At 50.2% G+C, this 282,009-nt stretch overlaps 7 protein-coding genes and 3 non-coding genes across 34 annotated transcripts in view; 6 read left to right on the forward strand and 4 right to left on the reverse strand.

Moving 5' to 3' along the window:
- Nucleotides 1-23,761, forward strand: part of WDR20 (WD repeat domain 20) — a 67,378-nt gene extending 43,617 nt beyond the window's left edge. For 2 of the 13 annotated variants that reach the window (XM_036842988.1, XM_036842990.1), the window contains exons 2-3: nucleotides 327-509; nucleotides 12,541-14,461. In XM_036842988.1, coding sequence (XP_036698883.1) covers nucleotides 327-509; nucleotides 12,541-13,818 — 1,461 coding nt within the window. In that variant the 3' untranslated portion in view covers nucleotides 13,819-14,461. The other 11 variants (XM_036842995.1, XM_036842991.1, XM_036842996.1 and 8 more) reach the window with 10 other exon arrangements.
- A 3,646-nt stretch (nucleotides 23,762-27,407) lies between these two features.
- On the reverse strand, nucleotides 27,408-76,697 carry MOK (MOK protein kinase). 3 transcript variants are annotated; one of them, XM_036841135.1, is made up of 12 exons: nucleotides 76,543-76,697; nucleotides 50,846-50,960; nucleotides 40,650-40,739; nucleotides 39,155-39,225; nucleotides 35,213-35,291; nucleotides 35,035-35,083; nucleotides 32,891-33,069; nucleotides 31,296-31,397; nucleotides 30,348-30,521; nucleotides 29,650-29,773; nucleotides 28,004-28,204; nucleotides 27,408-27,922 (listed from the first exon to the last, which is right to left on the reverse strand). In XM_036841135.1, the coding sequence occupies exons 1-12, from the start codon at nucleotides 76,550-76,552 to the stop codon at nucleotides 27,842-27,844; spliced, it is 1,275 nt and encodes a 424-aa protein (XP_036697030.1). In that variant the 5' UTR covers nucleotides 76,553-76,697; the 3' UTR covers nucleotides 27,408-27,841. The 3 variants fall into 3 exon arrangements, with proteins under 3 accessions (XP_036697030.1, XP_036697039.1, XP_036697047.1); XM_036841144.1 differs by lacking the exons at nucleotides 35,035-35,083; nucleotides 35,213-35,291; nucleotides 39,155-39,225; nucleotides 40,650-40,739; nucleotides 76,543-76,697 and having other exon boundaries at nucleotides 50,846-50,929; XM_036841152.1 differs by lacking the exons at nucleotides 35,035-35,083; nucleotides 35,213-35,291; nucleotides 40,650-40,739; nucleotides 50,846-50,960; nucleotides 76,543-76,697 and having other exon boundaries at nucleotides 39,155-39,219.
- A 9,506-nt stretch (nucleotides 76,698-86,203) lies between these two features.
- Nucleotides 86,204-86,277, forward strand: TRNAI-AAU. Its single transcript has one exon. It is a non-coding gene; the product is annotated as a tRNA-Ile (tRNA).
- Nucleotides 86,278-86,706: 429 nt separating this feature from the next.
- On the reverse strand, nucleotides 86,707-86,813 carry LOC118891388. The gene has a single exon (XR_005018971.1). It is a non-coding gene; the product is annotated as a U6 spliceosomal RNA (small nuclear RNA).
- A 4,579-nt stretch (nucleotides 86,814-91,392) lies between these two features.
- ZNF839 (zinc finger protein 839) lies at nucleotides 91,393-107,085 on the forward strand. Of its 3 annotated transcripts, none has more exons than XM_036843945.1 (8): nucleotides 91,393-91,725; nucleotides 96,178-97,062; nucleotides 99,552-99,785; nucleotides 101,941-102,033; nucleotides 102,732-102,872; nucleotides 104,839-104,979; nucleotides 105,137-105,266; nucleotides 106,096-107,085. In XM_036843945.1, exons 1-8 carry the CDS (start codon nucleotides 91,435-91,437, stop codon nucleotides 106,950-106,952), a joined length of 2,772 nt encoding a protein of 923 aa, XP_036699840.1. In that variant the 5' UTR covers nucleotides 91,393-91,434; the 3' UTR covers nucleotides 106,953-107,085. The 3 variants fall into 3 exon arrangements, with proteins under 3 accessions (XP_036699840.1, XP_036699838.1, XP_036699839.1); XM_036843943.1 differs by having other exon boundaries at nucleotides 91,396-91,725; nucleotides 99,552-99,725; XM_036843944.1 differs by lacking the exon at nucleotides 99,552-99,785 and having other exon boundaries at nucleotides 91,397-91,725.
- A 3,569-nt stretch (nucleotides 107,086-110,654) lies between these two features.
- On the reverse strand, nucleotides 110,655-124,931 carry LOC118891339 (cyclin dependent kinase 2 interacting protein). Of its 2 annotated transcripts, none has more exons than XM_036845196.1 (5): nucleotides 124,024-124,789; nucleotides 121,377-121,545; nucleotides 118,910-119,039; nucleotides 112,613-112,742; nucleotides 110,655-111,683 (listed from the first exon to the last, which is right to left on the reverse strand). In XM_036845196.1, exons 1-5 carry the CDS (start codon nucleotides 124,058-124,060, stop codon nucleotides 111,481-111,483), a joined length of 669 nt encoding a protein of 222 aa, XP_036701091.1. In that variant the 5' UTR covers nucleotides 124,061-124,789; the 3' UTR covers nucleotides 110,655-111,480. The 2 variants fall into 2 exon arrangements, with proteins under 2 accessions (XP_036701091.1, XP_036701092.1); XM_036845197.1 differs by lacking the exon at nucleotides 124,024-124,789 and adding an exon at nucleotides 124,859-124,931 and having other exon boundaries at nucleotides 111,151-111,683.
- On the forward strand, nucleotides 119,795-119,910 carry LOC118891583. Its single transcript, XR_005019137.1, has one exon. It is a non-coding gene; the product is annotated as a U5 spliceosomal RNA (small nuclear RNA).
- Nucleotides 124,932-125,008: 77 nt separating the features above from the next.
- Nucleotides 125,009-228,445, forward strand: TECPR2 (tectonin beta-propeller repeat containing 2). Of its 5 annotated transcripts, none has more exons than XM_036841539.1 (20): nucleotides 125,009-125,121; nucleotides 141,311-141,600; nucleotides 150,669-150,797; nucleotides 151,179-151,310; nucleotides 155,399-155,556; nucleotides 163,881-164,193; nucleotides 166,673-166,805; nucleotides 169,754-170,071; nucleotides 171,318-172,291; nucleotides 174,317-174,500; nucleotides 176,671-176,844; nucleotides 180,181-180,361; nucleotides 181,572-181,713; nucleotides 185,292-185,556; nucleotides 186,233-186,322; nucleotides 187,891-188,124; nucleotides 198,661-198,809; nucleotides 223,160-223,301; nucleotides 223,663-223,812; nucleotides 224,133-228,445. In XM_036841539.1, the coding sequence occupies exons 2-20, from the start codon at nucleotides 141,382-141,384 to the stop codon at nucleotides 224,282-224,284; spliced, it is 4,239 nt and encodes a 1,412-aa protein (XP_036697434.1). In that variant the 5' UTR covers nucleotides 125,009-125,121; nucleotides 141,311-141,381; the 3' UTR covers nucleotides 224,285-228,445. The 5 variants fall into 5 exon arrangements, with proteins under 5 accessions (XP_036697434.1, XP_036697438.1, XP_036697439.1 ...); XM_036841543.1 differs by having other exon boundaries at nucleotides 185,316-185,556; XM_036841540.1 differs by lacking the exon at nucleotides 125,009-125,121 and adding an exon at nucleotides 125,515-125,620.
- On the forward strand, nucleotides 161,796-163,017 carry LOC118891182 (mitochondrial import inner membrane translocase subunit TIM14-like). Its single transcript, XM_036844852.1, has 2 exons — nucleotides 161,796-161,852; nucleotides 162,633-163,017. The coding sequence occupies exons 1-2, from the start codon at nucleotides 161,796-161,798 to the stop codon at nucleotides 163,008-163,010; spliced, it is 435 nt and encodes a 144-aa protein (XP_036700747.1). The 3' UTR covers nucleotides 163,011-163,017.
- Nucleotides 228,446-231,506: 3,061 nt separating the features above from the next.
- On the reverse strand, nucleotides 231,507-243,397 carry ANKRD9 (ankyrin repeat domain 9). Of its 4 annotated transcripts, none has more exons than XM_036841545.1 (3): nucleotides 234,212-234,383; nucleotides 233,166-233,240; nucleotides 231,507-232,595 (listed from the first exon to the last, which is right to left on the reverse strand). In XM_036841545.1, the coding sequence occupies exon 3, from the start codon at nucleotides 232,546-232,548 to the stop codon at nucleotides 231,604-231,606; it is 945 nt and encodes a 314-aa protein (XP_036697440.1). In that variant the 5' UTR covers nucleotides 232,549-232,595; nucleotides 233,166-233,240; nucleotides 234,212-234,383; the 3' UTR covers nucleotides 231,507-231,603. The 4 variants fall into 4 exon arrangements, with proteins under 4 accessions (XP_036697440.1, XP_036697442.1, XP_036697443.1 ...); XM_036841547.1 differs by having other exon boundaries at nucleotides 233,192-233,240; nucleotides 234,212-234,345; XM_036841548.1 differs by lacking the exons at nucleotides 233,166-233,240; nucleotides 234,212-234,383 and adding an exon at nucleotides 243,284-243,397.
- Between the last annotated feature and the right edge of the window lie 38,612 nt (nucleotides 243,398-282,009).

Here is a 282,009-nt window from a genome sequence, read left to right on the forward strand (position 1 = left end):
CTTTGTTAGAAAGTGTTTGGAATGCATTTTGCAAATACTGAATTTGGTATCTCAAGGATTTTTCCTCCTGCAGTCCAGGAGTCTTTGTTAAATATACTTGAAGAAGAATAAGTTACGAGAGTAACAGTTACAAACATATTATGGATAGTCTAACAATATCAGATTGGCTGAGGTATGTGAAAGTGCTTTTATAAAATGCTAAAAACCGCAAAAATATTTTAATACTTTTTAAGATTGAACATCATAATGGAGTATAAAATAGTGTGACTTAGATTTCTCATCTCAATGTGCTGTTTACCGTGTGTATTTCTCTCTTTCTCCTCCAGGCTGCTGACCTGAGTAAACCGATAGATAAAAGGATATACAAAGGAACACAGCCTACTTGTCATGACTTCAGCCACCTGACAGCCACAGCAGAAAGTGTCTCTCTCCTAGTGGGCTTTTCCGCAGGCCAAGTCCAGCTTATAGACCCAATCAAAAAAGAAACTAGCAAACTATTTAATGAGGAAGTAAGTAGCACCCTGTCTTAGCTGTTAAGAATCCCTTTAAGAATGTATACGTTCTTACTGAGGGTAGTGGGCCTTATTTTACACCGTGAGCGAAGCCCATTTTCCATTCTCAGATGTCCTACCTAGTTTACCCAAGTTTAAATGTGGTGCGTTAACTTGTTGACTTTTACCTGTTCTTCCTTGGGCTAACTGTTCTGTGCATTTTTTATGGAGATGCTCAGGTGTCTATAGCAGGTGCTTTAAAAATTTTTTTATAATGGAGATAGGGATGAGACTTGTAGCTTGATATTTATAATTTAAATAAGAAAATAAAGAATTTATTTTATTCACATCACCAGAAAATTTCATGCAGATCAAAGAACTTGATAATATTTCCTTAGGTTGCTTAAATTGTAGCTAAAATTTGGTGTGTATGTTTGACAGGCGTTTGACTTGAGAATTTGTTCTCTTGCTCTTGTAAATGTTTGCTATTAAATCACCTTTGACATGGTTAGAAATCCTGGCACTTAAAATTGGATCCTATGACATAGCTTTTGCCAGTGTTGTAGCATGTGCTGGGGTTTCTAGTGTCTTCAGTTTCATTCTGGCAGGAGCCTGAGATATCTGAGCTGTCCGTTCAGGAACATGTCAACCATTAAACATAGTAGATGTAAGTTGGCAAATAGATTATATTTTTATAAGCGATTGGAGTGGCTTTTCAGCCCCAAGTATTGCCATTACATATTTGACGTACTTCCTCCTCTGTGTCAGTATGACTTTCCTAGTAAATGGAAAAGATGAGGCAGTCTTGCTGAGTTAGAAGCCCTGGGTTGCAGTCTGCTTGTGACCTCAACCCTGGTGTGACAAGGGCCAGGTCACTTGGATTCCTCTCAGGAAGGGCAAGTGGTTTTGATTGTTGCATGGTTTTAAAGTCATTAACTTGGAACAGAAGTGCATTATAAATTCTGATTTTTAAGAAATAATTTTGTTTGGGGAAGAACACTCCACTCCACAAATTGCAGTTAAGATCCTGACTCCTTTTGCAGTCCCCATGGTATATGTTGTCCATGCATTTCCAGTGTCCATCCGCGGCGCTCCTGGTTGACATTGCCAGTGGATTTGGTGAAATCTTTTGAGCCGTACCATCTCCTCTTCTAGTTTCATCTGGGTTGACTGGAAACAAAACTTGCCGTCTGGATTGACAAAAGTATTTAAACCCATTTTCTGTTTAAAAAAAAAAAAATCTTAAGCAGAAGGTTATTCTATTTACCTAAACATTTTATTAACATCATTTGAGGGAGTGATTTCTAAGTAGCTGGATGATCTTTTTGGGGGGTGGCGGTGGGGAGAGTGAGGGCACAAAACTAGACTTCTCTGCATTCTTAATAGAAATTGTGAATTTGGCGTCATTGTGGGGTTTTATTTGTGTTTAGGTAGGGGACGTGTTTTTGAGGGGGAAGGGAGTGGAGCCATGTAAAGGGCTGTTGGTACACAAGGTCGGGAGGCTGCTCGGCCGAGGATGGCACAGAGTGCCACTTAGAGAACAAGAGGGTGTGTGTGTCATCGCTGGGGGAGGGTGGGGCAGAGATCACAGGGCCCTGAGAGCGCTCGGACGCGTCAGCTAGACCCATTCCTCACTCAGGACAGCTGGGGGTCGCAGGCTGGAAAGCACCTCCTCACTCCTAATGAGTGACGCATGAGCTACCTCCTACTCCTTTTACATTTTATTTGAAAAATGGCTGTTCAGAGTGCTAGGATTGTGTGTGGTTGAATGCCAACTTGGCACTGACAGCTGGAGGCAGAAATTGGTCGCCCTTCACAGTAAGGACATTCTTCGGCTTGTGTGGGTAACCTTCTCGTCAGATTTGGGTCAGGATGTCTAAGAGAAAGGGCCATCAGGGGTGTGTTTCTCAGAGAGTGCCAGGGATGGTGGTCGAAGCTGTCATTAGGCTGTGATTTGCATTGGTATGAGACGTGGAGGTTTCAGAGTGTTTTGTCTGTTTCCTCGGCTTGGGAGGGTGGGCTGCTGTCTCCATCGTGCGCAGATGAGGAAATAGTCAAAGAGAAGGTAAGTGAATTGTCCACATCAGGTAGCAATTTGATGATGGAGCTGGATCCAGAAATTAATTCCACGAGCTCTTATTGGTCATAGATTGTAAGCTCCACCATGTGTGGTTGCCAGATGGGCTCTTGTCTCCCCAGGAGCTCACAGTTTAGTGAGATGGACCGAAAGGGTACTGGAACGTGTGTTTATCCCAGTGTTATGAACAAAGTGCCAAGGGATAATGTATTAATCGCATTCCTCAGTATGTATCAGATATCGTAAGATAAAAACAAAAGTTCAGTGGGGGCAGTTCGAGAAAGCTTCCAGAAGGTGACATTTGACCTGGGTTTGAAAGATGCATAGGAGTTGGAGGAGGATGAGAAAGGCCTTCAAAGCTGGAGAAAACAGCTTAGCATGTGGAGGCCAAGGGTGGCCAAACCACAGCACGTGGGCCTTGGAGTGGCAGAAGTTAAAGCCGGACAGATGAGCTGGAACCAGATTGTAAAAGCCCTTTGATGACATGCTGGGAAATTTGGATCTGACACTGGAGGCTGTGGGGGACCTTTGGGCTTTTATTTAATCAAGGGAGTGACAGGATCAAATGTGTTTTTTTAGAACTCTTGTCAGCACTTGTGGAAGGTGGATTGGAATGAAGAAAGAGAGAATGAAGGTAGCAAGACCAGTGAGGAGGCTCTAGTACCTGTCCAGGTGAGAGCTGAGGACTTGAACTAGAGTTGTGGCCATTTTCTCATCCATTCGACAGACCTTGATAGCCTACCACGTGCCCGGCACTGGGTCTGCAGCGGCAGATAACAGCCGCCCTGTGCCTCCCCTCCAGAGAGAGGGGAGAGAAGTGTGAACAGCACCACACACACATACACACAATTACGGCAAATGGTGGTGACTTGTTGTGATGTCAGAGGAGATAGGGGGCCTGAAGGAGAGACAGACATGGAGGCCTGCTTTACGGGGACGTGGGGAGCGTCCGTCTCTCGGAGGAAGTGAAGTGCTTTGAGCTGAGCCTCGCCTGAGGAGGCCCCCAGGTAAGGAGCTGTAGATAGAGCGCCCCTGCAGAGGGAGAGCCGGTGAAGGCCCCTGGAGGAACGAGCTTGGGACCAAGAGACCTGAGAGAGGACGGTGGACCTGGGAGGGTGTTGTGAAGTGAGAGGGCATAAGTTTGGAGGCCCCGCCACTCAGGGCCTGACCCGGCTTTGCTTCTTTGAGCTGTGGGATCTCACAGAAGGGAACAAGACGAAGAGGTGGTCAGATAGATGTTTTTGAAAGTAACCCTGGCTGCTTCTTGGAGATGAAATTGGAGAGGCGAGGGAAAAAATCTTGGGTTTCTGGCTCACTTACTGCACTGGGTAAGGGGGGGAAGGAGCAGGTGCTGGGAACAGAGGTAAAGATCAGAGTTCCGTTCTGTACTTGGTAAGCTTGAGAGGCCCGTAGGTGGTTGGATACGTGGATATGGAGCACAAAACTAGAGGTGAATTTTGGGAGTTGTCAGCATATAAATAGTAATCATGTCCCTGAGATTAGATGGCAGGTCTGTGGACAAGGCACAGTAAGAGCAAAGACGAGTCTTTGCTAAGTCCTAGACGTGTCTGGGGCCGAGCCCTGTTTATACTCCAAGATTCTGGTCATCTGTTCATGGTCTGCAAAGGAGCACTTACAACAGTCAGTGTATTACCATGAAATTTACAGACTCACAGCCCAGTGGCTAAGAACATAGACCCTTGAACCCGAATGCCTAGAGCTCAAGACACCCTCTGCCGCTTACTGCCTGCAGGATGTGGGTCTTTACTTCATCTCTTCTCCTCAGCCGGAAAGTGGGTAAGAGCGGTCCCCACCTGGAGGCGTGGTGAGGATGAGATGTTAGCAGAGGGCCTGGAGAGCAAGCCCTGGGGAGAAAAGTTCCAGGTGGAGGGGAAACTCAGAGGGTTTCTTTCACTAGGGGTTGGAGGAAAGGCTTCTTGGGAGGTGAGATACCAGCAGTTTTGAAGGAGAAGCACAAATGATTTTCCAGGACAAGAAGGTAAGAGCAGGGCAACCCAGACAGAGAAGCAACACGAGTGAGGCAGACGATGGGGACTGTTTCTCAGGACTGTCGGGTGTCTGTCTGTCTTACTCACCAGAGAGCCCCTCAGCCCCCCATTATACACATGCACACGTGCGCACACACGCTCCAGTATCGATTACTCTGACCTTTGCTCCTTTCCGGAGGTGTCTGGTACATGAAAGTGTAGTAAACGTTTGGATGGATGTATAGGTGGGTGGTTGAATGGAAAAGAACTTACAAGTTCCAGAAATCCACACTAGACCAAAGATAGGTGAAAATTTCTATCTGGGAATAGAGTGGAAATTTTCTATCTGGGAATAGAGTGTATCTTAAAAGGTGATTTTTTTCCCCCATTGATTAAAAAACTTAAAATACTTGTTTATAGAAAAAATTGGGACATAGAGAAGTACAAAGAAGATGGGAAAACATCACCTAGAAATCCCATTGCTCACTGTTAACTTTATTGTCTTTGTAATTTTTAATGTTTTTAATGAGGCAGAACTGTCAGATTCGCAGCTTCCATTAGAGCTGCTGGCAACCTTCACCTCCTGGTCTGGCCCTCAGTCCATCCAGTTATGTCAGATAGCAGAGGCGAGCCCTGCTCCCCGGGCCGTCCCAGTCATGCTGAGACCCTGGCCGCTGTACCAGTTCAGCCCAGGAGGAAGGCTGGTCCTTTCTAGCCTCCCTTGGGGAATAATAGCCTAGGTCCCCTGAGACACTGCTTTCTCTCAAGCCTTAGAGTAGACTTTAGGTTTCTGTGTGTAGTGTTCTGTATGTTTTATGCCCTTGACGGTATCTAATGGCACATCTGATGAGCTCCCAGACCGTGGAGCCTACCTTCATGGTGAGGGTCACCAGGGAAGGAGAGGTGCCCTGGTCAGCGCCCGGAAGGGGGGAGGAGTCCACTTTTCATTACTAACCGTTACGATGTATTGGGGACAAAGAGTCATAAAGGGGCAGTTTCTGTGTGGTAATGAACTCAGCCTTGTTTGCCTTTGTAAAAATTCTGATTATATCTGGGTTGTATCCATAGAACAGTAACTTCAAAGGATTTTTAAGTATGTTTGGTTATTGGGTGGATGTAAAATCTAGAAAGAACGTGTCATTTCGGCTTCTTTGATCCCTGGCATGTGATGAGACCTCCTGTTCTTGACTTTCTCCTCTCTCGCAGGTTGTGCGGCCGGCAGCGCGCTGGGTGGGCCATAGGCTCCCTGTGGACGCCTGGCCCTGCCGCCCCCTGAGGCTGTGTCTGCGCTTTCACCCCAGGCTGCGGCCTCCCTCCGCACCCGGCGCCCCCAGGGGCGGGGAGGAGAGGAGGCCCAGCTTGGCAATGTTCTGTCTAGTCCTCTAACAAGAGAGGGGTTCTGGGCATTTTGTTAGTTTTGTTTTTGCTTTTGCTTTTTTTAATCAAAGGAAGGAAATGAGCGCTTACTGATCTACTCCTTAAAGTTTTGACATTGATAAAAATGACATCTGATCCTCTTTCACAGGGCTTTGAAATACCCTTTCCTAATACTTCCTGAGGGAAGAAGCAGCTGTCTTTAAATGCCTTTACGGAACCAAAGCCCTTAGTCACCGTTTTTGCTTGTGGCTACATTATGGCTTTTCCAGCAGCTGCTGTGGTTTTGGAATTGTTTGTTTTTAGTACTTCTGTTATAAATTAATATCTGCATTGTAAAATGCATGCCCAGCAACACCCCAAGAATTTTTTCCTGCTTATCATGTTGATAGCAGTGAAAAAAAGAAAATTAAAAAGTATGTGCTTGGAAAGCTTCATTTTAGCAGTGGTGCTTTAATGTGGTTACAGATTTATTTTTATTCTTGCTTCCTCTAAACTAGTTTAGTAAAGTTAGAAAATCTTGTTTGTGAATGCCATTAAGGACGGTAGTTTTGGTGTTTGTTGGACTTTCACTGGATTGATGTGAGAAATGAGGCAGTGTCTTCCGCATTCAGAATGGGGAATGTGGGAGCCGTGGGTGATTACCAGGGAGAGAAGTGGGTGTGGGAGCCCGCTTCCTGGGTAGGTGGCTTGACGTACAGACCTGGCATAGTAATACCCAGATTTTGGTTTTGGTTTTTATGGAAGTGATTTTAAAAGTAGGCCTTTGAGCGTTGTGGAATTTCCCTCTTTAATGGAGAGCTCAGTGGTCATGCCAGATGACCTGAGCACCGGTCTTTCCCTGAGACCCGCCCCGCTCTCCTCTCCTTGCCCTTCCTGCCGGGGCGGCCTCACCTCAGCCTCGGAGCAGGGGGCTTTCTTCTCCTGGACCCCCGCCCAGCTCCCCCTCCAGCCTCGCTTCCTGGCCTGTAGCACAGAGCCGCCCCCAGAGACCCTGTGACGGGATGGAGGGAAGCGTGATGCAGGGAGCAGAGCCCCTGGCCTGTCGGACATTCACTCGGCGTCAGCTCCTTCCTCTCCTCATGGGACTTCTGGCTGGTTTTCTCGGCTTTCCTTCTGCTTTCCTGACTTTTGTCCTGCTCCCTATAAGTAGTCTTTCTCCAGAGTTTCACACTCTCCTCCTCTTCCTTGTACACCTTCTGCCTTGGAGAGCTCAGGATGTCACAGACCCGGCTCTTACTGTTCGCAGCCCATTTCCTCGTCTTCCACAGTCATGTGCATCAGCTGCCTACTCGATGAGGACCCTTGAACTTCTCCCCAGCATAGTCACCCCTCCTCTCTTTTCTGTCACCCCCCTTCCCAGTCACTCAAACTCAAAACCTAGGAGTCTGTTCACGCGCCTCCTTCACCCCCACCCCACCTCCTACTCCATCCAGCCTAGCCCACTGTTAAACAGTCCATCCTACCACACCACCGCTGGTCAAGTTTAAGACCTGTTTGTCCACGGACAATTGTCATAGCTTCCTAACCAGTCTCTCTTCACCCACACCATTCTGTACCTACTGACGGGAGACTTCACTTCATTCTGTCGCTTCCCTTTTCAGAAATCTTCGGTGCCCCTACTGTCTGCAGCAGTACAGCCAGTAGAAATACAGTGTGAGCCACAAATTCAATTTAAAATGTCTAATAGCCACATTACATCAATTTAAAAATAGATGAAGTTAAGATACTTTATCTTGGGACTTCCCTGGTGGCGCAGTGGTTAAGAATCCGCCTGCCAGTGCAGGGGACACGGGTTCAATCCCTGGTCCAGGAAGATCCCACATGCCGCGGAGTAACTAAGCCCGTGCGCCACAACTACTGAGCCCTCGTGCCACAACTACTGAAGCCCACGCGCCGCAACTACTGAGCCCATGCGCTGTAACTGCTGAAGCCCGCGTGCCTAGAGCCGATGCTCCGCAGCAAGAGAAACCACCGCAATGAGAAGCCCGCGCACTGCAACGAAGAGTAGCCCCCGCTCGCCGCATCTAGACAGAGCCCGCGCGCAGCAACGAAGACCCAACGCAGCCAAAAAAAAAAAAGTTTTACTTTGTCTAATACATCCAAACATTATTTCAACGTATAATCAATATAAAATTATGAACGAGATACTTTCCATAATTTTTCAGGTCTTCAGGATCTAGTGTGTAATTTACACTCACAGTATGTCTCACTTTGGACCAGCCACTTTCAAGTGCTCGGGGCTGTGGGATTGGTCAGCACAGGGATTCAGGGTCACAGCCCAGGCCCCTTAGCCTGGGGCTCCATGTCCTCGAGTCCCAGCTCACGATTCCAGACCTGATTTCCTGCCGCTGCTCAGGTGCTCCAGCCAAAACGGTTAGCATGCACATCCGCAGACCCACCTGCAGTGTGCTGAGCCTGGATTAGGCTGCCCGCCCCCCAGCACAGGCCCCTGCCTCTCCCAGCCCCTGCCCCACCTGTACTCAGGAGCTCCTCAGGGGACCTGGGGTTTGGCCAAGGGTGTTTTTTCAGCATACTCAAACGTATGCTCATCGAGATCAAGGCCCCACTGAAACTGGAGAATTCAAGCCCAGCAGGGAAATCCTGTTAGTTAACACTGAGAAGTGACGAAGATTCCTTTTTTTATTAGACATTTTCTGGAACAAAAATATACCCTTATGGTGCAGAAAGTGGGCTGCATTCTTTACATTTATTGAATAAGATGTTCTAGATATTTGTTTTTTAATTTCTGTTCTCTAACTTTTTTGCTAAACCCAAACCAAGTGATAGCCCAGGGCAGTTTACTTCAGTGACTCCGAGCTAGCCCTGGAGTCATGCCTCCCACTGCCCGGGGTCTGCGGGAGGGGCGCCCTGGTTTATTGACGTTTGTCGGTGGCACAGAAGGCGCCAGCCCCACTTTGGGGCTGACGGGCCTGTGCTGGGTGTCGTCTTGCCCGGTCCATCCCGCTTGCTCCAGCGCCTTCCGTGTCTCTGGGATGAAGAGTGCTTGGTTTGCTCCCCCATCAGCGCCCCGACGGTTGTCCCGTGTGTGAGGACGCGCTGCCCAGCCCGCTTCTTCTGCTGCCCCTTTACCTCTTTCCTCAGAGCGCCCTCATCCCAGAGACAGAGGCCTTTCTAGGCCTTCCTGCTTGAGATTGGAATCCCTTTACTCCTCCTGCCCTTTGTCTTCTTTCCCTGGTTGGTTTTTGCTCACAGCACAGCGCTCCTTACCGTCAGATCCTGTCAGTTTCACTGTCTTTTCATCCCACTTGAACATCACTTCCACTCAGGAAGGGAGGTCTGTCTGTTGGTGCTGTCAGTGCCTGGCATATAGTGTACATTCGGTAAAGGATGGAAGAAGGAATGAATGAAACGTGAGTGAGTGGTGAGCGGGAGGGACCGCAGGCGAGTTTGCGGACCTCTCTGATCCTGTTTCTTGATGGGTAACACGGCAATAACACCTACCTTCCTATGGGGAAATGGGCAGTCATACTTACACTGCTGGTGGGAATTTAAATTGTTACATTCTCTATGGGAGGTAATTTGGCAATATCTATAAAAAATTATAAATGTATGTACCTCCTGACCCAGCTATTCCAGTGGGAATTTATCCTGCAGGTATATTTATACATGTGAAAATTGCCATATGTGCAGGTTATTCTTTGCTATACAAATGTCCTTCAGTGGGGGACTTTTCAAGTAAACCACAGTATATCCATATAATTGAGTACTCTGCTGCTGTAGAAAAGAATGAGGAAGCTGTCTTCGTACCAGTACAGAGAGACGCACGTGTGTGACTGCATGAGAAAGCAGAGGTGCAGACAGTGAAAAAAAGGAGTGTGGATAAACTTGTATCTGTGTGTGCCGTGTCCACACAGGAAGACACTCGCAGAGATAAACAAGAAGCTAATGACAGTAATTCTGGGGGCAAGGGATCTGGGATGGAGGAAAGGGGTGTGAGTGAGGCTTTCTACTGGATACTTTTATTAATATATATGAATTATGACTGTATTACCTATTAAAAAAATGAAAGCTTACGTTGCGGGGTTATTTTGAGGATGAAACAGCGTGTGTGCAGAGCCACTGCTCAGTGCCTGGCCGCAGAGTAGATCCTCAGGTTGGAAGTTAGCACGGCTGTCCTGATATGCCTGCCACGTACCCCAAGACGAAGCAGACGTTTTCCCTGCGTTTGAGCACACAATCTGGTAGGGAAAACTGAAGGTGTAGAACAACTGAGAAACCCTTCCCACATTAGAGTTGGATCTGTGGTCTATTAATTTTTTTGGTTTGCAGTTGCTTAAGCTGCTGTGCCTGCTTCCCAAGTGCTGAGGTGTGACATGTCTACGTGGGTGCCCCAGCAGGGGCACAGAAGGTGGGCTCAGGTTTTTGTCCATAAGTTACATCCACGTGTCTACTTACAGCAATCTCAGTGCACCTTTTTAACATGGAGTGAAGTCTTTAAATGTATCTCGTCACCCCAGTAACATGTATTTTAATAATGGTGCTATGATTATTTATCTCCATTCCTCACAGTTGCAGGGAAATACTGTTTTTACTTGACAGTATTCCAGTTTTGAGTTCTAATGGAATTAATTTCGTTGTGCCTTTTTAAGCCAAAAATAAAATTTTTCTCCTAACCATAGTGCTAGAAGTTTTTATGTCCATCCTTAAAATTTTCCACACGTGATAGAGTAACAGTGGAGAGCTGTTGGGAAAACTGAGATTAGATTTGGTTGTGGTGAAATGCGAGGTGCAGGAGTTGAGAGCCACACACAGTGCCGGGCACGGCCCGCAGCCTGGCTCCTCAGCCTGAGGTCGCTCTGTAGCCGCCCAGCGAGGCCACCCATGGCGGTGAACCGGCACCACCCTTGGACACTAGGCCAGCAGACCAGTCACGGTTAAGGGATCAGGAGTGCCGGGGCAGCCTGAGCCCAGTGGGTACAGCAAGGTCTGGTGGGTGGGGGGAGGCTCCCCCAAGACCAAAGCCCTGACGTGGCCTCGTAAGGTGCCTCTGACCTCTGTGGAAGAAATGGTGAAGGTCTCGTGGAAACCCTGACAGAGCAGCACTGGGCTTCCAGGTTGTTGGCGTTAGCATAGGTCAGCTGCCTTATACAGGAGGGTCACCGGGCAGGAGAGGAAAGAGGCAGGGGGTGACAGTGCGGCTGTGACACTGCAGAGCGACAGCAGTGACACCTGCTGCTCAGTAACCCTTGCCCGGCCCGCTAGCCCTGGGCCCTCGTGCCGGGCAGGGTCACGCCTCTCCACTCCTCCCTGGCTGGAACCATTGTTGGCCACCTCCCTTCCAGGGCCTGATTTTCTGCAGCAGTTTGCATGGTTCATTAGTTTCTTTGAAGAAACCAAGTGTTTTCATTTTCTGTGACTTTCTGGAAAGATGCAGCACACACAGCAGACACACAGCACAAGGCCGACTAGGCAGGAGGCCCCGTGTCCCGGTGGGCTTCCCGTCCCTGTGGCTCGTGGCCCTCTGAGGCTCGAGTCGGGGAATCCCAAGCACGTGAGGGAAGTGGGAGCGTGTAGCTCACCCGAAGCCCGCCGGGCTCCCGAGGCACCCGGTTACCGGGCTGGCAGTGGAGAGCGTCTGGCTGCAGGACTTGCTGAGAACTCAGGGGTCTTGGGAACTCCCAGATGGTTTCTGGTGCTGTGATTTGGGGACCAGGCAGCCTCGTGGAAGCCGCTGTGCCAGTGAGCCCCACAAAAGGTCTGCAAGCAGGGAAGTGTACTCGGGGGGTGGTCGTCCCTTTTCGGGGTTTCTACTTTTGCCTTTTGTTCTTTTGGTGTTAAAGGCAGGACTCCTGACCTGTGCCTGTTAAAGAAACAGTTGGTCAGTGGATCAAAAATAAACGTGGAGTAGAGTGGCAGTGATTAGGCACATACTCCTGAGTGTTAATCATCTGTTTATTTTTTTAAACACCACCTTGTTTCAAAGAAGATGGAGGAATGGCTTCTAAAGATACACACATGACAGCGGCTATGAGTGAGGAAGTTGCAGTGAACCAGGGCCGAGGCAGAGCCCAGGGAGGTGGCGGTGCTGCCCTGGGTGCTGCCGGCTGCACGTGGACTACCCCCCCCCCGCCCCCACCCTGCCCCAGCCGCCGGAAGAGGCAGCGGTAGTCAGCACGGGGCGCGCGGGGCGATGCAGTGCAGAGAGCCCCCGGGGGCCCAGGGCTCCCGGCCGTGGGGACTGCGAGACTTTGCCGGGGGCCTCGTAGTGAGGACCCTGTGCAGGTGCAGGAGTCACAGGCCCAGCCGCTCCTGGCGTGAGACGTGCGAAGTGCCCGGGGCTGTCCCTTTCCCCGGTGGGTCCCGGCGCCTGGTATAGTATCTGTCGGGCACATACTAGGCTCTCAACAGTGTTTGCTGAATGATTGACTCTCTCCGTGAAACCCAGTGGCCTGACACCCAGGTGCAGTTCTAGAAGGTAATTCCACAAGGGGCCAAAATGCCTTCGCTGGCCTGACCGCGGGATAGGGCGTGGAGTGCCTGGATGGAAGCGTCCCTTCTCACCGAGAAGCAGACAAGCTTTCTTGCTGGAAAAGTCGACCTTTAAAACTTCTCCATTGTGATAACTTGTTCTCCTTTGTCTTCACAGAGACTAATAGACAAGTCACGAGTAACCTGTGTCAAATGGGTTCCTGGTTCGGAAAGCCTTTTCCTAGTAGCCCATTCAAGTGGGAACATGTACTTGTATAATGTGGAGCACGCTTGTGGCACCACAGCCCCCCACTACCAGCTTCTGAAGCAGGGAGAGAGCTTTGCCGTGCACACTTGCAAGAGCAAATCCACGAGGAACCCTCTCCTCAAGTGGACGGTGGGCGAGGGGGCCCTCAACGAGTTTGCTTTCTCCCCAGATGGCAAGTTCTTGGCGTGCGTGAGCCAGGACGGCTTCCTGCGGGTGTTCAACTTTGACTCGGTGGAGCTGCACGGCACCATGAAAAGCTACTTTGGAGGCTTGCTGTGCGTGTGCTGGAGCCCGGATGGCAAGTACATCGTGACGGGCGGAGAGGACGACCTTGTGACCGTCTGGTCCTTTGGAGACTGCCGCGTGATCGCGCGGGGCCACGGGCACAAATCCTGGGTCAGCGTGGTGGCGTTTGACCCCTACACCACTAGCGTGGAAGAGAGCGACCCTATGGAGTTCAGTGGCAGCGATGAGGACTTCCAGGACCTTCTTCACTTTGGGAGAGACCGAGCAAACAGTACCCAGTCCCGGCTGTCCAAGCGGAACTCGACCGAGAGCCGCCCCGTCAGTGTCACGTATCGGTTCGGCTCCGTGGGCCAGGACACACAGCTCTGCTTATGGGACCTCACGGAAGACATCCTTTTCCCCCACCAGCCCCTCTCCAGAGCAAGGACGCACACGAACGTCATGAACGCCACGAGTCCTCCTGCCGGAAGCACTGGCAACAGCATCACGACCCCTGGCAACTCGGCGCCCCCTCCCCTGCCGCGGTCCAACAGCCTCCCGCACTCCGCCGTCTCCAGCACCGGCAGCAAGGGCAGCATCGCGGACGGGGCCATCGCTTCCGGGGTCAGCAAATTCGCGACGCTCTCACTACACGACCGGAAGGACAGGCACCATGAGAAAGATCACAAGCGAAACCATAGCATGGGACACATCTCTAGCAAGAGCAGCGACAAACTGAACCTAGTTACTAAAACCAAAACGGACCCAGCTAAAACTTTGGGGACGCCCCTGTGTCCTCGGATGGAAGACGTTCCCTTGTTAGAGCCGCTCATCTGTAAAAAGATAGCACATGAAAGACTGACTGTATTAATTTTTCTTGAAGACTGTATAGTCACTGCTTGTCAGGAGGGATTTATTTGCACATGGGGAAGGCCTGGTAAAGTGGTAAGTTTTAATCCTTAATGCTGCACCAGATCTAGAACTTGAATAGGTAGTGATTTTTTTCTTGCGGGAGGGGCGGGGTGTACAATGAATGTGAATGACACTTCTTATTCTTAATGTAAATCTAAATGCATCAGAGCCATAATTTTGGATACTGCATGCCATGTAATTCTGAATCATTTGATAATTCACCTTAGAACGTTTAAAAAATATAATCAAACTAATTGCCAGCCAAGTCAGTCACCCTCCTGGGAGTATATAGAGTCCCAAGGTTAGCGTTCCTGTATTAGACTCTTTCGATTTTAGGAAAATCATGACAGTGTGGGGAAACAATGACTTTAAAATGCTAAAATTAAAATTTCTGCTTTAACTGGAATATTTTTGCTTAACTACTCTATTAGAATATTGTACACCTGATCAGAGTGTGTGTTCAATACGAACGGCCATTAATTGTCATTTATAGTCCAACTTTTTATCTTAATCATAAAATGTTTAGGAATCTATGAAATTTAACTTTAGGAACAAAGCGTTCAGCAGGGTTGATTGATATTATTTTTACATTGTTCTGGCAATCCACAGAAAGAGAAGAGCCTTAATTTTTAAAACCCATTTTAGTCATTTTATGACAATTAAAATTGTTTAATAAACATCTTTTTTCAAAGAAGCAGTTTGTAGCACTTTGATTGAGACTCTGTGCACTAAATAAAATACCCACGTTTCTCAGAGCCTGGACAGTTACCGCGAACTGCGGGCTGAGGGCGCCAGCAGTGTTGTCAGAAGTGCCTCTTGCCACACAAGCCGAGATCTTTTATGGTGGATGTGATTTGCTTACGTTTTATCCAACAAGGGGAAGGAGCTTTTCTTTTCTTTTCTTTTTTTTTTTTTTTTTTTTTTGGTGTGGGTTTTGGTTTTTTGTTTTTTGGTCAAAAAGGCACATGACCGTAGGCCCTAGGCAGACTCCTCAGCTTTGTTTTGAGAAGACTGATAGGCCCCCAAGGTTCAGAGAACTTGAAACTTTTCCCTCGTTTGGGTTTTGTGTTCCCACCAGAGGGGAAGGGCAGGTGCAGGTTGCTCCTCTTCTCCTTGGAGGGCAGTCGTGGTCCCGGATCTTCCGGATCATTCTCGGGATGCCCTTGGCCTCTGTCTCAGGGACCCCACCCCCTGCCCCAGCGCCTGCCCCGGGGGGCCTGTGGCTGCTGGGGGCAGGGCTGGCTCTCTGCCCAGACGGCTGCTTCCACTTCCAGGGGAAGCTGCTGTGCTCGACTCTTAATTCCTTCAGATCCTTATCCGCTGTGGGAGGAGTTGCTTTTCAAATTCTGGTTTTCACAGTGGATGAGAGGGCTCTTTGACCCGTATGTTTCGTGTCAAGATGATAATGATCTCATCTGTTAACTTACTTTGGTCACTTAGGTTTGTTTTTCTGTTGTGCACGCCTTTGTAATTAAATATAGAGATACTGATAATTTATACTGGTTTGAGTAGTGAATGCGATTCAGCAAAGTGCCGACCTGGAGACTTCAGTTTCTCTGCGGCGCGAGCCTCTGGCTGGTGCAACAGTAGCTCTGCGCTCTTACAGCCGCCGCCCCCCCCCACCCCGGAAGGCCAGGCCGGCGCCCCGCCGGCTCCGCGCTCCACGCGTGTCAGGGCCGGAGCCGTTCACTCTGTGTGCCCCGGGCTCCTTCGTGTGCTGGTTTCTGTGACCGGTGACAGCGGTGGCAGTGTTCTCCACGTGAGAGCCTCGGTGGCCTTCCCCGTTCATGCACCACGGCCCGTGGGAATGTTAATGTCCTGTCTGCCTTTAAGATGTGGTCCTTTGTTCCTAAATGTTAACTGATCTGAGGTGGCAAAGACAGCCATCCTTGTGGACTGTTTCCGCTTCGGAGGCTGTCAGGTGGAGAGCAGGAACCGACACCCCCTGTGCAATTGTATGTACCTGAATAGTTTTAGAAACTATGTCGGTTTCAAATGCTTCTGAGGCATTGAGTATGCAGTTTCAAAATTAAGGACTTTGTCTTTGGCCCAAGTGGCCGAATCCCAGGTAAGCAGCCTTTACGGGGCAGCGGGCCGCCGTGACCTTCCCGTTCTGAGCGCCGTGCTCCTCGCAGCGCGGGCAGGAGAGCCGTGGGCGGGCCATGCGGCTGATGCTCCGCGACGGGGGCTCTTCCTGGCCCTTCTGTCCTTCAGCGTCTGCTGGGGCAGCTCACCCAGGGGGGCGGTCTGTGGATGGGAGCGGGGCCAGGAGAGGCGAGAGGGGGACGTTACTGGCCCCTTAAGAGCAAGCTCTGAAGGTGCTCATGGAAGCCGGGCCCCACCTCCTCCGCCCCGCCCGCGATGGAACAGCCGCGGTCCCTGCGCAGTTTGGGGTTTGGGGCTCGGTCACAGTCTGTCTTCCAGCTTCTGCTGGTCGGTGTATCCTTGATGTCTGGCTGGGGCCCCTGGCTGGGTGTCAGGTGCCGGGGAGGGGCCGCTTGGCCCTGCTTCCGCCCACTCTGCCGCTCTGGTGCCTCCGCCTTTCTGCGACGGCCGGCGGCGCCCTTCTCCTGCCGTCAGGAGGTCAGAGTGCGAGGTGCTCTCCAAGACCAGGACTAAAGTTGCCGGCAGCTTGAGGAGGGGGCACAGGAGAGGGAGGGGGGCGGGCGGGCTCCTCCTCTCCTCCCTCGGATTTGTTTCGGGGCCGCCACGGCTGCTGCAGACCCGGGTCAGGAGGGGGGTTGCTTCGAGGGGTTCCAGTCGCAGGTATATAAAGCACCGTGGCCACTAAGGGAAATCTGGGGAGTGTTTTTTTGTAGTTTTCTCCCCAAATTTTGAGCTTCCTCATTGAAACTTTTCAGTTTTTTAGCTTAAACATTATCCTGAGCGAGAATATCTTTTCTAACCTAACCTCTGGCATAAAACAGCTTTTGGCCAGAAGAGGTTATTCCTACTCGCCCAGCACGATTTTTCCACCGTGCACTGAGACGCGTCGATGAAAAGCAGAGAAATAAAGTGCTCAGGGTAGCACGTGAGCCGAGCTGCTCCCCCCACAACAAGAGGTGGCTCTGCCCGCCTGCGGCGACAGGACCCCTCGGACGGCACTAGCCAGGCTGTGGGGTCTTCCCTGCCTGCCCTGCCCTGGCTCGCCCCTTAAAGCTTCTGGGAATTCCAGAGCTGGGTGTGTGTTGTGACCTGGGCGATGCAGGCTGAACCCACCGGCCGCCCCAGCCCCAGCCCTTCTCTGTTTCTCCTCTGCTGGGAGAGCTGGGGTGGGAAACCTTTGGAAAACCTGGCCTTCTTTTAAAGGCAAATGTGTAAGAGGGAGTAGGCAGACTCTTTAAAAATAACCAGTAGCTTTGGGTTCTAAATTGATTTAAATAGTGGTAAAGAATCTGAATTTTGTTTTTTGTGCTGACTGGACCTTCTCACATTTTTGAAGGGTTCTCCTGTGAGCCGTTGACTTGGGACTAAGGATAAATGCCTTAATGAAAGAAAAAGAGAGGAGTGGAAATACAGGGATAAGCTATGACAGTGATTATTGTCTCAGACATCCAGAAACGATGAGGGACAAAAGGCCCTGAGGCTTTCTCAGTTTTTACGGGCGTGTGACACGCGTCCCCCCAGTATTCTCTTCCACCGCCGGGCTCCACAGCGAAGTCCAGGCTGGCAGGTGGCCCGGCAGCCGTTTCTCCCCGATTCCTCCACTCCCTGTGGTACATCCTGAATTTTTAAGAAATTGTCCAGTATTGAACTTGCGCTGAAGTTGGTGAAGCAGCTTTATCGGTGTCCGCACCCGTGTACGAGGTTCTCGTTACCTCCTGCTTGGGAGGGAGAGCTTTGATTTCTTGGTTGAGGAAGCCCAAAGTGTGAGGCGAGAGCCAAAGGGCCGGGGAGCCCCGCGGAAGGAATCCTTTGAAAACCCTAAGGCCACATCTGTGGACCTGTCTGTCCGAGGAGGAACTAGAAGCAGAGGTCGACCATGGGTTTCCCAGGAAAAACGCATGGCGCGCCACGTCCCGTTCCGTGCGGGAAGGCTTGGCCCAGGGAGACCGGCCGTGGCCCCCGCGCGCGTAGGAGAACGAGGGGGGGCAGTTGGCCTCCTGTGCGGGTCGTCCCGCTGTGCCAGGCGTGTCCACTCCTGGGGTTTCCTTCCTCCGCATTCGCGTGTAGGCCTGATAAGTGACCCGGAGGAGATGTCCGCCTCGGGCACCACAGCAGGGAACAATCGGCAAAGGCCCCCTCCTTGTCCTGGCACACCTGTCGCGCTGGGCTGCTTGGGACCGTCACCTGTTCAGGTAGTCAGGGGGCTCAGCCCCACCACCCCAGTGCTGGCCAGTGAGAGGGGCGGTCTGGGAGGGTGGAGTCCAGGGCTCTGCTTGCAAGGCACTTGTATCCAGCTGTTCCCTTTGAAACTCAGAGCCAAGTTCAAACCTGTATGTAGAAGCCCCTCCGGGAGAGGGAAGCTGTTCCACTGGTACTGACTTTTTATTCGTTGCTGCGTCTGTTACGTGGACTTTGTGTCATGGTCACATCGCTGTCGCTCGAGTTAAATATGTAAAAGAAAACTTTTCTGCATTTTTGATTTCTGTATACCTAAGTTTATTAAAGGTTACTGTATTAGGTGACACTGTATAAAATTGTATGAATATTTACCTTTAGTGAAAATCAAAACTCATATGTATTTCCTTTTTTACATTCTCATCTAATTTCTTGAAAACTTGAATAAATTTCATAAAGAGCCTTCCTAACATGAAATGTTGGTAAATTAAGTTCTTAACTGTTGCAATAATTAATGAAGCTTTAATATCAGTATTGTTACTTTATAATTTTAAGAAAATCGTGTTTCTGTTTCACTGCCTTGGTTTTTAGCTGTTCCCTTGTCACTGTCACAGCTAGAGACTTACTACATACTTGATATTCTGAAGAACTTTGGGGTTGTCCTCTGTATAATGACATTAAATAAACGTGTGAATGAATTGTAAATGTAGATAAATTTTCAGTAGTCACTTTCACATCTGAGCTTTAAAAAAATCTCAGTGAACCAAAAAAGAAAAGCTTCTAAATGCTGTAAAATTAAGGGCCTTGTTAATGTTTATAGAGGCAATAGCCCCAGGAATTGCTACCTCTTATTTCTGATTCTGAGTTTTTCCAAATTAGAAGCTTTCTAAGGGAGATGTTTGTTCTGAGCATGGGAGGTATTCACTGTTTTCTGTGACCTTCGTCTGAGGCAGGTCCCATGTGGGCAAGGACCGTGGGTTGGCTTTGCGGCCGAACTGGTGCCGGTTCTGTGCGGAGCGCGCGCGGATGCTTTGCGGTGGCCGGGCGGGGGCTGCGCTGAGTTCCCAGGTGGCAGGCAGGCGACGCTGTAGCAGCTTTTCTCCTGGGGAGGGTTTGTCATTTTCTGTTTGCCAGAGGCGTTGTCATCGCCGTGGAGGTGGTCCTGCCCCGCGCCCGGGCCCCGAGGCTCCGGTGCAGAACAAGCCCCGCAAGCGGGGCAGTGGGAGCCGGTCCTCCAGGGGCCGGAAGCAGGAGCGATGTGCGCTGTCCTGCTCTGGACCGCCCCTTGCTCTCGGCAGCACCGGGCGCCTCCGGCTCCGAAAGAACCTTCACGGCAAGAGTTCCAGGCCTGGGCCTGCACGCTCTGCCCGGGGATCATGGGGGCAGCGGCGAGCTGCCCGGGACGGAGGCCTCGTCAGGCCCCGGGGCTCCCGCTCAGCCGCCGCGTCCCTGCTGTTTCGTGAGACGCCTGGGCCTGGAGCTCGGGGCTGGCAAAGCCTCTGGAAGCCCCTCCTGGCCGCCTGTCCTTCTCGGTGGACTCCAGAATCTTCCTGGCCGCGCTGTCCTCCTGAGCCGCCCGTGCTGCAGGGTGTGTGGGCTCTTGCCTTTGACTCGAAGCTGCCAGAGCAGAAGAGCCGCTCAGATACTCCGCCCTCAGAGGGACCTACTTGGACTTTACTACCACAGAAGCTGCACGTTTCCTCCTTAGCGCTCGAGGGGATTTTAAGCCCTGAATGCTAGTAGGTTGACAGGAAGTCTAAAAAGACACACACATGCACAGCATTTTGATCTTTTAAAGATAACTAGTTTGTACACCTTGAAAACATAAGTCCATTCTCCCACGTGTGGCTGCCTTTTGAAACAGTCGATTCTGGACCAGCAGATCTCTTGAAAGGGACGGAACATCTAGGGGTGCTCAGCCCCACCCCCTCTAGTGTCGGTAGCCTTCACATGGATACCCTGTGACGGGACGCAAGCTAGGAGACACTCGAGGTCCCGGCCTCCTGCAGAGAGGATGGCAGAGCCACAGCGGGTCACCCGGGCGGGAGGGCCTGCAGGCCGTGGGCGAGGCTCTCTTCCCCAGCACGGTTCTTGCAGGAGCCCCTGACTGGTTGTGCCCTAGGAAAGCCTTTTCGCAGATGTCTGAGAACACCACGATCATTTTCCCTGGGTGACTTTTCCCAGGTTGAATGGCCTCTTTGGGGAAATGTGTCACCACCAGTGTGGCCAGTCACCGGGCAGGTCAGGGCTGGCAAAGGGGCAGCTGCCCAGTGGAGCCAAGGTCCCAGGCCACGGTGAACAGTGGGTCTGGGGCAGGGAGGGGTCCAGATGCTGAGAGAAGGGCCCAGAGGACGCGCCGGTGGAGTGGGCCCCTCCCAGCCCGCACCCACTTCCTAAACCTGGCTCACTGAGTCCGGGCCTCACGCGCCTTGGAATGAAATGGGAGCTCCTCTGCCCAGCTTTTCTGTGGTTCTTTTACGCAGCGGCCTGGGCAGCGTGGGTGGCGGGATGCTGGTGGATGAAATAAGGAGAATGTATCCACGGCTAGAAGCGGCCCTGAGGAAGTCAGCCGGGTGACGGCGCTCATCGTTGGTGTACCATCTCTAAAAGGGCCTCACTTCGCAAAGATTGATTGACCTCTTCGTCTCCGAGGGAAGTGAGAGAATCCGGGGGAGCTCCTGGCAGGTTGCCTAGAAGCGGAGCCGCAAGGGTTCGGTGCTCTGTGGCAGGCGCAGGGCCACCCCTGCAGGTGAGGCGGACCCTGCTGACCTGTCCGGCCCTCGGCCCTGCAGCAGCGCTGAGCTCCTCCTGTAGCACTTCTCTGCCGTCTCGAGAGGCTGCTAGTCTGCAGCAAGACCTGTCCCGGGGCCAGCGTGCACGTCACTTTCGTCTGGGGTGAGGAGGGCGATCCTGAGAGTCGACTGGCCAGGCTTTGAACAGCGCCGGACGCCCATCCCACGACCACTCCCTCGAGGGTCTGCGGTCTCACGCGTTTACAGACGAGCCCATGGCAGCCGGGGTCGGATGGGGGAGGCCTGCCGTGGGCCCAGCGGGACTTCAGGACGAGGCGGTTCTCTGACGAGGGCCTCTGAGACCCTCACGGTCTTTTCTTGATGTCAGGGTCTCTGATCTCGGCAGCATCCATGAACAAAGACATGTTCCTTTGCTGTGAATTGTTTTTTAGCCGAAATATTACTTTTTCTATATATACGTTTTTATGAAACAAGGTTTAATTCTGTTAGCTTAGTATTATAAATTATAATCAAACCCAAACTAAGAGCTGGGGTATTTTATCAATTTTCACATGAAATCTCTAGCAGGAATAAAATGGCAACTCTGGTGAGAACAGAACAACCTATTAAATATTAGATTCAAGAGCTGCCACTATTTCTGTAATAGGCTTCCTTCCTGGGGGTGGGTAATAGGACATTAAGCAGGTTCTTGTCTGGAGAAATCTTTTGCTTGAGTGATGTATGTAAAGCCCTCGTTTGCCAGCTGTCCGGCATCACGTGGAGAGACCAGCAGCTACCACGCTGCCCGGACAGCTGGAAGCCAGCAGGGCCTCTGAGGCCAGGCGCTTGATCCTCCCCGAGAAAGTCATCAGGGAGGACGCAGTCAGAGGGCAGGCCGCCCTCACGAGCAGCCAGAACGGGGCAGAGGGCGGCGGGTCCTCCTCGCTGAAAAGCCTGCCCCAAACTGTGCCCTTAGGTTAACACGTCCAGCCAGGCTTCCCCCTAAGAGTGTTCTGGAGTCTTCGATGGAGGCCCGCAAGTGTGTCTTCCATCTTTCTCATCATCACCCAGCAACTTCTAAACTAAAGCACAGGCTTACAGAAATAAGGTTACTTTTCACATTTTCTTGTGAATAGTGGTGTTTCCCCCGATGCCTCCACGGTGTGTCTGTCCTGCAGAACAATTCCATCTCTGGGACGAGGACAGGGGTCAGGCCTCCCCCCGACAGGCTCCTGGCCTGCGTGCTGGGCACCGAGCAGATCCTGAGGCCTTGCTCTGCTCACCCCGGGGAGCTTAGTCCCGGGCCGCCCTCTCCTTGCCGGTGGCTGACCCGCGAAGGTCAGAGTCCCCTTGCTTCAGACACCTTAGACCAGATGCGGTCATCTGTGATGTCACAGGCTTCTTCCCCCCAGACTGTCCGCGATGGACAGGGATTCGGGCCCGGCGGCCTCACTGCAGCTCAGTTCAGACTCGGGGGGAGCGTTTCTCCTCACTTGGCCAAAGGTTCCCTTCATCACCGAGGCAGTAAACCAGCCGTCCTCCCCTCTGTGGACTGGGCTGGGCTGGGCAGTGTCCAAAAGAGCTCCTCTCTCCCGTCGGGCCGGCCAGAGCTTTACCTCCTCTGTCAGGCTCCATCCACACCGTCTTGAGGGGTTTGAGTGAGAAGCTGCCCATCGCCGTGGAGATCAGACAGGGCTGTGTGCCTTTCCAGCAGTAACTCTGAGGTCAAGGAAAAGCGCTCCTGTAGATTCTGAGCAGGGGTGAGTTGCTAAGTTCCATTCGCCCCTGCTTCCTGATCTTGCCTAGATGAACGGATTTCGGGTTTAAGGTGAGAAACTGGAGATAAAGTGACTTGGAGCGGGACCGCGTGCTTCCCAGCTTCCCTCCAACAGGGCGTGGGCGAAGCTGAGGGTCAGTTTCAGATCGTCACCCCTCATCTGCGTCAGCCCAAGGCCAGGTGTGAAAACGCAGCCATGTTTGCGTAAAGGTGTGTCCTGTGTGCAGCATTTTGGGGGACAGCTTAAGGATCTTTGTGTTCACAGAACTGAAAATTTGTAGCTTCAGTGTGGCAATATTGTAACCTTAAAATTATTCTTAATAAACGAATGCCAAACTGTGCTGGAACTACGGGCATCCCAGCAAATGCAGGGAAATGTAAGTGCTCTTTGCTGTACAAGAGGTAAACCCTTTCAGGGTTACCTAAGCTCACGCCTGTATTGCAAGAAATCCGTGCCAGCCTCCTGCCTCTCCGTAGGAGCCAGCCCGAAGGGACAGACACCACCCCTCACTGGTGCGGAGAGTCCCCAGACCCACCGCAGCCAAGTGGCAGCCTTGGTCCTGAGCCTCCCCACCCCCATGACTAGATCCTGCTTTCTCGACCTGCTGGGCCCTGTGGGCTGGTGCTAATGCCAGAGGGGCACCACCATCACGCCACCCATCAGAGAGAGCAAAGGAAACGCCTTTTCAAAAATGCCACTAGACTCTGTCCTTGGCGGCCACCCCGGCCCTTGGGGGACTGGACGTGCGGCTCTCTGGCCTCACTGGGCGAGCTGGCCTCGGAGCCGGGGGGACCCGTCTGTGGCCCAGAGCTGCAGCCCTTGGGGAGGGCAGTGAACAGCCCCCCTGGGAGGTGCCCCTCGCCTTTGGGCGGCGATGCTCCAAAGAACCCTGGCCCTGAGAGACCACTCTCTCCCCAAGGCCGGCCCTGCCCAAAGCGTGACACCCGAGGCGGGGGTGGGGGGCCAGGCTCAGGATTCTGATGAGTTAGGAATTAAGTAGATGGACACGGAGGGGCTGTTAAAACCCTGGCTTCCAGACCAACAGAAAGCTAATAGTGCTCCTGTGAAACTGCTGGAAAGGATGAGTGACTGTGACTTTCTTCGCAGCCCCATGTTTTGCTGGATTAATGTAAACTGCTTTGTTTGCAGGGTTTAATGTCAGCCCCCAACCAGGCCAGTTCTCCAGGTGGGACTGTAGTGTAGCGAGCCCGCTCCCGCTCGGAGGTTCTCACCCCAGACTGGGTCTTGCGGGAGCGACGACGGAGCCCAGGGCCGCACATGAGCCGCGTGGACATCAGGCCCCGGCCGCAGGCAGGCGTCGCCCACGTGGAGGGCAGCGCGGAAGAGGAACACGGGGCTCGGCGCCGCTCACCCAAAGAAGCTGGTTCCATTTTTAAATCGTTCTCTTGGGGCTGCAGTAAAAAGTAAGAAATGAGATTTTCTTGCTTTTTACTCTAAAACTCAATGTAATAAAAATGTTATATATATTTATGTAATATATACATATATACATAGTGTGAAATAAAATGTTTCTTGGACAAGAAATCCCCTTAAATCCAACTGTTAAAAATAGTACTTCCCTCTGTTTTTGCGCTGATTTTCTTTTTAACACCTTAGGTGTCAGAAGACAACCTGGAATGCACTCATCCAGAAAGTTGTTACTTTCTGGCTTAAATATGTAATTCAGGAAGACGGATGCTGCGCACATAGGTTTTTAAAAATTGTTTGCACTTGAAATAGTTTAATGCTGTTAAAAAATAACTTTGAGTATGGGTGTAATGGGCCTCCAAGGTGTGGCGTGAAGATGCCCTTTTTAATCTGTTAACATTTAACACTCTTGTTCCAATGCAATCGGCTCTGTATTATATGTATAAATAATGTCATTCTGCAATTGGGGAAATGGTCGCTTCAGGAGTACTTTTCATCTTCTAAGAGTGATATTTCTAATTCACAAAAAAGTTAATATTAAAACTTTCTTGAATATACCATTTGTTAATCTTCTGTTAAATTGGCTCAACTTTCACTGTATTGTTTTTGCTGAATTAAATGTTTACACCACGTCCCTTGCAGCCCTGACGTGAGGCAGGCTCTTCAAGACCGTGGCTCATCCGGAGAGCCCTTCGGTTCTCTGGTCCCTTCTTGCCGTCTCCCCATCTTTGGCCTTTGTGGGCAGCTGCCCATGCGTGCGGACTGCGGTCTCAGGGAACAGCTTTCTCCTTACAGCTTCAAGTCCACGACTACAGCTTCAAGTCCACGAGTCCACCTTCTGTTGCTGGAAGATCACACACGACTCTGTACGGTGAGTGTGAAAGTGCTTTGTTAAGGATGCAGAGAAAAGGCTGATGACAATTACATGGGATTTTTATTTGGCTGAAGCCAGCTGGTGAGCAGCTTGGTCATGCCCACGCCTACTTGTAGACGCTACAGGGAACTAGAATCATTACAGTGTAGCTGCCAAGTACAGGAACTTTTCTCAATTGAAAAAAATCATACACAGTTGAACCCTTTGAAGGCCTTTTTATGTGGTCAGATTCTAAACCATGAAGTGCCTAAAACACATTTCTCTTAAGTGATCCCATTAAACTGGGGGCGCGTCTAAGTGATTTTAGGCTAGAAAAGATGTGTCCACGCTCCATTTCCATCACTTCTGTGAACGTAGCGACAGGATAACGTTACTGTTGCAGAAAACTCCTCATCAGCCTGGGTCTCGGCTTCCTTCTCAGAGGAGAGGAGGAGGGTCAGGCAGCCAGTTCTTCACCGGCCGCCGGGCCCGGGGGGGCTGCTCCACGGGGACCTCCGCCACCGCCGAGCCTCCATCACACGGCAGGGGAGCCTTCGCGAAAGGTGGAAACCACCGCACACCAGGACACCCTCTCGCTGTAAGTGAAAGAATCAGGATTTATATGCTGTACACATTCAGAATGCCCTTCCTATGAAAACATCAGCACATTTTAGATAGTTTGGTATTCGTCATCTTAGTCAAAGCACTGGTCTCTAAGTACTGTCCGTCACACAGGAGACCTACGAGGAAGCCGCGCGTTATTTCCGGAGATCAGAAAAGGCCGCCTCGGAACTCGAGTCCAGAATCCTGAGCCTTGCGGTCCTCCTGGGTCGACTCCTTTTCCTGTGAACTTCCCGCGTGTTTGTAGGAAGTGACGGGTGGGTACCTGGTGGCCCCAGGACAACAGCAGTGTGGAAAGTCCGAGGCCCCAGGGTGCGGCCCAGCTCTCAGCGCCCCGAGGCTGACGTCGCTCAGGGCGGTCAGCCCTACTAGCTCCGCCCACCGCCCTCCGTCCGACTCTGCGCTGCAGTTTGCGAGATGCATCCGTGCTGGGAACGCATCTTTCTTTGTTTGGCTGGTCCCCGGCCAAGTGGTCCAAGATGGCTTCCAAAATCGGCCGGCCTCCTACCCGCCCCCGCCGGCCCCGGCGGCACGCGCCCCGCGGCCGCAGGCCCAGGGCAGAGGGTCCCCAGGCCGGCCCCCACCCCTCCTCTCGGAAGCCACGGAGGGTCGGTTGGGCGCACCTGGTACACTTCGTCGGCCCTTACTGCTCGCCTGGCGCGCTCTCATCCCTCGGCAGCGTCGCCCCTGTTCTGTCTCCTCGGGAGCAGGTTTACCTCGACAGCCGGCAGGGCCGGGCCCCTTGGACTGGCGTGTCCGCCCGCGGCCTCTGCCCCCAACCTCGGCCCCAGCCGCATCTCAAACGTGGACGAGGGAGTTGGTCGGGGTGGTGATGAGGGAGCTCCCTTGCTCGGGTCTGCGGAGACGGGCCCTCCAGTGGCCCCGGGGAGGCTGAGCTGGCCCAGCCGCCCGGCCTCGCAACCGGTCAGGTTTGGGGTGCATGGAGACCCACCAGCGCTCCGGCAGCAGGGCCTGGCGGCCTCCTGTGCCACCAAAGCCTGGCCAGCGCCTGCCCGTCGCCAGGCCCATGGAGCACAGAGACCTGGTGGACGCAGGGGCCCCCCGGGGAAAGCGGACCCGCCCCCTGCAGCCGAGGCGGAGCCCCACGAGGCCCAGGGCACCGCGCCCGCAGGGAGGAGGGTTCCTTCTCAAAAAGGTACAGCGCCGAAGAACTGTAGAGAGGCCCTTCGCGTTTATATACTTAAAGGGGGTGACGATTTCCCTAAATTGTGCCCTCACCCGGAGCCGGGCTCAGAGCGCGGGCCGTCCCTGGCCTCTTCCGACTCCGCCGATCCCGCAGCGCCCCTGGCCTTCTGCCCGCCCCGCCCCGACGTCACTTCCACCCGTGGCGTCCCCAAAGCCCCCCAGGTCTCCCCACGTGCACCGGATCTGCCCGCCCTGGGCCCGCCCGCGCCCGTGCCCCTGGCTCCCCCTCCCCCGGGCACCGGGAAATGCTGGCCACGGCCTGGTCCCCCCCCCACCACGGGGGCCACGTCCACCTCCCCCAGCCCTGCTTCCCGTCCCTCCTGGCCCCTTGCCCTGCCCCTTCCGGCGCCACCGCTGCTCTGCCACCTCCCCTCCCTCCCCCACGGGAAACAGGTTTCTTCTTGTGCCCGCTTATTGCTGGCACCCCAGAAACGAAGCTGGGCACGCCCGCAGGCCATTGGGAAGCAGCGGCCTCTACTCACGGAGGAAGCTGGGCCTTGGGAGCTGGACCGGCGACCTGCCCGCGGCCCGCACCCGGGGGCTCCGAGGGCTGAGCGCCAGCCTGTGTCGTTCCTCAGTGGACGGTCAAGTGAAACAGTGAAGCTGCACCGAAGTCTCCCCAACAAAATCAATGCCCCTGATACGCTCACAAAAGTCAAAATAAAGGAATGGATAATCAGGACACATGTTTAACTCAAAATATATTAAGATGCAACACTGTAATGATAGCTTATTGTTTAATAAAAATCAGGGGTCTCCAGTGGTATAATCTGGAAGCCAAACGTGCTACGACACTACTGGTGATGGATGGACTAAAGAAGGCACCGTGTGCAGAGCCCTCGGCGGAACCAGGCCTAAATAATCCATAACAAAGCATAATTTCTGTTTTGATTCATACAAAAAATTACAAAATATTCCCTGCCCCAAATTCTTATGTTACGGAAATGAAATGAAACCCTAGAATGAGGTGATTTTACAAAGGTATTAGACCGGAACATACAGTACAGCCGCCTTTAGGATGCAAGCAGCCTCGGGCCGGCGGGCTGCAGGCCGAGGTGCTGGTGCTGGTCTGGGGGCAGCTCTCCCGGGCCGCCGGGCCGCCCCCGGAGCCCCCGCCCCGCTCGCTGGTGCCCGGCCGGGTGGAGCCGCCCCGCGCAGGGCAGCCGCAGCGCCGCTCAGCAGCCGCCTCCTCTCCGCGCTACCGTGGGCAGGCGGTGCTGTTTCAGGCTAGGCTTGACGTCCTTCTGTGTGTCTGTCTGTTAAAGAAAGTGACAGACACTCAGCAGAGGCCGGGATGGGCGCGAGCACGGCGCCAGGGGAACCAGTGGGACGCCCACCTTCTGGTTTGGGCCAACACACTTCAGGGGTCTCAGCACCGGGACCTTCCGGGTCGCTCCGGGGGCAAACACGGGCTGCAGCGCTGGGCTGGAGTACGAGGACAGCTTGGTCACTCCCGACAGCTTGAGCTCGGGCAGTTCCGTCACGCAGGCTGGTCCGTGTCTCCTGCGATGGTCCTCCTCTTGCTTTAGGGGCTGTTTCTAGAAACAAAGCAAAGGTCAGATGAACATACGATGCTTTCCCCTTTGTGGGAATAGGAAAAGCAAAAGGGGCTCTTTTGTACTGCTTTTGCCTCATACAATTCCTTGACCGTGAGGCGTGACAGTGTGGTGACTGGACAACACGCACCGCGTCCCAGCCCCCCGGGAGTGCGGTGGCCGCTCCCTGGGCCGGGGCTGGGGCCACGGTGACGCTTCCCGCTCGGACTCCCTGAGGTCGGCCAAAGCGGCCTGCAGCCTGCTTCTGTGTGGCCAGTGCGCTAAGAACGGATTTCACATCTTCTAATAGTTGGAGAAAATTTCACGGCATGTGATTATGAGACTCCAGTTTCAGGGTCCACAGTTTTATTGAAATCCATCCCCACCATTCGTTTACGTATGGTCCGCAGTGCCACCAGCCAGAAGAGTGGGCAGTCGCGCCAGACGTGATGGCCGGCACAGCCTGAACCCTCACTCGGGGGCCCCGGCAGAGAGCGTGCGCCTCGGCTCTGCCACAGGGTGCCCGCGGCGGGTGCCAGCAGGAGAGACCCCAACAGCTGACCAAGAGGGAGAGGAGGCCCGGCAGGGAGGGCAGTTAGGGGCAAAGGGAGGGAGGCTCAGCCGGGGGGCGCGGGTGGGCTTCGTCCCCGGTTGGCGGCCTGAGCAGCTGAAAGGGAGCTGCCTTCATCCGCCGTTGGAGGGAAGGCACGGGGAGAGAGGCAGGTCTGGGCGGGAGACAGGAGATCGGGTCTGAGCAAGCCTGCCTTTTGGACATGCAGCCGGAGCCATCAAGCAGGTGGCTGGACACGGGGTCCGGATTTCTGGAAAGCAGCCCGGCTGCAGGTACACCTGCGTCCTCGGCTCCCAGCGCAGAGTGACACTCAACAGATGCTGGGCTGAGTGGGAAACGATGGAAGGCCACGGCTACCACAGGGCTTGGTGCCAGCCCACAACTGTAGAACTGGAGGAGCCGAGCAAAGGGGGGCCCCGCGGCACGTGAGAGAAAGGCGAAGCTATCGCGGGATGCAGCTATGGTTTCTACACCAAAAAGCGTGCGAGACCACCTCTGTGCCAGGCGGAGCGCTCCTCTGGGGCCTGCGGCTCTCGCAGGGGCTCCGTGGCCGAGTGGGGACGGTCACCAGGGCCAGTGCTGGCTTCCCGGTGCCCCGGCTAGGGTCCTCTGCGGGCACAACGCGGTGACGTCTGCCCGGTGCTTGGGCACCAGCCTGGCCCTGCGGCTGGGAGGATCCCAGCCCGCGACGCCGTGGACCTTAGCTGGTGGCGCAGAAAGGCCAGGAGCGCAGAGGTGCCGTCTGGCGCGGCAGCAGGTCGCTGACGGGCGCCCTTTCCAGGCAGATGTGGCACCTCCACAGGTGGCATCTGTGTCAGAGAGACACGGGACCCTGTGGGCATCCAGTCCCAGCTCGGACGGCCTGATCGCTCAGTACCTGCTTGCTGCCCTCCTGTGCCGGCTGCCAGTTGTTACTGAGTAGTTCCGGTGCCACCGGCCGCTTGGGGCAGAGAGCGGAGGCCTTCCTCCTGGGCCTGGCCGGAGCCTGCTTCTCAGCTGCCCTACAGGACGGAAGGGACAAGGGGCGCCTCTGCTGCGAACACGGCCGCCACAGGCCTCCTCTGTCTCCAGCGTGGGCTTGTGCCTGTCGCCCCTCCTCTCATCCACATGAGCCATATCCCGAGGAGCTTTTCCTTTCCTGTCTCAGCCTGACAGCCTCTGGGCTCCGGAGCCGTGGGCCCACCCCTGCCCAGTGACTCGAGGTTCGGGTCAAACGTCACCCATGTCACACACGCACGAGGGGACAGAGGGGTGGAGTCCGAAGCCCTCAGGGCAGGTACTTCCAATGGCAGGTGTCGCCCAACGCACGCACCCTGGAACCTCACAGCGAGCGAGCTCAGCCCGCTCCCCCTGCCGTGCGCCACGTGACCCTCCGGGGCTTAACACCACAGCCTTGGCATCAACCGCAAAGCAGCCACAGACCCTCCTTCCACCCTGCCGTGAAGCCACTAATCGCCTCCTTCTGGGAGAGGATACCAGGAAGGAGCGAGGTGCGGGTTCCCAGAGGGACCGGCACCGTTCCCGGGGACCAGCCACCCATCCGCGTGCCCGACGGGAACCCGGCAGGGCGCCTACCTCTGCTCTTGGAAGTAGGGATGCTGCAGGGCCTGGTGGGCGGTGATTCTCTCATCGGGGTCATAGGCCACCATTGCGTGCAGGAGGGAGAGGCATTGCGGGGACAAACTGGCTGTCAGGAGAGGTATTCCCGATCCCTTTTTAAAAGTAAAATCAAAACTCATAGCTCTCGACCTGTATTAAAAGCCCAATGATAATAAACGATCACGCCGTCATTTAGAGCACGTGGCCGGTCCAGCATCACGACCCTACAGGGACCTGCACTGAAGGTAACAGTTTACAATCTAAAAAGGGCAGGGGGCAGGGGGGCATAAAGCCCATAGAATACAAGATCCTCGTGGAGACCGTGGACTTTGGGTGAGAATGACGTGTCGGTGTAGGTTCGATGATAGCAGACATGCCACCCCGGGGCCGGTGCTGGTGGCCGGGAGGCTGTGCGCTGCGTGGGGCCAGGCGGTAGATGGGAAATCTTTGTACCTTCCGCTCAGTTCTTCTGTGAACCTAAAACCGCTCTAAAAAAATTAAGTCTGTTTTTTTTAAAAAGGGTGGGAGGTCGTGAAATCTGTTATGCTCTAAGTGTAAGAAAACTTTTTCTTGAGAAGACTAATACCACATTCCCACCAGAAAAGAATGAAATAAAGTTTTAAAAAAGAAGGAGAATCCAGCATGGTTGGCATCCCCTTACCTCCCTAGGGTTCTGGGAGCTGCTGGGTGCTGCCCCCCACCGAGTCCCCACCCCCGGGCTCAGCGTGGCCAGGGTGCCGGGCGGCGGCTCCCCACGGTCCGTGCGTGCAGCCTGTGCTGGGGGGCCTTTCCCACCCAAAGACCTCTGTGGCCGGAGTGAACATTCCGGGGACAAAACCCGACTGCCGGGCTCGCGGGGCTGTGAGGAGGCCCCTGGGGGCGACAGAGGCAGGGTGGTGGGGCGGCCTGGGGGGCTGCACTTACCGTTTGAACTTGGTGAGGGTCTTCCCAGCGGGCGTGCCAATGACGTCGTGGATCCTCGCGATCTGGTCCAGCTCGTTGGCTCCGGGGAAGAGGGGCTGCAGGCTGGGCGGGCGGCCAGGGCTGTGGTCAGGGCGGCGGCCTCCCAGCAGAGGGACCTCCAGCCCCCCGCCCGTGCTTGGGCCTTTCTCCTCCTACTGTCCCTACGGTTCGGTGTCTTTCTAAGGGACAGAGCCACACTCCCGTATCTGCACAGCAGGTGTCTCTGCCGGCTGAGAGATGAAAGCCCCCAGAGCCTCCTCACAGGCCCGGGGAGTTTTGTTGACAAAAATTCAGGCTGGGTCAGGTCGGGTTGTGTAGACAAATGAGGTCCGAGGAGCGTTTTGGTTTTGGAGCAGTCACGGATTTGGGAATTGTGGATAAAAGATTTTAGGCCCATAACACATTACAGGCCACAAAGAAGAGTTTAAAAACGTAGCTCTGACGGTAAGATGACTTCTATTCAGGGAAAACGGCAGGAGCTCAGGCCGCAGGGGAGAAGAGGAAACGCAGGGGAGCTGGACGGCTCTGAGGTGGGGCAGGCCAGGCACAGAGTGCAGTGAGCGAGGCTCAGCGTGGGCTGCCCCAGGCCCTGAGTGGATGCCGCCGGCACCAGCGCCTCTGACATCCCTCCAAACTGACTCAGGGACTTTAGCACGGGAGAAAAGATCATTTGTTGGTACTTTAGCATCACTGAAGTCACCACTCTCCTTTCCAAAAATAGCAGTCACTTATCAATACGAATGATCTAGAATCAGAAGGCGTGTCCCGAAGGGCCCAACGTCTGTATTTATCAAGGGGTCAGTTGAGCAGGCGGGACTGGATGACCCAGGTCCTGCCTGCACTGGGCTGTACCACCCTGATGTGCGTCACCCCGACGTTAAATCCACCCACCCATCCTGCGTGACCCACTACCAGCAGGTGCCGCCCCACCTCCTCCTGGGGCTTCTTCCACCCGGTGCCCCCGCCGCCGGTGGACGGGACAGGCCCTCCGCCCTTCCCGGGCCTCTGCCCTGGCCCTGCTGCGCCCAGCGGTGAAGCCCAAAGGCTGGGGGAGGGGAGGACGGTTAGGGCTGGGGCTTCCTGGCCTCCATCCAGCTCGCCCTCACTCCCGGGGCCAGAGCACCCCACCCGAAGGACTGCGCTCTGAGGGTAGACGGGGGGCACCGCTCGCACGCCGCCCCCACGGCAGGCCCCACGGGGCGGCAGGAAGCCCGCCTCGACTCTGTTCCTTCACCTGGCGTCATCAGCCCTATCGCTGGTGAGGCCAAATGGAGAGGCCCACCGACCCAGGGCCGGGCCGGGCCAGTGGGAAAGAAGTAACTGATGGTGTTCTTTCCTCCATACCCAGAAAGCAAGGAAAAGCGTTTGACACATTTCCTGTCGAGTTAAAAAACCACCACGACACCAGAAGGACTGTAAACTCTGCACCGTAGAGGGAGGGACTGGCGCGAAGCCACTGGACGGCCGAGCCCCGTGTGGACCGGCCTCAGGACCCTGACACAGCCCCCCCCCCCCCCCCCCCGCTAGCCCAGCAGCAGCTGCGACTCTGGCGCCACCTGGCCATCTCGTAGAGCACGCAGCCCGCGCTCCACAGGTCCATCTTGTAGGTGTAGAAGCCATCAGTGAGGAGACACTCTGGGGCTCGGTACCAGCGGGTGGAGATGTATTCCGTGTACGGCTGCCTAGAATAGATACTCCGGCAGGACCCGAAGTCCCCTAATTTCAGGACATCCTGCTGCAAGGGGGGAGAGAAGCAGGGACAAATAACATCTCATCAGGCAGCGATTGTAATACAAACCATTTCAAATATTTATGCACCAACGGGAAAATTCCTAGCACCTAAACTAGCTTGTAGAACGTAAAGTACTGCCTTTATAAGCACCTGAAATTGCCTCTAGCAGGTGAGGAAGCGGTATTTCTCTTCAGTGGAACACATTTACGAATATTCTGGCTATGTTTAACAGACATTTCAAAATGTCTACAGGTTCTGGAAATTTTTAAGTCGCAGCGTAAGTCTACAGATGAACTATACACCCTGGTCACATGCCCTGTTATGCCTCAAACTCCCCACCGCGTCCAGCGCTTCTGGCAGCTTGGTTCCCATTCGGGGGAGGCTGGGGGCCTGGCCTACACCACATGGGATCCTTGAAGGAAGTCAGACAGCCCAGGGAAACAGGTTTCAAAGTGTTCCTTCCATCTTCTCTACCTCTCACATTCAAGTAATAAAATTCATGCTGTCAATAAATTTGAAGCCTCTGGCACCTACAGCTAGAGCAAACACTAAACAGCAGTCCTCTTAGCCAGATTATCAAGAAACCTACGCTGACAGCCTTTTACCTCTGTTCCCATTCCCCAATACATTCAACAAAAATTACAAGGCATATTAAAAGGCAAGAAAAAATAGTCTGAAGAGACAAAGCATGCATCAAAACCAGACTCAGATATGGCGCGGGTTTTAGAATTTTAGAATTCCCAGACAGGAAATTTAAAATAACTATGATTAATTTGTTAAGGGCTCTAATGGAAAAAGAAGACAGCATGCAAGTTCAGATGGGAAACGTAAGCAGAGAGATGGAAACCCTAAGAAAAGCTCAAAAGGAAACACTAGAAATAAAAAACACAGTAACAGGGACTTGCCTGGTGGGACAGCGGTTAAGAATCCACCTGCCAACGCAGGGGACATGGGTTCAAGCCCTGGTCCAGGAAGATCTCATATGCCGCGGAGCAACTAAGCCCGTGCGCCACAACTACTGAGCCTGTGAGCCACAACTACTGAGCCCATGCGCGCCTAGAGCCCGGGCTCCGCAACAAGAGAAGCCACCGCAATGAGAAGCCCGTGCACCACACGAAGAGTAGCCCCCGCTCGCCACAACTGGAAAAAGCCGGCAGGCAGCAACAAAGACCCAATGCAGCCAAAAATAAAAAAAATTAAAAACAAACAAACAAAAAGCACCGTAACAAAAATTTTAAAAGACTTTGATAGACTCAACACAGCCAAGGAAAGAATCAGTGAGCTTGAAGATATGCCAATAGAAACTTCCCAAACTGAAATGCAAAGCAATAGAAGAACGTCAGAAACAAAACCGAACATCCAAGAACTGTGGGACAATTTCGAAAGGCGTGGTACACACACTACAATGTGGATGAACCTCAAAATAACGACGCTGAGTGAAAGCCAGACCAAAAAAGAGTACATGCTATGTAATTCCATTTATAGAACATTCTAGCTCGTCTTTGCCTGGGGACAAGGGACAGGGAGCAAGGACTACCAAAGGGCAAGAGGAGGCTTTCGGGGGTTTGGATTTGTTTGTGAAGTTGATTGCGATGATGGTTTCATGGGTGTACACATATGCCCAAACTGAGCAAATTGTACACTTTACACAGGTATAGTTTAAGGGCTTTCAAGTGAGACATATCAGAGCTCAAATCCTGCCTCTTCCACTTTTATATTTAGAGTGTTTAGAATGATAATTTAAATAGAGTTTATTTTTTGTATATAGTATAAGAAGGGTGCCTTTTTCCAGATGTACAGTTATGTTGATGGCATTTATTAAATTAACCACTTTTTTCCAAACTGGAAGGAAAAAAACAAACATGTTATAACAAACATGGTATCCATTGGGATTGAAAACATATCCAGTGAAAAGTTTTTATATTCTACCTTTATTCTGATATCAATTTTTCATATAAAAGATCTTACCTTTAGTAATATATTTTCTGGTTTTACATCTCTGTGAAATATTCCATTTCTGCATTCAATATAAAAGGAAGGATAGAATTAATTGTACCTCATTCATTCAAATTCTCTTATACTATATTCTTAATGAACGGTAATACATTTTATGAATTTGAAAGCTGCCAGGTCTCCAAGTGCCTACCTGTGCATGTGATCAAGGGATTTACACAACTGGTACATATAGTGCATAATCTTTTTTTCTGATAATGGGTGTCTTCTCCCTGTGCCATCAAGGAAATAGGCAAATATGGTTACCAATGAATGGTCCATATCCCCGTTTTTGAAACAAAAGATGGAATCCATTTTTATTTAGCAATGTGTGAAAATCTAACTTCCTCAGTGAAAAATAACCTGGAGTAGTTCTAGGAAATATGGAGTCTATCTACAAAATATGCCATTTAAAATTCTACATACTGGCATGATTTCGTTTAAAATCACAGAGCGCAAGGCCTTCGGATTGCAGTCAGAACAGTGCTGAGCGATCACCGCAAGGGCAGCTCGGGCCGGAGGTCCTAACACAGCCTCGGGTGGGCCTCCAGGGCACCCTCCTTCACGCTGATTATGAGCTCAAATCTAGGATTTTCCTCGGCTTCCTGGCTACACAGAGATCTCCGTCTTTAAGGGGATGGATCACGTTTTCTTAACCCAAGAAGACCAATGGCTGCTCTCACTTGCACAGCCACACGTTCCTCTGTCACAGAAGGAAGCAGTCACTGGGCGCCGGCTGACAGCGCCCTGCAGCAGCCTGTAATCTACACCTTCTCCCCTCCTGCAGCTTTCAGGATGCTCCGAAACTCTTAATACTACACTCCAGCATCAGAGCTGCCCTTGCTCTCGAAGGTGTCACATTTTACTTGATTTTAATATCAGAGGTATGTGTTTTTAAGTCATTAGGTTTTAAATCTGCAAAATACCCACTCTCACCTAACAACTCAAAAAACCACTTTCCCCTCCGTGAGCACATATCCCACTAGACATTTTTCATCCTAAGTTTGCAATTTCTGTCGAAAAATTAATGTATTCTTTTTCTCGCGTAACAAGACTGTTTATGTTAATAATAGAAAGTAATTTAAATTACAAAATGTCTATGTGCAATGAATTTTTTCCATGGCATACTATAATCTTTTTATTCTGTTTCACATAATTTATCATCAGTTTTCCAGAATTTAAACTGAAAGAATTAAAACTAAGACTTTGTCAGCTTCCCCCCGCTTGAGGAATTTTATCAATTATTATCTATACAAAGGTGAAAAGAAAGTAAGATTTCTATTCTCTGTCACACGCGAGGCTGGACGAAGCTTCGTGAGGCTCGGTCCTCATCGGGCAGGGGGTCTCACTGCCCACTGACTAGCCCGGCTCTCCAGACCCCCCTCGGCAGACTCCCTCCCAGCACAGGGCTCTCAGGACCCAGGAGCACCGAGTCCCCTGGGGGCTTGTGAAGATACAGAATGCTCCCCATCCTCACCCCCGGCATTCCTGGTTCAGTAGGTCTGCGGCGGGGCCCCAAAAGCTGCCTTTCCAGCAAGTTCTCAGAATGGGCCGCCAGGCCTGGTCCCTCACCTTGGGAACTGCGCCCCATCATATCCCGCTTGTTTATCGAAGGCTCCAGCCACATTCACTTGGGGACGTTTCTGCACGCGCCCCCAAAGCTCTCCTGCTGCATGTTGTACTCATGCTGCTCTGTTCCTAGACGCACCCTTCCCAGCCATGTCCACACGTCCACATCTCATAGCATAAAACTGCCATTACAGTCATCTGAACTTGAACTCAGAAAAGGTGGACTCTTTTAGGAAAAGTCTAATCCATCCAATCTTCATAAGCACCTAGGGATCTTTTAAAAAGTAGACTCCAAGGCCCAAACCTAGACCCAGTGAACCACAAATCCAGGCGGGTGGGCCAGGAATCTGCATTTACGGCTGCCTTCAGTCCCCAGTGGCGGAGGGCTCTTTGGATGCCTGCCCTTCCTTTCCTCCTGGGCCTCCCCCGCTCCACCCGTTCACAGCCGTGGGGCAAGGCCATGACGCCCTCCCCTGTCCTCCGTGAGAGTCCTGCCTGCACACGGGGGCTCCTAGTGGACAGAGGTGCCCTCATGAACCACGTGGGCCACTGGTCAGAACAACAGGAGTCCACACCCTTGACAAGGAGGGGACTGACCACTGACTTTCACACTATTTTCCCAAAACAAGATCCTAACTCGCCAGGCCCAAGACTGCAGCTGGTTCCCACCAGATTCTTGTTCACAAACATCTTGAAACAAATACACATAGTACAATTAATAAACCACTCTGAAGTTCCTTGTATGACCCTTTACTGAATGCCAGCAGACTGCAAACAGTATTTATCTCTTTTGGCTCTCCCGACCAAATTAATTTTCCCAAGTTAATTTTTACCCAATATTCTCATTAAGAAGGTACTAAAAAACGTCATATACAATACCAGCAATGTAAAAAATCTGAAGTGAACACAATGATTAACTATGGCATTGGCTGTCAGTACTAACAGAAGGAAAAGGGCCTCCTGTGTAGCCGGCATTGTAATAGAATATCCAGCACACTGCCTTCCCACAAGAGACCCTGTACCCAGGCCTGTGCCTGGCTTTCCTAGTCAGGCTTGGGGGTGCATTCTGGGTCCACCATGGCACAGCCAAATGCCCACAGTCTACACTTGGGCCCGGAGGCTATGCCCGGCGGCACCGTGTGAGCACGTGTCTGCCATCGGTGTTTTCCAAAGGAGAGCCTTGCCTGATGGCACCCTGTTCTGAGAGGAGTTACAGGGAGCAGGTGGGGTGTCAGACTCAGCATGGAGCTGGAGCCACCGCCAGCACCCCTCTCGCAACAAGACACAATTCAAGGAGGGGTCCTCCCAGCTCTGCTCTTTGAAGCTGGCTCGTCTCAGGCAAGGGCTCTAACTTCTTGGAAGTTCAACTGCCTCACCTCTGTAATGGAGTTGAGCTCACAGAACCAGGAAGAGCAAATGCAGGAACACAGAGCAAGCACACTATAAACTGTAAAGTAATAATGATGATGATGGTGATGACAGCAGTTGACCTCGACTGAAGGCCACGCAAGCCAGCACTGCTCCAAACACCTCACACATATTATTACTCCTCACAACAACCCTAAGAGTCAGACACTATGATTATCCCCATTTTCTAGACAAGGACTAAGGCTCAAAGAGCCTAACCAGGACCTACCATCATGAAATGCACACGGCACTGGGCACGCTCTACCCAGTGTGTTGACGTGGGACATCCAAGCTGCGTCAACACAGCCAAACTGGAACGGCGCTTCCCAGAAGCACCAGCATGAAAAGTAACAGGATGGGCTTCCCTGGTGGTGCAGCGGTTAAGAATCCGCCTGCCAATGCAGGGGACACGGGTTCGAGCCCTGGTCCAGGAAGATCCCACATGCCGCGGAGCAACTAAGCCCGTGAGCCACAACTACTGAGCCTGTGCGTTGCAACTACTGAAGCCCGCACGCCTAGAGCTCGTGCTCCGCAACAAGAGAAGCCACCGCAATGAGAAGCCCACACACTGCAACGAAGAGTAGCCCCCGCTCGCCGCAACTAGAGAAAGCCCGCGCGCAGCAACGAAGACCCAACGCAGCCAAAAATAAATAAATAAAATAAATTTATTAAAAAAAGAAAGGAAATGAATGAGCATTCTGCAATACAGGGGGCTTCATAAGAATGCAAACAGGAGGAGGTTCCCTCTCAGAGGGATTATCTGAGCAGCGAGCCCTGCCTCATGCTGAAGCATAGCGTAGAATGTCCAGCAGCAGCAGAGCCGGGAAAGGCGCTAGAAGGGGACAGGCTTGAGGAAGGGCTGAGCTGCCGCCGCCCTCTGCGCCCTCCTCACCGCGTCACCCAGCCGGCCTGAACGCCTCGTGGCTCTGCTCGTTCGCAGCTGAGTTCTGAGCAGACAAGACTGCCAGAGAAACACCTCCCGTGAGTACTGTACGTTTACAGCCCAGTACCATATATTTAGATGCAACTACTGCACGAATGATTTTGAGAACTAAAACAAATATATGGGAACTACAAGCTTTAAAAGATCTTAGATTAGCTTTGAAATTATTCTACGTACCTCGTATTAGTTCATAAATATTCATGTCCATAAGTTCACATATTAGTGCAAGAGAACCAGATTTTCTGTCACTGAAGAAGAAAGCAGGTTTTTAAAATGTTTTTTTTTCTTGTCTTCATCAGAAAAAATAATCAAATATTTAATTCATTTGTAAACACTTCTGATAAACACAAAGCACTCCTACATCAGACAAAGTCCAAAGTGTAATGATTGAAACAGCAGAAGTTTTGATTTTTAATCAACGTTTCAGGCAAAAGTAATTTTAAATAATAGTAAAACCCTACTTCAGGCAAAAATTCTAAAAGCCCCCCTCCCCACAATTTTTAAAGAGAAGAGTCTTGAAAATAGAAAAGTAACTATCAGCAGAAAGAAGAAATGAGGTTTGAGGAGCTGCAGAAGCAAAACAAAGTAGGATTTGATTCACGCTCTGTGGCTGCAAGTTTAGTTTTAATTTACCTAAATGACTTCCATGTGATTGGGATACATCAGTGCAGGGAGCAAAACCCAAAATCCAGCCGAGACAAAAGGGAGGAAGGTGAGTCACATCATGCCCCTGCAGTGTCACCCCCGGGCCCTGCTCCAGGCGCCCCTGGTGGGGCTGGAACGGGTCCCCGCTGTCACTCAGGACTGTCAGGAGGCCCACGTGCAACCGTGCACAGAAGTGCTTTGCAGAGTGCACATAAAGCACCCTCAGCACAGGCAGGGCTGTGAGCGTCACACGCAGACTGCGGTCTCTGGACCTGGCCCCAACTAATGGCTCAGAGCACGCGGGCCAGGACGCCACACAGCCATGACAAGACATTGCATTTTGAGTTTAGAACTGTTCAGCCTCCTGATTAAAATCTCCTGCACTTTAACGGTCAGAGGCTGCGGTTTCTCAGCTGGTTGTACAGGCCAGGCTTCCTGCTGAGGGGTGCAGTCTCAGAGGTCCAGGCCAGGACCCCAGCCCCAGCCCCTGGCAGACAAGCCCCTCCAGACAAGCTGTGCTCTGCCTTCTTCATCAACAGGTAAACCTTACGGAAGTTACTCTATAATTAGAACAGAAATTAAAAATCCCCCGATTTTGTCATAATCCCCAATTATGTCAATTGTAGTAAGAAAGACTGCATGAGACCACACAGAGATGGCAAGTGGCAGCAATAAAGTGCAGTCCCTGAAAGAGGACAACAGGGGCTTTCCCAGTAGGTCACAACTCACACTCGGATGCCCAGGGCCACCATCGTCTACACAGAAGCCCAATTGCTACAGGAGAGGAACCGTTTGAATGTTGTTTGCTTTTATGAGGTGGAGTCACTGAAATGAAGGCCTTTCCACATTAGGACTCAGATACAGACACTGGTCCAAATAAGTAAGTGACTTAAGATAAAACAAAAATTATTATTCTCTGAGCTACAAAGCAAATATTTAAAATGTCTCCCATGGTTTTCTTTCTTAAAAAGAGATTTAATAATTATCATCAAATTTAGATAATGTTTAAAGCCCCGAATATACTTACAAAACCACTTCGTGCAACGTAAGAATGTTTGGGTGAGGATTCAGGTGCCTCAGTGCTTGTATCTCTCGTAGATTGTTCACTTGCTCAATACTATTGTGTAGGTAAAAATAAATAACTAATTTATAATTCAGGTCAACTTTAAAATCAGGGTTATCAAATCATTATTTATTGTCTACAATCACAACTGAAAAACTCACAAATATTTCAAGCAAGTTAATCAGATTTTATTTCTCCCATTAGCAGCTGATCTTAAGCATATCTCATTTCTACATTATCTTATAAAAATCAAGGTTCTTATAGCTTTGGACATATATTCAAACTTTTCCCATCTAAGTTCCTGAAAGAATACCTTGGTAGTTTCTCTTACAATTAATAAATATAGAAACAGATACTGAAATTTCCTATTAATCAGTTTATAGGAACTAACTGAGCAATGTAAATACCACCGGAAAATAAACATTTCACGTTCAGACCCAGTCTTTTATTTTTTTTTTTGAGATAAATATTTTAACTCAATATTTTTTTTAATTACTTTTTTAACATCTTTATTGGAGTATAATTGCTTTACAATGTTGTGTTAGTTTCTGCTGTATAACAAAGTGAATCAGCTATACATATACATACATCCCCATAACTCCTCCCTCTTGTGTCTCCCTCCCACCCTCCCTATCCCACCCCTCTAGGTGGACACAAAGCACCGAGCTAATCTCCCTGTGCTATGCGGCTGCTTCCCACTAGCTAACTATTTTACATTTGGTAGTGTATATATGTCCATGCCACTCTCTCACTTCGTCCCAGTTTACCCTTCCCCCTCCCCGTGTCCTCAAGTCCATTCTCTGGTAGGTCTGTGTCTTTATTCCTGTCCTGCCCCTAGGTTCTTCAGAACATTTTTTTTTTTTTTTTTAGATTCCATATATATGTGTTAGCATACAGTATTTGTTTTTCTCTTTCTGACTTACTTCACTCTGTATGACAGTCTCTAGGTCCATCCACCTCACTACAAATAACTCAATTTCGTTCCTTTTTATGGCTGAGTAATATTCCATTGTGTATATGTGCCACATCTTCTTTATCCATTCATCTGTCGATGGACACTTAGGTTGCTTCCATGTCCTGGCTATTGTAAATAGAGCTGCAATGAACATTGTGGTACATGACTCTTTGAATTATGGTTTTCTCAGGGTATATGCCCAGTAGTGGGATTGTTGGGTCGTATGGTAGTTCTATTTTTAGTTTTTTGAGGAACCTCCATACTGTTCTCCATAGTGGCTGTATCAATTTACATTCCCACCAAGAGTGCAAGAGGGTTCCCTTTTCTCCACACCCTCTCCAGCATTTATTGTTTGTAGATTTTCTGATGATGGTCATTCTGACCGGTGTGAGGTGATACCTCATTGTAGCTTTGATTTGCATTTCTCTAATGATTAGTGATGTTGAGCATCCTTTCATGTGTTTGTTGGCAATCTGTATATCTTCTTCGGAGAAATGTCTATTTAGGTCTTATGCCCATTTTTGTACTGGGTTGTTTGTTTTTTTGATATTGAACTGCATGAGCTGCTTGTATACTTTGGAGATTAATCCTTTGTCAGTTGCTTCGTTTGCAAATATTTTCTCCCATTCTGAGGGTTGTCTTTTCGTCTTGTTTATGGTTTCCTTTGCTGTGCAAAAGCTTTTAAGTTTCATTAGGTCCCATTTGTTTATTTTTGTTTTTATTTCCATTTCTCTAGGAGGTGGCAGACCCAGTCTTCTTTCTTATCTTTAATGAAGGCTGTACATTTTTTCAATGTCATTCACCTGGGGAGAGGTGTTCTCTTGGCAGGTGTGTCTTACTGCGGGCTTTGCTTTATGAAGACTGCTCTGCCTGCCACCACGTTCACATCCCAAATTACAATACAAGTAATAGAGGCTGACGGCCTGAGGCTGGCTGTCACCACCCTCCAGACTGACTCTTACAAGAGACCCCCTTCCCCACGGCTGGGCCCATGGGGTCATACCCAGTCGAATGACTCCATCCACCAGAGACTTAGTTCCCTGACCAGGGATCGAACCCGGGCCCACAGCAATGAAAGCACCGAGTCCTAACCACTGGACCACTGGGGAATTCTTAGAAAGTAAGTTTTTCTAACCAATCGAATCTGTAGGAAGAAAGTCCTCAAGGTAAAGGGGGAAAGGAAGTGGTTTTATTCCTATTAGATAAAATAGATTTCACAATAAGGATTGTTACCAGGTATGATTTCAAGATGATATAAAGGGCAGTACATCAGGAAGACATGACAATTATAAATGTGTATTTCTAAATAATAGAGGTTCAATATACAAGATGTAAAACTGACAGAACTAAAGTAAGAGAGTTGGAGATTTCAACACCCCTCTACCATAACTGATAGAATAATCATTCAAAAAATCAGTAAAGATACAGAAGATCCTGACAGCATTATTAACCACCCTGACCTAACTAACATTTATATAACAGTATATTCAACACCTACAGATAAAATATGTTTTTCAAGTATATATGGAACACTCACTCAGAGGAACAAGATGCTGGACCAAAAGATAAATCTCAATAAATTTCAAAATGCTGAAGACTTATGGAACATGTTCTCTGACCACAATGGAATTAAATTAGAAATCACGAACAGTAAGCAATCTAGAAAATTCCTAAATATTTGCAAATTACATAACACACTTGTAAATAACCCATGGGTAAAGAAGAAATCACAAGGGAAATTAGAAAACATTTCCAAGCAAGTAGTAAAGAAAGCACTTTTCAAAATGTATAGGAGGCAGGTAAAACAACACTTAGAAGAATACTTATGGCTTTAAACACTTATGTTAGAAAGGAAGAAATGGTTAAAATCAATGGTCTAAGTTTTTGCCTTAAGAAGGCAGAATAAGAAGAGCAAATTAAATCCAAAGTAAGTTGAAGAAAAGCAATTATAGGGCTTCCCTGGCAGCGCAGTGGTTGGGAATTTGCCTGCCACCGCAGGGGACACGGGTTGGAGCCCTGGTCCAGGAAGATCCCACATGCCGCGGAGCAACTAAGCCCATGCGCCACAACTACTGAGCCTGCACTCTAGAGCTCGTGAGCCACAACTACTGAGCCTGAGTGCCACAACTACTGAAGCCCATGCGCCTAGAGCCCGTGCTCCGCAACAAGAGAAGCCACCACAACAAGAAGCCCGGGCACCGCAATGAAGAGCAGCCTCCGCTCGCCGCAACTAGAGAAAGCTTGCGCACAGCAACGAAGACCCAACACAGCCAAAAATAAATCAGTTAATTTGAAAAAAGAAAAGCAATAATAAAGAGCAGAAATCAATGAAATACAAAACAGACAAACAATAGAGAAAATTGACAAAGCTCAAAGTTGGTTCTTTGAAAAGATTAGTAAAACTGATAAACTTCCAGCAAGACCAATGGAGGAAAAAAAGACAAAAAACACAATACAACCAACTGATATCAGGAATGAAAGAGGGGATATCGCAACAGATAAATATTGAAAAGAGAAGGGAGTATTATGAACTGTATGCCAATAAATAGGACAATTTAGGTTAAATGGACAAATTCCTTGAAAAACATAATTACCAAATCTGACATGAAATAAAATTGAAAATCAAAATAGCCCTATGTTTATCAAAGAAGCTGAATTTGTTATTGAAAGTCTCTGCACAGGTGATAGAAGTGTTCGAAAATGGTATTATGGTGATAGTTGCACAAATGCACAAATTTCCTAAAATTCACAATGGGTGGATTTTATGATATGCAAATTATATCTCAATAAAGCTTTAAAAAATCTTACAAAAATCCAAATTATTTGGCGTTGTTCTATTTGATTGTTGACTGTTCCATGGTGCGATGTACCATGTTATCACCCATTCCACTACTTCATTTTGTTTCCAGCTTACTGTAACAAACACTGTAGGGGGATGGGAGTGAAAGCTCCCCACAAAGAAAACTTCTAGGCCCGGTGAATTATTTTAAACATTTAAGAAAGAAACACTCGGGCTTCCCTGGTGGCGCAGTGGTTAGGAATCCACCTGTCAATGCAAGGGACACGGGTTCGAGCCCTGGTCCGGGAAGATCCCACATGCCGTGGAGCAACTAAGTCCATGTGCCACAACTACTGAGCCTGCGCTCTAGAGCCTGTGTGCCACAACTACTGAAGCCACGCGCCTAGAGCCCGTGCTCCACAACGAGAAGGCACCGCAATGAGAAGCCCGCGCACCACAATGAAGAGCAGCCCCCACTCGCCACAACTAGAGAAAGCCTGTGCACAGCAACAAAGACCCAATGCAGCCAAAAATAAATAAAATTAATTAATTAATTTTAAAAAAATGAAAACATATAACCACAAGAAGTCTTGTATAAAGTTTTATAGCAGTTTTATTCAGAGCAGTCCAAAACCAGAAACAACCCAAAAGTTCCTCAAGAGGAGACCAGATAAACAAGTTGTTTTGTAGTCATAGATTGGAACGAATACTACTCAGCAGTAAAAAGGTATGAACTACTGGTACGACAGTATGGATGAATCTCAAGGACTTTGTGCTGTGCTAAAGGAGCTGGACATGAGAGCACGGACTGTGAGATTCCATTTAATATGAATTTCTAGGGACTTCCCTGGTGGTACAGTGGGTAAGACCCCGCGCTCCCAATGCAAGTGGCCTGGGTTCGATCCTGGTCAGGGAACTAGATCCCGCATGCATGCAGCAACTAAGAGTCTGCATGTTGCAATGAAGATCCCGTGTGCCGCAACAAAGACCCGGTGCAGCCAAATACATAAATAAATATTAAAAAACAAAGAACTGTATAATAATAACCAAGTGGGGAAGGAGACTGGGTGGAGGTATAGATTAAATAAAAATCACAGGGGCTGGGCTTCCCTGGTGGAGCAGTGGTTGGGAGTCCGCCTGCCAATGCAGGGGACACGGGTTTGAGCCCTGGTCTGGGAGGATCCCACATGCCGTGGAGCGGCTAGGCCCGTGGGCCACAACTACTGAGCCTGCGTGTCTGGAGCCTGTGCTCCGCAATGGGAGAGGCCGCGACAGTGAGAGGCCCGCGCACCGCGATGAAGAGTGGCCCCCGCTCTCCACAACCGGAGAAAGCCCTCGCACGGAAACAAAGACCCAACACAGCCAAAATAAATAAATAAATAAATAAATAAATAAATTTATATAAAAAAAAAAAATCACAGGGGCTTCCCTGGCGGTGCAGTGGTTAAGATTCCGCCTGCCAATGCAGGGGACACAGGCTCGATCCCTGGTCCAGGAAGATCCCACCTGCCGCGGAGCAACTAAGCCCGTGCGCCACAACTACTGAGCCTGCGCTCTAGAGCCCGCAAGCCACAGCTACTGAGCCCACATGCCACAACTACTGAAGCCCATGTGCCTAGAGTCCGTGCTCCATAACAAGAGAAGCCACCGCAATGAGAAGCCTGCGCACCGCAACGAAGAGGAGCCCCCGCTCACCGCAACTAGAGAAAGCCTGCACATAGCAATGAAGACCCAACGCAGCAAAAAATAAAGAAAAAAAGAAATTTATTTAAAAAAAAAAACAACTTGGTCATGTTGCGGGCCTTACACAAGTAACTAACTTCGTTATCTCCAAACTGAGACTTTGAGCCACTGAGGAAAACGATCCTCGGGAGCCGAAAGCACCCCTCCTGACACAGTACTAACGAACTGGCGTATTATACCTTACCCGGACTTCCTATGAGCAAAGGTTACTGCAAAAGCCGTCAACTTCTGGGAGGAGGTGGGGTCAGAGGCCCCAAAACCAAGCTCCTCCTGCCTGTGTGACTCAGCGTGCTTTTCCTCTGTTGCTGACTCTCGTTCCTCACATCACCCACACAACTGGGCGAGGTGACTGTGAGGGTTCCGTTAGGCAACGATAAGCAGGGCAGAAATGGATTTTTAAAGGAACCTAAAATCATTCTTCAAGTGAATAAGATTAAACTGTTTTATAATGATGATAGATATTCCGGAACTCTATAAGCTAAAGAGATTATTTTCAAAGTTGAAAAACAAAAATAAAACCAAAGAACAGCATAAAACTTGTGGATCAAGGATCAGTGACACTGGACCATCCAATAAATTATTAGCAATAATATTCCTAGAAATGACACCAAAAGCAGTTGTCTTTCTTCTAGAACTTTCTTCCAGAAACTATAAAGTCATTTCTTCCTGTAAATCAGAAATAATAGCAATACCCTATTCATGTTAGAAGCTATGTGCAATATGACTCATTCCAGATCCTCTATGGTCATCTTCTGTTTGTTTTGATTTTTTTTATGTAAGTTTATTTATTTATTTATTTGTTTGTTTTTGGCTGCGTTGGGTCTTCGTTGCTGTGCGCAGGCTTTCTCTAGTTGTGGCGAGCAGGGGCTACTCTTCGTTGCGGTGCGCGGGCTTGTCATTGTGGTGGCTTCTCTTGTTGCAGAGCACGGGCTCCAGGCGTGCGGGCTCAGCAGTTGTGGCTCACAGGCTCAAGAGCGCAGGCTCAGTAGTTGTGGCGCACGGGCTTAGTTGCTCCACGGCATGTGGGATCTTCCCAGACCAGGGCTCGTACCCGTGTCCCCTGAATTAGCAGGCGGATTCTTAACCACTGTGCCACCAGGGAAGTCCTGTTTTGATTTGTTTTTTACTTTTAATTCTGAAATTATTTTAGACTAACAGAAGAGTTGCAACGATAGTAAAGAAAGTCCCCTTCACCTGGCTTCCCCTAATGTTAACATCTTACATAACATTTATCAAAACTAAAAATTAACATTGGTACAAATCTATTAACTACACTAGACACTTTATTTGGATTTCCCGGTTCTTCCACTAATGTCTTTTTCTCTTCCAGGATCCAGGAGACCACACTGCAATTAAGATGTCATGTCCCCTCAGTCACCTCCACTCTGTGACAGCTCCACAGTCTGTCTTTGTTTTTCCTTATCTTCACAGTTTTGAGGAGTACTGGGCATGTATTTTGTAGAATGCCCCTCAATTTGGTCTCTTCTGATGTATTCTCATAATTCAACTGAGATTATAGATCTTTGGGAAAGAATACCATGGAGGTGACATGCTCTTCCCATGCCACTTTATCAGAAGGTACATGATATCAGTATGTCTTATTACTGATGATGTTAATCTTAATCATTTAGTTAAGCTGGTATCTACCAGGTTTCTCATTGTAAAGTTACTATCTTTCCCTTTCTATTTTCTATTCTTTATCAGCAAGTCAGCAAGTCCAGCCCACAGTCAAACGGAAGGAAAATAAGCCCCACCTCCTGGAGGAAGGAATATCAAACAATTTGTGGATATAAGTTAAAACCACCACAGTAATTAATAAATATTTGGGAGGCGATCACTTGAGGCTGTGCAGAAATTCTGTTCCATTTATTTATTTATTTATTTAAACTCTTTTTGGCCACACCACAGGGCATGCAGGATCTCAGCTCCCCAACCAGGGATCGAACCCGTGGCCCCTGCAGTGGAAGCTCAGAGTCTTAGCCACTGGACCACCAGGGAAGTCCCAGAAATTCTGTTCTCTTTAAAGTTTCACCTTACTAATTTTAGCATTCATCAGTTTATCTTGCCTGCAGAAATTATTACTATGTATTCTAATGATGATTTTCCATTCCCTCATTCCTCTGTATTTATGAATTAGAATTCTTCTATAAGGAAGAATTTTCCCCTCATCCCAATTTGTTTATTCATTCGGCCATTTATTTACATCAGTACACACACTTGGTTATTTGAATGAAGAGGGAGAGAGAGACGTGCACACATGGGTTAGTATACATACACACTAGCTCCGTCTGTTCAGAGGACCCAGAAGTGCTGACATCCCAGGAGCAATGAGCACACCTGATGCCAAGGTCTTATTTTCTAAATACCTTTCTCCAATAAAAGGGACCAAAACTCCTTTGATAAACGGAAGATTCTAGGGGCAGGGAAAATACAAGATGAGCTTAGAGAATCTTGTAGTACCAAAAAGTAAAGAAGTGTTAAAAAAAAAAAAAGAAAATGATGGGTGATTTCAAAGGAACATAGGAGCCAACTTGAAAGTGCTCCCCATGGCCAGAGCGGGCTCAATTTTAGCTGGAACAATTACCAAATAAATAATGATAGCACTGGATTATAATCGCCTATAGTTTTGGACATATGTATCAAGAGCAAATGAGAACTCACAAGAGAAAACCCAAAATCCAACTCCCCGTGGGTTTAGATTACACAGGCTAGCAGACACCTATCAGAACTAAGCTGGAGACTCTGTCACTCATTCTGGGCATCAAAGGGCCACAAAACACCACCAGATCAAAGTGCATTTCCTTTTAAGTAAAGGAAATATGTGACAATGGCTGACAATAACTCCCCCCCTCCATCAGTGGTATTTTATTTTAAAATATCTTTACTTATTATGGGATTTTAAAAGAAAAATATGTGTTCTAATCAACCACTTTTAAAGTTAAGACAATGAATTGTTTCTGAAATGTGACAGTCACACGTCCTATAATGCAGGCCACCATCTAGTGAGTGTCTATCACGCGCCCCGCGTCGCCAGCTCCTGTCTCCTCGCTGCCTTGGTCAGTCCTCCAGCGCCTCACGACAGGAAGCCAAGGCTCGGGGGGACGAGGCACTTCCAGCATCGGGGGCCTGATGGATCCAGGACAGGCTTCACTGCTAGGAAACCACGGCCCTCAGGTAACTCCACATTCTCCCCAGGGACTGAGGTTACCCGAAGGTACTTTTCCAGATAAATGGAGTGTTTCCGCCTCCCCAGGGGATTGCCCTCAAAGCATTCTACTCTTCTTTCATGGGAATATTTCTAAAATGTTACAGATCCCTCTACCTTCCTGAAGGCACATCGGTGACCCAGTATGACCTCTCCTTGACGGCTGGCTCAACAGAGCGAACTCGACTGTGCATCGTTCTGACACAGCAACAACCCCAGGAGCACCTAAAGTCTGCAGGCTGTTTGTCCGGTCCACTTTTGTATTTATCTCTTCACTAAAATAACACCTGGCAGGGCTTCTCTGGTGGCGCAGTGGTTGAGAATCTGCCTGCTAATGCAGGAGACACGGGTTCGAGCCCTGGTCTGAGAAGATCCCACATGCCGCGGAGCAACTAGGCCCGTGAGCCACAACTACTGAGCCTGCGCGTCTGGAGCCTGTGCTCCGCAACAAGAGAGGCCACGACAGTGAAAGGCCCGCGCACCGCGATGAAGAGTGGCCCCCACTTGCCACAAGTAGAGAAAGCCCTCGCACAGAAATGAAGAACCAACACAGCCATAAATAAATAAATTTAAAAATAAAAAAAATTTAAAAAAATAAAGGCAGAAAAAAAATTTTTTTTAAATAAAATAAAATAACACCTGGCAAGTCCTGCTGTCTGCAAGTACATCTACCCCTGAACCCGACAGAGTTCCCTCTCCACAAACTGCAACTGATCACTCCCAGGGAATATATTTCTCTAATCCTATCTGAAACTCATTTTTCAATATATTCAATAGTAACTGATTTACAACTAATTAAATCACAAGGACCTCTAATGTCTTTTTTTTTTAACTTTTTACTTTTTTTTTTTTTTTGACCGCATGGCATGTGGGATCCTAGTTCCCCGACCAGGGATCGAACCCACGCCCCCTGCATTGGAAGCGCAGAGTCCTAACCACTGGGCTACCAGGGAAGTCCCTGGACCTCCAATATCTTAAATCTAAGGTTTCAATTATAAAAATCCAACATACACACAACTCTTAGGAACATATAGACTGTTTAAAGTGAGGCATACTTCTACCACTTAAATTCTTTGTGACCACCAGTCATTGATATTGTAGTAAACTTGGACATGAATAAACTCTACTACGATAATATAAAATTAGCCTATAATCCTCACTGCCCAAAGAACTCTGTTATGACATGTTATCACATGAATACAATTTTCCCATTAAGTTGCTCTCATCGATTTAAACCTGTGTCTGCAGATGTAGAGAACAAACGTATGGACACCAAGGGGGGAAAGTGGCGGGGGGTGGTGGTGGTGGTGGGATGAACTGGGAGATTGGGATTGACACGTATACACTAATATGTATAAAATGGATAACTAATAAGAACGTGCTGTATAAAAAAATAAATAAAATAAAATTCAAAAATTCAAAAAAAAAACAAAAACCTGTGTCTGTATTTAGTCTCAAATAGGTCTCACGTTGCCTACCTTTCAAAGTGCTGTTTCATTTGTTTACATGCATAATAGTTTCCATCTCTCAGGTTCTGCATCTTCATGACTTCAGAAAACGTTCCCTCTCCTATTCTGCCAATTGTTTTATAGTCTATAAATGAAAACAATTATAAAAATAAAAGTTTACTTATGCATCTGTTTTGTACTCACTTCCAGATAGCAGACATCTTTATCTGTAAAATAATCCAACGGCAATATATTGAGGATACTTCGCCTATGTTTTCTAAGGTTCAGTGTTCCCCTCATTTCAAGAGAAACTGGGTTGTATGTTGGCAACACGCAGTCTCTGCTCCCCCTCGTGCAGTGGGGAACCACATGACCTGAATCCTGACCAGCGAGGAAAGGCTCAGCTCGCCTACGAGACGCTCGCAGACCAAGCATCCACTGAGCCCGTCGGCCCAGGGAAAGTGGCGGGAAGAGTCAGAATGACAGTGCGTTGAACACTGCTGACTGCCTGGGCAAGCGATCTCAGGACACAAGCGAGCTCAGGAGAGAACAGCTGCTTTCCAAGCAGAAATGGAAGCAATGAGAGAAGCCCAGAAAGCAAAAGTCTCTTTGGGTTGGAAAAGCTTCCGCAGCCCAAATAATAGGAGGATAAAACCAAAAAAACCTTGACAGAAAGCAGCTGTGAGACGTGACAAACAAGCGAGTCAGCCTTGCACCAAGGTCACGGGAAGGCAGCCACTCCCCACCCAACCCAGGCGCTTGCCTCAGAGAGGAGGGAGGTTCCTGCAGATTGAGACAGAGAAGCAAAACAGCAAGGCCCCAAAGAGATACGACAGGCTTGAGAAGCATGCTTAGAAAAGAACCTTGAGTGTGGAACTGACCAGAAGCAAACAGATCAGAAACCTATTAAACAAACTTGGACCAAAAGGAGCCCATCACCTTTGGGTCCCAAAACGACATCAACACAGAGCAGACTTTTAAAACTGTTCCCGCTCCAAAGGAGGGCCTCCCCTTCAACACCTCTTCTAGACAGAGCACAATTTTAACACCTTGTGTGAATTCTGATTTGAACAAACCAAAGAAAAAAGGCACAACTGTTTTTAGAATAATGTTTTTTAGAAATGATATGTTTAAAGATTTTAAAAGTCCTTATCTGTTAGCAAGAAGTACTAAACTGTTTCCGGATGAAATGATACTATGTTTAGATTTGCTTTAAAAGCCTATACATTCCCATTCACTTCTGCCGGAAGTATAAACTGGTATAGTCATGTTGGAGGGCAATTTGACAATATCTATTAAATATTTTAGATGTGTATATCCTTTGACCCAGCAATTCCAATTCTACAACTTATCCTGCAAAGCATACTTGCTCAAGTACATGTGAGGTGAGAATGTCAGCATAACATTATTTAATAGGGGAAAACTAACGCCCCCAAACAGAAAACGGTATAAATTAAATGCGGTTTATCTATACAATGGGATGTATTGAATATATTTGAAAGAATGACACAGATACACAGATCCTTAAAAATAATGTCCCTAAAGACAATACACATACACACACACACACACACACCACAGTTTGTGGCTGCTCTGAGGGATAAGGTTGCAGGTATTTCACTATCTAAGTCAGGTATATCCCATAATGAAAGTACTATTTTATTTAAAAAACAACAATAAAAAAATAAAGACTCCAGGAAAAAAAAGTGATGGGGGTAAAAATGACAAAATGTTGATCACTGTTGAAACTAGGTCACAGATACACAAGAGCATTCACTCTACTAATTTCTCTACTTCTGGCATGCTTAAAAATTGCCATGATGAAAAGTTAAAACAAAAGGGCAAAACCTCCTCCAGGATCCTCCCTGCCCATGCCCCCTTGTGACTAACCAGAACAGAAATGACCTCCAGGAGACCTTGGGAGCCATGACATAAAGATGGTGGAAAAGCCACCCGGAAAGACCCTCAACCAGGAATACCCACGTAGGACATTTACACGAACAAGAAAAATACCTTCTGGTATAAAGGCCATGAGAATTGGGGGTTTAACCATTACAGCACCTAGTAAGCATTATCCTAACATACTAATATATAAATAAATATCATAATTTATAAAACAAATAGAATAGACCTTTCAGACTTTGTATTTGTAAGATTTCACATGTTTATATTTGTCTGAGATTTTATCCCACTTGTAAGTTACTATCTTAGCCTGCCACTGTTTCATGGATGCTGGCAGAAGACACAGCCTCTTGGATCAGAGACAAAGGACTTCATTTCTCAAGGTACAGCAAGGCATATGAGCATCAGCATATTAGCATTGGTTCCCCTTGCCCTGAAGTCCCACGGGGGTGACAGGATGGGCCCAGGTGACACCTGCACACGCAGTGGATTGCTTTACAGGAGAGGAATCTAGGGCCAATGGCCCAGCACTTTTCAACAAGCAGTAAACAAGATGGATAAGCCTTGCCATCTGGCACACTCAGCAAGAACATGCAGGGAAGCTCAGGGCCTGAGGCAAATTGTTTTCCCAATGGTTCATTACAGTTTAATACGTACATTAACCAGTTTTGCTGATACAGAGTACTTGGTATGGTATTACTCTTACTTATAAAAATTCATATATAGGTAATATTGATTTTAATGATGCTTTTTTTCTTTTTTCTTTTTTGGCTGTGTTGGGTCTTCGTTGCTGCGCGCGGGCTTTCTCTAGTTGCGGCGAGCAGGGGCTACTCTTTGTTGCAGTGCACGGGCTTCTCATTGCGGTGGCTTCTCTTGTTGCGGAGGACAGGCTCTAGGTGCGCAGGCTTCAGTAGTTGTGGCACGAGGGCTCAGTAGTTGTGGCTCACGGGCTCTAGAGCGCAGGCTCAGTAATTGTGGCGCATGGGCTTAGTTGCTCGGCGGCATGTGGGATCTTCCCGGACCAGGGCTCAAACCTGTGTCCCCTGCATTGGCAGGCGGATTCTTAACCACTGAGCCACCAGGGAAGTCCCTAATGCCGCTTTTTAATCTTACTGAAAAATAACAATTTCAGTGTACATTTTCATATATACTAGCTTCAGGCCATGCAAAATAAGAAAATCCTATTTGTAATCACATATTTGTAGAAATTGGAGAAACTACTTTTCCCCCAAAACAGCATCTAACCATGTTATTACCATTCAAAATACCGTATACCACTACCAGACTGTAGTAACTGTCACAGGAAGAAAGAAGAACCTGTAACTGCTGTGCATATGGTAGACGCTCAACAACTCCTGAAGAGAAGGGTTGAAGAAAATAATTCTTAAAGCTTTTCACAAAAATTTATTTTCCAAAGATGATTTCTAGGGAGGAAGATAAAAGCACTGATAGTGTGAAGTGAGTTGAATGGTGGTCCCCAAACAGACATGTCCTCGTCCTAAGCCCCGGAACCTGTGAATGTGACCTTATTTGGAAATAAGGTCTTTGCAGGTGTGATTAAGTTAAGGAGCTTGAAATGAGAACGTCCTGGCCTACCTGGGTGGGCCCTAAGTCCAGTGACAAGTGTCCTTATAAGAGACACACAGAGAAAGTAGAATGGTGGTTCCAGGGGCTGGTGGGAGGGGGAAATGGGGAGGTGTTGCTGAATGGGTACCGAGTTTCAGTCATGCAAGATAAAAACGTTCTAGAGATTTGTAGTACAACAATGTGCACACAGTTAACAATACTGTACACTTAAAAATTTATTAAGAGGGTAGATCTCATGTTATGTGATTCTTACGACAACAAAAAAAGAGAGAGACACACACATAACAGACGTAGAAGAGGAGCCCGTGTGAACACAGGGGCAGAGACCGGAGGGACGCGGCCACAAGCCAAGGGACGCCCGGAGCCACCAGAGGCGGGAGGAGGAGGAAGGGTCCTGCCCTGGCGGCCTCGGAGGGAGCGCGGCCCTGCCCACGCCTTGATTTCAGGCTTCTGCCTCCAGAACTGGAGAGAAGAAATTTCTGTTGTATTAAGCCACCAAATTTGTGACAAATTGTTGCAGCAGCCCCAGAAATTTAACATAGAATGTAACTGATATCTTTTTTAATCTAAGGAAAACATTCATTTTTTTCACTAAAGGAGAAAGACTTTCTAAGCATAACAAGGTAAGAAGTCACTCAGAAGAGGCTGATTTATTTGACTACGTAAAATTAAAAAGTCTAGCACCTCAAGAAACACCCGAAAAATGGTTAAATAAATTATGAAAAAGCCATACAAAGGACTATTATACGGCAAATAAAGAGGGGTAAGGCAGCTCTTTAGCTTCTGACAGGGAATATCCTTTCAAGATATAGTATTAAATGAAAAAGCCAGGGACTTCCCTGGTGGCACAGTGGTTAAGAATCCACATGCTAATGCAGGGGGACACGGGTTCGATCCCTGGTCCGGGAAGATCCCACATGCCGCGGAGCAACTAAGCCCGTGCGCCACAGCTACTGAGCCTGCGCTCTAGAGCCCGCGAGTCACAACTACTGAGCCCGTGTGACACAACTACTGAAGCCTGCATGCCTAGAGCCTGTGCTTCGCAACAAGAGAAGCCACTGCAATGAGAAGCCCGCGCGCCGCAACGAAGAGTAGCCCCCGCTCGCCGCAACTAGAGAAAGCCCGCCTGCGCAACAACGAAGACCCAATGCAGCCAAAAATAAATAAATAAAAATTTAAATAAATAAATAAAGACATAATTTAAAAAAAAAAATGAAAAAGACACACGAAAGAATGGTGTGTAAACCGTGTTAACATTGCTTTCAAAAAAGTTTCCACACTGTGTCAGGCAGGATAACGGCCCCCAACAATGTGCACGCTCTAATCCCTGGAGCCTGTGAATGTCAGGCTGCACAGCAGGAGGGACTTAACGGCTACGACTGCTGAGGAGCCGGCCTTAAAACAAGGGTGTGATCTCGGATTTACTGGGTGGGCGCAGTGCGTCCGCCACAGGGAGCTCACCAGTGGCAGAAGGAGGCAGAGGAAACAGAATCAGAGACAGACGGGAAGATGTGACGCTTTGCAGACGGAGGACAGACGGGAAGATGTGACGCTGCTGGCTTTGCAGACGGAGGAGAGGCTTCAAGTCAAGGAGCACAGGTGGCCTCTGGAAGCTGGACAAGACCGGGAGACAGATTCTCCCCCGGAGCCTCCAGGAGGGATGCCACCCTGCCAGCAACTTGACCTTAGCCCAGGGAGATTCGTTTACGTTGTGTGGTTTTAAGCCACTGAGTTTGTGACAATTTGTTATAGCAGCAATAAAAAACGAATACAGGGCTTCCCTGGTGGCGCAGTGGTTGAGAATCCGCCTGCCAATGCAGGGGACACGGGTTCGAGCCCTGGTCTGGGAAGATCCCACATGCCGCGGAGCAACTAGGCCCGTGAGCCACAACTACTGAGCCTGCGCTCCGCAACAAGAGAGGCCGCGATAGTGAGAGGCCCGCGCTCCGCGATGAAGAGTGGCCCCCGCTTGCCGCAACTAGAGAAAGCCCTCGCACTGAAACGAAGACCCAACACAGCCAAAAATAAATATAAAAAACAAATTTTAAAAAAAACACAAAAAACGAATACACACAACACTCACACATTTATGCTAACCTATACACAGAAGGAACACAAGAAAGTGCCACAGTGGTTACCTTGCGGGGGAGGGTCTAGATGGGTGGGAGGGCAGGAACAGAAGAGAGACTCACTTTTCACTATATATCCATCTGTGCTTCTTTTTGTGTTACACTTTGTATATGTATTAATTTTTTTAAGTAATTAAAAACATTTTTAAGGGGTGAGAGAGATTTTCTTTGTGATTCCTTTAAGGAAAATGGCGTTTGAGATTAAAAGCTAAGTATATTTATTTTTATATAATATCATTGTAAAGAAAGTGGCAATTTATGAAATATAAGTAATTGACAAGAAAATTAAAAATAAGAAAAACATAAGACACCACTTCACACCCACTAGAATGGCTAGACTCAAAAAGACAGATAACAACAAGTATTGCTGAGGATGTGGATAAGTGAGAACTCTCATACATTGCTGGTGGAAATGCAAAATGGTGCAGCCACTGTGGAAAACAGTTTAGCAGCTCAAGATATTAAATGGAGTCCCACATGACTCAGAATTCCACTCCTAGGTATATACTCAAGAAAAATGAAAACATATGTCCAAACAATAACCTGTACACGTATGTTCATGGAAGCATTATTCATAATAGCCAAAGGTGGAAACAACACAAATGTCCATCAGCTAATGAATGGATAAACAAAATATGGTCTATCCATACAATGGACTGTTATTCAGCCACAGACACATGCTGCAACGTGGATGAACCCTGAAAACGTTACGCTAAGTAAAAGAAGCCAAGCACAAAAGGCCATTTACATGAAATGTCCAGAATAGGCAAATCCACGGACACGAAAGTAGATTAGTGGTTGCCTAGGGTGGGTGGGGTCTGGGGGAAAGGGGGAATTGCTTTTGGGGATGATGAAAGTGTTTTAACAGATGATGATGATGGTTGCACCACTGAGTAAAAATACCTAAAATCACTGAATTGTATACTTTAACTGGGTGAACTTTACAGTATGTAAATTGTATCTCAATAAAGCTGTTAAAACAAACAAATCTGTGATGCCTGAGTCAGAGCAGCGGTTACCCTGGGGACTTCCAGGACACGGGTAACGCTCTGTTCCTTGATCTTGGAGCAGGTTACACAAGCATGTTCACTTTCTGAAAATTCAGCAACCTGTACTTGTAATTCGTGCAGTTTTCTGGATGTATGCTATACTCCAATATTTAAAAATTGGAAGAAAAAAAGCAAGCCAAAGTTAGGAATAAGCAGAAAGTATGAGGAACAGAAAAGATATACAGTAAAGAGTATATTCAAGGAAAGGCACAAAGAAAAACAGATTCAGATCATATTAATGTCGGGATAATCACATCCACAAATTCCCACTGCTGAGACCCAACAAGGAGCTGCTTTCACCACGGTTCTAGTTCCCAGGAGGGCCAGGCCTTCCTGCTCTAGAGTTTTCCTGTTCTCAAGCTCACCCTTAATTGATTGTTATAATTATAATACGCTTCCATATTGTGAGCTGTAGTCAGACTTACTGGTCTTCACAACTGAAGCAGACTAAAACAACCTCTTGAATGAGAACAAAGTTTAGGGGCCACTTATATTCTTCAACCGACCCGCCCCCCCAACAGGGAGACTGGATGTCCTCTGCCATGGTTAGCTCCAGAGAGCCTCTTCTGGTTCCCTGCAACAGGCCTCCATCCTATTTCCCAGATGGCTCCTTTGTCCTAAGTGAAAACCCACTGGGAAGGACTGCCAGCCCCAGCACTAACATTTCTTAGTCCTGGCAACTAACAAGAGTTGGAGATAAACTACATTACACCAAGACAAAGAAACACATAAAGACAACAGCACAAACAAAGAATGCTTGGGGCAATGGAATATGATTTTAGTACTAAGACCATTCCATTCATAAGTAAGGAAATCTGTACACTACAAGTCAGAGTCCTCAGCAAACACTGCGATGGAAGCCAAGCCTCGCGATCGCCTGTGCTTTGTGTGAGAAGGGGGGGGGGCCATCACACCGGGAGGGGCCTCCCTGCACATCATCAGCAGGGAAAGCCACCTGAGGGTGCTGAATCGCTAGACTAGCATTTTCCGAATTGAGTTCCTCAAAACACTAGTACCCCCCAAACACTAATGGGTATTCCACAAAAAGGGGTTCTATGAGCAAATAAACCTAGGAAATGCAGGGCTAAATAAAGAGAAACACGTTTGACTACAGAATTCCTCAGTGCTTCTCCCTGAAAAGGCAGTGTGTCTCTAGGGCACCGAGGAGGACACAGGAAGGGTGTGCTGTGTGTAAGCAGACATGTCTCCCAAGAATACCAGTCAACACCCCAGGGCTGCTCTACACCCCCAAACTGAAGACCTTTAAACTAAGCTAGCAGAATCCCTCTTAACCACGTCTTCCCTGAATAAAAAATTAACTGATCTAGTTCCCAGCAAGGCAGGATTTTAAGGCTATTCTGCCAGTTTTACAGTCCTTCCCACTCGCCCTCTAAGAGAAGTTGGCTAGAGCAAGGCAGGGCTCAGCCCTGGTGGAGTCTTCAGGACTGAAGTGTCAGATCCCTTCTGATAAAACCCAGAAGCTGTAACTTGCTTGACAACCACAGCTTAAACTGAATCCCAGAGCCTCTCTAAAACAGGTAACCTGCGCAGTAAGTCCTGGAAACAAGACACGTAAGATTCTTGGGTGAACCTCCCGAAAAGCTTCTTCAAAACAAACTGACTAAAATACAGGCCCTGTGGCTTACCACTAATCTGTCCAGTTTGGAACTTTATAAAACAACTTTGACCAATTTCTCAAGGAGCCTCCAAACTTGAAATTCTGTGGGAAAATTCAACCAGCCGGACCCTTTTACTGAGTGATACATCCTCCTGCCCTCAAGAAGACCCACCCTGACCTGCCTAACCCCACTCTCACTCATCAAGCAATAGCCAGGGAATAACTGCTGCTTGTTAAAACAACACCAACCCTTTCCCTTCTCTTGGATGGACTAGACTGGAATGCCCAGAAATTTCCCTGAAAGGACACACAGTCTATTACTGTGCAGAAAAGAGTTCACATGGCAGGCCTAAGACCGCTCTCCTTAGAAAGGTCTGCTTGCAAGGTCAGCCCTTGGGGAGGGTTTCCACCAGCCCCTGCACAGTGACTCACGGTGCCCACACTGTCGGAGCGAGCAATGGGGTTGACGCTGAATCTGCTTTCCTCCTGGGAGCTGGGATTTGCTATGTTCTGGGCAGAGGGTGCCTACGTTATCAGCGCCCAGTAAAAATTCTGGGCACTGGGGCTCTAATGAGCTTCCCTTATAGAAAACATTCCACACGTGTTGTCCCAGTTTGCTGCTGGAAGAACTAAGCGCGTCCGCCCTGCGTGACTCCACTGGGAGAGGGATCTTGCGAGCTTGCGTCTCGTTTCCTCCAGACTTTGCCCCACGTCCCTTTCTCTGCTCATCTCGCTCTGCACCCTCTCACTGGAGTGCGTCGCAGCCACGAGTACGAGCACATCCTGAGTCCTGTGAGTCCTCCGAGCAAGTCATGGAACCAAGGGGTCGTCTTGGGACCCGCCCCCCCCAACGCAATTTATGCTGTACTTCAGCCTAAATGAATTAAACATCCCTGGTGGTATGACTACATCACTGTGGGTGTCAATAAAGATTTATTAGCATCAGCTATGCACTGTGCCATGCACTGAAGACAAAGATCAGTAAGACACAATCCCTCACATTGAGGACGTAGCGTGTGTTCCCGTGCCCCCAGTTTTAGGTCCTTTACTTAAAAAGAGAGGCGGGGGAGAGAGCCACGCTCGTGTTTAGATAATATTAAAGGTCAAATGAGTGAGTACACGGTGTCCAAAATTGAGTACATGACGCTGTAGATTCTAATCCCCCAGGACCAACCCGGTAGGTAGGCGTTAGAGCAGATGTTTTTCCACCTTCTGTACATACCCTGTCCTCTGCCACAGACCTGCCCGTGGTCCACTTTGCACCTTCTCTCCATAGGGCCATAAGCCTCTTTTTTTTTTTTTTTTTTTAATCATTTTTTATTGTTTCTGTACTCCGTTTTTTGTTTTTTTGTTTTTTTTTTTAATTAATTAATTAATTAATTTATTTTTGCTGTGTTGGGTCTTCGTTTCTGTGCGAGGGCTTTCTCTCATTGTGGCAAGCGGGGGCTACTCTTCATCGCGGTGCGCGGGCCTCTCACTGTCGCGGCCTCTCTTGCTGTGGAGCACAGGCTCCAGACGCGCAGGCTCAGTAAGTGTGGCTCACGGGCCCAGTTGCTCCGTGGCATGTGGAATCTTCCCAGACCAGGGCTCGAACCCGTGTCCCCTGCATTGGCAGGCAGATTCTCAACCGCTGCGCCACCAGGGAAGCCCCCATAAGCCTCTTAAAGGCAAAGTCTACTATCTATTCTCTTTCGTGCCCTGTACATACTCAACAAATGAATCAAAGAGGAAATGTCAGGTCACATGCCCCATAATCTAATATTCCTATAATATCCCGGACATATACTGCAGGGGGAACTTTGCTGACAACTGACTCACAAAATTATTACTATTGACTAATTGGCAACCAACACTGTTTTATTAATCTGTCTTTAAATACTGGGTATTTCCAATCACAGTGAGAGAGAACTCTTGTCCCTTAGGTTACCTCCTTTCCCAGGTGAGACCATCCGCATAAATGCAACAGTGAGATTAGAAGGGTAAGAAGAATAAAATGAGTGGAAGGATGTTATTTAAATTAACTTCATAGCCCTCCAATCAAACTGTCTTTCATGAATTTATTTATTTATTTTTGGCTGCACTGGGTCTTTGTTGCTGCACGTGGGCTTTTCTCTAGTTGCGGCGAGCGGGGGCTACTCTTTGTTGCAGTGCACGGGCTTCTCATTGCGGTGGCTTCTCTTGCTGCGGAGCACAGGCTCTAGGTGCACGGGCTTCAGCAGTTGTGGCTCATGGGCTCTAGAGCGCAGGCTCAGTAGTTGTGGCACACGGGCTTAGTTGCTACGCGGCATGTGGGATCTTCCCGGACCAGGGCTCGAACCCATGTCCCCTGCACTGGCAGGCGGATTCTTAACCACTGCACCACTAGGGAAGTCCCCAAACTGTCTTTTAGAATATGTTTTCATTAATATTAGTATGGATCCATGGATATTTATTTTATACTTCGGGATAATCTAATACTACTTTATCTTGTTGCTTCAAATTGTTCCAGCTTTGCCCTTAGGGAGCTCTTTCAGTTGGCTCCTTTGTCCCTTTGACATGCTCCCATCAATAAAGGGTTTGTTTCTCTTTCAGTGCTTTCTTACTTTCTGGCACTACAAAATCTTATGCATTTCCTGCTTTAGTCCTAGGATAAGCCACTTCACCAAGGAGCCCTGGCTCCTTCTACCGGAAAAAGATATTTATTAAACACCAAGATCTGAACACTAGGTGCCAGGCACCATTTTTCGCTTAATCATCTCAAAAGCCCCATGCAGTAGGTATCCCATTAACCCATCTTACAAATGCGGAACTAAGGCACTGAGAGGTTAGGTAGCCTGCCCAAGGTCACATCCATAAGCAGCAGGCTTTAAACACAGGGAGTCTGACCGCAGAAGCATTTCCCAAGCACGCTGCCACTGCTGTCTTCCCTGAGCAGAACGCTGCCCAGGAGACGCAGGTAAAGTCACACACGTGACTTATCAGAGCAGCGACCGCGGTAACAGATCCTTTCCAAAGTAACTGGCTCAGCTGACAAGGTCCATGACAAGAGCAGAATCTGGGAACCCCACTGCCAGTGATATAGGGACACATTCTTCAGTGTGAGGAGCAGTGAAAGCACAGCTCCAGTTGAGAGTGGAATAGTGATCTCTGGAGTCAGGAGTAGGGAGAGGGGACTGACTGAAAAGGAGCATAAGACAACTTCTGGGGGTGACAGAAAGCTTCTGTATCTTGTTTTTGTTTTTCTGGGTTTTTTTTTTTTTTTTGGCCACGTGATGCAGCTTGCTGGATCTCAGTTCCCTGATCAGGATTTGAACCTGGGCCCTCGGCAGTGAAAGCACACAGCCCTAACCGCTGGACCGCCAGGGAATTCCCAAAGGTTCTATATCTTGACTGTGGAGATACTACTGTCTATATTTGCCAAAACTCATCAAACTATACTCTTAAAATAGGTGAATTTTACTGTGTGCAAATTATACCTCAATAAAGCTGATTAATCTGGGAGATTTCAGATTAAAAAATTCAAGTTAGATCCTTATTCCACAATACACTTAAAAATTGGTAAATGAGAATTCCCTGGTGGTCCAGTGGTTAAGACTCCACACTCTCAATGCAGGGGGCCCAGGTTCGATCCCTGGTCAGGGATGCTGCCTGCCGCAACTAAAATATCCCGCATGCCTCAACTAAGACCCGGAGCAGCCAAATAAATAAACTAAATAAATATTTAAAATAATAATAATAATAAATGCTGGAGAGGGTGTGGAGAAAAGGGAACCCTCCTACACTGCTGGTGGGAATGTAAATTGGTGCAGCCACTATGGAGAACAGTATGGAGGTTCCTCAAAAGACTAAAAATAGAGTTACCATATGATCCAGCAATCCCACTCCCATGCATATATCTGGGGAAAACACTAACTCGAAAAGATACATGCACCCCTATGTTCATAGCAGCACTATTCACAATAGCCAAGACATGGAAACAACCTAAATGTCCATCGACAGATGAATGGATAAAGACAACGTGGTACCTATAAACAATGGAATACTACTCAGCCATAAAAAAGAATGAAATAATGTCATTTGCAGCAACATGGATGGACCTAGAGATTGTCATACTGAGTGAAGTAAGTCAGAAAGGGAAATACAAATACTATATGATTTCACTTATATGTGGAATCTAAAATATGACACAATGAAATTATCTATAAAAAAAAAACAGACTCACAGACATAGGAAACAGACTTGTGGTTACCAAGGGGAGCGGGTGGGGGAGAGATGGATGGGGAACTTGGGATTAGCAGATGCAAACTATTAAATATAGAATGGATAAACAACAAGGTCCTACTGTATAGCACAGGGAACTATATTCAATATCCTGTGATAAACCATAATGGAAAAGAATATGAAAAACAATATACATGTATAACTGAATCACTTTGCTGTACAGTAGAAATTAACACAACATTGTAAATCAACTATACTTCAATAAAATAAATTTTTTTTTAAAATGATGCTTTCAAATAACATTTAACAATATAAGAAACTGTTCAGCCATAATTTAATACTAAGTGAAAAAAGGATGGTAGTGATCATATGAATACATACACATGCAGACTTGCTTTAAAAAAAAAGTCAGCTCTGCACTTTATTTATTTATTTAGGCCAAGCCCCACAGCTTGCAGGATCTTAGTCACCGACCAGGGATTGAACCCGGGCCACAGCAGTGAAAGTGCCGAGTCCTGACCACTGGACCACCAGGGAATTCCCAACTCTGCATTTTAAAGTAGTTTAAGTACAAACTCCAAGCGTGCGCCAGCATTCCAAGTTGGCTCCAGACCATCATGACCAGCCAGCAATAAATGGAACCCATGGCCCTGGAGATGGCCGCGGGGATAAAGAATTACTTGTTTCCTCCATGGCTCTTCCAATAGACAAAGGGTCTGGGTGTAACAAGGATGAAAGGCAGGGGAGAGAAAAAGAGAAACACCCCTATGAGAAAACACTTACTTTGGAAAAGTGTCTTCCTATTCTCTCCAACAGGCCTTTACTGTTAGATAAGAAACATTAAGATGAACACAAAGCACAACACAAAGCTATGAAGGATATAGAGCTATGCTAGTAAAAAAAAAAAAAAAAAAAAATCCTGCCCCACATTAATGGGAATAGAGAGAGTAAACAATCACTAAAAAAAAACCGACCGAAAAATCACCCAGACTCAAGGACAAAGAAAAGTTTAAATAACATAGCTATATGAAAAGGGTAGATAGGGACTTCCCTGGTGGTCCACTGGTTAAGACTCCGTGCTCCCAATGCAAGGGGCCCAGGTTCAATCCCTGGTCAGGGAACTAGATCCCGCACGCCGCAACTAAGACCCAGTGTGGCCAAATAAATAAATATTTAAAAAATAATAATAAAAGACAAACTCAAGGGTCAAGACTTAATAAAATTAATATTTTTTTTAAAAGGGTAGATAGAACAAGGAGGATAAATAAGTCCGTTCATATTAATTAAGATTCTATTCATTTTTACCAAACCAAGGCTTGTTTAAGTGGAATTTAAGCCTTATTTAAAGCGTGAAAATGGAGTTCAAATTCATTTTTTGTGAAATTCTAAACCTGTCACACCCAAATCCAAATATTTGTATTCAAACACTGCTTCTAAAGATTTTAATCAAGGCAGGTGATAAGCATCAGAAGATGGGGCTTCACCAGTGGAGGGGTGAAAAGAATTGAGGGAGGTTAATTAGTGAGTATAACCCTCAACTAGAGTTTAAAAGGAAGAGGATTCAGCTTGTAATTCCCACTCTCCGTGAGAGATTAAGTAATTCAAACCAAATCACTAAAACAAGGTCAGGAACCTTCAATAAAGAAGGCTGTACCCAATTAATGACTTGCTGTAGTGTGGAAAATTGTGACCTGAATTACCAAACATAGTGAAAACACAAAAGGACGTAAAAGTATTCATAAACACATAAAAATGGTGATCATTTTGTAATGTGCAGAAACACTGAATCACTATGCTGTGCATCTGGAACTAGCATAGTGTTGTAGGTCAATTATACTTTAAAAAAAAACCACTTAGACTTTAAAATTTAAACTGCACCCTTTAACCCAATCAGTGTATGCCACTGATAAACATGAAGAATTACTCAAAGATCTATGTTCAAACATCTTCACTGAAGCATCATCCTCACAGGCTACAGCACAACATATTTAATCACATCTAATTTTAGAACAAAAACATACATATACACACACCCACACACACACAATATGCACAGAAAATTTATGGACGTACATCTAAGAAAATGTTAACCAGGACAGACTCTGCCCACTAGGGAAGGGACCTGAGACTAATTTAAAACCTTTCACTGCTTGAATTTATCACAAAGCTATGATTATTTTTACTTAATTTTGCTTTATTTAAAGAGAAAAAGTTGCTAGTCGATGCATCTATTTATAAAAAAAAGGTGATATGCACACTAGGAAGGAGAGCATGGAACAACATTATGTGAAGTCCCTTGCAACTCTGATTCTATAAAAATACTGACATAAATTGTTACCGAACCAAACTTGGGTCCCCTCGCCATTTCGCAGTAACGCCAGTCTACTGATACCAGGTTGTGGTGAAGGAAAGCACAGCATTTATTGTAGGGCACTAGATAAGGAGTCCAGGAGAGCTAGTGCTTAAAATACCCAAACTCCCCAATGGGCTTCAGCAAAGCATTAAAAAAAAATTTTTTTTTAATTTTTATTTATTTATTTATTTATTTAGATTTGTCCCAACCGGGTCTTAGTTGCAGCATGCGGGATCTTTCTTGCCATGTGTGGTATTTTTAGTTGCGGCATGCGGGCTCTTAGTTGTAGCATGTGGGATCTAGTTCCCTTCAGGGATAAAACCCGAACCCCCTGCATTGGGAGCGCGGAGTCCCAGCCACTGGACCACCAGGGAAGTCCCTCAGCAAAGCATTTTTAAAGGCCCAGTGAGGTAGAGGCGTCCCAGGGTACGTGATCAGCTCATGCACAATTCTCTGATTGGTTGATGGTGAGGTAACAGGGTGACGTCACAGGGGTTAACATTATCAATCCTTAAGTACCAGTAGGTCTGGGAGCTATTTGTTTATGGTCATCAAGTAGTTAATTTCTCCCATTTGGTGGTGGTTCTAGCACCTGTAAAACAACTCAGGAAATGTGCATCAGATACTATGATCTGGGTACTTCAGAGAGGAGCTAAAGCAGAGGACATGGGGGAGGGACATGGGGGAGGGATCTGTCCCGGGAAAAAGCAGAGGACATGGGGGAGGGGTCTGTCCCAGGAAGGCTCCATAGGGTCCTGCTCAGTTACATTATGAGGGACAGAAAGCTGAAACCTCACTGCAATTACAACAGATAATTTTTAAAACTCTCTCTGTGATATAATAGCAAACTGTTACTGCCTTCAGAACATGTAGTTTTTTCTCTTTTTATAGATACGTTTTGAATAATCCATTAAAAAGTACAGACAGGAAAAAAAATTGATACTCCCATTAGATTAGGTAAGGGTAAATTTTTTCAAAGTAAGGATCTGACTGATGTTAGCCATTCTTTCCCCTTTTACATCCTTGCCTTCCATCCACTGGGATAGCAAATGATAACTCATTCACATTTTACCATGTACCAGACACTACGCTGCAAGTTTTATGTAGATTATCTCATTTAACTTTGAAACAATCCTATAAAATAGGTATTATTATGCCTGTTTAAAGATGAGTGTGGAAGGTTTTATTTTCCAAAGATGGCAGCCTCTAGATATCCCATCCCACATGCTCATCTTACTATGTGTCTTTGTCACTCCTCCATCAAGAGATGGGATCTATGTTCTCTCTTCTCAAATCTGAGGGATGCAGAAGTAACATTATGCCACTTCTGAGGCTAGATCAGAGAATGTAATGCTGCTTCCACCTCAAACTCTCGGGATGCTCATTCTCAGAACCCAGCCGCCATACTGTGAGGAGGCCCAAGACACATGGAGGTTCTGAGTGCTATGTTTTGGCTGACAGCCCATGCTGAGGTCCCAGCTGATAGCCAGCATCAACCACCAGACACCTGAGTGAGGAAACTTTTGAGATGACTCCAGCTCCAGCCACCAACTAACTGCAACCACATGAGAGACTCCAAGTGAAACCTGCCTAGTTGGGTCCAGGCAACTCACAGAACCATGGGAGAGAATAATGATTGTTATTGTAAGCCACTAAGTTGGGGTAATTTGTTACACAGCAATAGAAAACCAGAATGATGAAGAAAACCAGCATAAGAAAAGAAAGGTCGGTAACCTGCCAGAGGATACCTTGTCTGCCTGGCTCCAAAGCCCACACCCTTAGCAACTAAGATGTGTTACTCCTTGCTCCCTACTACTGCAAATGATGCAAAGCAAAAAGGAGGTGGTCAGGAATAATCCACAGAATGATCAATATATCCCCAAGCCCTTGGGCGTTGCCTGGAAAACAAATAAGAAAATACATCTAGGGGCTTCCCTGGTGGTGCAGTGGTTAAGAATCTGCCTGCCAATGCAGGGGACACGGGTTTGAGCCCTGGTCTGGGAAGATCCCACATGCCATGGGGCAACTAAGCCTGTGCAGCACAACTACTGAGCCTGCGCTCTAGAGCCCGCGAGCCCTAACTACTGAGCCCATGTGCCACAACTACTGAAGCCCGTGCGCCTAGAGCCCACACTCCACAACAAGAGAAGCCACTGCAATGAGAAGCCCGTGCAACACAACGAAGAGTAGCCCCCGCTCTCCGCAACTAGAGAAAAACCTGCACGCAGCAACAAAGACCCAACACAGCTAAAAAAATAAATAAAATTAAAATTAAAATAAAAAAAAAGAAAATACATCTAGAAAACCATAAAATAAAGACCAGCATGATAATCTAGCATTCCCAGCCCCACTCAATGACCTCAAGCTACAAGTCCAATTTCACCATTACACACTCTTCCTGTTCATTCTAATTCCATGACTCTGTGTCTGTGACTTCCTGTTCTGGAATATTCTCTCCACTGTTAACTATTTGTTAAGCATTTAATTAATGATCAGGACTTAAACCTGAAGGACAATAGGTTACACCAGTTCTCAGACTGGATTTTAAGGTAGAAGGAAGGGAGAATAAAGATGCACCACTAAACCAAGTAATTAAAACTACCAAAATGGCCATCTAAAAGAACATATCAAATAATACCTAATATATACTTTTGAAACCCCAGGAGTTTAAAGGATATAAATCATAAAATGCAAATGTTAACATATATATCAATGCATATATATACGTGTGTGTATATATATAAAGGCTAATGTTAGTATTTTTAAAAGAGGATAGATACACAATAATTTACGCATACATACATACATACATATAGACGCACAGGAAACTGGTAAGAGTGGTTGACTCCAGGAAGAGAAGCACGAAGGGTCTAAGAGGCAAAGGTGAATAAACGGAACGATCAAATGGTCAAACCTAGCTTCAACAAAACTAAGACATGCTGACATCGGACACTCTAGATGGGACACAGTGACAGGGACACGACTTCATCTCTGACGTATTCCTGAGGAAAATATTTAAGCTAAAGCTAATCATGAGGTTTAGAAAACCAGAAGTGCCCATGGCTGTCGTGCAAACCTTGTCCTCCGAGCCTAGCACAAGTCATAACCACTAGCTGTTTGCTTCCTAGGGCACGAGGACCGTCGCTGCTACCTTCAAACATCTGCCTTATTAACATGCTTGTGAGATCTTGGTTCCCAGGCCGGAGGTCAGGCCTGAGCTCCTGTGGTGGGACCTCCAAGTCCAAACCACTGGACTAACAGAGAACCTCAGACCCCAGGGACTATTAATCAGAGTGAGGCCTCCCAGAGGTCCTCATCTCAGCACCAAGACCTGGCTCTAACCAACTGCCTGCAAACTCCAGTGCTGGACGTCTCAGGGCAAACAACCAGTAAGACAGGAAGAGAGCACCACCCAACAAAAAGAGAAGAAAAAAAAAATGAAACGACAAAAAAATATGTTACAAACGAAGGAGAAAGGTAAAAACCTACAAGACCAAATGAATGAAAATGAAATAGGCAACCTACCTGAAAAAGAATTAAGAGTACTGACAGTAAAGATGATCCAAAATCTCAGAAACAGAATGAAGAAAATACAAGATTTAACAAGGATCCAGAAGAACTAAAGAGCAAACAAACAGTGATGAACAACACAATTACTGAAATTAAAAATACTCTAGAAGGAATGAATAGCAGAATAACTGAGGCAGAAGAATGGATAAGTGAGTTGGAAGATAAAATGGTGGAAATAACTGCCAGAGAGCAGAATAAAGAAAAAAGAATGAAAAGAATTGAGGACAATCTCAGAGACCTCCGGGTCTCCACCAACATTCGAATTATAGGGGTCCCAGAAGAAGAACAGAAAAAGAAAGGGGCTGAGAAAACATTTGAAGAGATTATAGTCAAAAACTTCCCTAACATGGGAAAGGAAATAGTCAATCAAGTCCAGGATGCACAGAGAGTACCATACAGGATAAGCCCAAAGAAAAACACACCGAGACACATATTAATAAAACTATCAAAAATTAAATGCAAAGAAAAAATATTAAAAGCAGCAAGGGAAAAGCAAAAAATAACATACAAGGGAATCCCCATAAGGTTAACAGCTGATTTTTCAGCAGAAACTCTGCAAGCCAGAAGGGAGTGGCAGGACATATTTAAAGTGATGAAAGGGAAAAACCTACAACCAAGATTACTCTATCCAGCAAGGATCTTATTCAGATTCGATGGAGAAATTAAAACCTTTACAGATAAGCAAAAGTTAAGAGAATTTAGCACCACCAAACCAGCTTTACAACAAATGCAAAAGGAACTTCTCTAGGCAGGAAACACAAGAGAAGGAAAAGACCTACAATAACAAACCCAAAACAATTAAGAAAATGGTAATAGGAACATACATATTGATAATTACCTTAAATGTAAATGCTCCAACCAAAAGACATAGACTGGCTGAATGGATACAAAAACAAGACCCGTACATATGCTGTCTACAAGAGACTCACTTCAGACCTAGGACACATACAGACTGAAAGTGAGGGGATGGAAAAAGATATTCCACGCAAATGGAAACCAAAAGAAAGTTGGAGTAGCAAGCCTCGTATCAGACAAAATAGACTTTAAAACAAAGACTATTACAAGAAACAAAGAAGAGTACTACATAATGATCAAGGGATCAATCCAAGAAGAAGATATAACAATTGTAAATATTTATGCACCCAACACAGGAGCACCTCAACACATAAAGAAAATGCTAACAGCCATAAAAGGAGAAAGCAACAGTAACACAATAATAGTAGGGGACTTTAACACCTCACTTTCACCAATGGATCATCCAAAATGAAAATAAATAAGGAAACACAAGCTTTAAATGATACATTAAACAAGATGGACTTAATTGATATTTATAGGACATCCATCCAAAAACAACAGAGTACACTTTCTTCTCAAGTGCTCATGGAACATTCTCCAGGATAGACCATATTTTGGGTCACAAAGCAAGCCTTAGTAAATTTAAGAAAATTGAAATCATATCAAGCATCTTTTCTGACCACAACGCTATGACACTAGAAATCACTTACAGGAAAAAAACTGTAAAAAATACAAACACATGGAGGCTAAACAATATGCTACTAAATAATCAAGAGGTCACTGAAGAAATCAAAGAGGAAATCAAAAAATACCTAGAAACAAATGACAATGAAACCACAACAACCCAAAACCTATGGGATGCAGCAAAAGCAGTTCTAAGAGGGAAGTTTATAGCAATACAATCCTACCTCAAGAAACAAGAAAAATCTCAAATAAACAACACCTAAAGCACCTAGAACACCTAAAGCAATTAGAGAAAGAAGACCAAAAATACCCAAGGTTAGCAGAAGGAAAGAAATCATAATCATAAAGATCAGATCAGAAATAAATGAAAAAGAAATGAAGGAAAAATAGCAAAGATCAATAAAACAAAAAGCTGGTTCTTTGAGAAGATAAACAAAATTGATAAACCATTAGCCAGACTCATCAAGAAAAAAAGGGAGAAGACTCAAATCAACAGAATTAGAAATGAAAAAGGAGAAGTAACAACTGACACTGAAGAAATACAAAGGATCATGAGAGATTACTACAAGCAACTATATGCCAATAAAATGGACAACCTGGAAGAAATGGACAAATTCTTAGAAAAGTACAACCTTCTGAGACTGAACCAGGAAGAAATAGAAAATATAAACAGGGGCTTCCCTGGTGGCGCAGTGGTTGAGAGTCTGCCTGCCAATGCAGGGGACACGGGTTCGAGCCCTGGTCTGGGAGGATCCCACGTGCCGCGGAGCAACTGGGCCCGTGAGCCACAGCTGTTGAGCCTGAGCGTCTGGAGCCTCTGCTCCGAAACGGGAGAGGCCGCGATGGTGAGAGGCCCGCACACCGTGATGAGGAGTGGCTCCCACTCGCCGCAGCTGGAGAAAGCCCTCGCACAGAAACGAAGACCCGACACAGCCAAAAATAAACATAATAAATAAATAATAAATAAAAATTAAAAAAATATATATATATAAACAGACCAATCACAAGCACTGAAATTGAAAATGTGATTAAAAATCTTCCAACAGGGGCTTCCCTGGTGGCGCAGTGGTTGAGAATCTGCCTGCCAATGCAGGGGACACGGGTTCAAGCCCTGGTCTGGGAAGATCCCACATGCCGCGGAGCAACTGGGCCCGTGAGCCACAATTACTGAGCCTGCGCGTCTGGAGCCTGTGCTCTGCGGCGGGAGAGGCCGCGATAGTCAGAGGCCCGCGCACCGCGATGGGGAGTGGCCCCCGCTTGCCACAGCTGGAAGAAGGCCCTCACACAGAAACGAAGACCCAACATGGCCATAAATAAATAAATAAATTAAAAAAAAAAAAAGAGCTTGCTTTCAATTTAAAAAAAAAAAAAATCTTCCAACAAACAAAAGCCCAAGACCAGATGGCTTCACAGGCGAATTCTATCAAACATTTAGAGAAGAGCTAACACCTATCCTTCTCAAACTCTTCCAAAATATAGCAGAGGGAGGAACACTCCCAAACTCATTCTGATACCAAACCTGATACCCACCATCACCCTGATACCAAAACCAGACAAAGATGTCACAAAAAAAGAAAATTACAGGCCAATATCTCTGATGAACACAGACGCAAAAATCCTCAACAAAATACTAGCAAACAGAATCCAACAGCACATTACAAGGATCATACACCATGATCAAGTGGGGTTTATCCCAGGAATGCAAGGATTCTTCAATATACGCAAATCAATCAATGTGATACACCATATTAACAAAATGAAGGATAAAAACCATATCATCATCTCAACAGATGCAGAGAAAGCTTTTGACAAAATTCAACACCCATTTATGATAAAAAAAAAAACTCTCCAGGGACTTCCCTGGTGGCACAGTGGTTAAGAATCTGCCTGCCAACACACGGGACACAGGTTCGAGCCCTGGTCCGGGAAGATCCCACATGCCGCGGAGCAACTAAGCCCGTGTGCCACAACTATTGAGCCTGCACTCTAGAGCCCGTGAGCTAAACTACTGAGCCTGTGTGCCACAACTACTGAAGCCTGTGCACCTAGATCCTGTGCTCCACAACAAGAGAAGCCACTGCAGTGAGACGCCCGTGCACCGCAATGAAGAGTCACCCCCACCTGCCACAACTAGAGAAAGCCCGTGCACAAAAAGAATAAAATACCTAGGAATAAACCTACCTAAGGAGATAAAAGACCTGTATGCAGAAAACTGTAAGACACTGACGAAAGAAATTAAAGATGATACAAACAGATGGAGAGATATACCATGTTCTTGGGTTGGAAGAATCAACATGGTGAAAATGACTATACTACCCAAAGCAATCTACACAATCCCTATCAAACTACCAATGGCATTTTTCACAGAACTAGAACAAAAAATTTCACAATTTGTATGGAAACACAAAAGACCCCGAATAGCCAAAGCAATATTGAGAAAGAAAGACGGAGCTGGAGGATTCAGGCTCCTGCACTTCAGACTACACTACAAAGCTACAGTAATCAAGACAGTATGGTACTGGCACAAAAACAGAAATATAGATCAGTGGAACAGGAAAGAAAGCCCAGAGATAAACCCACACACATATGGTCACCTTATCTTTGATAAAGGAGGCAAGAGTATACAATGGAGGAAAGACTGCCTCTTCAATAAGTGGTGCTGGGAAAACTGGACAGGTACATGTAAATGAATGAAATTAGAACACTCCCTAATACCATATACAAAAATAAACTCAAAATGGATTAAAGACCTAAATGTAGGGCCAGACACTATAAAAGTCTTAGAGGAAAACATAGGCAGCACACTCTATGACATAAATCACAGCACGATCCTTTTTGACCCACCTCCTAGAGAAATGGAAATAAAAACAAACAAATGGGACCTAATGAAACTTAAAAGCTTTTGCACAGCAAAGGAAACCATAAACAAGACAAAAAGACAACCTCAGAATGGGAGAAAATATTTGCAGATGAAGCAACTGACAAAGGATTAATCTCCAAAATCAAGCAGCTCATGCAGGTCAATATGAAAAAAACAAACAACAAAAAACAAACAAACAGGGGCTTCCCTGGTGGCGCAGTGGTTGAGAATCTGCCTGCCAATGCAGGGGACATGGGTTCGAGCCCTAGTCTGGGAAGATCCCACATGCCGCGGAGCAACTGGGCCCGTGAGCCACAATTACTGAGCCTGCGCGTCTGGAGCCTGTGTTCGGCAACAAGAGAGGCCGCGATAGTGAGAGGCCCGCGCACTGAAGAATGGCCCCCGCTTGCCACAACTAGAGAAAGCCCTCGCACAGAAACGAAGACCCAACATAGCCAAAAATAAATAAATAAATTTATAAAAACAAACAAACAACCCAGTCCAAAAATGGGCAGAAGACTTAAATAGACATTTTTCCAAAGAAGATATACAGATTGCCAACAAACACATGAAAAGATGCTCAACATCACTAATCATTAGAGAAATGCAAATCAAAACTACAATGAGGTATCACCTCACACCAGTCAGAATGGTCATCATCAAAAAATCTACAAACAATAAATGCTGGAGAGGGTGTGGAGAAAAGGGAACCCTCCTGCACTGTTGGTGGGAATGTAAATTGATACAGCCACTATGGAGAACAGTATGGAGGTTCTTTAAAAAACTAAAAATAGAACTACCATATGACCCAGCAATCCCACTACTGGGCATATACCCTGAGAAAACCATAATTCAAAAAGAGTCATGTACCACAATGTTCATTGCAGCACTATTTACAATAGCCAGGACATGGAAGCAACCTAAGTGTCCATCGACAGATGAATGGATAAAGAAGATGTGGCACATATATACAATGGAATACTACTCAGCCATAAAAGGAAACGAAATTGAGTTATTTGTAGTGAGGTGGATGGACCTAGAGTCTGTTATACAGAGTGAAGTAAGTCAGAAAGAGAAAAACAAATACCGTATGCTAACACATACATATGGAATCTAAAAAAAAAAAAAAAATGGTTCTGAAGAACCTAGGGGCACTAGGGGCAGGACAGGAATAAAGATGCAGACCTACCAGAGAATGGACTTGAGGACACGGGGAGGGGGAAGGGTAAGCTGGGACGAAGTGAGAGAGTGGCATGGACATATATACACTACCAAATGTAAAATAGATAGTTAGTGGGAAGCAGCTGCATAGCACAGGGAGATCAGCTCGGTGCTTTGTGACCACCTAGAGGGGTGGGATAAGGAGGGTGGGAGGGAGGGAGACGCAAGAGGGAGGAGATATGGGATACGTGTATATGTATAGCTGATTCACTTTGTTATAAAGCAGAAACTAACACACCACTGTGAAGCAATTATACTCCAATAAAGATGTTAAAGGAAAAAAGAAAAAAAAATAAAGCTAATCATGAGGAAACTATCAGACAAATCCAAATTGTGGGCCATTCTGCAAAACACATGGCCTGGATTCTGGAAAAATGTTGTCATCAAAGACAGAAAAGTCAAGACACTGTGCCAGCTAAAGGACACCAAAAAGATATGGCAACAAAATGCAATTTGTGATTTTTGACTGGGATCCTGGAAAAAATAAAAACACCTGTAATGCATATTATTGGGATAACTGGGAAAATGTGAGATATAGACTGCATATTACATAACAGCATTGTATCAACATTTTATTTGTACTGTGATTATGTAGGAGAGTGTTCTTCTTCTTAGGGGATACCTGCTGAATTATTAGTGGTGAAATGTAATGATGTCTACAACTACTCTCAAAAGGTTCACTGAAAATAAATAAATACATAATTGAGAGAGAGAGAGAAAATGCCAGAGCACAAGTGAGACGGCACACAAACATAAGGCAAAATGGTGCACCTAGGTGAAGGGTGTATGAATATTCACGGTACTCTTCTTGCAACTTTTCTGTAGATTCGAAATTTTTCAAAATAAATAGTTGGGAAGGAAAAAAGGAATACCGTATGTGTATATAAGTCCACACTATACGTAAAATATGTGTACATAAGTCCACACTTTACGTTGGTATATGCCATATACCAACTACCAACTGACAATTAGAATACAATGCAAATTAAACATTATAACTACACCTAACATAATTTAATCTTATAATTAATTTAATCTAATCCTCTCTTTAAGCAAGAGAGGTCGGAATTTTTCTGCACTTCTGGCTCACAAGCATAAATGACAATTATATCCGTAAAGTAACGTAAAAAAAAAAAAAGAAGAAGAAGACCATTCTAGTTGTTACACTTGGATTGTCCATAATCCACAAATCGAAGCACAGGTAAATGTCTTACCCCTACCTCATTTCACAACTTCCCAGTACACTCTTTCACTAAAAAGTTGTTTCAAAATTTCTATAAGGAAGTTCCGATAAAAACACTACTGCTTGACCCAAAAATAATAATAAAAGAAAATACACAGCCCAGCTTTCCTCTCAATTGTCCACTAAACCAATGTCAATAAAAGGCAGGAAGCCACACGGTAACCGCTCACTACATTACTGCCGAATGTTCAAGAAAAGAATCTCAGGTTCAATCCAGCCTTTTAAAAAATTTAAAAAAAAATTTTTTTTTTCAGTCAACTCCCCAAACTCTAACATAACCTCGCATCAAAATAAGCCTCATCTGGACTCGGGTCGGCGCTGTGGGACCCCTCACGGCCCCCAGAGCAGCCCCGAACCCCTTGGACTACCCCAGCAGGCGCGGGTTTCGAACAGCCCAGGGAGGTTGGGGGTCCCCACCCTCGGTGCCTCCCACCGCCCTCTGAGCGGCTGCGGAAGCCGGCCCCCGTCCCGCCGCCACTCTCCCTCTCGTCCCGCCCCTCCCCAGCCCCACTCAACTCTTCATCATGGATGCGGAAGCCGGCGACAACCCCTTGCCGATAGTGGAAGGAGAAGAAAGGGACAGAAAGGGTGGCCCCTGGCTTCCACTCCTCTGAGGCAGTGTCCCGAACTAGGACCTCCGCGGTGGTCCCTAGATGGAGAGCGTTAGGATCCGGCCGCCATGTTGTATTCCTGTCACCCTAGCAACCGTCTGGCCCTGAACGCCTCGAGGCCGCAGCCCCGCGCGTGCGCAAAACGCCCTGTCCGCGCCCGCCAGCCCTAAGTGTACGCGTGCGCACTGCGGCCCGCCTCCTCGCTCTAGTTGCTAAGCAATCTCCGGCAGCCTCAGGCAGTTCCCTGCCTAAATTATTGTGTAGGCGGCCTTCCCCGGGATCGCTCTCCCCAGCGGTCCTGAGAATTTAGCGATTTGGGACCTAATGCCTGGACAACAGCCTTGAGCTTTATCTGGGCTGGGACACACTAAATAATTGTCAGTTGATACCTGTTCTTTGCAGGTATTGTTCTCATCTTACAACTGAACATCCACTAACTTTAATATATTAATATTAATATATTAATATAAAATAGATAATACATTAACATGATTCAAGATTCAAAAATAACGAAAACAGAGCCAACAAAGTGGAAGTCCTCCCTCCCACCCCTCTGTCCGCAGTTCATCTCCCCATAGGGTAGATCTCCCCAAAGATCTCATGTTATATGAGATCTTTTATTCTTTTATTCCCTTTTTGTTGCACCAACGGTAGCATAGTATAGACTCTGCTCTGTGTTTTGTATTTTTTACTTGACTCTTTAACTTGGAAATTTTCCCCTACCAGTACCCAAAGAGCTTTATTATTTTATTTAATGGCTATACTAGTTCATGGTTGTACCACCCCTTATTTAACTTGTCCTCTACTGATGGTCATCTAGATTGCTTCTTTTTTTAAAAAATTTATTTATTTTAATTTTATTTATCTTTGGCTGTGTTGCGTCTTTGTTGCTGCGCGCGGGCTTTCTCTAGTTGCGGAGAATGGGGGCTACTCTTCCTTGTGGTGCACGGGCTTCTCATTCCGGTGGCTTCTCTGGTTGCGGAGCATGGGCTCTAGGCACGCGGGCTTCAGTAGATGTGGCGTTCAGGCTCAGTAGTTGTGGCTCTCTGGCTTAGTTGCTCCACAGCATGTGGGCTCCTCTCTGACCAGGGCTCGAACCTATGTCCCCTGCAGGCGGATTCTTAACCACTGCGCCACCAGGGAAGCCCTAGGTTGTTTCTAATAGCCTGATCTTTCAAACACTGCTGCAGTGACCAGCCCTGAATATATATCATTTCCTATATGTTTATGTGTACCCATAGGAGAAATTCCTAAAGTGGAGCTGCTGAGTCAAAGCATATCTGCCTTGATTTTTTTTTTTTTTACTTCTCTTTAAAAATGTGAGTCAAAATTCACATAATGTAGAATCAACCATTTTAAAGTGTGACATTTAGTACGTCCACAATGTTGTGGAACCATCACCTTTATCTAGCTCCAAAACATTTTCATCACCCCAAAAGGAAACCCTAAACCCATTAATCAGTCTCAAAATCATGATGCTAAGTGAAAGAAGCCAGACACTAAAGGCCACCCTATTGTATGATTTCATTTACAGGATATTCCCAGACTAGACAAATCCATAGAGACAGAAAGTAGATTAATGGCTGCCAGGGGCTGGGGGAACGGGTGTGAATGCTAACAGGTACGGGGTTTCTTTTTGTGGTGTTGACAACTTTCTGGAATTAGATAGTGGTGATGATTGAACACCTTTGTAAGTCTACTAAAAGCCGTTGAATTGTACATGTCAAATAGTTAGAATGGTATGTTATGTGAATTTTATCAGTTGAAAAAAACAAAGGGTGGTTATTGCTGGTATTATTATTGTTGATGGTACTGTCTTTGTTGGCTCTGAAAAGCCACATTTAATCTCTCCAGATCACTGGAATTTGATTTCTCTCTTCTTTCCTTGTGGTCTTTCCCCTTATGTGGGGACTTGTCTTTAAGTCACATTTATCTTTCTCTCACTGTCTCTTTCATGTTCCTTTCTGCCACCCAGGTAGGTTCTAAGCTCCTTGGGCAGCCCACCCACCTGTCTTTCATCTCTTCTGGAGGCAGAGTGAGTTTCTTGATATTCATTGAATACCTGTTAAACAGGCGAATGCAGTTAGCAGGTGAGCCCCTGCCTCATCGATTCCGATGTGCATTTTCTGTTCACCTTCACCGTGGACAAGTAGTAGTGAAATCCTAAAGGAGACCAGGTGGGTCCTGATCCTGAGGAGGCGTTAGAGCAAGGCGCCCCCTGTAGGTAGACGCAGCATTGGTGTGCCTCCCCAGGTGAGCAGGGGCTAGTGGACTTCAGCCCTCAAGTGCCACGCAGCCTGCACCCTGGTCCACAACCTGCACTTCGTACCTGGAGAGCCTGGGAGAGGGAGCGTGGAAGGGCCTCCGGAATGGAAGATCAAAGGATACAAACAGGGACCTTAGCAGGAAGACAAAAAGGGAATTGGTGTGAGATTTTGCCCAGAGCAGTGGTTTTCGATCTTTAGCCTGCACCAAAATCACCTGCCTTCAGGTGACTCTGGATTCTGCAGGGCCACACCCCCAAAGTTTCTGAGTCTGTCATTCTGGGGTGGGGTTTGAAATTTCATGTCTCTAACAGAATCCCAGGTAATGCTGCTGCTGCACTTTTTTTTTTTTTTTTTGCCGCACTGAGTGGCTTGCGGGATCTTAGTTCCTTGACCTGGGATTGAACCTGGGTCACGGCAGTGAAAGCGCTGAGTCCTAATCCCTGGACCACCAAGGAATTCCCAGCCTTATTCTTTCTTTAATTCTAAATAGACTAGGAAATGCTACTTCGAAAAGCAATTGCTGAGGAAGGTCTCTCCCTATAGTTTATAGACAGAGGGGTCAGCCTTCTCGGGTTTCAGCTGTGTGGCCTGGTTAACCTGCTTCCTTAGACCACTCATGCCCTAAATGACAAAAGAAGAATTGGCAGATGAGAAATAACAGGCTGTGAGCCCCTCCAGGCAGGGCCCCGCCCTGAGCCCCTTGCCCGCCCAGCGCACCCAGTGCCAGCAGCCAGGCGTATATTACGTGCTCAGAAGATGCTTGTGAATGGGGCCAGCCTGCATCCCAGGAGCTCTGCTTTTAAAACTCTGCCGGAACGCTACCTAATTATAGCCACTTGCACTTTTGACTCATTCTAAAACTGTTCCTCAGACAGTCCATCCTGTATCCTAGCATTAGCTTTTCCCTAATTTCCAATGTCAAGAGATTCAGCCGTTAGGCTATGTTTAGCAGACAATCTGTTTCTGCTGACCATCTTAATTAACGTTCAAACCAGGAAATGGGCAGAAGTTAGAAAGAAAAATTAGGAAGGACAGAAATTTCAAACATGTTAACCTTGGTAAGGTGGGTAAAATGCAAATCTACCTACAGATATTAGAAATTAGATTCATTTTAGAAAATAATAAGGGGTTCCCTCGTGGCCTACTGGTTAGGATTCTGGGCTTTCACTGATGAGGTCTGGGTTCAATCCCTGGTCGGGGAACTGAAATCTCCCAAGCCACGCCACACAGCCAAAATAATAATAATAATAATGTAATAATAAATGTATCTCAGAGGAAACTAAGCATGAGCAGGAATATGAAATAAGAGCAAGAAGAACGTTAGCCATTCAAATTAACACGAAGAATGGTGGTTAACCAAACACTATGAATGAGATTGTGGTCTAGTGTGGATGCAAAAGAGGTCCAATGTCAGGCTAGAGAGACGTCTATGCACTTTTCTTACAAAAAGGCACATGGAACAATAGACTTTTTTTTTTTTTAATGCAAGAAAAGTTTTCCTAGAAGGAGTATAGAAAAGTTCTTAAGATGTGGACTTCCCTGGTGGTACAGTGGTTAAGACTCCGCCCTTCCACTGCTGGGGCGCAGGTTCTATCCCTGGGAGGGGAAGTTCTGCATGCTTCGGGGTGGAGCTAAAAGAAAAAAAAGTTCTTAAAGTGCTAGGGGAGTGAGGGTCACACCGGGTGACCCCAGCCAAGTTACAGGACCACTGCTTCCTCATTTCATGTACAATGAGGATAAAAATACACTCTCCAAAGAGTGGTGGTGAAGATTAAATACCATATCCGTGGTGCACTATACAATACTGTTTGATTTTTGCCCAGAGTCTGAAACTGACCAGGACCCTGTGGGGCTCCAGGGCACAAAAGCCTTTCTGTGTACCCCATTTCTTGTTTGCAGGAAATACGCTTCATTCAGCCTCCACGACCTTCCCTGAATTACAAAGGGGAGGTTCAAACAGTTGCTAATCAGGAAGGGAGGGGACTCGGAGACAAGGGGGGAGCAGTCAAGCCAAGGGGGAGATGGTGGGGGTGGATTGGGAGTTGGGATTAGCAGATGCAAACCGGTACATATAGAATGGATAAACAACAAGGTCCTACTGTACAGCACAGGGAACTATATTCAATATCCTGTGATAAACCATAATGGAAAAGAATGTGAAAAATAATGTGTATATGTGTATAACTGAGTCACTTTGCTGTACAGCAGTAATTAACACAACATTGTAATTCAACTATACTTCAATAAAAAATAAATTAAAAAAAAGAAACAATAGTGCAGCCTTGGGGCGGAGTCCTGGTTCCCCCTCAAGGGATACACATAACAATATCTTGAGCCGTTTTGCAGATACTGAAGCTCCCACCAGGTGGGAGAAGTTAACTGTCTGCTGCCCACAAGCACGGAGACCCCCAGACCAGTTGGAACCAGAAGGTTGATGATGCCGACTCCCACTTACCTCACCACCAACCAATCAGAAGATTGTCCACTAGCTGATCACGCCCTCTGTGAACCATTACTAGAAAACTCCTCACTATCCTCTCCAGGTTGGGACACAACAGTTTTGAGGGCATTAGCTTGCTGTGGCTCCCTTTGCCTGGCAAAGCAATAAAGCTATTCTTTTCTACTTCACCCAAAACTCTGTCTACGAGATTTAATTTGGTATCGGTGTACAGATGCCAGATTCAACAGCAAGTCTAACACAGGCCTGGCACAAAGCAAATGTTCAATAGATGTTGTTGACTAATCAAGAAACATCATCAGCTGTCACCTGCTCTGTCATTCCTCTATGACAGGGGCAAGGCAATGATTTTCACTGATTATTGAGCATCTACGACAAACTTTAATCATTGATAGGGAAGAATGAAACAGGCAGACTGACAGGGTGTAGAAGCCATGTGGCCTGTTGTTGGGGACCCAGAGAGGGGAAGGGCTTTGCCAAGATCATCCACTTGCTGGTGGCCACCCAGGGCTCTGACCCGAGTCTGCGGCTTCCAGCTCCCTGTGCCTCTATAGCTCTCTCTTGTGTCTAAAAGAGACCTTTGTAAAAGCTTTGCAATGATTGTACATACTCTAAGGAAGTACATTTTTTTAAATTAGTTTATTTTATTTATCCTTTTTTTTTTTTTTTTTTGGCTACGTTGGCCATTGCTGCATGCGGGCTTTCTCTAGTTGAGGTGAGCAGGGGCTACTCTTCGTTGTAGTGTACGGGCTTCTCATTGCGGTGGCTTCTCTTATTGCGGGGCACAGGCTCTAGGCGTGCAGGCTTCAGTAGTTGCAGCGTGCTGGTTCAGTAGTTGTGGTGCACGGGCTTAGTTGCTCCACAGGGTGTGGGATCTTCCCAAACCAGGGATTGAACTGGTGTCCCCTGCATTGGCAGGTGGGTTCCTAACCACTGTGCCACCAGAGAAGTCCCAGAAGTGCATTTTTTAAAGTCCCCAGAACCAACTGATTTGTTGTAGCAAATTAGAAGCAACATCTGAAAAACCCTTCTATTTGTCTATTTTTCTTTTGTATTGTCTAACAGCTTTGACATAGTACATATCGTACAATGAAGCATTTCATTTCTCTTCCCCCCCTTTCTTTCCTTTTTTTCCAGAATCAACTGGCAAGAAGTCAGCTTCAATACTGAAAGTGTTTTGCTCTCTCCTTGTCTGTGTGTACCAGGGCCCCGAGGCAAAATAAAAATGTAAAAAGAAGGTTGGAAAAAAGTTCAAGGAAATTGTCCAGGAGACAGACAAAAGAGAGAAGAAAATTAGAGAATAAACCCAAAAGGTCTGACCTCTGAAGAATGGTGTTCCAGAAAAAGAAAAGAGAGCATATGAAGTGAAGGAGATGGTCAAATCTCCTTCAGGAACATTCTTCATCAGAAATGTTGCCAGGATGAAAGGACATGTTTCCAATTTGAAAAGTCCCGTGGGATGCTCAGCACAATGAATTTAACATTCATTCAACAAATACTTATTGAACACGAGCTACGTGCCTGGCACTGTTCTAGGAAGTTGGGATCCAATGAATGGAGGCAGAGATCAGAGTGATGCTTCTACAAGTCCAGGGACATCAAAGATTGCCAGCAAACAACCAGAAGCTGGGGAAGGGGCATGGACCAGATTCTTCCTCAGAACCTTCAGAAGGAACCAACCCCAAGGACACCTTGATCTTGGACTTCTGGCCTCCAAAACTGTGAGAGAATAATTCTGTTGTTTAAGTCACCCAGTTCGTGGTATTTTACTATGGTAGCTCTAGGAAACGACTAGAGTGTGCCTTTATTTTCATACCAAAGGATCCAACTTATAAGCAGAATGACAAGTTTTATAAGTTGAATTTAAAGCAAATGACTATTTAAAATCCAAGGTAGCGGCATGAGCCAAAGTCCGCCCCTCGGACATTTAAAAACCCGAGTAATAATACTCAATATCGTTTAATTCTGATCATGTATGTTTGCGTTTTCCTAACTCAAAGAATGAAAATTAGGGCTTGTTTGTCTTGGAAGCCCTGTAAGATGGAGTGAGAATGGCCGGAGAAGTTCAGAGACTTTTGGAGAATAGCAGTGGGTAGAGGCCCAAGCCCTCCGTCAGCACCGGGCTCCGAGGAGCCCAGGCGCCCAAGTGCGAAGCTGACTACATAGATCTAGGGTGCCCCCTGCCGTCTATATTCAGTCACTGCGTCTCCCCAGCCTCGGGTCCTGGCCTTGGAATAGACTTGGCCAGGAGCGCCCCGCCCACTCAGGACACGCGGCTGGAACACCAGGAAGGAAGGTGATAGTGGCAGAGGCAATGCGGGAAAGGAGCTGGTTAGGTGAGGCCTTTCAAACGGCTGTTACTCTGGCTGCGGGATGGCCAGATACGGTACAGGATGCCCAGTTGAATTCCAGATCAACAACTAATACTGGTTGAGTACAAGCATGTCCCAAATATTGCATGGGACATACTTATTATGCTAAATTAGTTGCTAAATCTGGCAACCCTATCAGGGCTGGGCCAGAAGGGGACAGTGTGAACAGAAAGAAATAACTTTATCTGACTTGCTTTTTTGTTGTTGTTGTTGTTTGTTTTTGATGTGGACCATTTTAGAAGTCTTTATTGAATTTGTTACAATATTGCTTCTGTTTTATGTTTTGCTTTTTGGCCCCAAGGCATGTGGGATCTTAGCTCCCTGAACCTGCACCCACTGCACTGGAAGGTGAAGTCTTAACCACTGAACCGCCAGGGGAAGTCCCCATCTGACCTTGCTTTAAAGTGTAACATAATTTTGGAATTAGCTCGTTCATCCATCTTGTAACTGAGCACAAACCTATGGGACCTTCCCGGGACAGACCCCTCCCCCATATCTTCTGCTCTAGGTCCTCTCGGAAGTACCTAGATAATAGTATCTGATGCACATTTCCTGAGTTGTTTTACAGATGCTAAAAACCACCACCAAGGGGAAGAAATTAACTACTTGATGACCATGAGCATGAAGCCCCCAGACCTACTGGTGCCTAAGGATTGATAATGTTAAGCCCTGTGACACCATCTTGTTACCGCCATCAACCAATCAGAGAATTGTGCACAAGCTGATCACCTACCCTGCGACGCCCCTCCCTCACCTGGCCTTTAAAAATGCTTTGCTGACTCCCATCCAGGAGTTGGGGTATTTTGAGCACTCGCACTCCTGAACTCCTTGCTTGGTGCCCTACAATAAACGCTGTGCTTTCCTTCACCACAACTCGGGGTCAGTAGATGGGCTTTACAGTGAATGGGCGAGGGGACCCAAGTTTGGTTCGGTAACAATCCAATTCCTATTTATTAAACACATATTATTGCAGACAGAGTGCTAGGCTCTGGGCATTCAGCGGTAAGCAAAATGGACAGGATGCCTGCCGTCACGGGCAGCTCACTCTACCCCCTTGGCCTACATTTATCTGTCCTAATCAAGTGTCCCAGTCTCCAGGAACTTGCTCAACCCTCCACCACCAGCACAGTTTACTTACAGCACAGCACCTAAACCTTTCCACTCACTCTAACACCTGTCTTTGCTAAACTGAGCTCCGTGAGGACAGGATTCGGTCTGTTTTGCTCGCAGCTGATTCCCTGGGGTTAGGGCATTGCCAGGGTGAATGAGAATGTTTTGACCGAGTGGCTCTTTGTCCGCACTTGGTTCTCCAGCCTTCCTGGTGGTGGGGTGAGCTACTTCACATCTTTTCAGTTAAATCTCTTCTGTTAAGATTAGCTAGAGTTGGCTTCTGCTGCTCGCAACAGGGAACCTTGATGAGACATCTGCCGTGGGAGATGGTTACCGCTTTTTGGAGTAATCAGACCAGAGCCGTGGACAGTGTGAAAAGCTGGTGCTCCCCTCCTGTACTCCTGGAGCGTCTGCCCCAGAAGCACAGGTGGCTAGGGCCTCTCAGAGACCAAGGGACCCCTGGGACATACAGGTGGGGGAATGGACATCTTTGAGTTTTGTCTTTCCAGCATTTTTTCTCCTTTTTTTTGCATACAGACCCTATGCCTTTGCAGTGGCTGTCATATTGCCCATTCTGCCCCTATTTTATGATTTATTCATGTGCTAAATAGCAAGAGAGGGCAAAATGACAACAATTTCCAGACATTCCAGAAGGAGGGGGAAGGAAGAACTATGCCTTACCTACTTGAAGAAACACTGAGGAACCATTTTAAATGACATTTTCAATTACTGAAGGATATGCTTATAATAGAATATTAAGTACAAAAAGTAACATAAAAATTATATTCTTTTTAACAAGGTTGAATTGAATCTATCTATCTATCTATCTATCTATCTATCTATCTATCTATATATATATATTTTTTTTTTTTAAATACATCGTACAGTGAAAAAAGATTGGCCAGAAGGATGCCAAGTCTCCGGTAGCCGTTGTTTCGGGGCGGTGGGGAATTCGGTGGTTCTTTTGTCCTTTATCTGGTTTTCTGCATTTTCCAAGCTGTATTTAGCCTTGCCAAATGCTCTTGATACACGAAGTTTCCAAGCTGCAAGGATTTTCAGAGATGAATAAAAATTGCACTGAGTTGCAATATTGGAAAATCCTACTCCCGAGTTAAGTTTTAAGAGCAGCTTGCTTTCCCCTGCGAAAGCCTCCGATTCGCTGTAAGAAGTCACCTCCCTTCTCCTTAAAGGCCCCAGGGTCTCAGTTGTTTCATCTGGCCAATGGGGACGACAACAGCCCTCCGCGGGAGCCGGCTGGGAGTCAGTGCGGTGACTCCGCCTAGAAGCGCTTGGCCGGCTCCCGGACCGGAGCAGGCGGAGAAACCTCGTAGGTGCGCTGGCGGCGCTAGCGCATCGAGTGGCCGGTTAGCTCAGTTGGTTAGAGCGTGGTGCTAATAACGCCAAGGTCGCGGGTTCGATCCCCGTACGGGCCACGAGTATGGCTTCCTTTTTTCCCTCCCCCACGTTATGGGTTTGTTTTACAACTGTAACTGTCTTTGAAAAATATGCCTTTTGAGTGCTGTGCGCCGCGTGCAAACAGGAGGGAGTCGCGGAATCATTCTGGACTCGGCCCGGAAGTTGGGGCAGGCTGCCGGTGGGGAGGGAGGGCAGAATCCCGCGCGGGCTCGCGCTGTGACTGGTTATCCCAAGTCCCGGCGCGTTGCAAGCCTGCCGCCCACTTAGGGTCTTTTTTTAGGATGCTCTCAGTTGCCACCGCCGGTTGCTACCTAATGCAGAGCTTCTGAGGGCCCTCGGGGGGAGACCTCAGTTTTCTGGAGTTCTTAGAATTGAAAACCCAGGCTTGGAATTCATTCATTCCACACATCATTTTTTTTTTTTTCTGTTGTTTTGTTTTTTGTTTTTTGAATATGGAACGCTTCAAGAATTTGAGAGTCATCCTTGCGCGAGGGCCATGCTAATCTTCTCCGTATCCTTCCTATTTTAGTATATGTGCTGCCAAAGAGAGCACCATTCCACACGTTAATGGAGCGCATACTGCATGCCCGGCATCCTAGTCTAGGCAGGGAGCAGTAAATGAGAGACACAAATTCCAACCCACATGGAAACAGTGACCAGCCAATGACTGCCATGTTTTTAGTGAGGCCCTTCTGGTTGTGGAAGTGTAAGCAGACTGGGCAGCGGGCGGGAGAAAGAGAACCAGGCATGGCTTTCTTGACATGAGAGAAGCCCTTTCAGGCCTAAGTCATTTTGTGATCTAAGCCTGGCCACAATGCTTGCCCTTGAACAGGTCTCAGTAACAATGATCTTAAGGGAACGAAAGAACAAACTGTTATTGAGCTAGAGAAGTAACAATACCAAAGATAATAAATCAGTTGTAAAGACTCCCAGTTCTGTTTCAGTGGTAAAGATTAGCCGGAAGCACTTTCTTGAGCTGTTTTGCAGAATTTAAACTTTCTTCACCAGATCTACTGGAACCTAAAGATTGATGATGTTGACCTTTTCTGACCCTCATGATTTCAATCAACGACTCTGCCCCAATTCTAGGCTGAATTCTCCTCTGCTCAAGCCCCTTCATGAATATGCATATACCACCCAAGCCCCTTCATGAATATACATATACCACCCAAGCCCCTTCCGCAATTCTGCTGTTTGGATTGACACCGCTTTGGGAGAGCTCCCTGGTGTTCTCCTTACTCTCTGCAGGTAATACATCCTTCCTTCTCTCAATTTTTGGCTTGGTTGTCTTTTGGCTCCACACCCACCAAGAGGCGAACCCAGTTTTTGGGTAACAGAAGCATCTGGAAACCTCTTGCTACTTTTTTGTTTTTCAGAGAGCTCTTAGACTTCACGTTTCTTCCTCTTGGTTCTGCAGTGTGTAGCCAGAGGGCAGCTGGATGAATTTCTCACTCATAGTCCAAATCAGGCATTTTTAGTTTAACAAAGTCTAGCTTTTTAGGGTGAATGCCATATTATATCAGGGTCCAACTGTAACCGAAAGTGGGTTCTGGCTGCTCGCTGCTCAAAAGCCAATAAAGAGGCAAGGTTGGTGGAAAGGAAAGTTTGCTTTATTTCAGATGCCGACAGTGAGGGGAGGGGGGTGGCGGGGAGTGAGGCCGGACTCCTGTCCAAAGGCCAACTCCCCACCACTGACAACCAGTGGGCAAGAGCTTTTATAGACAGAGGGAGGGGGCTACATGCAGAAACAGCACAGTCAGCTCTGACGGTCATCTTGAAATTTGTCGTGCGGTGCTCTGATCAGCGTCATCTTGATTGTTTTCAGTACAGTTAATCTTCAGTTGCAGGGTCAGTTTGTTCCCATTTCTTTGAGGCCAATTCTTGGAATTGTGGCAGCTTCTGTCATGGCTATGGTCTGGTCATCATGTAGTTACTTTCTTCCACCTGGTGGGGATTTCAGTACCTACAAGACAGCTCCCAGGATACGGCTCAGAATACTATGTATAGCCCTTGAGGAGGAACTAAAGGTCCTTGACTTTGCTTTCTGACTAAACTATTATTGTTTTGTCCTGTTTGACTGTTTTCCTTTGCTTCTGTATTTTCTCACTTCTCTGGTTACACTTATTCTTTGGCTAAAGTTTTTCTACAGACAAAAGGCAGGCGAAGGACATGGCGGGGAAAGACCATAAAGTCCGGCTCCATTTCACAACCATGCTTGAAAAATCTCCAGTGAGAACATCTACTAGATCATTCATTCTTTTTTTTTTTTTTTCCCCAAGCCCTGCAGCTTGCCCGATCTTAGTTCTCAGACCAGGGGTTGAACCCGGCCCAGCAGTGAGAGCACCGAGTCCTAACCACTGGACCCTGAGGGCGCTGTTCTCAGCTTGTCACGGGGCCATGGGGGCAATCATTCATTCTTTTCTCAAATAGGTCTTAAGCTCTGACTTAAATCTGTAACGGCTCAAGGCTTAAAGCCACAGACCACAGGCTTAAAGCCGTTGGCAAGTGCTCAGTGTGTACTAAAAGTGCCCACTAAATGCCAGCGATGGGACCGTTGTTATTATGAACAGTTAGAAGGAGAACCTAGGGCTGCTGACCTCTAGAATAGACACCTGTACACTGGTTGCATTTCACACCTTGGATGTGTGTTACAGGCACCTTGTTAGATGTGGGGACCTTGCAGAGGAGAAGCCAGCCGAGGTTGCTGCCCTCAGAGCCCATACTTTCCTAAACAAGGGCTTGAAGGGGTCCAGAATACACCTCTGTGGCATAAAAATTATTTTGAGCAGAAGCCATTTGAGTTCCTGAAAAGCCTCATCTGCCTAAAGTAGAGCCTTCCAAAAGAACTCAAAAGAATTCATTTGTCATAAATCCCCAGGGAACAATCAGGCAAGACTGACTTTTATCACTGGAGAGGAGAAGCTGGCATCACACCTAAACAGGCATTGTCATAAAACTATCTTAGCTCCCATCTACTCTAGGTAAGAGCCTATTTATCTTTCCTAAGTTGTTTGTTTTCCGGTAAGTGCCCTCTCCACCCATCCCCTCCCCTGTTAAGATAATACTATATAAGCCCCACATTCTAACTGCCTCTTTGAGTCACATTTTTCTGTGAATTCCTGTAGGTACATGAATAAAAATACATTATTAAAAACGGCCTCCTTTTTTCTTGTTAATCTGTCTTTTGTCGGTTTAATTCACACTCCCCCAGAGACTGAACCTGAGAGGATAGAGGAAAAGTTTTTCCTCCCTGACAGGCTCAAAAAGATAAATGGGATACTGTGTTCTAGATGAGGGGCAGTTCTTGGCTTAGGGATCAGAGAGGATCTTTCTGACATCTGAGGATGGAAGGATGAGAAGGTCTTTCTTTCAAAAGTTTAAAAAAAAAAGAAGAAAGAAAGTAAGTAAGGAAGGAAGAAAAGAAAAGAAAAGAGAAAGACAGAAAGACAGACAGAAAGAAAGAAAGAAAGAAAGAAAGAGAAAAAGGATTAAGAAATTGAAACAGGGACTTCCCTGGTGGTCCAGGGGCTAAGACTCTGCGCTCCCAATGCAGGGGGCCCCCGGTTTGATCCCTGGTCGGGGAAATAGATCCCACATGCTGCAACTTAAAGATCCCGCATGCCTCAAGGAAGATCCTGCACGCTGCAACAAAGATCCCAGATCCTGAGTGCCGCAACTAAGACCCGGCGCAGCCAAATACATAAATATTGAGGGGGAAAAAAAAAAGAAATAAAGAAATTGAAACAAATTCCACAAATCTAATCTCCCCTCTGGCCAATCCTTAGTGAGGCTACTAATGATAGACGCTGCAGGGAGCATAGCGAATGCGAGAGTATTGACCATGATGATGATGACGATGGTGGTCCTGTGGAGAGAAAAATGATCAGAAAGTTCACTGGAAACTTCTCAGACACCAGCCTGGCCCCCAGCTGCCCCCACCATGAGCATCATGGCATTCACCATATTATACTGCAAATGCTGGTTTTGTCTTCCTTCTTCCAGCCTAGACTCTATACAGAGGGCAGCGATGATGACTCACCCAACAAGCGCTTAGTGTTTGTTGATCAATGGCTCTACTGCCCCCTTGAGACAGGTGCACGCACTATCGGCTACAAGACACGCGGAATCAGGAGAGTAAAAGGAGGGGAGACTGGGAAAGGATGGGCCGAAGAAGTGGGGGCGGTAGAGCTGCGGACCGAGCTGTGAAGAGGGGTGGGGCGGTTCATTCGCTCGTTTGTTCATTCATTCATATTCGTCCATCATTCATTCCCTGAGCGTGCACCGCTGGACACTGAATGAGTAAAACTACACCCTCGAGGTGCGCCCCGTCTGGGTGAGTGGGTAGGGAGGAGGGGGCCGGCATGGAAACAATTTCGGGGTTGGGGAGCACACTTGTTAAAAATGCACACTTTGAGGGACTTCCCTGGTTGCGCAGTGGTTAAGAATCCTCCTGCCAAGGCAGGGGACACGGGTTCCAGCTCTGGTCCGGGAAGATCCCACATGCCGTGGGGCAACTAAGCCCGTGCGCCACAACTACTGAAGCCCGCATGCTGCAACTACTGAAGCCCGCGCGCCTAGAGCCTGTGCTGCGCAACAAGAGAAGCCACCGCAACGAGAAGCCCGCGCACCGCAACGAAGAGTAGCCCCCGCTCGCCGCAACTAGAGGAGGCCCGCGTGCAGCAAAGAAGACGAAACGCAGTCAAAAATAAATAAATAAAATAAAATAAATTTATAAAAAAAAATTCACACTTTGAACCCCCTCTCGGATATATCAAATCGGAAGGTGTGGAGGTGGGGCCTAGGAGTCTACGTCCAGGCAGGGTCTTCACGTGACGTTGAGAACATTTGGCCAGGGTGATGTTAGGGCCGGGGCTCTGGAACCTCGAGGACCGTTGCCTGAGAGTTCCCGGACAGCTCCTGGAGGAGGTGATATGTGAACGATAAATACGTCCACGACAAGCCCTAAGAAAATACGGCCGGGTCCTGTTGTTGGCGACGCGGTGGCAGAGCCGGGACAGCTCAGGCCCCGCCTACCGATCTGCTCGGTCAGGTGCGTTCGCCTTCCGAGGTGTCTTGGCCTGCGGGGCACTCGTAGCTGCCCCCCTTTCCCAGGTGACGCACATTTGAGCGGCCGGCGCTCGGCGACCCGGGTTCGAGTCCCCGCCTCGGCCGTCATGGCGGACGCGGAGCCGGAGGCTGAGGACGGCAGTGAGGATGGCGGCGGCGGCGGCCGGGCTCCCGCAGGCCAGAGCGGCAGTGCCGCGCGCGTGGTTCCGCTGGGCCCCGAACAGCTGCGGCGGGTCCTGGAGCAGGTGACGAAGGCGCAGCCACCCGCGAAGCCGCCGCCGCCGCCCTTCGTGCTGCAGGACGCGGCGCTGCGGTTGCGGGACGCGGCCCAGCAGGCCGCCCTGCAGCGGGGTCCCGGGGCCGAGCCCCCGCGCCCGCCGCGCCTGCTACCGCCGCAGGTGAGGCGCCGGGAGGGACCTCCGGGGAAACTGAGGCCCGGAGGGGGCCGAGGCCTCGCGGCGGGCAGGCCGGAGCTCGCGCCCGCGCTTCCCCTCAGGCCTTAGAGCTGCCCAGCCCGAGAGACCGGTGTCCGCCCGCGTTACAATTCAGGGCGTCCCCACACTCAGCTCCATGGGGACCGCAGGCCACCCGCACCTGTCACCGCCCCAGCGTGTTCAGCTCCTCCCCCGCGCCGGGCCCTCGGAGCCTGTGCCCATGGCGGCCCCTGCCTGGGACCCAGCCCTGCTCAGGGCTCCTCCGTGCCGCCTGGCTCCTCTCGCAGGCCTTCGTCCGTTCATTCCGCCTTCCTTGAACACTCACGGTGTTCCGGGCCCTGCCCGAGGCGCAGCGTCGACCGCAGCCCTGAAGAACGTGAGGCACGTTGTGGGCCTGACGTGGGGGCTGCTGTAGAGGGAGTAGTCCTTAGGCCTGACACCGGAGCGGAGACCTGAATGGGTTAGAAGGACATTAAGAGGAGAATTTTCCAGGTGGAAGGTGCTGCAAGTGGCCGAGACTCGGGACAGAATAAGTACATTACAGTAACTTGGTGCAGGGCTTGTGGCAGTGCCTGTGTTTGTAACCCCAGTGACAAATGGCCCAGCACGTGCCCGACATTCGCTTAATGAATGAGATACGTGAAAGCACTCTGTATACTGACCAACATCCTTTCTCAGCGGTGCTATTTCCCCGTTACACAGCTCTTGGCTGCTAGGGAAGCTGGATCTAGAATATGGTCTTCCGAGCCCAGAGGGTCCGGTGTAGCACCTGAAGCCTGAGGTCCTTCCCATCACGTGTAAAGTCACATCCCCTTTCAGCACTGGGCTTGTAAAGGACAATGCTTCTCACTCCAGAATTGCCATAGATTGTTCTTGCACTAGAATAAATAGGCAGAGAATAGAATCAGCAGTCTTCACAGGGTTTCACTTACGGTTTTGTTTTTGACTGGGTGATTTTGACAGTTTAGAGTCATACCCAGTTGGTCATCAAGACTGGAAAGGTTGTCTCACTAAAGTTTGGGAAGACAAGTATGATTCTGCCCAAATGCCATACTTCATAGAGGTGGGACCTTGGGTAACGCGACCTCTTTGGGCTTTAGTTTCCTTACTTGCAGGAGGTTTGGCTCCTTGGGTGAGCTTTCCAGCTCGTACTCTGCTGGAGAAACAGATGCTTCTCCCATAAGCCCTGCACAGCAGGTCTGTGGAGTCAGAAGGGTGCCAGTGGCTCGTTTGCCGGCCTCTGCTCCGTGCCCGGCGCTGTGCTGAGCCGCTTGGCTCTCAGCGGACACACAAAAGTGCTTTTATCAGCGTTTTACAGATGAGGAACTAGCTCAGAGGGGTTGAGTGATTTTTGCCCAGGGTCCCCCCTGTGTGGCTACTCTCCAGGGCCTGTTGAATGTGGCTACAGCTTTTTGGGTTTGGTAGCTTAGGAAAGAGTCCAAAAATGATGTGTTCCAGAAAACGAAAGCAAACAGGTAGCATGATTGTGTTCGGTAGCTAATCTAGTTGGAATGATATAAATTCTACCTGCATTCACGACGATGTAATTTTGCAGTCTGTTCAGCTAATATTCTTTGCCCGCCCCCTCCCAAGCTGTGCCATAGAGGCCACAAAGACAAATCAGATGTGTACCTTGCCCCTAGGGAGGTTATGATGGTACCAGGGAGGTAAAACATGACTCAGGATAACTTCTGATCAAGGTCAGAAAGCTAGAGGTACGATAAAGAACTAAATGCATTGAGAGAAAGGGAGAGGTTATTTCTGGCTGAGGGAATCAGAAGAGGTGGCATCTGAACTAGATCTGCAAGGGTGGGTCCAAGTTGAAAATGCAGGAGAGGAGAGGCAGTGCTGGAGGTGGGGCAGGGTGTGCCTTTGGAGATCCCCGGCCCCGTGGTTCTCTGTCGGGGGTGGTGTGGATTAGAAGGCACAGACCAAGTGGACACACTCCCACAGGTCATCCCCTATCCCTCCCATCCTTCCCGTTCCTGCCCCACAGAAACATTTCCAGTTTCCTACCACACGACGTGCCCTTTCTCATGCATCCCTGCGTTCACACGTTTTTCCTTACACCTAGAATGTGTGTTCCATCTGGCAAAAATTCTACTCAGCCTTCAAGGCCCCCCGTGGAGGTCACCGCTTCTGGGAAGCCTACCAGGCCTGAACTCTTCCTGCCCCTCTTACTGCACCCCTTGCACCATGGTGTCGTTTTCCTATCGGTGTTCCTTAGGAAACCTGGGCTGCCTTCAGAATCATCAGTGGAGCTTTGAAGGTACAGATTTTGAGGCAGGATGTCTTGAGTCAGCAGGTCTGTAGCTGACTGAGGTGGGGCAGGGGAAACACCCCCTCCCCAAAGGTGAGGCTGGGACTTAACTTTTGTTTGTGTATTGGCACCCAGAGATACTTAGTAAAACTTTGTTGAATGAAATAGACATATAACAAAGTATCAAGTATAGTACCCACTTGGTAAAGTGGTCTGGAAAGCAGATGAAAGGATTAGACCAGCTTGGCCACTTGTGGTAATTCTAAAGCAATAGGATTTGGCATGCGGGTTGGGGGGGGGTTCTATCTGTCTGTCTGTCTTTAATGGCATTATCTGGTAATACCCCAAGAGCTTAGAGACACATTCTAAGTAATTGGTAGTAAAGTGAAACGAATGTGATTCTTAAAAGATGTGCAAGTAAATCTAGTTGTCATTGGATTCACAGTAGCCCAGGACCAGCTCTGTACCCTTCCTCAAAAACCAATATGTTGACTTGTCTTTGCTGTTTGTAGTAAGTGTATAACATGCACTCAGACAGATACACTCCAGCTTGATGTCAGTGAGGGTTTCCATCCTGTCCTGTGTGATATTTTTATTGACCCTCTACTTGGTAGAGGGTTGAGTCCAAAGAGGGCCTGTTGGTGACCCCAAGTTGGTGGTTCTCAACTGGGGGCAGTTTTGCCCCACGGGGGGCGTTTGGCACTGTCTGGAGACATTTCTGATTGTCACAGCCTGGGGAGTGCTACTGGCATCTGGCGGGTGGAGGCTGGGATGGCGCTCAACAGTGCACAGCACGTCTGCCACGACTCACTTACTGGTCCGAAATGTCAGTTGTGCTGTGGTTGAGAGAGCCAGCTCTGGGTGATGAGCTTTGTCTGTCTTTTCTCCCTGGAGAAGGATGCTCACTGTTTCTGCCCGGTGAGGGCAGGAGCCTTGTTTTGCTGCCCCTCCCCCGAGCCCATGACAGCTGTCTCCGTAACACCCGCAGCGCTGTGTCGGGCACCCGGGCACTGCTCAGTATTTGTGGAACCTTGTTGGCAGCAGCCCTTCCCTTTGGTGGGTGCTTTGCTGTTACAGACAGTGCTGCCTTGAACCTCCCAGACATACATCTTTGTGCCTGTGCCAGTGTTTCTTCTGGGATCCAAGAAGCAGGATTGCTGGGAATCAAAAAGCACATGCATTTAAAACTTTGTTAGATGTCAAAAAAGAAAAGTTGGTGAAGAAATGCAGCCCCACTCCTAGATGTGTGCCCTGGAGAAACTCACACGTGTACACACACACATACGTCACAACGCAGAGCAGACCAGAGCGCAGGGCTGGCGACCACCTGTCCTCTGACAGGAGAACGTTGTTCTCGTGCTGCAGAGCAAGTGAACGCCTGAGAGCTGCACACCCCAATATGGATGAATTTCACAGGCAAGATAGGGAGGAGAAAGCCCCGACAGGATACCGGAGATGATATTCACTGACCTAAAGCTTAAAAACACATCAAAACGGAACTGCGTATTTTTAGGGATATCTACAAGTGTAATATAAAGAACGCATGAGAATGGTAAAGTGCAGATTCAGGATAGGGCGAAGAAAAAGGCATGTGGGTTGGGGGCATAGCAGAGGGCTTTCCCCGGGTAGTAATGTTGCATGTTATAAGGTAGGTGGTAGCGACCTGAATTACATAGTTCTTCATGGCTTTTTTGGTTTGCAGAATTTCACTGAAAACTTTTAAAAAAGAGGTCACATATTGAATTGAGTCCAATTTAGAGTACTAAGAACTCCAAGTTAATACACATGTGGTAAAACTATCAAGGATATTCACGAGCTCATTTGTGGGTCATGACTGGTATTTTTTTTTTTAAGTGATGTAGAGTAGATACTATCAGAAGGCATTTATGTAGGAATGGTAAGTGCATGAACTTTTTATTTTGTTTATATATGCAAATGTTTCTGCAAGCACGAGGGGTGTGACGTAAAATAGATCACTGTGGACTGGGCAGAAAGGCTGAGAAACACCACTGGAAACAGTACAGATACATTATATAGACGTTTTTCTATGTAAGATGCATAAGTTAGAAAAAAATCTCAACAGTGGATTTAAGATGAGAGTAAAATTGCAGAAATGTTGATAAGCATGGTGCTTCTTTTCTCTTTCTGTGTTTAAGCAATTGGAAGCCATTTGTGTCAAGGTTACATCTGGAGAGACGAAAGCTCAGGGAAAGCCGATGCCTGCACTGGCCACCATCCCGCCCCAGACAGCCAGGCCGAGCCAGCCGCTCGGGAGACACTGCAGCGCGCTGGGGCTCCGCGTCGCCAGCTCTCGGCTGCCCGGGCCGCAGCCCCTCCTGAGCCCCGGGCCACAGCCGCGTTTCCCGAGTCACCCACCTCAGCCTCCCGTTCAGGTGTTCGTCCAGAGGCCGCCGCTCGCCCTCCGACCAGTCCCTGCGCGGAGAGTCTTGGCCTCTGAGGCCCTGAGTGGACAAGGCACCACGCCGCCCCCTCTGCCAGCCTCTGACCCGCCGGCAGGAACATCTGCTTCATCCAGTCCAGTAAATTTATTTATTTCCAGCTCGCAAACAAAATGCACCAAGAAACTAAAAAAATCTTTAAAAGTGAAAACACGTTCGGGGCGGATATCTCGACCTCCCAAGTATAAAGCTAAAGATTATAAATTCATAAAAACAGAGGATTTGGCCGATGGTCACCCCTCAGACTCTGACGACTACTCAGAACTGAGCGTGGAGGAAGATGAAGACCACAGGGGAAGGCAGGCGCTCTTTGATTTATCGAGCTGCTCTCTGAGGCCCAAAACTTTTAAGTGTCAGACCTGTGAAAAGTCATATATAGGAAAGGGGGGGCTCGCCCGGCACTTTAAACTGAATCCAGGCCATGGCCACCTGGAGCCTGAGCCGTTGCTGTCTAAGAAAGCCAATGGGAGCATGATCCTGGGCCCCACAGAGGGCAGGACCGCCAGCCTGGCACCCCCGGAGCTGTCCACGCCAGCTCTTGTAAGTGAGGAAGTGGCGCACTCAGCACGGCGTGGCCTGCAGGTAACGTTTCTGTCTGGTGATAGCGTCCTGATTCCTGCCCATCCTTTTTTTTTTTTTTTTTTTTTTAATCTTTTTTTGGCCACGCTGTATGGCATGTGGGATCTTAGTTCCCTGACCAGGGATCGAACCCGCGCCCCCTGCATTGGCAGCACGGAGCCTTAACCACTGGACCTCCAGGGAAGTCCCCTGTCCATCATCCTTAAGTTAACTTTATGTTGTCTGCACTGCTGCCAGATAATCGAGGAGAAGTGTGTCTTCCGTCTAGTGCAGACGGTTTACTGATGGGAACGCAGGCACCAGTCCTGTAGATCCGGTCAGTAAAACTAATCGCAAGCACTCTTGGCTGATGCTGACATGACTGTGGTCCTGGGAAAGGTCCAAGTGGGGGGCGCCAGTCCACAGGGCTGCTTCCTGGGGCGTCCGCAGTAAGACGTCTGCTTGCCGTGTTCTCTCCTTGCTTTGCCCCTTCCGAGACTCAATCAGACAAAGCAGATACGAGTCACCGTGAGTTTGCATCACCACGTCAACTTTTATTTACTGAAATTTTAACTTACCCAACATGTGTGGTGAGCATTTGTGTGCCATGTACAATAGGTCAGTTATTTAAAAAACAGCAGTTGGATCACTTTAACAAATGGCGGGCCTCTGTGGTCGCCGTCATCCCACTTTGTCTTAAGCTTCCTTCCTTTTCCTTTGACTTGTGTTAGCTGTTGTTCGTTATTTGTAGTTTTCAGACGTTAAATAGAGAAACCGGCCTTGGAATTGATGTGACTACTTGATGGGAGTTTGTGACTTTAGGGACCTGGAAGCTGTTGAAAATGCGTGTTTGCCTGCTCGTGGCGACCTCATTCCCAGCAGCGGACGGGGTTCCCGCAGGAGGGCCGAGGCCGGCGGCTGCTTCCGCTTTCACATCCGCTCCTTGGGACCTGAACAGACAGACACCTCCTGGGCCCAGGAGATCTGTACCAAGTGAGGCCTAGTGGTAGAACCATGGGACAGCCCTGTGTTAGGATTCAAAAACATTGTCTCACCTTGCAGCCTCAGTAATAATAGTAATAACAGTCACACCGTTTGTTGCACGCCTGCTTTGGGCGGGAGCATCACGTACATTCGCTCAATCCTGTGAGAGCCCTAAAGGCAGGTGCAGGGGTCCCTACTGGAGACGAGGCGCGTGGGGCTCAGCGGGGACGACGGGCTCCCCGTCGAGGCACGCCTAGGACTCTGTCCGGGCTGGGGTTCGACCCAGGTCTTTTGACCTCAAAGCCTGCACTCTAGGCCCGGCTGCCTCTGCTAGGAGGTTCTACGCCTCTCACAGCTGGCAAGAGCCCGACTTTCGAGAGACCTCTAACTTTTCTTAAGTTGTGGTAGGACCAGGATGACCATGTAGTTTGTCACCCAAACCCAGACATTCTGAGAATGAAAGGGGCACTATTAACCATTCCAGGAGACAGCAGGCGCAGCCAGGACTGCCTCAGACAAACTGGACGACCAGGCCGGCTGGCACCTTCCATTTCCTTCAGTAATGAAATCTTACACCACAGCAAAAGCAGCTTCTGGATATCTGACTTCTGGAATTTAGGCACCTAGCCTTGCTCCAGACGGCTTTTGAGGCCGTGGGGTCCCAGAGCGGCTTCCTTCAACCAGAACTATGTCTCCTCTCCTCTCCTGAGTCGGCCGTGGATGGCCACGTGGTGCTTAAAGCCACAGGCAGACCTGGCGTTCCTCCTGAGGCTCCATTTTAATGAAGATTTGGAGGGAAGATTCTTTAAGAGGACACACTTTGTGCTAGCTTTCCTTGTATTTAACCTTCCACCAGTCCTGGGAGATGTAGGTGTATTATTCCTATTTTCAGAGGAGGAGGGAATTGGCACAGAATGAGGAAATAGCTAGATAGTGTTAGATCCCGATTCTCTTCCCAAAGCTGTGCAAATCCATGGAGACAGAAAGTGGATTAGTGGCTGCTGGGTCTGGGGGGAGGGAAGAATGTGTGATAATGTGTAGGGTTTCTTTGGGGGATGATGAAACTGTTCTGGGATTAGATAGTGGTGATGGTTACACAAGCTTGTGAATATCCTAAAATCCACCTAATTGTATGTTTCCAAAGGATGAATTTTATGGTATTTGAAATACATCCAATAAAAAATAATTTTAAAAATCTAAAAGTCATGGCTAAATTATGAATTAACAAAATTCAGGTCAGTTTTTAAGATGGTAGTGACATCAGAAAAGTCTTTTGTTTCATTTTGGGCAACACCCCAGGGTTAGGGTTTGTCAGCCCTGACTTGCAGGGTAGTATTCATCTGGTGTCTTAAAGGGATACTTGGTTTACGTGTAAGATGCATTGATTATAGTTAATGTGTCTTAATTATGCAAAGAAGAAGTTAGCAAGTTCCTTGCTTTTGACTTGACATTGTTCTGCTTTAAGGTTTTCATCATGGTGTATAAAGCATGATTATTTTATTTTTGTTTGGGTGTGCAACCCTATCTAGAATGGTCAGTCTGTAGACGTTGAAGAGGCGCTGGTGTCTGAACCAAAAAATGGAAGTTTTTCAGCCCTTTTGGGATCAGAGAGACACCCCGGACCTAGAAGAAGCGGCTACTGCGTGGCCCTCCCAGAGCCCAGCGCCGCCGTCCTGGAGCAGAGCGGAGCGGTTCGCCCGCAGGTGGGCGTTGGGGCAGTTTGTGCACAGGGCCCAGCAAGGAGCAGAGCCAGGCTCCTGGAGGTGCGTCGCTGTTAGAACCCTGTTCTTGAAACCTGTGTCTCTGGCATGGTACGTGGCGGTTCACTATTAGGTTTCTGAATTTAGAAGTAAAATACCCAGTTTAGGTCAACTAAACAGTTCACCTGATGTGTGTAATCAGATGAAGTGTGTAATAAATTCAAAGACAGCATTATCTGAAATAACTCCTAGGTGTACCTGTTTGAAATGACCAGAGGGCCTTAAATATAGAGCTGCTTGCCTTTTTCAGTTTTAGAATAATTATAAGCTGTGTTTTCATGGAAGCAGTTTAGAAAACAGAAATGGTTTTCTATTTTTTTGTAAAAAGTTTCAAGGTATAAAAGCATGTTTCGGGTTTTGAACTCTAGAATCTCCATTCCACCCCCTTGAAAGTAAGTTTATCGAATTTGGTTGGATTGGCTTAGAAAAGCGGAAACCCAAACTTACCCAAATTGTCTTTGACTAGGATGTATTTATTTGCCTGCTAATGGCTGGATGAGTATCTTAAAGAAAAGAAGTGAAAAACAGCAAGAGAGAGCACGAGATAAGTTAGTGAGGCAACTGGCCCCAGAAAGAGTGGCCGCCGTCAGGGGCCCGGCCTCCCGGCTCCTACACACGAGCTTCCCGCTGGCCCCTCGGCGGCGCCGGCTGCCGTGCCTCCTGCTCGGTTCCAGCCGTGCCTCGTTTCACTGATGCCCTGACCCTTAGCAGCTCCACTTAGGTGAGAAACCTGAACCTCACAGAGGCTGTTAACTTGTACCAGGTCACCCCGCAGGTCGGTGGCGGATCCAGAATTTGGATCTGAGACCAGTGAGGCGACCCTAACACGTCACCTTGACTCGCAGTGCCACACCTGTCACACAGAGAGTCGAGGAGTGCTCCGAACAGCACCGCTCTTGATCTCACAGACGGGAGTCTCCCCAGAAACGGGCATTCATCTACGCAGGAACTGGGTGTCCGTCCAGTTTCGGGCCCTGTCCTGGCTGGGCGGGGACGCTGTGCAGGGGGAGAGGTGGCGGCCGGAGCAGCCAGCGGCAGCGCTGCCAGGTGCGCGTGGCTGGGAGCGGGGGGCCGAGGAGGCGCCCCCGCTGCTGCCGTGACGCGCGTCCTGGACGTCCGGACGTGGGCCAGGCCGCAGAGGGGCCGCGCCCCGCACGCCCGCCTTCTCACGCCTCCCGAGCGCTGGAAACCAGCTGCTCGTTTTGCTCTAAGGGCTCTTGAAAGTCACGATTAGACATTTTTATCTTGCAAATGAAAAGGTTTTCCTTTTGCTTTTTGACTGTTTTATGACCATCTGTGGCTTCCTCGGAACCCCTGCCAGTTTGCAGCTCCCAACTGATGGCCCTTCCTAAGCCCTGAGCCCGTGACCTCCCTGAGCCTTGTATGACTGTTTCTAGGACTTGTCGGTTTCGCCCTGACATTCTTGCCTCCCTGGGTGATCTCACCCATCCTCCTGGTTTCTCAAACCACCTTCCGTCTGGTGACTCTCACGCCTGTACTTCTGTCCAGACCACTCCCGAGCTTCAGAGCTGATTTCAGGCATCCCCACCTGCTGTCCTGTAGACCCGTCCACATCCTGCCAGAGCCCACAGGCTGGCTTCCTGCCCCACCCCCTGTTATCAGGGGGCTGCCCAGGTGCTCAGCTGGGAGCCCAGAGGCACCCATGACCCCTCTTTTCCCCCTTCACTCACCCCTCCCCCATCCTGAGGACTGAGGATGGTGCCCTCCCTGCATCCTCTGCCCCCCACCTTGGTCCTAGTCTCCTCGTCTGTCCTGCCTGTACGTGTACTTTGGTGGTGGTCTCCTGGCAGCGGGCTGCCCCGGGATTTGCTTGCATTTTCGTCTCGGGCACTAGTTGGTGAGCCCTGGAGAGCAGGAAGCACGTTTCCCCACCGCTGTGTCCTTCTCCAGGCGCCCACCACTCTCTCAGTGCTGTCGTGCGGGAGCCAGACTCTGAACCCAGCGTCGACCACGGGGCTTTGTCAGTGGGCGAGCAAGTGCGATACTTAACAAGGCAGAACGTTTACAGTCGAGAGGCGCGTAATCGCTGAGAATTTAGGGAACTTTCTGCCTTCTGTGTTCTTTGCTACAACAACTCATTGGCTGCTGGGAAATTCTTTCCATGCTTTCAGAGATGTCAAACGCTTTCTTCTGGTAGTTTCTCCACCAGTGTGACCGGGAGGATCTAGTGGAGTTGGCTCTGCCTCTGCTGGCTCAGGTCGTGACCGTGTCTGAATTTCTTCTGATGAAGGTGAGTCTCCTTAGTGTTTCTAAGTGATTGAGGGGATGATTTGAAGTTATTTAGAAAGGCGTCCTTCATATTTCCTCAGAAGGAGCCAGGCCCTTGGGAATCCTCTCCCTCCCCGAGGACAGAGCTGAAGTGAGCCTGCCGGCCCTGCCCGGATGCCCGGCACACGGCTCTCAGGCAGGCCACGCGTGGACTCCGTGGCTGTTTTCACTTTGGGTGGGAGGAGCGACAGTCACCTTTCTCCTGGCACCCACCCACCCTGCCAGCCTCCTCCACTGCAGCTCTGCCCCCAGTGAGCCCGCTCTGAGATGCGGCCTCACCGCCGGCACCCATGCTTCCTGGAGGCGCCCCGAGGGGCAGAGGCCTGGCCCTCCCTGGCCTGCAGGCCCCGGAATGTGCCCGTTTTGGTCCTCAGGGCCTTTCTGCCTTCCCGTACCGCTCCCCTGGCCACCATCCTCTGGTGGCCCTCATCTGGGCTGGTTTGTTTCCTGGGCCGCTTCTCCCAGGCCCATTCTGGTGCCCCCCGAGCACAAAGCTGGGCACACAGAGGCTCTCGCTGGGGAGCGAAGGCAGTGCCTGTGCTGATGGCTGCTGAGGGCTGAGGAACTTGAGTCCTTCCCTCTTTCAGATTTCTCTCTGTATTTTCCATTTCATTGCCTTGGGTTTAAACATTTTTTCTTGTCATCTTTATCTTCACTAAGGTTGAAAAAGGTCATCTAGCAAAACCTTTCTTCCCAGCTGTGTACAAGGAATTTGAAGAGTTGCATAAAATGGTTAAGAAAATGTGTCAAGATTACCTCCGTAGCTCTGCTCCCTGTTCTCTGGAAATAAACAACAGTAAGGTAACAAGCTCACAAGAGAGACTCGCTCTTATAGCCGAAAGAAGGCTGTCCATTAAAAGAGGAGAATGTTTATTTTAGTAGTGACATCTTCACAGTCAACTTCTTCTAGCTTTTTCTTCCATCAAGTGCAGGGTTTTTTTCTTAATATAAAAGCGATACATGCTTTTTTCAGAAAACTCGGAAATGCAGATAAGCTAAAAGAAAATTGCAAACACCCATAATCCTCCCACTCACCGATGATCACAGTTATTAATAGACTGTGTCTTCAGTGTGTAGGTGTTTGCAAAGGGCTGAGTTACACAGGGACCAGTAGTTATTGTTTGTGGTTGCGTTGACAGAATTCTCATTTCAGTGTCATTGCCTTTAGCTATATTGGGTCCTTGACAAAAATATGTCGTGAACTGATGCGGATATACTTGTCTTGGATCAAACCCTTTGCTGGGCAGAGTGTGGCCCGTGGTCAGGTCACCCAGGGGCCTCTCGCCGTGTCCAGCACGGAGACTCAGGTCTGCGCCTCCACCGAGCAGCTCACTGACTCCTGGCAAGTCGCTGCACCCTCCACCCCTCTGCCAAAGGGCAGCACTGAGTTCACGGGCTTTTCCGGCTCTCACGTGCCGGGGCTGTAATAGTCTGGTTTCGCCAGACAATTGAACAACATGGATGGGCTTGGAGGGCGTTATGCTGAGGGAGGTAAGTCAGAGGAAGACAAATGAGATATGACATCAATTATATGCGGGATCTAAGAAATACAACCAGCTAGTGAATACAGGTACGTAAGTAGGTCAGAAGGTAAATACGTGGTGTTGGGTTTACTAAAAAATCACTCACACAACAATGAAGACTGCTTAGGCCATGTTGACTTTGACTGCTCTTACCATTTGATTACACCGATGATGGAGCTGCCTGTCTGTGATTGGAAAGGTGAGTGTTTTCTCAGTACAGAGCAGGTACTTCTGTAGCAAGAAGTCTTAATCTACACTGTAATATAATACATGGGTTTTTTGGGTTTTGTTTTTTTGGGTCATGATCATTAGTTTTATACAAATTCAATATTTAATATAACCTAATAAACTCTTGTGTTTTATTTTCTTAAATCATATATTTTTAAAATGCAATGGATTCTTTGCTAAGCCTCCCATAGATGCCCCGGTTGGCAGTGGTCACCTACCTGTTTATAAACCGTTGGTTAAGCCGGTGTGGGTACCATCCTGTTATGGAGCAGACAGGACGTGCATGAACGCTGTGCATGCTCACTGGGACCCTCCTTTGTGGGCAGTTCGGGATGTGACGCAGCCTCTCTGGAGCGAAGACAGTGGCTCTGTTGGCAGGGGACACTGTCAGGTTGTTGGGCACTAAGCTTGCCGACCCCTGTTCTCTAGCTTAACTGTGACCTGCTGCCCTTCCTTCCTGCCCCACCCCTTGCCTGCTCTGTGGTGTTCTCTTTATGCTGTCCAGGTATCAGTGATGATGGCTGTTGGTTATTACCTTCACATCCAGTGCTTTACATAGGTTTTGCATAGGGAGTCTAATCTAATCTTTACAAAGTCCCTTCAGGGCAACTGTGGTCTCCCTCATAAGATAAGGAGACTTAGCAGGTAGGTGGCTGCCAAGGTCACCCAGGCTCTGAGCAGAGGTGCTGGGGTCCAGCTCTGGCTCTCAAACCCACATCCTTTCCACCAACTGGGAAAGGAGATCTGGTCCCAGAATGGGCAGGATTATCTTTCTGAAGATACCAGTGAGAATTCAAAAAAGGAGGAATAATGGGCAAGAAAGTTACCATGGTGTGAGACTAACATTATGAAGCTTGTGACGACAATTTATCTTCATTTTTCCCACTGTTTAGGTGGCACCTTGCTGTACAAAGGGACTTCATAGATTTAAGTTCAGCCCTTTGTTCTTAAGTGTTGACATGATTCCGAATCTTGTGTTTTGAGTGGAGCGTCTCTATGGGCCCCTTTCTGCTCAGGTTGCCGAGTCCTTAGGAATCACAGAAGAATTCCTGAGGAAAAAAGAAATACACACGGACTGCACTCCTCCCAAGTGCACCAGCCGAGAGGAGGACCGGGAGGCGCTGGAGGATGCTGGCCCACAGAAGAGGGAGAACGAGGTGGGCATGGCTGTGCGGGGGTGCCCGGCTACTGTCCGTTCAACATTGGATTATTGGGGTTGGATCTCTTCAACTCACAACACTGTTTTCCAGGAAGAAAAGGTGCAAGGTGGCCTGTTTCTCCCTAGTCTTAGCTGGTTGCATCTTCTCTTCCTAGACCACAGAGGAGAGGCTGGCTTCGGTGAAAAGGACCAGAAGAGAGCCTGTGCCCCGGGACACCACAGAGTATTCTGCCGACGGTGGAGGCCTGCAGGGGCCGGCCTCGTGCGCCCCAGAGGCCAGTGCGGGTAAAACGCTCTCTGTGGGGTGCACCCTGGGGCTCAGAGGCCTGCTGCTCGGGTGGGTGCCCCTGTGGCCACGTCTCAGAGAACCCTCTGCTTTCTCAAGAGTTTTACCCCAGCCTCCCAGTGTTCTGTGGGTCCATGTTTATTCCCTGTGAGTCTTGGGGTCTTTGGGGTTTTCTTGGGTCCCTTATTGAAATGAAGAGCTGCCTCGTGGTACTGAGTCGGTTGTACCTGGCGGGGGGGGGGGGGGGGGGGCGGGTCCCAAGAAGTTAGGCAGACCTGAGACCAGGGACAGGTCCCACGGACACACCAAGTCCATGGCTTGGCTTTCATGAGACTTGGCTCTAAGTGCCAGCTGAGAGTTAACATTCGAAAATGAGACATGTTCTAGCTTTTATTTCGGCTCTAGCCAGAACTGATCAATGAAACAGTTGGAACGTACAGCAGGCATACTGAGAATGATTATATAACTTTCTAAAATCTTATCAGGGCTGCCTGATACCTTGCCTTGATCCTAAAGTCTCTAATTTCAAGAGGCATTCTCCATTCTAGAACTTACTACTTAATTCTTCCGGAGGGGAGGGCCGATTTGTTCATTGAGGACGATGAAGACCCTCTGGCACCTGCTTGGAACACAGCTCCTCTCCCCTAACTGGCCTGGGTTTCCTCTTTTCATTTCATCCATTCTTGGAAGCTACCAAGTAACAAGGAGGGTTTATGTTTTCATTTTTGGGGCAAGAAAATTACTTTGGACTAGCTTGTTTTGGATAGTGAGTACAGTGACCGGCCATAGCAGTACACAAATGATTGTCTGTTTTTCCCAACTGTTTAGGTTTTGCCCCTAGAGTAAATGGGGGCGCCTCTCACCCACCTGAAGAAAGTCCCACGATGCCGGTTTCTGAGCTCGACAGCAGCACAGCACAGGCGGGCCAGCAGCTGAAAGCGTTTGCTGACTCAGCCGCTGGGAGTGGGTCTGCAGACCCTGCTCTCTTGTTTCGAGAAGCCCGTGGGCCGGGGGTTTATACTCAGTTAGGAAAACCAGGATCGCTGGCCCAGGACCGGGTGGCAACGTCCTCTGGGGAGAAGGCCCAGGAGCACTCGTCAGAACAGGACGCTGGGGACGGCCTGGGAAGCCGGGCTCTCTGCGGCACCTCGATGGTCCTGCCACCTGGCCGGCCTGGAAATGCAGAGGCGGGAAGCCTCCGCGAGGTGTGTAGCCCCGGCGAGGTCCTGCTTCCGGAGGCCGCGGCCCCGCCGCAGGAGAAAGCATGGTCCGTGGACGTCATGCCAGCCGGCTATGCCCACGGCACCACGTCCGAGCCGGGGCCTCAGCCCAGCCGGGGCGGATTGCTGGGTCCTGAAGGGGGCCTCACAGGCCACGCGGGGGACTTGGACCAGTCGCCCTGCGGGACCGAGACACACGCTGACCGGAGGGAGCTGGAGGGCATCACTGCCGTCAGGGAAGCCATGGCTTTTGAAAATGCCAGTGGGGGCCCCACGTTGCTGTCCCAGCGACAGGAGCAGATATTTATCCAGACTTCTGATGGGCGTATCTTGTCCCATCCAGGCTCCGTAGTGTCTGGGGAGGGGGACATTGTCATAGTGACCGACACAGAGGGGCCTGCCCTGCAGGCGGGCCCCCCGGAAGGGGTTCCTCTGGAAACCGTGGAGACGGAGCCCCCTCAGTGAAGTAGAGCCGGAGCCGCAGTCCTAGATTTGTATGTATTTTACCCGGAGGTCTACTTCAAGGAATGTTTATTTTTCTAATGTGAATACTGACACACAAGTGAACATTTTATTTATAAAGAATAATGTCTTTCTACCCCACTGTCTACCTTTTTCTACATCTTGCTCATTGTAATAATGGCAGATACGTTACCTGATAACAAATTCCTGATAACATCTAACTCCTAGGAGCTTTTGACAACTATTGCAGTTAATACCACTACACTATTTCTTGAGTCTCCCCTGCTCCCCAGTTCCAAAAAACTTTGCCCCCTTTCTCTTCGGTGATATGCTGCTCTTTCACCAGACTTGGTCCATACTAGAAGCTTCTTTTGGGCTCAATAAAAAAATAAATATGTAAGCTTGCCATCTGGGCAGCATTTTATTGGGAAGTAGGAAAGAAAGTTGTTTCTACTGACACTTTATGGATGAGGAAAGTGAGGCATAGGGATGGGACCCCCAGTCCTTTGATGTCCCACATGTAAAGTCACTTATCAAGATCTCTCTTTTTTTGGAATGTGTTCCTTGGCTCTATTACGGGGAGAGAAAGGGAGGGCCACTTGCCCACACTCAGACGAGAGCATCAAGAGGGCACAGCTGTCCTCTGCCCCCAGTGGCAGAGACTGTCAGGAGAGACCCCGGGCAGGCGGAGCTGGGGGTCGTGGGCCGCACCCCCCTGGTGCTGTGCTCCCGCCAGGCCCGCTGTGGAGGGGCGGGCTTTATTCTTGGGGGGCCGCATTGCCTACAGCCCTCTCAGTGACTGGGGGCGTTTTCCGGTCCTCTGACTTGTTAGCAAAGCGGGTCCAACAGGAAGAGGAGGGCGGGCGTCCCTGCAGGACGGAATGAGTAAACCACAGCTGCTCAGGAGCATCGGGCTCGAGGGTCAGGCCGTGGCACTGGTGCCGAGAGCTCAGCTTCTCTGTACACCGGTGCCCAGTCCAATCTCGGAGACAGAGTTTTGGGTGAAGTAGAAAAGGACAGCTTTATTACTCTGCCAGACAAAGGAGGAACACCGTGGGCTCCTGCCCTCGAAAACTATGTGTCCCAACCCGGGAGGATTTGATGAGGAGTTTAATAGCAATAGTTCAAGGGTGGGGTTGCTGATAAGATGAGGGGGTGTGCAGGGGCTCGGGTGGCCGGCTCTCCTAGTCTTGATGAGCTTCTCTGGTCCCTTTACTCTTGCCTCCGTGGTTTCTTAGCTGCTGCTCCCTTGATTAGCAACTGTTCGAACCTGCCCTTTGGAACTTAGGGGAGGTCATGGAGGATGGAGTCTTGCCTACGAGAAACGGGGGACAAAAAGGCCTCCATGCCCGGGAGCCCCACTGGGCCCCGCTCGGTTTCAGCACATCCTGTGGACTCAGGGGCACTTCTCGGGAACCCAGAGCCGCGCGAAACCACTGGGGGTCCAGTCCTGGGGTCCTGGAGCGTGGGGGTTAGGACTTCAACACACGACCTTGGGGGGACGTATCCAGAGCATGGCACCTCTCAAGTACACATGTGAGCCGCTGGGCATTCAGGGAGCTGAGTGGCTCTGCTCCAGAGGTGGTCCAGACCCAGGTCGCTTCCGCACCTGGGGTGCCCTCTTCCCAGAGGTCTCGGAAGGCTCGCTGCCTCGTGTGTCTGCTCCGTCGCCCGGGAAGTGAGGAGGGGCAGGAGGAGCGCGCGGCCTGCCAGGGCCGCGATCTGGAAGACGCACACGGGGCCTCTGCTCACGTCTCGCTAGTCCTGTGGCCACACCTTGCTGCACAGAAGGCTCTGAGACCTCCTTCTCCACTGGTAGCCACACGCCAGGTAACATTTAAATGAAGCGGAGAGTCGATACCAAAGGACGAGCAGCCAACCCCTCCCCCAGAGGGGTTAAAACTGCTTCGGGTCAGCCTGGAGAGGTGGTAGTAACAGCTCTGAAAAACCTCAGCAGCTTGAAACAACAGAGGGGCGTGTGTCTCCTACTCCCAAGTCGTGTCACTCAGAGGTCGGTGGGGGACCCAGCAGGGGCAGCCAGAACTCAAGCACTGCCGGTGGCGCCCCTAGAGGGAGAGGGATCCGCGAGAGGTTAGACCCACCACGAGAGGCACGTCAGTGCCACATGGTCCCACCCAACCCCAAGGGCACTGAAGTGCAGGCTTTCCATGGGCCGGGAAGGCAGGAGTCTGGGAGTATTTGGTGAATAGCACGAGTGGTTGATCAACAGAGGTCACATTATCACTGATGACATGCTCTGTTGTTCACAGCTGTGCTGTGTTCGGTACCTTGTGATTACTTTCATGGTTTGTCTAAGCTTTTGTGTTTCCTGGAAAGAGAGAGAGAGGGAATTTTTTTTTAGTTTTCATTAAATGTACTTATCGTGAATTCATCTTGAACTGCTTCCCCAACCCAGTTCTGTTTTTGTGGATTCTACCTGTTAATATTTCTTTACTGTCTATTTCGCAAGATTTCCAGAGGCAGAGCAGATATCTGGTGATCAATCCACTATGCTTAGAAGTCCAATATGGGTTCTCCAATGGCTTCATTGTTCCTTTCAGATAGAAACGGTCCTATAAGTTGTGTAATGACTTTGGAACTCAGCAAACTCAACAGCCAAGAGCTCTTCCGTCAATTTGATGCCTCTTCCGTGTGTGAGGGACCCCTGGGCTAATGCCACGGGACACGTGGCTCATTCACTCGTTTGTCCTTTGCAGTGAAACGGAGCAGGACCCTGTGGGACCCCCGGGCACAAGTCTTTCCATGTCACCCATTTCTTGTTTGTAGGAAATTGGTTCATTCAGCTTCCATGGCCTTCCCTGAGTTCCAAAGGGCAGGTTCAAACAGTCGCTAATCAGGGAATGGAGGGGATGCAGAGACAAGGGTGGAGCAGTCAGGAAACAATAGTGCAGCCTTGGGGCAGGGTCCTGCTTCCTCCTCAAGGGGTACACGTAACAATACCTTTGAGCTCTTCTGCAGAACTAAAACCCCCAACCAACAGAAGACGTTAACTACTTGATGAAGCACTCTATTCCAGAGAGGCCACAGTTCGATGATACCGCCTGATGCCAGGTGATATTTGGACTGAAGGAACGAGGGCCCTGCACACACCCTCATCCTTATCAGCAACCCCACCCCAGGGTGGGACACACAGTTTTGAGGGCATTAGCCCGCTGTGGCCCCCTTTGCCTGGCAAAGCAATAAAGCTATTCTTTTCTACTTCACCGCAAACTCTGTCTGCGAGATTCAATTCAGTGCTAGTGCACAGAGGGGGGGTTTTGGCATCAGCAGCGTTGATCGTTTCCATTAGTTCTCCTGGGCAACCTGGGTGTCCGGGGACGAGGCATCACAAACACAGGAAATGTCCTAGAAAGGGCTAGAAATTCTTCAGGGTCTCCTCTGAAGAGCATTTGTTCTTTAAGTACCACGCCCCACCCCAAACATAAAACTGACCTCGTGCCTCGGAGGGCCCGTCCCGCCTGTCTGGCTCAGGACTGCAGCCTGCTGTCTAAGCTGCAGGAAGCAGGGGGCAGGCTGCCACTTGTGCCGAATGCTGACCAGGCGGTTTCCAGACTGCAGGACATCTGACAGGCTGCTTTTCTGAGGGTTAGATTTTAATAAATACTGCAAAGGAAAGAGAAATTCTAAGACATGTTGCCTTTAAATGCTTTGGCTACGCCAACTTACACAGTGAGATATCCTTTCGCTCAAAATACATTCCCATCATATATAAAGTCTTTTATTTTGCGAATATTTTCTTTCTTTGCTTGGGAAGCACTTGTTCTTTGCCTGGGATGCTAGAAGTTCAGTTTCATGAGGCTGCATCCTGTATCACACAGCATGAAGTTTCTTAGATTTCTGTTTCTGGGGAGCAATGGCAGGACTGACCCCTGATATCTGGTTGCAAATATTGCCAAACTATAGGATTTATGCCTGGAGAATGACATGGAAGACACTTCACTTGGCCTGTCACAGCCTCAGTACAAAAATAGGGGTAATTTTTTGGGAGCCAGTTTTCATTTCCATGATGCTGGTCTTTGCTCAGTGACTCTACGGTACTTTAAAGATTAGTTGTGATTACAAAACTAATACAGTCCCACAGTTTAAACAATACGCAAAAATATTAAACCAGGGATTTTCTACATAAATGTAATCTATGTAAAATACACCTAATTTACAAAAACAAGATCACTTAGTCATTCTGTTGAGGAACTCATTTATTTCGGGCAGAAGTCTTCATAGTGACACATTCATAATAGGTGCAGATGACGCTGAGTGGTGGACGGCAGGCAGCAGTGATAACCGCAGAGAGCTGGTGAAATGATCAGGTCTGGAAGATCCTAAGGTCAGTGGGTGGCTGTGCCAGAGCACAGGGCGTGATCCCGGGGTGCGACAGGGGCCGTGATCCCGGGGTGCGGCAGGGGCCGTGATCCTGGGGTGCGGCACGGGGCCCACCCGAAGGAGCGTCCGCCGTGGGAGCTGCAGAAGCTGAGGTCCAGAGCCCGGAGGTGCGCGGAGCCGCACTGGGAGGTCACAGCGCTCGGTGGCCCGTTTCAAGCAGCATGCTTTCCAGAAGCAGCGTGCTGTCGGCCTCCAGGTAGGGCTGGTGCAGCCACATGGAGAGGAAGCTCAGCGCCAGGTCGCGGTCGGCCGTGTGCGCCAGCTGCTCCACGACGGTGCGCTTCAGGCGGAGCTCCCGGCCGTACATGTCGGAGAGCTTGCGGGAGACCTCGTCTGAAAGGAACGCGAGCCGTCCTTGAACAGTGGCGTTCAAGGGGGTACCCTTGACTAGGGATGACCTGCCACTGTTTTTTTTTTTTTGGCCACGCTGTGCAGCTTGCGGGACCTTAATTCCCAGACCAGGGATGGAACCCGCACCCTCCGAAGTGAAAGCACTGAGTCTTAACCACTGGACAGCCAGGGACTTCGCAAAGCTCCTCCTTGAAAGCTAGAGTCAGCGACAGCACAAGAGGAAGAAGGGCTCCAGCCGGTGCAGATTAGAATCAGATAACATGGTAAATAAGTGTCATGAAATCAAAAAGTACCTGTTACCTTTTCCACTGGACTCTTAGGAACTGGCAATCATTATACGTAGCAGACTGACCTCAAACTGACAATATTCAATAAACACGTTACATTAGGTGATTTTCTCCCTTATTTAAGTCTCAAAGCAACATCAAATAGCTTAGTCCTTCTTTTAAACTAATAAAGCAAAAAAACAGCCCTTACCTCACAGCTTATTTAAGTAATGGAGTTTGTTTTCCCAGCAGTCTTCTTCCATGGGGCTGGCTGAAGTGACCCCCCCAACACGTACTTTTTAAGTAAAACAAAACAAAAAGCAAAAACCCATCCTTCTTGAAAAACAAAAACGAGATTGCTGCCTCTACAGAGGAGGCAAACTGCATTCTACCTGTTGGCCTTAAGGGCTAATAATGGCAACTTGCTTCATGGGTCTCTAATTACATTTAATATTCCTTGCTGATTAGTAGGTAATTAAAGGCAAGAAGAAACGCTCCTCTAAGATGTCCTCATCTCCTTCCTTCCCAATGGATCCTCTTCAATTGAATTTCAAAGCCTGTCAGCTTCTTAGAGGGCCAGATCTAAATGACACCAAATGCTTTCATAACCTACCCCTGAAAATCAATGCAGAAAGAACTACTTACAAAAATAGGCTGTGGGCCACGTGTGGAACAGGAGGGGCCGTTTTCCCTCCTCCCTGTAATGGTAATCTTCTAGTTCACAAATCCCCTTGGTAGTGGAAGACAGCTTTTCCATTTTCATCTGTATTTTGGTCTGAAAAGATATTAATTTAGAATATGAGATTACTATTTAAAATCCTGTCTTAGTTTCAATAACTCTAATATTTCAAAGCTAAGAAATGTAAGTCTGTTGAGATCGTAAGTCCAATGATCCAACACCATTAACTCCATGTGCAGCAAATTTCCAGGGAGGAGACTGACAGTTGCTACGACTTCACTAATTTGGATTACTTCAGTAATAAAGCCCACATCTCCAGTGCTGGAGAAGAGGAAGCTTGCTGGGTCCCGCTTCATTAAGATTTCCGAACATCACTAATTTTTTAGCACCAAAGACTTGGAGGGGTGGCAAGGCAGGCTCTCGCTTTTACAGAATGAAAGGAGAAGAGGCATTAAATGAGCTCATTTCTGACTCTTTTTTTAAAACTTAATTAATTTATCTTTTGCTGCGTTGGGTCTTCGTTGCTGCACACGGGGGCTACTCTTCATTGCCGTGCGTGGACTTCTCATTGCAGTGGCTTCTCTTGTCGCGGAGCACAGGATCTAGGCACGCCAGCTCAGTAGTTGTGGCTCGCAGGCTCTAGAGCACAGGCTCGGTAGTTGTGGCGCACGGGCTTAGTTGCTCCATGGCATGTGGGATCTTCCTGGACCCCAGGGATCAAACCCGTGTCCCCTGCCTTGGCAGGCGGATTCTTAACCACTGCACCAACCAGGGAAGTCCCTCATTTCTGACTCTTATGAACTGCCTCTGAGTTTAATGCCAAAAGCTTGGCCTCTGTGCACCACTGTCGAGTCAAATCTCGGAGACAGAGTTTTGGGTGAAGTAGAAAAGAATAGCTTTATTGCTTTGCCAGGCAAAGGGGGACACAGCGGGCTCCTGCCCTGGAAAACGATGTGTCCCTAACCCGGGAGGATTTGATGAGGGTTTTTTTTTTTTTTTTTTGATAGTCTACTGATGACCCCAGAAGGTTGATTTTTAATTTTTATTTATTTAATTATTTATGGCTGTGTTGGGTCTTCGTTTCTGTTCAAGGGCTTTCTCTATTTGTGGCAAGCGGGGGCCACTCTTCATCGCAGTGCGCGGGCCTCTCACTATCACGGCCTCTCTTGTTGCAGAGCACAGGCTCCAGACGCGCAGGCTCAGTAGTTGTGGCTCACGGGCCTAGTTGCTCCGCGGCATGTGGGATCTTCCCAGACCAGGGCTCGAACCCATGTCCCCTGCATTGGCAGGCAGATTCTCAACCACTGCGCCACCAGGGAAGCCCCAGAAGGTTGATTTTTAAAAAAAATTTTTTAAATTAATTAATTTATGGCTGTGTTGGGTCTTTGTTTCTGTGCGAGGGCTTTCTCTAGTTGCGGCAAGTGGGGGCTACTTTTCATCGCGGTCCGCGGGCCTCTCACTGTCGCGGCCCCTCCCGTTGCGGAGCACAGGCTCCAGACGCGCAGGCTCAGCAGTTGTGGCTCATGGGCCCAGTTGCTCCGCGGCATGTGGGATCTTCCCAGACCAGGGCTCTGTAGTTGTGGCTCATGGGCCCAGTTGCTCCACGGCATGTGGGATCTTCCCAGACCAGGGCTCGAGCCCGTGTCCCCTGCATTGGCAGGCAGATTCTCAACCACTGCGCCACCAGGGAAGCCCCTGGTCCCTTGAATCTCGCCTCAGGTGGTTTCTTGGCTGCTCTTCCTTTGCTCAGCAACTGTTCGAACCTGCCCTTTGGAACTCAGGGAAGGTCATGGAGGCTGGAGTCTTGTCTACAAACAAGAAACGGGGGATGGAAAGGCTTCCGTGCCCAGGAGCCCCACAGGGTCCTGCTCTGTTTCCAGTTTACTGAAACCTCTTTGAGGCTTGTTTCCTTGTTTATAAAATGGTAATAATGAAAGGCAGCCCTACACACTTCACACAGGAAGGAAATGGTGAGGACGTGACATGGACGGTACCTCAGTGTACACCAGGCTCTGTGCTGCGGCACAGACAAAGTGCCTGCTTCCACAGGGGGTCGGGGGACTAAGTTAGTACCTGTGGAGCACCTGGCCGGAGCTACGTAAGGGTTTGTTAAGTAAAACAAATGGGTGAAGTAACAAAGATTCCAGATATCAGCAGCATGGGTCTACTAAGACCACAAGTCTAGGTCCTAAGTATGGACTTAGCTTTATGTACACAGGGGGTATAAGCAAAGATATATAAATCGTCAAAATCTTAATTCCTGGGCTTCCCTGGTGGCGCAGTGGTTGAGAATCTGCCTGCCAATGCAGGGGACACGGATTCGAGCCCTGGTCTGGGAAGATCCCGCATGCCGCGGAGCAGCTGGGCCCGTGAGCCACAACTACTGAGCCTGCGCATCTGGAGCCTGTGCTCCACAACAAGAGAGGCCGCAATGGTGAGAGGCCTGCGCACCGCGATGAAGAGTGGCCCCCGCTTGCCGCAACTAGAGAAAGCCCTTGCACAGAAACGAAGACCCAACACAGCCAAAAATAAATAAATAAATAAATAAACAATAAAAATAAAGGAATTCCTTTAAAAAAAAAAAATCTTAATTCCTTGCACTTAGTCCTTCAACCACCCTCCAATTACATCTGAAGAGGCATGCGCTAAATTTAGCGAACATTAATTTTTAAAGGACTAGACTCCTTTCCCGAACCTTTCCAGGTTCGATATTTCACTTGCCCCAACCCCAAGAGGCAGGACTCATCATTTCCGTACCACAGGTGGGAAAATGCTCAAGGTTGCTGAGCTAGGGCAGGACAAGGCCAGGACTTGATACCACGCTTTCCGACCCCAAGTCTCTTGACACCCAATCCTAAGCTCTCTCCTCTGCGTCCTGCAGCAGCTCCACCTAATGCTAAGAAAAGCTGATAAAGGTCAGGAGAGCCAAGAAAATCCTGGAGGCTTGACACCGCCGGGCCAGAGGTGCCAGCCCCATTCTGGGGCTCATTCATCAATGACAATACCAAAGTCTCACGCACGTGCAGCCCTAAAGTGACAGCAGCTGGACACGCTCTCAGCTCCACGTCCCCTCCCAAAGCTAACAGCCCACACCTCGAGATGTTCGTCCAGCTTAGGGACAAGGGTGCCTCCACCCTCTACCAATGTCAGATTCAAGACAAAGTCAAGTCTGGGAAACCATTCTCTCTAAAGGATGGAGGAAAATAGGAAAAATAATATCAATATCCTTATAACATCAACATTGGTTTTGAACCTAAGAATGAGAACTCATTTTCAAATCACTTTATTTTACTTTATATTTTGGCCGCGCTGTACGGCTTGCGGGATCTTAGTTCCCCGACCAGGGATCGAACGCAGACCCCCAGCAGTGAAAGTGCAGAGTCTTAACCACTGGACCGCCAGGGAAGTCTCTCAAACCACTTTAACATAGAATAAATTCACTGGAGCAGAACTTTGGGGCCTGACAGCTAGCACCCGTGGTCAGCCCAGGCTTTGTCTGAAGACCTTGGGAACTCAGGTCACTATGGGCACACAGTCACCTAAAACCTTGCAGCCACTTTCAGCTGCCCTTCCAGGCCACGCCCCCTCACCCTGGACCCGTGCTGTGGGTAGAGGGACCAGGGACAGGACGTGTCACCTGTTACTGCTCAGTCCATCAAGCCGCTGGCTGGATGTTCTGGACCTTGACTCTACCTCCTAACATCCTCCCAGGCCGTCCCTCCTCCGTGCGGGTCAGTGGGACTGAGGAAGGGGTCCCGTGGTACCAGACAGCCACTTAAGAATGGGGAGAACCAAGGATGGACAAGTAAAACCCGTCAGTCATTCCTGACATGCCTGAAATGGAAGGCAAAATGCCTCTTCCCCCTCGTCCCGCACAGACGCTCTTCCCTAACGAGGTGTGCATATGTATAGAGTTATAAATGAGGACTTGTGAACTAAAGAAAGCCAAATGGCATTTAGAAACAAAATCCTTCCCAGGGTTTTCACATTTTATAAAAGTCACATTAGTATACGTCAGAAGTGTTTCTCATTTTAACCCAGTTTGGGGATTCTGTGAAACGTTTTATGCCAGAAAGGAAGATGGAAGGTCAGGGAGGAAGAGGTTCTGGTGGGAGTGTTGCCACATCTAATGAACGACAAACGACTGAGCCCAGCATCGTGTGTGTAACTTTGTTGGCTGTTTAAAGTATTTCAGTATACACAGGGAACTGTATTCAATATCCCGTAATAAACCATAATGGAAAAGGATATGAGAAAGAATATGTATTTATATGTCTAACTGAATCACTTTGCTGTACACCAGAAACTAACACAACATTGGAAATCAACTATACTTCAATGAAACAACAACAACAAAAACTGACAATTAAAAGCTAAGTGTGGGACTTCCCTGGTGGCGCAGTGGTTAAGAATCTGCTTGCCAATGCAGGGGACATGGGTTCGAGCTCTGGTCCAGAAAGATCCCACATGCCAGGGAGCAACTAAGCCCGTGTGCCACAACTACTGAGCCTGCGCTCCAGAACCCGCAAGCCACAACTACTGAGCCCGCGTGCCACAACTACTGAAGCCCACGCGCCTAGAGCCCATGCTCTGCAACAAAAGAAGCCACCGCAATGAGAGGCCCGCGCACCACAAGGAAGAGTAGCCCCCACTCACCGCAACTAGAGAAAGCCCGTGCGCAGCAACGAAGACCCAAAGCAGCCAAAAATAAATAAATAAATAAATAGATTAATTAATTAATTAAAAAAAAAGCTAAGTGTGACCAGGAAATAAATAAATAAAATATTTCAATATAGGAACTTAGCCATTCAGTTTCTTCTCTTTCAAGCAATATGTGTGCCCATGCTTGGTCCAAACAAAACCACTTGCCATAATCAAATGGGTTAATTTGAGGAAAAAAACATACACGTGGTCAGTTTTCAATTGGGTCGTTCTGGAAATTTCGATTGATTACTCTGCCTGTGTTAATTCTCTACTGGTCCAGAAGTCTAGGTCTAGAACTCAACTACTGGAGACACAGCTGTGAACCTGGAGATAAAACAAAGAAAACATCAAGCCCACACACCTTATCCTCCAGGCTTCCTGTGAGTGGGGCTTAAAACAAAGTGACTGATGACCCAGGCCTGTCTTGTTCCTGCTTGAGCACCAGGTGGAGAGCCTGGGCAGGGGGGCAAATGTTTCTTATCACAGCACAACCCGAAGGCAGCATCACAAAACAGACGGGACAACTATAAAAACCTAATCATTTATTTAGAGGAGACAAATAGCCCCATACACGGCAAAATATCCTGAAGACAGTATTGCATTTCAATCAAAGAAAAGGCTAAATCACCAAAATGTTCTCAATGCACTATTTATTTTTCTCATTTTAATGTTTCAGAAACCATTACATCTTACAATGGATGTGATGTTTAAAAGGGCAGTGCTTCTTTCCTGAAAAACTCTTAAACCTACAGTCTGCCTCATAATACGTGGAACCCTAACTTTGAATAAGTGGTATCTTGAAGAAATACAATTATATTTGACATATTCTGTTTAAAAAGGCAAGGAAGCATGTAAAACATTAGAAACATTTCCATCAAGAAAGGTTAAACTATACAGACTTTCTATGTTTGTGGGGAGCTTTAGTTAGTTCAAAGGTGTGCAACACCTTATCCCTGTGTCTGGCTGAGATGAGGTGCTTCGTGCACACGTGGCGGCCAGCATGGTGGGTACTGACACCCAGACTTTAGTTCAACAACATATAAGAGCATCTCTCACGTGTGAGATCAAGCCTCACAGGTCCAATCCAGCTCAAAGCCTATTTCTGTGCGTCCCTTGAGCTAAGAATGGGTTTTACATTTTTAAGTGGTTGGAAAAAAAAAAAATCAAAAGCAGAATATTTTGTGACACATGAAAATTATCTGAAATGCAAAGTTCAGCATCCATAAATAGAGTTTTATGGGAACACAGCCGCACCCACTCGCCTCCGTACTGTCGCTGAGTAGAGGTGAGAGTGCCTGCAGGGTCCCCAAAGCCTGACACACTTCCTGTGGAGCCTGGGAGTGGGTGAAATTGCCCTGGCAACACGCAGGACCAAAAGAACCAAGGTCTAGGACAGCATCTTGGGAAACAAGATTTATGGGACACGCAGAGCGAGAGAGACCAACGGAGGAGGTCGAGGAGGGAAAAACGAAAGCCTGGTGAAGGAAAGCACGACCCACCAGGTGGAGCGCTGCGAGGCGCTTGTGCAGACGCGACACCCGGGGATCCCTGCACCTTACCAGAGCATCCAGGGTGCTCTGCAGGCCCTCGCACAGCATCTCGAGCTCCCTGCTGTATTCTGGGTGCTCCTTTTCGGCATTTTCATCAGAAGCCAGGCTGCTGCTCTCTAATCCTATCGTGTCTTTGCTCCTGGACAAGATGGAAACGAGTGGGAACAAGATACACTCCACAGGCTTGCCTCATTCCGTTGTGATGAACCCTCGAAAACTCAATATCCACGTACTTATGTCATCATCGACTTCTTCCATTGGCGTCGTTTCACGTCATCACGTTTACGTGTTATTTATATATACAACGAATGTGTCCATCCGCTACTCAATTCTGCCCCAGAACAAGTCAGTTCAATCCAGCCCTGTGGCATCCTCAGGGGGTAAGACACGGATCATTTCCTTAGAGTCCAACAGCTAGGAATGCGTTTTGTAAACGGAAGGCTGTGACCCACAGAGCCTGAAATTAATCTAGTGGGGCCACAATCAACAATTAAGGAACAAAATTAGGGACTTCCCTGGTGGTCCGGTGGTTAAAACTCTGCGCTTCCACTGCAGGGAACATGGGTTGGATCCCTGGTCGGGGAACTAAGATCCCACATGCCGTGCGGCACGGCCAAAAAAAAAAAAAAAAAAAAAAATTTTAAGGAAAAAAATTAAACATTAGAATAGAAAATATCAGAGAGCATCTTATGCAGTAAGGTAAGAACTGTTTCATGGAACCTGCTGAGCAGGAAAAGGCAGCAGAGGGCCGCCGTGTGTGATGTGTTTGAAAGAACTGGAAAGAGCCAGGGGCCCAGGCCAGAGAGTTAAGACTCTAGACCCTGGCCTGTAGACAAAGATATACAAATATATAATTACAACACTGAGAAATTAAAACTACACATATATAGATCCATACTCATGTTTCTCTTCAGATCATATAAATCTTTCGCATTTTACTAAAGATACTCGTGGGTAGGAACAAGCTTGAGTCTTGCTTACATTTTTGGAGGCCTTGCATAAGCAAAGCTGATTAAAAAAAACAAAAACATAAATATAGGAAAGTGCAAGAACAGTAAAGCAAATCTTCCAATTAGAATTGGCAACTGCCAACAGTTTTTTTTCACAACTCCTTTGTCTTTTTAGAAGAACTTGCTAAGGGAGAACATGCCCCTGTGTGTCTCCTCTGCTCTGAATACCCCTCTCTACTTCTGACACCTGGTCATCAAAGGGAGGGGGGCGGTTCTCCACACCAAGCAATTCTCAGGTTCTCCGGACACCAGCTGGGTGTCTTACAGTGTAACTCAATCCTGATACTGTCTACCAGAGACAGCATCAGATCCCACAGGTTAAGGGCTCTGTCCCACAAGACTGTCCCCGTATCAACTTCAGACACCAATCACAAGTTCAGGTTGTTACCTGTGCTTAGGACCGACCAGCTGTCAATTGGAAGTTCCCACGACCCCCTCCTTGGGTTCAATTAATTTGCTAGACCAGCTCACAGGACTCAGGAAAACAGTTTACTTTCTAGATTACTGGTTTATTACAAAGGATATTAAAGGATACAAATATCCTTTATTCATATCCTTTATTCGTATCCTTTATTCATATACCTGTAGACAAGAGGTACTCAAGGCAAGGTCTGGAAGGTCGAGCAAAGGAGCTTCTGTCCCTGAGGAGTCTGGGGTACATTTCCCTTCAGGCACATGGAAGCGTTCTGGTTCCCCAACCCGGAAGCTCTCCAAACCCCCGTCCTTTTGGGTTTTTACGGAGGCTTCATTATGAAGGCATGATTGATTAAATGATTGGCCATCGGTGATTAATTCAACTTCCAGCCCTTCTCACCTCCCTAGAGGTGAGGTAAGGGGGTGGGGCTGATAGTGCCAACTCTAATCACGTGGTTACTGCCTCCCTCCTTAGGGTTTTCCAGAAGCCCCCTCATTAACACGAACTCAGGTGTGTAGAAAGGGGCTTGTTATGATGACAGGAGACTCCTTTCCCCTTTATCACTCTGGAGCTATTCCAGGAACTGGAGAACAAAAGAACAAATCTTAGCGTAACTAAAGATTCTCCCATTGTTCATATCCCTAAGGAAATTATAAGGGTTTTAAGAGCCGTGTGTCAGGAACAGGGACAAAGACCAAACATATATATTTTTTTACTATAAATCACAATACCACAGAAATAAAATGCAGCATTATGAAGTGATACTTCTTCCTAGAAGATACCAGTGTCATGAATTGAGTCTGTATTCTTCCAATCCATTTTTATAATTTTATATACAGATATAATCATGAACAATTTGTAGTATAATTTTGCATTTAAAATGTACACACACAGTTCATACTTGCATGCATCATTTTATCACTTGCTTTTTCACTTTATATAATTTATCCATGTTCCTAGAGACTACCCTTCCCATTCTACAAGACTGCCATGAAATTTCTGCCCAATCATTAAGGGTGAAGCGCACAGAGCACACTTTGTAGGTACTTACAATAAACTCATTTTCAGGTTGGCAATATTATTTGCAGTGGCAAAACCTCCATCATTGAGGGTTTCCCATTTCAGGATTAAATTATGCCAATCGGCTGCATTGTCCTTAATTTTCCTTGCACTGACAGATAAGACAGGTTTTCTGGGCGTTGCACTTCCAAGAGTCTTTGCTGATAGGGAGCAAAAGAAACATAATATTATGAAATTCATGATCACGGTTGGGGGGAAAACCCAAACTGTTCTAATTTGCAACAGTAAAACTATCGGAAACACTACATCCACTGGACAAATCACGTTGTGGAAATGAAGACGTGTGGATGAATGTGAAAGTCCCTGGAACAAGACAAAACACAATTGTTTTTTACATTTTTAGGTCTCACCAGATATATGAATCCTCTCGAAGCTTAATGGCTCCACAAAGTTTTACCCCGAGCACTTTGACCACTTTCAAAGGTTGGGAAGGAGGTGGAGCTGTGACTTTCTGCTACGGGGCTCCGATGCCCCTGCCTTACCGCGCCCACTCTCCAGTCTCTGGAACTTTGATACCTGACGTTTGCTCGGAGCTTTGTGGGTCAGCAGAGCTCATCACTCCAACACACTGACAAGGCTGAACCCCAGAGATGCAGTGATGATCTCCACGCTAGGAATGCAGGAGGAGGTCCAAAGGCCTTCAGGACCTGGCTCTTCTGCCTCAACACTCACCTCAACCCCGACCTTGAAGCCCCTCAATCTCTAGCTAAAATCAACTACTGGCAGCTCTTGAAAAGTCCTTTGCATGTGCAGTTCTCTCTGCTAGAAAGCTCTTTCCTTCCTCGGGCTAACGCTGCCCATACCCCAGGACTCACCCAGATCCCAGCTCCTGTGGGAAGCAACATCCAGACCACTCAGGCTGTTTGGGCCCTCCCAGCCCTCCCGTGCCCTCTCTTCTTCTCTACTTAGAATCTTTCAAAGGCGTCTCATGGCCCACAGGATAAGGTCCAAATTCTGAGAGAGGCCCCTTAAGCAATCCAGCACACACAATGGCGGTACAGTTTGGAGTCTAGACTCTGAAGACCAGAATGACTGGGTTTGAATCCCAGCTCTGTCACTGCCAGTTGTACAATCTTCGGTAAGTTAGTTAACCTCTCAGAGCCTCAAAGTGCCTATCTGTAAAATGGGGATAAAATATATCTACTACAAAGAGTTGATGTGAAGATCAGATAATATATATAAAGCTGGGAATTCCTTGGCAGTCCAGTGGTTAGGACTCCACGCTTCCACTGCAGGGGGCGTGGGTTCGATCCTTGGTCGGGGAACTAAGATCCCACACGCCACGCAGCGCGGACAAAAAAACCCCCCCAAAAACATATACATATATGTAAAGCTGTGAGGGTGTGAGGGCCTGGCACGTGGCAAGTATCCAACATAGGATGTATTACCACAAGGGCCTCTCCAACGTGTTTTTCCCACTACCACCAAGCAATAAACTCAATTCTGACACTATCTATCTGGAGGTGGCATCAGATTCCCCAAGTTAATGGCTCAGTCCTGTAACACTCTCCCCCGCCTCCACTTTAGACACCTGTCTCAAGTCCAGGTTGTCACCTGTGCTTCTGACCTACTGGCTATAGGTTGGAGGTTCCAAAGACCCCCCTCCCTAGGATTTGATTAATTTGCTAGAGTGGCTCACAGAAAACTCAGGAAAACATTTTACTTACTAGATTACTAGGAAGAGCCAGATGGAAGAGATGCATAGGGTAATGTACGTGGGCAGGGGTACAGAGCTGCCAAGCTCTCTCCAAGTGCCGCTCTCCCTGCGTCTCCACCTGTTCACCAACCTGGAAGCTCTCACAACCCTTTGCTTTTGTTTTTTTATGGAGGCTTCATTACATGGGCAGGATTGATTAAATGACTGACCATTGGTGACTGATTTAACCTCCAGCCTCTCTTGCCTTGTTGGAGATGGGGGTTTGGGGGGTGGGGGTGGGACTGAAAGTTCCAGCTCTCTAATCACATGATTGGTTCCCCTGACAACCAGCCCCCATCCTTAGGTTACCTAGGAGCTCCACTTTTAAATATCATATTGATTTTTCATTCACTCTTTACTTATACAACTAACCAATATTCGCCAAGTGCCTACATTATGCCAGCTGTGGGGGCTGAAGTGACTGAATTAGATAGACCAGGACCATTTTCATGGAACTTACTTTCCAAAGATGAGGTGGATAACAGACAATTAGATGATCATCAGTTTAGATCATAAGTGCCACAAAATAAAACAGGGTCTTGTGTTAGCATGAACCCCTGAGACGTTGTCATTTAGGCTGAAACCTGAATGATGAGAAGTCAACAGCAGGGGCCCTAAGGTGAGAATGAGCTTGGTGAGTGTGAGAAAAGAACAAGACCAGTGTGGCTAGAATGAAATGGAGAGAGAGGAGACAGTCAGACAGCTAGAAACTTATAGGCCAAGATAAGAAGTTTGGGTTTATTCCAAGTCAATGGAAAGCAAGCAGTAAGCTTTGAGTTGGGAAGTGACATGATCTGATGTAGGTTTTTAGAAAGTCACTTCCACAAAGAAGCCCTCCTGGATCCGCAGGTTGGGTAAGGACTCACTGCACTATATATCTGGAACACCCTGTACTTCATTCAGCTTCATTCATGACACTCACCAGTGTAGTGTATTTGCTTGTTTAATGTCCAGTACATTCCTTGATAGACTGTTAAGTTCCACCAGAGTAGGGACTAAGACTGTCTTGGTCCCTCTCATAATCTCAGCACATAGTAGGTGCTGACTAGAATGTGTTAAATGGAGAAAAAGCTCTTACCACCTGTACTATAATCTTCTAAGGGTTTCCCTCCTCCAGTAGGGGCTCCTTGCGGGCGAGGACCACATGTGATTCATCGTGTCTGACCCATACCCAGCACATATTTAGGAACCAAAAACAATGTTCTGACTTCAAGAAACTCACAGTCTAGCTGGGAAAGAGATCAGTTATCAATCACAGGGCAGGGCAGTAGCACAGTGGCTACGTTACTTATCCCCTCCGAGCCTCGACTCCCCACCTGTTGACGTTACTTCATGGGATCGCTGTGCGCCTCAAACGAGCTGATCCACTGAAAGTACTTAGAACACGATTTGGCGCACAGCGAGCACTCGCTGAATGATAGCTTTTATTACAAGCAGAAAGCTCTGTGGCCGGGAATTCTGAGGGGAGTTCAGGGAAAGTGCTCCGCTGGTCCTAATTTATAACGACAATTACAATTTGAGTGTCAGGATCTGCTGAGACTCCTTTGCATCATCTCGTTCTACACATGAAAAAATCGAGGCTCGGCAAAACTGACTCCCGGGCCGACCGCAGAGCCTGATCGGGGCCAGCGGGCTGGGCTGGGGCAAGGGACGGACCGCCATTCAACCCGGGAGGCCTCCGGCCTCAGGCCAGCCCGAAGATCAAACTATAACAACGGTACCCTCCCTGCCTGGGGGAACTTGCCCTTCTCACGCACCTTCCATGCTGGCCGCGGAGATCCCGGGAAAGAGACCCGGAGCCCCGCCCACGCACGCCGGAAGTCAGTCTACGTCACTTCCGATCCCGCCCGCCCCCTCCTGAGGCTCTGCCGCTCTAGCCGCCGGCGGAGCCAGCTGCTGCTCGTCGGTGCCGGCCCCGTTGCCCAGGGAACGGGCTCCCGGCAGCCCCCGCGGTTCGGAGTTCATCCCCGCCTCCTCCGGCCCGGCGGGGCCGAAGAGTCCGGAGGGGCTGCAGCGGGAGGTGAGTCCCGCGACGCCGCCCGGCCCCGCGCCCCTCCCTCGGCCTTCCCGCCGCCGCTCACGCAGCCCCCGGGCCACCCTCCCTCGCCTCAGGGTCTCACTGCCCGTTTCGCCCCCTTTCCCGGACTCCGTCTCGCCCGCGCCGGATGGCCGAGGCCGAATGCCCTGGCACACGAAGCGCCACGCTGCCTGCCCGGCAGAAGCCGGCAGTCCGCCGAGGGAGTAGTCGTCGCCCACCCCTCCTGGGCGCCGCGGGTCTGCCGACGCCTCCCGCGGGCCCTCCGCCCCACGCGACCCGGCTCGCTCGCCCCTCCCCTTCCGCGCCTTCCCTCCCCTGTGCCGCACCCTCTCATCCCCTTTGCGCCGCCGGCCCGAGGCGCCGAGCTCCGTGGTCTTATGATTGGCGCTGCGTCCTATCCCCCGACCCTCTCAGTCCCCGTCCCTTCATCCACCCACCAGCGCCTGGCACCACGCCTTGGCATGTACCCAGTAGGTGCTCAGTAAGTGTTCGTTAAATGGATAAATGAACGACTCGTCTCCCAGTCCTGCCTTAAGGCCTCAGAGGCAGAATAGTGAGTGCAGGTTGAAGAGTGGGGTACCCTGGAGTCAGACGCGGCTCACAGCGCTGCCCCTTCCTAGCTGTGTGCTCAGGGCAAGTGATGTCTCACTAAACTTCATGTTCATCATCAGTAACGTAGGGATGGTAATAGTTTCTAGCTCTGGCTTGGTGGAAGGATTAAACGGGTCAGTGCGTGTGAATTGCTCAGCACCGTGCCTGGCACGCGGTCCATTTCAGTAAAGGCTAGCCCCTGCTCTCCTTACCCGCATACCCTACTTCCTTTTCTCCTCCCTGCTCTTTGTTCTTCCTCACTCTCTCGCTGAGATTCAGGAATTTTATTCTGTTCTGTTGCTTCTGTTAACATTTGTAGGCGTAGTGTGGGGTACTAGCATGGATGCACCTTTGCCTTATCTGCTGGAGTGATCAGTTGCGCTTGGGGTTGACTTCCTCCTTGTAGCCAAGGTCTTGAGAACTTTAAGGAAAGGAGTTCTGGAAATCCCCAAACCCAGATCCCAGCATGGGCAGAATCTGGGAATAAAGCCACTGTAGCCCTTGTGGTCACCAGTGACTCCTGCAAGGAGCTGCAAGGCATTTTGTACTTTCTCTCACCCAGCTACAATGTACCTTGATAAAACTCTGACCTTGCCTTTTTTTTTTTTTTTTTTGCCAACATCTCTTGTTGGTTCATTCAGCAGATAGTTATTTGGGGCCTGTTGTATGCCAGCCACAGTACCAGCTTCTAGGAATGCTGTGGTGGACCAGCCAGACCCAGTCCCTGCCCTCAGGGAACTTTCACACTTGAGAACCAGCAGGCATAGATACAGGGGATGCTCTGTTTGAGTTTTCAGGACTGGCTTGGAGACTGGTGGTGGGACAAGGAAAGTCCCCTTCGGAAGGAGTGACTAGTAAGTAGCTTTTGTTAGGTTTAAGTTATTTTGTTGTCACATTGTCTTTTTCAATAGAAGACTGGCTCCTACTGGATTTGTTTTCAGTTTTCTCTTAGAGAAATTACACTTCAAGTTTGAGGAAGGTCTCACTTCATATTAGCTTCTATGTAGTTTGAACAAAATGGCTCCTGGAACTTAATGAGGAAAAAGGGAAGGAAACAGGCGTCAGGCAGAGCAGTTGATTAAACTTAGAATAAGTGAAGAACAGATGAGGAAACAGTTACACACATAATGAAGACAAGCTTCGGAGTCAAGCAAGGAGAGGTTTCTAGACATAGTGGAGCTCAAGGAGCTTGATAGAATCCAGAGGGAGTAGTTGATGGCTCCGTGAACTGCTGAGGTGGAAGTGAGCTGTTGTTCAAAGTGTGTGTCAATTTTAAATGAACGTATTCTTTGGATCCAGACATAAGAGACCAGTGAGGTTTTGCATAATGATGGACGTAACTGAGGTAGAGTGGCTATTTATATTTTGTTCTGTCATACTTGGGGAATTCTGGCACAGTGTTTTGAGGGAGATTAATTCAACAAATATGTGTTGAGCGTTGATTGTACCACACTCCCCATTGGTCTTTTGAAGCGCTGCAAATTTGTGGATGAACAGGCTGTAGATGAAGAGTAGAAAGAAGCCATTGAGGGAGATAGAGAACAAATCATGATGGTGCTGTGTGATAACTGCCCGCAAAGCGTTCCGTGAAAGCAGAGAAAGACCAACTGAGTGTCCGAGGGAGGCTGAAGGCTTCCTGTGGAGAACTTGTTCTTATGAGATGTGTGTGGGGGATGGGGAAGGAACGAAAGGGACTTTGCAGAGACACACAGGTCGTGGTGTGTTCCGGGACTGTGGTGGCTGCAGTGTGGAGTACGTGGAGGGAAGAGTGGCCTGAGATGAAGCTGGACGCAGACCGGTTTGTTGAACTGCTCAGCTTCACGCTGTCGTCAGGCTTTAGACTGAGCACTGGCTCGCCGGAGGGCTTGGGATCAGAAAAGTGACAGAACTTCATCTGGAAGATAAATGACTGCCTCCATCTCATTATGTTCAGCCATAAGATTTTAACATTTAAAAGAACAGTGGATGCTGTAGCCAGACTTGAAAAATAGACTGTATGCGAGGGAGACGCAAGAGGGAGGAGATACGGGGACATGTGTATACGTGTAGCTGATGCACTTTGTTACACAGCAGAAACCAACACACCATTGTAAAGCAATTGTACGCCAATAAAGGTGTTAAAAAAAAAAAAGACTGTACAACAGGGAGTGACTGACTGTCACTTCCTAGAGATTTTGGAGAGAACCCTTAAACCATTAGAGTTGTCAGGGTGCTCCGGCAACTTCCGATCGCTGTACTAAGTGGATGATTTAGACTGTGTGTTATTAGTCCTAGCTCCAGTTTTTAAAAACTGCCCATCAGGCATTTGGGTGCTATCAGTCAGCGTGAAGGTCAGCTCCCACCTTCCAGGTGTATGGGATTGTGGTGCTAATGGGGGAGAGAATTATCCTGCCTCAAAGAAGAGTGTTTTGATGTTTTGTATTTTTAATGGAAATATTCAGGACCAGGGAAGCATTATTGATTTTAAAGATTGGATTGAGAATATTCTTTTGCTGTAAGACCTGAAGTTAACATTTTATTTATCCATTCAACAAATCTCTATTGCACATCTACTCCGTGCCAAAGATAGTGTTACGTACGAGCCTTTTCATTGGTAAACGAGAGAATTTATGTTGCTTACATTCTCATGAGAGAGATGATCATTAAACTGTTTATCAAATAAAGTAATTAAAGGTTGTGATGAGAATTATGAAGGACATAAACAGGATGATATGTTAGAAGGAAGAGGGGAGTGATGGATACTGTAAGTGATCTGATCAGGGAAGGCCTTTCTGAAGCCTGGTGTGTGGAGAGAGATGAACGATCGTAGGGGGAGTAGTCAGTTCTGAAGCCTGAGGAGGGAAGAGTGGGCCAGTGGAGCTAGAGCTTGGGGGCTGAGTGGAGAGAGGTGGACATGTGATGGGAGAGCCAGGAAGGGGTCAGACCACACGGCCTGTAGGCCACAGAAAGGTATTTGGTTATTCTCAGAGCACTGGGGAACCACTGTAGAATGTTGAATAGGGTGGGTGGTATGAGATCCAGCCATTTCTCTTTCAAAGAACTTTTTTTTTTTTAAACACTTTTTTTCAGAGCAGTTTTAGGTTGACAGCAAAACTGAGGGGAAGCTACAGAGATTTCCCTTATACTCCCTGCCCCACCCGCATGCATAGCCTCCCCCTTATCAGCATCTCCCACCAGAGTGGGGCATTTGTTACAACTGATGAACCTGCACTGATACAGCATAATCACCCAGAGTCCATTGTTCACCTTAGGGTTGGTGTTGTGCGTTCTGTAGGATTGGGCAAATGTATAGTGACATGTATCCATCTTTATAGTGTTAGTATTTTTTTTTTTTTTTTAATATGTTCAGTGTTGAAATCCAGGTGTCCTAGCTTATTTTTATTTATTTATTTATTTATTTATTTATTTATTTATTTATTTATTTATTTATTTATTTTTGGCTGTGCTGGGTCTTCGGTTCGTGCGAGGGCTTTCTCCAGTTGCGGCAAGCGGGGGCCACTCTTCATCGCGGTGCGCGGGCCTTTTCACTATCGCGGCCCCTCCCGTTGCGGGGCACAGGCTCCAGACGCGCAGGCTCAGTAGTTGTGGCTCACGGGCCTAGTTGCTCCGTGGCATGTGGGATCTTCCCAGACCAGGGCCCGAACCCGTGTCCCCTGCATTAGCAGGCAGATTCTCAACCACTGCGCCACCAGGGAAGCCCCATGTTAGTATTTTTATTGCCCTAAAAATCCTCTGTGCTCTGCCTACTTATCCCTTCCCCTCCCCCACACAAACCCTGGCAACCACTGAACGTTTTACTGTCTCCATAGCTTTGCCTTTTCCAGAAGGTTACAGAGTTGGAATTATACAGCATGCAGCCTTTTCAGATTGCCTTCTTTCACTTAGTAATGTGCACTTCAGGTTCCTCCATGTCTTTTCATGGTTTGATAGCCCATTTCTTTGTAGTGCTGAATAATATTCTAGTGTCTGGATGTACCAAAGTTTATTTATTCATTCACTTACTAAAGTGCTAGTTGCTTCCAGATTTTTACAATAATGAATAAAGATGTTGTAAACATCCTGGTGAAGGTTTTGTGTGGGCATAAGTTTTGAACTCCTTTAGATAAGTACCAAGGGCTGCAACTGCTGGATCATATGGTAAGATTATGTTTAGTTTTGTAAGAAACCTTCAAATTTTCTTCCTAAGCGGCTGTACCATTTTGCATCCCCACCAGCAATGAATGAGAGTTCCTGTTGCTCCACATTCTCACCAGCATTTGGTGTTGTCAGTGTTCCAGATTTTGGCCATTCTACTAGGTGTGTGGTGGTATCTCGTTTTAATTTGCATTCTCCTGATGACATATGATGTGGAGCATCTTTTCTTAAGACTTATTTGACATCTGTATGTCTTCTTTGGTGAGGTGTTTATTAAGATCTTTGGCCCGTATTTTAATTGGGTTGCTGAGTTTTAAAAGTTCTTTGTATATTTTGGATAACAGCCCTTTATCAGATAGGTAAGTTTTGCAGTTTTTCTCCCAATCTGTGGGTTGTCTTCTCCTTCATTTGACATTGTCTTTTGCAGAGCAGAAGTTTTAAGTTTTAATGAAGTCTAGCTTATCAGTTACTTCTTTCGTGGATCATGCCTTTGGTGATATTATTTAAAATGTCATCACCAGGGCTTCCCTGGTGGCGCAGTGGTTGAGAATCTGCCTGCTAATGCAGGGGACACGGGTTCGAGCCCTGGTCTGGGAAGATCCCACATGCCACGGAGCAACTAGGCCCGTGAGCCACAACTACTGAGCCTGCGCGTCTGGAGCCTGTGCCCCGCAACGGGAGGGGCCGCGATAGTGAAAAGGCCCGCGCACCGCGATGAAGAGCGGTCCCCGCACCGCGATGAAGAGTGGCCCCCACTTGCCTCAACTAGAGAAAGCCCTCGCATGAACCGAAGACCCAACACAGCCAAAAATAAAATACAATAAATAAAGTAGCTATAAAAAAGAAAAGTGCTTTAAAAAAAAAAAAAAATGTCATCACCATACCCAAGGTCATCTAGGTTTTCTCCTATATTGCCTTCTAGAAGTTTTATAGCTTTTGTGCTGTACATTTAGGTCTGTGATCCTTTTTTTTTGGCTGCGTTTGGTCTTCGTTGCTGCGCGCGGGCTTTCTCTAGTTGCCGAGCGGGGCTTTACTCTCATTGCGGTGGCTTCTCTTGTTGCGGAGGACGGGCTCTAGGCGCGCGGGCTTCAGTAGTTGTGGCTCACGGGCTTAGTTACTCTGTGACATGTGGGATCTTCCCGGACCAGGGATGGAGCCTATGTCCCCTGCATTGGCTGGTGGATTCTTTCTTTTTTTTTAAAGAGGCAATTTTTTTTTTAAATACAATTTAATTCTATTTTAATTGATAGGAAATCACCTCCAAGTTTATGTAAATCTTTCAAATTCCTAGTACATTTATTTTTATTTATTTATTTATTTTTGGCTGTGTTGGGTCTTCGTTTCTGTGCGAGGGCTTTCTCCAGTTGTGGCAAGCGGGGGCCACTCTTCATCGCGGTGCGCGGGCCTCTCACTATCACGGCCTCTCTTGTTGCGGAGCACAGGCTCCAGACGCGCAGGCTCAGTAATTGTGGCTCACGGGCCTAGCTGCTCCGCGGCATGTGGGATCTTCCCAGACCAGGGCTCGAACCCGTGTCCCCTGCATTGGCAGGCAGATTCTCAACCACTGCACCACCAGGGAAGCCCGGCTGGTGGATTCTTAACCACTGCGCCACCAGGGAAGTCCCTGTGATCCATTTTGAGTTAATTTTTGTGAAAAGTCTATGCCTACATTCACTTTTTTTTTTTTTTTTAAATAAATGGCATACCCAGCTTTATCTAGTTTCTTTTTTTTTTTTTAGAAATTCACGTTCTTTTATTTATTTATTTATTTATTTATGACTGTGTTGAGTCTTCGTTTCTGTGCGAGGGCTTTCTCTAGTTGCGGCAAGTGGGGACCACTCTTCATCGCGGTGCGCGGGCCTCTCACCATCGCGGCCTCTCTTGTTGCGGAGCACAGGCTCCAGACGCGCAGGCTCAGTAATTGTGGCTCACGGGCCCAGTTGCTTCATGGCATGTGGGATCTTCCCAGACCAGGGCTCAAACCCGTGTCCCCTGCATTGGCAGGCAGATTCTCAACCACTGCGCCACCAGGGAAGCCCCTACATTCACTTTTTTATATGTGGATGTCCAGTTGTTCCAGCACCATTTGTTGAAAAGGCTGTCTTTGCTCCATTGTTTTGCCTTTGCTCCTTTGTCAGAGATCAGCTGGCTGTATTTATGTGCGTCTATATCTGGGCTTTCTCTTCTGTTCTGTTGATCCATTTGTTCTTTTGCCAGTACCACACTGTCTTGATAACTGATGCTTTATAATAAGTTTTGCAGTTGGATAGTATCAGTCCTCTAACTTTGTTTTTCTCCTTCAATATTGTGTTGGCTATTTTGGGTCTTTTGTCTCTCTATACAAACTTTAGAATTATTTTGTTGGTATCCACAAAATAACTTATTGGGATTACACTGAATCTGTACATCCAGTTGGGAGGAATTGACATCTTAACAATATTGAATATTCTCATCTGTGAACATGGGATATCTCTCTATTTATTTAGTTGTTCTTTGATTTTGTTCATGTGAGTTTTATACTTTTCCTTGTATAGCTCTTTACATATTTTGTTAGATTTATACCTAAGTATTTTGTTTGGGGGGATGCAAATGTAAATGATACTGTGTTTTTAATTTAAAATTCCACTTGTTCATAGCTGGTATATAGGAAAGTGATTGACTTTTGTATTTTAATCTTGTATCCTGAAACCTTGCTATAATTGCCTATTAGTTTCAGAAGTTTTTTTTATTGATTCTTTCAGATTTTCTACATAGATGAACATATCATCCACAAACATAGTTTTATTTCTTCCTTCCCAATCTGTATACCTTTTATTTCCTTGTCTTATTGCATTAATTCGAACTTCCCGTAAGTGTTGAAAAAGAGTGGTGAGAGGGGGACATCCTTGCTTTGTACCTGATCTTAGTTGGGGAAACTTTTTTTTTTTTAAATATATTTACTTATTTATTTTTTATTTTTGGCTGCATTGGGTCTTCATTGCTGCGCGCGGGCTTTCTCTAGTTGCATTGAGCGGGGGCTACTCTTTGTTTCGGTGCGCGGGCTTCTCATTGCGGTGCCTTCTCGTTGTGGAGCACGGGCTCTAGGCGCATGGGCTTCAGTAGTTGTGGCACATGGGCTCTAGAGCGCAGGCTCAGCAGTTTTGGCGCACGGGCTTAGTTGCTCCGCGGCATGTGGGATCTTCCTGGACCAGGGCTCGAACCCGTGTCCCCTGCATTGGAGGTGGATTCTTAACCACTGCGCCACCAGGGAAGCCCAGTTGGGGAAGCTCTGAGTTTCTCAACATTAAGTATGATGTTAGTTGTTGGGTTTTTTTGGTAGATATTCCTTATCATGTTGAGGAAGTTCCCCTCTGTTTCTGGTTTACTGAAGTTTTTGTCATGAATGCATGTTGGAGAGCTGATTCTGCTTTTTTTGTTTTGTTTTGTTTTTTGGGGGTTTTTTTGTTTGTTTTTTTGGGGTAATAGCTTCATTGAGATTTCACATACCATATATATTAACCATTCAAGGTGTACAATTCAGTGTTTTTTAGTATATTCACAGAGTTATGCAACAATCAGTTTTAGGACATACCACCCTAAAAAGAAACACCATACCCTTTAGCAGTCATCCCCACCCCCACTCTCTTCTCTTGGCTTCAGGCAATCATTGCTGTACTTTCTGTCTATAGATTTGCTTATTCTGGCCATTTGCTATTTCATATAAATGGAATCATGCAAATGTGTGGTCTTTCGTGTCTGGTTTCTTTCACTTAGCATAATGTTTTCAAGGTTCATCATATTGTAGCATATATCAGTACTTCATTCCTTTTTATTGCTGAATAATAGTCAGTTGCATGGATATACCATGTTTTGTTTATCCATGCATCAGTCGATGGACAGTTGGGTTGTTTTACTTTTTGGCTTTTATGAATAGTAATATGAAATTCTGTATACAAGTTATTGTGTAGACATATGTTTTCATTTCTCTTAGGTATGTAACTAGGAGTAGAATTGCTGGGTCATATGGTAACTGTATGTTTAACCTTTTGAGGAACTGCCAGTGACTGCCGCATTTTATTTTCTACCTGCAATGTACGAGGGTTCCAGTTTCTCCACATCCTTGTTAACACTTATCTGTCTTTTTGATTATAGCCATCCTAGTGAGTGTGAAGTGATATCTTGTGGTTTTGTTTTGCATTTTCCCTGGTGATTAATGATATTGAGCATCTTTTCATGTGCTTATTGGCCATTTGTATGTCTTCCAGGGAGAAATGTCTATTCAGATCTGTTGCCCACTTAAAAATTACCTTTTAATTATTAAGTTTTAAGCATTTCTCATATATTCTGGATATGAGTCCTTTGTCAGATCTTTGATTAACAAGTATTTTCTCTCATTCTGTGGGTTGTCTTTTTACTTTTCTTGATGGTGTCCTTCGGAGCACAAAAGTTTTTAGTTTTGTTGAAGTCAGAGAGCTTATTCTGACTGCTCTGTATGAATCTGGATTCCAGGGACAGGTGTGGAAGCAGGAGAGCAGTTGTTACAAGAACAATGCAGTGGTCCAAGTGAGAGGTGTACTGGCTTTATCTCAGGCATGGCCACAGAGTTGGTGAGAAGGGGCCAACTGTGAGGTAGGTTAGGACATAGAGCTGATGGAAAAAGGTGAGGGATTACTGTAGGGGTGAGGGAGAGGGAGAAATCATGGATGAATGCTAGGGTTTCAGCTTAAATAATTTTTTTTTCTTTTTTTAGAGGGAAGGATTTTTAAATTAATTTATTTATTTTTGGCTGTGTTGGGTCTTCGTTTCTGTGCGAGGGCTTTCTCTAGTTGCAGCAAGCGGGGGCCACTCTTCATCGCGGTGCGCAGGCCTCTCACTGTCGCGGCCTCTCTTGTTGTGGAGCACAGGCTCCAGACGCGCAGGCTCAGTAATTGTGGCTCACGGGCCTAGTTGCTCCGCAGCATGTGGGATCTTCCCAGACCAGGGCTCGAACCCGTGTCCCTCGCACCGGCAGGCAGACCCTCAACCACTGCGCCACCAGGGAAGCCCTCAGCTTAAATAATTTTGATCCAAAATTTGATTGTGCTGTCTGTTACCTGCTACAGAATTATGATAGTTTTTAATGGAGTTTGGCCAGCGAGTCCTGCACTCCCTTCTTACACATTTGAAGTTGCTTTTCGTTGTATGATCACTGATTGTGCCAAGGAGATGGTTCCAGAGACTCTGACCTTCCATATTATCCTCTAATACTGCCTAAGCCACATCAAATAAACATATTTTCTAAGTGAGACTAGTGTGTCTGCTTTACAAGTGCAGTTTTGAGGCAAGTCCTCTGCCCCCTTCTAACCAGACTGCAACCTCAAAGCCCCTTCTGTGTAGAGATTATGGAACTCTCAGTGAATAGTCAAGGGAATGAGTTTTTGAAATCTAAATGTCATAATTTGACAGAGCTACTTTGAGGAAAAAGACTTTTAAAGGAGGAATTAATATCAGCTGACATTTGTGAAGTGCTTAGTACCTCTGCTTGCTTCCTAGGAGATCTCATCAGCTAAAGTGGAAATTAAAACACTTTGAGAAAATCTTGGTTTATGAATATAGCATGTTCTCTTGGTTTATGAATATAGCGTGTTCTCTGCAGTTTTTTTATATGGTCACTAAAAATCTTATTCTAGGGAAGTATTTAATGACATGGCAAATGCTCATGATTTATTAAGTGAAAAACTGTGTGTTTACACACATGTAGCTATACCCTATCTATATATGTAACATGTCTCTATGATGGGATTATGAGTGGCATTTATTTCATTCTTTGTACTTTTCTATATTGCTACACATTTGATAGTGAACATTTATAACTTTTATAAAAATGAAATTTTATTTTAAAAACATCACGTAAATCATGGCGCATCAGTGTTTGTGTGCACACACCCATCAAGGAAATACATCTTTTCCTGCTCCTGTGACGCCCTTCTGCTTGAAGCTGGAGAGGAACTGTTGAAATGAGAACATTTCTCGCCTGTAAGGTGGAGATAACAGTGGTGCCAACCTCCTGAGGTTTTTTGTGAGGATTTAATGAGTTCGTGCGCTAAAACAGTTTCCGTTAAGTAATAGTGTTCACTGTTACCATTGTTGCTATTTTCATTGTTAGTTTGGCTTTAGTGTCCTCCTTACAATGATCTACGTGCTTTCCCAAGGTGTCTGGCTGCGGCTGTTCTCGCTTGTGTTTGCCTGATAGCCGTTTCATTTTCATTTGATTTCGGGGTCATGTGGGTTTTGCCCACCTCTCTGGAGTACTTGTACAAACCAAAGATTGGGGAGCATGGATATCTTTTAGCCAAGGCAGTCTTGACCTTACAAAGTTGTAAATTTATGAAGTATGCTGCTGTATGGACAGGATCAACGTTCACTGTCAAAATCCCACTTAAAATTATATGACCCTGGGCAAATTTCTGAACCTCCCAGAGCTTCAACTTCTGCTAAAAGAGGGTATATTAATGTTCTTAACCATCGCAGAGGGACTTATTACTGTTTGCTTACCTTTAGGAAAGGTGCTTGTAAGTTACCCTGCCTGCTTCACTGTATGTGTTGTCTATTGTGGCTGTCAAATGAAATAGGAGTCTGAAAATGATCTAGAGGATTTTTATTCCAGCATTGAACTGGGGCCATATTGGAGAAAAGATGATATTTTGTTTCTTTTCCATTCTTGAGCTCACTCCTTCCTTGCAGATTTTCCTTTTTTATAACTCATTCATTTATTCAATAAATACTTAGTGTGGGACTTCCCTGGTGGCGCAGTGGTTGAGAGTCCGCCTGCCAATGTAGGGGACACGGGTTCGAGCCCTGGTCCGGGAGGATCCCACATGCTGCGGAGCAACTAGGCCCATGCGCCACAACTGCTGAGCCTGCACTCTAGAACCTGCGAGGCACAACTACTGAGCCCGCATATTGCACCTGCTGAAGCCCGCGCACCTAGAGCCCGTGCTCCACAACAAAAGAAGCCACCGCAGTGAGAAGCCCGCGCACCGCAACGAAGAGTAGCCCCTGCTCTCAGCAGTTAGAGAAAGCCCGCGCACAGCAACGAAGTCCCAATGCAGCCGAAAATACATAAATAAATAAAATAAATAAATTTATAAAAAAATAAATTAATTAATACTTAGTGCCTCCGATGTGCCTGACCCTTTTCTAGGTTCCAGGGGCTAGAGGGGTAAGTGAGGTGAATGTGGCCTCTGCTCTTGGGCTTACAGACCAGTGGTGGAGGGGCCAGGCAGAGATGGCCATCAGCAGCAGAGGAAGAGGATGTGTGGAGAAGGAGAAGCAGGGGGTGGCGATGTGATAGAGAGTCCTTTGGAAAGGGCTGAGGCCTTGAAGGGCAAAGGCCTAGATTCAGGTCTTGCCCGTGTGGTCTTGAGCAAGTCTTGTGACCCTCTGGCCCTCAGTAGCTTATGTAAAAGTGTTTTTGTTTTAAATTAGAATATAATTGCTTTACAACGTTGTGTTGGTTTCTGCTGTACAATGAAGTGAATCAGCTATGTGCATACATATATCCCCTCCCTCTTGGACCTCCCTCCCACCCCCTCCCAACCCACCCATCTAGGTCATCACAGAGCACCGAGCTGAGCTTCCTGTGCTTTATAGCAAGTTCCCGCAAGCTATCTATTTTACGCATGTTAGTGTATTTATGTCAATTCTAATCTCCCATTTCGTCCCACCCACCCCTTCCCCTCCTGTGTCCACATGTCCATTCTCTACGTCTACGTCTCTATTCCTGCCCTGCACATAGGTTCATCTGTACCATTTTTCTAGATTCCACATATATGCGTTAATATACAATATTTGTTTTTCTCTTTCTGGCTTACTTCACTCTGTATAACAGACTCTAGGTCCATCCACATCTCTACAAATGACCCGACTTCATTCCTTTCTATGGCTGAGTGATATTCCATTGTATATATGTACCACATCTTCTTTATTCATTCATCTGTCTTTGGACATTTAGGTGGTTTCCATGTCCTGGCTATTGTAAACAGTGCTGCAATGAACCAGTTGGGGTACATGTGTCCTTTTGAGTTATGGTTTTCTCAGGGTATATGCTCAGTAGTGGGATTGCTGGGTCATATGTAGTTCTATTTCTAGTTTTTTAGGGAATCTCCATACTGTTCTCCACAGTGGCTGTATCAATTTACATTCCCGCCAACAGTGCAAGAGGGTTCCCTTTGCTCCACACCCTCTCCAGCATTTATTGTTTGTAGACTTCTTAAAAATACATTTATTTATTTTATTTATTTATTTTTGGCTGAGTTGGGTCTTTGCTGCTGCATGTGGGCTTTCTCTGGTTGCGGCGAGCAGGGCTGCTCTTTGTTGTGGTGTGCGGGCTTCTCATTGTGGTGGCTTCTCTTGTGGAGCACGGGCTCTAGGTGCATGGGCTTCAGTAGTTGTGGCTTGCAGGCTCTAGAGCACAAGCTCAGTAGTTGTGGCGCATGGGCTTAGTTGCCCTGCGGCATGTGAGATGTTCCTGGACCAAGGATCGAACCCGTGTCCCCTGCATTGGCAGGCGGACTCTTACCACTGCGCCGCCAGGGAAACCCTGTAGTTTTTTTTTTTTTTTTAATAAATTTATTTATTTATTTATTTATTTATTTATGGCTGTGTTGGGTCTTCGTTTCTGTGCGAGGGCTTTCTCTAGTTGCGGCAAGCGGGGGCCACTCTTCATCGCGGTGCGCGGGCCTCTCATTGTCGCGGCCTCTCTTGCTGCGGGACACAGGCTCCAGACGCGCAGGCTCAGTAGTTGTGGCTCACGGGCCTAGTTGCTCCGCGGCATGTGGGATCTTCCCAGACCAGGGCTCAAACCTGTGCCCCCTGCATTGGCAGGCAGATTCTCAACCACTGCGCCACCAGGGAAGCCCCCTGTAGATTTTTTGATGATGGTCATTCTGACCCGTGTGAGGTGATACTTCACTGTAGTTGTTTTTTGTTTGTTTGGTTTTTTTTGGCTGAGTTGGGTCTTCGTTGCTGCTAACGGGCTATCTCTAGTTGCCGAGCGGGGGCTACTCTTTGTTGCGGTGCGCGGACTTCTCATTGCGGTGGTTTCTCTTGTTGTGGAGCACGGGCTCTAGGCGCGCAGGCTTCAGTAGTTGTGGCGCGTGGGCTCTAGAGTGCAGTGCTCAACTAAGCACATGGGCTTAGTTGCTCCGTGGCATGTGGGATCTTCCAGGACCAGGGATCGAGCCTGTGTCCCCTGCATTGGCAGGTGGATTCTTAACCACTGTGCCACCAGGGAAGTCCCCTCATTGTAGTTTTGATTTGCATTTCACTAATAATTAGTGATGCTGAGCATCCTTTCATGTGCCCCTTGGCCATCTGTATGTCCTCCTTGGAGAGATGTCTGTTTAATTCTGCCCATTTTTCAATTGGGTTGTTTGTTTTTTTGATATTGAGCTCCATGAGCTGTTCGTATATTTTGGAGATTAATCCTTTGTCTGTTCCTTTGTTTGCAAATATTTTCTCCCATTCTGAGGGTTGTCTTTTCGTCTTGTTTATGGTTTCCTTTGCTGGGCAAAAGCTTTTAGATTTAATTAAGTCCCATTTGTTTATTTTTGTTTTTATTTCCTTTACTCTTGGAGGTGGGTCAAAAAAGATCTTGCTGTGGTTTATGTCAAAGTGTGTTTTTCCTATGTTTTCCTCTAAGAGTTTTATAGTGTCTGGTCTTACATTTAGGTCTTTAATCCATTTTGAGTTTATTTTGTGTATGGTGTTAAGTAGTGTTCTAATTTCATTCTTTTACATGTAGCTGTGCAGTTTTCCCAGCACCGCTTATTGAAGAGGCTGTCTTTTCTCCACTGTATGTTCTTGCCTCCTTTGTCCTAAATTAGGTGACCATATGTATGTGGGTTTATCTCTGGGCTTTCTATCCTGTACCATTGATCTATATTTCTGTTTTTGTGCCAGTACCATACTTGTCTTGATTACTGTAGCTTTGTAGTATAGTTTGAAGTTGGAGAGCCTGATTCCTCCAGCTCTGCTTTTCTTTCTCAAGATTGCTTTGCTATTCGGGGTCTTTTGTGTTTCCATACAAATTGTAAAATTTTTTGTTCTAATTCTGTGAAGAATGCCATTGGTAATTTGATAGGGATTGCATTGAATCTGTAGATTGCTTTGGGTAGTATAGTCGTTATCACAATATTGATTCTTCCAATCCAAGAACATGGTGTATTTCTCCATCTGTTTACATCATCTTTGATTTCTTTCATCAGTGTCATAGTTTTCTGAGTACAGGTCTTTTGCCTCCTTAGGTAGGTTTATTCCCAGGTATATTATTCTTTTTGTTGCGTTGGTAAATGGGATTCTTCCCTCAATTTCTCTTTCTGATCTTTCATTGTTAGTGCATAGGAATGAAAGAGATTTCTGTGCATTAATTTTGTATCCTGCAACCTTACCAAATTCATTGATTAGTTCTAGTAGTTTTCTGCTGTCATGTTTAGGATTTTCTATGTATAGTCTCATGTCATCTGCAAACGGTGACAGTTTTACTTCTTTTCCAATTTGTATTCCTTTTATTTCTTTTTCTTCTCTGATTGCCGTGGCTGGGACTTCCAAAACCATGCAAAAGTTTGTAGGGTAAGGATTAAATGGGTGAATGAACACTTCATAAAGTATAACATGCTGTGTGATGATATATAACATGCTTCCCTTTACTGAGGGAAGCTTTGAATCCAAATTTTCCAGAGGTGTGGGTGTCAGTGCAGAACAGATAGGAGGTGTTGTGTAGCTGAGGTTCTGAGTGCTGTGGAGGCTGTGGCTATCCAGCCGGGGGACATGTTTCTCCACCACCTCGACACAGTGAACTTATTCCTACGTCTGGATTGGTCCACTGTTCTCCTAGTGCAGTGTCTTTACTGTTTCTTTTCCACGCGCTTTTTTTTTTTTGGCCATGTGGCTTGCGGAATCTTAGTTCCCCGACCAGGGATCGAATCTGTGCCCCCTGCAGTGGAAGTGCGGACTGCCAGGGAATTCCTCTTTTCCACATGCTGTCCTTCCTGGTGGGCTTCAGAATTCTGGATGTTTCTGGTGAAGCTTTCTCCACACTCTAGTCCACACTGCTCTCTCCCTCTTCTCATTAAGACCCACAGATTAGCACCTAATCACATCTGGTTTTATGTCTCTTCAGTTTCTTTTGCCTCCTTAACTAGATCATAAACTACTTGAGATTAAGAACTATTTTTAATAACTTTTTCCACCCTTTCTCCTCCATAGCATTTATCACAATATAAATTACAGGGGCCAGCACATATTAAAGTGAGTTTTGAATTAAAATGCTCAAAAGTGATCTTAATGACACTTGTTTTACTTTCTCTGTTTAATTCAGCTCTGACTATAATTCATACCCACCTGAAAGTTCCTCGTTCCCACTATTATACCTGACTTCTCTTTGCATGACTAGATGTTGAAAACATTATAATGCCTTGTTCTTTAGCCCCCAGGTTTCCCTAGATGCCAGTTAAAATTCCTTGTCCTGCTTGAAGATCATCTGTGGAAACGTTGGCCATGGCATCCGTATCAGAGTCTATTACATTCAGAGAGTTCTGCCCTTTGTACTATCTCCTCAATGCCATTCCCACAAAGATCCAGAAGGGGTTCCGCTCCATAGTGGTCTACCTCACGGCCCTGGACGCCAACGGGGACTACATTGCCGTGGGCAGTAGCATTGGCATGCTCTACCTGTACTGCCGGCACTTGAACCAGATGAAGAAGTACAACTTTGAGGTGAGTCGTGCTCGTCCTCACCTAAGCATGTGTGAGCCCTGGCTAACGTTTAACATGCTTGTGAGCTCCAGGACGGGGTAATTTACTTCTGATTTGCTAGAATATGGTCTGAGTGCCCTTGCCAAACAATACTTTACGACCATTTTTAATTGAGGTGGAGTACAGCTAAAAATGTTGATGTTTTAACTTTTTTTCCTGCCTCCAAAAATCCAGAGTTACTTTAAGAGAGAACATTATAGTGTTTAACACTTAATAGAAAACTTTGAAAGTAGGCATGTTTTTCTAAGTGTTTTCTTTTTTGTTTTGTTTTGTTTTTTTTTTTTTGGCTGCACCATGCGATATGCAGGATCTTAGTTCATCGACCAGGGATCGAACCTGTGCCCCCTACAGTGGGAGCGTGGACTCTTAGCCACCAGACCACCAGGGAAGTCCCTCTACGTGTTTCCTACGTGTTTTGTTTCTCAAAATACCTTACCTGACTTACTCAAATAATCACTAGCTATTCTGGCGAAATTATTGTGAAAACAGGATCAATGTTGGCTGGCTGCCAGAACACGTGCATCTTAAAGGAGGTCACTTCTGTAGAGCACTGCCATTGGGGTCTTGACCGACCTCTGTTCTGTGCTGGTTGACTCAGGCATCTCCGTGTATTGTACTTGTTGGGGAGGTGGACTGAATTCACCCTCTGAGTTGATATCTGTGATTTATGAGTGCTTGGGTTTTGTGAGAGACTCAAGGGTGACTGAGTTGTGGCTCCTGCCTCACAGCCTCATGGGGTTCTACTCTGCCTGTGGTTAGTGGACTTGTACAGCCTAAGACAAGGCTTTTGTGTTTAAGAGAAGTATTTACAAATATCTATATTTTAATCAATATTCAACTTAAATTAAAGTTTAACTTAAAAAGTTAGTTTTTGTTAAGCCTCTATACTCAATTTAAAATAACACAAATGGTTAGCATGCATATAGCACTTACTATGTGCCAGGCATTATTGTAAACCTTTACATATATTAACGCATTTCATCCTCACAAGACTCTGTGAGGTAGATGATGTTTTCTCATCCCCATTTTACCAGGGAGACAACTGAGGTACAGAGAGGTTGAGTGACTTGTGAGGTGGTTAGGAAGTGGTGGCACCATTGTCTGAACTTGGGCAGATTGGCTCTAGAGTTTATATTTGTATTTTTTGTATGAAAATTAAAACTCTTGCTATTTCTTTTCTTTATTTAATAGCTTATGGATTTGACTGCTCAAATTCCCCACACATTTAAAACCATTACATAGTTAATCTTTAAAACTATGGTTATGGATTAATATATCTGAGATCTCTCAAATACTTCAGCACTTAACAAAAAAGACTTATGAATCCAGCAGTGAACCCCTAACAGGATAGACCAAAGAAATCCATGCCCAGACATATCCTAATCAGACTTCTAAAAACTAAAGACAAAGAGAAATCTTAAAAGTAGCCAGAGAATGACACATTACCTGTAAGGGACAATGATTTGAAGGACCGCGAATTTCTCATCAGGAGCTATGGAGGCTAGAAGACAGTGGTACAACATTTATAAAGTGTTGAAAGAAAAGAATGGTCAGCTCAGAATTTTTACCCAATAAAAATATCTATTAGGAAAGAAAGTGAAATAAAAATATTCTCAGATGAAGGAAAACTAGGGGGATTCATTGCCAGCAGACCTGCTCTAAATAATTGCTTCAGGAAGTTCTTTAGGCAAACGAGAAACGATACCAGAAGGAAACTTGGAACATCAGTAATGAAGGAAGAATAATAGTAAATACAGTAGACTGTTTCTCTCCTCATGAGTTCTTTTTTTTTAAATAAATTTATTTATTTTATTTATTTATTTTTGGCTGTACTGGGTCTCCGTTGCTGCGCGCAGGCTTTCTCTAGTTGCGGTGAGAGGGGGCTACTCTTCGTTGCGGTGCGCGGGCTTCTCATTGCGGTGGCTTCTCTTGTTGCGGAGCATGGGCTCTAGGCGTGCGGGCTTCAGTAGTTGTGGCACGTGGGCTCAGTAGTTGTGGCTCGCGGGCTCTAGAGCGCAGTCTCAGTAGTTGTGGCACACGGGCTTAGTTGCTCCACGGCATGTGGGATCATCCCTGACCAGGGCTTGAACCCGTGTCGCCTGCATTGGCAGGCGGATTCTTAACCACTGTGCCACCAGGGAAGCCCTTGAGTTCTTTAAAATATACTTGACAGCAAAAATTATAACACTGATCGAGTTTTCAGTGTGTATACATGTAGTAATATATAAGATAATTATAATGTAAGAGGGGAGAGTAAGGGACCTATATGGTAGTAAGGTTTCTACATTCTTTTTTTTTAATATTTATATAATTTTATTTATTTATTTATTTATGGCTGTGTTGGGTCTTCGTTGCTGTGCACGGGCTTTCTCTAGTTGCAGTGAGCGGGGGCTACTCTTCGTTGCGGTGCGTGGGCTTCTCATTGCCGTGGCTTCTCTTGTTGCGGAGCATGGGCTCTAGGTGCGTAGGCTTCAGTAATTGTGGCACGTGGGCTCAGTAGTTGTGGTTTGCGGGCTCTAGAGCTCAGACTCAGTAGTTGTGGTGCACGGGCTTAGTTGCTCCATGGCATGTGGGATCTTCCCAGACCAGGGCACGAACCTGTGTCCCCTGTGTTGGCAGGCGGATTCTTTTTTTTTTTTAGAATGTAGGAGGGCTATTTATTTATTTATTTTTTGGCTGTGTTGGGTCTTCGTTTCTGTGTGAGGGCTTTCTTTAGTCGTGACAAGCAGGGGCCACTCTTCATCACGGTGCGTGGGCCTCTTACTATCACGGCCTTTCATTGTGGAGCGCAGGCTCAGTAGTTGTGGCTCACGGGCCTAGTTGCTCCGCGGCATGTGGGATCTTCCCAGACCAGGGCTCGAACCCGTGTCCCCTGCATTGGCAGGCAGATTCTCAACCACTACGCCACCAGGGAAGCCCGGCAGGCGGATTCTTAACCCCTGGGCCACCAGGGAAACCTGGGTTTTCTACGTAGATGATCCTGCTTGCTTCTGAAGAAAGAGTTTTACCTCATCTTTTCCAGTCTGTATGCCTTTAATTTTTTACTTGACTTACTGTGCTGGCCAAGACCTCAGTATGGTGTCTGCAGTGAGAATAGATGTCTTTGCCTTATCTTTGGGCCTTATCCTTGGTCTTCACCATTACATTAGCTATAGATTCCTCACGGACGCTTTTTATTTCTGTTTATTTCTGTCCTAGTTTTCTGAGAGTTTTTATCATGAATGAGTATTGAAGTTTGTCAGATATTCACTTGAATCTGTTGTGATGATATGATTTCCTTCTTTATTTATATGTTATGTTACATGAATTGAGTTTTGGTTATTATTCCAACCGTGCATTACTCTTTTAAACCCCATTTTGTCATGATATATTATCCTTTTGTTTTTGGCCTCATGGCACGGCTTGTGGGATCTTAGTTCCCTGAACAGGGATTGAACCCAGGCCCTGGCAGTGAAAGCACCAAGTCCTAACCACTGGACCACCAGGGAATTCCATATTATCCTTTTTTTTTTTTTAATCTTGCTGTATTCCTTTTAGTAATATTTTGTTCAGATTTTTTGTCTCTGTATTCATGGAGGAATATTGGTCTGTAGCTTTCTTATGATGTTTCTGTCTGGTCTTTCATATTATACACATAACTATCTAGTGTTTTCATTCTATATTTAACTACTCAAGTTGGACATTATTATTATTATATTTTATAGTCACTGTTTAGATTCCCTCACAGTTTTGCCAACGTCTTTACTCACCATCCCTTGTTACATCTCAGTTCTTCCCTTTGCAGCCATTTTCCTTCTTGCTGGAGTACTTCCTTTTTTTTTTTTTTTTTTTTAATTTATTTATTTTTGGCTGCATTGGGTCTTCGTTGCTGCGTGCGGGCTTTCTCTAGTTGCGGCGAGCAGGGGCTACTCTTCATTGCGGTGCGCAGGCTTCTCATTGCGGTGGCTTCTCTTGTTGTGGAGCATGGGCTCTAGGTGCGCGGGCTTCAGTAGTTGTGGCTCGTGGGCTCTAGAGTGCAGGCTCAGTAGTTGTGGCGCACGGGCTTAGCTGCTCCACGGCATGTGGGATCTTCCCGGACCAGGGCTTGAACCCGTGTCCCCTGCATTGGCAGGCAGATTCTTAACCACTGCGCCACCAGGGAAGCCCTGGAGTACATCCTTTAGTAGTTCTTCTGTTGAAGTCTTTTGGTGGTAAGTACTCTTGATTTTTTTGTTTGTCTGAATGTCTCTCTGTCTTTGAATTGTTTAGAGGTATACTATTCAAGGCTAACAGTTTTTTCCTCTTAGCACTTTGAGGATGATACATCTCAACATCCATTGTTGAGATGTCTTTTGTTAATAATTGTTCATATTTAGTTATATCCCTTTTTTCTCTGACATATTAATATCTTCTCATTGCCTTTGAGGTTTTACTGTTTCACTACAAGATGTGTATGTGTGTATTTCTTTTCATGAGTCTTGTTCAAGGCTCGTGCTCCTGAGGATATAGGTCTTTCATCAGTTTTGGATAATTTTTAGCCCTTATCTCTGAAGACGTTTCCTTCTCTTATCCTCTGTTTTCTTTCCTTCTGGAATCCCAATTAGATGTAGGTTGGACCTTCATATTCTATTCTCTATGACTCTTATCTGTCGTATTTTTTATCTTTTCTTTGCCGCACAGATCTGTCATCTAGTTCAGTAATTTTCCTTCACCTGTGACTAGGCTGCTGTTTAGTCTGCCCCTGAGATGTTACATCCTTTTGATTCTTTTTCATTTCTGTTATTTCTGATAATAGTTTGGTCTTATGTTTCGATTTCTTTTTACATTTCTTTAACATTTTTAAGCATATTTCTTTTTTATTACTGAAGCATAGTTGATTTACAATGTTTCAGGTGTATAGCAAAGTGATTCAGTTATATATTCTTTTTCAGATTCTTTTCCATCATGGGTTATTACAAGATATTGAATATAGTTCCCTGTGCTATACAGTAGGTCTTTGTTGTTTATTTTCTATATAGTAGTGTGTATCTGTTAATCCCCAATTCCCAATCTATCCCTCCCGTTAAGCATATTTCTTTTATGTTCTGGGTCTCCTCCCTCTAAGTGAAATACTTGAGTCAGGATGAGGAGCTGTCCAATTCTGTTATTGCTTTCTCCAGTTGACTCTTCTCGAGGGGACTGTTTCCCTGTGGTCGTGTCTGATTGTGAGCTGTGTGGCTGATCCTAACATGCGGGAGCGCTGAGGGCCCTGGGTTGAGACTGTTCCACAGATGGGGTTGATGGTCACTCTGCCAGCCACCTTGGAGTGCTACAAACACGGAAGCATGTCAGGTAAAGCGCCTGGCATGAAGGTTCTTTTCAGTGGGAAGGGAGAATAAATTCAAACTCTGGTGCCGGATACGGCAGCTTTGTGATTACAGAGTCTTAGGAACCATTCTTTTTTATTCACTCCAGTCAACGCCTGAGATAAGACAAAGGTCCTTGTCAGCCTCATTTCCCAGCAAATGGATTTTTCCCCCGTTTACACTTTGACTGAGAGTTAGGTCTTCAGGGATTCTGGCTTCAGCAGGGGCTGTCGGTTCCAGCTCCCCACCTCGCCTGGCCTGAAGCCTTGTCCCCATTAACCATGCTCACCTCAGAGAGTCAGGGGTCTGGGTGTCGGCCGGATTGACCTACGCAGCCTGTAGCTTCGGGGCTGGCTTCTGTTCTAATTTGACAGTAGTCTTTTTGTTTTTGGCTCTTGTAGATTTTCTTTACTTTCTAGAGATCAGCTATGCATTTAAAAGAATGTTTTATGTGTCTTATTCAACATTTCTAGGTGTTTGGAGAGGAATGTTTTTCAGAATAGCTAGAGTGTTATACTGTGAGAAGTTGAAACTTCATATTTTGTTTCTGTCTGAAGTATAGTTAGATATTGATAATCTGATTCTTCGGATGTTTTGGTTCTTAAGTCAAGAACCAAATCTATTTAATAATCATTTTAAATAACGTTAAGTCAAGTTTAGTACATTGGTTTATTAAAAGTACGTGTACAAGCATTGCATGTAGATATTCAGGCTTCCAGCCCATCTGAGCAATGATTTTTATTTTGAAACCATTCATTCAGAAAAATTACACAACCGTTTTGATTTTGTGCTATGATGTGGCAAGATCTCCAATAAGAGATTTTGATTCCTGATGTAGTAGCAGTTTTTATAATTACAAATTCCCAGGAAAAATATTCTCTTTTTAACATTCTGTTGCCATGTCAGACGATACACATCTAAAGCATGTTATGTCCCTTTCTTCCCTCAGAGCAGAGATGGAACCATCACTCACATTCCCGCAGTCCTTTCTTTCTCCTTCTTGTCCAGAGCCGACCACACCTTCCGTCTCCACGGCCATGGATCTGCTCAGAAGGCACAGGGCAGCAAGGCAGGGCCCCTGTAGGGTCACACTTGGGCGTGAGTCCTGACTTTTGATTCTCTCTAGCTTTGTGACCTGAGACAAATCACTTCACCTTTGTAAAATGAGGATGACTCCAGCACCTGCCCTCTTGGTGGTTTGAGGACCCCAGGAGATAACGCCTGTGAAGCGCTGAACAGGTTGCCCAGCACAGGACACGCGTGACTGAGAGAGCGTCCCTTACAGAGAGAGTCGATGTGCTGTTAATCACCGCTGCCCTCCTTCTGACCGGGTCTTCATACTCTTCTTTCCTCGTCAGGGTTTACTGCCCTTGCACCTGTTCAGTTTGCCACTTCCCTTGACCGGGCGCCTACTACCTCCACCTGAACTATTGCAGGAGGCGCCCAGCTGGTCCTCATGCCTGGTCCCACGCCTTCCTCCTTCCATCCTGTTCCTAATGGGGTTACCAGAAACACCTCTGACTGATACACCTGCAAAAGCAGGCATCTTCAGGGGTCCCCCTTTTCCTTCCTGTAGCTTAAGATCCAGGTCCCTTACCCTGTATCACGATGTGGCACCAAGTGTATTTATAGCCCATGAACATACGCTGCAAGCTGTAAAGTGGCAGATGAAAGTGAGCTCAGTCACTGCCACCCCACTCGCGGGGGGCAGCTCTCCATGTGCATGTCTCATTGCTACAGCTTTGAGAGGGCAGGCCTGCGCCCTACTGTGTATTACCATAGCAGCTGACTCAGTACCCTGAATGCAGAGGGGATGCTTGCGTATTTGACAGATTGATTACCATCTAAATTACTGCATCAGGGATCAAAATGGCTTACTGAAGATCTTGCCATATGTCTTAGCAAGGTCGAAATGGTTGTGTAATTTTTCTGAATGAGTGGTTTCAAAATGAAAAATGATCATTCAGATGCTCTGGAAGCCCGAATACCTGTATTCAGTGCTTGACATGTGCTTTTTAATAAACCAATGTATTAAGCTTGAGTTAGTGTTATTTAATGTGATTATTGATCTGAGAACCAAAACACGCCAGGAATCAGTTTATAAAGCACTCTCAAATGTATTGTCTCATTGATCCTCAAGCAAGCCTGTGTGGCAGGTACACACCGTGGACTACAGTCGGTGGATGACTTGTCCACGTTGAGAGAGAAGAAAGGAGAGCCTGGGTCTGGGATAGATCTTCTGACACCAGACTCCAGTTTTGAGGGGAACTACCTCTCTTATCCAAGTTCCTTAGTACTTTCTTGATAAGAGCTCAGTGTATTCATACTTGATTGATCAGTATTTCCTTTCTCAGAAGTGCAGTTTTAAAATTTTGTCATTTCAGGGACTTCCTTGGTGGTCCAGTGGTTAAGACTCTGCACTTCCAGTGCAGGGGAGGCAGGTTCAAATCCTGGTCGGGGAACTAAGATCCCACATGCTGTGTGGCACAGCCAAAAAAAAAACAATTGTCATTTCGAAGATAAAAAACCTGGAAAGAAAAAGAGATTAATTATCTTTCTGAATTGTATACATTTTCAATCAGGAATATATATAGGCTGCAGTCCAATGAGGTTTTACATTCCATTGGTAGGTAATGTTTCATAGTCTGAAAGCTGGCCTGGTGACAGGCCCATTTGTTTTGTTTGTTTTTTTTTAACATCTTTATTGGAGTATAATTGCTTTACAATGTTGTGTTAGTTTCTGCTGTATAACAAAGTGAATCAGCTATGCGTACACATATATCCCCACATCCCCTCCCTCTTGCATCTCCCTCCCACCCTCCCTATCCCACCCCTATAGGTGGACACAAGGCACTGAGCTGATCTCCCTGTGCTACGCGGCTGCTTCCCACTAGCTATCTGTTTTACGTTTGGTAGTGTATATATGTCCATGCCACTCTCTCACTTCGTCCCAGCTTACCCTTCCCCCTCCCTGTGTCCTCAAGTCCATTCTCTACGTGTGCATCTTTATTCCTGTCCTGCCCCTAGGTTCTTCAGACCCTTTTTTTTTTTTTAGATTCCATATATATGTGTTAGCATACGGTATTTGTTTTTCTCTTTCTAACTTCCTTCACTCTGCATGACAGACTCTAGGTTCATCTACCTCACCACAAATAACTCAGTTTCGTTTCTTTTTATGGCTGAGTAATAGTCCATTGTATATACGTGCCACATCTTGTTTACATCTTCTTTTTTTTTTAAATTTATTTATTTATTTTTGGCTGTGTTGGGTCTTCATTGCTGCACGTGGGCTTTCTCTAGTTGTGGCGAGTGGGGTTTGCTCTTCGTTGCGGTGCGCGGGCTTCTCATTGTGGTGGCTTCTCTTGTTGCGGAACACGGGTTCTAGGCGCATGGGCTTCAGTAGTTGTGGCTCGCGGGCTCTAGAACGCAGGCTCAGTAGTTGTGGTGCACGGGCTTAGTTGCTCCGCGGCATGTGGGATCTTCCCGGACCAGAGCTCGAACCCGTGTCCCGTGCACTGGCAGGCGGATTCTTAACCACTGTGCCACCAGGGAAGCCCGTGCCACATCTTCTTTATCCATTCATCTGTTGATGGACACTTAGGTTGCTTCCATGTCCTGGCTATTGTAAATAGCGCTGCAATGAACATTGTGGTACATGACTCTTTGAATTATGGCCCATTTGTTTTTGAATGTTTCCTCTTTCAGGGGAAAACGGAATCCATCACGGTGGTGAAACTGCTGAGCTGCTTCGATGACCTGGTGGCTGCAGGCACAGCCTCTGGGAGGGTTGCAGTCTTTCAACTTGTATCCTCGTTGCCAGGGAGAAATAAACAGGTAAGTACTAATCATTTTAGCATTTCTTGACTTCTTGGCAAATTCCTCATGTCTTTTAAAATGAGGAGTCCTCTTCTGCCAAGAAAATACTTGCTCAGAAAAGCCTCACTCTGTGCTCTTTATAATTAGATGACTTTTTTGTTCCTGGTACGACACTTGGCAAAAAGCATATATGGGTAATTTTGCTTAATATTCTCTGGCTCTTCTCTGTAAATTTTAAAGGTAAATAGTCAGGTGGACCCTCGTGCAGGTTTTTGCGTGGAAACAACTTGGGAACACCAGCTTTTCCATAAACAGGAGGGATTGCGTACCACCTTGTTCACATCTCACAGTGTTCATCCTTGTCTTTTTCTTGTGTGTATTTTCGTCGTTTATTCATAGCTTCGGAGATTTGACGTCACTGGTATTCACAAGAATAGCATAACAGCTCTGGCTTGGAGCCCCAATGGAATGAAATTGTTCTCTGGAGATGACAAAGGGAAAATTGTCTATTCTTCTCTGGATCTAGATCAGGTAAAATTATTTTCAGAAATATTGCTTGTCTTATATTTGGAGAAATTATAGTAGTTGGTCAACTTGAATTCTTGATTATTGTCCCTATTTTTTTTTTTTTTTTTGTCTGCCGTGCCGGCTGGCTTGTGGGATCTCAGTTCCCCAACCAGGGATTGAACCCACGCCACAGCAGTGAAAGTGTGGAATCCTAACCTCTAGGGCACCAGGAACTCCCCATTGTCCCTTTCTAATCTCAACTATTGTTTGTAACATTTTCTTTCAAGGGCTTTTCTAATGCTTTATAAGCTTCTACTTCTGTATCTATCTAAAGAATTGGCCTTTGTTTCTTCTGGAACATACACTTTTTTCATTCTCCTGTTTTCTATTGCTACCAGTTAGAAAAGTAGCCACTATCAAACCTAATTCCTTGAAGAGTTTGTAGGAGGATGTGAAGCGTTTCACAGTCATGACTATTGTTGACTGAAAAAAAAAAAGTACAACCTAAAAGTCGAGAATTTTTATTCATCGGACTTACTGAGGACTTAAGCCCGATAGACAGTCTCTCACATGACTCTGAGGGACTGCTCCAAAGAGATAAGGGAAGAGCCAGGATATATAGGAGTTTTGCAAAAACAAACGAGGTAGTTGAACATCAAGATTTCTGCTAATTAAAGAAAAAACAAACATCTCAAGTTAATGACTTCAGCGCTTTTCTATGTATGGGAAGATGCCAGAGTCTGGGCTCACTGAAATCATTCCTTTGATACACACCTTAACTGTCTAGGGCCAGGAAGTATCCTGTTCTCTTGCGTCCTGAACCCCTTCAGCTGCACTGTTGGGGGCGGCCGCAGTGGCTGATAGCCGCAGCATCCTTTGTTCATCCGTGTGGCGGCCAGCATTCTCTGTCCACACTGTGGACGGAGGCCAGTGCTTCCAGTGGGTGGTGAGCTCGCCCCAGCCAAGCTCTGGTTGTGTGGGAGAGAGTGGTGGGAAAGGAGGAGGGTTGGTGGCAGCAGGGAACCTAGCCCCACCCTCGTATTTGTCATTTTATTTAAGCCTCACAACAGAGCCCTAAGCTGTCTGTGCTGATCTTCAGTCAGTAGATAAGAAACCCAGGCTCCAAGGGATCCAGTCATGAGCTGATGCCTGACAGAGCTCAACTTCAAACCTAGGGTGTGCTCCCATTGCGCATGTGGCTTTATGCCTGCCTGTGCTCTGTTTTGTCACACCTCTGCTCAGTTAGAATGAACTCCTTGGTGGCGCAGTCCTTTCGTTTTCTTATTTGTAGCCGTCATTCCTAGTGCGTCTAGGAATTCAGCAGTTACTAGCTGGATGACTTTTAGTCCCTCTGATCCGAGACTGGCCTGTCTTCTACGAATGTTCTCTAGCAGTAGTTCTCAAACATTTTGGTCCCAAGACGCCTTTGCACTTTACACTCTTAAAAAGAGGATTGCAAAGAGGTTTTGTTTGTATGGGTTTTATATCTACTGAGTGCACTATGTTAGAAATTAAAACTGAGAAATTAAAAAATTTTTATTAATTTTATTTTGAAATAATGAACTCATTATATGTTAACATAAATAACATACTTTTGTGAAAATAACTATTTTCAAAACTACTGCTGAGAATTCCCTGGTGGTCCAGTGGTTAGGACTCCGCACTCTTACTGCCGAGGGCCTGGGTTCACTCCCTGGTCGGGGAACTAAGATCCCACAAGCCATACGGTGTGGCTGAAAAAAAACAAAGCAAAACAAAACTTCTGCTGCTGTTTGCAAGAGTAGCATGGCTTTACATTTTTGCAAATCTCTTTAATGTCTGCCTTAATAGAAGACAGCTGGATTCTGCATTTAGTCTGTCACAATACATTGTTTTGGTTGGAGTACGTAAAGAAAATCTGGCCTCACACAGACATGTAGTGGGAAACAGGAGGAGTATTTTAATAGCCCTTCCAGAGAATTGTGGATATTCTTTAATCACATCCCCAAATTGACTAATGGTGGTTTCTTTAAAGGTTGGTTACAACATGAAATCTGAAAGCATACAGATGAATTTTTCTCACTCTGTTACAGTGAAGTCCATTGGTCTGTCTTGCACTTAGAATGGCTCCTTGACCCACGTGTGATTTTGTAACATCGTGCGTTGATCACTTGGAAAATATTGATCTACTGAGTGATGCACATCTTCCAAATGTTGAAACATTTAATTATATAATATCAAAGAAAGCACCTTTGTTAATATCGCCATCATTCTGATGAGAAAAGTCTTTAGCTGTTGGGAATCTGTCAGGTTCACAAGGGTGGATACAAGTTTTCAAATTCTAATCTTCACTTGTAAACTTGCATTTTATTATCAGCAACGAATACCATCACTTATTTTCCCTGAATTGACAGGCTCACTTTGTTCTTTCTGAGAAAATGCCTGCCAAATACCCAAGTTTGAATAATTATAGTATTTCAAGTAAAAATGTATTTTGTGAAAAAAAGCAGCTGGTTGAGCTCCCAGCTCATACAATCGCACAAGTGCTTCCTCCTTGAGAGAACCGAAGTACTTCAGCATCAGCAGGAGGGCTGCGTGCACACCCTGTTTTGTCGCACAGAATACAAAGATAGGCATACACAAGGGTCAGGATAAGATGGAATTATCATTTTCCTGCATCAGAGACCTTCTGAAGTGAAATTCATGTTTTTGCTGCAAGTGCACAGTGGCTGAGGGCACCGTGGCAGCTATCGGATTTTGGTGCCCTGCTCACCTTGGGCCCATTTGAGCTTTCAGTAGCTCTACCAACCATCAATACAAACCACAGCTTGGTGGAAAAGGCAGATAAAACCTAGTATTATAATGAAAATGGTTTTGACCTCGAGAGGTCCTAGGGACCCTCAGGGACCGTGGACCACACTTTGAGAACTGCTGCTCTCCAGGAAAACATTTTGTTAAGGTTTTAAGGGTCCCCATATTTGTACTTCCCTGCTGTCACTCCCCCAGCCTGAGTTGCACAGAGGGGACACTGCTCATGCATGATGTCGGGAAATGGAGAGAAAAATCACGTGCAGAAAGCACTGTCCTTAGCATACAGATCATTTTTTCCCAGCTTTATTGAGGTTCTGATCATTTTTTTTTTTGAAGACACAGGTATTTCATGAGATTTGCAAAAAAGACGTGTGTTTTTGCACAATACGGTACAATAAATTTAATTCCATTACAAGCTAAGTGAAAAATTGAAAAGCTGCAGTCTGCATAACTGCAAAGGTGGGAGGGAAATCTGGCTTGATGTCCCTGGTGTCTGCGGGGTAGTGGGGACTTCCCCGTCTCGATTGTGCTGGCGGTTACGTAACTGAATGCATTGGTCAAAATGCGTAGAGTCGTGTATCTAAACAGGGTCAGTGTTACTGTGTGTAGACCTTGCCAATGGGTCTGATCGCTGCCCCCTCCCCCTGCAAAGGTCTATGACATTGCAGCAGTATTTCCGAACAAGCAAAGGACCGGGTTCAGGAGAAGAGTGGCTTATAGGAGCAGATATTTGACACCAAGAAATGTAGTGTGTGTTAGCAGTAAAATGCCTTCTAGAACTTTACTTTGTTCTTCAATGTACTTAATACCATTTTAATTTCTGTCTAACCTGTTTCTTCTGACCCTTTCAGTAGGCAAGGATATGACGTCCCCACGATTGCTTTGAACTCTTTGTGGGGGAGGAGTGCGGTGTGGACTTTGACCGTTGTCACAATAATATTACAGAAAGTCCCATTGTGTTCTGTTGGAATTAATAATACACATGGTGCAACATATTTCTGCTTAATCTTTATGGATTCTTCTTTGAACCGTGTACTGAGAACATTTTTAAAAAATTATACAGAATTTTTAAATGTTTCTTGGCCACCTTGATGTAGCCTGACATAGATGGTAACCCTGACTGTTTTCTCATTAGTGAGGACTTCTGCAAATAATTTCATTGCAGTGGGTTGACACTGGATCCGGTGAGAATTAGAGCATTTGTTTTAAGGTAGACATTGACTGAAACGCGGGCTCAGGAGGGACGCGGGCCAGTGCTGTGAGGCTGGCGCGGGTCACTGGAGCGCGCCGCGCGGCCGGCCTCACCTGGCCTGTCTCCGCAGGGCGTCTGCCACTCCCGCCTGGTGCTGGAGGAGCCGGCTTCCATCGTGCAGCTGGACTACAGCCAGAAGGTGCTGCTCGTCTCGACTGCGCAGAGGAGTCTGCTCTTCCACACCGAGGAGAAGTCTGTCCGGCAGATCGGAGCGCAGCCACGGAAAAGGTGAGCAGCACTGCTGTCGAGGCTCGTGGTGACGGGGCTCCAGGCAGGTCCCCAGCCCGCCCGCCACATGTGGCTGCTCCAGTCCGCTCCCGGCGGGCCCCCTCCTCCACGGCCCGGGTCAGGGGTCAGGGGTCAGGGGTCAGGCTCAGGGTCGGGTGGGAGCTCGCTCCTCACTCCCTCCGCGCGCCGGCCTTCGTGAACACGGAGTGACCTCAGCAGGGGAGGTGCTACCGGTTGTGTCAGCTGCTGTGGAGCCGAGTGGGGGGCGCGGGGGGAGTTCACATGGGCTCTAGCCCGGCCTGGGGCCGGGACGGGTCTGGAAGGGGTCAGGGCTGCTGGCTGGGAGAGGGCCCCTCGCTTGACCTGCTCCCTGGGCGAACAGCGGTGAGCAGGGTCAGTCCAGCCCGCCCGGGGGAGAGGCGGAGGGGCAGGACGGCACACGGGCCGGGGGGGCGCGGCGGGGGAGAGCGGGGAGCCGGCGGCTGGGAGGCGGGCGGGCGGGCGTCCGTGAGGGCCGGCTGGTGGTGCTGGGGTGCCAGCCTCCGGTCCTCTCAGCGTGCGTTGTGCTGTGTCCCGGGCTTTGCAGCAGCACAGAGCAAGTTTATTCTTTTTCTGCCTGGCGGTCCGTGGCTATTAAAAGACACTCGCGCTTCCCCTTTGGCTTCTGCTTTCCACGCTGAATACCCCCTTAATTCCACCAACAATTTGGTGTTTTTATAACAGTAATCTCCCTATTGGCCCCTGGAACACTCAGCGGAATTTGTAGCTTGGGCTTAGTGGTTGTGCAGAACTTGGTCGTGACTTTCCCTCTGCCAGGGTCCCACTCTTCTGCTTGACGTCTCGTCCTGGCTTGTCTGTCGGTGTCTTACTGCCTTGTGTCTTTTTGGAAGGAAGGTGGAGTGTAAAAAGAGAGATTTAAAAACCAGTTACCTCCACATGGATCGTATACCCAACAGTCTTTCTCTTCAAACCTGGCTTTCTAACCTCCTGTGTGAAACCTGAGCAACCTTGCGTGAACCTCTCCTGGTGCGTTTGTGTAGCCAAGGTTTTCGGCAGCTTGCATTAGAAGCGTACTCTTGCCAGGCACCGTTTCAGGATGCAGAAGCAGATAAATGGGGCCCGTTTCTCCTAGGGAGCTGTATTAGAGAAGTGAGGGATGACAGAATGAATGGAAACGTTTTTAACCTCTGTGTCCTGAAGGCTTGTGTCTGTCGTGTGCCGTGTTAGATTGTGGTTAGAGAAGGACGTCAGCCATGTCTGCCTCCTGGAAGTGGTGCGCCATGCAACAGTGTCCCTCTGGGTGGCACACGGTGGGACAGCGGTGAGCCAGGGGACGGGCCTCTGCCCTCAAGTAAGGTAAAGGTCTAGGCTGCGGTCAGTGCTATAGAGGCAACGTCAGGGTGAGGTGTCGGCTGGGGACAGGGCCTCTCTTAGACAGAATGGTCAGGAAAGGCCTCTGGGGAAAAGATCTGTGGGCTGAAGCCTAAAGCATGGGAAGAGCGTTCTGGTCTCGGGAAACAGCAGATGCCAAGGCCCTGGATCGGGCCAGGGCCTGGAACGTTCGAGGAGCCAGAAGGGGGCTGGGGTGGCTGCGGAGTGGTGGGCCGGGTGCTGGAAAGGAGGGCCTGAGCCAGCCCGGGGCGAGGGGTGCTGTCACCCGCGTTATTCTAGGCGAGACGGAAAGCCAGTGGGGGGCTTCAGGCAGGAGAAGGACTGTCTGAGCTACCCTGGATCTGCCTGGAGACCTACTTGGAGACGGGCAGGCAGGGAACAGTGAGGCGGCTGCTGCAGGAGCCCGGGAGTGGCACGGAGGCCTAACCTGGGTACCCGGCATGGAGAGGAGAGGGGAGGGGGATGGAGGGGTAATGGGGTGAATCGGACGTAGGGGGCGACGGGGAGAAAGGAACAAGAAAGGGTTTCCGTGCCCTTGGCTAAAGCAGCTAGACAGCTGGTGAAGCCATTTGACTGAGCTGGGAAGACCAGGGTTAAGGTCTGGGCTTCAGGAGTTCTGTCTTGGGGGTGCTGCATCTGAGACGCCTATTAGGTAACTAAGCAGCAATCACGGTCCAGCGTAACACACACAGGTCGGAAACTCAGGGAAGGGGTTTCGGCCAGAAGTGGAAATGAGGTCACCAGATGCAGGTGACATTGAGACCGCTGGCCTCAGATGAGGTCACCCAGGGAGAGTGTTTATTCATTCAACCTTGGAAGATCCTTTCTGAGTCTCTGCTCTGTGCCAGGCGCCCTTCTCAGTCTGGGGAGACAGCTGTGAACAAGGGGGACAAGAGCTCTGATCTTAAGGAGCTCACGTTCCTGTGAGGGAGGCAGATGTTAAATATGTTCTAGAATGTTCCGTAGTAATAAACGGGTATGGAGCTAGCGAGGATGCCTGCCTCGGGGTGTGTGTTTAGGGTAGGCAGGCGGGGGGAGCCTGAGCAGATTACTGAGGGAGGATGGGAGGGGCGGCGAGAACCGCCTCAGAGAAGCCCTCGCGGCAGAAGCACTGCCTGTACCAAGGGTTGAGGAGCGCAGGCCAGGTGCTGGGGGGCGGGGGGGGGGCTGGGGGCGGCCCATCCTGTGGGCCCTGCTCAGGGGCTGCTTTATGCCAGTGCCATCAGGAGTCAGGAGCGGCCTTGACCCGGGGAGTCAGTCTTGCTGCTGCGTGAGGGGGGCGAGGGCAGCTGCTCAGGGAGGCTGGCAGGGGCTCCCGGGCGATTCAGGGCCTCACACCGGGCCGGGGTGGTGGGGACGCTTTGAAGGCAGAGCCGACGGCTGTGTCGGCTCCGGGGTGTGAGAGAGAGGTTCCCTCAGAGACGGTGGCCTGAGCGCTTGGCCAGGCGGGGCTGCCGGCTCCTGGTGTCGAGAAGGCTGGCGGAGGAGCCGCGGCCGATCTCGGGAAGCAGGTGGGGCCGCAGCTGTGCACGCGGGGGCCGTTAGCCGTTAGACAGTGTTCAGAGCTCTGGGACGGAGGAGCTCACCTGGGGAGTGAGTGTCACTAGGGAGTGGGGAGGCCTCGCATTCTGGGGCACTCCATTGCTTGCATGTCAGGGAGAGCCGTGTCGGAGCCGCTGATCGGCCCCGAGAGGCGGGCTGAGCCGGACCTTTGGCTCTGGCAACGTGGCGGCCGCGCGTGCCCGCCTCCGTGGGGCACAGGCCGTGGCACTGGAGGGGCTGAGGGAGGGGAGCGGGCAGTGAGCGTAGACGGGCTCTTTGTGGACGGGAGCGCAGAGCTAGGGGCTGCCGGGGGGCCGCGGGCTGGCGAGAGGGCGGGTGGAGCGCGTGGCGGCGCGTTGGGCGGCCGCTGTGGGCCGGCGGGGAAGCGGGCTCGGGGACGCGCAGGGAGTGCCGGCAGACAAGGTCGTCCTCTCCTGACCCCGTCTGCGAACCTCCTCAGGTTGGACAGGACAGCGTGTGTGCTTCTCCCAGAGAATCTCAAAGTCCCCAGCCATCCCCAGACGTGTGTCGCGTCTCGGTTCTCCTCTGTGTTTGTGTTGGCGCCCTCCCCGTGCCTGTCGCTGTGTCCTGCGGTCCAGTCGGGAGGACCGCCCCGGGTCGGCAGCACCTGCGTGTTGCAGTCCGGGCCGGGTGTGGGGTGTGGAGCCTGCGCCCCCGCCAGAGCCACATCGTGCCCGTCTGGTGGCCTTTGGGCATTTGGCTGTGGAGACGACTGTCCTGGCTTTGGCTCGTTCTCCCGTTTCAGGCTCTCTGTCTGTGCTCAGCATTATTGTACGTAAGTTAGAACACACCATTTGCTGGTTAGAATTTGATCACCAGCAACACTTCTTTCATATTAATGTGGCTCATAAAGGGAATTAAGGTGTCTTTTAAAGTCATCAATGGTTTTTCTAGAAATCATCTCCACCAAAATTAAGAAGCTAAGTTAATGTGTTTATGATTTTAGAATCCTGCAGTGCTTAGACCTTAAAAGTTGGAGTTTTTGTGTCTGATTCAGAATGACATCAGCAAGTGCTGCAGAATCACCCTGCAGGCAGGTGGTGGCCGAGTCTGGGGCGGAGGACAGTTTGCACCCGGCTGTAGCTAGTTATCCCCAACTTAACTGCCTTCTCCCAACCCGCTCCCGACCATTTCAGCAGCTCCTCAGAGCCAGCCCCACGCCAGGCCCCTGCTCAGCCTGTCCTTCCCGAGGGTGCCCGCTCCCCTTTCTCAGCCTGGGCATTGTCCACTCCGTGACCAAGGTGTAGCCTTTGATGCCCCAGTCAAACGTGCCCCCTTTGTCTGTAGTCCTCGAGCAGCCCTCTGAGCCTCAGAGATGGCACCTCGCAGACGTACATCTGCTGCAGTACGTTCTAAGACAGGGCCGAGACCTTTTATTCATCTTCCACGTTGCCTGCAGCGCACAGTCTCTTACGTGGTGCAGGAGCTCACTAAATGTTTGTTAAAATGAACGCTTTAGTCACCTAAGGTGAAGTGACAGGAGATTTTTTTTTTTAATAAATTTATGTATTTATTTTTGGCTGTGTTGGGTCTTCGTTGCTGCACGCGGGCTTTCTCTAGTTGCGGCGAGCGGGGGCTACTCTTCGTTGCAGTGCGCGGGCTTCTCATTGCAGGGGCTTCTCTTGTTGTAGAGCGCGGGCTCTAGGCGCGCGGACTTCAGTAGTTGTGGCTCGCGGGCTCTAGAGTGCAGGCTCAGTAGTTGTGGCGCACGGGCTTAGTTGCTTCATGGCATGTGGGATCTTCCCAGACCGGAGCTCGAACCCGTGTCCCCTGTGTGGCAGGCGGATTCTTTACCACTGCGCCACCAGGGAAGTCCAGCAGGTGAATTCTTAACCACTGCGCCACCAGGGAAGTCCGACAAGAGATTTTTAAGAGGACTTATTAGTAGAAGGAAAATAGATTTGAAAATTGGATCACCAAATAGAAATTGATTTGACAGGAAAGGCAGGAGGAAGAGGTTATAGGCTACCGTGCCAGAGTTCCTTTGGGTGTCTCTACTTAGACAAGATTTGCAGAACAAATCACTAGAGGTAATAATCAGAACATGATGCTGATTATGGAGCTGTCCATGAACGATCTACAGTGTTAGGTTAGTCTAACGATCTTCAGTTCAAAGCTGAATTCGATATTCAGTGTCCTCCTTGGACCCTGTCTGGAAGGATTAGTTACTGAGGTGCCAAAGAGGTGTAGTGAGATGCTGAAGTGCAGAGAAACACCCAGATAACTTTATCTGCGTGCCTTTGTGAGATGGGCCCTGTGGATGCCTCCCTGGGGGTCGGGTGTGCTGTGTGTGCAGTGAGGGTGAGGAGAGGGCCCAGCACCCACCCACAGGAGCACACGATGGTAACAGGGGTAGAATTTGAGGCAGTTGAGCGTTTGTCGGGACTTACAGTGTCACAAGCATTGCTTTTTTGTGTCTTCATAGATTGTCATTCAGTCCTCACATCAACCTTTGAGATGGGAATTATTATCCCTGGTTTACAGACTAGGAAACTGAGACCCATACCACGTAACCATTAAATGTCAGGGCTGGAAATTGAGCCCAGGTGTCGACCTAAACCCAGTCCTCTTTCTACCGTTCAAAATCAGGGAAATACTTTGGAGAGAGAATCAGCAGGACTTAGGGTTAAACTGAAACTCTATTTTAAATCAATCAATTTATTTATTTATTTATTTTTGGCTGCGTTGGGTCTTCTTCGTTGCTGTGTGGGCTTTCTCTAGTTGCGGTGAGCGGGGGGCACTCTTCGTTGTGGTGTGCGGGCTTCTCATTGTTGTGGCTTCTCTTGATGCAGAGCATGGGCTCTAGAGCACAGGCTCAGTAGTTGTGGCACACAGGCTCAGTAGTTGTGGCACACGGGCTCAGTAGTTGTGGCTCACGGGCTCTAGAGCGCAGGCTCAGTAGTTGTGGCGCACGGGCTTGGTTGCTCCACGGCGTGTGGGATCTTCCTGGACCAGGGCTCGAACCCGTGTCCCCTGCATTGGCAGGCAGATTCTTAACCATTGTGCCACCAGGGAAGCCCCCAAACTGAAACTCTTTTAATATTTGAACTCTGGTGGACGTCTGAGATTTGGCAAAGATGTGGAGCAATGAGAACTCAGATTGCTGATGAGAGTATAGGCTGGTGTAAACACATTGGAAAAAGTTTGAAGTTGTCTTCCAAACTTGAATCTGCTTTTACTCAACAGCCCAGCAGTTACCCAACAATCCAACAGTTCCACTTCTGAAATATCCTTGACAAACTCTTACACCTGTGTACTAGGAGGTTATTTGCAGAATGCTCATAATGAGCACTATTCAAAACGACGAAGTGGAGATAATTCAAATACCCTTCAACAAGAGGGTGAATAAATTGTGGAACACTTTATAGCAGTGGAAATGAATAAGCTACAGCTTTTTTTTTTATCCACAAGGATAAATCTTAGAAATATTATGTTAAGTTAAAAGCAAGTTGCAAAAGGATGCAAATAGCATCATACTATTATTTTTATACAAATGAAAGGCAAACAATACTAAATTATGTAGCGTTTAGGAGCACGTAGGTATGTGGTTAAACTATCGATAAAAGCGAGGGAATAATGAACACAAAATTCAGGGCTCACACACGGGGAGCGGAGTGGGCAGGGACTCTTGGAGCCAGAGAGCATCAGCGATGTGACTACCGATTTATTTCCAAAGTTGAGGGATGGGTTTCTGGGTGTATATTTCATTATTAGGCTTCCAAGCATATATATTCTTTTGTTCGTGTGAGATATTTCATGATATTAAAAATAGAAGAAAAAAAAAAAAAAAACCCAAGCCAGAGGATTAGAATGGAGATTGGTCCCTCTGATGGGTTTAAGAGAAATTCTGAAAGCGCTGCCCCAATTCTGGACCTGAAGCTCATTCACTGGGATGTTGGGATGAGCACAGCAGTCAGATGTTAGAAGGAACAGAATTTCAGAGCAGGAGAGGATGGTCAGTCCTGGCTCTGTCACCTCTGCCTCCGTTTCCTCTTCTCTGAAACGGGAGTCGTGATACTTGCCTCACAGGGCTGTGTTGAGGATTAAAGGAGAGTGGAGATAAAACCCTGTGTGCAGGGTAGAGGCGTAGAGTTGGCGGGGTGGGATGTGCCGCGCTCCAGGTGGAGCCGGGGAGCCGAGCGGGAATCGCGGCCAGTACAGTGGTAGCGGTTGGACTGGCCATTGCTGCTGCCGGATTTGCAGGGGGTTACGCTTTGCAAGCCGTGAAGCATACGGAGCCTCAGGTAAAACAAGTTGTTCAAAGTCTACCGAAATCTGCCTTCAGTGGTGGCTATTACAGAGGTGGGTTTGAACCCAAAATGACAAAACGGGAAGCAGCATTAATACTAGGTGTAAGCCCTACTGCCAGTAAGGGAAACATAAGAGATGCTCATCGACGAATTATGCTTTTAAATCACTCAGACAAGGGAGGATCTCCTTATATAGCAGCCAAAATCAATGAAGCTAAAGATTTACTAGAAGGTCAAGCTAAAAAATGAAGTAAATGTATGATGAATGTTAAGTTCTTACTCATTTATGTATATGAGTACCGCTGGTACATATTATAATAAAATGCTTCAAAGCTACACATTTAAAAAATTAGCATAACCTAAATCAAAGCCTTGGTATAAATTTGAGGATTTAAAATCGGATTATAGAATATTTGTAGGTTAATACTCAATAATTACGGATAAATGCATGCCATTTGAAATGTTGTTCATTACTCATTTGTCAAATAATTTGGTACCTATTTCAAGACAAAGTGAACAACATAGTCTCTCCCTGAAGGAATCCCCAATCTGATGGGAGACTGATAAAGTGGTAATTAAAGTACAATGTGATAAATATGATGGAATTAGCACAGGTTGTTATCGTAGGGGCTCATCTCATCGGGACAGAAGGCTGTTCAAGGTACAGAGGACTCCCCCCCCAGTCACTTAGAACCTTGAACTTAAAAGTGAATTTAGCCACAACTTAACCTAAGAAATTGATCTAGGTATGTATTTATCACTTTGTCAGTGATAAATCTAAATTGTTTCAGATTTCATACATTAAAAACTGTAACAGCATGATTTAAAAAAAAAATACACTGTGTGCAGTAACCGGAGTGTGTGCTCAGCGGGCGCACGCTTCTGAGCATGCTGCAGGGGGCGCACGACAGAGACCGGCTCCTCTGCGGCCTCAGGGCTGGCCAGGCGGTTCAGTTAACCAAAAAACACACTGTAGAAAAGGGTTCGAAAAAGAATCAATCTTGTTTTGGCTTAGTCCAGAAATTCTTGTTAGAGTTAATATCAGGGGTTGACAGCTAGCACTTTAAATCAGTCCATTCTCTTTCTTTCTTTCCTCCTTTTTTTTTCTTGTAATTTCAGCACTGGGAAATTTGGTGCTTGTTTTATACCAGGACTTTGTAAGCAAAGCGATCTGACCTTGTACGCATCACGGCCTGGGCTCCGGCTGTGGAAGGCTGACATCCATGGGACCGTTCAGGCCACGTTTATCTTAAAAGATGTCTTTGCTGGAGGAGTCAAGCCTTTCGAGCTTTACCCGCGCCTGGAATCCTCTGAAAAGGGAAGTTGCAGCTCTCCCGAGAAACACCTGGGGATTGTTTCATGTTTCTTTCAAGAAGGCTGGGTGTTGAGTTGGAATGAATATAGTATTTATCTTCTAGACACTGTCAACCAGGTAAGTAAAGTGATTGTACCACATCTTTGGTGTCTAGAGGCAAGAGAATGTTTATAGACTATTCTGCTTCATTTCTCAGATGATAGGAGGAACAGTGTTGATTCTGATGCTTTGCTTTTTCCATTGGGCCAGTCAAGGAATCCAAATGAAGGTTTGGTTGTTTTTGTAGATTTGAAAAAATATTTGGTTTAAATATTCATAGTCCTGTCCCCTGCTAAGAAAGTGTGTGTTTTATTTAAGCACAAAATTAAACTTGTTCTTTATAATTTCTTTGGATCACGTGTTTTCTGACTACCAAATTACTGTGAGCGTATTTTTTGTTTAAAGTACATTTTTTTTAAAAAAAATAATTAATTAATTAATTTATGGCTGTGCTGGGTCTTCGTTTCTGTGCGAGGGCTTTCTCTAGTTGCGGCAAGCGGGGGCCACTCTTCATCGCGGTGCGCGGGCCTCTCACTGTCGCGGCCTCTCTTGTTGCGGAGCACAAGCTCCAGACGCGCAGGCTCAGTAACTGTGGCTCGCGGGCCTAGTTGCTCCGCGGCATGTGGGATCTTCCCAGACCAGGGCTCGAACCCGTGTCCCCTGCATTGGCAGGCATATTCTCAACCACTGCCCCACCAGGGAAGCCCACTGTGAGCGTATTAAATGAAAACTCAAACATGACGGAAACAGTAAAATAGGGACTCATTCCCCAAGGCCTCCGCAGGGCAGCGCTGAGTTGGGCAGGGGGCTCTTTCTCTAGCTTTCTTTCCACCCTGTTCTTTTACCCTTATTTCTCCTACCCAAATGGAGCCACATTGTTTTGCCATTTTTTTCCCCTCTTAATGATGTATTTGGACAACTTTCCAGCGTTATTTTTTTTTCCAGCATTATTAAATCATGGTAGGAAACAATTTCTGTTTAAATCAGGATGATAAGAGGTTATTGCCAACAGGGGTGGAATTAGGAATTAAAAAAAACCAAAACTGTGTAGTTTCAGTTTATTCTTAAGAGCAGAGCTTTTGCTGTTTCGTAAGTCATCTCCTCACCCCACGCCCCACCCCCATCCTGCTCACGTTCTTCCTTCTTGAAGTCAGCAGGCCTCTAACAGACGCCCTTTTCTTTATAAGCAGCGCTTCACTGTAGAAATCAAAGGGTTTTCTTAGTTGTGTGAACAGAAAATGAAATTCGTCTACAAGGCTTCTTAATGATTGTTATCAGCCATGCCTGGTACTACTGGTTTAGTAGAAAGAAAAACTGGCCTTTTTCTTCTTCCTGGGAGATTCTGGTCTGGTTCTACCTATAACCAGGAGTCTCTCATCTGCCTGGCTTGGTTTCCCTACCTGGAACATGGGGAGGGGACTGGTGAGTTGGGTTAGGGAATCACCAAGGTGCCTTTTAGCCCTGAGTTTGTTTCTTTTCTTAAGGAACGTTTTGAAAGACATTTTTGTATTCTTCCCCAGGTGTAGAGAACACAGCTTTTCTTCTTTTTCTGGGTACTCTTTGAACTTAATGTGCACTTGTTAATTGGCGGGGTCAAGATGCGGTGTAATTGGACATCAGTTCCTCTCTTCTGAGCACTTACCCAGGGCTTTCCCCAGTAGGTATAATTAACTTCATCTTATAGATGGAGAAGTGGAGACAGAGGACCTGGTCATGAGCAGACAGACTGAACATGGCAACATGATGGAAAGCTTTCAAACTACTGTCAGGATTGTTAAGAATTTACAAAGGACTTAGACTCATTTTCTCTTCTATAATGAACTAGTCTCTTATTTGCACTGTTGACTGAGAAGCAAGAATTTTTTCTTAAGTCAGGGATGTCCTGTGTTTTGTTTGCTGTGTGCTTTCAGGTGACGTTAGGGGAATCCTCCCTCCCTCACTTATTCATTCAAAACCAAGGGTTGCAATGCCTACTAGTTTCTCCCACGGGACTCCGCACGGTAGGGGACCTAGACCTGCCAGCACACATTCCAGCCCAGGAGAGACGTGCCAGGTGGGGGTTTGTGTAAAGTGCTGCGAGCTCTGAAGAGTCCTGGGCATTGCTGAGGAGGGTGAGCTTGTCAGGGACGCTTCCCAAGGAGGCGGCCTCTGAATCAAGTTGGAACTCTCCCATTGAGCAAGGGTCAGGAAAAGAATTCAAGCAGAGCGCGGGACGTCGTGGAGGAACAGGGCTGGGGTTTGGACTGGCCAGTTGATGCACCTGAAGCCAGATGAGGGCAGTGAGGGAGCGGGGAGCAAGGCGGGGACCGGTTCAGAGGGTGGCCGAGAGGCGGGGAGAGACTGCTCGCTCAGTCTCATAAATTTACTGGCAGGGGGTACGACTCGGTCACACATCCGTCAGATATTACCTAACTTTGGATTGAATTACTCTAAGTTTCAAAAGTCATGATAACGAAGAGCAGTTTGACTTATTTGGATTCCTACACATGCTTGTACGATTTGAACTATTACTATTGCCTGGTTTTGTGATTTTTTTTTTTTTTTTTTTTTTGGACAGGCCACAATTGCTGGTTTGGAAGGATCAGGTGATATCGTGTCTGTTTCCTGCACAGAAAATGAAATATTTTTCTTAAAGGGAGACAGGAACATTATAAGAATTTCAAGCAGGCCTGAAGGACTAGCATCAATAGGTTTGTATTTGTTGTAAAATGTTATAAAATGTGTTTGTTATAAAATGTATTTGTTACAAAATTTGTTATAAAATGTATGTAATTACAGTTTGTGATGTATAAAACGTACCATTTTTTTGCTCGTTAAATGATTGTACCTTTTTCGAAACGAGGTGTTCAGAGGGTTTCCTTTGATTCTGAAAAGATGGTTTGTGATACTTTTCTTGAAGGTTACCTGCTTTCAGGCTTACATCAGCCAGGGTCTCACATTTGGTGGAGTTGCTTCTGTGGGTCTGGAGGTTGGGTGAGTAGGAAGGAGAACTCGACGCCCACCTGACTGATCTCCGTCCGACACTCTGAGACAGCCTGTGGGATTGATGCCTAAGATTTTAGAACATTTCAATCTGTCACCTGGGACACGTTTTTTTACCTTTAACATAGTTCTTCCTTGTAGTATTGATTATTCTCTGTGCTTTTGACTTTTTTTTTGGTAATTCATATTTAAGCCCAAATTCTAATGAGCAGAGAACCTTACTCTGTGTTGCCGTGCATGCACACGGCCATGGTACTTTATGTGTCTGTTCCTGGTGGTCGCAACAACAGCCGTGTGGCCCCTGCCCCGCTGCCCCTCCCCGCCTTGTCATCACTGAGTTGTGCTCGCCATCTTCCAGAGACTCTGCTAAGCGCTTAACATTCACGGTCTCGTCCAGTCCTCCAGCAGCCCCGTGCGGGAGGGCCCGATGCCTGAGGTGAGGGCGGTGCCCACAGATGCCAGCGCCTCGTGGGGCCTCTGAAGTTCACCAGGCAGTTGCACAGGCGTCCTGCCCCCGCCTTTCCCCAGCCAGGCCGCCTTCCTCCCTGGGGCTGGAGCGGCCTTGGCCCTCCCTCGCTCGCTGTGCCCCTGTCCTGACACTGCTGCCTGGGTCTCCCCGACGAGGCCTGCCCTCCTCGGGTGCTGCCCTCTGCACCCCTCCCCCTCATCATTCAAGACTCGGTCGGTATCGCTGCGCTTTTGATAACTTCTTCCAGTTGCCGTATTTGAGTCAGTCTCTCCTCACCGCGTTCCTGGGGGCCCCTTTCCTGCTGCTCCTTGACTTCACAGTCATTGACTTACCACTTACCGTACAAAAGATTAGATTTTTGATTGTAAGGCTCTCGTGACTCACCTTGTGGCCCTAACACAGCACATGGTTTGAAGAAGACCCTAGCATGTTAGTCAATGGTGTCCTCCTTTCACAGATTAGAAAATTGAGGATTGGGGTAGTGCGTGACAAGCCCCAAGTCACCGTCCAGATTTCTGCTTCAGCCGCTGTTTCCCCTGCCTCGCCAGGTTAGTCAGGAGGGCCCGCCCTGTGCCATGGCTGTGGGCACGCCACTGCGTCCCTCGGGTCTCTTGGCCACAGGGCCATCCTCGGTGTTTCTACTCTGACCAGCATCAGCTGATGTCTGAGTGACCGCAAGAGAGGCAGCGGGGATCCTGGGCAGGAAGTGGGGCTCCCTTCCTCCAGCACGGGAGGGAGCGGGCTGCCTGGGACACGGCTATAGCGTTTGTCTTTTAAACGTTAGAATACGAGGTTTGGCTGCTTGGAGAATATAAAAAACAGCCTCACTTTAGCCAGATGTTTAGCCTCAAAAAGACGAAAATGAAGTACTAGCAGTCTCTGTCCTGAATTTATAATCTCCCAAGAGATGGCAAGAAGAGAGTGAATTACCTCTTAAGTCACAGAGGGCAAGTTGGGGCGAACATCATTCCAGGGTCGTAACTGTCATAGAAAGGGAGTGAGCTCTACTCTTGAGCCTGTGAGCTGGGGGCCTTAACAGTGTCACCAAGGGGCAGTGCCGCTTACAGGGGAGAAGTGACCAGGAGCCACGAGGCCAGTAGACTTCCTGCAGGCGTGAAGATGCTCTGTAACTGCACTGCCCACGTGTGGCTGCCGAGCACTCGAAATGTGCTGAGTGCAGCTGAGGAACTGGATTTTAAGTTTTGTTTCATGTCTGTGAATTTGAATTTAAATAGCTACACGGCTGGTGGCTACTGTCCTGGCCGGTGCAGCTCCAGACCAAGATCTGCCTGTGTGATCTTGTGTGACCTTCTGCGAGTCACTCCCCTGCCCTGCTCGTCCCCACTGTGCGCTCCGGAGCCTGCAGGCGGCCCCCGTAGCCCCCGGTCGAGGCAGGAATGCCCGCCCGTCTGGGTGAGGGCCGTGTCTCCATGCCTAGAACGCGTCTGGCACGCAGTAGGTACTCGGTAACAAAAGGATGGCTGGATGGATCAAAATGGGCCCCAGTCCTGTGTTGAGGGTCCTGTGGCTGGAACCTCCTGGTGTCGTGTTGAGAGGAGGACGTGTCCATGGAGGTGGGGACAGAGCGCCAGGACCCACCATCCCACTGCCAGTCCTGCTCTGCTCTCTCTCTTCGCACACGGACCCCTGTAATGAACTCCTCTGTTTTGAGTTTGCGCTAGTGAAAAATTACCTTTCCCTCCTTGAACTTCGAGAATTTTCATTATAGGTACGTGTGTGTTTTTCAAAGGCCCCTGGAGTAGTTGTTTCTTGGCTGCACCCCAGGGGACCCGGCAGTGAAAGCATGGAGTCCTAACCACTGCACCACCAGGGAATTCCCTCTAAGCCCTTTTTTCTTCCTTATTATATTTTTTTTCTAAGCCCTTTTTTAATAGGCATCTCACCTTTATATATTATTTGTGAGTTGAAGTGAGAAATGCTCTACCTTATGATAGTCCCTTACTTTGAGTTATTTACAAAAGACAGCTGCTGTGAGTTATTTTACTGATTTTGATACATGAACTTCCTGGAGAACAAAAACCATGTGTTGGAACCTGTTGTACAATTCTTTTAGTTTCGCTGGTTTCTCTGAATTTAGCAGGCTGGTATTTAGGGCTGGCAAACCTTAATAAGAGCACTCCATCTTTCCCTCCAGTAACCATGGTAAAACTGACTCTTCTTTCTCAGTGCGGGACGGTCTGGAGACGTCGGGATGCCCAGAGCAAGTCCATGGGCAGCGTGCGGAGAAGCCGCCGGGGGCCACGCCTTGCGAGACGAGGCTCAGAGGCTCCTCCGTGGCCAGCTCCGTGGCCAGCGAGCCCAGGAGCCGGAGCAGCTCGCTCAACTCCACCGACAGCGGCTCCGGGCCGCAGGCAGCTCCCGAGCTGGGCAAGAGCAGCCAGCTCACCTCGAAGAGATTCAGCGTGATCAGCTCGGAGGACTTCGACCAAGAGCTCATTGTGAAGCCTCTCAAAGTGAAGAAGAAGAAGAGGAAGAAGAAGACAGGTACCACCCACGGCCGAGCACACACGACCTCCCTCCGCCCCCGTGGGGCCTTGTACCAAACTCTCTGGGAAGGCTGCTGCTTGCTTGCCGAGTGAGCACTGCCCGTTCGCTGGAAAGCACAGAAAGCGGGTGTCTTTCCTCCTCGAAGGAGTTTTACTGTGAAATATTCATACATTATACACACACGTAAAGCATTAAACTATATGTAACATACCACCCTGCTTAACAGGGCTGGGTGTTATACTTTTCAATATTTAAGTAAAAATTTCAGTTTATTCACGTACATCATTTATTAGACCAGAGAGATTCTATGAACCTGGAAGGAAGGTCATGGAAATCTTTAGATGGATCAATTTATGTTTAGTGTAAGGTATGTCATCAGATATGGGCTTTTTTTTCTCTTTTCTCTTTTTTTTTTTTAGGCCGCACTGCACGGCTTGCAGGATCTTAGTTCCGCAACCAGGGACTGAACCTGGGCCCTTGGCAGTGGAAGCATGGAGTCCTAACCACTGGACCACCAGGGAATTCCCAGATATGGGATTTAACACTGAATTTTTAAAAATTTTTTACTCCTTGGTGCCTAGTGAGCCTCTCTAGCTAAAGATCACTGCGATATTGAAGGAAAATGTTATCAGATCCCTTAGCATTTCAATCATTAAAAGAAATTGGTCTGTGATCCATTTGTTCCTTTGTTTTTCTTAGTTAACATTTTTTTTAATAGTAATCTTTTATTTATTTATTTTATTTTTATGTTTATTTTTGGCTGTGTTGGGTCTTCGTTTCTATGCGAGGGCTTTCTCTAGTTGTGGCAAGCGGGGGCCACTCTTCATCGCAGTGCGCGGGCCTCTTCACTATCGCGGCCTCTCTTGTTGCGGAGCACAGGCTTCAGACACGCAGGCTCAGTAGTTGTGGCTCATGGGCCCAGCTGCTCAGCGGCATGTGGGATCTTCCTGGACCAGCAATCGAACCGTGTCCCCTGCACTGGCAGGCAGATTCTCAACCACTGCGCCACCAGGGAAGCCGCAGTTAACATTTCTTGAAGGAGGCCTCAGAGCCCATCATTGTGTACAGTATTTGCATCCATTTAAAACATACCTGCACTGGGATAATTTGTACTTAAGAGATTTATTCTTCACCAATTAGATATCCTTCATTTAAAGTGCTTTTATCTTAAGCCAAAATTTTGTTTTTTAGTTAGTGTCTTACTAGATTCATGCCTAATCTTAAACGTTCTTCTTTTAAACAGAAGGTGGAAGCGGGACTACCTGCCCCAGTTCCCTTGAATCGACTCCCTGCTGGGAGTGTCCTGGCGATAGCCCCCAGTCCCTGAACACGGACCTGCTGTCCACCACCTCGAGTTTGGGCAGCATCGTGGATCAGTCCAGCACAGGGTCTCCTGACCAGGAGTGCAGTCTCAGCGGTGAGGCCAACAGTGTCCTGCCGGAACACAGCGACCCCGAAACATTTAGTGTCTTGGAGGCGCCCCTCCCCGCCCCTGACTCATTGAGGGAAGAAGGTGACGGAAGAACCGAAATCCCACCACGTGACGGCGCAGGCGAGACGCAGCCGCCTAGCGGGGTGTTGCGTTCACCCTGGCATCCGAGGGAGGACGCGGAAGGGGGTGATGTCATCGCGGAACTCGAAGAGGAGCCCTGTCCCGTGAGCGGTGGGCCAGGGAGCGCACAGTCACCCTGCCGAGAGCAGGGCAGCTCAGCGGAGGCCCGGGAGGCGGGGGGCGTGGAGCCTGCTGAGCCCCAGAGCGCTCTTCCGGAAGCCCCCCTCCCGGGCTCACCCCCGGTGCCTTCCAGCCTCAGCTGGGCTCCCGGCGCTGAGCGGTGGCTTCCAGGGACCAGAGCTGAGGAGCCCAGTGAAGAGCAGGGCTCCCTGAGGCACCTGGGGGCCCCAGGCCACCTCGGCTCGAGTCCCCGGCACGCTGTTACTGACGATGACACAGGCCAGCAAGCAGTGGCTGCGTCCCAATGTGACTTGGGGAGCGCAGGAGGACGACGGCCTCGCTGGGTCTCGGCCTCGGTGGCCAGCGCCCGTGCGCAGCCCTCACGGGACCAGGCGTTGACGTCCAGTGACGAGGAGGACATCTATGCCCACGGGCTGCCCTCTTCGTCCTCGGAGACGAGCGTGGCAGAGCTGGCAGGGGGCCGCTCCCTGCAGGACCTGCGCCCGCCGGGCACAGACGAGCCCGGGCTGCTGAAGTCAGAGGAGGTAGGTGCGCTCCTTTCTTAAGGGAAATCATTGGCAACCTGATTATATTTTTCTGTTTATGCAGAGAAATTATATTCCTACTGTAAAACCTGTATGCCAGGTGTTTGGAAGTCTGGCTTTGGGGGATTTCCAGCGCAGGGATCTAGAATGGCGTGGACTCCTGCTGACCTGTCACCCCTGCTCAGTTACCCACTTTACCAACAAAAGCAGCCTCTCCTTGTTGATTCCGGCGGGGCCGGCCCAGCACGGGCAGCTAGTGCTAGTCATCCCAGAGGACGGCTGGATTGGCCTGGGGGCCGCTCCCAGAAACCAGTGGCGAGAGGCCCGTCCACCTGTGGAGGGGAAGGCGCTGCCCCTCAGACACGCGTCTCGAGGAGCCGTGCCTCCCTGACCTCCAAACAGCGGCGCCTGGGCTCCCCTGCAGGCTGTGGAGAAACCAGGTTTCGAGTGTCCACTTTCCTGGGTCGGGTTCTACCTAGCCTACTGCAGTTAAGAGACGATTATTAGCTATTCTTCGTCATTTTATATAAAAAAGTGGCTTTTAAAAAGTGCTTGTTTTCCTTAGCAAGTAATTATTATTTAGCTGTATTTGGTTTCAAAACTGTGTGTTGTAAGCCCTCCTGCTAAGTGGGTGTGAGGTGTGGGTTATGCGTGTGAACTTACAGCCACGTGTGCTTTCCCCAGATGTGCCTCTGGATTCTCTCCGTCCTAATGATATCAGTGTGGCATTGGGGCAGCTCTCACCACGTGCCAGGTGCCATGCTAAGCACTTTACAAGTTTAACTCATATACTTCTCTAAAAACAAAATCCACAAGCTAGGTGCTCCCGTTTCACAGGAGGAAGTGGAGACTCAGACAGTTAAATGGCTTTCACCAGGTCGCATGGCAAGTGGGGCCAGGGTGGCCCAGGGCCCTCTCTCTCAAACCTCTGTGCTGTCTGTCCTGCCTCGAAAGTGAAATGTCCTGCTTATTTGTTGTAAGACAAAATGCCCTTTCACTCAGTCTTCCGCACATTCACCCTTTCGTGAGTGCCTTCGGCTGCCAGACTCTGCGTCAGGCGCTGGGGACACTGCAGTGCCCGTGACAGGCAGTCGTGGATCTCAGAGTCCTGGACACGTGTGCAGATCCTCCCAGTTGAGTGGGACTCGGGCGATGGTGATGAACAAAGTGCAGGCGGGGTGCGGTGCCCACCAACCATGGCAGGAGCCGAGCAGCTGAGGCCGAGGGCGTGGGCAGTTGGCATTCTAGGCCAGAACTTTAGAAAAGTCCTAGGTGAGGGGGCACCTGGTACTTTGAGGACCTCCCCCAGCCTTCACCGCTCCCCCCCTTGTCCCCCTCCAGAGAGCTGGAAAGCCACATTGTGTTGGGTTGGGGGGTGGGTAAGGCGTGTCCTGGTGAGCCAGGGCCAGATCGAGAGGGGTTGGGTGCCATAGTCTGTGAAGCAGTGAACGTCCATGTGTGGGTGATTGTGCAAATACGTGGGTTTCTTTTTCAGTTTTGGAAAGCTGTTAAAGTGCACACTTTATTTAGCTTTGATTTTTAAAAGAACCCTAACATCTAAACCTAAGTCTACAAGATTCAGTCAGGCAGTGTCTTGGCCAGATTTCCATCAACCACATGACATGCCACGTGTCCGATGATTGGATCAGCACTTAAAAAAATATGGTGAAAAAAACAAAGATAGTGGTAGTGCCATTTCTCCTAACACATCTGTAATGATTAGCTGTACAAAAAATCAATTTGCATACAAGTGGGAAGTGAGGTATACCTGTAGCATAAAACCAGATCCTTTGAATGTAGCACTAGGTGAGGGAAGAGGTTGTAGTATCTGTGACAGAGTGTTATCCAGGAACGTTATGGGGTCTTCGTAGGGGACAGCCGCTCCCACTTCACAATGTTTCTGTTAGAGCTGGTCCAGAGATAGAGGGCCGACTTAAGTGATTGCACACTTTTCTTACTGACGACAGTACGACACATGCAGCTGTGTCCTCTGCCGCAGAACTCAGCAGGCTCTGTCCTTGTTAGTTTGCAGAAAGCTGGATGGGTTACTCCGGGCCGGGCTACGGCATTCTCAGCTTGGCGGTCTCCGAGAAGTACATTTGGTGCCTGGACTACAAAGGCGGCCTGTTCTGCAGCGCGTTGCCGGGCGCTGGGCTGCGCTGGCAGAAGTTTGAAGATGCCGTCCAGCAGGTGGCAGTCTCGCCCTCAGGTTCGCCTCCCAGCTCCCTGCTTCTTGCCCCAGGTGTAGACGCCCGAGCACACAGGGACCAGTCCATTCAGCAGACTTGCCTTTTCCCGCAGGTTTGAGGGGTTTTCTCCAAAGAACGCGGATTGCTGCATTTGACATCAACTGAAAATAGTGTAATTGCAGTTCAGTTTTTGGTTTTTTATTAATTGCAGTGGTAAGACATGAACATGTTTTGTAAGTTATACAAATAGCTTGCATTTTTGAGTTTTTTTTTTTTAGAAATATTAACATACAAATGCCTTATAAAAATAAATCTGTTTCCATTTCTTAGTGTTGTTGTTTTAAAACTTATTTATTTATTTTTGGCTGCATTGGGTCTTCGTTGCTGTGCGCAGGCTTTCTCTAGTTGCAGCGAGCGGGGGCTACTCTTCGTTGCGGTGTGTGGGCTTCTCTTGTTGTGGAGTACGAGCTCTAGGTGCGCGGGCCTCAGTAGTTGTGGCACGTGGGCTCAGTAGTTGTGGCACGTGGGCTCAGTCGTTGTGGCTCGTGGGCCCTAGAGTGCAGGCTTAGTAGTTGTGGCGCACAGGCTTAGTTGCTCGGCGGCATGTGGGATCTTCCCGGACCAGGGCTCGAACCCGTGTCCCCTGCACTGGCAGGCGGATTCTGAACCACTGCGCCACCAGGGAAGTCCCTTGATGTTGCTTTAAAGCAACTGAACTAATGAAGATGGGCCCGTGGTTGTGTTGGATAAGTTTGGATTGTTTGGTTTCTTTCTTAGAAATTATTCGGTAATGAGCTATATATATATATGCTTTGGGTGAATAATCTACTCCCTGACTGTGAAAAGAAAATGCCTTCCTTCCTTCATGCCATGATCAGGCCATTTTCAGTGAGCTGGAGCAGACGCTTCCTGGATGAGGTTCTACCCCCTCATCTATACAGAATAATTTGCTTGTTTGTCACAACGTTGGCCGCTTTACCTATTTGGGGGATGGCGAGTGGAACAGAAGTGTGTATGTGTATCGTAGCTGGTTTACTGTTAGGACGTTGGAATGCAAGGCAGACGACACTGAGCCTGTGACCTCCCCTCGCCCTCTGTGCTTTGAGATGGATTTCCTCTGACTCTCCTGGTCTTTGTCACTGTGTAAAATACCAGTTTGTTCAGGGTTGTTTTGTTCTATCTCTTTACCTCTTTGAAAAATATTTTTCCTTAGAGACTAAGATACTAGCCTGTCCCATTAGCTGGCTTTATATAATTACGGGTTTTAATTCTTTTCCTCTCAGTTACCTTTGGGTCCGTCTCCCCAGCCATGTATAAACTTTGGTTTTTTCCTGATTATGTGAATTACTGTGTGTTTCCAAACCGTTCAGCCCCGCGCTGCTCTAGCAGGAGCTCTGTCTCCACCAGGGTTGGTGCTCGGGCCGAGCGGTCCTGCAGGGCCCCGTCCAGCATGGGCACCCCGGCGGCCGCGGGCTTGGCCAGCTGCCTCGCTTCCCACACCTCCCTCGGCGCCTCGTGCCAGACCCTCTCGTCCAGCCCTCCGTGCTCTCGGTGACTCCGGTGGTTTCTTAGACGCCACCTGCACCTCCATAGACGGCCTTCCTGTCTGCCCTTCTCCTCCCCTCCCCTTCTTCTGTGTATCACAGTCCCTTTCTAAGTGAAAAAAGGGACAGCCCAGCTCAAGTGCTTCCTTTCCATCTGCACCTCGTCCGTGTGGCTGGTCCAGAGCTGACCCACTCCCTTTGAATCCCTGTAGGACTTTCGGCCTTTCTCAGGACGCTGACTGCGCCTCCTGAAGGTCGCTTGGGCCCTCACCTGGCACACCTAGCAGTGCTGGTGCTGCCTGTCTTCCGTGTGATGAGCGCCTCCGATGCGCCAGCTCTGTGTGCTGTGTCCCTGATACAGTCTCACCTGCAGCCTTCCTAGCAGCCTCTACGGGGCAGACGATCCCGTTTCACAGACGAGGAAATGAGGCTTGGAGACACTGAGTGACATGACGCGCAAGCCACACGGTGGGGGGTGGTGGCAGGGGTTCAGACCTCGGCGCCGCAGGCTCTTTCCCCAGTCGGGGTGGAAGCAAAGGGGGGTGTGTTGTAGAAATCTCTCTTCCCCACAGCACCCAGAATGGACTTCTGGGGGTGAAAATTCTCAGTATTTATTGGACAGTGAATATAATTTTTATTTCCACAGGAGCCCTTCTCTGGAAGATTGAACAGAAATCTAACCGAGCCTTTGCTTGTGGAAAAGTGACCATCAAGGGGAAGCGTCACTGGTACGAAGCTCTGCCCCAGGCGGTGTTTGTGGCCCTGAGCGATGACACGGCCTGGATCATCAGGACAAATGGGGACCTGTACCTGCAGACAGGTAGCTGCAGGGGGCGCCCCAGCGCCCGTCGGGTCTGGTGTGATTGCGCTTTGGTAGCGACGTGCTTAGAGACAGGGACCAAGAAGCTAGAAGTCAATTTAAATGAAAACACTTCTAGAAAGAGAGTATTTGCCATTGGAATCTATTAGCAGTTTTCTGCTACTGACTCACATTCAACCCAGGACAAATTTAGGGCAGGAATTAATAGAATTATTTAGCGAGGCACAGAAACAGAATCTTATTCTCCTTACGGCTAACCATTGTGTATCCCTTATCCTGCAATGTCAGATCTGAAGAGGAAAGAATAACAGAGAAATGGCATTAGAATCTTTTTCCCTTCAACTTATGGCTGGATTTTTTCAGCTAGGTCAAAGCCCTGCTTCTATACGCTTACTTACACTTGGGTCAGGAAAAAACAATGAGAAATAATTTGCTCTAAATAGCAGTTTATCTCATCCTAGGAAACTGCCCTGAGGGGGACCTTTAGCAGCTGGAAGAGACACAGTGGGACTTGTTTATTAAAAATAAACTGTAATGAGAGTCAGTGTTTACGTACTGTCAGCAAAATGAGATACGGGTTTCCAAAAGCAATGTGATTCACCAGTGCCTGGAAACGATTACTGGGCAGGAGCTCTTTTTCGGATGTCAAGAGACCGTACTGGATTTATGTAAATGTCAATCTTTTAACCATTTAATATTGCTGATTCCAAGAGAAGGGTTTTTTTTTTTTAATAGATTTTATTTATTTATTTATTTATTTATTGGCTGCGTTGGGTCTTCATTGCTGTGCGCAGGCTTTCTCTAGTTGTGGCGAGCAGGGTCTACTCTTGGTTGGGGTGTGAGGGCTTCTCATTGTTGCAGAGTACAGGCTCTAGGCGTGCAGGCTTCAGTAGTTGTGGCTCACGGGCTCTAGAGCGCAGGCTCAGTAGTTGTGGCGCACGGGCTTAGTTGCTCCGTGGCATGTGGGATCTTCCCGGACCAGGGCTCGAACCCGTGTCCCCTGCATTGGCAGGTGGATTCTTAACCACTGCACCACCAGGGAAGTCCCCCAAGAGAAGGTTTTAATCTCTGTTGTGAACTATCAGCCAGGGACGATTCTCTGAGATTTTTTTTTTTAACATCTTTTATTAGAGTATAATTGCTTTACAATGGTGTGTTAATTTCTGCTTTATAACAAAGTGAATCAGCTATACATATACATACATCCCCATATCCCCTCCCTCTTGCATTTCCCTCCCACCCTCCCTATCCCACCCCTCTAGGTGGTCACCAAGCACCGAGCTGATCTCCCTGTGCTATGCGGCTGCTTCCCACTAGCTATCTATTTCACATTTGGTAGTGTGTATATGTCCATGCCACTCTCTCACTTCGTCCCAGCTTACCCTTCCCCCTCCCCGTGTCCTCAGGTCCATTCTCTATGTCTGCGTCTTTATTCCTGTCCAGCCCCTAGGTTCTTCAGAACCATTTTTTTTTTTTTTTTTAGATTCCATATATATGTGTTAGCATGCGATATTTGTTTTTCTCCTTCTGACTTACTTAACTCTGTATGACAGACTCTGGGTCCATCCACCTCACTACAGATAACTCAATTTCGTTTCTTTTTATGGCTGAGTAATATTCCATTGTATATATGTGCCACGTCGTCTTTATCCATTAATCCGTTGATGGACACTTAGGTTGCTTCCATGTCCTGGCTATTGTAAATAGAGCGGCAGTGAACATTGTGGTACATGACTCTCTGAATTATGGTTTTCTCAGGGTATATGCCCAGTAGTGGGATTGCTGGGTCGTATGGTAGTTCTATTTTTAGTTTTTTTAGGAACCTCCATACTGTTCTCCATAGTGGCTGTATCAATTTACATTCCACCAACAGTGCAAGAGCGTTCCCTTTTCTCCACACCCTCTCCAGCATTTATTGTTTGTAGATTTTTTGATGATGGCCATTCTGACCGGTGTGAGGTGATATCTCATTGTAGTTTTGATTTGCATTTCTCTAATGATTAGTGATGTTGAGCATCCTTTCATGTGTTTGTTGGCAATCTGTATATCTTCTTTGGAGAAATGTCTATTTAGGTGTTCTGCCCATTTTTGGATTGGGTTGTTTGTTTTTTTGGTATTGAGCTGCATGGGCTGCTTGTAAATTTTGGAGATTAATCCTTTGTCAGTTGCTTCGTTTGCAAATATTCTATCCTCTGAGATTGAAAGCCCTTGAACATCTGGCTCGCTCTCAGATGTGGGAGAGCCGGCATCCTAGCAGCTCCTGCTTGAGCCCAGAGGGCAGCCTTGCCAGCTCTGGGCCACATGCCGGCCCTGGTCTCTCCAGCCTGGTTCCCATGTCTCCCTTGAAAGTGAAAAATATCTGGAAAGGCATACGCTCGTCCAACTTCCAGTGGCATCTGAGTTTCGTTCCTGCTGGGGAAACAGGGTACTTCTGGCCTGGGGGTGAGGAGGGCCTTAGGAATCACCTGGGCAGTGGTTGCAGACAAGCTCAGACCACTCAGAGCTACTGGGTTGGAGTCTCCAGGGTTGTCCTGAGGGTTTGCAGTGTAAGAAGTCCAGGAGGTGATTCCTACCTAGTTGAGTTTGAGGAAATGCAGCCCAAGGACTGTGATACCGTAGGGTGCTGTTGTGGTCGGGCAGGGAGCGCGCTGAGTTCCGAGGCCTGACTGCAGGCTGAGACTGTGGAGTGATACAGGGCTTTAGGTGACAGCTGCTGTGCCAGCTCCCTTAGGAGTGGCTTTGAAGCTCGTTAGACAGAGGTTGCAAAGAGGCGGGGGAAGAGCCCTGGGTGGGGAGTCGGGGACGCTGAGCTCTGGCCCTCACCTTCCATCTAGGAAATTCGGGGTTTTCATTTTAGCAGTGGAAGCCCCGCATGCCACGTACAAAGCAGGGGGAGGGGAACCACCCGTTGGAGGTGCTCTGCAGAGGATGCCTGGAGCCCTCAGATCCCTGTGGGCCCAGGGGCAGCTGCGGCTCCGAGGGGCGTGGCCACAGAAGACGTCCCTCGGCCTGGGCCCTCCTGGCTCCGGAGCTGACTGCTCTCCTGCACTGGGCTTTCACGTTCTTTTGGAACATTTTTAGCTACTTTGGGACACCAGAGGATTCGGAATTGTTATTCCTCCAGTTTTCAAAGAGCATCTGAAAACAGTTCAGGTGGATATTATATTTAAGCACAATCTAACTATTTTATGTTGAGTAGACCTTAAAAGGAGAAAGTACTTATTATGAAAGGATATAGCAAAATACCAAAAAAGAAAAGTAAGCAAACAGAATGAAAATGAGGTGTGAAGTCCTGATTGTGTGACTTTGGGGGCTTCCTGTCCTTCTCCCCGGCAGGTCTCAGCGTGGATCGCCCCTGTGCCAGAGCCGTAAAGGTTGACTGTCCGTACCCACTGTCCCAGGTCGCAGCCCGGAACAGCGTGGTGTGGGCGCTGACGGAGCAGAGGGTCCTCCTGTACCGGGAGGGTGTGAGCAGCTTCTGTCCTGAAGGGGAGCTCTGGAAATGCGACATCGTCAGGTATCGTGGGAGGAGCAGACACATTTTCAGCGTCCCATTTGTCCCACTGTCTGTTCTTTGTCAACTTGACTCTTCTTAAGGGACCCATGTGAGCCTCTCCTGGGCAGAGCTGGTTCCCTGAAGGTTTCCAAGGTCGTGGTGTTCTCTGGGATTGCCAGAGCCAATTTCAGCAGCCTGACCTTGAAGACACTCTGTGCCTCTTTCCGACTGGCAGACTGGACATTGGGTCAGAGCTCAGTTTTATAAATGCTACTGCCCTCCTGTGTAATCTCAAGCCCCACACGGTCACGAGTCTCTCGTGATGGTCTTTCTATAGAACTGCCCAGTGTCAGATAGTTTCCGTTTAGAGTCTCAGATGACTTAGGGCCAAATATTTTTCTTTATTTTCCTCCTAGTCAGTTGAAATTAATCTCTGAATTGCAATTTATTTCGTTACTTTCTACCAGTCAAAATTTTAATTAAAGAATTACTGTCAGATCATTTTGCTGGTGTGAAATTATCAGTGGTCTTTAGAAAAATTAGATTAGGATACTCTCGGTTTGAATTGAGCAACCCAGTAAACTTGAGTGAGCACCTGTTGTGAGCCAGGACCGTGCTGGGCTGAGTGAGCGTGACCCTGCCCTGCCCTCGAAGAGCTCCCCATCCGGGGCAACCAACGCCAGTTAGCGTAGATGGTCCTGAGCTGGAGAGGGACGCGCAGCACCGAGGACGCCTCGGCTCCCCCTGCAGAGGTCAGGCAGGCACCGCGCAGAGTGGACCCGCAGCTCAGCCTCGAAGCTGGCGGGGACGTCACCGGCTGGGTGGGAGGAGGGCATTGCCCGCAGAGTGGGCAACGTCTGCCAGGCTGCAGCTGCCCAACACAGCCTGGCACGCTGCGGAGTTTCTGTTCGCTTAATTGGTGAAGGCAGAGGTGGGGAGATGGGCCACTCGGGGCCTGGAATCCCTCATGCGCCTGCTCTCTTCTTCCCTGGGTTAGTTTCCCTTAAGAGCTCCCCCTACCGTCCTGGGTCTTCAGGGAGTCTTTCAGACACCCCCTCGCTTCAGAACAGTATATATCTCACAGTCGTTTAACTCGAAACTCAAGCTTCCTTCCTCGGAACTTGTCTCTTGTCCCACACTGAGCCCCCCAGGACGCTTGATGCCGGCATCCTAGATGCGCTGGGGGCCATGAATGCGGGTGTTGACTCCGCGCTCTCTTCCTCGTTTCCAGTGAAAGGCAGGCTTTGGAACCTGTCTGTATCACTCTCGGGGACCAACAGACCCTATGGGCCCTGGACATCCGAGGACACCTGTGGTTCAGAACTGGCATCGTCTCCAAGAAGCCCCAAGGGGACGACGACCACTGGTGGCAAGTAGGTGTTGAGCTCCCGGGCCACGTGCCTGGGTGCCTCCCTGAGTCGGGGGGCTCCGCTCTCCCTCTTACAGCCCCTCTCTTTTCCCTAAAGAGATCGGGGGCTTGGAGTAAATAAACAGTGTTCGCTTTTACTATTGGATGAGTTAGACTTTGCTGTATTTGAGCACACTAGAAATATCAGGGCACAACAAGGCTCTGCTGTATTCAGTATCCTATGATAAACCATAATGGAAAAGAATATTAAAAAAAAAAGAATGTATACATATGTATACCTGAATCACTTTGCTGTACAGCAGTAACTAACACAACATTGTAAATCACCTATACTTCAATTTAAAAAAAAAAGAATTATCAGGGATTTCATCACAGGACGTAACTTGTGAAGCTCTCTTTGCTTATATATGTAGGCTTTGTTTGTTTATTTATTTATTTATTTATTTTTAAATTTATTTATTTTATTTATTTTTGGCTGCGTTGGGTCTTCATTGCTGTATGCGGGCTTTCTCTAGTTGTGGCGAGTGGGGGCTACTCTTTGTTGCAGTACGCGGGCTTCTCATTGTGGTGGCTTCTCTTGTTGCGGAGCACGGGCTCTAGAGCGCAGGCTCAGTAGTTGTGGCGCACGGGCTTAGTTGCTCCGCGGCATGTGGGATCTTCCCGGACCAGGGGTTAAACCCATGTTCCCTGCATTGGCAGACGGATTCTTAACCACTGTGCCACCAGGGAAGTCCCTGTTTATTTGTTGTTTTTTTTTTTTTTTTTTTTTTAAATTCACGTTCTTTTATTTATTTATTTATTTATTTATGACTGTGTTGAGTCTTCGTTTCTGTGCGAGGGCTTTCTCTAGTTGCGGCAAGTGGGGACCACTCTTCATCGCGGTGCGCGGGCCTCTCACCATCGCGGCCTCTCTTGTTGCGGAGCACAGGCTCCAGACGTGCAGGCTCAGTAATTGTGGCTCACGGGCCCAGTTGCTCCGTGGCATGTGGGATCTTCCCAGACCAGGGCTCGAACCCATGTCCCCTGCATTGGTAGGCAGATTCTCAACCACTGCGCCACCAGGGAAGCCCCCTGTTTATTTGTTTTTTAATTTTGATGTTATTTAGAAATTTGTCATTATATGCCAAATAAATCCAGTGACAGCCATTTGAAGACCTAGATAATAATAATGATTAATTCTGGAGGAATGTACTAAGAAGAAAAGAGATTAGACAATAGATGTGAAAAACCCAACCGACAATTAAAATTCACTATCTCTGCTTGTACAAAAGGCCTTGTAAGTAAATGGTATTTCAACGAAGAAAGGGGAATTTTCCCACATGCCCCCAGAAAAGTAAACACTTTGAGAAATAGTAAGGTAGGGGCTTCCCTGGTGGCACAGTGGTTAAGAATCCGCCTGCCAATGCAGGGGACACTGGTTTGAGCCCCGGTCCAGGAAGATCCCACATGCCGCGGAACAACTAAGCCCATGTGCCACAACTACTGAGCCTGCACTCTAGAGCCTGCAACCCACAACTACTGAAACCCGCACGCCTAGAGCCCGTGTTCCACAACAAGAGAAGCCACCGCAGTGACAAGCCCGCGCACTGCAACCAAGAGTAGCCCCGCTCGCCGCCACTAGAGAAGCCCACGCGCAGCAACAAAGACCCAACGCAGCCGAAAATAAATAAAATAAACAAAAAGAAATTAAAAAAAAAAAAAAAGAAAGAAGTAGTAAGGTATAATCAAGCTAACTTTTGCCCTTTTGGCACCATTCAGTGTAAACGTAGCGCCCGTGGTCACCCAGCATGGCAGGTAAGGCTGTGCTGGCATCGGCGGCTGTGGGATACACAGCAGCTCTTGAGTGTTCTGTCTCCATTGATTGGTTCAGATGTTATTGTCGCCTTAGACTTGCCTCGTCGAGGGCAGGTCTTCCAGTGGCTGCTCTCAGGTCTTTCAGATGAGGATGTGGAAAAGTAAGCTGTGTTTGCTCTTTGATGAGTATGTGTGTATATACACAGTCTCTAATTTAATATGCCAGGTACTATTTGAAAAGTTACACAATTGATTGAAAATTACCCTCCCTGTATTTGTAACCATATTATATGGTTTTATACACACACACACACACACACACACACACACTCAAGTGTAGTAGATGTACTAAATTCTGTCTTTAAGTAGCCTAAAGAAAACTAGTTATAATTTTATCATAATATTCAGAACATGGTCTTCAGAGAAATTTGACAGAATCGTCTCTGAGGTGTTTGGAAACGAGTTATTTTAAGTACTATAAGATTGATTTCTCTGTAGTGCTAGAGCCAGCATTATGTTTGGCTGTTAAACCTTTCTTTTCTTTTTGTTAATTTGCATCCTGCTTATCTGCCAACCCTGGGTGCTGGGACTGAGCCTGTCACAGACTTTCTGTGTGGCCTGGCGTCATGCACCCCGAGGGAGGGCAGAGCTCCCGGGCCATCACACGGCAGCGTGGCACTGGTCCCCAGGTACCTGCCCAGCGTCCTGTGGGCTCTGATGGAGTCTGCCTAGCCAGGTTGGCACGTGCTCTGCTCTTCAAGAGAAGCAGGGCCGCGGGCTCTGCAGCAGGGCCCTGGGGCTGACGTGCTGACACCGTTTGCTTATACCTCAGTGCAGGCAGCAGCTCACAGTCAGTGCGAGCCCTTTCACAGATAAGAAGGGCCACAATCGCACATGTACTACAGTACTGGTTTTTATAATAGTTTCCTTTTTGTGTGTTTTGTTTATTATACGTTAAGTTAAGTGATGTCACTTTCACTCAGCACTTCGCTGTGTGTGACCTGGGAGTGTGGCCTGCACGAGGCTGTCCTAGGCGTAGGGCGGTGACGTTCTCTGTAACCCAACCCAGCAGGGCAGAAGTACGTGGAAAGTCATGCAGAGTCAGAGAGCTTTCTAACAGCCAGAGCTGGCCGGCAGGGGAGAGGGTTCCTTAGAGGGCAGCACCCTGGAGAAAGATCTCTTTCAGGAATGTGAGAGAAGCGTGTCTTGAATCTGAGCCCAGGTGCATTCTACACATCCAGGACAGGTCTGGTCTGTGCTACTGTTCTGGCGTGATTATTAACAGTCCCAGTTAGGTCATGAATTGCTTCATCACCCTACTTACACTACCTTTTTAAACCCATATTATGATCCTAAGTATTGTACACTGTTGTCCATTACAAATTCCTAAATTTTAAAAACAAAATAATCCTTTCTTACCCGGGTCGCAGGGTTTTCAGAACCCAGGAGGAGCATGAACTCAGAGAAAGCTGCTGTAAGAATTAGAATAAAAGACTTATAGGATGCGAGGGGGTGATAATCATAAAAATAATACATGCTCTTTGTAACAGGTCCATGCAATAGAAAAGTGTATAAAATAAAGGGTGAACGTTTTCTTCCATCCCTCTGAATCCACCCCTCGGAAGTCATCACAGCCAGCAGTGGGGGGTGTCCTGCCACACTCCTCTCCAGTCCTCACACAAATGTGCACGTGCACGTGGGTATTTGGGTGTTTGATGGGTGGGGGCCGGGCCCTTAGCTCTCAGGCAGCGAGCATACAGAAGGCGCTTGTACCTGCACTGAGAGCAGGGTGTCTGCCCGTCTCCCCTCCAGGTGAGCATCACAGACTATGTGGTGTTTGACCAGTGCAGCTTGTTCCAGACCATAATCCATGCCACACACTCAGTGGCCACAGCGGCCCAGGTGCCTGTTGAGAAGGTGGCGGATAAACTGCGCATGGCGTTGTGGTCTCAGCAGCTCCAGTGCCAGCCGAGCCTTCTTGGGGTCAACAGCAGCGGCGTCTGGATCTCCTCGGGCAAGAATGAAATCCACGTCTCTAGAGGAAGTCTCATCGGTGGGTGAATCACTTCATTTCCACGCCGGCTTGATAGGCAGCTCCTCTTTAGAGCCAGCATTTAAGGAAAAGCTTTCTGATCTCAAGTGGAAAAGATAATTTAGTGCCAGTGGTATGAAGTGTCTGGAATGGAGGCATTCCCTCTGCTTTCTATCAGTTCCCTCCTTTCAGTCTGTCATTCCTATGGCTTGGATACCAGCGTCTGGATGGTGTGCGATCACTTCCCATTAGGAACCTATTAGGCTCTAAGAAGAGCACGTGGAGCTCATTTTTATGTTAATAATTTCCAGCTAAATGAAAAAAATCCTCCCGTTCCTGAAGAGCCTAGTAGAAAAAATGATCGCACTGTTGAACATGCAAGGCTCTGGCCAGATCTGTAAACGTAGGTGTAAATCCACATTTACCCACTGGGGCTTCATTTCTGTGAGTGAACCCTGCTTTGTGAATTTTCCCCAGCTCTCCTCCCCCCGCGTGGCCGCCCCCGACCCTGGGCTGTACGGTGCTCTGCTTTCGGGCTGGCTCTTGCAGTGCTGGCTTGGGTCTCCTACTTGGAGGACACTCTAGAACCAGCTGTAAGGGGTTTGAAGACCAGCTGTAGTCTAGAACTAAAGTTCTGAAGTATGTATGGTTTTTCTTTCTTCTCTCTTTAACAGACTCTTCCCATTATTCTTTCTAGGCACTTACTGGAATAACGTTGTTCCCCGGGGGACAGCTTCTGCCACGAAGTGGGCCTTTGTGTTGGCTTCCACTGCTCCCACAAAGGAAGGTTGGTTGGGGAGTGCAGTGCACGGGTTACAACCATGTTACAGCAGTCTGACAGTTACAGCCATGGTCTGACGTGGCCTAGTTGGGGCGGGGGCATGGCCGTGGGGCCCTCAGGAACTGGATGCGCTGGTGTCACAGGCCCGCAGCCCTCGTTGGCTGAGCCGAGGGCCCCCGAAGCTGGATAGGCCTGCCCAGGAGAGAACGACCTGGTGTGGTGACCTGAGTGGGTCTGGAGGCGAGCTGCCCTTCCGAAGGAGGGGAGCGTACAGTGTGACCGCTGAGGCCGGCCGCTGTTGACTTCAGCGACACGTCTCAGGGCCAGTAGGCACCAGGCTTCTCTGGGTACCTGGCCATTTCCCCTGTGAATTCTGTCACCTCCTCACAGGCTGGTTTACAGCCTCTGGCTGGCCTAAGTCCCACTGTCATGCCCCTGGTAGGGCAGACCTCCCAAAGCCCTGACCACAGCTCGGGGTTTGGAGCCAGGAGAGGCAGTGCAGCTACCCCAGGAGCTGGGAGCTGGGGCAGTCAGGCGGCCCCAGCGGAGGCCGAAGCCTCCTCCCAGGATCGCGCTGAGGGTCAGATGAGAAGATGTCGGGCGTCTCTGGTTCAGAGGGAGCAGTTGGTGAGTTCGAGCCCGTAGTCCCACTAGGATGTGCAGAGCTTGGTCAGTACAACAAAGTGCTTCCTCCCCAGATTGTTCTGACCACAGTCGTGCAGTGAGTAAGCTCTGCAAACCACAGGTTCTTTCCCAAGCTTGGCACAGGTCATTCGGCAGCAAAGCCTGACCTGAGCTGATGGGAGGCTCCTTAGAGCCTCCGTCTGTCCTGCTGACTATGACGGTGACGCGTTTTGTTGCAGGAACGTTGCTGCACGTTGTGGGGGGGGTGGGTGGGGTACTGCTGGCTCCCGGGCTGTTCCGTAAATGTATGGCATACCCGTTACCTTATGTTTTCAAGATCCAAGGTAATTTTGAATTCCAGACCATAACTGGTCCCAAGTTTTCGATATACTTTAGATAATATATTCTGACTGAGGTTTTAACTTCCCCAAGTGTGGTTTGCATTTTAAAGTGAATTAAACCTGAAGGACTCTAAAAACGGGGGAGAGAATGAAAGCATGTAATTTTGAGGTGAGGATGGGAAGAAAAGGCTTTGCAGCTTGCCGGGCCTTTTCCAGCAGCCTCCGCCCCGCCAGCCCTCCCCTCACCCGCCACCAGGACAGGGGAGGTTCCTCGGTGCCGTCCTTCCGAGGCATTGCCGACCTTTCTCCCTCTAGGACGCTGGTTAACACAGCAAGTTGAACGCTTCCCGGTCCATTATACAACGTCCAAGGTCCGGGCCTCTGAGGCAACGTTGTGGGCCCCCTGAGGTCTCGTTAGCCCAGCTTCCTTTCATTTCTTTCAAGTGTGTCGAACTTGTTTCCTATGAACTGGCTGGTCCCGGAGCGTCCCCCTGAGTCCTGGCTGCTCCTTCCCCGAGGTGGGGAGTGAGGGTGGGAGCTGGGCAGCCGGACTCTGCAGGCAAAGGCTGCCCCGAGAGCCTCGCCGGTGACGCCGTGACCTCTCCGCAGGAAGCTCCCTGTGGCTCTGCCAGAGCAGCAAGGACCTGTGCCGCGTCAGCGCCCAGCACGCCCAGTCCCGCCCGTCCACCGTGCAGCTGCCCCCCGACGCCGAGATGAGGGCCTACGCCGCCTGCCAAGACGCCCTGTGGGCCCTGGACAGCCTCGGCCAGGTGTTCATCCGGACGCTGTCCGCGAGCTGCCCCACGGGCATGCACTGGACGAGGCTGGACCTCTCGCAGCTGGGTATGCCCGCCCCCGCCGCCAGGCCCTGCCTCCCGGCCTCATCGGGAGGGGTGCCCGCCCGCTTCCCGGGGCCCTGTGTTCAACTCTCGTGAATTCCTGTAGGCTGCCTGGTCGGTTGCTGGATTTCAGGAGGTCGATTAGCCGCTCCTGCAGGGTAATGGGCCTCTTAAGAATTTCGTGAGGAGCTTTTCTTTCCCACGCTTTACGGGTTTTCAGAACCCAGGAGGAGCACGAACTCAGAGAAAGCTGCTGTGAGACACGCTCGAGATGATGCAGTGGGTGCAGCTGCCTCTGCTGGTCTGTCTGAACGTGGCGGCTGCTTTGTGCGCTTTCCGTCTGGGGGACCCGGGGTCCGCGGCCCGCAGCCAGGAGAGCGCCCAGGCCTCCCTCCGCCGGAGGGGTGTGTGCCGCTCCCACTGCCGCCTTCCCTGAGCCCCCCCTTCCCTGAGTCCCCCCCTTCCCTGAGCCCCCCCTTCCCTGAGTCCCCCCCTTCCCTGAGCCCCCCCTTCCCTGAGCCCCCCCCTTCCCTGAGTCCCCCCCGCAGGGCTGCAGGGCAGCCCTGAAGCGTGAGGCCGTTTGTAAATCATTCATTCCTGTTCCGAGGAGTACGGCGATAGAACGAGCCCACGCCCTGAGGTTATGCCCTGGGCAGAGGGGCAGCTGTGGCTGTGAGAAGGTGCAGGCAGCTCCAGGGTGCACGCGAGCCTTGGGGCTACTTCCCTGCCCAGCGGGTTCCCGTTTTGGTGAACTGACAACCAGTATTTTGTTTGTTAGGTGGTAGAATTGAATTTTACAAGCATTTAACCTTTGAGAATTCAACCACATGTACTCGTTTGAAAAAAAAAAAAAAAAAAAGGACAAAGAAGGCAAGAAGGGAAGGGAGGACGCCTTGTCCACCTCCCGCCCTGGCAGCCCCTGGCTGCGTCTCCAGCTGACGGGCCTCTCACCGTCCCATGATGTGCAGAGGGATCGTCATTCTTTCGTCCCACGAGGCCCCCAAATACAGCCCAGCTTAGCTAAAGAAGCAGGTTGGTTCTCCACTAAAGAAGCAAGCTTTGTTCCAAGGCTAGGAATTTTCCAGGGTCATTTTGATTATGCTTTTGGACTCACTCGCACCCTGTGTTTTGAACCTAATCCCAGCGCCAAGGCCGGTCCCCGTCCAGCTTCTGAGAGCGCCTGCCGGCCGCCATCGTCGATGGTGATGGACCAGCGAGGCTGCAGCTGGCCGTGCCTCTGCCTGCCAGCGCGGGGCAGCCCTCCCGCCGGCCCCGGGGAGCCTTTCCTCGGTTCAGAGGTCCTGTGGGCCTGAGCCACCCTCCTTTGGCCCCCAAGCAGACCAGGTTGGGAGTCTCTGGAGGTAAAAAGGCCAGGGCGAGGTTGGTGTCCTCCTCGCTGCAGGATCCTGGGAGCGCTGGGGGCCCTGCCCTTGCCCCCCTCTGGGGCAGAAGCGGAGCTCGCTGCCCGACAGCCCCGCTCAGAGGAGGCCGCTGTGCCGCAGCACGCGCCTAGAGAACGGCCTCGAGCGCGGCTTGGCCTCCGGGCTTCAGCCCCCGGCTCACGCCTCCCTTCCCGTTCGGTCCCGTCCTCCCGCACTGGCGTGCTGGCCAGAGTGTTACAGCCTCTGAGGCGGCTGGCTGGGTTTCCCTGGGGTCGGTGGCCGTTCTTTCAAGGGGAGTGACTCAGCTTTGGTGGGATTGAGTCTCACTTTCAGAGTGGGAGGGGCCAGACAGGGCCACCCTGGGTTCAGGATGTGCTTTGGCTTTCCCTGCGTGCTGGGGGCAGGGGTGCGGGAGCCGAGAACGGCAGGCTTTCGCAGAGCCGCCCTGCCTCTTGCCTGCAGAATCGTCCGGAGTCCAGCCAGAGTGGGTCACACAGACCGCAGGTGAGGTGGTTGGGCCCAGGAGCGGGGCTCCCGGCGGAGGCAGGGCGGCAGCGGGAGGGGTGCTAGCCGCGCGCAGAGCCGGGCCCCGGGCCCCGGGGGAGCTGCCGGGTCACCTTCAAACCTCAGTCCTCACCTTTCTGAGGGTGACAGCAATCCCCGCCCCAGAAGGATGGTGCAAGTAAGCATCGTGTGCAAACACAACCTGTCTCAGGCGGGTGTGACGGCCTAAAAGCTGCCCAACTCCTCAAGCTGCTGGGGGAGGGGCGGTGCTCGCTCGGTCTGGCGCTGTGCGTGACGGGGGCCGGGTCCAGGAAGCTCTGCCTTTCTTAGTCTTTCCTGCCCTGAGCCCTGGATTTTGTTTATCTGGGTTGCTGGCCGATACTGAGAGGATGGGTAAAGACTTCTTTTACCATTTTCTGAACGTCCTGGGAGAACGAAGCAAGTCCAGAGTTGGTAGGCAGGGGAGGCGTGCAGGGAACAGCAGGAGGGGTGCTGGCCTTCCATGTGCCAGGGTGGGGGGCAGCGAAAGGCAGGTCAGGGCCACCAGCTGCTCTGTTGTTTGGCTCTTTCCAGGGATGGTCTGTGTAGCCTGTGGGACAAACCGGTGAATCAAGGTTTCTAAAAAAAGTATTATTTATATTAGGGGATGCAGATTTTGGGTTCAGGTGTGTGCTCCCTGCCAGTGTCCGTGGCAGGCTGTCATCCGGCAGCACTCATTGGAGAGTAGTGAACAGAGAGTGTAGTAACGCAGGTAACGTTAATGCTGCCTTGCTTACTTGCCTGGGCTTACCTGGGATGCTTCATTGTTTTAAAAGTTGGCCATGGTGGTGCTCACAGCAGTGAAAGGAAGCACAGCCTTTTCAAGACTGTGGTTCTACATGTGAGGATTCTGTTCAGTAGCAAACTTCTCTTTCCCAGATGCACTCTTTTTTGTTTTTTGGAAGTATAGTTGACATACAATATTATATTAGCTTCAGGTGTACAATATAGTAATTCGATATTTTTATAGATTACACACCATACAAAGTTATTATTATTGTTTGTAGTCCCTGTGCTGTATGTTACATCTTTGTAATTAATTTGCTTTTTATTTTTTTAATTAAAAATTTTTTTATTTTTTATAAATTTATTTATTTTTGGCTGCATTGGGTCTTCATTGCTGCGTGCGGGCTCTCTCTAGTTGCGGCGAGCGGGGGCTACTCTTCATTGTGGTGTGCGGGCTTCTCATTGCGGTGGCTTCTCTTGTTACGGAGCATGGGCTCTAGGCACGCGAGCTTCAGTCGTTGTGGCACGCGGGCTCAGGAGTTGTGGCTCGCGGGCTCTAGAGCGCAGGCTCAGTAGCTGTGGCGCAAGGGCTTAGTTGCTCCACAGCATGTGGGATCTTCCTGGACCGGGGCTTGAACCCATGTCCCCTGCAATGGCAGGTGGATTCTTAACCACTGCGCCACCAGGGAAGTCCTTAGTTTGCTTTTTAAATGGTAGTTTGTATCCCTTAATCCCCTTCACCTGTTTTGCCCCTCCCCCCTTCCTACTCCCCTCTGGTAACCACTAGTTTGTTTTCTGAATCTGTGAGTCTATTTCTGTTTTGTTGTATTTGTTCATTTATTTTGTTTTTTTAGATTCCACATATAAGTGAAACATGCAGCATTTGTCTTTCTCTGTCTGACATTTCACTAGATATAACACTCTCCAGATCAATCCACATTGTTGCAGATGGCAGGATTTCATTCTTTTTTAAGGCTGAGTGATATTCCATTGTGTGTGTGTGTGTGTATATACACACACACACCCCCCACACATCTTCTTTATCCATTCATCTGTTGGTGGACACTTATGTTGCTTCCATATCTTGGCTATTGTAAATAATGCTGCAGTGAACAGCATGCTGGGGTGCATATATCTTTCCAAATTAGTGTTTTCGTTTTTTTCAGATGAATACCCAAGAGTGGAATTGCTGGATCATATGATAGTCCTATTTTTAATTTTTTGAGGAACCTCCATAATGTTTTCCATAGTGGCTGCACCAGTTTACATTCCCACCAACAGGGTTCCCTTTTCTCCACATTCTTGTCAACACTTGTTATTTGTTGTCTTTTTAAATCTTTTTTTTTTTTTTTTTTTTTTTTTTGGCTGCACCAGGTCTTAGTTGCAGCACGCAGGATCTTTGTTGCCACATGCGGGATCTTCGTTGTGGCATGCAGGATCTTTAGTTGGTGCAATGCACATGGGATCTAGTTCCCTGACCAGGATCGAACCTGGGCCCCCAGCACTGGGAGCTCGGACTCTTAGACACTGGACCACCAGGGAAGTCCCTGTTGTCTTTTTGATGATGGCCATCCTGATGGGTGTGAGGTGCTATCTCATTGTGGTTTTGATTTGCGTTTCCCTGATCATTAGTGATGTTGAGCGTCTTTTCATGTGCCTGTTGACCATCTGTATGTCTTCTTTGGAAAAATGCCTATTCAGGCCCTCTGCCCATATTTTAATTGGACGGTTTGTTTATTTGATATTGATTTGTCTGAGTTCTTTACAGAGTTTGGATATTAACCCTTTATCAGACATACTATTTGCAAACATCTTTTCCCATTCAGTAGGCTGCCTTTTCATTTTGTTGATGGTCCAAAATGTACTCTTTTTCCTGACTTCACTTCTCTGTTCCATTAAATTCTGCTGGAAAGGGCAGAATTCTCTCTGGCTGTTTTTGCTTCTCTGCCGGCCATTGTGGTTGTCAGTGTCTCTTCCACCTACCCCAGAAGATCTCCTGGGCTGTCTTACCCTCTGCTTCCCTCCCGCCACTGCCAGGGTTAGAGCTCCCCCTCCACACCTGCACTGCCATAGCCGCCTCATGGCTCCAGGTGTGCCCACCTCCTGCCATGGTTGCCCGATCTCTCCTAAAACATGGCTCCCGGGCTATGCCCTCGACGCCCTGCAATCAAGTTCCAGTCTTCGGGGTAGCACCTGGTGCCCTGGCAGCCTGACCCAGCCTGCCTTTCGAGGGCCTCGTGCAGCGGGGCTCCGGCCACCCGCCATCGCTCTTCCCTGTGTGCCAGGCCCGACTGGGCCCCTGGGGTCGCCTCTCTTCCCGTGGCCTAGAATGTCCTCCTTGCTCTCGCCTACTTCAGTCAGCACCCCCACCCCGGGGCTTCTCCCTGAGCTTCCTGCTCCTACTCTGTCCCAACAGTCACTTTGGTCTGACCTGCGAGGAGTTTCCACGTGGAGGCGGAGGGGCTCTGCCGGCAGGGACCTTGTGCACGGCCACATCCACACGCAGTGGGAAATCGGACTGTCGGGGCGCTCCGTCGTCGTTTGTAACTCCATTTCTAGCTGATTCTGGGATATGAGTTTCGATTCCTTGTTACTGATAATCACAGATAAAACTGTCTTAACAGCAGGTACAAGATGTCTTCACCTGTAATTCATCAGTCCAGCTCCAGGTTGCCATCCGCCTGCCCAGGGCATGAGGTAGGAGATGCTGGCTTGATCAGAGCTGTTCAGAGATGTGCTTCACCTGGTTCCCTTTCAGTCCTGGCCTCTACAAGCGTTCTGACACTGAAAACAAGAAACAAAAGCCCATCTTCCCAGTGCTGAAAACGTGATCCGGACTACCTCATGCTGGCACTGACCTTGGGCAGCTCCAGGTCATTGTAAAGTCTGGAATGTCACCAGTCTTTACATTGCAAGCAGACATTTCAGTTTCAAGCATGACTTTAGCAAAGTATCAAGTCATGAACATGATTTCTGCCTTAATTTCTTTTTTTTAAGAGGTAGCATCTCTCTTTTCTGCTCCTATACAAATTACCAAGTCAGTTGCTACTTTGGGATTAGATTAGGAGAATTCTTTTTCTCTCTCTTTTTTTTTTTTTTTAATTGGAGTATAGTTGACTTACAGTGTTGCGTTAATTACTGCTGTACAGCAAAGTGATTCAGTTATATATACATTCTTTTTCTTTTAGCATTTTAATTTTTCTTTTTAATTTATTTATTTTATTTATTTATCTGATTTTGGCTGCGTTGGGTCTTTGTTGCCGCACGTGGGCTTCTCTAGTTGCGGAGAGCGGGGGCTGCTCTTCGTTGCGGTGCGCGGGCTTCTCATTGCTGTGGCTTCTCATTGTTGCAGAGCACGGGCTCTAGGCGTGCGGGCTTCAGTAGTTGTGGCACGTGGGCTCAGTAGTTGTGGCACGTGGGCTCAGTAGTTGTGGCTCGCGGGCTCTAGAGCACAGGCTCAGTAGTTGTGGCGCACGGGCTTAGTTGCTCCGCGGCATGTGGGATCTTCCCGGACCAGGGCTCGAACCCGTGTCCCCTGCACTGGCAGGCGGATTCTTAACCACTGCGCCACCAGGGAAGCCCTACATTCTTTTTTTTTAATATTCTTTTCCATTATGGTTTATCATAGGATACCTAATATAGTTCCCTGTGTTGTACAGGAGGACCTTGTTGTCCGTCCAGTCTGTATATAATAGTTTACATCTGCTATCCCCAACCTCCCACTCCATCCCTCCCCTAACCCCACCCCCTGACCTTGGCAACCATCAGTCTGTTCTCTATGTCTGTGATACTGTTTCTGTTTCATAGATAGGTTCATTTGTGTCATATTTTAGATTCCACGTATAAGTGATATCATATGGTATTTGTCTTTCTCTTTCTGACTTACTTCACTTAGTATGATAATCTCTAGTTGCATCCATGTTGCTGCTAATGGCATTATTTCGTCTTTTTATGGCTGGGTAGTAGTCCATTATATATATGTACCACATCTTCTTTATCCATTCATCTGTCGATGGACATTTAGGTTGTTTCCATGTCTTGGCTATTGTGAATAGTGCTGCTGTGAACATAGAGGTGCATGTATCTTTTTGTTGTTATTTTGTTGTTGTTGTTGTTGTTTTATTCTGCATGTATCTTTTTGAATTACAGTTTTGTCTGGATATATGCCCAGGAGTGGGATTGCTGGATCATATGGTAGCTCTATTTTTAGTTTTCTGAGGAACCTCCGTACTGTTCTCCATAGTGGCTGCACCAACGTACATTCCCACCAGCAGTGTAGGAGGGTTCCCTTTTCTCCACATCCTTTACAGCATTTGTTATCTGTGGATTTTTTTTTGTAGATTTTTTTTAATGATGGCCATTCTGACTGGTGTGAGGTGGTACCTCATTGTAGTTTTGATTTCCATTTCTTAGATAAAGAGAATTCTTCAATTAAATGTCTAGCTACTGAACCCAGTTATAGAGACTGAATATGGAATTTTATGATTTATGACAGTCCTAGTTTTTGGAAGAAAATTTGCATCATTTAGCAGATATTTAAGATGCTCATAACGTTTGATTTCCCAGTACACATAAATATGCATATGTCAGGCACTGGAATGTTTAGCAAACTAATGCAATTTGTAATTGAATACATCTGGTCACAGCATTTAATGAAGAAATATTCAGTGTCGGTTCGTGCCTTTAGGTAACAAATAGGATTATATTATATAGTAATTTATGCAAAAAAGTGTCTTGTAAATAGTAAAACACCAAATAAATGCCACTTTTTGTTCTAAAATATATGTTTAAAAAGTAATCCTAAAGGGAAAATGTCTCATCTGTTGAATAAAGTAATTAAAACTTTTTTTTTTTAATGGGAGGGAAAAACAAAATAAGGGGAAGACAGGAAAATCGCAGCATGTCTGTGTTAGTCGGACTAACATTGTTATAGTAACGAGTCCCAAATACCAGCGATGTAACACAGTGAAGGTTGCTTTCTGCTCCCGCGAAGTTGGCTCTCGGCCTGTCAGTCTTCCGATGGTTGTGGTAGTGGTTCCCAGGTGGTGGCTCACTGGCCCCCTGCGGTGCTCTGTGGCTCTGCCCCTGTGTCCCTGCGGCAGGGGACAGCTGAAAGGCAAGGCCCTCTTGCCAGCTCTTTTATGGTTCAGTTCAGAAGTGACAGATCCCTTCTGCTCGCAGCCCATTGTCCAGAACCAGTGATGGGGCCCCGCTTAACTCCAAGGGACACTGACGAGCCAGGGAGTGCTGGGGGGGCCAGTGTTCTCTGCCACCTGCCCTGACCTCATGCACCTGCACCCAGGCAGCCTGGGAGACCCTCTGCGAAGTCGGAGACTACGGAAAAGCCCTCGATTAAACGCTTTCTTCTTTGACCTGTCTCGTCAATTCAGAATAAGCTGATTTATACACTGAAGTGTATATTCTAGCAACCTTTTATGTTTGTTCTAAAAGAACGCTTGCCTTGTAATATGAACTCCGTGTTTCACTGGTGGTGGTGTTATTCGCTGCTAATTCTGAGGTGCTGACCCAGTGTGTGTTTGTCACCACATAACTCTCTTCACATGAGCAGCTACCACCTGTAGTTCCTGTTAGGGCAGGTTGACGACTCCAACATAAAATTATTTTTTAATCAGCATTTTAAAATTAGAATTCGTTTCTCGGCCGTTTCTGGAATTTACTGCTGAAAGTACTTTATTTGGATTGCTACAAATCTTTTCATGGGTAATGTTAGAGCTCTGGGATGTCTATTTTAACTCCCCGGTAAGACATTCTATAAAAGATTTTAAAAATACAGCTAATTTCAGTATAAGAGAAATCATCATCTTCAGGAAATGTACAAAGGGATACTAAGAATTTTTTCAGTAGTAGTGGGTTGACACTTTTAAGCGAAGCACATGTGACGAGATTTCCCCATAGCAGGATCCGTGCCGGTGCGTTGTGGTGTAGGCACCTGGGCTGTCATCTGATAGCGGTGACGACTGTGCGAGGTGGCCAGGAGCAGCACTCCCGGTGCATGTCGCTGCGCCGCCTTTTCCCTGCTTCACAGTCAAAATGGGTCATCCTCTAACTTAGCCATCAGAAGACAAACCATTCAACCTGATAAAACGGGCAAAAGACTTGACAGACGCTTCACAAAAGAAGATACACAGATGCCCCCCATAAGCACATGAAAAGATTCTCAACCTCACTAGTTACCAGGGAAATACAAATTAAAACCATGACAATGCCACTTTACACCTGCTAGAATGGCTGACAGAGGTGCCAGAAGTGGATGCTGGTGAGGGTGTGGGCCACCAGCACACACCGCTGGTGGGCGTGTAAAATGGGAAGACTGGCGGTCTCTTTCCACGTTAAACAGATATCTACCCTATAGCCCGGAGCTCCACTCCTAGGTGTTATTCAAGAAAAACAACACATGTTCACAAAAAGAAGTCTTCTGCAGGAATGATGATAGCAGCTTTACTCCTAATAGCAAAAAGTGGAAATGGCCCAAATGCCCATCAGTAGGATGCACCACTAACTGTGGCGTTTACATGCAGTGGACTCATAGTCAGCAGTAAAAAGGAGTGACTGGATGAACGTCACACTGAGTGAAAGAAGCCAGGCCCAGGGAGTGCATACGTGCGATTCTGCTTTTACAGTCATCTAGAGCAGACGGAACAGATACGTGGCGACAGAAATCAGAGGAGTGGCTGCCTCGGGGCGGAGGGGCAGAACTTTCTTGAGAAAGGGGCTTGAGGGAACTTTCTGGGGCGATGAAAACATTCCATAACTTGATAAGCCATGGGTTACCCAGGCATGTTCATCTGTCAAAAGCGAGGGAGCCGACCGTGTAAGATCTGCGTGTTCACGGGATGTGGGGCCCCGGAGGTCAGAGGTGGCTGGCGGGGAGGGTCAGGCTGGCCTGGGTTCAAGCCGCGGCCTGCCCTTTGCCCCCCGGCTTCTCGGCGTTCTCTCCCGGGGTCTGCGTCCTGACGGCCTCACGCATGAGCTGGCGCGGCAGTAGCCATGCATCGTTGTCGCGCAGCTCAGTAACTATGGGCTGTTGCTCTTTCTGCCAGATAAACTATTAATCAAATTTCTCTTTGAAGACTCCTCCCATTTCCTTTCCTCTTAAAATTGGTGTAATAAACAAGGAGAAATGTAAAAAGAAAAATGAGGATCCTGGGAGGCTTAGTTAGTTAATTTTAATTCTAATTAGGATCAAGATTACCTGAAAGAGGGACTTCCCTGGTTGTCCAGGGGTAAAGAATCCGCCTGCCACTGCAGGGGACACGGGTTCGATCCCTGGTTGGAGAACTAAGATCCCACATGCCGCGGAGCAACTAAGCCCCCGCGGCACGTGGGATCTTGATCTCTCGCGCCTCAGCGAGAGGGGCCGCATGCCCTGGAGCCTGCACGCCGCCGCCAAAGAGAGAAAACCCACACGCTGCAACTAGAGAGAAGCCCGCGCACCACAACGAAGGTGCCGCGTGCTGCCACTAAGACCCTACGCAGCCAAAGAAAAAAAGATTACCTAAAGGATGAATTCCCTTGCCCCAAATCCAGAATTTGCTGGTAATAGTCACGTATCTGATGAAGCTAATGATGGGGCCCACATTGAGATATTAATTCCTGGGCTTGGTGGCTCAGGGCACTGTCCGGATGGCATCTTGATTACTCTGCCCGTGGCGTGCAAGGGCTGCTCTGTGGCGCGGGGCAGGTGCCAGGGCAGCCAGAGGCCTTGGTGACTCCCGTGCGCTGTAATGTTCTCGAGCAACAGAGTTCACCTGCAAAGGCAGCAGCACCTCTTTCTTTGAAGTATAAAATCAAAGTTCATAGATTAAATGAAACATGAGTCATCTTACAAGAGTAATTAATGTGTGTACTTTTTCTCTGTTTGTCTATAGGAGCTGTAAAACTGATGAGCCTGGCATGTGGAAATCAGCACGTCTGGGCCTGTGATTCCAGGGGTGGAGTTTACTTCCGCGTGGGTACCCAGCCTCTGAATCCCAGTCTGATGCTTCCAGCCTGGATAATGATTGAACCGCCTGTCCAGGTAAGCAAAAGTTAACTGATACTAACTTGCTCGTCAGTAAGCTGCTCGGGTGCTGGTGTCGGGAAGAGGACCACACCTGCGAGTGTGGCCTCCCGGCCACTGGGGGAGGAGGGCCGTGTCAGGGAGCCTGGGGGCTAAGGTGTGCCCCAGGTCAACACACGCTCATTCACTGGCATCCCACACCTGGAGTTTGATATTTGTGAAGTTCAGGGCCGAACAGATTAACGATTATCTAAGCCAATGCTGCTTTTTTTCTTTCTCAAAATAAAAGTGTTTCATTTCTGACTTTTTACAGAATGAACATTATTTTTGAAAATATCAAACAATATCCAAAAGTATAGAGAAGAAAGTAAAAGTCATTTTAAAATCTTGTCATGGAGATAATGTATTATCATTATTTTGTGAGTGTCTTTCCTGGTTTGTTGAAGAAATTCTTCTTCTCGTGTGCCCCATCCCCTCCCCCGACCCCGGCCATATTTCAGTTTACCATGTATCCTAAATGTTTTTCCTTTTCTTTTGACTGTTCCACCACTCGAATCAGAAGCGGGAGTCTGATTTTAGTGTACTGTTTAGTTACCCTTAAATACCTGATGGGCCTCGTTGCTATGTTAAGTATAGTTCTGCTAAAATTTATAAGTGGGGGGCTGTGATTTAATAAGAGTTATTTGCTCTAACTGTTGCTAGTCCCCACTTTGTGACTTTGTTGGGGAAAAAAATGAAGTTGCCATATGCAGAGGTGGCAGTGTGGCAGGAGTGGTTAGTCCTTGAAAAAAAAGTGCTTAAACGGGGACAAGAAGGAAATCAGGTGTTTGGGTGAATGCCTGTGTTCATGACTGTCTACATTTTGGGCATCATGAACCCTCAGGGATGGGGCAGCTGAGGTCAAGGTGCAGGGCTGGTCATGAGGACCACCAATCCTGCCCATGGGACACGGGGCCTGTGCTGGGAGACCCTACAGTTGGACAGGAGTCAGGTCCCGAGTTCTTTCAGGCCATTGGTCAGCGCTCATGGCCACGGGGAGGCGGGCTCCACGTGGATCTTCGTCCTCACAGGGTCCTGCGAAGAGCCGAGTAGGATCGCGTCTGTGAATTAGAAAGCGCTGTGCAGATGCCCACTCTGCGTTCGTCTGCACACGGCGGTGCGCTGACAGCCACGGTCAGGCGACAGGGGAAGGCGTTGTCGCCGGCACTGTGGGCTCTGCTGGCGCGCAGCGAGGGTGAAGGCAAGCCGACCTCTAGCTGGTTTCATTGCTGGTCTGAAGCCCCCTTAGACGAGGCACCCTCTTGTTGCCTGCTCCCATGGTATGTCGTTGTCAACCCCTGACAGCTTTATGTTATTTCTTAAAGAGTTACAATTCACCCTTCTACAGCATACAACTCAGTGTTTTTTAGTATATTCGCAAAGTTGTGCAACCATCACTGCTATCCAATTCTAGAACTTTTTCACCACCCCGAAAAGAAGCCCACTACCCATTGGTAGACACTCCCTTTTCTTCCGGAACCCCTGTCTCCTCAGCCCCTGGCAGCCACTAATCTACTTTGTGTTTCTATGCACTTGCCTATTCTGGATTTTCCTTTTCCATATAAATGGAATCATATAATATGTGGCCTTTGTATCTGTCATCTTTCACTTGGCTTCACGTTTTCAAAGTTCATCCACGTTGTAACATGTGTCAGTACTTTATTCCTTTTTATGACTGAATAATATTCCACTGTATGCATAGACCACATTTTGCTTATCCATTCATCAGTTGATTGACATTTGGGTTGTTCCTACTTTTTGGCTACTATGAATAATGCTGCTGTGAGCATTCGTGTACAAGACTATGTGGACATGCGTTTTCAGTTCTGCTGGGTGTATAACTTTAAGTGGAATTGTGGGGTCATATGGTGATTGTATGTTTAACTTTTTAAGGAACCGCCAGACTGTTTGCCACAGTGGCTGCACCATTCTACATTCTGCCAGCAATGTATGAGGATTCCAATTTCTCTACATCCTCACTGCAAAATTTTTCTTGCCCAGTTTTTAAATTCTACCCATCTTAATAGTTGTAAAATGGTATCTCATTGTGGGTTTCTTTTAAAAAACAGGGTAAAAAAGTTTATTGAAACAGGAAAATTTAATTTTTATATTGTGTGGGTTACTGAATGTTCTGATTTATATTAGAACAGACCTGTAGAGAAAGGAAAGCTGATCTGATCCAACTTGGCACTTTTTGCTGTAATTCATTTGGTTTTTATTGTTTGTTTTTTTAAGATTTTTTTGATGTGGACCATTTTTAAAGTCTTTATTGAATTTGTTACAGTACTGCTTCTGTTTTATTTTTTGGTTTTTTGGCCAGGAGGGATGTGGGATCTTAGGTCCCTGACCAGGGCTCGAACCCGCATCCCCTGCATTGGAAGGAGGATTCTTAACCATTGGACTGCCAGGGAAGTCCCTCAATAGGGTTTTTAAAAATTTAGATATAATTGACGTATGGCATTGTATTAGTTTCACATGTACAACCTAATGATTCAGTATTTGTATATCTTGCAAAATAATCACCACAATAAGTCTAGTAAACATCTGTCATGATACGTAGTTACAAATTTTTTTTTCTTGTGATGAGAACTTTGAAGATCTACTCTCTTAGCAGCTTTCAAATATGCAATAAGTATTAACTATAGTCATACTGTACATTACATCCCCATGTCCTTGTGATTTTGATTTGCTTTTCCCTAACGACTAATGAGCATCTTTTCATGTGCTTATTGGTCATTTGTATATCTTATTTGGAGAACTAAAATATTCAAATACTTTGCTCATTTTGTAATTGGGTTGTCTTTTTATTATTGAGTTGTAAGACTTCTTTATATATTCTGGATAGTAGACCCTTTTAAGAATTATGATTTACAGATGTTTTCTCCCATTCTCTGGATTGTCTTTTCACTTTCTTTATGGTGTCCTTTGATGCACAAAAGTTTTTTATTTTGATGAAGTCCATTTTATCTACGTTTTCCTTTAGTTGCTTGTGCTTTTGGTGTCACATCAAGGACTGCATGAAACTGCGAATTCCTCTTCCTTTCAACATTTAGATTCTAGAATAACCTCTAGGAAGCAAAGCTAAAACTGGGGGAAGAAAGCTTTACTTGGAGTGCTCTATTGACTGTGGTGATCTACAGCTTTGCCCAGGAAAATGGCCAAAATAGAACAAATTCACATGAAAGGGCCTCAAAGCTGTGCTTTGAATAAAGTAGTGATTGCTAAATAGGCTGTTAAACATTAACTATTTCAAGTAGTTCCGCTAAATGAGACCACATTTTCTTATTCAGTAGCTTCAGTGTGCTGTAGAAGAAATGCACTTGGCTGTGGAATTTGTAGATAGAGAGTTGGTTCCTGTGGGGACAAAAAACAGGCTTTACATTTGCACAGGCCCTTTGCTGCGCTTTTCCAAGCCCTGCTGAGGACCAAGGCCTGGGCCAGCCACTGCCTGCTGGAGCTGTGATGGAACGCTGTGTCCAGGCAGCGTGTCACGTGCTCGGCGGCCTCACACTCAGTGTTTTAGGACAAAGCCTACCTTTAAATTGAATTTCAAATTCATCTTAAAGTTGCAGAGGGTCCTGAGAAGACTAGTCCAGGGGCGGGGTGGCGGTGGGGTGGGATGAGGCCTTGTTAAAAGGTTTAGAAAGGGGCTTCCCTGGTGACGCAGTGGTTAAGAATCTGCCTGCCAATGCAGGGGACACGGGTTCGAGCCCTGGTCCGGGAAGATCCCACATGCCACGGAGCAACTAAGCCCATGCGCCACAACTACTGAGCCTGCGCTCTAGAGCCTGCGAGGCACAACTACTGAGCCCACGTGCCACAGCTACTGAGCCCATGTGCCACAACTACTGAGCCCATGTGCCTAGAGCCCGTGCTCCGCAACAAGGGAAGCCACCGCAATGGGAAGCCCACGCACCACAACAAAGAGTAGCCCCTGCTAGCCGCAACTAGAGAAAGCCCACGCGCAACAATGAAGACCCGACGCAGCCAAAAGTAAATAAATTTATTTTAAAAAAAGATTTAGAAAATCAGGACAATTTGGTTGAATTCAAGTATCAGAATGTAAATGGGATTTCCATGTTTTGATCATAATCGACCTCTTTTTAAAAAAAATTTATTTATTAATTATTTTTGGCTGCTTCAGATCTTCGTTGCTATGCACGGGCTTTCTCTAGTTGCGGCGAGGGGGAGCTACTCTTCGTTGCGGTGCGCAGGTTTCTCATTGCGCTGGCTTCTCGTTGTGGAGCGCGGGCTTCAGTAGTTGTGGCGCACGGACTCAGTAGTTGTGGCGCACAGGCTTAGTTGCTCCGCGGCATGTGGGATCTTCCCGGACCAGGGCTCGAACCCGTGTCTGCTGCGTTGGCAGGTGGATTATTCACCACTGCACCACCAGGGAAGTCCTCGACCTCTTTCTGGTTTGTTTTATTTCTTCTTGGATGTGCACGTCCTGGTCTACAGGTAGGATGTGTGCAGCTGAAGCAAACGGACGCGGTAACAGATGCTAAAGGGCACAGAGAAGTGAAGCCACAGGGGTCTTCCGAAATTAGCAGCGGTTTCTCTATTTCTGTGTCCCTTTCTCTTCTCTGGTAAAACATCCCTCCTGTAGGAGTTTTGGGGTGAAGTTTTAACAAAGTACTCAAAACGAATGACTCAGTTTTCAGACTTGCTGACATTTGGAAGGATGTGGAGAAAATATTTATAGTTGTGTTTAGCATCTTTTCTCTGGAGTTTGCCGCTTCAGTGGGAGACTTTTCTGTCCATAGTAGAGGTGTGTGCAAAGCGAACCCAGTTGATGCTGGGATTCCGCTGCCCGGGGGCACTGAGTGCCCGAGTGGAAGAGGCTCGTCCAGCTGCCCCACCCGCACCGGCCCCCCCGCTTCCTTCGGAGCGTCCTCGCTGCGCTCCCCTTGCCCCCTCCGCCTCCAGAGCAGTCGCTGCTCTTCCCTAGCCCGCCCAGTGTCCTACCCTCCCCTTGCCCCCTCCGCCTCCAGAGCAGTCCCTGCTCTTCCCTAGCCCGCCCAGTGTCCTGCCCTCCCCTTGCCCCCTCCGCCTCCAGAGCAGTCGCTGCTCTTCCCTAGCCCGCCCAGTGTCCTGCCCTCCCCTTGCCCCCTCCGCCTCCAGAGCAGTCCCTGCTCTTCCCTAGCCCGCCCAGTGTCCTGCCCTCCCCTTGCCCCCTCCGCCTCCAGAGCAGTCGCTGCTCTTCCCTAGCCCGCCCAGTGTCCTGCCCTCCCCTTGCCCCCTCCGCCTCCAGAGCAGTCCCTGCTCTTCCCTAGCCCGCCCAGTGTCCTGCCCTCCCGTAGGGGAGGCTCCAGCCGACTCTTCCTGTGTGGACTGGCCCATCTGGTCTCCAGGGTCGTTTACTCTGCCTGGATTATAGCTTTTCCTGGAAAAGAGAGAAACTAGGACAACTAAGACTAGTATGACTGGTAAATGGCCAAACGAACACTTAAAAACTTACTTTAAACTCAACTGCTTTGGGTAATTTTAGCTCTATGAACAGAAAAAAACCAAAGTAAATATGCAAACATGATAACAGGTAATCCCATGAGAATGCCATGCTCGCAGATGCTGCCGGTGGGCACAGAACTTGATGCTGCTTTACACATCCAGATCTTTAGAGAAGTTCACAGCTAGCGTCAGGAAGGTTTGCGTTGGAGAGGCGTTAGGGTTAGAGAAGTCCCCCACCCCTGTTGGGCCTTCCATTGACTCGTCTCGGGGCACCGGGAGCGCGCAGGGCGCAGGGAGAGCGGCCCTCACTCTCTGCTCCCGTCCGGGGCGGCTCTGGGCAACCCTGGATGCTGCTCATACTTCCTCCGCGGCTGGCATAGGTCACAAACACAGGGGATGGAGATGGCAGAAGGAGCGGGGCACCCACACCCCAAAGCCCAGTCTGCAGGTACAACCAGCCACCTGCTTCTAAGAGTTTTGGGGTGTTCTGAAGACTCGTGTTCCCTCCTGACATAAGAGTACAAGACCTTGGGGGTAATTAAACCAGATTCCTCTCACTGCATTTGGGGCACCATGGGTTAAATCCCTCCTCACATCCCAGTGAGCGATACCACACAGAGACACGACACGGCATCCTGGGACAGGGAGCTCAGAGCTCCACGGGCCAAACATGAGACACAGTCGCATCTGACAGTCCCGCTTTTTTAATAAGAGAAAGAGAACAGCATTGCTAGTTACATGCTTAGTGTCTAGGAGGTCCCTGCTCCTGAGGATGTTGCCAGGGGTTCATGCTGAGGCCCAAGTTGAGTTCTGCAGGGTGCGTGCCGCATGGGCAGCGACATCCCCTGCACGATGCTTCCCAGAGGAGGTTTTCTTCCCATGGAGAATAAAAATGTCAGTTACCAAGTATGTCTGATGATTCTGGTTTTTTTTTTTTTAATTAATTTATTTATTATTTATTTTTGGGTGTGTTGGGTCTTCGTTTCTGTGCGAGGGCTTTCTCCAGTTGCGGCGAGCGGGGGCCACTCTTCATCGCGGTGCGTGGGCCTCTCGCTGTCGCGGCCTCTTGTTGCGGAGCACAGGCTCCAGACGCGCAGGCTCAGTAGTTGTGGCGCACGGGCTTAGTTGCTCCGCGGCATGTGGGATCTTCCCAGACCAGGGCTCGAACCCGTGTCCCCTGCATTGGCAGGCAGATTCTCAACCACTGCGCCACCAGGGAAGCCCTGATGATTCTGTTTTTGTTTAAAAGAAAAATAAAATTATATGCGGGACTTCCGTGGTGGTCCAATGGTTAAGAATCCGCCTTCCAGTGCAGGGGACGTGGGTTAGTTCCCTGACCAGGGAACTAAGATCCCACGTGCCACGGGGCAACTGGGCCTGTGTGCCACGACTGTGGAGCCTGCAGGCCACAACTAGAGAGCCTGTGTGCTGCAACTACAGAGCCCACGCGCTCTGGATCCCGCGTGCCGCAACAAAGAGCCCACGCTCCACAACAGAAGATCCCATGTGCCTCAAGTAAGACCCGACACAGCCAAAAATAAATAAGTAAATAAATGTTTTTTAAAAATTGTGTGTACATTGAAAAAATCTATAAAAATATACAGCAAATGATAGCAGTGGTTATAGCTGTGTGGTGCTGTTGTGGCTGATTGTTTTTCTTCCTTTAATTCACTTCTATTTTGTGAATGCAATGAACTTATATTACTTATGGAGTAAGTTCATAACTGAATAACCTAATAAGAATCAGTCTTGGGAAATAATCAGAAATGTTCCCAAAGCTCTTTGTTTTTATGCTGTTTATGACAGTGGAAGCTTGACTGTGTCCAGTGCAGACAGCGAGGCCACATAGGGGAGTGAAGCAGGGGTGGCACCCGCCCTTGTAAAGAGTCTGCTTAGCGGATTATCACAATGACAGTTATTATAATAATTACGGATGGGGACTTCGCTGGCGGTCCAGGGGTTAAGACTTGGTGCTTTCATTGCCAAGGGCCCGGATTCAATCCCTGGTTGGGGAGCTAAGATCCTGCAAGCCACGCAGCGCGGCCAAAAAATAAATAAATAAAATGCATAGGCAGGGCATTACAACAGTTGTTATGGCTTTATCCTTTATGTTCTAGAAGCTGGGGAAAGATTGCACACATTAGGTAGAAAAATGGGAGCCATAAAAAAGACCCAAATCAAACTTTCAGGGATAAAAATTGTAATCCCTGAGATGCAAATCCCCTGGCTGAGATCAGCAGCAGTGTAGACATCGCAGGAGAAAAGGTGAGCTCGAAGACACAGTGATAAAAAGCTTCCAAACTGAAACAGAGAGAAAAGAGACTGGAAAAAAAAATGCAGGGCATGAGTGAGCACAGGACAACTCCACGTGGCCTAATATAAATGTAGTCAGAGTTCCAAAGGAGAAGAGAGAGGGGGAGGTGACAGGAAAAATACTTGAGGAAATATGGCTGAAAATATCCCGAACTTGATGAACTAATTATGTTGAGTGAAGAAGTCAGGTGGAAAAATAATACATATTATAATGATTAATTTACATGAGATTTAGAGAACGCTGACTCATCTATAGCTACAGAGAGCAGTGGTTGCTTGGGGACCTGTGGGGGCAGCAGGATGGGGGGGGGTTACGGAGGAGGGGTGCAGGGTGTCAGCAGTGTAGGCATGTGGCAACAATGATCAAATTGTACCCTTTTTTTTTTTTTTTTTTTTGGTTGCGCCACTCGTTTTGTGGGATCTTAGTTCCCCAGCCAGGGAGTGAACCCAGGTCCCAGCAGTGAAAATGCTGAGTCCTAACCACTGGACCACCAGGGAATTCCCACAAATCATACGCTTTAAATGTGTGCGTTTTATTAGATGTCAGTCACACCCCTGTAGAGCTGTTTAAAATGTATCAAACAGTAAAAAAGTCGGAAGGAATGCGAGAGTGTGCGGGGCTGTGCTGGGCGCTGCAGGGGAGCAGGAGTGAGGGAGGCCGCCCCTGAAGGGAGGTAAAGGTTAAGTGACCAAAGGCAGAGGGGGCAGTAGGTCAGGGTAGCAGCCAGGAAGGAAACCCAGGTCACCAAGGGTTGCCAGCTCTGGCTCCTGTGGACGATGTAGTCCTTGAACTGGGCCTGGCAGACCCAGTGGGCACTTCCAGTGACCAGCAAGTAATGCATTTGGCCCAGTGTTGCTGAGTAGGGAAAAGTGCTGCTCCGCGGTGCTTTGGGCAGGACGGTTCATTTTTGGGGACAGTCCATTCTTGGGGACCATCCCGAGCCTGGTGAGACGTCAGTTTCCTGTGCCTCTCGACTCTAAATCCTAGTCGTACCCAGCAAGACCCTCTGGGAGGGTAGGGTGCAGGAAGGGCATCGTGTGACAGGGGAGACTCAAGAGGTCCTCGGGCTCAGGCTCTGGGGCAGTTGGCTCTTGGCCTGGAGAGTTTGCCGTTGACTCCAGGGGCAGTGGGTGCCCCCGACGGCTGGGGCGCGACAGGCTCTAGGCGAGGAAGGCGTGCAGCGAGCCGTGAAACTCTTCGGCCTGGTTCCCTGGATCCAGAGTGCACGTCTGTGAGGCGCAGGGCTGGGGTGGCAGGTGCGTGGGGACCCTGACGCCAAATGTTTGGGGCACAGGAAGCCAGTGTGTGTTGGGGCCCAGGCCTCTCGGTGACGAGACCGGCTGCCCCCGCCGTGCCTGCCAGCTCTGTTGCCGACCTGTCAGGTCTCGCTGATGTGGCGGGAAGGCGTGGCGGCATTTCCCCCTCAGCAGCAGGGGACAGTGCTCGGGGACACAGCGGCCCCTGGGGCTCTGCTAGCCAGGACCTCCAGTGGCAGAGTCTGCTATTTGAAGTCAAAAGAACCTGAACTAAAAGTTATTTTTTTCCATATGAGACCAAATGACCTTGGGCAAGTTGTCCGAACTCACTGGCCCTTCATCTCCTGACCAGAAAAGTGAAGAATTACATCCACCCGGGGACCGGCTGAGGTACTTGCTGAGAATGTCCAGGCCTGGGTCCCTCCCCTGGAGATCAGCTCAGCGGGATGGGGCTCAGGCATCTTGGTTGGTTGGTTCTTACTTTAATCAGAGTCACACACGTAACTACACAGGTTACACGTCAGCTGGTTCTACAGGTGTGCCACAGGAAACGCGTCTCCCCGCCCATCGTCCCCCGTCTAGAGAACTCCTTTCTTTTGGCGTCATCTCCCTGAATAACTTCGTAGGGAGCTGTGTCTCTATCCTTCTAGCTCTAGGGGTTTTCGGTTGACTCCTGCTGGAAGGGAAGGGTGCCTGTCCCCGCAGCCGTGCGCCCGTCTCCCTGCTTCCATCCTCGGGAGCTGCGGTGCTGTGGTGGGGCGCACGCCCTCCAGAGCTGAGCCGGGCAGTAAACTGCACTCCGTTTGCTTGTCCGCACGACTCTCTGTTTTCCCTGGGCTCGATCGTTGTCTTTTTTTCCCATCTGGTTTTCTGTGTTTTACATATTCAACCCCAGACTCTCCCTGCCAGCTATGTCCGTTTGCCTTCTGTACACTCGGACATGTGAGCTCCATCCCATTCTTCTTGGAGTCATCTGTCCTGGATGCTTTGGCCGGCCCTCTGGCCTGGTCACTCTGTCTTCCTGGGCCCCCTTTGCCTTGCTCGTGCTTTGGATCCCTTCTCTCCTGGATCCTGTGTCTTCCTCTTTTTGTCTCTTTTTTGGTGGAGTTTATCCTCCGGTCGGTTCCTGAGAAGGGTTTGTAGAGGTAACTTTTGGAGGCATTGTGTGTCTGAAAGTCTTCGCCCACATTCATCCTTGACCTTGTATGAGTATAGCAGTCTAGGTTGGAAATAGACTTCCTTTAGAATTTTAAGGTCTTCTTCTGTCATCTCCTGGTGTCCAGTATTGCTGTTGAGAAGTTTGAAGCCATTCTGATACCTGATCCTTGATATTTGACCTGCTTTTTCTCTCTGGAAGTTTGTAAGATCTGTTTGTTCCCAGCGTTCTGAGAGCAGAGAGTGATGTGTGCCTGGGGGAGCCTGTTTTATCCTTCGTGCCAGGAGCCCTTTCAGCCTGGAGCTCGTGGCGTTTGTTCTGGGATGTGTCCTGTTCCCCTGTTGGCAGTCACCTTCTGGCCTCTGCCCCTCCCATTTCTGTGTGCTCTTTCTGGGCGTCCTGCTTTCGTACTGTGGACTTCCTAAAGTGGCCTCTACTTTTCTTACCTTTTCTCTCCTATTTTCTTTTTCTTTATGTTTTTATCTTTCTTCTTTATCCTGCAATCCCCCTATTGGGTTATTTCTATAAAAATACACACGCGCACACGCACACACACACACACACAAACACAAACATATACTTTTTCTTTTTTTGGGCCACACTGTGAGGCTTGTGGGATCTTAGTTCCCTGACCAGGGGTTGAACCCAGGCCCTCGGGAGTGAGAGCATGGAGTCCTAATCACTGGACCGCCAGGGAATTCCTCTGTGATTATATTTTAAATTTCTGGACGCTCCTTTTGCTGTTTCACAGTGGTCGAGTCTTCTCTTGCCCTCAAGGACGTTTTTGAAGTTTCTTCCCATGCGTGGTCTCCGTGTCCCTTGAGTTGCCTGCTTTCTGTCTCTCCGCTGTCTTCTCCATGCAGAGGCTTTCTGTAGACGTTGGCGACCTTGGTGTAAGCGGGGGGCCCACAAGCCTGGCTGGGGACCCTGAGCGTGCGTGAGACTTGCTGGCTGCGGTCTCTGCGTGGCGATCGGGCTGCGTGGTTTGCTGGGGGGGTCCCTGCTCTCAGCTGCTGAGTCCTTTCCTGCTCATTCTCTACTTTCCAGCCTCCAAAGTTGTGTGGCAGTTTTCTCCTCTTGTCATTATCCTTGTGAGATTTGAACTTAAACAACAAAAAAAACCTCTTCCACGGTCACTGTAGTGTTGTTTCTTTCAGAAGGGACTGCAGGGATGGATGCGTTTGTTCCTTCTGTTATCATTGCCCAGGAGGCTGTGGGCTCTTCAAAGCCCGGCGGGTGATGCGGACACACACCCAGTGCTGAGAGCCATGGTGTAGGTCCTCCCTTCCAACTCCACACTCGTGGTGGCAGGGCTTCTCAGAGGGTGCCCCCTCCCTCCTGCCCGTTTTCCTTGAATCCTCTGAGCATCTCTGAGTGGTGTCGAGGTGTCGGTGGAGCTCTCTGTTACACACTGAGTCGCTGACGAACACAGTGGTGCTGCCTGCAGGTGAGGGAGAAGACCTCCAAAAATGGAGTCTGACGCTGTTGGACGGAGTGGCCCCACTTTGAGGGCAGTTGGTTTTCTGCCACTTCTTTATTTTTTTCCCCACGTCGCCTTTTCCCCCATGGCTCCATTTGAACACCTGTTGTTTTGAGCTTTCATCCCCTCAAGCCCTGTTCCTAAGAAACATTAGCCTTCCCTGGAGGATTTGACCCTAAGCCTTTCTTTTCGTTCCGGAAGGCTGTGACCCCCAGTCCAGGGCCGCCAGGGTACGGATGGGCCTCCCCAGCCCTGCAGCAGTCCCCTCACCAGTCTCTAACACCCGATGACCCAGAGGTTAAAACAAACACCCAGGGATCTGTCCCAGCTGACAGGTGTGTGCGAGCACCAGGAAGGGTCTGCATGCGGTCCCAGGGGAGCAAACCACAGGGTCACCTCCAGGGACCTTTCCCTCCTGGGCTTTGCTGCTCTGGACGGCCAGCCCCAGGCTGCCTGGGCAGCAGCCGGTGAGCAGGGCCTCAGCACCAGGCATTCAGTTGAGCAGCTGAATGTGAGAAGCTCTTGGAGGCACCTGGGACCAGCACCCTGGGATAGAGTTTCTGCAGACCTCGTATCACAGCAACGCTGGAGCCCTGCCGCTGACCACGGGCACAGTCACCCGGGCTGGGGTCCGTGCCCCAGTGGTGAACAGAAAGAGCGGTCACGGCCGACCTCACCAGCCCCTGCTCAGGAAGAACAGAACGTAACAGCTGCCCAGGAAACCTGTTTCTGAGTGTTTTTCTTTAGCACATCCCCCTGCAGTTAGCAGATGCTGTGTCTTGCTGGATTCAGGCCAGCTGCGGGGGCTGAGGAGATTGCAGGAGCCGGCGCAGGAATCCCCAGGAGGGAGGTCCTCTGGCTTTGCAGTCGGCCAACTAGAGGAAGAAAGAAGCAGAGGAACTTTGCTCCCATCCAGAGTCCGGCATCTGGGTGCCTTGCTCAGCTGGGTCAGCAGTTTTAGCAGTGCAGCTCATTCTCCAAATAAAATCCTGTACTTCAGCCAAACGTGTTCCACCAGTGCTGGCAGAGCTGCTCCCGTGCACCTGCCCTGGGTGCCTGCCGCAGGGGTCCAAGGCAGCTCGCAGAGCGGGGCTCGCAGGCCTTGGGGGAGACCACTGGGCGGCACGGCCGGCCCAGGGCAGCCAGAACCGCCACGTCCCAGACTCAGAGCGTGAACACCTGGTAGGGGAGCCTCGCAGGTCACCTGCTCATCCTGCAGCTGAGGACACAGAACCCGAGGAGGAGGGGATCTGCCCCAGGTCACACGCTGAGTTGAAGGCCAAGGTGTCTGAGAGCCTGCTGGTACTTTAAATACAGGCTGTTACCACTGGTATCCAGGTCTCAAGCTTCTGTGAAACGAGAGGGAATAGACCCGAGGCAGCACGAGGCTCTGCTGCAGGAGAAAGCGCGGAGGAACTAAAACGACCAGACAGACCTCAGGAAGCGCAGCCACTCTGGGGCCACGTGCCCAGGGACGGCCGGAGGGCTTCCCTATGGCAGCCTCGGGGTGCTCGGTGCAGACCCCAAATCCTCAAGGGAAGGCACAGTTCACCGTGTGTCACAAATGTTAGGTGGATGCAGGGTTCATTAGGACAGAGGGAGGGCACAGCTTGGAGGGGAAGGAAGGGGATCGAGAAAGCGCGACTGGCCGCCACGAGGGGTTAGGGTTTCTCTCCAGAAGGCGTCTTCCGCGGTGGGGTCTGTGGTGCTCCGCAGGCTCTCCGATTCATCCACCTTGGTGTTCCTGAACCATTCCTGCTGAGTTTTATCCAAGGTCACATGAAGTCCATACCAGAAGGATCTGTCTAGATAAACATTACCTTTGGCTGCAAAATTTACAATTTTTTTTCTTTTCTCCTGGATTTATTCACATTCTGGCTGAGGGAAGTGTGTGTGTGTGTGTGTTCCTTGGGACAAAGGCTCAGTCTGCTACAAGTCTGGAGAACTCTGGTCTGAGCCCCAGAGCCATGGGCAGGACCCTCACTTCTCAGCCTGAGTTTTGTCAGTTTTCTCACCCAGGATACGAGGGGGTTGGGCTTAGCCGGTCTCCTGCATCCCTTCCAGCCCCAAATTGGTTTTGGTGAGCCCTTGATTCAGAAAAGCCAGAGCTTTTTAGTAAGAGGCTGTGTTTTCTCTTGAGCTGGAGTTGGTTGTGCTGCCCTCCCTCTTCTCACGTGGGGTTCCCGAGCCTTGCTGCCCCCCTATATGCCAGTTGCATGAGGGTTTCTTGAGCAGAGGCTCTGTGAGACCAGCCACGCTTGGAGCTCTGCGGGCTGTGAAAATGGAAAAGCCTGACGGATTCCGAGTCTGCCCAGCCCCGAGGGGATTGGGGTATGGGGGGCACACTGGGGAAGGCCTGGTGGGATGAGCCTGGATGGGGCCCCTTCGGGCTGGGAGATGGGGCAGGGGGTCCTTCAGGAGGCCAGTGAAGCAGGTGGTTTGTGAGCTGGGCCTTGCAGAGCAGGGAGGGTTTTAGCAGCAGACTTGCAAAGGGGAATCCAGAGGTGGGGTGCAAAGTCCTGTTTGCTTAGAGCCAAAGCCCAGCGCTGTCGGGCCTGGCCAACCGTGAGGCCAGAAAGGGGGTGCTGCTGGGAGAGGGTGCAGGGCTATGGGGGGCAGGGGTTACCCTGCAGGTAGCAGGGACCATGGCCAATGGTGCAAGACAGTTACATGCCCAGTGCAGATTATCCTTCAGCCCCAGGTAGGATGGAGACTAGTTCGGAGGCCCCTGAAGCAATTGAGGCCACACACCACAGGGTCCAAGCTTGCAGTCTCACGAAATTGGGTAGAAAACCAATGTTAGTGAAAATAGCTGAGGGAGGGGTGGATGACCTCTGGGTTGCACACTTCTGCCTGCCTCAGCTGCCACCAGCAGAGGGGCGGGTGACCGGTGACCAGGGCCATCAGCTGTATCTCTCCATTGTCTGTGATTACCAGAGTCTTATCCTATGAGTGTGTGGTGTTTTGTTTTTTTTTTATTATTGGAGTATAGTTGATTTACAATGCTGTGTTAGTTTCTGCTGTACAGCAAAGTGAATCAGTTACACATATACATATATCCACTCTTGTTTTAGATTCTATTCCCATATAGGCCATTACGGAGTACTGAGTAGAGTTCCCTGGGCTATACAGTAGGTTCTTATTAGTTATCTATTTTATATATAGTAGTGTGTATATGTCCATCCCAATCTCCCAATTTATCCCTCCCCCCCATCCCCTGGTAACCACAAGTTTGTTTTCTACATCTGTGACTCTATTTCTGTTTTGTAATTAAGTTCATTTGCATCCTTTTTTTAGATTCCACATATAAGCGATATCATATGATATTTGTCTTTCTGTGTCTGACATACTTCACTCAGTATGACAATCTCTAGGTCCATCCATGTTGCTGCAAATGGCATTATTTTGTTCTTTTTTATGGCTGAGTAACATTCCATTGTATATATGTACCACATCTTCTTTATCCATTCCTCTGTCAATGGACATTTAGGTTGCTTCCATGTCCTGGCTATTATAAATAGTGCTGCAGTGAACACCGGGGTGCATGCATCCTTTCAAATTATGGTTTTCTCCAGATATGCCTAGGAGTGGGATTGCTGGGTCATATGGTAGTTCTGTTTTTAGTTTTCTGAGGAACCTCCATACTGTTTTCCATAGTGGCTGCACCAATTTACATTCCCACCAACAGTGTAGGAGGGTTCCCTTTTCTCCACACCTTCTCCAGCATTTATTGTTTGTAGACTTTTTGATGATGGCCATTCTGACCGGTGTGAGGTGATACCTCATTGTCGTTTTGATTTGCATTTCTCTAATAATTAGTGATTTTGAGCATCTTTTCATGTGCTTTTTGGCCATCTGTATGTGTGGTCTTCAGAGTGTGTGGTCTTACCACAACTAACTTAGTGACTGTAGTCCGAATTCTTGGGGGGATATACGAGACGAGAAGCTTGGAGTCAGAGTTAACAAGTACTGTATGTAACTCGAAAACAAGCTTGTCTTGATTCCAGGAAACACAGAACCTGTCACATTTCCAGTTCATGTTATCTAAACTCAGCTGTATTTTCGCTGCATCTGGCAGCTAAGATGAATCCCTTAACCTGAGAACGGTCACTCTGGGCCCCCAGGCCGGTGCACACAGCAGCAGAGCCTTTGGAGTCCCAGTTTGGGAACAGTCCATCACGTGAAAACTTCACCCCTTAACTTCAACATCATGTCTAGTCAAGATCTCAGTTTATATATTGTGGAGAGTCTCTCAGTTAATGGGAGAGAGTAATGGTGTATCCTGTAACACTGGTGTTACTTGTTCATAATAATGAGTAACGAGTGCTTATCTTTTGAGAACATGGGGTGTTTACAGTCACGAGCAGCCCCTTTGATTTGTAAATATCAAAGCAGGTTGGTGGCTGTGATCTGGGTGCTTCCAGAAAGGGGGTGTGGCTCCCTCCCCATCACCCGCACTGCAGCTCATCTTGAAAGGACACTTAAAAATAAGCAGGAACAGGCGCACACCCACACACACTCACACACTTGCACACGTACACACACACACACACATACTGTCTCACAGACTTTGGAAGCACACCAAGATTATACATAATTTTTTAGCATTTCCAAATGATTTTACATCTTAAATTCCTTATTTATCCATTTTACAAATTGCATCCTTCTTCTTTCTTTTTTTCATTTTTATGAAGTTTTGAATATGAATAAACCAGAATTCTAGGCTGTCTGCTTTTTTTTCTTATTGAGATTTTTATTGTGAAAACTGCAGATTCACATGCATTTGTAGGAAATAATAGAGACCCTGTGTACCTTTTACCCAGTCTCCCCCAATGATGACATCTTGCAAAACGATAGTACATTGTCACAACCAAGGCCTGTCTACTTTTTGTTTTTTAAAAAATTGTGGTAGGGACTTCCCTGGTGGCGCAGTGGTTAAGAATCCACTTGCCAATGCTGGGGACACGGGTTCAAGCCCTGTTCCGGGAAGATCCCACATGCTGCGGAGCAGCTAAGCCCGTGCGCCACAACTACTGAGCCTGCGCTCTAGAGCCCATGAGCCACAACTACTGAGCCCGCATGCCACAACTACTGAGCCCACATGCCACAACTACTGAGCCCGCGCGCCTAGAGCCCGTGCTCCGCAATAAGAGAAGCCACCGCAGTGAGAAGTCCGCACACCACAACAAAGAGTAGTCCCCGCTCGCGGCAACTAGAGAAAGTCCAGCACAGCAACGAAGACCCAACGCAGCCAAAAATAAATAAGTAAATAAATTTATTTAAAAGAAAAAAAGGGGCTTCCCTGGTGACGCAGTGGTTGAGAATCTGCCTGCCAATGCAGAGGACACGGGCTCGAGCCCTGGTCTGGGAGGATCCCACATGCCGCGGAGCAACTAGGCCCGTGAGCCACAACTACTGAGCCTGCGCGTCTGGAGCTTGTGCTCCGCAACGAGAGAGGCCGCGACAGTGAGGGGCCCGCGCACCGCAATGAAAGTGGTCCCCGCTCACCGCAACTAGAGAAAGCCCTCGCACAGAAACGAAGACCCAACACAGCCAAAATAAATAAATAAACAAATAGCGTTCCCTTTATAAAAAAAAAAAACAAAAAAAACCTACATGATCAGAAATGCAAATTAACACAAATATTTAAAAAAAAAAAAAAGAAAAAAAAATTGTGGTAAAATACACATACATAAAATTTACCATCAGTGGCATTCAGTGCGTTCACAGCGTTGTGTGACTTTTATCACTGCAGATAACTGTGTGACTGCAGTGTGACACAGTCACACAGTGACTCTGTGTGACTGCAGAGCAGTTGCATCATCCCAGAAGGAAGCCCTGCACCCAGCAGCAGTCCCTCTCCATTCCTCCCGCCCCCCAACCCCTGGCAACCACTAATCTGCCTTCTCTCTGTATGGATTTTTCTCTCCTGGATGTTTCATATAAATGGAGTCATACAATATGTGGCCTTTTGTGATTGGCTTTGTTCACTGAGCATCATTTTTTTAAAAAGTATTTATTTATTTATTGGCTGCGTCAGGTCTTAGTTGCGGCACATGGGATCTTTCGTTGGCTCTCTAGTTGAGGCGCGGGCTTAGTTGCCCCACGGCATGTGGGATCTTAGTTCCCCAACCAGGGATTGAACCAGCGTCCCCTGTATTGCAGGACAGATTCTTAACCACTAGACCACCAGGGGAGCCCTGAGCATCATGTTTTTGAGGTTCATCCATGTTGTATCAGTATCAGTACTTCATTCCTTTTTATTGCTGAATGCTATTCCATTGTATGGATAAGACCACATTTTGTTTACCCACTCATCAGTTGGTGGACATTTGGGTTGTTTCCACTTTTTGGCTACTGTTAAGAGTGTTGTCATGAACATTCGTGTAGCTTCTGTTTGAACATCTGTTCCAATTCCTTAGGTATATATCTAGGAGTGGGATTTCTGGGTCGTGTGGTAATTCTATGTTTAACCTTGGAGGAACTGCCAAACTGTTTTCCACAACAGCTGCACCATTTGACATCCCAGCAGCATATATGAGAATTCCTGTTTCTCCATATCCTTACCAATACTTGTTCTCCATTTTCTTTTTTTAGCCATCCTAGTGGGTGTGAAATGATACCTCACTGTGGTTTTCATTTATATTTCCCTAATGACTAATGATGTTGAACCTCTTTTCATGTTTGTTGGCCATGTGTACGTCTTCAGAGAAATGTCCATTCAAGTTCTTTGACCTTTTTAAAATTCAGTTGTCTTTTTGTTATTGGATTTTATTTTATTTTTGTTGTTGGATTTTTAAAGAGTTTTTAATTCTGGATACTGGACCTTTATCAGATATATGATTTGGAGATATTTTCTCCTATTCTATGGGTTTTTTCACTTTCTTTATGGTGTCCTTTGATGTACAAAAGTTTTTAATATTGATGAGGTCCAATTTATCTTTTTTGTTATTGGTGCCATATCTAAGAAACCATTGCCAGATTTAGCTCTTACATTTATTTATTATTTATTTATTTATTTATTGGCTGCGTTTTTGGTTTTCGTTGCTGCGCGTGAGCTTTCTCTAGTTGGGGCGAGCGGGAGCTACTCTTCGTTGTGGTGCGTGGGTTTCTCATTGTGGTGGCTTCTCTCGTTGCAGAGCACGGGCTCTAGGCACTTGGGCTTCAGTAGTTGTGGCACGTGGGCTCAGTAGTTGTGGCTTGTGGCCTCTAGAGTGCAGGCTCAGTAGCTGTGGCGCACGGGCTTAGTTGCTCCGCGGCATGTGGGATCTTCCCGGACCAGGGCTCAAACCCGTGTCCCCTGCATTGGCAGGCGAATTCTTAACCACTGTGGCACCAGGGAAGCCCTTACATTTATTTTTGATCCATTTCAAGTTAATTTTATATACCGTGTGAGTTAAGGGTCCAGCCTCATTCCCTTACGTGTGTGCTGTCCAGTTTTCCCAGCACCATTTGTTGAAGATTACTCTTTTCTCATTGAATGATCTTGACAACCTTGTCAAAAATTACTTGGCTGTATAGATTTATTTCTGAACTCTCAATTCTATTCCACTGACATACATGTCTATCCTTATGTCAGTATCACACTGTTTGATTATTGTAGCTTTATAATAGTTTTGAAATCAGACAGCGTGAGTCTTCCAACTGTGTTTTTTATTTCAAGATTGTTTTGGCTGTTCAGGGGCCCTTGTAATTCCATACGAATTTTAGGATCAGCTCTTCCATTTCTGTAAGAATACCAGCTGGGATTTTGGTAGGGATTTCATTGAAATCTGTAGATCGCTTTGGGTAGTATTGCCTTGTCTACTTCACAGTGTAGAGCGCTGTCTTACAGAAGGTAGCGCGCAGAAGGAGGGCTTGTTTAGTCACTTCTGGGCTCCAGCCCCGAAGTCTGATGTGGAAGGTTTGGCCCCAAGCCCAGGAATGTGCCAGTTTAACAAGGTCCCCCATGGGTCCCAGGGACTCCAAGGTTTGAGGACCACTCTGGCCTTACCCGTCTTCCCTAGGGAGGGTTCTGGGGTTCAGCAAGAGCGAGTTTCCTAGTTTGAAAATGGCCAGTTCGTGGGCAGGAGTAGTCTTCACAGCTACTTCCTGTTCAGCCTCCTCTTGGCATTCTGGCCCTGAGTGACCTCTGGGAGTAAGGTCATTGGAATTTGTTCCAGTTGACTTTTGTGAAGCAGCATTTCTTGGGCCGAGTTCAGGAGCTCTCGGGGTGGCAGAGGGTGGGTGACATTTATGGAATCTCCCTGTCTTTTCCATACTGCCTCCGCCTTAACCCCTTTTCTCCCAGAGGCCAGGGTGGTGTGCCTGTCTGACCTGCACTGAGTCCTCGATTCGGCTGGGAGGTCCTCTTGTTCGTTGCGTCTTGTTTCTTGACATCAGACCTCGGATACATTTCCAAACCTCTCTCTGTCTGAACACCTCTGATCTCAGAGCCCTGGGGCCCAGCAGACCTTGCTGGGATCTACTGAGGAGACAAATCTTGCAGGTGGTGCCCTGCCCTTCGCTTCCCGCCCCAGCCTCGGCCCCCCAGGCCGTGCTCCCTCCTTTGCACATGCTCTTGCTCCCCGGCACACTCCTCCCTGCCCTTTTCTCCTGGTTCTTTCCTGGCTGTCCTTCAGTCTCACTTCGGCCGACAGCTCCTAGGGCAGCCCTGCCTGACCGCCTGTCTGACCCCAGGTATGTGCTCTCAGAGCACCACGTTCTTCACCTCTGTAGCTCCCCTTACCTGTTTTGCAGCCTTACATGTCCTCGTGTGACTGTTTGATTAACGACGTGTCTCTCACCAGACTTGAAAATCCAGGAGTCAAGAAGATTGATCCCCAGCACCTAGCACAGTGCCTGGCACGGGGCAGGCGCTCAGGCAAACACCTGCTGGATGGTTGGGGTTGGTGGGAGGTTGGTGGAGGCACGAGTGGGCGGGTGCGGTGATGGGTGGGCAGGGTGAGCAGTGACAGGTAGATGATGGGTGAGTGGGTGGGTAGGTGGCTGAGTGGCTGGCTGGCTGGCTGGCTGGGAAGCACCAGTCAGTGAGTTTCCAGAACCTCCTTCCTCTCCACTTTATCAAACAACACTCCTTGGGACCTGCTGTTTGACTGTCCTTCAGGACACACAGGTGACTGAGACACCTGGAAAAGACACAGAACATCGCCAGGGCCGTGACCCAGTGTCCCAGAGGATGGTGGCAGCGTGTGGGGCCGGTGGGGGCACCTGACAACTCTTTAGTGCCGCCGCCTCCCCTCCCAGGACAAGACCTGTCTCTGAGGCAGAAGTCCGCTGCTCCTCTCCCCGCCTCCCACCCCCCAGCGACCCCAGGACTGCACCTGCCCCTCCTCCCCTCCTGGAACCCTAACAGCCCGCCTCCCTGCGTCCCTGTCCCTCTCCCAGGAGCTGACTTGTCCAGGTAACCCCCCAGCAGCCTTGTTCTGCCCTGTGGCCTCTTCTCCTCTTAACCCTTTGCAGTCTGGTTCAACGGCCCCGGCTGTGCCCGCCACCGCCCCTCTGCAGGCCTCCAGGGGCTGCTAATGGGCTCATTTTGTGTTCCTCCTGACCTCTGAGTAACACTTGCTACCACTGCCCAGCCCTTCCCGCCGCCTCTTTATTATCCTATTAGTTAAAGTGTTTTCAAAGAGCCCCGCCCCCGCCTGCCCACCACTACTGGACACCAGGGTGACCAGTGGGGCATTTCAAATGCCGAGGCCTGGGCCCTCAGGGTGGTTGGCGTGAGCAGCCCGTGTGGAGAATCAGAGCGGGGACAGTGTCTCCTGGGTCCTCCCCAGCGCCCCCAGCCGAGCTGTCTCTCAGCTGGATTATTCCGCCAGCTTCCAGCACGGGGCTCCGCGCCTTCCCGCTTCCCTGAGGTCGGTCCTCGCAGCAGCGGTGTCTGTTCACGTCACTCCTCTCTCCACACCTCCCTTAGCACGGAATCTGCTGCCTTCTCGCCTCTCCCTCCTCACTCACCGGCCTCCACGCTGGCGTGCCCCTGCTGGGGGGACAGGGTCAAGGACCCCCCCCCCATTGCCATGGTGTTCCCCTGGCCCCTCTCTCCCCGTTACACGGCGCAGCCCTGGTGTGTTTGCCTGGCCCACCCCCAGTGGAATGGAGGCTCCGTGAGGACAGAGGCGCGTGGTCTGTCTGCAGGGGAGGTTTCCCTGGCACCCAGCATCTAAGGGGCTCAGCGTTTGCTGAGCAAGTGACCGCGTGGCTCCACGGGGAGGTGTGTGTCCAGGAAGCAGCCGATCCGAGAGCTGCAGGGGTGGCGTGGTGTTCCGCGGAACCCAGCCCGGGAAATGCTGCAGGATGACCCCCCTCGTAGGATGTGTCCCTACGGGTGCCTTGCTCATCCTCGTGACGTGCAGTCAGCACCGTCCCTGCTTTTACTCCAGCTGCGTCTGCTCTCCTGTCCTTTGAGAACTGGCTGACGTCCTTGCCCCTGCCGCCGCCTCCCCTGGGAGTGCGGTTCAAGTCCCGTCCTGACGTCATCGAGTTTGGGGGCGGGGGGGAGCGGCTGCTGCTCATGCCCTGAAAGCCCGCCGAGCTGTACACTTAGGATTTGTGTTGTTTTTTAAAGGTATGTGACCCTTCAGCAAAGAGTTGTCTTTTATCGGATGAGAACAAGTGAAGGGCTGGGCTCAGGCACCGGCTCAGAGGGAAGCAGGGAGCCTCGTGTCCAGGCCCCCAGCACTTCCAGGATCCAGGGAGCTCAGCCCGGGCAGGTGTAGCTCCCCCGGCCAGGAGCTGTGTGGGGTTGTTCAGGGTGGGCTGCAGCCTGCCCTGGGCACGAGGGCGTGTGGGGGAAGGGCAGGCCGGCCGAGGCCCCGAGGAGGCAGGGGCGGCAAGCGAGGAGTTCCCGCTCTACTCTGGGCAGTCGGGAGACGTGGCAGCGAGGCAGGCAGGCAGGCAGCAGGGGTCCCACAGTGTCTGGGCAGCCTGGTGATGGGCGGGACCGGGCCCAAACCGGGCAGTGGGGCCGGGGGGCCGAGGGGGTCCAGGTTCAGAGCTGTCCAGGAGATGGCGGGAGCGCGAGGAGGGAGAGGAGAGAGAAGGGGCGCCGGCTCTCCTCCCGGCCCTCCTCCTCCGAGGGCTTCTCCCCCGCCTGCCCCCCGCCGGCTCTTCCCTGCCTCCACGTCACAGCCTCTTCTCTGTCTTCCCACTGCTCTGCTGCCTGGAAGTTCGTGGCTTCGATCAGCGCTTTACTGCTCGAGCCTCTCAGGACTCCGGGGCTGGGGTGCGGGCAGAGTGCAGCATGGACGGCCCTTCTCCGCTTCACCGCGGCGGGGCCTCTGTGGGCGGCGCACTCCTCTCTCCCCTCCGCGGGGCCTGCGCACCGCACTCCTCTCTCCCCTCCGCGGGGCCTGCGCACCGCACACCTCTCCACGCCGGCCGGGCTCTGAGAGGAGAAGCTGACGCTGCCTGCTCCTCGAGACCAGGCTCGGCCCTGCCAGCGGGATGCTTCCGCCATGTTGCTTTGGTCAGAGGAGTGCGAGGCCGGATTCCAGGGGAGGGGCTCAGACCCCGTCTCAGTAGAGCCGAAGAAGTCACAGCCACAGCAGGCGTGGGAAGGCAAGGAACGCTCTCAGTGTTTATGTTCTTGCCTGAAGAGGACTTAGGAGGCTGCTCAGCTGAGAGGGCCCGTGGGTTCTGGCTGCGTCTCTCACGGGCGCACGGGGCGCCGCCGGCGCGTCTGTGCCCAGCGTGGTGCGCCGACCCACCGCAGGGCCCTCCACCCTCCACCCGCTCCCTGCAGCCCCTCGTCCTCTCTGGAACGGTGTGGGGAGGCGGAGGATGCTGGGCCTCGGGCGCCCCTCCCCGAAGGCAGGGCTGAGCAGGGCCCCTGGCCTCCTCGCCTGCCGGTTCCCGGTTCCTGCGAAGCTCGCGGCAGCTGCGCGGTCGGCCTGGCTCTCGGCCTGGCCCTGTCTGCGTGACGAGCAGAGCAGAAGAGGGGGGCTCGGGGCATGAGTGGGGAGACCCATCTCCGCAGACACCCGCCTCGACCCCTCCCCAGGCTGCCCACCCACCCTTGATCGAGCTCCCGGGCCGGTCCACACACCTTCTCCCCGTGGACCCTCTGTCCCAACACTCTCAATGGCAACTGCATTTTTTGGTGTCTTTTACCTTTATAATTTTTAAAATTTAACTTTTCATTTTGAAAAACTTTAGACCAACGGAAAACTTGCAGGCAGATTTCAGTACCTCCCGTAGCCTCAGGTCTACCCAGAGTCACCCACTGCCAGCACTGGGCCACGTGTGCTTTGTCTCCGAGCGTGAGGCTGTGAACGGGCTTGTGAGGACCCTCAGGGGCCAGGCCCCCGGCCACCTCCCCTTCCCCTGCGGCACCTGCTGTCTGTCGCTGCCCATTAACGCAGCCCGCCCCTCCTGGCCCGGAATCCCGCAGGTCTTCTCCCGTGTCCTTCTCCTGCCACCTGGCCCGTCTTTGTTCCCCAGGACATGCAGCACGGAAGAGTTGGGGCTCCCTGCTTGGTGGGAGGTCCCTCGGCCTGGGTCTTCGGGGCGTTTCTGTCCCTGTGAGGCTGCGCTCTGGGGACAGGCCTGGTCCCCCCCCCCCCTTGCCCGCCGCTCCTGCCGTGCCGGGCTGCCCTGGGCGGTGCGGGAACTGCCCTCCCCAATCATGTGCGCCCACCTCCTTCCCTGAGGAAAGGCCCTTCCTGCTTCCAGCCCGCCGGGGTCGCCCTGGTCAGCGTCCACTCCAGCCCCAGCGACCAGATGCTGTGGGCCCTGGACAGCAGGTGGAACGTGCACGTCCGCGTTGGGATCACCGAGGAGATGCCGGTGGGGACCGACTGGGAGCACGTGCCAGGTAGAGGCGCTGGGTGGGCGGTGGCCACTGCGGCCGCACTGGGGCCTGGTTTGTTTCCGAGGCTCTGCTGAGGCAGGTGACAGCAAGCGTCTACCTCAGTGTTCCCCAGCATGGGGACCCCGCAAGCAGAGCGCCAGCCCCGTGTCCTTGGGTTCCTTGTGGGACGACCGTTTCCGGACCGCCTGGGCTCTGGTCCTCGGGTCTTGGGCTCTTGCGGCCTCGCCGGCCCTGCAGACAGGGCGTCCTTTCCCTGGGCTCCCACTCGGTGCCCAGCCAGGGGGAGAGCAGGCTTGCAGGGAGGGTCGGTCCGTCCCTTCCGCGGCCGGGGCCGAGGGCAGACGGACGCTCCGTTTGCCTGCAGGGTTGCAGGCCTGCCAGCTGGCCCTGAGCGCCAGGACCGTGTGGGCCCGCTGCCCCAACGGGGATCTCGCCCGACGGTACGGCGTCACCGACAGAAACCCTGCCGGAGACTACTGGAAGAAGATTCCCGGGCACGTGACGTGTTTCACAGGCAGGTGCCGGGGCGCCGGGGCTCCCGTGGATGGCGTCGGTGGGGCTCTGGCGGGGGGCCGGGGCGGTGCTGCTCCCCCGGGGCTGGTTCACCCCAACGAGAGCCCATCCCAGGGTCACACCTGGCGGGGGCCACACAGCGCCCGGACTCTGCCAGGGTCTCCTGGGAAGAGGACGGGGCTCTGGGCCGCCCCCTTGAAGGCTGAGGAAGCCGAGGCGCCGGTCGGGGGGTGCCCGGGGCCCCACCGCTAGGCAGTGCGCGTGCAGACGGGGAGCCGGGCTGGGGAGTGACGGGCGTGCGACTGGCTCTTGTCCCCGCAGTGACCTTGTCAGACGAGCTGTGGGCAGTGGGCCCCCCCGGCTCCCTCCTGCAGCGGCTGACAAGGACTTGCAGCCGCTCCCACGGCGCCCAGAGCAGCCCGGCCACCGCCCCCCACCCCGAGGACCTGGACGACGAGTGGGAGGTCATCTGAGGGAGCGCTCGGCGGGCAGGCCGCCGAGACTCGTGTGGTGGACACGGGCGGTTTTGAGTCACTCGCCCTTGGACACGCCTCGCCCGCTCTCGTCAGACACGTCTAGCCAGGTTGGACGCCCCACTCTTGCTTTCCTCCGTGTTTGTTTCCATCTCGTTCCAGAACCCACAGCCTCGGCCGAGAGGTCCGGAGCCGTGGCTGTAGCAGCAGTGCCTCTGAACTCCCGCTGAGGCCGTCCCCGAGTGGGACGGTGGCCGCTCCAGTTGCATGCACTACGGTTACCGCCGTCTGCCGCGGTCACCTTCCCATCACTGACCGCTCCCGGGCCCGTGGAGCCCAAGGTCCGTGCCGTCCACCTGCTGAATATGTTACTGGGATGGCTTCGTCTCCATCACAGGGTCCCTCCACCTCCTCTCTGAGACGCAGGTCCCAGCACCCGTTCCCTGCTGGACACACCAGATGGGAAGCCAGCTGTGCCAGGACAGGAACACACGCGTAGCGACATGCACACGCCACGCACGCCCTCCCTGCCCGCTCCCAGGGGGCCAGGCTCGCCTCCAGCAGAACAATAAAGGCCAGTGGGTGACCCGGAATACGGAAGTGTGCGTGTGTATCCGAGGCAGGTGTGGTGGGACGTGGGAACCTTAGCCATGTTAGTGACATAGGAATGTCTTAGGGTGACACTCAGCCCTGCTGCTGGTGATGTCATGAAAACCAGAAGCACCTTCAGAGGATGAATCTACTAATTCTTGCCTTTTTTGTTTGTTGTATTACAAACCTACATGAGATACCTCACTTGAAATCAGATCTTACAAATTTAGAAGAGAAATGTATTTTCTGAAACCAGGGGAAGGCCTTTGATTCCTTCCCCTGGTTTATCCTGAGCCTGCACCGTTCTCGGCTGCAGCCTCAGAGGGTGGACACCGCCCTGCGTGCCCTCGATGTGCGGGGCCGCCGCGGGACCTGCCTGCTGGCTGCGAGTGGCAGCCAGGCAGTGTCAGCGGGCATCTGGGTGGGTGCCCAGCGAGGTTGAAACTGGGGCCTGCTGTGGCCACGTCAGACTTCGGTCCCTGGGCTCGGCCTGCAGTGCCCACGCTTGTCGCTGGCATCTGAGCTGTAGGACTCGGCAGCCCAGCCAGGCATCCGCCCTGAGCCCGCCACCCCCCCCCGCTTGGAGGCAGCCCCACAGAACTCCAGCCTGGCTGCTCTCTTTAGCCTGCCCTTGGCCCGGGGCCCAGTTACTCAATGCCTGTTTTCTACTAAGCAAGTGTGTCCCGGAGCCCCCAGGCCACAGGTGAAGAGCGATAAGATTTGTTCTCTGACAGGACCCAGCCAGCCACGAGGATGGAGGCTTTCCAGGTCTAAATGAGGACAAGATGCTGAAATCCCAGACCTTACTTACTACTTCACTTTTATAGAACCCTTTTTCTCAAAAGTCTGGTGACAGCAGAGGGAGCCCAGGCTGGCTGAGGCCCCTCTTCTGCGTATGTTGTGCCTTGCCCGGCTCCTCAGATGGCAGCGCTCTCCTGAACCCACGGGACTTCAGTGCAATTAAACCCCAGTCTAGTTAGTTTGATACGTTTAAACTACTTGTAGCCTTTTTTTTTTTTCAGTTGTGCTTTGAGACAGTGCAATAAACTAGACTTTTCCGAGCCTAGTCGAGTCTGATGTCTGAGTGGTGAGAAGGTGCCCTGAGCGGGCACTCAGGAAGGCTGTTCCCACTGGTGCCGCAAAGAATCTGCTGCTGGTGTTGCCAGCCCAGCCCCACGGCCAGGAGGGTGTGGGCAGACGTCATTTCGTGACCAGTTTGCCCGGGGGCTGTCCTGGGGGAGTGCCACTGCAGAGGTGGCCCTGGGGAGGACACCCTACCGTGAGGCAGAGCGCAGGGAAGCTGTGGGCAGGCTCTGGGGGCTCAAGACCCTGGGCCTGAGTCTCCGTCCAGGACACAAAACCAGATACCAGAAGTGCCCTAGTGGAAACCAGCACGTGGAAAAAGATCACATTCATGACAGCAGCGGGATGCGTCACGTGCCAGGAAACAACCTGAACAAGAAGTGTCAGACTCAGTCGAGGGCTGGCCAAGCTTTACTGAAGACTTCCAAGAAAGCCTGAATTGGGAAGGCAGTCGACATTCCTGATGGAAGACCACAGCCATTGTGCAAAGAAAAAGACACCAATCCTTTCCAAAGGCATTTATGGCTTTCACTCAATTTGTCAAAATCCCCACTGGGATTTTTTTAGTTGGGGGGAGGCAGAGAAGAATCCATAAAATAATGTTCATACCCACAGACACCCCCCCTTGACTGTGCCAGATACGCTGCGAGGGTCTCATGCGTGCAGCTTCACGTCCTCAGTAGGGCCCTGAGAGGTCAATACCGTTAGCCCCAGTGAGACTCAGAGAGGCGAAGTAACTTGCTCAAGTCGACACAAGGAGCGCTGGGATAGGAGCCTAGCTCTGTGGGACTCCAGACCTGTGCTGTCTGACGCCACCTCACCGTCTTGAGAAGAAGAAACAGATGAGGATTGCCAGGAGTGATGACGGGCCAGCAAATGAAGTGGGACGTGGATGGAAGGGCCAGTGACGTCGGGCAGCCCAGCGAGGTCCACGGGGAGTTAAGGTGAAGGCGGCACGCAGGTGAGAGGACAGTTAACTGATGTGGCCCGCTACTTAACCATTCAGACAAAATAAACATTAAGTGGATTAAAGAATCTTAAAACTAGGGGGCAAAAAACAGTATCTGATTTCTGGATGGCAAGCACTTTCTAAACTCAAAAGTAGTGGGAAAAGTCAGAGGAAAATACTATATAGATTTGATTTCTTCAAAATATAAAGATGCTGTGAATTAAAAACCCCCCATAAAATTAAAAGGGGAAATAATTGCAACAAGTCGGAGGAACACCGAAGACACACGTATGGACAAAGGAGATGAAAGGGCACTGCTTAGTGAGCACCCAGGGCAGGGGTGCACATGGAGCAAGCGGGGAGCCCCCTGTCGGCACGGCCCTTCTGGGAAAGCCACCGAGTGTCCAGCAGCAGCCTTAAAACCCTCAAGCCCCAGAACTCTACTTCTGGAAGCCTGTCCTCAAGAACAAATCCTAAGTCAGGGTTAGACGTACAGCGCAGCATCGTTTGTGATTGTGAAACACTAAAAACAACTGAAGTTCGGGAGCATTCCTCTCATGAAACAGTACGCAGCTGTTAAAAAGCAGGTGTGTTCCTGGGGGAAATGTGTTCTGAGCAGTCTGTCATGCAGTTTTATCATAGCAGCGTTAAATCTCTTGGGCGTGGTAATGATCATGTGAGTTTGTAGGAGATCATACATACAGGGAGAGGTAGATAATGCCAATGGACACGTTGTACTCTTCTAACTTTTGGTGGGTTTGAAATCTTTTTCATAATTCCAGGGGGCAGAGGAGGGGCAGAAAGACACTACACAAGCAGCTGGTCACGGTGGTCACCTGTAGTGTGTACCTTTTTGTATCTTTTGAATTTGAGCCATGTAAATGTGTTATTTATTCCAAAAATAAATAAAATTCACATTTTAAAGACTCAGTTCTCTCTAACATCAACTCTTTATCGTATCAGCGCTAGCTGAATCAAATATCACAAAGTAAACACCAAAGGCTTCTCAAAAATCGTATTTACACAGTGTTTTACAGTATATGGAAATGCTTACTCTACAGTAAGTTTTTAAATACTAGATTTGATCTGATGTCATGTGAAAAAGTATGCATAGAAAAAAAAATTGAACACATGTATATATGTGCATAGAGAAAAACAGAAGAAAATACAGCGAAATGCTAGGAGCAGTGGTTGTCTGGGTAGTGGGATGCCGCCAGGCAGGCGGGCAGCCTCTTTATCTGGGAGCCGCATGGAGGGGGCCCTGCCACATCCTGCCCTGGATTTCTCTGCACAATCCGAGTGTTCTACCATGAGCATGCATTCTATCAGCAGAAATTCTTTATAAAAGTCACTGAAGATGTGGGAATTCCCTGGCGGTCCAGAGGTTAGGACTCCTCGCTTTCACTGCCTGGGCCCCGGATTCAATCCCTGGTCGGGGAACTAAGATCCCGCAAGCCGCAGTGTGGCTAAAAAAAAAAAAAAAATCACTGAGGATAGAAATCTCTTATCTTCAACCTCTGCCTTGGTTGGGATGGTTACACGTGTGTTGACATTGGTCATGACCCCTCAAACCACGCAGTTAAAGTCTGTGCATTTATTACGTCAAGTATGCCTCGATTTTAAACTGTAGCAGGACAAAACCAGCCACCGTGGAGCAGGGCTGGTTCGCATCCACACACTCTGGAGCAGAGGCCTTCCCCACCTGCGCCTGTTTCCCCTCCATCCCGACTTCAGGAAGCATCCTTGTTCTGAACAGGACTCCGGGTAACTTAGGAAACTGCTCTCAATACAGCATTTTAAAGTTGAAGAAATTGACAGGAAAGGAAATCAGTGGGAATATCGAGGTAGTAACGGGATAAGTTAGCACACAAAGGAGGCACAGTCAAGTCACCACGGCCAAAGTGGGGGCAGAGCGGGGCCCTTGTGGCCACAGGCCATCACAGGGCTGTGTATCCCTTTCGGGCTCCAGGCACAGGGTCACAGTACTTCGGGGAGCAGCAGCCCAGCCTTCTCTGTCCTCCCCGACAGGTGTCTGGGGTGCAGAGATTCTGGCCCCTGAGCTCTCCGGAGTTGGAAGTTCCCTGGGCCCCTGGGTGGGCATGGCGGGGCCCGTACTGGCAGGAGTGGGGTTTTCCTTAGACAAGGTTCATGGAATGAAGGAAGTGAACAAACGAACCAAGGTGCTTTGCCCCAGACACGTGGGCCTTGTCCCAGGCAGAGCCATTGCCTTTGAGAAGCCATCAAGGCCACCTGCCAACAGCCAAGAGCTGAGTCTCCTGGCTGACTCTGGCCCTCCCCAGGCCTCCCTGCTCATCGCCGGGGTGGTAGTGGTGACTGGGGGTGCCGGAGGGCCCAGAGGAGCGATAAGGCCGGTGCTGAGGCCCGCCCGCCCGCCCTCACTCGGCCCGCAGCAACGGCCAGATAACCCCGAGGCTTCTCCGCCCTGCACCGCTGCTCTGGGTTCTCTGCTCCCACGGACCCCTGGGGTGCCCTGAGCCAGGCGTCCCCAGTGGGACTCAGTGGGAGCTGTGCCAGGAATCAGGCCCCGCTCTGCTGCCACAGGGCTTCCTCAGCCTTCCCTGTGGCTCCCTGTCCCACCCAGCCGCAGCCAGGACACCCGGGGCTGACGCCCCCGCTGCCCTCCTGCCCTGCACCCCTCCAAGCTATGAAGCTGTGCTCCGGCTGGGCCCCCTGCTGTGGTGCCCACAACAACTCCTGCCCGGATCCTGCCCTGCGTGCCAGGACCAGCCCAGGGGCCGCCTCCTGCTCCCCGGACAATGGGTTCTGTGGGGTCCCCGCCAGGGAGCACCCCCAACCTTGCATCACTCCATCCCCAGCCCAGGGGGCTCAAAGGAGTTCGTCACCAAAGGGGCAGCTGTAGGTCTAGCAGGGAAGCGGATGGGGGCCTAGCCCTGAGCCTTGGGCCAGGAGAGCTAACCCCACAGAGGACAGAGCTGGGACCGGGGAGACATGAGGGGAAGTCCGCACACCCAGGTCCCCCATCAGGTGCCCAGGCTCTTTCCAGGCAGAAGCTGCTTGGGCACGAGGGCGCCAAGAGTTCCCAACATCTCCCTAAGCCCAAAGCCCAGAAGCCACGGCGACCTGCTGCTCTGGTCTGTGCTTTCCACCTCCTCCAAAGGAATGCACCCTCCCCCAGCAACGCATCCCGGTAAGAACCAGGGGACTCCTGATGTCCCAAGTTTTAAGCTAGAAGAGATGCTAGTATCCACTGCCCCCAAGTGTCAAGGTTCAGAAAGGCTATTTAACTGGGCCAGGACACACAGCAGGAGGGGAGAAGCCCTCACTCCCACCCAGAATCTAGGATCAGCACTGGGCCGTACACCCCTCCATCCCCCCCTCCTCCCCACCACGGCCGTGTGCCCACCCACCCTACGCTTCCCAAGAACGGGGGTCACATCCTTTCCAGGGCAGGTAGGGAGCTTGGAGATGCTCCAAAACCCCTTTGTAAACAGCTGGGGACACTGAAGCCCAAGGCAGGGGTTTATCCAAGGTCACCCTCAGAGTGGGTGGCAGGTGCAGACCAGAACCAGGCCCCCTGGCAGAGCTTCCCGCTGCCCAGGCCCCTTCCACAGCCCCCTTCCGACAGCCCACCACCCTGGACTCTGCCACCACCACCCAAAGCCCCTTCGGCCCCCAGGCATGCCCCCCTCGGGGACAATGGGGGCAGGGTGGGCAGTGGGTGCCCCCAGCCAGGCGGTCACTGTTCATCGGGCAGATCGTTAGTCCTCTGCTCCTGGCAGAACATCGTGGCCCTCCAGCCCATGCCGGCGCGGGTTGAATTTCACGGCCCAGCAGAATTCCCGGGCAGGACAGCGTGGCCATCCCCGATCCCAAGGCTCCTCGGGGCACGGACCCAGCTTCTCAGCCAGGGTCCCTTTGTCCTGAAGGGTCAACCAGTCTCCATCTTCAAACCCTTCCTGCGGAAACCAGCTCTACTGGCTGAGGCTGGAGGGCCCGCCCACGGGGTGACGCAGCCACCCCCGTCAGGAGCCCCAGGACTAGGTACCTGCTAGTCGCCAGAGGAGAGAGCCAAAGGGGCGACCGCGACAAGTCCAGGCCTGGGCTTCTTTGGGGAGGGGGCGGTCCCAGTGACAGCCAAGGAGGAGGCAGGTGGCCAGTACGGGACGGGGGCAAACAGGAGGCACAGCCTGGGTCCTGCCCTCCACAGCTCGGGACCTGAGGCCCAGCCCCACAGGGGAGTGGTCGAGGCCCCACCTGACGGGGCAGAGAACCTCCGCCCAGAGCCCACGGGCGGTTCCCTCGGCCTCCAGGCCTTTTGCACACGCTGTCCCCCTGCCTGGACACGTCAGTCCACCCCCCTGCACCTGCCCAGCTCAGCTGTCTCTCCCTCTGGGACACCTTCCCAGAGGCTCTAAATCAAGATGGGAGGCCGCTCCTCAGGGTCTGGGTAGTGAGCTGAGGGCAGGGCCCGGCTCTCAGGCGTCGCCTGACCCCGCCGCTCAGCTCCACGCAGGGAGGGGGGGAGCTGAGCGCGGCCGGATCCAGAAGACCTGCAGCTCCGGGTCCGCCTGCCCGTCCTGGCCCAGCCCCCAAAGCACACTACAGACAAAGCAGAGATTCTGCTGTCCAGAGAACAATATATGTAAAGTGCCGGGTACAACGCTCTGAAAAATAGTATTCTCCAAAAATCCAGCACCCGGGGTGCCCCCGCGGTCTAGCCCTTGCCCGTGAGGTCCAGCGGCTGCAGGAAGGGCGGCAGTGGCAGCTCGTCCAGGGCCTCGGGGAAGCGGCCAGGCGAGATGGCGGTGACCAGCACCTGCATGGCGCGCGCGAAGAGCGAGGGTGGCGCCAGGCCCGCCAACCACTGGAACTTGTCCTCGCCCAGCAGCCGCTGCCAGCGCGGCCGGTCGCCCAGCAGCTCGCGGCGGGCCGGGCCGGCGGCGTCCGCGGGCGTGTACAGCGCCAGTAAGTCGAGCAGCAGCAGGCGGCGCTGGCGCGGCTCCCCGGGCGCAGGCGCCCCGACGGCGGGGGCGGCCCCGGCATCACGGCCCAGGTGACGCAGCAGCAGCTCGAGCGGCGTGAGGCCGCCGCCGTCGCGCAGGCCGGGCGAAGCGCCGTGGCCGAGCAGCAAGAAGAGACACTCGGGGCGCGCCAGCTCGCAGGCCACGTGCAGCGACGTGCCGCCGCCCTCCACGCGGCTACAGCCTCGCCGGTCGAGCAGGCGCGCGCGCTCCTCGGCCGGGAAGTCGCGCACGGTGCGCAGGATGCGGCGCAGGATGCCCACGCGGTTGTAGCGCACGGCCAGCGCCACGTGCGGCCCGGGCGCCGCGCAGCAGCGGAAGCCGGCGCTGGGCGGCGCGAGTGCGCGCCGCGGGAACGTAGCCAGCAGGTAGTGCGCGTATGCCTGGTGGTCGTGCACGAGTGCGTAGAGCAGCGCCTCAGACGGTGAGTAGGCGGCGGCGCACCCGCGCTCGTCCCAGTGGAAGGCCTCGCTGGCGCGCATGTCCTCCAGCAGCCACACGGGCAGCAGGTCCCGCACGGCCTGGTAGAAAGCGAACGACGACTTGCGGCACTGCTTCTGCGCCTGCGAGCGCGCCGCGCCTGCGCCCTCGGGCCCGCCGTCCGCGCCGCCCCCGGGCCGCCGTGCGTCCCACGGCATGCTGGCGGTGCCTCCCCGTCTCAGGGCATGGGCCTGGGGCCGACCACCTGCGGGCAGAGGGAAGCGCAGTGAGGGTTGAGGATCCGGGCGGAGAGGGGTCTCCCGTCCAATCCTCACACAGCCCCACCTGTCCAGGCCTCTCTCGTACCTGCCCCCAGCCTCCGACCGGCCCTCCCAGTCACTCCTCACACCTTCCCTTTTCTCCTAGGCCCTGAACCACCTCCCACATCCTTGATCTAGCTGCGCCTGATCGCCCTCCCCGAAACTGTCTTGTTCTCCGGTACCTCTGCTAAAGATGCCCTTCCCTGTCCCTGCCCTCACAGCCCCACCTACCGTCAAGGCCACACAGAAACCCCACACCCCGTCCAGCCCAGGGACCCACTGGAAGAGTTCCTGCTCCCACCTGTGGTAGCTGCATCCAACTCCAATCAAGGGAAAAGCCAGGTAGGGGACTAGGAAAGCTGCATCCCACATCTCAAGCTGAGCCAAATCTTTTCTGTAGCCCAAGCTCCCTATCCCCAACCCCATCTAACCTTGACCCTGTTGTCTGACCCCCGACTGCGGTCGGGGTCCCTACCCCAGGCCAGGCAGGGTCAGAGCTCTAGACTCAGACCTACCTGCCTAGTGCACCGCGATTACCTACTTCTGTGTAGGTGGGTGTATTACTGTTCCCTGAGCCTCAGCTTTCTCATCTGTAAGAAAGAGGGAAGGCAGTCTGTGAGCCACAGCAGGAAGTGGGGGCCTCTAGCCTTCCACCCGAACATGGTGTTTACTGGATGTCACCGCCCCTAGCTCCTGGGAGGAGGCAAGAGGATGAAATCAACCTAGAAACTGGCGTGTACACTCTTCACAGTCTGTAAATCCCCTCCAGGTCTGCTAGCTCCCTGAGTCTTCCCAACGACTAGAAGAAGCAGGTACTGTCATCCCATTTTCCAGTAAGGGACAAACTTGTCCAAGGTCAGTTGGCAAGTCATGGTAGAGATAGGCCTGGAACCCAGATCTCCTAACTCCTATTTCGGGCTCATTCCAGAAGTGGGGGGACCCCCAACCTACAGGGAACCCAGCTTGAGCCCTAACCTTGCCCTCTGAGCCCCCTGCGCCAACCTGAGCCCTGACCTCCAACCCCTGGCCCTGGCCCAAGCTCCCCACTGCGTTTTCTCAAGGGTAAGCCCTTGGTCACAAGGGACCTGGGTCAGCGGATAAACTGCGTCCACACACACTGGGTAACTAAGTTACAGAGACGGGCACAGGGGTTGGGGGCTGGAGCCACAGCACCCTTTTGGGGACACCGTGACTGGAGTAACCCCCCACCCCTGGGTCTCCGCGCCCCGGGTGTACCCTGTGTGGGCACTGGGAGCGGGGCAGGTTACGTAAAGTTGAGCCGCCCCACGTCACTGGGCAGCGAGTCACGGTCGCGGCTCAGTGAATGGGGGGTTGGGCCACCGAGGGCAAGGCCGCGAGCCCAGGGCCGCCCGCCAGCTCCTCCCCGTCCCCCACCGGCGGCACGGCGGGACCCCGGGTGGCCGCGGGTCGCGGGTCGAGGCCAGAGTGTCTGCGGGCCGGTGGCCGGCGCAGCGAGGGCTGCACCTGCGTGCGCGTGTGTCTGGAGGGGATGAGGGGGGCGGCGGCTACACGCCGAGCCGGCCGAGGAAGGGGGACTCACCTTGGGGGTCGGAGGGGCCGCTGGCCTGGCGTCCCCGCCCCCGCTGCGGGCCGGAAAGCTTGCTGTCCCCCCGCGGGTCGGCGCGCAGGCGAAGCTCCCAGGACAGACGGACGGGAGGGTGCCGCCGCCGCCCGCGCCCGCCGCAGCCGCGCTATGAGCCGCCGCGGCCAGATCGCTGGGCGGCGGTGCCGGCGCCGGCGGCGGGCGGGCGGGCGGCGGGCGGCGGGCGGCGCAGTGCGGCCCCGGCCGGGCAGGACCGCGGGGCCGCCCGCCGCCGCCATTGGCCCGCGCTGCCGGCCCCCGCCGCCGCCCATTGGCCGCCGCGCTGCACCATTGTTACGTCACCGGTCGGCGGGCGGGGCGCCCAGGGGGACCCGCGGAAAAGTTGGGAGAAACTTGAGGGCGCTCGGGGGGCGGGGCCGGGATGGGGAGTGAGCGGGGCGGGGCTCCCGGAAACCCGAGTGGCCGGCGAGGAAAGGGTCCGGGCTTCGAGCTCCCGGCGGCGGGAGACCCGCGCCGGGAAGGGCCCCTGGGCCCCGCCTGCTGTGGCCCGGCTCAGTGAGAGACTGGGCGCGCACTTAGGCGCCCCGGCTCCGCCGAGCGTGACTTTCTTCGGCACCCCACGAGTCCTATTCCACGTCCCCTTTACGCTGACCCTCTGTGACCTTGGGGATGACCTCCTCCGGGACTGTTTTCCGGGACTGTACGTGGAGGGGTCAGGGCGTAGGAACCGTGACCCCTAAGGGCCCCGGCCGCTTTCTGCCCAGGAGGATCGGGGCGTCTCGAGCCCCTGCTCCAAGCTGACTTTCCCAGGGAACGAATGGATGAACGAATGCAGACAGCCATTTATGAGGGCCTAGTGTGTACCAATCTCTGTGCTAAACATACTTGATTTCAATTCAGTTTTGCAACCGGTAGCAGTGGGAATTATGACCCCTAATTCACCGGCCAGGAAATCGGGGCTCACTGGGAGGTGACCTCCAAGTGAGGAGCAGCCAGAAGGGAAGCTGGGCGCTTCCCCTTCTTTCCTTCAGACATGTGTGGTGGACGGGGCCCTGACCACCCCGGCCTCTCCACAAGGGGGCCAAAGTGTGGAGCACACACGTGCCGGAGACCCATCAGATAGCCCCACCCAAAATGCCACCCACCTCAGTGCAACATGACCCTGCAGGCCCTACCATACCTCTCAGGGGGTCCATGATCACCACCAGATTTACAGAAAACGATCATGGGCCAGGGGTGGGGGGTACAGGGAACACTGGGCTGGGAGTCCAGGCTCTACCTCTGCCCCACCTCACCTGTCCTCTCCTCCCTGCTTTAGTCCTCAGTCTCCCTACAATTTCTCCCAGCTGTCCTGTTCCAGACCTCTCAGATGGGTGGGGCAAAATGAATGGAAATCCTGGGGTTGCACGGTTGACACTGGCCTTCTGGAGTCCCCAGACCCTGGGAGACAACGTAGGGAGGTGGTGTCCCAGGTGAACTACCTGTGGCTCAAGACGCTAGCTGCCCTGCTCCCATGTCCCCATTCTATTCTTCAAGGGCTGGAGGTGAGACCTCACACCGTCTCCATGGCTACCGGTGGAATGAGGGTGACAGGGCATCGGCTGTAGGTGCCTGGTGTGCAGCTGGCCTCGGGGCAGGTCTCTCTCCACCCCTCGAACCCTCCTCGCCTCCCCCTTTGACTTGCCCTCCTCACTCTTCGCTGGGTTTCCCGAAGGCCTCTCTGAAAATCAAGTCCGACCCTGAAACAGGAGGGAAGGGGGCAGGGCACAACCTTTAAAAGAATGACACAGCCCGAGGACACGACACAAACTGAATAGGACCAAAGAGGTCCAAGATGGTGAACGAGTCAGCTTCCACTAGACCTTGAGCCTCAGTATACGCTCCTTGTAATATATTAGCGTATGCTAAATGACACACCCACAGGCGCCATGACAGTTCCAAGGCCAACCATAAAGGTCTAAAGGTGGGCCGTGGCCCAATTCCTGGAAATCCTCACCCCCTCCCTAAAATAGCTGGAATCCTCCTCCCACTCATTAGCCTGTGAAACTACCCACCCCTACAAGAACTGGCAACCCTGTACCCTGGGACCACCCTCACCTTCTGAGACGGCCCACACTCTGTCTGTGGAGTGTGTGTTTCTCTCTAAATAAATCCACTTCTTAACCTATCACTTTGCCTCTCACTGAATTCTTTCTGCAATGAGACATCAAGAACCCGAGCTTCATTAAGTCCTGGGACCAGGTGTGTGATCTCAGTTAAAAGACCGTGGGTTCAAGTCCCAATCTGGGTTTGGCTGGGTTTGAGTCCCAGCCTGTGGGTCCAAGTCCCAATCTCAGTTGCACGGTTTCAACCCCATTTCTCCACTACTTAGAAAGCTTCCCATGGACGTGGACTTAGCCAGAAAGACCAAGTGGGGCAGAGGAAAGGCATTCCTGGCCCGGACACAGCTGGAGCAAAGGTCTGGAAGCGGCAGAGGGAGGCTCCAGAGGTCAGTTGGGAGGGGCCGGGAAGCATAGGGCCTCGAGTGGCTAGACAAGGAGCTTGGGTTTGTCCAAGGACCTGGAGGTTTGGAAGTTAGTGGATTATTTCAGGCATACGAAATGATAATATAACTTTGAAATGCCTGGGAGCCCATGAGCCGGTTTAAGAACTAACATGTGGGGAAACCTGAAGGTCTGCGTGCCTGTCCTGCGGCCCAGTCCCAGCGCCGGCGCTTTCCCACGGTGGCAGCTGACACTGTAACCCTCTCCATCACGCTGTCAGCGCTCCCTCTCAGCAGCTTGCCTTTTTCTCCCACGGTCGCTTTTAGACTCACCCTCTGGGGGACGCGCCGCTCTGGGGCGCACGTCATCTCTGTTGAGTCTTCTGCTGGTGAAAGCTGCCCCCTGTGCCCAGCACGCGTGTGGTCCCCCAGTGCTGCGGTGAACACCCTGCCCGCGCCTCCGTGGGGCTGTGGCAGAGTCTGGGGCGGCGATGGGGGGAAGTGCTCCCCCAAAGGAAGCAGCGTCCTGTGTCGGGTTGCTGCCCTCTGAGGCTGCGAACGGGGGGTGGGGAGTGGGCGGGGGAGGGGCAGAGGGCTCAATTCCCGGAGAGACTAAGGCGGCCTGGGGGCGGGCGGACTGCCTGGCTCAGGCCTGGCTCACCAGCACAGCCTTCTAAGTATGGCTTTGACCTTTGACCCTGTCATGCTCCCCTCTCTCCTGGGAGAGCTTGTCCCGCCCCCCCCGCCCCCCCGCAGGCAGGCGGCGGCGTCCGTGTGCGGCCAGGTCGGAGGGGTAGTGGGCGAGGCTGCAAACACAGACGGACCCCGAGGTCAGTGGGAGGACTTCGGGGGAGCCAGGGCTCCGAGCAGGGGCTGCCTCGGGTTTTCTCAGGCTCCCTCTCGCCGCGGGGAGCAAACTCCAGGAGGAGAGAGTGGAAGCCCCAGTAGCCGACTGGCCTGGGAAGGGGTGGCAGGGCGAGCGGCATGGAGGGCACTGGGGCAAGCAGCGAATTCTGTGTGGGCTCTGACCAACTGGGGTGGTTGTGAGAGAGAGAGAACAGTCTAGAATGCCGCCCGAGTCGGGGAGGAGCAGGGGGTGGGGCGTCCCTGAAGATGCCTGTCAGCCACCTTGGTGTGTCCATGGTAACAGGAGGTGGAGGGAGAAGCCCCGCTGGTGACATACAGCTGGGGGTCACAGGAGAGAGAAGGCACTGAAAGCATGACACCAGGAGTGAAGGCTCGGGGACTTCCCTGGTGGTCCAGTGGCTAAGACTCCACACTCCCAATGCAGGGGGCCCAGGTCCGATCCTTGGTCAGGGAACTAAGATCCCACATGCCGCAACTAAGACCCAGTGCAGCCAAATAAATAAATTAATTAAATAAAACATTAAAAAAAAAAAAAAAAATGGAGTGAAGGCTCGGAGGCCAGGGTGGAACGTCTAGCATGTAGGGATGGGGAGAGGCCCTTGGAAGTCAAAAGGGCCCAGGTGTCCGGAGGGGGAGGGAGTGGCCACCTGGGACAAGTGCCACCAGCGGGTCAGGAGGATTTGGCTGCATGGAGGTCATGGTGCCCTTTACAGAAGGTCATGGGACTGCAGGAGAAGCCTATGTGGAGAGGAGAGTGGGGGGAGGGACCAGGAAAGATGTGTAGGGAGGAAAGGGGGCTGGAGGTAAGTGGGTTAAAGAATAAAAGAGCAGAGAGACTCCCCTGGTGGTCCAGTGGATAAGACTCCGGGCTCCCAATGTAGAGGGCCCGCGTTTGATCCCTGGTCAGGAAACTAGATTCCGCATGCTGCAACTAAGACCCGGTGCAACCTCAATAAATAAATATTTTAAATAATTAAAAAAAAAAACCTGGAGCCACGTGTGTGTGTGCATGCAGGCACGTGTGCATCTGTGCACATGCCTGGCATGCTGTGCCTGCATGTGTGTACACATGTGTCCGTGTGCAGTGTGCTCATGTGTAGCACACTGATGCAGGGAAGACCTATGGAGCCATGACCTGGAGGCCAGCAGGGACCGGGCTGCCACGAGTGGAAGGAAGGCCCCTGCCACGGGCATGGACAGTGTTTCCTGAGGGGCAGAGGGTTGGGCATGGATGCCAGTGAGAGCACAGGTAAAGGTGAGTCAGAGAAGTCTACTCAGATAGCTTCTATTTTCCAGGTCATTCGCTGAGAGTGCCAAGGGGTGGAGGGCGGCGCTTGAGGAGAGGGGTTCATTGACCACAGGGGATCATCCCTGACCTGAGCCCCAGCTGCCCCCAGCAAGCCCAGCAGAGCCTGTCATCAGAGCAGGGGGGATCTGGCAGGTGGCCCAGGGCTGGGAGCACAGCTCGGGGTTTGCGCTGCAGGTAGAGAGGAGGGCGGGCAGCTTCCTGGGGGAGGAAGCTGGTGCCAGACAAGCTGGATTCTAATCACTACTCACCAGCTGTGGGACTTGGGCTGCGTAACTGCACCTGTCTGAGTGCCAGTCTCTATCTGTGACATGAGTCAGGTGGATTTTCGATCTCAAAGGGAAGTTGGGGCTTCCCTGGTGGCGTAGTGGTTGAGAATCCGCCTGCCAATGCAGGGGACATGGGTTCGAGCCCTGGTCTGGGAAGATCCCACATGCCGCGGAGCAACTGGGCCCGTGAGCCACAACTACTGAGCCTGCGCATCTGGAGCCTGTGCTCCGCAACAAGAGAGGCCGCGATAGTGAGAGGCCCGCGCACCACGATGAAGAGTGGCCCCCGCTTGCCGCAATTAGAGAAAGCCCTCGCACAGAAACGAAGACCCAACACAGCCAAAAATAAAATAAGTAAATAAATGAATAAAAATAAAATGACTAATACCCTTAAAAAAAAAAAAGGAAGTTGTTCCAGGGGACAGGATTGGCCAAGGCCAGTATGGGAAGTGGCCAGGACCAGGGGAGGGGGGAGGGGTATCCCTCACCCACCCCCACCTCTCCTGGGTCCTGCACTACCACTACCTGGCTGGACTGGGCCAAAGCCCACCTGGCCTCCAAGGGTCTGCATTCAGAATGTATAAGGAGCTCCTGCAACCTGTTAGAAAGATTAACCCAGGAAAACGGGCGAGGGGTATGAATAGGCAATTCACAGGTTGGCCAATAAACCCATGAAGATGTTCAGCTCTGTAAGAAATGGGTAAACGTACAAGCTCTTGTTTTGCCTATTGGCAAAAACTGAGGATACCGAAAACAGCCTGTACTGACAAGGTCAGGAATCAAGCCCTCACTCTCATGCAGAGGAGGGGAGGGCACCTTGGAAGGCGCCACCAGCAGTGAAAATGCTCGTGCTCTCGGGTCCACCAATTTCTTTTGTAGGTATCTTATCCCAGATAAATACTGGCCCAAGTGCCAAATTCCATGTACGATGCTCACTGCTTTGGTTTTGTTCACTTGTTTAATTCTTTACAGTTTTATGAAAGAATTCAACCTTAATTTTACAGGCAGACCTCAGAGGTATTGCAGGTTCTGTTCCAGACCACCACAATAAAGCAAATATTGTAATAAAGTGAGTCACACAAATTTTGTGGTTTCCCTGGGCATATAAAAGTTATATTCATTCTATACTGTAGTCTATTAAGTGTGCAATAGCACTATGTCTAAAAAAACAAGGCACATACCTTAATTAAAAAAAAAACTTGGGGCTTCCCTGGTGGCGCAGTGGTTGAGAATCTGCCTGCCAATGCAGGGGACACAGGTTTGAGCCCTGGTCTGGGAAGATCCCACGTGCTCGCGGAGCGACTGGGCCCGTGAGCCACAATTGCTGAGCCTGCGCGTCTGGAGCCTGTGCTCCGCAACAAGAGAGGCCGTGATAGTGAGAGGCCTGCCCACCGCGATGAAGAGTGGCCCCCACTTGCCGCAACTAGAGAAAGCCCTCGCACAGAAACGAAGACCCAACACAGCCATAAATAAATAAATAAATAAATAAATAAATAACACTTTATTGGTAAAAATACTAAGTATTATCTGGGCCTTCAGTGAGTTGTCGTGGTAACATCAAAGATCACTGATCATACGTCATCATAACAAATATAATAACAATGAAAAGATTTGAAATATTGTAAGAATTACCAGAACGTGACACAGAGACAGGAAGTGAGCAAATGCAGTTGGAAATATGGCGGTAACAGACTTGCTCGACGTAGGGTTGCCACAAACCTTCAATTTGAGAAAAACATAATATCTGTGGAGCACAGTAAAGTGCAATAAAATGAGGTCTGCCTGCATATTTTATTTCTAACTATTTCAGAGTAAAACCTTTGAAGAGAATACAGGTTAACTACCAACTGTTAAGCAGGTACAGTCCCTGCTGTGTTTTTAATAATAAAAAACTGGAAACCTGGGACTTCCCTGGTGGTCCAGTGGTAAAGAATCCGCCTGCCAATGCAGGGGACATGCGTTTGATCCCTGGTTAGGGAACTAAGATCCCACATGCCACGGAGCAACTAAGCCCGTGCACCACAATTACTGAGCTCGCGCACCTCAACTGGAGAGCCCGCATGCCGCAAACTACAGGGCCCACGCGCTCTGGAGCCTGTGCGCCGCAACTAGAGAAGAGAAAACCCACACTCCACAAGTAGAGAGAAGCCCGCACACCGCAACGAAGAGCCCATGCGCTGTAATGAAAGATCCCGCGTGTTGCAACTAAGACCCGATGCAGCCAAAAAATAAATAAATAAATAATAAAATAAAATCTTAAAAAAAAAAAACAAAACCAGAAACCTCCTAGGTGACCATCCAAATGGGAACACCAAAAATAATCATGATGCATCCATCCCAGCTGGGATTTTTGCATCCTTCCCAGCTGGGCACTGCTGCTCTCCTGGCTCTTGGAGAGGGCCTTGTGTCGGCCTGAAGCCTAGGGAGCATCTCCCTCAAATCCGCCCCCACCACCAACCCAATGTGAGACTCTCGCTGGTGTCTCTGGGTCCATGTAGGATCCCTGGAAACAGCTGTGCCTGAGGACTCAGGCTTCCTCATTAAATGAGCCAGTTGAGTTTTTTATTTTTTAATTTAATATTTAATTAAATAAATGTTTAATTTAATATTTATATTAAAGTATATTTAGTCTTTAATAGTTTTATTTAATATTTTATTTAATATTTAAATAATCCAGTTTTTGGGTTAGGCCAGTTGGAGACAGGGGTTTATCACTTGAAAAAGTCCTGACTCCTTAGAGTATTTGCTCAAGACAGTCCTTGTCATCCCAGCATAATTATAATAGTGTCCCCCTCACTCTCAACAGGTCCTGGTTTAGGAGGTAAGACCTACAGCTGCCACGTGACTAACTAACGCACAGCCCGGGTATCATGCAGCCACAGGCGGCAATAAAGAGCCTGAGTTTCCTCATCTGTCAAGAGGAGATAAGAGGGCCTTCCTGAGAAGTCACTGAGTTCTTGCAGGACACGGCAGTAACAGAGCTCCTAGGATTAATTTTCAATATTTCAACATAAAAATGTTAAAAGACCCGTGCCCCTTGCGTCGGGAGCGCAGTGTCGTAACCACTGGACTGCCTGGGAAGTCCCCCTATTGTTTGAAAAATACTGGAAGCCACACACTGGTCTGTGACTGCAGGGCCTCCTGGGGAGAACATCAGGGAGGCGGGGGTGGGGTGGGAGGAGGAAAGGAAGGGAGGAGGGGGAGGAGGAGGAGGAGGAGGAGGAGGAAGGAGCTCTTAGCTTTTACTCTCTGTACCTTCTTTATGGTTTGAGTCATTCACAAGGGGCACATATTCAAATATTATTTGCATAATTAAGGTAAGTTTTTAAAGAGGCAGGTCCCGCGGGCAAAATGCTCTCTCAGCCGTCATCTCATGGGCTCGCAGGGGAGGTAGGCTGAATTGTCAGCCCACTTTACAGGTAGGGAAGCAAGCTCAGAGAAGGGACAGGGCTTTGCCCACAGGGCTGGAGCATATAAGCCTTGTCCGGGCCTAGGAAGGGAAGGCTTTGGTTTCGTGAGTTCCCAACCCCTTGTGAAAGCTGAGGAAAGTTCTGCTAGAAATCTCTCCCACTCACAGGATGGAGGGGCCTCAGATGCAGGTTGGGATGGTGGGCTGGGGCCCCTCCATCCCTCGCCAGGGGACTCAGATGGTCAGCCAGCCCTTTTGAGCAGCTTAACTCAGTAATTCAACTAATAAGCCCCTGCAGCCTGCCCTGAGGACCAGAGGTGAGTGGGCAGGAGAGGCTTCCTGGAGGAGGAGGCTACCTGAGATGAAGAGGAGTCACCTGCACCCCTCACATCATCCCCTGGACTCTGTGTCCAAACACCCCGCCCCGCCCCCCTCGCTACTCCATCCCACCTCCCAGGGCCAGGCTGCCCTGGACTCTCCAGGCTCCAGCTTCAGCCCCAGCCTCTTGGAGCCTGAGGGGATCCCGTCAAACCCAAGTCAACTCAGCCCTTCTGCTAGGAGCCCTCCCTGCTCGAAGATGCCACCCACCCGAGTCGAAAACCCCTGCTCTGCCTCAGGACCAGACCCCTTCACATTCCACGAGAACCTTGGCCTTCGGGCCTCAGGGCCTCGAGCCCTTGCGCACGCCGTTGCCTCCGCCTGGACTGCCCATGCCCAGAAGTCCACACAGACTCACCGCAGGTGCCACCCGGCTGAAGGAGCTCGCCCAGCCTCTCTGGGCTCCACCACAGCGTCCTGCACTCCTGGGAGTTTCTCCTCTGCCCACAGCCTGTCCCTGCGGGAGGGTAGTAGGTGCCCCATAAATACTGATGACTAAGTGCAGGAGTTGATCAGGCTGGGGGTGGGGTCAGGGCCGGCCGGGAACGGGGGGAGCAGGATGGGTAGGAGTCTGGCTGGCCCAGTCACCCTATGGGGAGTGTGGGCCAGTCCCTGGAGGGCGGGGAGCAGGAAGTACATGATTCATCTCTTCTGCACCAGAGTCCCAGGCACCAGGAGCCCTGAGCACAAGGGGGACTCGGCCGTGGCCCAGCCCAGGTTCCGGCCCACCCAGGCAGGAGGCCGCAGAGCGCAGACCTGGCTTCTCCTGGGGGAGGCGAGCTCTGGCAGGGGCAGGACTCTGGCGGGGCAGGCCGGCTGGCCCCCTCCCTGAGCCTCCCAGCACGGAGGGGCTGGACGCCGGCCTGCCTGTGCCACCTTGGGCGCATCGCTGCCCCCTCGGGGCTCCACGCCCAGGCCTCGGGCTGCCCTGGGAGAGCGGGCAGCACCCCGTCCCTGGGTGCTGAGGGGTCACAGCCAAGGTGGGCCGGGCCAAGGGCAGCCCCCCACTTCGTTGCACCTCCCGCTTTCTTTTCCACTGTCCCCTTCGGTAAATAGTTGTGGTTTGCAGTGAAGAGAGTGAGCAGGGGAAACTAAGGCCTGGCCCTGGTCACACAGCTCAGATGAGTCCTAAGGATAACAGAGGCCCCTCCTGCCAGCCGCGCACAGGAACCTCCCGCTTCCCAAGACCCCCGAGCAGTCGGGCCTGGATCCCCGCGTCTATCACTTTCTCTCAGGTGACACGAGGGGAAACTGAGGTCCGGGGAGGCGGAGCCACTCAGCAAGGGGCTGGAGCGGGCGTGGGGGGACGGGGACGTCATCTAGGCTTATGGGACTCATCGGGTCCGGGGCTTGGGGAGGGAGGTCCCCTTATCGGATCCCGCCGTGCGGCCCCACGGAGGAGGGGCGAGGCCCTGGCTGGAGCCACTGTGGGCCGGGCCTCAGTTTCTCCATCCGCTCAGAACTGGAAGCGGTGTCCTGTCCCACCGCCCGGCGCGGGCCGACACCGCCCCCTGGCGGCCGCGCGCGTCGTCGCGGCCCTCAGCCCGGCACGGGGCTCAGCGAGGGAGCGGGGCCGGGGCGCCCCAGGTCACTAGCGGACAGGGGACAACTGAGCGCCTTGCCCCAGCGGCGGGATTCGCAGGTTTGGGTCTCCACCCACGAGCAGCCCACCCCGCTCTCCACTCGCCACGTGGCCGCCGCAGGCCCCTTCCCATTCTGGGTCTCAGTCTCCGCCGTGAAAGAGCGACAATCGTGCCCACCCCACGCCTGTGGCCACTCGGCCGCCCCCTCGGGCTCCTCGAGCGCCGCTTTCCTTACCCACGCCTGGTCCCCTGGGGTTAGCGGTCCCTCCCTTTCCTCGTGGGCGGGATCACTGCCCCGATAGGCCAATCCGAAGTCCGGGGGCGTGGCGGGGGGGGGTTGTCCGATGGGGAGGGCGCGAAAAGCGAGGGGGGGCCCCGCTCTGCGTTTCCCCCTCCCCTCGCATCCTTTCCTGGGGCGCCCCCTTCCAGGGAGTCCTCGAACCCCGGCAGGGCGCAGGGTGCGGAGGGCAGCTCTCCGGGAGTGGAAGAGGCCGAGGGGTGCTTCTGTTTCCCGTCTTCGAAGCGAGGACGATCGCTGCCCCCCTGGTCCCCGTAGGTAGACAGCCACAAGGCCCCCAACCCCGCCTCTGCCCTCCAGCGCCTGCAGCGGCCTACGGACCACAGTGGCCCCCGGGGACCCGCTCTGCCCGAGCGCTTCGCCCAGCCCTACCTCTCCCCCAGGGAACGGAACTTCCTGCTAGCTGTTCCTTCGCTTGGAATGCTGTCCACCCAGCTGAGCCTGCTGCTTCTGCAAGCGGCCTAACCGCTCCTCTCCAGGGGAGGGTTCATCGTACCCCGGCCCATTTTACAGAAGGCTGACACTGAGACCAGAGTGTTCAGAGAAGCCGGCCACAAGGGGCCCAGCTGGGAGGTGGCTTGGAGGGAAACTAGCTGTCGGTTGTGACCCACTCCTGGGCCACCCACCCCCATGTCACTGCATCCCAAGCCTGTCCTCTGCTCCCACTCCAGGGAGCAATGGACGGGACATGCCTAGCGGAGCCCACTGAGGGTCCAGTGCAGTCTGGATGGGAGGGTCAGGGATCCTCGGGGTGTGGCCCCCTCACTCTGCCACCCCCTGTCCAATGGGGCGCTGAGGTCCTAGAGGGGCAGGAAGGGCCTTACCAGGTGTCACTAAGGTCCTAAGCTTTCCTGATGACTACTGTGGAGGGTGCACAGAACTGGGCAGGTGAGGAGACAGTCAGTAAGACCTGGGAGGGGCTTCCCAGCTCCAAGGAGGAGGAGGATTAGGCAAACTGCCAAACTCCAAGAGCAATGAACAGGAAAGCGGGAAGGAGGGTTGGATGGGTAGGTGGGCTGCAGTTATTATGCCAATGAGCCCTGAGAGACAAAAGAGACTTCCACAGGTGTATCAGTTACCTACTGCTGTGTAACAAACAACCCCACAACTGTGGCTTGAAACAACAATGACTTTTTATTTCTCACCATCCTCTGGATTGACTGGACAGTTCTTCTGCTTCATATTTTGTCCTCTGGGATCATTTATACAGCTGCAATTAGCTGAGGGCTCAACTGGGGTGAAATGTCCAAGGTGGCTTCACACACATGGCTGCAGTTGATGTTAACTGTCAGTTTGGGAACTCAGCTGGCTGCCAGCGTGGGCTGTCATCTCAGGTACAGTGGCCCTCTGTATCCACAGATTCCACATTCCTGGATTTAACCAAACAAGGATCGAAAATATTTGGGGAAAATATTTCAAAAAGCAAAACGTGAATTTGCCTGGTGCCAGCAAGGATTTACACAGCATTTACATTGTCTTAGGTATTATATGCAGTCTGGAGATGATTAAAAATACAGAGGAGGGTGTGCCTAGGTTATATGCAAATACTATGGCATTTTATATAAGGTATTTGAGCATCCTTGGATATTGGTATTTGTGGGGGTCTTGGAACCAATCCCCTGTGGATACCGAGGGATGACTGTACTTTGGTTCTCCTCTACTTGGCCTCTACACAGGGCTAACTTGGGCTTCTTCACAGCATGGCAGCTACGTTCCACTGAGAACAATCCTCAATATGCAAGAGAGCATCAAACTTCTACTTCCATCATATTTGCTAATATTTCATTGGCCAGAACAAGTGACATGGCCGAGCTCAGCAACAATGTGGAATGAGACCTCCCCAGGACATGAATACTAGGAAGCATGGTCCATTGTGGGGCACCAACTTTACAGCTTACTGCAGTGGGAAAGGAAGGAAGACAGACAGGAGACAGGAAAGCTTTAGTGGCCGGAATAACCAAGGAAGCCTCCTGAAGGAGGAAGGGCTTGGCTAAAGAGGGCCTGGGAGCTCTGTTTTCCTCCCTGCTCCCATCTTGGGGCCCATGGAGGACGGAGGATAATCATTCACTAAGTAAATATATAAACTGGGAAAATATCTGGAGAAAAGTGCTCTGTGGACAATGAAAATAGGGTGGTGATAGTGTGATGGGCAGGTGGGACAGCTGTTTTAGATGAGGTGGTCAGGGAAGGCTTCTCAGAGGAGGTGATGTTTAGGCTGCGTTCATACTGACAAAAGGAGCCAGGCTTGGGGAACGCAGAGGGAAGTGAACTGCAGGCAGAGGGAACAGCTGAAGCAAAGGCCCTGAGATGGGAATGAGCTTGACACCTTTGAGGATTAGAGGGAAGATCGGGGGTGGTAGGAGGGGAGTGGGCAAGGGGGCAGGATGGGTACGTTGGATTGTGTTGGATCTTGTAGGCCTGGACAGTGAGGCTGGCCTTTTCTCCAAGTGCAATGCAGTGCCTCCCGAGGAACAAAATGACTCAACCCAAAGTGCATCTACTGAGCACCTACTGTATGCCAGGCATTGTTCTAGGCACTTGGGACTCACTGGTGAACAAAACAGAGGAACATCCCTGCCCTTGTGGAGTGTGATCTGATTTGGGGATTTTTAAAAAAAATCACTGCTGAAAGGAAACAAAAGGAGGTGGCTGAGTGCAAGGAGAAAAAACGGAGGAGGTGGAACCGTCAGGCCTAGGAAGTGGGGGGTGAGGGATAAGAAGATAATTCAAGAATGAGCTTGGGAGATCGTCTTCATGACCTTGGGTTAGACAAAGAGGTCTTAGATTTTTTTCCTATAAAACAAACAAACAAAAATGATAAATTGGACCTTATCAAAATTGAAAACATTTGCACTTCAAAAGATACCATTGATAAAATGACAAGATAAGCCACAGACTGAGGTAAAATATTTGCAAATCACATATCCAGACTATATCAATAATTCTTTGAACTAATAATGAGACACAACCCAGTTTTTTGGGGGGGGTGCTTTTGGCTGTGCTGCGCAGCCCTCAGCAGTGAAAGCGCGGAGTCCTAACCACTGGACTGCCAGGGAATTCCCACAACTCAGTTGTTTTTTTTTTAAATGTGCTGTAGTTTATTTATTTATTTATTTATTTAGGCTGCGCTAGGTCTTAGTTGCGGCGTGCGGGATCTTTTAGTTGCAGCAAGTGGACGTCTTAGTTGCGCCATGTGAACTCTTAGTTGCAGCATGCATGCAGGATCTAGTTCCCCGACCAGGGATCGAACCCGGGCCCCCTGTGCTGGGAGCACAGAGTCTTACCCACTGGACCACCAGGGAAGTCCCCCACAACCCAGTTTTTAAAGGGGGCAAAAAATTTGAACAGACACTTCACCAAGGAAGATATATACAGATGGCCAATGAGCATATGAAAACATGTTCACCATCATTAGTCATTAAGGAAATGCAAGGTAAAGCACAATGAAATACCACTACACACCTATTAGAATGTCTAAAATGAAAAAGATGGACCATATCAACTGTTGACAAGGGTGTGGAGCTAACTGGAATTCTCATACATTGGGAGTGGGGTGCAGCCACTTTGAAAACAATTTGGCAATTTCTTAAACTTACCGTATGACCCAGCAATTCCACTCCCAGGTAACCATCCAAGAGAAATGAAAATCTATGTCCCCACAAAGACTTGTACATGAACATTCACAGCAGCATTGTTCGTAATAGCCAAAAGGTGGAAGCACATGTCCACATGCCATTAACTGGTGAATAGATCAAGGAATTGTGGTCTATCCATACAACGGGAAATTATTCAGCAATAAAAAGGAACAAACTCTGATATATGCCACAACGGGGAGGAACCTCAAAAACATGATGCTAAGTAAAAGAAATCAAACACACCAATGGTCAACAAGAATGTATTGCACACTTAAAATTGTGTTAGGACGGTAGATCTTATCACAATAAAATACAACTTAACAGCGCTATTGACAATAGCCAGGACATGGAAGCAACCTAAGTGTCCATCGACAGATGGATGGCTAAAGAAGATGTGGCACATATATACGATGGAATAGTACTCAGCCATAAAAAGAAATGAAATTGAGTTATTTGTAGTGAGGTGGATGGGCCTAGAGCCTGTCATACAGAGTGAAGTAAGTCAGAAAAACAAATACTGAATGCTAACACATATATATGGAATCTAAAAAAAAAAAATAGTTCTGACAAACCTAGGGGCAGGACGGGAATAAAGACGCAGACGTAGAGAATGGACTTGAGGACACGGGGGGAGGGGGAAGGGTAATCTGCGACGAAGTGAGGGAGAGCGGCATGGACATATATACACTACCAAATGTAAAACAGATAGCTAGTGGGAAGCAGCCGCCATAGCACAGGGAGATCAGCTCGGTGCTTGTGTCCACCTAGAGGGGTGGGATAGGGGGGTGGGAGGGAGACACAAGAGGGAGGGGATATGGGGATATATGTAAAAAAAAAAAAACTTTAAAAAAGAGAAAGAAACCAAACACAAAAGACTATGTATGTATGACTCCATTTTCATGAAGTGTACAGAAAAGGCAAGTACAATATATAGATATGGGAGCAGGTCGGTGCTTGCCTGGGGCTGGGGGTGGGAGCAGGGATTAACTTCAAAGAGGCGCAGAGAATTTTGTTGGAGGGTGGAAATGATCTAAAAACTAGATTGTGGTGATGGTTTGCACAATTCTATAAATGTACTAAAAAATCATTGAATTATGCCCTTTCAACTCCAGAAACTTCATCGCATTAAGTTATACATCATAAAGCTCTTGAGAGAACAAGAGAGAAACCAGGCTAGGCCTTCAGAGTGGGCTGGGGCTCAGCTGAGGGCCCCACCAGTGCTGGAGACAGCCCTGAGCCTTCCAGGTTTCAGATCCCAAACCCTTGGGGGCCTGTGTAGTGTTTTGCAGTGCCCTGGGGTGCCACCCCTTGTCCCTTAGGCCAGGAACCCCAGCCGGGTAGGAGCCCAGATGATGAGGGGATACCTTCTAAGTTGTTTACAGAAACCCTCCATAAGGGAATGAGGCCTGTTTTGAATGATAAATGCTACAAACCAGAAAGAAGTTTACCCCCGCCAAGTCTGACTTCTCCCAGTCTGGAGAAATGCGTTTCCTCCCAGTAACAAGCTCCAGGCCAGCGGAGGCCCCGCCCAGCTGCGCAGGTGACGTGGCAATTAGTACCGGGCAATTGGGGATGCTCCTCTCTTGGGATGGGGGGCGGACACTTCGGGGAGGGGAGATCCGCTGGGAGAAGTAGAGCCTGGCGGAGAGCAGCACACACACACCACTCCTCCCCCGAGCCCCGTGGTCTGGAACCCACAGACCCTGTGCGCAGAGACTCGCTGAAGAGCTGGTGCAGAGGGTCCCACCTCCCAGCAGGACACCCTAGGACCTGGGTTTTTCTGATCTAGGCAAGGCCGACAAAGCACAGGAGCTGAAGTCCTCACTGTCGGGCTCCCTGAGTGAGAAAAGGGGCGCTGGCAGGAAGGCACGGCTGCCCAGGAGAGCAAAGCGGCGTCTGGGGAGTCCCTAGGACCCCCTCCTCCACGAACACAGCCACAGCAACTGTCCAAACACCAGGACCCGGGTGCCTCGTTAGGAGAAGGGGCGCCGGCGGGTCTCAACCAGCAGCAGGACTCCCCATCACTCCTCCCGCCCTTGTTTATCGGCAGGCTTGGCGTTCAGGGGCAGTCAGCTCAGACCCTGACCCTCAGCCTCCCGCCTGCAGGGGATCCTCCGGGGCCCACCTCGGAAGAGACACGGGAGCTGGGAATCTGAGGGCAGTGCGGGGCCACGGGGAGAACCACAGGTCCCCAGGCAGCCCCACGTGAGCCCACTCTCCCCACCACTGATTGGACCAGGCAGAGCACCTGACCGCAGAGAGCCCATCCATTGGCTGACCAGTGACCTATCAGGGTGGCCTGGTGAGAGTACAGCTAATCAGGTGCCTTCCGGGATTTGGAGCCAAAAGAGACCCAGAGGGACACGCTGGGCGGTGGCTGGTCTCCGGGCTTGGTCTGGGTAGAGCTGACGAGAAAGAAGAGGGCCTTGGAGAGGGAAAGACAAGGAGGGAGGCCTGGGCTTGGCCTCCGCTTGACGGTGCTCCGACTTTCTCAAAACCTAGTGGTACCCAAGGCATGCGGGGCCTTTCACTCCTCCACCATCATTCTTGGATGTTTATCCTTAAATCACCATCACTTTGGCAGCGCCCTAAGCATTCATGTCTGTGAAGTGTGATGTACTTGTCATTTGCTCCAATATGTGTTCAAGTGAATTCGCCACCATCAAAAAAACTACCTCATTTGCACACCCATGTTCAGAGCTGCATTCTTCACAGTAGCTGAAAGGTAGGAAAAAACCAAGTGTCCATGGATGGATGGATGAATGGATAAAAAAAATGGAACCTATACAGACAGTGGAGTATTAGTCAGCCATAAAAAGGAAGGAAATTCTGGCACATGCTACAACATGGATGAACCTTGAGGACATTATGCAGAGTCAAAAAGGACAAATGCTGCGTGATCCTACTCAGATGAGGTACCAAGAGAAGTCAAATTCGTAGAGACAGAAAGTAGAAACGGGTGGTTGCCAGGGACTGGAGAGAAGAGGAGAGGGGAATTCTTGTTTAATGAAAACAGTTTCGATTTTGCAAGATGAAAAAAGTTCTGGGGATGGATGGGGGTTAGAGTTGCATAACAATGTGAATGTATGTAATACCACTGAATGCTACACTTAAAAATGGTTAAGGTGGTCCATTTTACGTAATTTGTATTTTATCTCGATTTTTAAAAATGAAATTTCTCCAGGCACCCAAGAGCTCATCCTACCCTCGGATCCACCCACTGAGCGAACCTGGAGGGCCTCTATGCTGTACAACCAGAAGTATTCGTCTCCCGGGTGGACTTGCTGTGGTCCCGGCCAGGGCAGAGCAGCCAAGCCAGAACGCCCTCACCCAGCCAGGCCTTGAGACTGAAGAGTGAAATCTGGGCATTTCACTCACCTGCAAGGAGACATCACAGTTGCCCGTGGGAAAACTCGGATCCAAGTGGCCGGGCAGGCTCTCCTGCTGGACCATCAGTCCTAAGTGGACTTAGGAGCCTGGAGTCAGGGGAGTCAGTTACGGGGGTCAGCTGGATCTGCTCCAGGTGGCCCCCCTGGAGAGAAGCCTCACAGCAAGGCAGGAAACCCTCATGAAGCTCCTCTTCCTGGAAGCAGTGAATGGAGGACAGGCACTGCTCACTGCGGCCTCAGTCACTCTGCATCTTCAGTCTCCTGAGTCTGCCCAACACAGCTTCTGATGGACCCGGTCTCCCTGTACAGAGTGAAGCCCTCCACAGAGCCTCTTTCAAGTTCTTGGGGGCCTGCTCTGTGCCAGAAAAGGAAAACAGCATCCTGACTACCACCCCCGCCTACCTCCATCCCCACACTGGCCTTGCTGGGGAGTGAAAGCAGAGAGGAAATGGAGGCTCAGAGAGGTTAGGTGACAAAGCCAGGGTCACACAGCTGACAGCATCAGAGCCACAACTGGAAACCAGTCACTCTGACTGCAAAACTCACGCCCTCCTAAAACTTTGCTTCTCAACTAGGAGTGTGAGTGTGTGTGTGTGGTGTGGGGTGTGGGGGAATAGCCACGGGATAGACACAGATCAGCTTCCAGAGCATCAGGTTTAGTCAGGCATTTGGGGTGAGAAGTGGGAAATTGAGTGACTGCATAAAACCTAACTCTTGTTACTGGAGCATTCCCATCTTAAAGGGACAGAGCCCAACACCCACATGAATGTTTCGATAAACCAAGGGATTCTGTGCTAGCAGCAGGTCCCATCCTCTGAGCTCACTGGCCTCCACAATTGAGGAAATGTTGGTGGAGAAGTTCGAGAAGCTTGTGTTCCATCTGCCACTTTGCGGAGAAAGCACCACCCTGTTTCATGACGCGCTTCGTGATGACTCATCAAACAGAAGGATGTGTCCCCTGGAACGCAAGGGTCAGCAAGGGTGTCGTTTGCGGCTGCCTCCCAGGCCCGCTAGGTTGGCAACGTGCACGCCAGCCCCTCACCCCAGAGTCCTGCTCATCTCTTCTCTCTGAGTCACAGAGAGAGGCAGGCAGGGCAAGGTGCAATGTGCCCACTTGACAGAAGCCAGCACTGACGCCCAGAGAGGCCAGGGGCCCATACACACAGGAGGAGAGGTGGAGAGGTGCTGAAGGGGTCTGGTGGGAGGACTGTGGCCCCAGCCCCTCGTGCTCCTCTGGGCTTGACCCTGATTCCAGCTGCCCAGCCATTGCCAGGCAGTATCTTGGAGGGGGCGAGGGGGCTGCTGTTTCTCTCACCTGTCTCGGCAGGATGAGGAGGGCTCAGGGAGGGATGCAGCTACACCCTGAATTCCTGGAGCCCACGCCTGGCCCCAGGGGGAAGTGGTTGTTTGCACTTCCAGGCTAAGTCATTACAACCTGTGTCAATAAGGGGGAGCAGGCAGGTGCTTCTGAGAACAGAGCCTGGGCAGGTGCTGGGTGGGCTCAGGGGCTTTGGGGCCCGTGAGGGGAGGCTGAGCAAGGGAGCTCCCACCCCATTCCTTTCAACTGGAGCTTCTCGACTTTAAGAAGGGATTTTGTTGTTGTTCTTGGGCCTCTGAGTAAGATTTCCTTCCTTGGGGGTTAAGCTACTAAAACAATATTAGGGGCCCCTGCACTCCCATGAGGCCTCAAGTCACAAGCCCCAGGGTCTGCTCTGCACCAAGACCTGCTTGTTCCCTGTGGGGCCTCCTTAGAGAAGACACCCTGGGAGAGGAAACAGACCCAGCTGGAAACCCAAAATACCAGTGGCTACCGTAAGATGGAAGTTTAGTTTTCTCTCATCAGGAGTCTGGGCTCCTTCTATACGTGGCTCTGCCACGCACAGTTTTCATTCCAAAGATCACCTTGTGCTCCAAGATGGCTCCTGAAGCTCCTGCCATTATATCTGCATTACAGGCAGCAGGAAGGAGGAAGGGGAGCAGGGTGTGCCTTGCCCTTTAAGGACCCTTCCTGAAATTAAACACTATTTACATCCAGGCCAAAACTTAGTCATATGGCCACACCTAGGTGTAAGAGAGGCTGGGAAGTATCTTAATTCCAGGCAGCAAATGCCCAGATAAACCTTCAGAGGTTCTATTTCCTTGGACACTGGAGGTGGTGGGGTGGGAACAGGAACCTGAGGGGCGGTGAGAGGTCTCTGCCCCAACCACTGGCAAGCTGTGTGCCCTTGGGCAAGTCCCTTCACCTCTCTGAGCTCCTGCGTGTCTCTGTGAAATGGGGGTGTAGGAAGACTGTCTCCAAGGCCCTTCCCTGCCCTGACATTTCGTGACCCTGCAGCAGAGAGCCCACGGAGGCCAAAACCAAGGGTAGAACAGCTCCTGTTTAAAAGGTGCCTGTTCCAACACTTACAGATTCGCAGCAGCCTAAAACTTGATTATTGATTTTCAACCTGCAACCTGATTAACACAGACAGGGAGATCGTTGGGGGGTGGGGGGAGGAAGGCCCCCCAGGGTCATCCTGAGACAGGAGGGATCTGAGGGGACAGAGTACGGCTGGACATCATATCTCTTAGGGTCACAGAGGTGGCGGGAAGAGAGGACCAAGACTGGGGATAGGTGCCATGGGGGAGGGACTCGGGGGCTGGTGAAGAGCGACGGGGGGAGGGAGGAGGTCACCACCAGGAGCTGACATGGCTCTCTGGGGGCGGGCGGGTAGGAAAGAAATCATGGGTGCTTTCCCTCCCAAGCCTTTCTATGGCTCCCTTTTCTCCTAACCTCACCCCTTGTACTACTGTGATAACAAATATTAAAGAGCTCTAGGGAATTCCCTGGTGGTCCAGTGGTTAGGACTCTGTGCTTTCACTGCCGGGCCCCATGTTCAATCCCTGGTCGGGGAACTAAGATCTCACAAGCAAAAAAAAAAAAAAAAAAAAGAAACTCTAAAAAAATTTAAGTAAGGAAAAGCCATCTGGCCTGCTGGGGAGCCAGGGCTCCAGGACACTCCACTTGCTGTTCTCAGGCCCCTGAGGGGCTGGCAGGAAGGGGTAGGGCCCTGGGGAACTGCAGGGGTCTGCTATGACCCAGGCCTGGGGGTGGCTTGCGACATGTGTGTCATCAAAGGGCGATTCCGGGCAGCCAGGCCCTGGGAGCGGCCCCTCCCTCCTCCCTTCCTGTCCCTTGACCCCCATCTCTGTGGGGTGGCCCCAGCAGTCAGGCAGCCGGGAAGCATGTCCCTGTGACAGAGCAGATTTCTTAGTCTTTCTCCAGGCCTGAGCAAGGCCCAGGAGTGCCTGGACTTACTGTGGGATGGGGTGAGAGGTCCAGAGGGGCAAGAAGGACATTCTCCCTGTTTCAAGATGGGTGCTCAAGCTGTTAAATACAAAAGCCTCGTGACCTTGGTGGTTAAGAGCAGGGATTCTGGGCCAGACAACCTGGGTTCAAGTCCTGAGCCCTACATATACCAGCTGTGTGACCCCAGACAAGTAACATAGCTCTCTGTGCCTTACTTTCCTCACCTGCAAAATCAGGAGTTGTGAGGTTAAGGGAGATCCCCTATAGCAGCCCTCAGAGCAGCCTAAGTAAGTGCTTAGTGAAAGCTAATAGTATGATTGAGTACGGTCAGTGACAATGACGGGAAACGTAGGGGACTGACCTGCCCCTGACGAACGTTGAGGGCACTGGCCACACCACAGCCTTGCAGATAAGCCAAGTTCATACTGGCTGGCCTGCTTCCCCTGGCGAGGCAGACAGGAGGGGGCGTGGAGGTGAGGCTTGTTTAAAAGGCAGACGCCAGCCTCCTGCTCCCCACCCCCCATCCCTGTCTGGACTCTCCGCTGTAATTCGCTCCTGGGCAATTCCCACACAGACACTCTGAGGGCAACAGGGCTGGCGGAGGGCTTCTGGGGTCCCCCAAGCCCTCAGACCTCGACTGCTGTGGCGAGGGGACCTCCAAGGGGGCCCGGAGTAAGCAGTGGGCACCTCGACCACCAGGGATGCCCAACACAGTCCTTCCCTGGGCCTGCAAGGCCTGGGGCCAGCTGCCCAGTCACGCCCCCAGCCGAGCCCCCGACCAAGGCCCTCAGGGGCCTGCGTGCTCGCGGAGGCCCCAGGCCGGGGCAAACCTGCTCTCCTGGTATCTGAGCCCCTCTCTCCGTGGGTCCCTGATGTGGAAAACTTCCTTCCTCAGGCAGGAAGCTTCCTCAGGCAGTTTCCCCTCCTCCCAGGGCAAGACCTGGAGTCTCTGTTCCTGTGTCTGTCAGCCCGACTCTGAGGGCCACGGTTGTCCTCCGCCTGCATCTTGTCAGGGGCCCAAGAGGCCAGTGCTGAAGGCTCACTGACTTGGCTTCAGATCAGCTCTGCCACTTCCAGGCTGTGTGGCTTCAGGCAAGCCACTTAACCTCTCTGAGCCCACTTCGTCGGTAAAATGGGGGAAACGTGAGATTCTTGTGAGGCTGTGAATAGCATCTGTTGATCTGTGTGTTTCTGTCATTCAGACTTTCCTACTTTCCACAGACATTTGCTCAGCAGCCCTTGGTGCTGTGTCCTTGGCTCCCAGGGCGGGAGATGCAGGCGCCTGCCCTGGGGGTGTACCCACTTCAGTGGGGGATAGGAGGTCAGGGCCCACCACGCTGGCTGATGTAAATAGCAGGAGCTGTGATAACGTGGGAGGGGGGAATTAGTTCTGAGGACGGACGGATGGGGAGGGAAGGCAGAGCCTGGCCGGCAGGGCCACGGCATGAGCGAAGGCCTGAGGTGTGGACACTTAGGGCTGCAGGCAGGTGACTAAGCAGTGTGCAGCATGGTGGGGGCAGGCGGGGATGCCTGGGCAGGCAGGGAGGTGCCATCTGTAGGGATGAGCTGCGGGGAGGGGCCGAGGGGAGCTCCAGCCCGTCCGGGCCAGTGCACTGCCCACCGCACGCCCCGGGGTGCCTACGGAGAGATAGGCCACAGACAGAATCTGCGATTGAGCCCAGCTGCCACCCTCTGGGGCCTGCACTGCCCGCCTGGCCTTCCAGGACTCGGGGGGCGGGGGTTGGGCCCCAAAGCCCTGCCCCAAAGTGGACCTGGATCTTGTAGAAGGTTCCAGGTGTTTAAAAACCAGCCTCCAGCTCCGCCCCTCCGAAGTTCTTGGCACTACTTCCAGGTTAATGGGGTGGGGCGGGGGGCAGGCAGCCCGGCCCGGGGCAGGCCGTGTGCCAGGCTGGCCCTTCCCCGGTGTTATCTGGCCCTCACCACAGCCCCTGAGATGGGGTTATTACCGTTCCACAGACTGGAGACTGAGAGCAGGGAAGCGTGAAATGCCGGAGCTTTACGTGGACCCCTGGGGGCTCAGATCCCCTCCTCTAGGCCTGGCCTCCGCCACGATTTGGGGCTCACTGAGGCTCTGTGGAGGTCCAAGGTCCGATTAGGACATCACTTGACGCTCTAGTCAAAGAAGCTCCTCCCAGGGCCTCCAGAGACACTCGGGGTGTGCCCTCACCCCAGCCTGGGGTGGGCTCCGGGCATGCCCTCTGCACCCATGACCATGCTGCTCCCGAGGCTGGGCACGTGCCAGCTCCCCGGCCGCCCAAGCAGGGGCGTACAGGCTCCCTGGCTAGGTTTCTCACACGGCCCCAAGCGGGGGAGGGGGGGGTGCCTCGTTACATCAGCCCCCGAAGCCACTGAGCAGAGAGCACGCTGGGAACTGAGCCGCCGGAGGCTCCGGAGGCCCCGCCCCCGGGTCTCCCGGAGCCCCGCCCCATCCTGAGCAGCCGCTGGGGCCAGGGCCAGCAAGGCATCCTGAGGACACTGCAGTCCTGTTCTGAGAAGGATGGGTGGGTTGGTGGGTGAGCTCCGCGGGGCCCTGGTTTCCTCCTCCACAGATGTGGGCATTGCTCCCTCCCGGTGACCCTGCAGGGCAATGACAGGAGCCTCCAGGATGGGGTTGAGCCCCAGTGGCAGGATGCACTCACCCAGGCTCGGAGACTGGGAGATTCCGGAGAAGAGCCCCAAGACTCTGCAGGAAGAGCTCCATTCTGCCCGGCCCTGGACCTGGGAGCCTGAATGAAAAGCACTAAGCTGCATGGAGGACAGTGACGATTTTACACTCTACCCCCAGCAGCCCGAGCTCTGGAGCACGTTCTTGGCCCAGCATTCCCTGTGCTGGGGTTCTGGAGTCTGGGATCCCGGGAACTGGGTTCTAGCCTCTGGGGTCCACAGCCCCTCTAGTGATCTGGGAGGGAGGTGAGCGTAGTGGGGTGGAGAGGGCAGCTCCCAAAGTCCACGAGGTCCACGTGCTCAGAGCCCGGCCCCGCCCAGGCAGCTGAATTGGAAGCCCCTCGTTGCACAGAAGTGGAGACTGAGGCCCGGGTCTTCGGAGACGGCCAGGGATCTGTCCCAGAGCGCTTTTGAGCCAGGGATCTTGGGGGTGGGGGGTGTGGCCACCCATGACCCAAGACAACACCCGGGTCCCCGCCTCCATCAGCAGGAGGCCACTGCCCTTTGGGGTCCGGCCTCTGTGGGTGGGGAGGATGGAGGCCCTTCCTAGGGAGCCCGTAGTCTGTGCTGCTCCTTCCTCCAGAGCTGGCAGCCTCCCACCCCCATCCGGTCTCCTCCTCCAGAGCCCGGGATTGGCTGGCTCCCGCCAAGAACGCCCACAGCCTGCCAGGCCGGGTGGGGAGCACACGCGTGCCCGACCCCACCCCGTCCTCAGGGCTCCTCTAGGCTCTAGGTGGGTCTTCCTGGGAGAAACTGAGGCCCAGGGGGAGTCAGGGCTCCCCGGCCCCCACCCAGGCTCCACAGGAGTTTCCAGACACACTTTGGAGGCTGTGCTTCAGTGGGGTCTCCCCACCCCCTCTTTTGAACCGTGAGAGTGGTAAAGGGCAGGCTGCCAGGCCTGGAGCCAGGGCGGGGGTGAGGGGGTGGAATGGGGAGTTGGCAGGGGTCCTGGCAGGAGGCCGGCAGGGAGAGAGACCAGGGCCCCTCTTGGTGCTCCCTCCTGACGCCTGCCCCACCCCCTCCTCAGCCCCCCTTCCATAGCCCTCATCCTCCCAGCAGGCTGCCCAGCAGGCTAGGAGGGGCCCCGGGGCCCAGAGGGGCTACAGGGCTGCGCTGGGAGGCCCTCTCCACCACACACACTCCCAGGCGGCACAGAGGAGGGTCCTGATGGGACCCAGGGCTGGGGCAGCTGGCCATGCACGTCCTCTTAGGAAGGGTACACGTCGCCCCTGCAGTTTGTCCTGGGGTGCTTGGCAGGGTGGTGTCTGAATTCAGAATGAAGGAGGCCAAACATTTTCTTCCGCCTGCTGTGTCACCTCCCAGGATGGAAGTTCTGCCTGCACGCGGGTTGAGCATGTTGGGTGACAACTGCATAGGGGCCTTTTTGTGTGTATGTGGTGGGGCTGTGGGCTGGGATGTGCCCGTAGGTGATAAATCTCTGTCTCGCACACACACACACACACACACACACTTGGGTACTGGGACATCTAGGGCAGACTTCCTGTTCCAAACACACCTCTGTCCCTCCATCAGCTTGTCTGGAATTCCTACTGAGCATCTTCTAAGTAGAGCACACATTCCCTAAGATGGAGGGGCCGCGCCCAAGCCTGGAAAACAGACAAGGCTTAACCTGCCTGAGTGGCAGCTTCCTCACCCGTAAGGCAGGTGAGTTACCTGCTCCCACCTCACAGGGGTTCAGTGCAAGCGTGGCACATGCTGACGCATGAGAAGCGCTCAGACGACATGCCCAGGACGCTGGGAATGTGGATAGGATGTGGAGGGCTCCTGTCCGTCACCCTGCTCGGCTCCTTCCTCGAGAGGGGACCCAGCAAGGGCGGTGGAGCTCTGTCCGCCGGCTCTAGTTCCCCCGCCTGTGTTTCACCGGCTGGAGAAGGAGGAAAGGGTCTGTCCTCTCCAAAGGTTTCCTTGTATCTGGTTCACTCTACTCCCTCTTCCTTTCTTTCCTTTCACACTTTCTTCACCTTAATCCCTTTAAGCCCCATGAGGCCTGGACCTTTGCGGCCTCTCTTAAACTGCGTCCCAAGTACCAGAGCAGTGATCAGAGACCCCGCTGGATGGGTGGATGGAGGAGCTCCCAGCCCAGCACCCAGGCTGCATAGCTCACTCATTCCGCGGCTCATACAACCACACCCGTGCTGGAGGCCAGCAAACTGAGGCTCACGATGTGAAAACCTTGCCCAGGGCCCAGGGCCACGCCTGACTCTCAGACACCCGAGGGACTTGGCCTTCCTGGGCTCCTTCCTCCACACAAAACAAATAACAAAAAACAAAAGTTCTATTTTATGACTGCATTAGTATAAAGAATATATTAATAATATATATTAGAACATTTTCTTCGCCCTAAAAGTTCCTTTTTTTTCTCCTTTCTGATTTTAAACAGAATTGAAACAATTCATGGGCCCCTAAAGGACTGTGGCCTCAGGCCCTGTGTCGCTGTATCTGAGGAAGGGGAGTTGGCCTGGCAGCCTCCTCCCATTGGAAGCTGACTTGAACCCAGGTCTTGAACCAGGTCTTCTGCACCCCCAACCTCTTCTCCCCACCGCCTGCCACTTGGGGAAGGACATGGTGGATTTTTGCTGCTTTTTGGCATTTCTTACGAGCCATCTTATGGCTTTGAACGTCTTGTTTCTGAGTGCTTATAACAACAACGATAATTAATAATAATAATAGGGTGGGATGAATTGGGAGATTGGGATTGACATATATACACTACTATATATAAAATAGATAACTAATGAGAACCTACTGTATAGCACACGGAACTCTGCTCAATGCTCTCTGGTGACCTAAATGGTAAAGGAAATCCAAAAAAGAGTGGATATATGTATATGTATAACTGATTCACTTTGCTGTACAGCAGAAGCTAACACAGCATCGTAAAGCAACTATACTCCAATAAAAAAATAAAATAAAATAAATACAATGTTAGCTGTAATCTAAAACAAAATAAAAAATAAAAAAATAAAATAACAACAACAATAATAATAATGCTAGTCCTTCACAAAGCCCTTGACACTTTTCAAGCCCTTTCATCTCTGTTATCTGATCCCCCCAACAATCTAGGGAAGAGCAAGGACAGCCGCCGTTACTTCTGTTTTATAGCTGGGACAACTAGGACACGGAGGACAGATAAGTGGTCCCAGCTGGTAGGACCAGAGCCCCAGGCTCTTTGCACACCTCTATCTGCAGTTTGGGTGAGCAGGTGGCGAGGAGGGGCCTCAGAATCGTACCTGGGTGAGGTGGGAAGGTTGGACGTCAAAGCGCAGGAGGGGGAGCAATGAAAGGAGGGGTGGGCAGGTGGGGCAGAGGGATGGCTGAAGGGGAGGAGCAGGAAGGTGTAAGCAGGGGAGTGAGAGGTAGCTTCTGGCTGCCCATGGGAGCAGGAAGAGCCCAGTGCAGCTTTCTGGAAGGAGCTGAACTGAGGGGGGCGGTGTGATTACCGGGAGGAAGCGAAGGGGACCACGGGGATATCTGGGAGGCACAACCACTGAGCCTTGGTGACTGATGGGGTACAGAGGTAAATGTGGGGGTCGACAGAGATGCTCCCCAGATTTAAGCACTTAGAAGCCCCAGAAGCTGTAAAGGCCATAGCACGGTAGGTAATTAAACCGTAACAATGCAGCAGAAGCTTTCTTAACCCAGCTGCACTTAACCAGCTCACTACATGAAGCCACTCCACACCCTCTGTAAAGCACATGGGCAAAAGCTGACGTTTGCTACTGACCCTTTCCAAAACCCACACACACCCATCCATGACAATAAAGTGGGTACACTTTCTAGGAGCTCCTGGAACCTTTAAGCCATCCTCCCACCCCAGCCAGGGTAGAAACCCCTGAGAGAGGCTGCTGCATGCCTACCCTAAGCTTCTGCCCTACTCGTTGAGATCACTGCCTTGTTCCCCAACCTCTTTATACCCTGAAACACGTTACTGTGAGTCCTTTGAGTAATACACAAACTGCTGAAATACAAGTGTGAAAAGAGAGTCACTGGGCCTATGAAAACTAAGTTGGCAAGTTGGAAAAACCTGTTCATAGCAATTTAATTTTTAAAACTGCTATTGAATTAGGTATAGATGAGACAGTTGTAAAGACCAGGGGAAAATGTAAACTCTCAGAAGGACCCTGAGCATAGATCTGCTCCCAAGCTCCCCAATGGGAGGCTGGTGGCTTCAGGTCCTGGCGAAGGGGGCCTGGCCACAGGGCTGCTCAGGGCATGGCACCCCACGCCCCCAGCAAGAGAGGGGGAGTGAGCACCCAAAACAGAAGTTAGTCTTTTTATAAACTAATCTCAGAAGTGACCATGCCATCAAGTCCGCTCTTTTCTATTCCCTGGAATAGGTCATTACTTTCCGCCCACACGGAAAGGGGCGGAGATTATGCCCAGCTGTAAATACCAGACGCGGGATCATTTGGGGTCTTCTTGAAGGCTGTCCACCACAACCTCCCGGAGCAGATGTCCCTTTTGAGTGGGATGAGGGGTCTTCTTAGACTCTAACACCCTCGGAACGGAACCCTTATTGTGCCGGGAACTTTACGTGGACCCCTCTCTACCACACTATGAGGTCAGCACTATTATTACCCCCATTTTGGGGGGCACAGGGAGGCAAGTAGCTTGTTCTCAAATCCCACAGCCTGTAAGAGCTGGAGTAGGCTGGAATTCGAATCCACACGGGTTTCAGCCCAAGGAGGAAGTTGGGCTGGGCATGGGGTGTCTGAGGAGCCTGCAGAACGTGGGCGCTAAGTTCCCCCAGGGCAGCCGTTATTTGGGACTGAAGTTCAGGAAGAGGCAGGTTGGAACTGGCACGGGGTGGGCGCCCTTAGCTGGGGGGTGGAGGTTGATGAATCCCAGGGAGGGGAGCTCCCCCCAGGAAGAGTGGGTACAGACCGGGCAGAAGAGGGCTCTGTGTCCCAGGGCGGCCAGGGAGGTGGACGCCTTAGGGGAGCCGAAGGCAGAGCCAGGGTGAGGGAGGCCACGAGGGAGGCGGCGGGCAGGAGGGGCGGGTGCCTCTAGGGAGCAACCTGGCTGTGGAAAGGCACAGAGGGCTGGACAGCTGTTGAGGAGGTGTAGGGTCAAGGGCTGAGGGGTTAAGGTTTCTGCTCGGGGTGGCCAGGTGTGGGGCTGGGGCCACGCCCTCTGCGCTCTCTACAGCGCGGTGCTGCCCCAGACCCCAAGCAGGGTGACACCCCCGGATGCGGCCTCTGAGGTCACCGGCCTCCAGGCAGGAGTGTGTCACGAGTGCCCCACCCAGAGGCTGTGCCCCCTCCCCAGCCGGTCCAACCAGCTTGCTGGGCACCCTGTTGGCTGTCCTCTGCCCTCATCCCCTGCTGCCCCTACCACCTTTCATGGAGGAACCCACCACCTCAGACCAGGCTGTCACAGTGCCAAGTGCCTCCTCCTCCAGGGAGCCCTCCTCCTCTGGGAATGGTTAGGCCTCCTAACCATTCCCAGACCTTTGGAGGGGGCAGAGGAGGGATTTGTGCAGAGAGAGCTGCAAGGATCACCCCCCTCCCCCAGCAACAAACGCAGATATTTGGTGGTTTCTCCCCAGAACCAGCTTCCCAGCACTCACCAGGTGTGACAGGCCCCGCAAGCCCTGTCCTCCTTCCCAGTGGCCCTCCCTGCCCCCCTCCTGATCAGAGGCAAAATCTCTCCAGCAAACGCTGGACAACCTCCTGGCTGCTCCCCTGATTCCATCTGACCGCCCGGCTCCTCAGTGAGGCCCAGCTAAGCCTCAGTGCACGCGGGGCGGATGCCATCCAGCGTGCTGGGCTCTCGCCATCTGGCCCGACCTCGCTCATGGCTGCCTTCCACCCCTCTTTGTAGCCCCCTGCATCCTGGCCCACCTCCATGCCTTTGCCCAAGCGGTTCCCCTGCCTAACACCAACCCTCCCTTCTCCAGATGAACAGATCTGTCCCATCCTTCAAGGCTCGGCTCAAAGCTTGCCTGCTGAGCTTGAAAAAGCTACCTAACTTCTCTGGGCCTCAGTTTCCCCGTCCGTAACAGGAAGCAAAGCGGCCCCTCCCTTGGGGAGCTGGGAGGAGGGAAGAAAGCTCGGCCTGCATGGGGCCTGGTGTACAGGAGGGGCCCCCGAGCCTCGCGGCCTTCTGGGCACATCCGCCCAGCCCGCTGTTCTCCTCATCCCGGCCAGGTGCTCGCTAAGCCTTGCCAGTTGGTGACGAAAGCACGGGCGGCCCATCCCCATCCCCCAAGAACCAGCGAAGGGCCCCTAAAATGCGGCCCAGGAGGCCCAACGGGAGAACATCTGTGCGGAGCTGCTGGGAACGGGCGGCGGGATGAAATCCGAGAGCCCAGGGCTCCCCTCCCGGCCGCGCCACAACCGCGGGCGCACAGCCTGACGGGGGGTGGGGGTGGGGGCTGGGGGGGGCTGGGTGTGTGTGTGCGTGTGCGTGTGCGTGTGACTGTTTCTGACCGCTCAGCCCCGGCTGAGCTCAGGGAGCACCCGGCCCCGCCCCCAGCCGTGCGCCTCGGCTTCTGCGACTGTAAAATGGGGCGATGGCACCGCCTCCAAGCCGTGTCCCTAACTGCGGGCCTCTCGGAGGACAGTTTATTGTCCAAGGCCAACAGTAATGCACAGTCACTGGAAAAAAACCCCAAAAAACTCAGAAAATAACTCCCCCTCCCCCCCAAAAAAAACCCCAAAATATTTGTGACCCGGGCTCCACCCCCAGAAATACCCTCGCAGCTGCCGGGAGCCACTAGAGGAGCGCTCGACTTCACGAGGCAGCTTTTATTATTATCCCACGTTTCGGGTGAGGAGAGGGAGGCACAAAAGGGGCCAGGTGGCCTCCAAGGTCTCAGGAGGGTGGGGTGTCGTCGAGATTTGAACTCCCGCCCCCACCCCATCAAGGGCTGCACGGTTTTCCTTGGTAAGGACGCGCCACTGCCGCGTCACCTCTCCCAGCTCAGCCTGGGGGACAGCACCGCGCGCCACCGCACGGCCCGGGGACCGAGCGCCCCGCTTCGACACCCGCAGGGCTTGCGGACGGGGGTGTCGTGCGCAGACGCGCCGTCTGTGGACTTGGGGCTCCGCGCCTCCGGGGACCCGCGGGGGAGCGGCTCCCCCCGCCCAGTGCGCATGCACCCCTCCGCGTCACGCCCGAGGAGATTAAGTTGGAACTTTGAACCCTGTCCCCAAGCCCTGATGGGGAGCATTAATCCGATTGTTTTCAAACCCTGGCCTTGCAAACTCCCCCCGCAGCCAGGCTGCCCGTCCCCTCTCTCGGGCTGGTCTGCAACGCTCCCTGGTCTTGTACGGAGGGGGATCGGCGACCCATTTTACAGGCGGCAAATGGGGCAGGGCAGTGACTTGACCAGGGATTTGAGTCTTCCAGCGCTCTTTCCTGTGCGTGTGGACGCCTCCCTCGCCCCGCTGGAGGCCCACCTTATCCCGGAAGCCTTCTCTCCACTTAGTGACTCACCCCCCACCCCCACCCCGCCCTCCCGGGATGGGTCCTTTGTTCAGTGCCCTGGGTGCCTGCTGGGGAGGGCACACACGTGACTGCTTCTTCCTCCAGCTCGCCAGCCCTGCTGTCTGGGCTGGACCACTATGGGGTCTGGAGCAAAGTCATCCTGCAGCCTTGCACGCCAGGCGCTGGGCTCCGTGACCTGTGACAGCTCTCCAGGGCTGAGTCTCCTGGGGCCCCAGGGCTGCTCCCACTCCTCTGGGCTCACCCTGAGGGGTCCTCTGGCCAGCTTCCAATGCCTCCTTCTTCAGATAAGAGCACCCCGGGGTTCCAGGGGGAACCGTACCCAGCCAACCTGCAGGCATATGGTATGGTGGGTGGCACCCCACCCTCCTAGTTCTGGGCCTGGCAACCAGCATTCCCCCCTTTGGTTTGGCGAAGGGCACCCAGCCCTGCAGGTGGGGAGGGGGCTGGTGACCTGATGCTGCCAGGGCTACCTCAGGCAGGGACCCCATCTGAGGGAGGGTGAGGGGCAGAGAGCATAGTTCTGGCGTCACAGGGCCCTGGGCTCAGCTGAGGCTGAGGCTGGGTCCACACTGCACTTGTCCGTTTGGCTTTTTGGCTCCAGGCTGCTTACAGCACGTCCCCCTGGCCCTGAGCACCCTCTGGACTTGGTTATCTCTGCACTCTAAGCTGCAAAGTGGGTTTTGCTGTCCCGAGTTCCATATTCCTGCATTCAACACCTACTCTCTGAGATAGCCTCGGGACATGTCCTGAGTGACACAGACACAGCCATGCCCCCCACGGGTCTTACAGCCTGGGGATGGTACAAGGTGGTCTGTGTCCCAGAACTACAGGGAGGGGGATGTCAGAGGGGCAGGGGCCCAGAGAGTCCCTGAGGAAGAGACACTGAGAGACCTGCAGCGTGACTTTGGAAATGACTAGGGAGAGGTCTGGAGTTGGAGAGATAGAAAGGGCTCTAAGCAGCTGGCCCTGAGCCTGGAGAGGACTCCTGGTCTCCCTTGAGAGAACAACGAGCTGGGGGCAGGGCACAGAGGCGGCCCCGCAGAGCACTGTGGGCCACTCGCAGGCCTTTGGATCTTGGCCTAACAGCACAGGAGGGCCACGGATGGGTTGAAAGCAGGGGCGTAGTGCAGCCAATTAGGGTTTTAATAGATCCCTCTGGCCTTGGTGCCTTCTCAGGGCTCTGCCAGCTTGGGAAGAAAAGAATTTCTTGCTCCATCAGGCAACCCTGCAACCTCCTCACCCTGGTCGGCTTTGTGGGAGGATAAGGGAAATGGATGGGATGCCCATTTTGCAGATGTTTGTCGATGCAAGATCCTGGACCACTTAGAGAAGGCTTCCCAGGAGAGGGGCCCTAGCCTGCAGATGAGTAGGAATCACAGGAAGATATGCCAAGAGGCAGGGTGGGGGTGGAGGAGTACCAGAGAGGGAACAGCATGTGCAAAGGCACAGTGGCAGGAAAGAGCAGTGCGCCCAGAAAACCCCCGAATTAGAACTTGAGCGCAAAGAATTTGGAGTGTGTCTGCGCAGGTGTCAGTGCCTCTCTCGGAGGCTGCGAAGGTGCAGGCAAGGAGCAGCAAGTGGCCTCTGAATTGGGTGGGCTGGTGGTTGCAGGAGGTGGGTGGTGGAGGATGGGCAGAGGGCGCAGGGAAGACCACATCAAAGCCAAGGCTGTCAGATGGGGGAGGGTTAGCTGGTGGATAGAGGGGGGAGGTTAAACCTGGAGAATAAATCTCATGCTTATCTCCGCTTCCTCTGGAAACTTTATAAAAACGATGGCAAAAAAGTTTAAAAAGGTATAAACACGAGAGAGGAGAGGACTGCAGATGAGAGGTCCAGCACATTTGAGGAAGATAGAAACTGACAGGACTCAGCAGAGAAGGGGGACAGCTACCTATGTGCCTCCCTGAGGTGGTATATACCATAGACCAGCACGCATAGACCAGCAGAGACTAGGGGGACTAGGCTGGGCACTGTGGAAGGTGGGGGCGGGTCTGATGACAGCCCTCATGGTGGACAGACCCTAATGTGACCCCGATGATTTCCTGTCCCCTGATGTTCCCAGCCCTGTGTAATCCCTTCCCCAGAGTGCAGGCAGGACCTGTGACTTGCTTCTAACCAATAGAACATGGCACAGGTGATGGGACGTCCCGCCTCCGTCTACGCAGATGAGGGAGAGACTCTCCTGGCGGGCTGCATGAGGTAAGCAGCCATGTAGAGGAAGCCCAAGAGGCAAGGGACCCTGTGTGGCTTCCAGCCACCAGCCCGCAAGAAGCCAGGGCCCTCAGTCCCACAGCCACAAGGACAGAAATCCTGCCGGCAACCGACAGAATGAGCTTGGAAGCAGATTTTTTTTCCCCCAGCCGACTCTCCAGATGAACACACAGTGAGTGGCACCTTGATTGCAGCCAAGTGAGACCCTGAGCAGAGGACCAGCTCACCCAGACCTCCAACCCCTGGGAAATGTGAAAGAATAAATGTGTGTTGTTTTCAGTTGTTCAGTCTGTGGTCATTTGTTACACAGCATAGAACATGTGTACACTCCCAAGCCCTCCCACAGCTGCTCACCATCTACTTCCCTGTTTCCACCCACCCCACCCTCCCCCCCTGCAGAAGACAAGATGCATCATCTCTGGAGAGAGATTCCAAAATCAGGGCATCAGGCATGGCAGAGGCAGGAATGAGTGTGGAGGTGAAAAAGATGCTTGAGTGACCACGGCTTCCCAATCTTTCCCTGTCCTGCTCCTGGAATGCCAGGAACCAAGCATCTCCCCAGGTGGGAGATTGGAGGGGTCTTCTGTGGAGACCCAAAAGCACCAGCACGGGAAGATTCCTGATCACTCACTGCCCCTTGCTGTAAAGGCCATGTGACCTGCTTTGGTGAATGAAGAGAGAGTGGAAGTACCATGTTGCACTTTCTGAAAACTTGAAGAGTGATCCTGTGGTCCTGCCATTGCTCTTTTCCCTCTGCCATAGACGAGCGTGTCCTAGAAGGGGGCAGCTCCTTCAGCCCAGGTCCCAGGATGAAAAGGACACATGGAGCAGAGCTGCAGCAACCTGCAGACACCACATAACATGAAGGAGAAAGAAACCTTTGCTGTTGTGTGTCCCTGAGATTTGGGGGGTTGTTTGTTACTGTAGCATAACTCAGCAAAGCTGACTGATGCACCCAAGGAAGCTGTCTGGATGCCTGAAAATCCAACAGGGAGTCCTTCCACACACAGAGATTCCAACTGGCCTGTCCGTGCTCTACGGTAGTGTGAGTGGCAGCCGAGGATCACCAGGCATTAGAGGAAACCCTCCAATGGAAGAACAGAGACCAAAACGAGGAGAGAAAAGGAAGTAGGGTGAAGAGAGGATTCAGGGGGCAGAAGAAAATGTCAAAACAAATCCTAATTCCTTAGAGAGGACATTAAACCAGAACGATGTTATTTGTTTTAGTGGAGCAAAGAGCTTGTAGAAGTTTAAAAGACAATAGTCAAAATAAAGGGTGGGGGGCTTCCCTGGTGGCGCAGTGGTTGAGAGTCTGCCTGCCAATGCAGGGGACATGGGTTCGAGCCCTGGTCTGGGAAGATCCCACATGCCACGGAGCAACTGGGCCCGTGAGCCACAATTACTGAGCCTGTGCGTCTGGAGCCTGGTGCTCTGCAACGAGAGAGGCCGCAATAGTGAGAGGCCCGCGCACCGCGATGAAGAGTGGCCCCCGCTTGCCACAGCTGGAGAAAGCCCTGGCACAGAAACGAAGACCCAACACAGCCATAAATGAAATAAATAAATAAAATTTAAAAAAAAAATAAATAAAGGGTGGAAGTAAAAGTTAGGGAAATCCCCTAAAGAGTAGACCTAAATGACAAAGATATAGAAAATAGGAAAAGAGAAAAACAACAAAATTAGAGGATGAACTCAGGGGTGCTAAGTCCAAGTACCGGAGTCCCAGAAGGAGAGGTCTGCAGGGTATGAGTTCCCAGAGTGCAGAGGCCTGCCCTGCACAATAGTTGCACAAAGACCACCCCACCCTGCCCCCCAGGTAGAGGGGTTCCAGAGCACCAGGGCTAAATCAAAGATCCTAAACAGTTCCAGAGAGGAAAAGCAAGTGTCATGAAAGGATTGAGGGTCAGAGAGGCTATGGGCTTCTCAACAGCAGCCCTGGGAGCTAAGAAGGCAATGGAGAAATGCTTTCAAAATGCTGGTAAAAATTATTTTCAATTTGAAATTCTATATCTAGCCAAGCTATCACCAAGCATGCTGTTGGATGAAGACCTTTTCAGATGTGCAAGGATTATACTAATCAATCTTCCATGCACCTTTTCTCAGGAAGCTGCTGGAGACAAGGAAACCAAGAACAAGAAAGACGTGGGATTCGGGAAACAGGGATCCAACCCTAGAGAGAGGCAAAGGGGGATCCCAGGTCAACAGTAGCTGTGCTGAAGGCCCAGAGAGCAGCTAGCATGGATTGTTGCAGGAGGGGGGCTTCTGGGAGGGAAGTTGTGGGGTGGTGGGGAGGACAGATTTTGTGATAGGTAGGAGATAGTATTGAGAGATTGTGCAAGCATTGGGAAGATTTCGTGATGGATACAAAGTAAACTATTAGTAATCTATTGCTGCATAACAAATTGCCACAAATTTATCTTACAGTTTCTGTGGAAGTCTGGGCATAATTTAGCTGGGTCATCTGCTCAGGGCCTTGCAAAGCTACACTCAAGGTGCTTGCTGGGACTGCAGACTCATCAGAGGCTCGACTGGGGAAGGATCCACTTCCAAGCTCACTGAAGTTGTGGCTGGAATTCATTTCCTTGCTGCGTAGGACTGAGGGCTTCAGTTTCTTGCTGACAGTTGACCAGCAGCTGCCTTCAGCTCCTAGAGGCCACATGTAGTTACCGTGGCCACACCACACGGCAGCTTGCTTCTCTAAGCCAGCGAGGGCGCAAGAGACGCCAGCATGATGGGCTCTGCAATCTTATACTGTATCACATAATCATGTATATCCTACCGCCTCTGCCATGTTCCATTGGTTAGAGTGAGTCACCGGTCACGCCTGCACTCAAGGACAGGGGCTACAAAAGGGTGTGAACACCAGGTGGTGGGGATCTTTGGGAGCCACTTTTAAAGCAGCCTAAACAAAGCTAATTATTAACTTCATGAAAAACTAAAAGTTAAACCGGAAAGGAAATTCAACCAAAGTGCGTTACTTGACTCAGTACCAAACAATGCTTATATAATCATTATGATGAAACAACTGAATATTGGTTGAACCAAAAATTGTTACACATTGGTAATGGGAAGTGACACAGGGAGAGTGTGTTGTATGGGTGTGTTGGGGGGGGGATATGTGAGAAAGCTCAACCCTTGTCTTTTGTAAGAGGAAGTCACTAGATAATGGCTCAAATTGGTAAATCAAGTAACAGCAGCACAAGCATGTTGTTTATAAACATGGAGATAAAATCCAGAAGAAGCCAAAAGCTTTGACTGGGGTTGTTTCCGGGGAGGGATGGGGGTGGGGCAGTTGGGGAGGGGCTGCTGCTTTACATTCTAGGTCTATTTATCTTTTAAAATTCTTTACATGTCATGTGCATATACTTTAAACTATTGCATTACTTCGATAAAAATACACATTAATTAATAGAGAAAGAGATAAGGAGGAGGAGGAACATTCCCTGGTGTGAACAGTGAAGTCCCCAGGGGTCCTGAGCGATCCGAGCTTCTCCTTACCCTGGGGGAAGGGGCTCCACAGATCCAGGGGAGCACCCGATTGGCACATACAGGAGGGAATATGGTAACCGGAGCTTCCACAGGGAGAATACGGTAACAGCCTGGGGCCGGGGAAGTTGCGGTGCTGGGAGGGTTTGGGAAGGAAGCGGGGAGGGGGGAATGGGGATCCCTCCCCCAGGGTGGGGGCATATCACCCTGGGCCTGAGGTTTCCCCCACCCTGGTAGTCCCCCTCTCCGTAGACATTTCTTGGGAAAACTCTGAAGGCTCCAATGAGGTTTCGCTTTGTTTTTCGTTCCGTAGATTTTGTATAATTTGTTTTTATCTAAGTAACAAATGTTTCTGGTAAAAACCCTGGGAAGCACAGGATGACTTGCAAAAGCACAGCCCAGCTCTGGTGCCCGGCAGGGTGACCGCCGTCAGGCTGTCTGGGTTTCCAGGTGTCCTCCGGTTCCTGTCGATGTCAGTCTCTCTCTCCCAGGCACGCAGTGGTCTCTCTCTCCGCACCCACGGTCTGCGCCCGCTTTATTCACTTCGCCACCCGTCCAGGCGCTCTTTCCACGACAAGACCTCCAAAGAGGGCCACCTTGCTCCTTTTCCAGGCCCCTGTGCCGGGAGCGCCCAGACCCCAGTGGGGGGGGGGGTGTTCAGGTCGAGCGTAGGGTTTTGCTCTTAGTAACTCAGCTGCAGCTGGGACACCTCCACGCGGCCTGCCAGGCTTTCTTGCCCCCAAGGCCCTGGGAGTCTGGCTGGGAACACCGGTCACAGGCTGGAGTCCCAGGCTCTCACAACAGTGAGGCCTGAACATATGAGGAGGGCCCGGTGCACAGGAGCTGGCAAGAGAGGAACGGTGTGAGGGGTGGGAGGAGAAAGGGATTTCTGGGGGTGTCTGGCAACCCCTCAGGGCACAGGGCCGTGCTGGGCTGCCCGCCTGCCGGCGGGGGGCAGGGAGGGGGCTGGGACTAGCGGAGACACCCCTGCCTGGAGCATAGTGGCTGGAGGGCAACTCTGGCTTCGCCACTCCCTCCCTGCACATACTTTATTTTTTTTAATTAATTAATTAATTAATTTCTGGCTGCCTTGGGTCTTCGTTGCTGCGCACGGGCTTTTCTCTAGTTGCGGAGAGCAGGGGCTACTCTTCGTTGCGGTGCGCGGGCTTCTCATTGCGGTGGCTTCTCTTGTTGCGGAGCATGGGCCCTAGGCGCACGGCATTCAGTAGTTGTGGCTCGTGGGCTCAGTAGTTGTGGCTCGTGGGCTCTAGAGTGCAGGCTCAGTAGTTGTGGCGCACGGGCTTAGTTGCTTCATGGCATGTGGGATCTTCCCAGACCAGGGCTCGAACCCGTGTCCCCTGAGCTGGCAGGCGGATTCTTAACCACTGCGCCACCAGGGAAGTGCCCCTGCACCTACTTTAAAGTGGCCTTGGCAACTTACTTAACCTCTCTCGGCCTCGGGTTCCTCATCTGCAAAATTCGGGTGACACCAGCGCAGCTGTCGTGGGAGGTGAGGCAGGAGACAGCGGGGAGGGCAGAGAGAGGAGTCAGGGGACCCTCCCCGATGGGACTGGGCTGTGAAGGCAAGAAAATCCTCCTGAGTTGCATTGGAAGTGGGTGTGTGTCAGAATTTTGGTCTTAACGGCCTGCCCCTGTGGCTCCAGCCCCTCTTGCGGCAGGGCCGGCACCCCGGCCCTCCTAGCCTCAGCTTCCTCATCCTAATAATGGGCACGGCAGCCCCACCCTGGAGAGACGTGGCTGTGAACGAATAACCCTACTTCATTTCCAGCCCACGTGCCCAGGGACCCCTGCAGCCCTGGGATGCGCCAAGCCCAGCCTCCCCTTTGCTCTTCCTGGGGACAGTTTGGCCAAGTCCCACTTGCTGTTCTGCTGGGGAGCCCGAGTTTGGAACAGGCACATTTCCAGAGACAAGGAGTGTCACCGAGTCCAAGGCCCTGGGGGTGTCTGGGCTCCTTCCCTGAGCTCCCTGGCCTCCCACCATCATGGCTTGGGACCTAGCAGTGGAGGAAGTCCTGACCATGGGGATGGGGTCCCAGAGGAAGGGCTGCTGAACAGCAGAAGTGGGGCTGACCACCAGGCTTTCCCTCACTCTAGAAGCACAGTGGGGACCAGCCCAAGTGCAGGGGCCTGAGAGCAGTAATGGCCCAAACACTCTCCCAGGGACTGTTGGGGGTCCCAGTGCCTGGTCCCAGATCTCCAGGTCAGGTGGAGGTCTCTTTCCGGGCACGGACCATCCTCCCCACTCCTACCCTTGCTCAGAGCACGGCCTGCAGAGTTCTGACGCAGACCCCCACTTGCCCCTGACCAGGGACACGTGGCCTCCAGAGCTGGCTGCTCCACCATGGCTGCGGGAAGGATTATATTCTACCCCATGCCCTGTGCACTCATGTTCAATTACAGGAAGGAGAGAAAAGCTTATGGAACAGAGCTTACCCTTACAAAGTACCATGTCTAGCCTATCTTATTTAAGTTTTTTTAACGCTTTATTCATAGTTGTCCCAAACTGGAAACAACCCAATTTCCCATCAACCATGAATGGATAAGCAAATGTGGTATATCTGTAAAAAGGAATGCTGCTTTGCAGTGAAAATAAACAAACTACTAATACACACAACACCATGCGTGAATTTCACAGACATTACAGTGAGTGAAAAAAATCCTTGTACAACGGCTACGTACTGTGTGATTCCATTTATGTGAAATTCTAAAACAGGCCAAGTTAATCTGTGGTGACAGAAAGTGGATCTGGGGTTGCTGGGGCCCCGAGGATTGATGGGGAAGGGGCACTGAGGGACATCTTGGGGTGATGGAAATGCTCTATATCATAATTGATGCATACATTGGCTAAAACGTAAAGAACTAGATGCTTAAAATGGGTGCATTGCACTGTATGACAATTTTGCATAAAAGAAAGAAAATGCTAGTTGTTCCATAAATTGATTTCATGACCCACTAATAAATCAGTGGTCCGCCACTGGGCTGTGCTGACATCTGTGGAAAAGAGGGACAGGGAAGTAAAAATGTGTACAAGGGAAACCCGACCATGGTGGCGAGGTGGGGAGATTGTTTTGGGAAAGGAAATTTGAGGGGGAGCATGAGAGCAGCTAAGCGGGAGGGATCGGTACATGCAGGGGAGTTGGAGGACTGAAGACCCTGAGGTGGGAGGGTCACGAAGCACTGGGGAGAACTGGTGGCCCTTGTGGCCTGAGTGCCTCTGGAGGTCGGATCTTTGTCCACTTTGTTCTGTGATGTATCCCCAGCGCCTGATATGTAGTAGATTTTCATTAAATGATGAACGATAGAAGAATGAATGCTGGCAGCAAGGGAGGGTAGTGTCAGGTGAGGCTGGGGCTCAGCTGGCGAGACTGTGAGGGGCTCGAGGCCGCGGGGAGCCCACTGGCTTTATCCCCATAGAAGGATGAATGGATAAATAACAGGGTTTATCCATCCAGTGGACTATATTCAGGCCTTAGAAAGGAAGGAAATTCTGACAGATGCTACAACATGGATGAACCTTGAGAACGTTATGCTGAGTGAAATAAGCCAGTCACGAAAGGGCAATCCCCCATGATCCCTCTTATGGGAGGGTACCTAGAGTAGCCAAAATCTTAGAGACAGAAAATAGAATGGTGGTTTCCAGGGGCTGGGAGAGGGGGAAATGGGGAGTTGTTTATGAGTATAGAGCTTTAGTTTTGCAAGATGAAAAGAGATCTGTGGATGGACAGTGGTGATGGTTACACAACGATGTGTATTACTTAATGCCACTGAACTGCACACTTTATTATTATTATTATTTTAGTTGAAGTATAGTTGATTTACAACGTTGTGTTTAGTTTCTGGTGTACAGCAAACTGATTCAGTTATACATATGTATAAATATATATATATATATTCTTTTTCATATCCCTCCATTATGGTTTATTACAGGATATTGAATAAAGTTCCCTGTGAACTGCACACTTTAAAATGGTAAATTTTATGTATATTTTTACCACAATTAAAAAATAATAATTAAACAAGAAATCCTCCCTTGGCTCTGCTTTGCCTCATGGCAGACCAGCTACATAATTTGCAGGGCCCAGTGTAAAATGAAACTGCAGGGACCCTGCTCAAAAATTAAGAATTTCACATTGGCAACAGCAGAGCATTAAACCAAACATGGGCTCTTCTGGGCAGAGGACCCCCTTGGGATTGCACATGTCAGAGCCCAAGGGGCTGGCCTCCCCCCATGCCGCCCCCTGGGGTCCTCCTGTGACCGGGCTTTCTTTCAGCTTGGGGAAGGGCCCCTGACTTCTAGCCTCTGGGACTTTGTCTATGCTGTTCCCTAAGCGTGAAATGCCCTTCCCCGGCAGTTTCCTGCATCTTGAGATCCAGGCTCAGCTCCTCTTAATAGCAAACGGGGTAGACTGTGTTGTCTGCTCAGTGAAGGTGGGGACACCTGGGTCTCGTCCTGCCGCAGCCCAGCACCAACCCCGGGCCTGTCCAGGCCCCAGCTCGCTGGCCATTAGATGATTGAAGCAACTCAACCCAAGTCATCATGTTTTATTCAGAATAATGACAGTGGCTCTCAAGTAGTGGGTAACTGCCGTGTCCCAAGGCTCCTGTGGCCTTCCCGCCACATGAGTCTCACCCATGTGACAAGGGCGGGAAGGGGCGCAGAAAGGGGAGGGGCCCGCCCGCCCCAGGACACTCAGCCCCCGCCCCAAGGGGAAAAGGCAGGGTCTCCGCCTTTCGGGCAGGTTCCCAGGCTTCTCCCTGGCGGCGTGCCCGCCCATTTGCCGGGTCAGGAGACCGAGGCCCGGCCTGGAAGTGACGGCGGGGCCGCCGAGGCCACCGCCGGCCGCTTCCCCGCCACCCCCGGCCGGGCCCTCGCAGGCAGCGGGTGGAGGAGGCGCGGCCGGGAGCTGCCGGGAACCGTAGTCATGGTGACCGCGGGAGACAAAGAACCGGCGGCGCCGGCGATGCGGGCTTGCGGGGGAGGCGCCGGCCTCGCGGAGACCCCCACGGAGGCCCCGCGGCCCAGCCGCCGCCAAGCCCTGGCCTCCGGGTGGCCTTGGGCCAGTCTCGCGCCCTCTGGGCCTCAGTTTCCTTATCTGGACAACGGGGTCCGGACCCAGTAGCTCCTCCAAACTCTCGCTGGGTTTGGCGGTTTTCTTTCCTTTCGCCTCCTCCTCCCTCGGAAAAATAAATCAGTCTGGAAGGTCCTCGCACGGGGGACCTGGGGAGGGAGTGCTGAGTTCTGCGGGGGGCGGGAGCGGGGGCAGACTCCTCCCTCCATCATAAGAGGAGACAGGCCTGGCAGGGGGGAGGGGAGGGTCACCTGGCACCTGTCCAGGCCCCGGGCAGCACCTGTCCAGGCCCCGGGCAGCACCTCCCAGCGTGGGGTCAGGCTGTGGGGAGCCATGGGGTGACCCGCGTGATCCCCTCTCTTCGCCTGGCCCTTCCTCAGCATCTGCCACAAGCCAAGGGTCCCACAGGACCAGGCCCTATTCCCCTGGTGGTGGAGGCCCACGTCACTCCACTTCCGGGACACCTGTGCCCTCCTGGTGGGTAGGCCAGGCCCTGCCTGGCTCCCCAGCTCCTTCCTGAGAGCACTGTTAGTCTACAGGCTGGGGGACACTGGTCCTCCCCTTTACCCCAAGCTGGGCCTCAGTTTCCCCATCTGTAAAAGGGGATGAGCAGAGGTTTAGCCTCTAGCCTCTTGCAGCCCTAGGCTCCCCAAGGCCTGTTCCAGTCACCATGGGCTGGTCTGAGGTGTGGTAGGGCCCAGGGCCCCTCTGGGCTGTGTGTGCCACCCCAGGTGCGTGAGGAGTGTCTGCAGGTAGCAGGTGGTCTCCTTCTATGCCCAGCCCCCTTGGGCTAGACTCCAAGCCAGGGGCCCAGCCACAGTGAGGGTTGGGTCTGGTCCCTGCCTTCCAGAGCCCACAGACCCAGGACCCAGCAGAGGAGGCCAGGTGGGGCCCTGAGCTTGATTCCTCACCTGACACTTGGGGGTGATCCCAGTTCCTCTCAGTTTGTGGTGATTCTGACCAGTGGGGATGTGGATGGAGTGGAGAGGCCATTCCTAATGGGCAGAGAAAAGTGATAGGTCACGCTGGGGGGTCTTCAGAGAGGCTCAGCCACTCCTGCTGCTCTAGCCCACCCTCAGGGGGCTCGGTGAGGACACCAGGACCCCCTGCAGGTGTGACATCCTCCCTGCAGGTGACCTAAGGCAAGCCCCACCCGTGTTCTCCCACTAGGAAGCAGGACCTGGCTAAGTGCAGCAGTGCCTGCAGCAGCATGAGATGTAGATAAACTGTGTCAGTTTAAATGTCCTCCTGCCCTGCAAACCCCACCCCCTGCAGCCCTCAGGCCCCTTGGATCCTGAGCCCCGGGGCTGCTGTCCTCTTTGTCCTTCCCACCCTGGCCCCTTGAACCCTGCTCGTGTGTCTGAGGAGCTGCCTGTGATACTGTGGGGGCGCCCCAAGGAGCCCAGCACCCCTGCCCAACTGGGAGCAGGAGACTTGACGGGGGAGGGGGGGGCACTTTGGTGGTGGCCCTGCCAGGAATCACTCAGCCAATCAACAAACTGCAGCATCACCCAGCCCACGGGGTGGGTGTGGGGAGGCAGGGAGGGCCCTGCCATGTCCTCCAGCCGAGTACTTCCCGAAGTTCAGAGATCCTCAGCCCAGCCTCCCTGGGATGGGGAGTTCCCTTCCCCATCAGGGCAGCCATGGACCCCCAAACCCTGCCCCATGACAAAGGCCAGCCTTCCTGCGCACACCTGGGCTAACATCCCTATGTGCTCAGGTCCCATCGGCAAAGATGAAGATCTCATCTTGGCATCAGTTCTGTGGAGACTCAGAAAATGTCCATGATGTGGCCCTGCCCACCCCCCTCACCCTGTAATGCAGGGGCCAGCCTGGGTTACCTGGGCTGTGGTCGGGGTGGGCTGTGCGGTGGAGAGTGCCCTCCAGCTGAGCCTGAAGCCTAGACCAGGATAGATTAGAAGGAGCGGGAAGGGCATTCAGGCAGAGGGCACAGCCTGGGCAAGGGTGCCTCGACCCGTTGGCAGCAGCAGGAAGACAGGCCTGCCTGAAACAGAGGCTTTTCAATGGGTGCAGCGCAGGACGACGGCAGGTTCTGCAGGGTCTCCAGCAGCCCCTCCTCCCTGCTCAGCCATGTGGTCCCAGAATTTGTGCACGGGGTCAAATGTATATGCTGGGTTTTCCTTATGTATAATCCGCGATTCATACCACTCTGTCTTCCAGAAAGAATTAGCAACAGCCTACAGAAAGTCAGAAACAATGAACTCATAACAATAGGAACAGATAATATTGAACAATGAAGAATGTGGAGAGACATGCATTTTCCAATACCAGGGCATTATTATTATTTATTTATTTATTTATATTTTTGGCTGTGTTGGGTCTTCGTTTCTGTGCGAGGGCTTTCTCTAGTTGTGGCAAGCGGGGGCCACTCTTCATCGCGGTGCGCGGGCCTCTCACCGTCGCGGCCTCTCTTGTTGCGGAGCACAGGCTCCAGACGCGCAGGCTCAGTAATTGTGGCTCACGGGCCTAGTTGCTCCGCGGCATGTGGGATCTTCCCAGACCAGGGCTCGAACCCGTGTCCTCTGCATTGGCAGGCAGATTCTCAACCACTGCGCCACCAGGGAAGCCCCCCAGGGCATTATTGATCAGTAATTGGGCATCAAATGTAGCTATGAGTTTCCTGGCAGGCAAAGCATAAAGGGAATGAGAATGGGAGTAGGAGCTTCATTATTTGATCAAGGGAATTACACCAGGAATTAGGAGACCCACACTTATTCCCAGAAAGAAGCTCTCCAATGAACATATACCCCAAACCTCAGGCAGCAGATGTTTTTTTTGTGGGAGGGCCTGTGGGAACAGACCAGAAATAGCTGTGAGCTGGGTAGGCGCCCTTAGGGCCCTGCCTGCTGTGTGGTACCAGGGTGTCCTGTCTTCTCTGGGCCTCTGGGCCAAGGCTAACCCAACTCTGCTGCTCTGGGTCTCAGGACCTTAGGGGCCCAGGGACAGGTCATCAGGAATGCTGCCCTGGAGCCTCACCCAGGCTCCCACCGTGGCACCACCCTGCCCTCCCTCTCCACACTGCAGGGCGCCTGAGGGCAGAGGCTCTGCTCACACTGGTTCCTCCCCTGCCTTTGCACATGCGCTTCCCAGTGCCTGGAATGCCCTTCCCACCCTTGTCTGCCTGGCAAACCTCTAATTGTTCTTCACCCTTCACTCAGTTCACATGTCCCCTCCTCCAGCCCCTGCACTGACCCAGACAGCACTCTTCCCCACCCCGGTCGCACAGTCCCTTTACTGGTCTGTCTCCCCCGACAGCCAGGGAAAGGACACTGCTCTGTGTGGGCATGACGTCTCTGTCCCTCCAGGTCCCAGTTGTCATGCCGGGCTGGCATCGGGAGAGCTGGGCCTGGTGTATCTGTGGAACCATCTGATAGAGAGTGTCTTCTGGGTAGGAAAAGACAGGATCGGCCTCCCCTCGGTGCAGATGGGGAAACTGAGGCCCTGAGATAGTCAGTGATGGGACCCCAGGCTGCCCATGGTGCCAGAGCTGGGGCCACAGCCAGGGTGGCTCCCTTAGGTGGGGGAGAGTGGCACTGAGATTCAGAGGGTCTGGCTCCTTGGGTTCAAGTCCCTGCTCTGCCACTTTCTCACCCACGTGACACGGAGCAGGTCACTTCTCCCTCTGGGCTTCAGACTACTCCTGTGCACAGAGAGGACAATGACAGAGGATAGCTTCACGGGAGCCAACGGGTTAATCCGTGGAGGCAAGAGCTCAGCTGGGCTGACCCCGATGAGGGGAGCCTTGGGTACCACCTCCTCGGCCTCCACACACCCTCCCCCAGCCAGAGGCAGAGCCAGCGGCCGCTCTGCTGCCCTTTCCCCTCCTACCCATCGTCCAGCAGCGGAGACTTGGACCAACCAGACAGGCTAGGGAAGGGCACTCCAGGCGAGGGAACACAATGAACCAGAAGGAGGGATGGGATCAGGCAGGGGCCATTCTGGGAACAATTTGGGATCAGGTTCCTTTTTCAGCAGCCCCGGGCACTCAGGTGATGGGAGAGGCTGGAAGCGACCAGACCACGAAGGGCCTCAAATGCCAGGCTGAGGAGCTTGCCTTTGGCTTGGAAGTGGCTGGGAGTCTTCACACGTTTGGAGCTGGGGTGGGCCGAGGTCGTGTAACTGGGGGCTGAACTGGAGCGTCTGGTGGGGACCACATGAGTGGTGTAATGGCCTCCAGGACAAGGGGGCTGTTGGGCTGCTGCAGCGCTGGCCCCAGTACCCAGCTCAGGACGGCACAGAGCAGACCCTCCGTGAATGAATGAACGCGTGAGGCGTGTACTCGGGATTGGAGCCGCCTAAGAGGTGGGCCCGCCTGTCCCGTGAGTACTGCAGCCCTAGGGAAACTGCCTGCGGAGGGGCTCTGCACGTGGCTGTGATTCCCTCAGCCCCACACTGGGCCCGAGAGAAGAGTGCCTCTGTGTCCAGAAATGGGAAATCACCGGGTTCCGTCTTGGCTGCAATTATATTTGGGGATCCAGCCGCCCCCCACATAGCACCTGCCAGGCATTCTCTCTAGGAAGCCACAGCTGTCCTGCAGGGTGGGACAGGTGGAATAGAGGGGGGCCGCCCCGGTAGTCACCCTGGAGCTCTCTCAGACCACCAGGCGACCCAGGACCTGGGACCCACCAAGATCACAGTTCCCATTCCATAGCCAGGGGACTGAGGCAGGTGGTGAGTGGCCAGCCCTGCTGTCCACTAGCCATGAGGTCTGGGCAAGTCACTTCCTCTTTCTGAGTTATATCATAAGGGAAGGGCTAGAGTATGTGATAGTAACAAACGACCCCAGAATCTTTTGTTTTTTTTAATTTGCCTACAGAATTTTTTAAAATAAAAGGTTTATTGAGATGCCATAAAATTCCCCATCTGAAATGTACAATTCAGTTAGTGTATTCACAGAGTTGTGTAACCATCACCACAAACAATTTTAGAACATTTTCATCACCCCCAAAAGAAACCTTGCACTCAGTAGAAATCCATCTCCATTAACCCACTTCCCCCCAGCTCCTGGCAACCACTAATCCTTCTGCCTCTATAGCATTATCTATTCTGGATGTTTCATATAAATGGAATCTTATATGTGGCATTTTGTGACTAATTTACTTACCATAATGTTTTCAAGGTTAATCCATGGTGTACTTAATTTCTTTTAATGGTTGAATACTATTCCATCATATGGATAGACCACATTTAAAAAAAATATTTGTTTATTTATTTGGCAGCGTCAGGTCTTAGTTGTGGCACACGGGATCTTTCATTGCGGCGTGCAGGCTTTTCTCTAGTTGTGGCGCACGGACTCAGTAGTTGTGGTGCACGGGCTTAGTTGCCCCGTGGGATCTTAGTTCCCCCACCAGGGATCGAACCCACGTCTCCTGCCTTGGAGGGTGGATTCTTTTTTTTTTTTATTAAATTTATGTATTTATTTTTGGCTGCGTTGGGTCTTCGTTGCTGCGCGCGGGCTTTCCTCTAGTTGCGGCGAGCGGGGGCTACTCTTTGCTGCAGTGTGCGGGCTTCTCATTGCGGTGGCTTCTCTTGCTGCGGAGCAGGGGCTCTAGGCGCACGGGCTTCAGTAGTTGTGCCTCGTGGCCTTAGTTGCTCCACAGCCTGTGGGATCCTCCCAGACCAGGGCTCGAACCCGTGTCCCCTGCATTGGCAGGCGGATCCTTAACCACTGAGCCACCAGAGAAGTCCCTGGATAGACCACATTTTGTTCATCCATTCATCAGTTGATGGACATTAAGTTGATTCTACTTTTTAGCTATGATGAATACAGTAATGCTGTTATGAACATTTGTGTACAAGTTTTTGTGTGGACGTAAGTTTTCATTTCTCTGGGGCGTAAACCTAGAAATGGGATTTCTGGGTCTTATGGTAACTCTATGTTTAACATTTTGAGGAACTGCCAGAATGCTTTTCACAGTGACTGCACC

This window comes from Balaenoptera musculus, chromosome 2 (genome assembly GCF_009873245.2).
Source record: "Balaenoptera musculus isolate JJ_BM4_2016_0621 chromosome 2, mBalMus1.pri.v3, whole genome shotgun sequence".
Lineage (NCBI taxonomy): Eukaryota > Metazoa > Chordata > Mammalia > Artiodactyla > Balaenopteridae > Balaenoptera > Balaenoptera musculus.

What these genes read in the sequence shown, in the direction of transcription:
- ZNF839 (XM_036843945.1), top strand. Translation starts at nt 91,435, where the DNA reads ATGGCGGACGCGGAGCCGGAGGCTGAGGACGGCAGTGAGGATGGCGGC. An exon ending in CGCGCCTGCTACCGCCGCAG is followed by an intron (nt 91,726 to 96,177) that starts GTGAGGCGCCGG and finishes TCTGTGTTTAAG; the next exon opens with CAATTGGAAGCCATTTGTGT. An exon ending in CTGAATTTCTTCTGATGAAG is followed by an intron (nt 102,034 to 102,731) that starts GTGAGTCTCCTT and finishes ATCTTCACTAAG; the next exon opens with GTTGAAAAAGGTCATCTAGC.
- LOC118891339 (XM_036845196.1), bottom strand. Translation starts at nt 124,060, where the DNA reads ATGTACTGGACATTAAACAAGCAAATACACTACACTG. An exon ending in CAAGCAAATACACTACACTG is followed by an intron (nt 121,546 to 124,023) that starts GTGAGTGTCATG and finishes GCTCCCTATCAG; the next exon opens with CAAAGACTCTTGGAAGTGCA. An exon ending in GTGGCCCACAGCCTATTTTT is followed by an intron (nt 111,684 to 112,612) that starts GTAAGTAGTTCT and finishes CGTTCCTTTCAG; the next exon opens with ACGAGGTCTCCCGCAAGCTC.
- MOK (XM_036841135.1), bottom strand. An exon ending in CAGAAAATATATTACTAAAG is followed by an intron (nt 33,070 to 35,034) that starts GTAAGATCTTTT and finishes CCCCCCTTGCAG; the next exon opens with CAGGATGTCCTGAAATTAGG. An exon ending in ACCCTCACCAAGTTCAAACG is followed by an intron (nt 30,522 to 31,295) that starts GTAAGTGCAGCC and finishes CTTTTAATACAG; the next exon opens with GTCGAGAGCTATGAGTTTTG.
- TECPR2 (XM_036841539.1), top strand. Translation starts at nt 141,382, where the DNA reads ATGGCATCCGTATCAGAGTCTATTACATTCAGAGAGTTCTGCCCTTTG. An exon ending in GGACCTGTACCTGCAGACAG is followed by an intron (nt 176,845 to 180,180) that starts GTAGCTGCAGGG and finishes TCTCCCCGGCAG; the next exon opens with GTCTCAGCGTGGATCGCCCC. An exon ending in TGATTGAACCGCCTGTCCAG is followed by an intron (nt 198,810 to 223,159) that starts GTAAGCAAAAGT and finishes TCCTGCTTCCAG; the next exon opens with CCCGCCGGGGTCGCCCTGGT.
- ANKRD9 (XM_036841548.1), bottom strand. Translation starts at nt 232,548, where the DNA reads ATGCCGTGGGACGCACGGCGGCCCGGGGGCGGCGCGGACGGCGGGCCC.
- LOC118891182 (XM_036844852.1), top strand. Translation starts at nt 161,796, where the DNA reads ATGAGCACTATTCAAAACGACGAAGTGGAGATAATTCAAATACCCTTC. An exon ending in AAATACCCTTCAACAAGAGG is followed by an intron (nt 161,853 to 162,632) that starts GTGAATAAATTG and finishes GCCGCGCTCCAG; the next exon opens with GTGGAGCCGGGGAGCCGAGC.